Raw genomic sequence first — 288,358 nt, 5'->3', positions numbered from 1 at the left:
GGTGGAGATCGTTTAAGTGTAAATTTAGATCTTTTAGGTTAAGAAACCTTTCTTTCTGGTTTCTGGTCTTTATTAAGATATCTAGAAAATTCACCTTCTCATGGGGATTTTTTTTAAGATTTTATTTATTTATTTGACAGAGATCACAAGTAGGCAGAGAGGCAGACAGAGCGAGAGGAGGAAGCAGGCTCCCTGCTGAGCAGAGGGCCCGATGCAGGGCTCCATCCCAGGACCCTGGGATCACGACCTGAACCAAAGGCAGAGGCTTTAACCCGCTGAGCCACCCAGGCGCCCCTATCATGGGGATTTTTAAATGACTTTGTCCTTGAGCTTAAGATATTAGTGAGAAAGTCTGTGTGATTCAACAGTTGGCCCAAGAGTTTTCTTCTGCCCACGTACTTCTTAGCGTGGAACCTTTAACCTGTTACCAGTTACCAAAGCCCAGTGTGGTGTGTGGTTGATTAAAGTGAAAGCCCTCCATGACCCAGGGTTACGAGTACACCTCAGCTGTCTTGGAGGGGGGCGTTGCTGATAGGGACAGAGTTATATCAGTGATGGTGATCAGACTCCAGTGGTTAGCTGAGCCAGAGGGATTAATTTGTTCGTTCATTCATCCAACTAATTTATTGAGTGTCTTTGTGTCTGCTAGGTATTGGGGGGAAAGTAATAAAAAGACGAACGAACAGCCTGTCTTTATGAAACGTATTGCCTGTTGAGGGAGAAACTTTAATAAAAAGTGCACACATCTGTAGTTATTCACCATAACGAGTATTATTAAGGAAGTGCAGGGTGACCTGAGAACACCTGACAAGGAACCTAATTTAGATCAGGTCAGGGAAAGCAGAAGTTGGGGACTAGATGACCCAACTGTGATGCTCCAAATGAAAACTTCATTTCTTATATAGTTTACCTCTAAGTGTATGCTTATTTGCATGTGTGAGGTGTGGTTTTTAACAGGTTTTCAAAGTATTTTGATAATCTGACCCATATGAGTTGTTACTAGGGTTTTTCAAGTTTCCCTTCTAATAATACTTTTTTTTTTCCTTCCTCCCATATAGTATACACTTTGGAATTTCCTCCCAAAGAATCTATTTGAACAGTTTAGAAGAATTGCAAATTTTTATTTTCTCATCATTTTCCTTGTGCAGGTAAGAGTTCCATAAACAACCATTCCCCTTTTAGAAACTTAATTACTCCAAACAAATTTTCAATCCATTTCTAACTTTAAAATGCTCTGTGTCTAAAAAGGTGCTTCAGGACCTGTTTTAGTAAAACTTTGTAAAGTACTAATATTGTAGTTTTAAGATTTATATGATTTTACATTTTTCCAAAAGTAGCGTTTTTACTAGAAAACCTGTTGAGAATTTGTTACTTTCTTTAAAACCTTTCATAGACTTTGTATCTTTGTTCATCCTAGGACATATATTGTGTATCATTAAATACAATGACATATATTAAAGTTTAAAAGAGTTCACATTAATAGTTTTATGTCATTAAACACCAGATTCAGCTTAATTGAAAATTTATCACTTTTCTTCCTGATACGAGTTTTGCTCTTCCTCATTCATTTACTTTACGTGTGAAAGCCTCATAGATTGGATCTTCTCTGTGTTTCTGCTAATGTTTTGTGTTTTAAATTTTAGACATCTTAATTGCCTCTTCGATCTTTAAGACTATGAGCTATTACAAGTTTTCCCTCACTAAAATTACCCCCAGAAAATTTTATTACAGTAAGGATATTTTTCCCGCATTTCATTTTTTAAATGAAGCAGAAACATCATCCCAATGAAATTGCTCAAATGCCTTGTTAATGTTAAGTGCTTCTGTTTATCCACTTTGAGGCTTTGAGTAAATGGTACTGTAATTTAATTTAGCCCTACTTAAAACCAGTCTGGGTTGTGATATGGCAAAGAGCTAATTTCAGTCTCAAATAATGGGGCATTTGAAAAGGAGCTACTCTAGATCCATGGTAAGATACCTTACAAACAGGGACGCCTGGGTGGCTCAGTGGGTTAAAGCCTCTGCCTTCAGCTCAGGTCATGGGTGCAGGGTCCTGGGATCGAGCCCCACATCGGGTTCTCTGCTCAGCAGGGAGCCTGCTTCCTCCTTTCTCTCTCTGCCTGCCTCTCTGCTTACTTGAAATCTCTGTCTGTCAAATAAATAAATAAAATTAAAAAAAAAAAAGATACCTTACAAACAGCATAAAATAAACCATACAAAATTATGCCCAGGAGAGTCATTCTTTGTCATGTGCAGCACGGTTCAGTTTGGTTCAGTGAATGTATACAAGCACCTACTGTGTGCCTTCGGGTTTTCCAGATAACAAAGATTCTAGCAGATGCAATGAAGATCAAGACAGGGCTTTTCTGTCCTTAAGGAAGGTATGTTACACTCATATATCCATTTAATTTCTTTGTTTTTAAATTTTATTTATTTATGTGACACAGAGAGAGAGAGATCACAAGTAGGCAGAGAGGCAGGCAGAGAGAAAGGGGGAAGCAGGCTCCCCACCGAGCAGAGAGCCCGATGCGGGGCTCAATCCCAGGACCCCGAGATCATGACCTGAGCTGAAGGCAGAGGTTTAACCCACTGAGCCACCCAGGCGCCCCTATCCATTTAATTTCATGTGGTGTAAGTCATAAAAGTCACATGAGCAACATGCTGTGGGGGTCCAGTGGGAGTTCATAGGTCTTTGTAACCAAGAGGAGCTTAAGAAGACTTCAAAGAGTAGATGATACCTGAATTAAGCCTTGAAAGATTAGAGCAAGTTAACCTGGGGAAGAATGCCAGATGGGTGTCTCGAGCTGTGCATGAAGGCCCACAGCCACATAAAAGTGTGTATCTCTAACTCGGGGCATGTGGCAGAGCCCGGCCTGGGTGGGGATAGAGATGAGAGTGAGTTGCCGGGGCAGAGTGAACCCATGGTCCTCTGTCCCTCAGATCTCATCCTCTCTCTTGGTATTTGTTATTTCAGTGAATGACAACAACATCGACCCAGTCATGTTTACCAGACACTTCGAAGAGTCATCTCTCATCACCCCTGACAAGAAATTCCTTGCCATTCGTACTTTATTTTAAAAGATTTTATTTATTAGAGAGAGTGAGAGACTTCAAGCAGGCAGAGCAGCAGAGGGAGAAGGAAAAGCAGGCTCCCCACCAAGCAGGGAGCCCGATGCAGGGCTCAATGCCAGGACCCTGGGATCACGACCTGAGCAAAGGCAGACGCTTAACCGACTGAGGCACCCAGGTGCCCCATTCCTATGTAGGAGGCTACTGCCATGGGGCACGAACAAGGTGATGGCTTGGACGAGGGGGACAGCAGCAGATATGGAAAGAACTTCCACAAATCCAGGAGGATGATCTTCTCAAAATGTAGTTCTGTTTGTGGGACTGCTCCTTGCCTGAAAGCTCTAGTTACTTCCGACTGTGGGATAAACAATGAACTCTAGCCTAGAGGCCCTGCTTGGGCTTGCCTCTGTCCCCATCTCCAGCCCCATCTTACACCACACTCTCTCCTGCCTCTGGCTCCTTTATTTCTTTAGACATGCCCCCCCCCCCCCCCGCCCTCCTACCGTAGAGATGTTGTCTTTGCTGTCCTCTGTGCCTGCCTGGAAGCCTGGCCTTTGTGCAGTCAACTCTGCTTTACTCTCTGGATTTCAGTGTTTCACTTGGTTGACGGTTTTCCTGTAAGCTGCCAGCTCTACAAAGGCAGGGACTTTTCTCTCTCTTACTCAAAGCAGTATCTCTAGAGCCTGGCCGATGATAGCACAGGGCCTGAAAGAATGGTACTCGACAAAGAGATGGTAAATGATTGCTTCTGTTTCGTGGAAGGCATTAATCCAAACTGGAATGAAAACTAAGCCTGAATTAGAACTGTTTCTTTACACTAATTGCTCTGTGGATTGCTTTTGTTTGTTTTTTTTTTTAAAGATTTTATTTATTTATTTGACAGACAGAGATCACAAGTAGGCAGAGGGGCAGGCAGAGAGAGAGAGGAGGAAGCAGGCTCCCCACAGAGCAGAGAGCCCGATGTGGGGCTCGATCCCAGGACCCTGGGATCATGACCTGAGCTGAAGGCAGAGGCTTTAACCCACTGAGCCACCCAGGCGCCCTGATTGCTTTTGTTTTAATGAAAGTTAACATTGACCCTGCTACCAGGATACATCTTGTCTGTATTGCTGCCCAAAATGGCTGCATCATGAGCCCTGTATATGAGCAAATGGCTTATTTTCCTTTTACATTCAATTTAATTTCTTTACCTAGGTCACAGTGGACACACCGACTAGCCCGGTTACCAGTGGACTCCCACTCTTCTTTGTTATAACTGTTACAGCCATCAAGCAGGTAAATTTCTTATTTACAATTATGCCTGCATTTCAGTCCCATCTGGTTTGAATTTCATTGCCAAAGGTCCTTTTTCATATTTATGTAGAGTGGGCAGCATCCTTGATTCCTATGGAAAAAATTAAAATGACCATAAGGTACTTCTTTAATTTCTTTTGCCTTGTTTTTCCCTTAATATTTGTGTTGTGGGTTTGTAACCCTAAAAGAAAGAAGGTAGAAGGTACAGCTCAGTCAGGAAATGAGAGGTGAATTTTTTAAAAAAAATTTTGTTTATTTATTTGACACAGAGAGAGAGAGAGAGAGAGAGAGAGAGAGATCATAAGTAGGCAGAGAGGCAAGCAGAGAGAGAGAGAGGAGGAGCAAGCAGGTTCTCCGCTGAGCAGAGAGCCCGATGCAGGGCTCGATCTCAGGACCCTGAGACCATGACCTGAGCCAAAGGCAGAGGCTTTAACCCACTGAGCCACCCAGGTGCCCCGAGAGGTGAATTTTTGATGTGTCTAAGTTTTTTTCAGTGTGGTCTGTCTTTCTGAAAAATTCCCAGTGTGGAAAATTTTTGTTGTTGTCGCCTAAAAACAGAGAACTCAAGAGTCCAAGTACTTGGTGTTTGTTTTCTTCCATGACGCTGCTGAAGTGGGTGGTGGGCAGAGGAGACTTATTCTCGCTTTTTGTCAGCGCTGACAATTGCCATGGTTTCTGATGCTGATGACTTGGAAGTATTTTGACCCTTTTATACGATAGTACCTTTGAAAAATTCCGCATGAGATTGAAAGTGGAAAAGGGAAGCTGGAGGTAAAGGGTAGGTTAGCAACGTTTTATCACGTATTGGAACAGTCCAAAGGACCTGACTGGTGGCAGACATACTTTTAGACAGTAATTTACCAAAGAGCTTTAAAAACTATCCTCAAGAACTTGGAAAATGAAGGTCTGTTTAATGGAATTTTGAACAAGGTTACCTTTCCTCTTGGGCTTATCTGGTCTTCTATCTTGCCTACCGGAAACTGCAAGAATATTTTATCAAGTGTTTGGTTGCTAAATAAAGAACTTCTGGAATGTTCTTTCCCTTGGGCTGTTCGGATTATTTTCTTTAACATCATAGAATTGCTGGTTCCAAGAATAGCCTGTATGGCTTACAAAAGCTCTTACTGATTCATTTTACTCCCTATACTAGTTCATCTTAGAGCCTCTCTTTCCTCACTGACATCACAGAAAGTGCCATAGGAAGTGATAGCCCAGCATTGTCATAAAGAGGGACAGAACGGGAATGAATATAGCATTGGAGAAAAAAGCAGAAGGCGATCAAGAGATTTTTTTTTTGAAAAAATAGTTTCAAAGTTCCATTTGAAAAGGTACAGACATTATTCTAAAGAAAAAAAGCAGTGTGATGTAAAAAAAGGAGAAGAGGTCATGCTCAAACAAATGAACATCCTCTTTCCTTAGTTCTTTTGGCTTAAATTTACTTCATACAAAAAACCCAAACTAAAATGAGCCATTAGACCTTTCCCTGATTACTTTTAACTCAAAAAAATGAACACCAATTTATGGTTTCCTTTACTACCAGTGGAGAAGTTTAACTGTTGACTTCCAAAACTTGTCGTGGATTCTGTGTCAAAAATAACCCTAACTTGCCTTTTCAATTCTCTGTCCCTGGGGAGGAATTAGATTTCCTCACCAGTGATCACTCCCAACAGTCTACTACAGAAGAATATATTTAAGTGATTGGAGCTAGAAGGAAATAAAACCCAGGGGAAAAAAATGGTCACATTAAAAGGTAGATAAATTAACATTAACTTGAATATGAGTAGAATTAGAAGAATAAATCATAACCTTTCACATTTGAAGAATATTAAGGTTCTGATGCCTATGTTTTCATTGATACTTATCTGTAGAATGGAGAAACCTTTCAACAGTAAAGCTATTTGCCTAAGGGGTATTTTGAAAGCATATCTTAGTTTTTGCTGTAAAAATGAACAATGTTGTCTCTTTAGCACTGTAAGTTGAGATTAATACTATAAGTATAAATATCTGCTGGTGATTCATAGAGGGGGCTATAGACATTTATTAACTTTACTGCATTATGTGAGCTTGACTGTAGTTATTTTTATTCTAGGGATATGAGGATTGGCTAAGACACAGAGCTGACAATGAAGTCAACAAGAGCACTGTTTACATTATTGAAAATGCAAAGCGAGTGAGAAAAGAGAGTGAAAAAATCAAGGTATTTTTGTAGTTCGTTTTTTTTTTTAATTGTGGTAGAACACAGCATTTTAGAATATACAATTGAGTATATTCATGTTGTTATGCAACCGTCAACACTCTCGAGTTCCAGAACATTTTCATCACCCCAAAAGGTAACCCCCATAGGCATTAAGTAGTCATGCCACATTCCTCCCTCCCCCAGGCCCTGGCAACCACTAATCCTCTTTCTGTCTCTATGGATTTACCTATTCTAGATTATTTCATATAAATGGAATCCAACACTATGTGGCCTTTTGTGTCTGCCTTCTCTCACTTATTGCAATGTTCTCAAGGTCTCTTCTTACTGTAGCATATTTTAACAATTCCTGCTTTTTATGGCTAAATATCTAAATATCCCACCATACGGTTACACCACCTTTGCTCTATCCATTCATCAGTTGATGGACATTTGGGGGGTTTTCCACCTGTTGGCTATTAGGAACATTGCTGGTATGAATATTCACGGTCAAGTTTTTGTTGGATCACCTATTTTCAGATCTTTGGAGTATATACTTAGTAAAATCGCCACATGATATGGTAGTTCTGTGTTCCACTTCTTCATGAACCACCAAGTTGTTTTCCACAGCAGCTGTGCCATTTTACATTCCACCAGCAATGTATGAGAATTCCAAGACCGTCTCATCTTTGACTATCAGCCAAGTTCTTTTTTATTTATTTTATTTTAGTTTTTAAAGATTTTATTTGACAGAGATCACAAGTAGGCAGAGAGGGTAGCGGTGGGGGGGGGGGAGTAGGCTCCCTGCTGAGCAGAGAGCTCGATGCCGGGCTCGATCCCAGAATCCTGGGATCATGACCTGAGCCCAAGGAAGAGGCTTTAATCCACTAAGCCACCCAGGTGCCCCCAAGTTCTTTTTGAATCCAAATTAGTCATTGTTCATTATTACCTAATAAGATCCCTGTCAACAAGATTTTAGACCTCTCCACATCAAATAATCTTTTTTGTTCCCAACAGATAATATTTTAATTTATAATAAACTTTACTTTTTCAGAGCAGTTTTGGGTTCACAGCAAAATTGAGGAAAGTACAGATTTCACATATACCCCCCTTTTCCCACGTGTGTACAACCTCCCTCACTATCAGCATTCCATAGCGGTATTTTTGTTGCAATCCATGAATCTACACTGGGACATCATTATTGCCCAAAGTCCATAAGTTTTCATTAGGATTCAGTCTTGTTCCAAATTCAGTGGCATTAGACAAATGTCTAATGACAAGGATTCACCATTACTAGTATCAGGTAGAATCCTTCGCTGCTCTAAACATCCTTTATGTACGCTTTGTCTCGTTGTCCCTTCATTCTGTCAACCCCAGGTCACAACTAATCTTTTTACTCTATAGTTTTGCTTTTCCGTAATATTATACTGTTAGAATCATGTATAGTATGAAAGTATGTAGCCTTTTCAGATTGGCTTTTTTTTTAAGATTCATTCATTCATTCATGAGAGAGAGAGGGGGAGAGAGAGAAAATAAGAGAGGAGAGGGTCAGAGGGAGAAGCAGACTCCCCACTTAGGAGGGAGCCCGATGTGGGGCTTGATTCTGGGATCATGACCAGAGCCGAAGGCAGTTGCCCAACCAACTGAGCCACCCAGGCACCCCAGATTGGCTTCTTTAACTTAACAATATGCATTTAAGTTTATTATGCCATGTCTTTTCATGTCTCAGTGTCTCATTTCTTGTTGGCGCTTAATAATCCATTGTCTAGATGGACCAGTTTATGTATCCGTTCCCCTTTTTTTTAGATTTTTAAAAATTTGACAGACAGAGATCAGAAGTCAGCAGAGAGGCAGGCAGAGAGAGAGGAGGAAGCAGGATTCCCGCTGAGCAGAGAGCCTGATGCAGGGCTCGATCCCAGGATCCTGGAATCATGACTTGAGCTGAAGGCAGAGGCTTTAACCCACTGAGCCACCCAGGTGCTCCCGTTCACTTTTTTAAAGAAGATTTTATTTATTTATTTGACAGAGATCTCAGGCAGAGAGGCTGGCAGAGAGGGAAGGGGAAACAGGCTCCCTGCTAAGCAGAGAGCCAGATGCGGGGCTCGATTCCAGGACCCTGAGATCATGACCCAAGCCGAAGGCAGAGGCCCAACCCACTGAGCCACCCCGGTGCCCCTCCATTCACTTTCTGAGGGACATCTTGGTTGCTTCCAGGTTGTGGCAGTTATGGACAAGACTGCTATAAACATGTATATGTGAGTTCTTTTTTTTTTTTTAAGTATGTTTTTAAAATTTTATTTCTTTATTTGACAGAGAGAGAGATCATAAATAGGCAGAGGCAGGGGGAAGCAGGCTCCCCGCTGAGCAGAGAGCTCAATGCGGGACTCGATCCCAGGACCCTGAGATCATGACCTGAGCCGAAGGCAGAGGCTTAACCCACTGAGCCACCCAAGCGCCCCATATTTGAGTTCTTGCATGGACATAAGATTTTAATTTATTTGGATATATCAAGGAGTGTGCTTATTGGATTGTTTGTTAAAAGCAAGTTTAATTTTGTAAGAAGCTGCCAAGCTATCTCCAAAGAGGCTTTTCATTTTGCATTCCCATCTGCACCCAGTGGGAGTTCCCGGTTCTCCACATCCTGGCCAACGTTTGTTGTCAGTGTTTTGGGGTTTGGCAATTCTAATAGGTTTGTAGTGGTATCCCATTTTTGTTTTAATTTGCATTTCCCTAATGACATAACGGTGTTCAACGTCTCATCATATGAGCTCTTGATATCTGAATATCTTCTTTCATGAGGTTGTCTAGTCAAGTCTGTACCCATTGTTGAATCAGAGTGCTCATTTTCTTATTGTTGAGTTTTTTAAAAGTTTTTCTTAATATTTTAGGTAACAGCCTTTTATCAGATATGTCTTTTATAAATATTTTGTCCCAAGGTATTATTTTTTAAATTTCATTTTGTTATTGTGATCAAAAAGCATATAACATTAAATTGAGCCTCTTAACCATTTTTTTAAAGTATAATCTCCATTTTATTTAATTTGTTTTGGAGAGCAGTTTTTCTTCAGTGCTTAAGGACTTAGCTCGTTACGTGGGCTTTGGTGGGGGTGGTGAGGTAACACCCACAGGTCGAAATCAGTGGGGGTGTCGGGGCCTTCCGTGCTTCTGGAGAGATTCTGGAATAGCTTGCTGGGAAGGGCACAGCTTGAGCAGTAACATAGTCTCACAGACAGCTTGGGACAGACATAGGTCTAGCAGACCTATATGCTTTGGAAATGCCCCTGATGGCAGTGGTCTGTACTGTGGTCCGAATAACAAACTTCTCAATGGCCTTGACTTCGGCCGACAACTACACAGTTGTTACCCTGAATAGGCTGCACATGGCTATGGCCATTTGTGACACAACCATTTTTCCTTCTTTTCTTGGTCATCTTGAAAGTAAGCCCCCAAGAGAGCCCATCTTAACCATCTTAACCATTTTTTTTTTAGTTTTTATTTATTTTTTGTAAGGATTTAATTAGTTATTTGGGGGGGTTAGGGAGGAGCAGAGTGGGAGAATCTTAAAGGAGACTCCCTGCTGAGCACGGAGCCCAACAGCACGGGGCTCCATCCAAGCAGGCATGAGATCATGACCTGAGCTACAAGTAAGAGGCTTAACCGACTGATCCACCTAGGCGCCCCGAAGATTTTGTTTTAAAAAAATCTCTATACCCACTGTGGGACTCGAACTCACAACCCCAAGATCAAGAGTCACGTGCTCCACCAACTAAGCCAGCCAGGCATCCTCCTCATCTTAACTAACCATTTTTAGTGTACAGTCCAGTAGTGTTAAGTATATTCACGTTGTACAACACATCTCTGGAATCTTTTCATTTTATAACACTAAAACTTTATACCCATTAAACACGAGCTCCCCCTGTCCCGCAGCCCTTGGTAAACACCTTTCTGTTTCCTATTTCTGTGACCGACTACTTTTGAGAAGTACTTCCTATGAATGGAATCATACAGCATTTGTCCTTTTGTGCCTGGCTTATTTCACTTAGCATAGTGTCTTCAAGGTTCATCCATGTTGTAGCATATGACAAGAAGTCCCCTCTTTTAAGACTACATCATATTCCATTTTGTGCGTATACTCCCTTTTCTTTATCAGTTCATCTGTTGATGGACATTTGGATTGCTTCCACCTCTTCGGAATGTAAATGATGCTGTGACAAACACAGGTGTACAAATAACTCTTTGAGAGCCTGCTTTAAATTACATTAGATATATATCCAGAAATAAAATTTCTTAATCATATGGTAATTCTGCTTTTGATTTTTCAAGGATCCTGCATACTCTTTTCCAAAATGGATATATCATTTTATCTTTGCACTTAGAGTGTACAAGGGTTTCAACTTCTCCACCTCTTCTCCCGGGCTTGTTAGTTTCTGTTCTTTTGATGGTGGCCGTCCTAATGGGTATAAAGTATCTCCTTATGGTTGTGACTTGCATTTCTGAAATGATTAGAGATGTGGAACATCTTTTCATGTGCTTTTTGGCCATTTGTGTATCGTACTTGGAGAAATGTCTGTTTGGATCCTTGGCCCGTTTTATAATGTGTTGTTGAGTTGTCGAATTCTCTTATATATTCTGGACATTAACTTCTTATCAGACATATGATTGACAAGTATTTTCTCCCATTCCATAGGTTACCTTTTCATTCTGTTGATTATTTCCTTTGGTGCAAAATTTTAAGTTTGATATATTCCCATTTCTTTTTCTTTTTCTTTTTTTTTTTTTAAGTAGGCTACACGCTCGGTATAGAGCCCACCACAGGGCCTGAACTCACAACTCTGAAGTCAAGACCTGAACCAACATCAAGAGTTGGATGGACAGTTAACTGACTGAGCCACCCAGGCACCCAGATATATTCCCATTTCTTTTTAAAGATTTTATTTTATTTATTTGACAGAGAGAGAGATCACAAGTAGGCAGAGAGGCAGGCAGAGAGAGAGGAGGAAGCAGGCTCCCTGCAGAGCAGAGAGCCGGATGCGGGGCTCGATCCCAGGGCCCTGAGATCATGACCTGAGCCGAAGGCAGCGGCTTAATCCACTGAGCCACCCACGCGCCCCTATATTCCCATTTCTAATGTTGATTTTTTCCCCCTGTACTTTGGTATATATCCAGGGAATCTTTATTGATTCTAACATCCTGAAGCTTTTCCCTGATGTTCTTCCAAGAGTCTAAAAAGTTTAGGTCTTACATTTAGGTCTTTTTATTTTTCTACAATTCTATATATTTACTTGAGAGAGATTGAGAGAGAGCGTGAGCAGGAGGAGAGGGAGAAGCAGCCTCCCTGCTAAGCAGGGAGCCCAGCATGGGCTCGATCCCAGGGCCCCAAGATCATGACCTGAGCCAAAAGCAGATGCTTAACCGACTAAGCAACTCACATGCCCCTTATAATTAGGTCTTTAATTCATTTTGAGTAATTTTTGTATGTGGTGTAAGATCAGAGTCGAACCTCATTATTTGCATGTGGCTCTCCAGCTTTCCCAACACCATTTGTTGAAAAGACTGTCCTTTCCCTATTGCATAGTCTTGGCACCCTTGTTGAAAATCATTTGGCGGGGCACCTGGATGGCTCAGTGGGTTAAAGCCTCTGCCTTCGGCTCAGGTTGTGATCCCAGGGTCCTGGGATCGAGCCCTGCACTGGGCTCTCTGTTCAGTGGGGAGCCTGCTTCCTTCACTCTCTCTGCCTGCCTGACTGCCTACTTGTGATCTCTGTCTGTCAAATAAATAAATAAAATATTTTAAAAAAAAGAAAATCATTTGGCCATACATGCAAGGGTTTACTTGTGGGCTATCTCTTCATTGGTCTATATATTCATTTTTATGCGAGTACCATACCATCCTAATTACTGTTGTTTAGTAGTATGTTTTGAAATCTGGGACTGTGAAGACTCCCCAAGTTTGTTATTTTCTTTTCAAGATTATTTTGGCTGTTTGGGGTCCTTGAGATTCCATATAAATTATAAGAATTTTTTGCTGTGTCTGCAAAAAATGTCATTCACATTTTGGTAGGAATTCCATTGAGTTTGCAGATTGCTTGAATGGTATAGGCATTTAAGCAGTCTGAAGTCTTCCAACTCATGAACATGAAATGGCTTTCCCTTTATTTTTATTATCTTTGCTTTCTTTTAGCAACGCTTTGTAGCTTTCAATGTGCAAGTCTTTAACGTCTTTGGTTAAGTTTATTCCTAAGTACTTTTTCTTTTTTGATGCTATTGTAAATAGAGATTCCTTTTTTAATTTCCTTTTTTTTGGATTGGTCATTGTTAGGATATAAAACCAACACTCAAACCAACAATCAAAATCAGTTGCATTTTTATATAAAATGCAATAAAAATTCAATCTCCTCATTTCTGTATAAAATACAACTGATTTTGAGTGTTGGTTTTATATCCTGCAGCTCTGATTAATTCATACATTAATTCTAACAGGTTTTTGTGTGTGCAGAATCTAGAATTTTTTATGTATAATATTATGTCATCTGCAAACCAGAATAATTTCAGTGCTTGTCCAACTTGTATGCCTTTTTTTTTATTTGTTTGGTGTAATTGCTCTGGCTAGAATTTCAGTACAATATTGAATAGCCATGCTGGGAGTGGATATCCTTGCTTTGTTCCTGATCCTAGTGGAAAAGCTTTCACTCTTTCCTCACTGAGTATGATATTAGCTGTGGGCTTTTCATATATGGATTTTATTATGTTGAGGTCATTTTTTTCCCTCTCTTGGTAGTTCATTGAGTGTTTTTATCATGAAAGAGTATTGAATTATGCCAAATGCTTTTTCTGCTTTGATTGAGATGATTATCTAGCTTTTGTCTGTTGTTAGGTGTTGATTACATCGATTGATTTTTGTATATATCCTTTCATTCCCAAGGATACATCCCATTTGGTCATGGTGTGTGATCATTGTAATGGGCGGTTGGATTTGGTTGGGTAGTATTTGTTCAGGACTTTCTTCATCAGTATTCATTGAAGATACTGGTCTCTAGTCTTTTTCTTTTACACTGTCTTTTCCTGGTAAAATGGTATCAGTAATTCAGACCTTATAGAACAAGTTTTGGAGTGTTCCTTCCTTTTGGATCCTTCAGAAGAGTTTGAGAAGAATTGGTGTTATTCTTTAAATGTCTGGCATAATTCTCCTATTAGTTCATTTAGCCCTGGGTTTTCTTTTTGGGGAAGTTTTCAATTCCCGCTTCAATTTCCTCACTAGCTTTGGGTCTGTTCAGATTTTTTATATCTTCGTGATTCAATTTTGGCAGGCTGTATGTTTCTAGGTGTTTATCCATTTATTCGAAGTTATCCTACTTGTCGGCATACAGTTCTTTGTAGTAGTCTCTTATAATCCTTTTTATTTCTGTGGCATCATATGTAATGTCTTTTTTTAGCTATTTGAGGCTGTCTTTTTTTTCTTAGTCTGTCTAAGGGTGTGTTGATTTTATTGATCTTCCAAGATATTATTTTTAAAAGACTATTTCTGTGTGAATATGGATTAAAATATGTAAGGTAATAGAAGTCAGATTCTCCAAAATAGGAAGAAGATGGGTAGAACAGAAAGAGAAGAGGGCAAGTGAAAATACCATTCCAGAATGATTTCAGGGTTGTGATAGGGATTCATTAAAAATTATACTCTCGGGGCGCCTGGGTGGCTCAGTGGATTAAGCCGCTGCCTTCGGCTCAGGTCATGATCTCAGGGTCCTGGGATCGAGCCCCGCATCGGGTTCTCTGCTCCGCAGGGAGCCTGCTTCCTCCTCTCTCTCTGCCTGCCTCTCTGCCTACTTGTGATCTCTCTCTCTGTCAAATAAATAAATAAATAAAAATCTTTAAAAAAAAATTATACTCTCTTCCCTGTACTTTTATCAAGTATTAATCAGTGCTGAATTATTTACTAAACACTTGGAATTGTTGGACATAAGTTCTCCATCTTCACAGCAATAGGTATATTGTCTTGCATCTTCTTTTAGTAATAATGGGGAAAAGGCTACAGAGTGGGAGAGTTACCTGAGATTGATAGAGAATGTCTTTCTATCACTCTTTTTTCTTTTCTGCATTTTCTGCATCCCGTAGGGGAAGAGCCTCAGCTAGAGTGATTAGGATCTGAAGTTGCCAAACAAGTCTTAGAAACTCAGCTTGGTTGTTCAGAATAAGAACCAAATGCAGCCTAAGTGATCCGTAGCATTAAATCTGTACGTCCCAGGGCACTAAGTAAAATTGTGAAGCAAATAAATGTTTCCCACATCTGTCCCTTTCTCTTGTTTCCTCTTTCTGATTTGGCTGTCACCCCACACGTAGAAAGACACCCCCCATCTTCCACCTTTTGTTCACCAGGCTTCTTTACCTTGAGGCTGATCTCAACCAGGTACAATCTTAATTAAATCAGTCGATGCTATTGTGTGAAATGCTGTTTGATTCAGCCCTTTCTGGAGTATTTGTGGGTGGCAAGAAGTGCCTGTAAACTAAAAGTATCTAAATGTTTGATTGCTTGCCTGGGGAAGTGGGTAGACTATTGTTGAGTAAGAGAGTAACTTGGTGTGTATCCTCAGTGCAGTGGAAATTTTTTGAAGGGTTTCAAAGCCAGGGAGTGACTGGCAGGAGAGAATAAGAACGTATATTAGGATGACAATAGTAGAGATAACAATAAAAATAGTAGTTAACATTTATATATAACACAAATATGCCAGGCATTGCCTTTCCCATTATATTAACTGATTTATTTATTTTTTTAAAGATTTTTAAAAAAGATTTTATTTATTTATTTGACAGAGATCACAAGCAGGCAAAGAGGCAGGCGGGTTGGGGGTGGGAAACAGGCTCCCCGCTGAGCAGAGAGCCCAATGCGGGGCTCGATCCCAGGACCCTGAGATCATGACCCAAGCCGAAGGCAGAGGCTTAACCCCCTGAGCCATCCAGGTGCCCCATATATTAACTGATTTAATCCTTACTTTATAACAGTCCTATGAAGTAGGTGCTTTGATCCCTCTTTACAAATGATAAAAACTGAGGCACAGGGGCACCTGGGTGGCTCAGTGGGTTAAAGCCTCTGCCTTTCGCTCAGGTCATGATCCCAGGGTCCTGGGATCGAGCCCCGCATCGGGCTCTCTGCTGGGCAGGGAGCCTGCTTCCTCCTCTCTCTCTCTCTCTCTCTCTCTCTCTCTCTCTGCCTGCCTCTCTCCCTACTTGTGATCTCTATCTGTCAAATAAATAAATAAAATCTTTAAAAAAAAAAAAAAAAAAAAAAAAAAAAAAAAAAACTGAGGCACAGGGAGATTAAGAAACTTGTCCATGGGGCACCTGGGTGGCTCAGTGGGTTAAAGCCTCTGCTTTCGGCTCAGGTCATGATCCCAGGGTCCTGGGATCCAGCCCCGCATCGGGCTCTCTGCTCAGCAGGGAGCCTGCTTCCCCCTCTCTCTCTGCCTGCCTCTCTGCCTACTCTGTCAAATAAATAAATAAAATCTTTAAAAAGAAAGAAAGAAAGAAAGAAACTTGTCCATGACGAGTAAGTGGAGAACCTAGGATTTGAAACAAGTTTGGATTATGAGTTGTGCTCATAACCACAACTTTGTCTCACCTGTCTCAGGATTAAGACAAATTGAATATTCAGGATATTTTTTTGGAGGTAGACTCATCAGGACTTAGTGATGTCCTGGGTGCAGGGAGGGAGAAAAAGAGGGAAAAAGATAAAGATAGCCTTCTTGGTTTTGGCCTGAGCAATTGCGTGAATTAAATAGAGATATTAAACAAAATGCTGGTTATTAAGATGGAGAAGTCTGGGAGAAGAACAGGGTTAGTGACAGATGTAGGAGTGAAAGGGAAATCAAAAACTCCATGTTAGCCGTGTTCATTTTGAGATACCTGTTAGACATCCAGATGGAATTGTCAAGCCTGGAGCTTCGAGATGTTTGAGCTGGCAGTTGAAATTTGGATTTCATCAACATGTGCACGGCACATGAAGCCATGCGACTGAACCGAACCCTAGAATAGAGAAAAGGGAGCTGACAAAGAGCACTTGAGGAATTCAAGGTAAAAGCATGGTTCTTCATAAGGAAGAGAGGATAGGTTTTGGTATTGGAAACCCTGGAAGAGTTTCTTCAGGTTTTCTCATTATTGCCTTTTTGGTATCCAGTCTGCTGCTAAGTCCATGGAAGGACTTCTTTTTTTCTTTTCTAACTTTCCCTTTTGCCTTTTCCTAATAGTTTCCATCTCTGCCCAAATTATTTTTTTTAATTTTTATTTATTTGTTTGACAGGCAGAAATCACAAGTAAGCAGAGAGGCAGGCAGAGACAGAGAGAGGAGGAAGCAGGCTTCCTGCTGAGCAGAGAGCCCGATGTGGGGCTGGATCCCAGGACCCTGGGATCATGACCTGAGCCGAAGGCAGAGGCTTTAACCCACTGAGCCACCCAGGCGCCCCTCTGCCCAAATTCTTCATGTGCACATGTATGGTGTCTGCCTTTTCCACAAAATACTTTAATATCTTAATCATGGTTATTTTTATTTTTACATGCCTGTTTCATAACCCAAAATCTCAACATTTCCGGGACGGATCCTGTGCTGACTCCTTTATATCTTGATGTTAGGTCATTTTGGTCTTGTGGTTTTTTTTTTTTTTCATTGAATTTTGGACATTGTATGTAAAACAATGCTAGAGACCAAAGTAAACAGTATTTATGATCTGCAACGGGCACACCTCTCCTGTCAGCCCATGAACGTGAAGGTTCGCTCAGGCTAGCGAGGAGTCGAGCTGGCTTGGGTGTTTGTTGTGGCCATAGCTGCTTTCAGTACCCCACTGGAAATTCCAGTTCTGAAAGTGCTTGGTGTAGGGCCTGGGGTGCCAGAGGGCCTTGCTCCGTATTCCTCTCCGCCCCCCGCCTCCCAGGAGGGGAAGTGGATTGCTGTTTCTTATTGCAAGGCTCCTGGGAGGAACAGAGTGATTTCTTTTTTTTTTAATAAGATTTTATTTATTGGGGCACCTGGGTGGCTCAGTGGGCCTCTGCCTTCGGCTCAAGTCATGATCTCAGGGTCCTGGGATCAAGTCCCGCATCGGGCTCTCTGCTCAGTGGGAAGCCTGCATCCTCCTCTGCCTCTCTGCCTACTTGTGATCTCTGTCAAATAAATAAATAAAAATCTTAAAAAAAAAGATTTTTATTTATTTATTTGATAGAGACACAGCGAGAGAGGGAACACAAGCAGGGGGAGTGGGAGAGAGAGAAGCAGGCTTCCAACTGAGCCCGATATGGGGCTCATCCCAGGACGCTGGGATCATGACCTGAGCTGAAGACAGATGCTTAACGACTGAGCCACCCAGGTGCCTCCGGAACAGAGTGATTCCTTAGTCCTCCTGCTGGAGTCTCAGCATGAAGCATGGTACGCGCACCTTTGCCTCACTCCTGAATGCCTTGTCTCAGAACTGCCACTTCCCTCCAATGGCAGTTGAACTTCGCAGGCTGGCGCCCCGGTAGCCATTCCCATTCCCATGTCCCATTCCCAGCAGGAGACGGTGTTGATTCTGTGTCTCCTCTAGCAGTGGTGACGTTTTCCTGAGACCAGGCCGGGGAGGGTTTTTCTTGCCTTTCTCCTAAACATAGATAGGTTTTGCCTCCAGCGAGAGGGGGGGTCCAGGATTCCGGCATCTCTCGCATCTGTGTCTCCACAGCGGTCAGGCGTAAGCCGCATGCCTGTGCCAGTGAGGACAGGCTCCTGTAGGTCTCCGGCCCTCGCCTTGTCTCCCCAGCACCCAGTGGATGCGTGCGGAGCAGAACCGAAGCGTGGTTATGATCCCCTCTTTTCTCTCAGGTTTACAGATTTCAGACTGTCACATTAGCTCCTGCCAAGCCTTTAAGAATCGGTTCAAAATCCACTTGTTTTCTTCTCTGCCCTTTTATGGCAGTCATCTCTTGCTCCTGTGCCTCGTCCGTTGTGAAGCAGTTCGCTTCTCCTGTCTCTCCTCGGAAGGACTTTTCGCCCTTTGAAATTCAGTTCACTTGGTTGCCTAGCAACCTCAGCTTTCTGATGAACTTAAAAAACACATAATTTTGTAGATGATCTGGCATTTTCTAGTATTTATCATGAGGGATGGTGATGTTCTTTTGCTGCTTTTAACTTTGCTAAATGCAAACAGAGCCCCCGTTGAACGTCCCTGTGTACCCTGTTGTTCCCTTTCTTTAAAAAGCCCTTCCCACCCCCCCACCCCCCCCCACGCCCGCCTTAGGGTAAGGCTTGACCCCCAGAGCTGGGCCTGCCCGCCCTCTGAGATCTGCCCTCTGGCCATCTCACCAGCCTCAACTTGCACTCCAGGTACAGAACCTTTCCAGTTCATATCTGAGCAAATCATACGTGCTGTAGAAAAGATTGTCTCTTTGTGGTTTTTATGTGTCGCTGCCCAAGAATCATCTTCCATCCTTGAAGGAGCGTTTCCTTCTTTTAAGATGATTTAGGATTTTGTTATTTCTCCTCTGTGGATTTAATCATAGGTTGTGGTTTTATGCAAGCAACCCAAGTGTTTATGTAAGTGAGAAAGGAAAGATCCAACAAAATATTATTTACAAATTAGTTCAGTTAATCATGCTGTTGCTCTTGGCTGCTGATTAAGATTGGCGAGAAAATAAAATTGTTCCTGAATCGGTCTTGAAATCCACATCTTTCTCTGCCAGATCATGTAGCAGATAGGAGACAGGTGTCTGTCATTAATTCAGCGTTTCACGACCGGTGTGTCTGCCACAGGATGAAAAAGTTTGGGAGGCCCTGAACTCTAGACGATTTCTTATGTCCTTCCCCCAAACTGTCAGCACTCTCCAGAGGTTGGGAGTGCAGTAGTGGCTGTGTATTTGTAAGAAAGATCAAATGGTGAATATGTTCCAGGTCCTCTGCCAACCGTTTTCCCTGTGTCCTCCTTTCATGCTCAATCCAGTCCGGCGAGGGAGTTCTGATCACCCGAGGCGCTCACCCGAGCTCGTGTGGTAAAGTGGCAGAGCTGGGCCACAAAGTCAGTTTACGGAGTCCTGCTTTGTGGGGCGCCTGGGTGGCTCAGTGGGTTAAGTGTCTGACTCTTGATTTCGGCTCAAGTCATGATCTCAGGGTCAGGAGATCGAGCCCCACTTTGGGCTCACGCTGAGCACAGAATCTGTGTGTCCCTCTCCCTCTGCTCCTCCCCCCTGCACTCTCTCCCTCTCTCAAATACATAAATAAGTAAAATCTTTAAGAAAAAGTTCTATCGGGGGCGCCTGGGTGGCTCAGTGGGTTAAGGCCTCTGCTTTCAGCTCAGGTCATGATCCCGGGGTTCTGGGATCGAACCCTGCATCAGGCTCTCTGCTCAACAGGGAGCTTGCTTCCCCCTCTCTTTCTGCTTCCGTCTCTGCCCGCTTGTGATCTCTGTCTGTTCAATAAATAAATGAAATCTTAAAGAAAAGAAAAAGTTCTACCTTTTAACCATTATGACTTATTCCCTACATTTTAAATAATCTGCACTAGACATGGTTACTGATTTTTTCTCATGGTTTTCCTCTGCTTGAGCTTTGGGTACTTGCTGAGAGGAAATCATTTCCCATGACTGGATTAATGGAGTCTTCTGATTGCAGGATAAATTATTGGAAAGCGACCTGTTTGAAAATTATTTCTTGTCAAATGTTATGAGAAAAGTAGATGCCTCTCCAGCTGGCTAAGTTTTTCCGAACACTGAAGACGGGCCTGGCACCCAACAGTAACAGCTGGTGTTAGCACAGGCAAAGCAAAGCATGTTGAAATACGCACGACGCGGAGTAGGACAGTGGCTGCCCAGTGTTCAGGAAGTGCTCAGGTCAAGACACGCAGATTTTCAGGATTGATTCATGAACTGACAGTGGTCATTGTCTTACCGAACAGCAGTGCCAAAAAAACGTCAGAGAGCAGACGGCTCCCAGGGTACTGAAATGGTTTCTTTGAAAGTAAAGTTCACTAGTAAGGTAATCTGACGGCATCGGTCAGTCCCTGTGACCTTGCAGAGGATTCTGAACGGGGAATAATGTTCTTTTCATCATCCTTCCCGTGGCGTGCGATGCTGAGACACTCCCTAGGAGCGGGAGGGCTCTCTTGGTCCTGTTTCGGCTTCAGTTTGAGGTGTAATGGATGCTTTGTTTGGAATTAAGAATATTTGTATTTCTTTTTCTCTCTCTGCTAGGTCGGTGATGTAGTAGAAGTACAGGCAGATGAAACCTTCCCCTGTGATCTCATTCTTCTCTCATCCTGCACCGGCGACGGAACCTGTTACGTGACTACAGCCAGTCTTGATGGGGAATCCAACTGCAAAGTAAGGGAGAGGAAACCTTGCCTAAACATCTCGAGCTCAGGGTAGTTAGTCATACAGGACTGCTTCCCACGGCTCCCAGTCTTTTATCTTGTTTTTTCCTATTTGTGCAGGTTTTGTATTTGAAGGCAGCTTTTATATAATTGTGTTTGAACGTCTAAGCAGTTACCCAACCTCGGGGAAAAGCGTGGTGTTCGGCGAGGAAAATCCATGCCCCAAATAAAAGCCACCACGTTTTCTGAAGCCCTGTTTGCATTCATATCGACATATCCCATTCGATGTTTTCTTTGGGCTTTTTCAAATGAATGTCATTGTAGGCTTAAACGATATAACTATAAAAATAACTTCCTGTACTCTAACTGCCGATCTATTTTTACTTTTAAAGTGATGATTTTCTTGAAATATGTTTATTCATGGCATATAGGAACTCTATCTTGGAGTAGTTTGGTTGCTTTTTAAAAAATACCTTAGGATTTTGTTTGGCAAATGTTTGTTCATTGCAACTAGGAAGAATCATAAACGAGCTAAAGTGAGTTTGCTCAGATTGGAGGCTAACTTTCTTCCACAGTACTTAATGGCAATCCGTTCTTGGCTGTCGTCCAGAGCTCCACAGGGTATGAAGGTGTATCCTCTCTGTGCTGCGTTTAAGGAAGGGCACTAATGTGCTCACCTCTGTGTGTATCCTTGAGGGCTTTTCTCTGCTTGTTTTTTCCATCTGGAGTCGAGAACCAGAACTCAGTATGTGAAACAGGAACTGAAATGCCTGAGAGATGACTAATTCTGTACTTCAAGGGCATGGCGATAAACTAGTGCATTTAAACTGTTCAAAAGCAAAATTAAATTTGAGGAAATGTAAGGATAAAAATCAAGAAATTTACCTCAAGATGCCCTAATAGGGGAAAAAGTTGTTTAGAGGAAGAAAACTTTTAAGCGGCTTCTTTGTTCAGTTAAGTTGAACCGATCAGATCTGCTAAAAAAAAGTACACAGGTTTTCAAAATCAGGGGAGAGTTTTAAATAGAACTCAGGCAGTTCCGTAATATTCCCAGAAGACCATGCGACAGCTTTCCCTTCTGCATAAGTGTGCAGTCTTGGAGTCTGTGTTAGCCCTCCTTTGATGATTTATAAATGGGTTTATTGGCGCCTGCCTTGAGTTCTGGGTAAATCGAGTGCATAATATACTCTAGTAGAATATGCCAACTGTCTGACTAAAGCAAAACACATCATATCGCTGCTCTGCCTATGAAATGTAGCCTCTTTGGGCATTTTCAATATGATTAATTATGCTATTTGTGTAGTGGAACTATTAATGAATTTTTTCTTTCAGTTGGCAAAATGTTAGCCTTCTTATGACCCAAAGGGTTATTTATGTTCAATTCATATGTATACATTGATATCGCGGTACCCTCTGGTGAGCAATATTTGTATTATTCTGCCAAAGCCTCTTACTAAAAACATACTGTGTTGCCGGAATAAGGTGGGTGTACGATGATGCAAAGAATCCCTTTGTCTTGGTTTTGATTTTTCTTCTGCTTTCCTCATCTAGACACATTATGCGGTACGGGACACCATTGCACTATGTACAGCTGAGTCCATTGATACCCTCCGAGCAGCAATCGAATGTGAGCAGCCGCAGCCGGACCTCTACAAGTAAGAATCCCCTGATCGTGATCTGCCCTGTGCGATGGTCTGTTGACTCTGCTGCTCCTTGCCACTGGTATCACGAAGAGACACCCACCACTTTCCAGCCCTCCTTCCTTCGTGTTTTTATGAGCTGTTCTTTCCTTCTGGCAGGGAAATGAATCAAATCAGCCTTGTTCACTACCTGCCCAAGATAAATCACTTTGGGCCCAGACACCTTACCTGTGATTTTTCTTTTATTTTTGTTATTTGTAAACATGACCATCTATCACATTTTAAGATTATGTTACCCCATAAGGCTGCTCTGTCAGATTCGTGTATTAGTCAGAGTTAATGAAAACAAAAATAAGCCACTGGATATGTCCTCCAACATTAAAGAGAGGAAGGGGATATGGGGCCACACACTATCCTTTCTTATGAGGATTATGCTGAACTCAGTATTGCAAATAGGCTGCTTTTTGTCTACTGTGATTTCCTCTATTTTATTATACTTGAGCTTTCTGGAGTAGACTTGATGAACAGTCATCGTAGGTTCTCAGAAATTTGGCATTTGATTTTTAAGACTGGTTAGTTTGGTTGATTAGAGCATGCTGTTAATGAGGGTAGAGTAACAAGTTTTATCCCCACATGGGCCAGTTAGTCTCATTCTATTCCCTCTTACAGATGGCATCAATTACCCGTGCCAGGCATCTTGTTAACGAATTCTGTTGGTCATAATGGGGGACCAAATGGTTGGATATGGCTTAACACCAGCGCACAGTAGTGGAAAAGCCGCGTATTCATCCTACTACGAGAACAGTGCCTTCCCTCCTTCCCGTCACTCCTTTATTCCGTATCCACCCTGAGAGTAGGAACTAGGATCATAAAACAAAACAGCTGTTCCCTGGCTTCACGGAACTCAGACTTTGCAAGGCAGATAGATATTTATTAAAGCTAGGCCTATAGTACAATGACATAATAGAACAGAGTGAAAGGCCCATGGAGTCACAGAAGGAGTGGCCGATTCTGCCTGTGTTAGAGACCAAGACACATTTCTGCATGTTCATATGGCAGCTCCTAAATTTTTCAGATACCTTAAATATGAAGGAGAATTTTAGGGCAGGGAAGGTTATTCCTGATTTCTCTGGACTAGATTGAGTGTCCTTGATTTGTGACTTCAGAACACCTGTACTTCCACAACCTGAGCGGTGATCATTTACATTGTAATGGCCTGTTAACTTATCTGCCTTTAGTGAGAGGAACATGTCTTTCTGGCTTCCTTGTGGGTCCCCAGCACTTACCACAGCACTGGCACAATTAACACGTGGTGAATAAATGAGCAGACCATCATACTTTGTGTACGTAGTAATCACAGTTCACTTTTTCTGAAAAACAATGATGATGCAAACTATAAAATATGCATAACTCTCTCTTGTTAAGGAGAGTTAGACCGCCTCACCTCATTTTTTGAGAAATGCACATCATCGTGTGTCTAGCCCTGTTAAGTGAGCAGATCCAGCTCAGTATGGCGATCAGCCGAAAGACAAAAGGTTGGAGATTTCCGAGATGGTCATCAGATGTTTGCCCCCTGAGACTCGGGCAGTGGTTCTCAGAGGGTGATCTTGGGCCGGCATAGTGTCACCTGGAAACTTGTTGGGAATGCAGATTCTCACCTGAATCCAAAGCTTGGGGGTGGGGCCCCAAAATGCCCCGTTTAACAAGCACTCCAGTGAGTCTGGTGCACGCACAAGTGAAAGAACCACTGAACTAAGGGGTTTAAGTTGTGTCTTAGCACCAGAAACCTCTCTTCACATGCATCCAGAACAGAGGGTCATTATTTGTGGGACGTATAAAGGAGCGGGGGTGTTCTGTGCACGCACAGTGCCAAGTAGGGTTTGAAAATCAATTTCGAATCCTTGTGTTCTTACAACCCATACTATTATTTTTTAAATTATATGAAAATGTTACACATTGTGTTGGTTCAGCATAACTTTTTCCCCAGAAATAGAATGGGTTTTTGTAGTTCATTCCGTCTCACCTCTTTTGTATTATCTGTATCTTGATTCATTCCCATTTACGTGGTATATATAGATCTTTACCTTGATATAGAAGACACATTTGCCATTATGTTCTTTTTGCAGGTTTGTTGGGCGAATCAATATCTATAGTAATAGTCTTGAGGCGGTTGCCAGGTTAGTTTGTCCTTCCTTTCATCTGTCCTTTTTGGGAGGAGGCGGGTGTATTTCTCTTTAAAGCCCCTTAAAATACCTGGGGCGCCTGGGTGGCTCAGTGGGTTAAAGCCTCTGCCTTCCGCTCAGGTCATGATCCCAGGTCCTGGGATCAAGCCCCGCATCGGGCTCTCTCTCTGCTTAGCGGGGAACCTGCTTCCTCCTCTCTCTCTGCCTGCCTATCTGCCTACTTGTGATCTCTGTCTCTCAAATAAATAAGTAAAATCTAAAAAAAAAACCCTTAAAATATCCAAATACTTCTTTTTATAGAAAAGGCTAGAGAGGCGAATAAACCTGCATTAACTAGCCGGCATCCCAGTAGGCGGGCGGTGTCGCAAATGATGCTGAGGGTGTCTGAAATCGCAGAGCTCCGGGCCCTGGGGGGCCCACATCTGTTCTGGTTGTGCCGTGGCAGACCGTATTGGGGGTACACCTGGAGAGTGGTGGCTAAGGCAGAGTAAATGAGGGATAAGGCAGTAGATCAAAGGCGAGAGAATTACCTGGACTGAAAGAAAATGAAAGGCTAATCACTTACAATGAACCAATTCAAATAAAAAGGGCTGTTTTCTTCCCTCTTCTATCATCCAGTTAATTACCTCAATTTTTCCACTTGGCCTTTATAGCCACGCTCAGAAGGAATTTAAACGCCAGCCGCCCAGTGATTGCCCCAAAGACGAGTTTACCCTCTAAATATGTCAGTATGTCTTTCCACCTTGATGGCTGCTTTCCCAATCTTTTTCACCTTTTCTTTCTGTTGCTTGCTGTCTGCCGCTCTGTACCACTCTTGCTGCCTGTGAATCAGAATCCTTTTATCTGGGTGCCCCCCCCCCTTTACCTCTGCGTGTTGCTGGTGATTCTTATGCTCTGCTTTCAACGGTGCTGTACCCTCAAGGAGGTTCAGAGGGAAAGATCTTTCGGTTCATCCTGGGGCGTAAGCGTATGATGGAAGTGGAAAGATACATTCTGAACCCCTTGGAGATGGATGTGTGTTAGGGCAAAATATGTCCCCAGAGTTGATGATGCTATATTTTTGGGGCTGTTTGGATAAGCTGTGTTCGTTTTTCATTTAGGTCTCTGGGACCTGAGAATCTCTTGTTGAAAGGAGCTACACTAAAAAATACCAAGAAGATATATGGTGAACAGTTTTTAAGATCTCCTTATCAGAAATATGCTTTGTAAAGCCTGAGCATAAATAGTGCATGTTACAAATTGGACATGGCAGATACTTGCCACTCAGTCTAAGCCTGTTTTTAGGTGTTAGGACTTTATAAGATAGTAAATGAACTAACTCTAAATATGACAATAAAGTACGTAGAATGAAAATTATATTATAAATGATGCGTCAGCTGGTGACTAGACTCAGGTTAAGATATAGTTTGGTGGGAAGTCGGCTGGTGGTCATACTTGTGACCTAGTTTTCACTGTCTTCTTTTATGCCTTAGGAGTTGCTGTTTACACTGGGATGGAAACCAAAATGGCTTTGAACTACCAAGGGAAATCTCAGAAGCGTTCTGCTGTTGAAAAGTTAGTGTGCACCACGATCTCTTTGGTAGCAATTGAACTGCGATATAGTTAGTTTTCGGTAATTGCGAACAACAGCCGTAACAAAAAACCAACATCCTTAACAAAAAAACAACATCCGTTACAATAGCAGCTACCACATTGAGCACTTAGGTTCCAGAATTGTGCTCAGTGATTTGTATGTCTGATTTCGTTTAATCCTCTGAGCAGCTCCGCGGCGGGACCCCTGTTAGCCTGTCTGCCTTGCACAGGAGGCAGTGATCTCCGAGCCGGGTGACTTACCTAAGCTCATGTCGCTCTTCAAGGGCAAAGTCTAGTTGAATTAGAATTTTGCTCCCTTTCACTGCTGGAGAGTGGTTTGGGGTCCTCTGGTTGCTGTATGTAAGGAAGTTCAACGACGTAGGTCATAGTCTCCTGCTAGAGCTTCAAGCCCATTGTTCCCAGCATGTAGCTCACTGTCGTTGCCATGGATATCCCGAGTATCAGTGTCGCCCTCTCCATAGCCCTACTTGCCGATCAAAGGAGTCCACACTAAGTTTGAGGATTTCACACTGGCTCCCCCATCCTCTACTGCAAACCCTTAGGATTGAGGGAAATGGAAACAACCTACTCTTTCTTTAAGGGGTGAGTAGGTACAGTCTATGCATGTGTGTGTCTCCTGTCACTTCATAGCATCCTGCTTCTTTTTTCATAAGTGCAGTAAGCTCATCAGCCACGGCACTTTGGGAAGCATTGGTGACCAGCAAACAGGTCAGGAGGTCAGGGCTGTCTTTTCCACTGTGCTAAGACTGTGCTTACCCATCATCCACAGGAGAGGCTTTAGGAAACGAATGGCTTAATTTTTACATGGTTGATATCTTAAATCATTATATAGTTTTTAAATCCGTGATATCTTCTTTTTCAGATCCATTAATGCCTTCCTGATTGTGTATTTATTTCTGTTACTGACCAAAGCTGCAGTATGCACTACTCTAAAGTACGTTTGGCAAAGTACCCCGTATAACGATGAACCTTGGTACAACCAAAAGACTCAGAAAGAGCGGGAATCGTTAAAGGTAATCGGTTTTATGCTGCAACTTTTTTTTTTAAAGATTTTATTTATTTATTTGACAGAGAGAGAGATCACAAGTAGGCAGAGAGGCAGGCAGAGAGAGAGGAGGAAGCAGGCTCCCCGCTAAGCAGAGAGCCCGATGCGGGGCTCCATCCCAGGACCCTGGGATCATGACCTGAGCCGAAGGCAGAGGCCTTAACCCACTGAGCCACCCAGGCGCCCCTAAGCTGCAACTTTTAACTCTTGCTAAAAAGTTTAACTCTAGCCCTTTGTGACCAAGCCACCCTTTGTTGAAATGTTATTCAGATAATGATACCTTTTGTTGGCTTCCGAGTTTTCCCAGGTTGTATGGTAGCCCCAAGCTGTTAGACATTTAAGAAGTTTTATAGGATTTTTTTCTTTTACTTTAGGCATCTGTGCTTATTTTTAGCTCTTTAGTTAAAGAGTTTGAAACAGCTGATCAAGAATCTCCGGTTATGTGTCTCTGGCTGTACCCAAGAATCTGTGTGACTATACATGAGCTTGGAATATGTCATAAATAGATGCCTACCCAGAAACTTCGATCCTGTGTTCGTATTGGGGGGAAGGCAGAGAATTTAAGGAAGTGAAAAAGTGTTAAGTTAAGAGGTACATTTTCTGAAGTATAATGATAAAATCGGGGATGTTTTTAAGTGTTCTTTTCACATCCTGTGATGAGAACTTTGGCCAACCGGATGGTATCATTGGGAACTTGATAGCAATAGCAGAGTGCTTTTAGCACTGAAATAAAAAGAAAAGTTAACTGGTTCTTTATCTTGTACTTGTTGGCTAGAACTGTGTATCTAATCAGTGCAAACTATTTCTTCTGTTTTAGGTTTTGAAGATGTTCACTGACTTCCTGTCATTTATGGTTCTGTTCAACTTTATCATACCTGTGTCCATGTATGTCACGGTAGAAATGCAGAAATTCTTGGGCTCCTTCTTCATTTCATGGGATAAGGATTTTTATGATGAAGAAATTAATGAAGGAGCCCTGGTTAACACATCAGACCTTAATGAAGAACTTGGTCAGGTTAGAATATATTTTTACTTGAAATAAGTTAATGTATTGAAAATACCTGTTCTTATACTCTGGCTTACCAATGTATGTGACCATTTCACGTTGGGAAATGTGATTCAGAGATTTTCTTATCCAGGCATATAACAAAGATAAGCAGTGTTTTCATAGCTGTAGCATTCATTATCTTGTTGGCATTTTCGAGGAGTAGCCCACTTTATATATTAAATTCGAATGTGACGGAAGTTTTCTTTACAACTCACCTGGTGATGTTGTTAGATTATGGGCTGTTGCTTTGGAACAGACACATGTAGTTGGTCTTCCTCAGCGTCTGTTACCAGTTGGGGATAGACTCTGGGGTAGTCAGTAAAGCTATTCTATGACTGTGTTTTGTTCCATAAGCAGCATTGACCAGAGTTGTCCTGTTACGTTGTCCTGGTACATTTCCGATCAGACAGAATATATTCCTAGCAAGCAGAGTTGTTAACTCCAGGGCAGGAATTTAAATGAATTCAGAATGTGAGGGCATGTGCTCCTCAGAATGCTTTTTGCTTCATATACCAGCGCAGCCCAGGCTGTGGCCTCATTTCTGAGGCAGGTGCGTTTGTTCCCAGTGTGGTATGGTCTAGCTGTAATTCTTCAAATGGTGACTTTGTAGGTGATTTTCTCATCAGTATTGAGAAAGTTCTTCCCTTTGTCTGGATGTACTGTGTCTCACGTAATGCTCTCCACAGGCTGCGGGAATTTTTTGGCTTTCATTTAACTCCCATGATATTTAGAATGTCAAAGCTGTGGAAATGTCATTTCTATGACTGGGAGATGCAAATTCAGTCAATGGAACTGTGCGGCTGGAACAGGGCCTCACACTTGTTTTAAATGGTGCCAAGTTGCATCTACGCCTCCAAACCCTCCTCCCGAATGTAGCCCCCCACGGCCTCCACTCTTTCTGTTCTTCACCCAGCCGTGCCTAGACCGAAGTACCATCTTAACAACCACAGGCACAAGGGGGAGAGGACACTCCAGATACCAGTCTTGTTGAGAGCTGACAACATGACTCCAGGATCCCAGACTGTGGAATCTGCATCCCACAGAGATACTGAGTCACCAAGGATAGAACAAGAATTGAGTGAACAAATGATTTTTTTCCCTTAGATATTGTTCCCAGAAGATTCTTTTGAAGGTGACTTCAGCTGCCACAGCTGACCTTACTTAGCCTTTGTAAACCACTTTTCACCCAGGAACAGAGCTGTCTGAATAGAACTACTCTGGTCCCGGTAAAAAGCATTGATTACAGCATTACTGCATGGAAAAAAAAAAACTGAGTTACAAGCCACCTCTGGTGAACTTTCCCTCCCTGACAGGTGATTTAGTTGAGTAAATCCACCGCATCTAGATCCGGTGCGTGGTTCACCTACCCAAGGAGGAATGTGGCCATAGCCCCAGGACACCATGAATAGAGCGGCCATCATGCCGCATGTGACTTCTAATGCTGTCTAGAGACAGGCAGGATATCCAAGGCAGGTGCCACTCACTGAGATTCTTACATCTTCCAGAACCCCACCTCAGCAGTGGAAGGTAATCTTATTCCTATCATTCAGGCTGTGTTCACACTGCAGAAAGCAAAGTAGAGCTTTGGGTAATGATCTGGTAAATTTGATCAGTGAAAAGAGACTAGAGTTTTTATTTCAGCCACCACTTCTTTCCCCTAAAAAAACCTGCCTTTCTGGCTGTGATTGTCATTTAGTCAAAGCACTAAGTTAATAGCCAGACCACCACTTTCATTTATATGGTGTAAAAACAACTTGCCTTCATTATCAGCTCATATGTGTGGAAACTACCTGAATGAAAATGCAGAGAAGTCTTGAAATAGTTCCCTAGGCCATTTACTGTTCAGTGGACCAGTACGCACAAATTTGAGTCTAACCAGCTTCCTCCTTGATGAGTCATAATTTCAGATCTGTATGACTTTTTATGTTATAAAAAAGCAGTGTTGGGGCGCCTGGGTGGCTCAGTGGTTTAAAGCCTCTGCCTTCAGCCCAGGTCATGATCACAGGTCCTGCAATCGAGCCTCACATCAGGCTCTCTGCTCAGCAGGGAGCTTGCTTCCTCCTCTCTTTCTCTGCCTGCCTCTTTGCCTGCTTGTGATCTCTGTCAAATAAATAAATAAAATCTTTAAAAAAAAAAAAAAAAGCAGTGTCAATTAGGTCCCACTGATACCGTTGCAAATACTTGCTTAATCTCTTTTAAAATGACCCACATTGAGGGGCACATGGATGGCTTAGTCAGCTGAATGGCCAACTCTTGGTCTTGGCTCAGGTCTTGATCTCGGGGTCATGGGTTTGGGCCCTGCATTGGGCTCCGTGCTGGGCATGGAGCCTACTTAAAAAAAAAAATGACCCACACTGATATTTAAAAAATGGGAAGATACATTTAGGACAGTGTTTGACTTGAGAAACAAAAAGAAGTAAGAGCAGCTGGGTGGCACAGTCAGTTGAGCAACTGACTCTTGGTTTTGGCTCAGGTCGTGAACTCCAGATTGTGAGATCCAGCCCCAAATCTCTCTCCCTCGCCCTATGCCCCTCGCACTTCTGTGCATGTTCTCGAGCTTTCTCTTTCTCCCCCGACCCCCAAAATAGGTAAATCTGTAGGAAAAAAGGAAGTAGACTGTTCAGTTGGAAAAGAATGGAGTCTTTTATGATCAGACATCAGTCTTTTAGGCAACCAAATGGTTTCAACCCATCTTGAAAATATTTTGGGGTAGCCTCCTGCTTTATAACCCCTTCAGGTCTTGCAGCGACGCCTAATGGTGTGTCTGGGTATATACTCTGATTCCAGTAATTCAATCCTGCTGTTAGGTATTAAACTTATGCTATATATCAAGAATATGTTGATGGTACTGAGGTTACTGTTACAGAGTATACATGAAAACCTCAAGTTGTTCACCATTCAGTTAGGGAAACATACATATCATACCTAACTATAGCAATGTGACCATAATTGATCAGAAAAAATAGGGCATGTGAGATGATGGAAAGAGTCCAGTACTGTGATTTTGGTCAAGGCAACAGCAATGACTATCACCATCTCTCTAATACCTTATAGTTTGTAAACATTTGTTATTCTACTTTCTTTTCCAGTCTTTACAGCCTTGTGCAGCAGGCTTGGTTATTTCAGGTTAATATTTAAAGTTTACAGACATGAGAATTTTCCAAGGTCACAAAGTTAGTAGGTGGTGAAGCCAAGACACCAGAGCGAATGTTCCATTAAGTTGAATGATATGAAATTTTTGACCTGCAAAATAGGCATTTCCATACGTTCGTGAACTTTAGTTCAGGGCTCTTTCCACCCTAGAACAGCTGTCTCGCTTTAGGCTTTGCATCCATAAAATGATGAGTTTCAGCTTGCTTATAGAGAAGTGCCCTTCCAGCAGCCTCAGACCTGCCACTAGAGAGGAAGAGGCTGTTGTGAGTTGGGCAAGCAGGCAGCCTCTCACTCTTTAGTCCTCTTCTTTTTAGTAACAGCTGATCCTCTCCTCCCTCTTGGCCGAGTACAGGGCATGTATTAGAGCAGTGGTTCTCAGAGTACAGTCCCTGGACCAGCAGCATCAGCATCACCTAGGAACGTAATTAGAAATGTCCGTTACCTAGCGCTGCCCTAGAGCGCTGAATCAGAAACTGGGGAATCAGAGGCCAGCAAGCGGAGTTTTAACAAGCCCTCTAAGTGAGAGTGATGCACGCTACAATTTGATATTGACCATCTCAGGGTATAGTTTGTTGGCCTTATACCTGCGAGATCAATTCTACGCAGATCCATACTGCACAGAACATTCTGCGTGGGGAGACAATTGCACGATGTATTTTTTTTTGAACGACCACCTTTGGCGCTTTCTAAGATTTCTAAGTGGGTTAATGCTGATCCAAATGTAGGAGGCGCAGTAACCCGGGAGAACCTTCAGGGGAAAAGGACGGTCAATAATTTTGATCAGAAAAAAAGTCCCAAAGAGTTTTATTTGAACTGGAAAAATCTAGACGATACAGGAATAATAGCACTTGAATTAATTTAAAGGGAGAATTCAAACTTGGCTGGTTAACAGAGCAAAAAAAGCTGCTACCGTGAAAAGCTTTGAAAACTAATGAGAAAGCAACTACTGCTGGAGTTCATCTCTTTCTCCCTTACATAATGAAAACCTTCATCTTGTGCTTATGCTTGTTCCTGTCAGCCCATAATTTTAACTATTTAAGCATAAATTGCCAAAAAGGAGGATAAAATTGTGGGTTTCCAAAAGCCAGATGTTATAAATAGAAGAGATAAAAACTGAGATAAAATGGAAAAGCTCAAAATGGTTTATTTGGCATGGAAAATTTATTTCATTGCTTACTTTTTCCATTATTTATGAAAGAATGCTTATATTATACTTTTTTTCGCTTATATTTTAACCTATTATTATAAACTCTGTTTTTTTTTTTTTAACTTGGAAACTTTTTTCAGGAGTATCTAAAAATATACACAGTGTGTGGAAAGAAACTTCAATTACGTTTTTGAACATTAAAGACTTCCTGTGTCTCCTAATTAAGTAACTTGATATTATTATTTTCCCTAACCATCCGTACTCTTTGATTCTATCTGCGGCATATAACAGTGCGTTTTACTTCAATCCAGTATATTCATCAAAAATTTTACTTTTCAAGGAAAAGCTTTGTTACATCGCAGTTAATTTAAGTTCCTCTCGAATATTTTTTCTGTGTGTATGTGTATGTGTGTGTGCGTGTGTGTGTGTGTGTGTAAAAGGGATCAGTCTTTTCTTACTTCCCACTTGGAAAATGGACTTTTATTTTAGAACTTCTTTGCATCAAAATAGATAAGTAATAAACTGAAAGTTTCTTAGTTTGATAAAATAGCCACATTTACCTTTCCTATTAATCTTCTGTATTTGAGCGCGTCTACCTTGGACATGTGATACTATTTCATGGCCTTTAAAAATACTTGTTTGAGGGCGTCTGGCTGGCTCAGTCAGTGGAGCCTGCGGCTCTTGAATTTGGGATTGTGAGTTTGAACCCCACATGTGGTGTGGAGTTTACTTAAAGTTTTTTTAATTAAGAAAACGTTCTTGCTCATTTGCCGCTCTTTTCGTAATAGTGCATTTGTAATTAACCTGACATTTATTTTTATTTTATTTATTTATTTTTTGTTTATTTACAGCATAATAGTGTTCATTGTTTTTGCACCACACCCAGTGCTCCATGCAGTACGTGCCCTCCCTATTACCCACCACCTGGTTCCCCCAACCTCCTACCCCCGCCCCTTCAAAACCCTCTGGTTGTTTTTCAGAGTCCATAGTCTCTCATGGTTCATCTCCCCTTCCAGTTTCCCTCAACTCCCTCTCCTCTCCATCTCCCCATGTCCTCCATGTTATTTGTTATGCTCCACAAATAAGTGAGACCATATGATACTTGACTCTCTCTGCTTGACTTATTTCGCTCAGCATAATTTCTTCCAGTCCTGTCCATGTTGCTACAAAAGTTGGGTATTCGTCCTTTCTGATGGAGGCATAATACTCCATCGTGTATATGGACCACATCTTCCTTATCCATTCATCCGTTGAAGGGCATCTTGGTTCTTTCCACAGTTTGGCGACTGTGGCCATTGTTGATATGAACATTGGGGTACAGGTGACCCTTCTTTTCACTACATCTGTATCTTTGGGGTAAATACCCAGCAGTGCAATTGCAGGGTCATAGGGAAGCTCTATTCTTAATTTCTTCAGGAATCTCCACACTGTTCTCCAAAGTGGCTGCACCAACTTGCATTCCCACCAACAGTGTAAGAGGGTTCCCCTTTCTCCACATCCTCTCCAACACACGTTGTTTCCTGTCTTGCTAATTTTGGCCATTCTAGCTGGTGTCAGGTGTTAACCTGACATTTGACAAGAAGTCTTAGAGACCGTGCTCTGCTACGGATAGGAGAAGAGCCCCGCCTTACAGCCTAACGAAATCTCAGTCACGCTGAAGGAGGTAACACTGCCTCTGTTTGTGTCCTTGTTTTTAGGTGGATTATATATTCACAGACAAGACTGGAACGCTCACTGAAAATAGCATGGAATTCATTGAGTGCTGCATAGATGGACACAAATACAAAGGTGCAGCGCAGGACACTGATGGTCTCTCGCAGACTGATGGACCCTTAACGTATTTTGACAAAGCAGATAAGGTGGCATTTTCCGAATTACATTTTCCCCGGAGAGATCCATCTGTGTGTGCATGTGCTAACTTCGCGTAGTAGAAATCCGAGCTCGGAGTGCATGACACCGACTCTGGAATAACCCTTTGCTTTTTTGACTTCAGCTTCCCTGCTTCACTAACACCTCCGGAGATCGTTAATAAGCAGAATTTATAAATAGGGAGGGATATGGAAAATGGCTTCGGGGCAAGAATTTCACTTGCCTGTCTGTCTGATCGTAATTCTTGATGCTTTGTCTTTAAAAATATGAGCTGCTCCAAGAGCGAAGTCTTTTCCAGTCATTCAGGTCCCAGGAGTGTCTAGACATTAAATGAACCCAAGTCTCCCTGCACCTGAGCTATCGCCAGATTGTGAATTGGATACTGAATGAACTCTTTCAGGCCATAAAGAACTCACCGATTTAGTATTCGGTGGCAGCACCGTAGCCTGAATGAGCGAACACAGCCCCTGGGGTATGTTAGCTGAGACCCGGGGATGCTGTCAGGTACAAGGGAGGATGTAGAGCTCATCTGAGTATTAGGGATTTAGAAATTTCGGCGACTCAGTTTGCTGGAGGTTATAACATTTTCTCACGTTAATACATTCTGTCTGTTCGCTGACTACCAGGTGATCAAAGGGAAAATAACAGAGTCATTTTTCTGTTACCGTTCGACAGAACCGAGAAGAGCTCTTTCTGCGTGCCTTATGCTTATGTCACACTGTAGAAGTTAAAACAAGTGATGCTGTTGATGGGCCTGCGGAATCAGCCGCGTTAACTTACATGTCCTCCTCACCAGATGAGATCGCGTTGGTGAAAGGAGCTAAAAAGTAAGCACTTCTGTTAGGCTGGGCGACTCAATTCTGGAGATGTGCCGTACAGCGTGTACCCGTCGTTAACAACACCGTGGCTTGCACTTCAGAGTTTGGTAAGAGGGTAGAGCTCATGTTAAGTGCACTTTACCACAAACAACAGAACACCGCTGGGACCCACGGAAGCTTCGAGAGTGGTTGGATGGGTCTCTTCCCTCGCTTGTGGTAATGAGCTCACCGGTGTTTGCACGTGTCCAGACTTCTCAAATTCCTCACGTTCAATAGCTGTAGTTCTTTGTGGGTCAGTCATACCTCAAGAAGGCTGTCTTAAAAACCCGGAGGTAAGTTGTAGAGAAGTACATGAGCATTTTTGAAGAGTTAAAAAAAAAAAAAAAGGAGTAAGCACTGCTTGTACTTCTCCTGAAAACAGGAAATCACAGGAGGACTACAGTTGTTTTTCCTCCGCTCCAATAACCTTATCTTATAGATATTCTTCAATAAAAAGCCAAAATCTTCATCTGAAAATTGGTGAAAATTTTCCCAAACCTAGCCAATTAAGACCAAAAAGAAAATAGCAATGCGTAGATGCGACTTGCATTACTGTTGATAAATACCAACCGGAAGACCAAATGTTCATATTCTGCAAATTCTGCAACAGTGGCCACTTTCTGTACAACACATGCTATTTCTGAAGCGCTCTCAGCAGTTTTGACGTCACTTTGTAACCGACAGTCCTGTATTACCCTTGAGGCCTGAGATGATTAAGTGGTTAAAAGGTCACCCGATGTGTCTGCTACAGAATTGGAATTACAGATTGCTTCTTGATTACAAGTCGTGACTGGGCTTTGACTTCCTCTTTCCTGTCGTCTCAGCCAGTAAAGGGAAGTATAGTTATAGACTGTTTTGTGTTGTTGTTTTTTTTCCACACAAAAGAGAAGAAAACAATAAGCAAGTGTGCCCCAGTGCAAGGGAAAACTAATCGTTCTTTAGAGATCCACAAAGGTCTTTTTCTTGCTTTTTCACAGGTATGGGTTCACATTTGTAGGAATTCGGAACGGCCATATGAGAGTAGAGAACCAAAGAAAAGAAATAGAAGAGTAAGTAGCGCGGTGTGTTTGATGTTTGTGACGTCTTAACCCCACAGTCAGCCTTGGGTGGATTTCGGGGAAGCGCCGCAAAGGAAACTTCTTTCATCTATAATTGGATAAGACTCTGCTTTCCGGGATGGAGTTTTATATAAATGTAGCGGGAGGAGAAGACCTTTTTCTCGAGTGGCAGAAACTGGGACTTGAGGTGGAAATGATTTCTGTTTGGTTTACATGTGGGTCCAAGAGCCCGAATGAGAGTCTGCCTGGACTTACTTTCGGAAACACGGATGCTAATGTTAGGTCTCCAGCACACGCTGTAAGAAAAATCCATGAACTTGTATGAAACCTTCCGCTGTCCGGAACCCAGCCGGTCACTGTGGGATGGCAGGCTCAACCAGTCGAGACAGCTCTGGTGTCAGAAGCTTTGTCTTATTCTCCCCCACTCAAGTGTGAGCCCCAGGGCAAGTACCCCGAGGCAGCAGTGTTTTGGATCTTTTTTTTTTTTTTCCCCTACAGAGAGCCCAACGAACAAAACCGCCTTGGCTTAATAGCAGATTTTAATTAGGGTCTGTGATTAATTTGAATTCCTTCATCTGAACTTGAAATGTAATTATCTTATCTGACTTCTATTCTGGCCCCTAGCCTCTCAGGAGACCCATCTCAGAAACCTGTAATATGTGTAGATGTGTTTGGGGAGTGGACCCCTTAGGGAAGTGATGCTTAAAAGCCAGGCAAAGGCTCTTTGGCCTGACTGCCAGGAACCCGGATCATGATTAGAGTCCAGATTCTAGCCAGTTCACAACAGTGCCCCCATCTGGTCGACACCGACTGATAACGCTCCATGTAGATCTCCTTCACACCTCCCATCAAAAACAGGCTTCATAGTAAATATTCTTAGGTCAACTACTTGCATCCAAGTTGCTCATTTTCAAAAAATATTTCCCCATGTCTTTGTAATAATTAACTCTATTTTTACTCTTCTGCCTTCTTTCATCTGATTGATTAGCCCAGTACAAATCTGATCATATCATTCCACTGTTTGAACCCTACAGTGACTTCCTGTTGCTCGTAGGATAAAATTCCAAATCTCTGAAACGGACCACAATGTTCTCAGCTCCCGGCCCTTGCTTACCCCTCTGGCTGTGCCCCCACCAACTAGATTTCAAGCTTCAGTGAACTATTTCTGCACATACCTTTTTCTCTACTCACTATGCCATGCCACCCTTTTTTCATCATGTCACTCCCGCAGAGCACAGCCGAGACACTGCCTCTTCCAGGAAGCCTTCCTTCAGATATCTTCTTTCTGGGCCTCACATCTCCCCTGTGAGTTCCTTTATTACAGTGTATGGCTGGTGAAGATGCAGTCCTCTCATTACCTTCCGCTTCCCTTATCACACAATGAGCCTCTTGAGGGAAGGCACTCAGGCAGAGTCGTGTCTGTTTCCCAGTACCTAGCATTGTGCTCGACCCATAGTAAGCACCCCATCGACGATTAAAATAATCGGCAAGGTGGGACTATTTCTAGACCCCTCCAGAAATGGCTTGTCTGGCCAGCTCTTTGTCTGCCAGTCCTTTGTCGTCACTCTGTCCTTATCATTTGCAGTAATCTAATGGGAGGATACAGATATCCCTTAACGAACGCTGGCATCCTCTGCTACCACGTTCTAAGTGCAGACAAACGTCAGAGTCCCAATGGAAAGTGACAGCTGTGCCCTCAGCCAGCAACCCTTACCAGAAGGGGAGAATTCTATTCAGGATGTTTCTCTGGTGGGTTATTTTTCCCCAGTGTGGCCTAGGTATTTTCTCTTTCTCATTTTTCTCCTCATAAAGGTATGAACTTCTTCACACCTTAAACTTCGATGCTGTCCGTCGTCGCATGAGTGTCATTGTGAAGACTCAAGCAGGTATATACGTTTTTAAATAAAAACTTGACTTCTTCTCTTTTTCCACTTGTATATTTGCATGTTGATCAGTTATTGTAAGGTAGGAAAACATCTCATGTAGTAATAGATGACTACCTTAAAGTCATACAAAGCAGTAACTTCTGTGTACGTCTTAACGTACTTATATAAGCACGTATGTTCATACGACAGTATATACATTTTCTTGGAAACGGAACTCCACTCTTCCGTCCTGAGTGTCCAGGCAGAAACTGAAAGGGTGACCTTTTTATAATTCATGGTACTGACCAATCACCAGTGATGTCTACATGCAGCAGCCCAGTACAGTGGGATGGTTTGAGATTAATTAGCTGTAGAATTCTTGAGTATGGAGAGTTGCTGGCTCTCTCTGCTTCCCTTCCTCACTCCCCGCTGCTTTATACTCCCAGGGAGCGGGCAAGCTAGGAATGACTAAGGACCAGATTGCTGGAAAGGATGTGGTGGCTTCATTCCAGCATGCTGGGCTCTGTGTTTGATCAAGTGGGGAAGCTTGCCCTTGGCACTGTAACCGGTACAATCATCCCAGGGTTCCCCCCGCATCCTTTGGAGGAGCCATGGTAGCAGACATACCTTCTGCTTGGATAGAACAAGAGCCGTAGGGGAGCACTCCCACCTTATTTGCGGGCTCCCACATGCCTCTTGTGTGTGTGCTCGCGTGTTTGTGAGTGAGAGAGACTGTGACTGTTTGTCTCTACATGGTTTTTCAAATTTTCCTTGATTTATATCCTAGTAACTTACCTTTTAGTGTTTTTTTAAGATTTTATTTATTTATTTGATAAACAGAGATCACAAGTAGGCAGAGAGGCAGGCAGGGGTTGGGGGGGAAGCAGGCTCCCCGCTGAGCAGAGAGCCCGATGCGGGACTTGATCCCAGGACCCTGAGATCATGACATGTGCCAGAGGCAGAGGCTTAACCCACTGAGCCACCCAGGCGCCCCACTTTTAGTGTTAAATCTATCCCAGATTCCTTAGTGTGAGAATGGGAAGATACAAACAGACCCTTGAGGGAACGTTTCCCCCTTTATTCATACTCTGCGGGGTGACTGCCAGGTCATGAAATTGATTTCATTCTGTGAATGCCAAATTTGTCCTGTGGCTTTTAAACACACTGTGGATATGTGAGAGAAAATTAAAAGAGAAAACTACTTAACATTTGAGATACTTGGTGATCTTACCTGTCTGTATGTATGCACTTAAGCATTCTACTGCAAATGATGAGACATCTGGGGAAGTGGTCTGCCAGGGGCCTTGACCTCAGCTGCATTTCTCTTTAACTTCTTGAACTCAACATTTTGCTTTATAAGGGTAAAGTGTCTTTTTTTTAAGATTTTTATTTATTTATTTGACAGAGAGAGATCACAAGTAGGCCGAGAAAGAGGCAGAGAGAGAGGAGGAAGCAGACTCCCTGCTGAGCAGAGTCTGATGCGGGGCTCGATCCCAGGACCCTGGGATCATGACCTGAGCCGAAGGCAGAGGCTTTAACCCACTGAGCCACCCAGGTGCCCCATAAGGTGTCTTTCTTGATGCTCAGTGGCGACTCCCTTGCTGATTGCATGGCCTGACAGAAAGCCACACTTACACCAGCACTCTATAGGGCTATTTTCAAGTTTCCAGTACAAACTCCCAAGCCACTGTTTTTAAAGCAACCTCTGTAGTTCATTCAAAATGATTTTTATTTTATTTGTGCTTGGGTTTGGTCTTGACATCAGTAGAATGCCATGTGCGCACTTTAAAACATGCTTGGCAATGTTTTCAAAGAGAATTCAGAAGGAGCTCCTTGACATAAGTCCAGTCTCCCATGATTCCCTGAAAGGAAGTACATTTTAACAGAGGAACTTGTTGTATGCTCTTGAGTTATTTGTGTCCGTGCTTGTCTTCAGAGGTAATGAGCATTGTTCTGCGAGAGTGAAGGTCAAGATGTCTCATCCCAGGATCCACAGTAACTGAGTGGGAGAGGCCACCTTAATAGTTCCTGTTATTAGGGGCACCTGAGTGGCTCAGTGGGTTAAAGCCTCTGCCTTCGGCTCAGGTCATGATCCCAGAGTCCTGGGATCGAGCCCCACATCAGGCTCTCTGCTCAGCAGGGAGGCTGCTTCCTCCTCTCTCTCTGTCTGCCTTTCTGCCTACTTGTGATCTCTCTGTGTCAAATAAATAAATAAAATCTTTTTAAAAAGTAGTTCCTGTTATTAAAATCCCAATACCAGTCTTAAAATTCTAAGTTGAGCCCTTGTTTTTTTGTTTATTTTAGGAGACATCCTTCTCTTTTGTAAAGGAGCAGACTCAGCGGTCTTTCCCAGGGTGCAAAATCATGAAATTGAGTTAACGAAAGCCCATGTGGAACGTAATGCCATGGTGAGCCTACATCCTTCTAGAAATGCTGGAGATGACTGTTTGATGGGATTTCTATTTAAATGTTTAAATGAATTTTAGCTTATTTTTTATAGTCTATTTTTATATTGGGGCATTTGGTAATACTGTTTTCCTTACCATAATGTAAAACATTATCCTGGAGCAAATTTCTGTGCAGAATTTGCAGACTTGAAGACTTTTCAAGAATCTTTCATTTACGTTCTGCTTTCTTTTTTTTAAGAGTAGTATTTTGTTATTCTGAACCTAATTGAATGTTACCTGTTTACTTGCAATCTGTTAGTGGTTTTTTTTTTTAACTAAACATATATCAGAATTTCTTTTGTAGAGTGAAACGAGGGTATTTAAAGGGATTGTGGAATTTTTCTCCCAATTCCTTAGCTAACTAGAGATCTTTCTTTCTAGGACGGATATCGGACACTTTGTGTAGCCTTCAAAGAAATCACTCCAGATGATTATGAAAGAATCAACAGACAGCTCATAGAGGCAAAAATGGCCCTACAAGACAGAGAAGAAAAAATGGAAAAAGTTTTTGATGATATTGAGACAAACATGAATTTAATTGGAGCCACTGCAGTGGAAGACAAGTAATTACAAAATGATATTCTTGTCATTTTAATGACCAGTCATTTAGAGTGGTTTCTGTCCAGATTGGTAATTTTATTCTCAAATTTTGAAATCGTCTGTTCAGATCTGTTGCTAGACCAGACTTTGAACCATCCGTGAGAATGATTTTTTTAAGTGAAATATTTGTGGCTTAGAAGAATGAATCTGTCATCTCGAAGATCTTTTACATGTTGACACCTTGAGTTTCCTATTTCACAAATATCTGCATAAGTCTCATGATGTATTGAGAGCTTTGTGCTAGAGGCATCCTTTGAGCTGGTGCCCGATAGAATTAATAAGCTTTTGGCAGACAGAAATGAACGGAAAGGAAATTCGAGTTAGAGCAAACAACGTGAGAGATCATTTGAGCCTGGTTCAGCAGGCTAGAGCATGTTTTTGCATACTTTCAAATAATTTGTTTTAATTCTCCAGGCTGAGCTGCACTAGACAAAATTGGAGGGCTCTAGCATTGAGCTAGAAAGAATACATTTTAGACTCTTAATATTTTAGGAGCTTTTAGGAAATGATAAATGCAAATTCATGAGCCTTAACAACGAAAAAAGTTTTATCTATATATATTTTTTTTTCAGCCACATTGGAAGATTTTGAAATTTTAATGGGATTCATTTAGTCTAATATCTTTCTCATTCTCTGACCAAAGGGAGCTCAAAGAAAGTAGTATTCTCTCCATGCCTTTTGGATTTATGCTTAAATTCACTCTGGGGCTAGTTGGCTTTCCTGTTCTCAAAGCTGCTCAGCAAAGGGGATTCACTAACATCCCCCGATACCTCACTAGAATGCCCTTTCCATTTTGCCCCATGTCAAGTATTTCTATGCTGAGATATAAAATTCAGTGAAATAAAGTGACAGTGAATGAGAACGTGCGGTGAGTTGATGAACATTTTAACTAAGAGGGAGGAGTCTCCATTCTGCCATTGGATACCAGTTACCTAAAGAGAGGTCATTAACCTTTCCAAACCTCCCTGCTTGAAAGTCACGTTAGTAAGTCAAACCACGCCAGAGATCGCACTCCCAGAAAGAGTAGGGGGTGTGTGGGGAAGCCAGCTGGTAACATGTCAGGACTCCAGAATTGCCGTGGGTTGCAGGACTACTCTCGCAAGCCTTCTTGCAGCCTCTCTGTCGGGAATTTTTGAGGATAACAAGGGTTCCTTTTGTGCCCAGGCTGCAAGATGAAGCAGCCGAGACCATCGAAGCTCTGCACGCGGCAGGTCTGAAAGTCTGGGTGCTCACCGGCGACAAGATGGAGACGGCCAAGTCCACCTGCTACGCGTGCCGCCTCTTCCAGACCAGCACGGAGCTCTTGGAACTGACCACCAAAACCATCGAAGAAAGTGAAAGGAAGGAAGATCGATTACATGAATTGTTGATAGAATATCGTAAGAAGTTGCTGCATGATTTTCCTAAAAGTACTAGAAGCCTTAAAAAGTAAGAAAGTGCATCTGTTTCTTATACTTAGACATGGGTAGAAATGTATATCCCGGCTGTTCGTGCGAAGGCTGTTTTCTGTGATTGATCATTCTTTGTTTGCAGGTGTTTTATCCTTGTAAGTTAAAACCTTCCTTGAGGACTTGGCCGATGGCTCATTTGAGGTTATTTGGCACTTTCTGCCTCTCTTTTAATGTAAAAGAAAATCGTGTATTCTCCAGATTTAGAAAAGTAGTTCAGTTCCTTCGTGTTTAGGGTTTCGGGATTTAGCACTGATACCCTGGCCTGGTCCGTGTCAAGAAAAAATACGCCTTCTTGTGGCCTCTTAAATTGAATGCAGGGGACCCAGTCTGTTTAACAGTCACCCTGTAATTTGAGGTCCTAGAGCCATTTATTCTGTAGATTTTCATGCCCCAGAACCCCGAAGGGCACTGAATACTGTTAATAACACGGTTACTTCAACTCTGCTTTCAACGAGCTGCTTAGGAAGAACTTGTAGAACATAAGGGTCTCGAGAAAAGCTCTGATGCATAATAATTCCATGCCCAGAGATCGCTGACCAAGGCTTAGCCTTGTCTAAACCAGTTTCTAGAATTTACTATGGCTACCAGCACATCAACTGCCTCTTCTGGAATGCTGCAGGATGTCCCCACACTAAATCCAAAGACCCCTAGGTGAAAGTACTTTGCATTTTTTGAGCATATCCTTTATTTCAGGAACTGTATTTAGCACTTTATGTAATTATTCTCACTTGGTCTTCATCTCAACCCAGTAAGGCTGTCTTATTTTCTTTTTTTTTTTAAGATTTTATTTATTTATTTGACAGACAGAGATCACAAGTAGGCAGAGAGGCAGGCAGAGAGAGAGAGAGAGGAGAAAGCAGGCTCCCCACAGAGCAGAGAGCCCGACGCGGGGCTCGATCCCAGGACCCTGGGATCATGACCTGAGCCGAAGGCAGAGGCTTTAACCCACTGAGCCACCCAGGCGCCCCAAGGCTGTCTTATTTTCTTCACTTTACAGATAGGAAGGCTCAGAGAGATGCAGTAACTTATTCAAGATCACACAGCTAATGGGGGGGGTGGGAACGAGTCTGTCCAATTTCAGAGCCCAGGCTTTTAACAACTATGCTCTCTCAGGACCCTCGTGTCTAGTGCCTAAACAGACTTTACAAATGACTTCCCCGCACTCAATGAGGCTGTGGCCCATTCTGAACCAGCTCTTGTCCTCCTGGCACTTGGGCGTCAGTGAGAGCAAACACGATCTTATGATTGCCGCTCATAAATGTTTCCTTCCTTTAGCCAAATGGTATGTAGAAAGACAGCCCAAATTACATTTTACTCGTCCATTTGTCTTAATCCGTTCCGGCTAACATAACAAAATGTTACAGGTGGCTCAAACAACAGAAACTTACTTCTTCTATTTCTGGAGTCGAGTTCCAGTGAGGTCCTTCTCCCTGGCTTATAGAAAGCTACCTTCTCACTGCGTCTTTCCACGGCACAGAGAGATGAAGTTCTGGTGTCTCTTCTTACAAGGGCACTCATCTCGTGCCATGGGCTCCGCCCTCATGACTCCACCTCCCACAGGCCCCATCTCCAGACACCGCCCCACTGGGGGCTAAAGCTTCAACATAGACTCGGAAAGGAGGGGAGACATGAGACGCAGTTTGGTCCATAGCACCATTCAGCGGCTCTGGGGCACTTTTGTAAAGGCCAGGGTTTCTGAAAAACTGAACTCACCATCTCAGAACATTCCCTTTTGTGGTTCATCTGTTTGGAGTTGGGCCCAGACTTCCCTCAAGTTCTATAAGCAAGCATCAGACTCAGAATCCCTTTTGCTGCTTCTGCTTCTTTTGAGCAACTCGTGCCTTGATTCCCCAAGGCCCTCTGCCGGACGAGCAGTTCTCCATGACACCCAGAATGAGGTCACAGCGAACGCCTCGAATGACCTTTGCACCTTGCTTTCCTAGTGCACCCCAGCACCCTTCTCTCCCCTCGCCTCGTTCTGCCCAGTTCCATTTCAGTTTCGGTCCTCGGACTTTTAGCCATTTAGTATCTGGTTTTCTGCGTATGTTCTCTCCCGTATACTTCTGCGCTCTCCCAGGGAAGATGAGTTAATGATTCTTCCCATTCTTCTTGTGTGTCCTAGTTAGACTTGATGCTTATAAATACTGCTGGATTTGTTAGGGAGCCCCTGTTCTCTGCACATTAAGCGAGCTCTGAGTAGAGGAGCAAAGGAGAACACATGATTGATATCTCTTTAATTAGTGAATAAAACATGCTTCTAAAATTATGAAGCAGAATATGGACAAGTACAGAATACCTCAGTATCAGTATACACCAAGGGAACGTGGAATGAGGCTCTCACCCCTCAGATGTTTGGTCCATTGGACGGCAGCTCCCTGATCACTAGAAGCTTGTGGGAAACGCAGAATCTCCTGTCTCCCCGCAAACCTAGTGAGTCCAAATCTATACTCGTACAAAAGTCTCAGGAATTTTAACAAGATTCCCTTAAACCTTAAGCTTCAGGAAACCTAAAATTAGACAACTGAATCGGTAATGAGATCGTGCTGGGTCTAATACTTTGACTGCACTGGTGCTCCAATGGCATCCAAGATTCCCCGAGAAAGATTGATTAATCGCTGTTTTTTCCTAATTATGAAAAAATGGAATGTTAATTGGGTGAATTTTCTCATTTGTAAGTTTTCCGCCCTATGGTTGGTTGGTTTTTTTTTTTTTTAAAGATCAATTGATTGATTTTAGAGACAGAGGGCATGCACGCCAGGGGTGGGAGGGGGGTTGGAGAGGGAAAGCGGAGCCAGACATGGGGTTCGCTCTCACCACCCTGAGTTCATGACCTGAGCTGAAACCAAGAGTTGGTCACTTGACTCCTGGTCACTTGACCAGGATCCCCTCCCATATTTTTTTTAAGTAGTTGCACCTTTTTTTTTTTTTTTTTTTGTCTTTCCTGGCACCTAATATCTCTTAGTCATCCTGGCTATGCATGAGAATCACCTACAGAGCTTCCTAAAACATAAACCTATAAATTAACAAGTACTGGCAAAGATACTCTGATTTAATACATCTGGGAATAGACCTCAGGCATGGGCAATTTTTTAAAGCTGTCCAGATGATTCTAATGGGAAGGCTGTGGTTGAGGACCACTAATCCCATATAAAATGATACTGATTTAAGGAACATATATCATTATTGTACGGGAGTTTTAATGAACACTGTGTCTCTTAGGCTCTTCATCATTTTTGAGAAGCCAGGTCTGTTGACCGGCTTGGTCATTCAGAAAAAAATTCTTCTGTGATTTGTATACCCAAAGCCATTTTGCCTTTTTTCTTACATTATTACGAAGTTTTCAGATTGGCGATTTGTCTTCGTATCAGAGTTTGACTGATTGATCTGTAATTTCCACAGTTTGCCTTGAGTTTCTTACACAGAGACCAGCTGCTGAATGTCCATTATTTTTATACGTTTTAGAACTTAGAATCTATACAGGCAGCTTGAGTCTCAAAAGATCCCATGGAAAAGTCTCGCTTGTGCCATTGTTAGACAGTTGCTTCTCTACTGTTCGTAGGAACCAGGCTGATCATGGCCCTTATGCAAGACCCTCCTCTTTGTGGTTTTATCTTTTTTCTATATAGGAGATTCAATTACAGCATTGTTTTTCTTTTCCAGAGCATGGACAGAACATCAAGAATACGGATTAATCATCGATGGCTCCACGTTGTCACTCATACTAAATTCTAGTCAAGACTCCAGTTCTAACAATTACAAAAGCATTTTCTTGCAGATCTGCATGAAGTGCACTGCAGTGCTCTGCTGCCGGATGGCGCCATTACAGAAAGCCCAGGTAACCGGATAGGAGTTCGTGGTCCCTTCTGGGGCTTTCTATACACGCGTGTGCAAATGTTCGCTTCCCTTTTGTTCCTTCTAAGAGCCCTTTCTACCTTATTACCTCTTCCTAGGCTGCTGCTTCTCCGCGGTCACATTCAGAGGTCTGCCCACCCGTGTAAAGGGACCCCATGCTTATCCCCTCAAGCTGGCTGTCCGGTTCCTTCCTTGCCTTCCAGGCTTCTCTGATGAGTGCTTGGTGCGTGCTGTCTCCATCCCGCTGTTCCTGGCTCCCCTGGGACGTTAGCCCCGTGGGTTCTGTCTTCCCATCATGTCGTCACGTCCGTTGGCTCTGGAGGAGAGCGCTGACCTCCTTGCCAAATCGGTCGCGCTGGCTTTTGTTCTCCTCGTTTCTCTGCCACAGTTAACACTTCCGGTCCTGTCCTCCTTAAAACTCGCCTCCCTGAGTTTCTGTCTACAGTCCACAATCTTGACTCTTTTTTTGTTGTTGTTGTCCTACTTGGCAACCTAGTGTCTTTATATTTTGTGTCATCTTCTCACTTCTCACTAATTATCATTTCTCGCTGAGGCTCAGTCTTCCTTCTGCTTTTCACTTACAGCCTGTCTCTCTAAACACGAATTTCTTTCATTGGTAGTGTCTGGTACTGACTTTTCCTTTATGTGAAATCTCTTACCTGGAGCTGCCTATTAGCTCCGTGTGGAATCCCCACTGTCATATTAAATTCTAGTGTCCAAGACAGATCTTAGAATCTTCTCCTTCAGGCCGTGTTTTTCTCCCTTCTCTTCATTATTCCTGTCACCGGCGCCACATACTTTTTTGCTCCCTAAGTCACCAAATGACCTCTGACCCTTCTCTTCTCATTCACTGTGTATCTAGTCACTGTGCCCCATTGATCCTACCTTTTGTCATAGCTTTCATTTGGCTGCCGTCTTCTTAAACCTTCCATTCCATCCCAGTCCAAGTCCTGTGACTTCGCACGGACTCTGATTTAGCCTCCTTGTCAGTCTCCTGGCTTTCGCCCTTCCCCCTTCAATCTCTGGCCATGCTCCCAAATGAATCTTGTTAAAACACCACTTCTCCCGTTATATATTCTTACTCAGATATTTTCACAGTTTCCTAGTCCCTGAGGACCAAGGGCAGGTGACTCTGGCATTCAGGCTCACCCCTGTTGGCCTTGTCATGTGTCTCCGTGCTCCGTGTCCACTGTTCCTCCCGCATCCAGCTGAAATCGTCCGCTTCTCTTGGTTGCTCCTCCCTTTGTGTCCATGCCAGCTTCCAAGTCTGGAATTCTCTCTGAAATCCTCTTGGGCTTACAGAAGTTTTACTCCTAATTAAACCCGATTTCAGGCCCCGCACCCATGTGCCGTTTTCCCCAGCCCCTCCAACCTCACATTGATCTGCCTCACCTTGCTCTTTGGCTCTTGGTGCAGAGAACCTTAGAATGTCGGTTCCAGACTTAGTGTTGCTTCTTCGTGTTCTTTGGCTGCTCACTCAAGACCCAGGGAATGGCTGTGTCCTTGATTTGTCCTTTACACAAACTCTGCTCCCTCCTTCACACACGTGCACCCGCAGCCCATCCCAATTTAGGGTATTGTCTCTGCTTTCCTCTCACTCTCGTCCCCACCGCGATCACGTGTTCCTCTTCTTTTCTTTTTTTTTTTTTTTTTCCCTTCAACCTTCAGAGCCTTGGTTAGGCCCAGTTGAGGAAGTCGATCCTGCCAGAACCATCTCCACAGAAATCTGTCCCTTTAGTCAGAGGCAGTCTGTCTTTTATCTGTTGCTCGAATTGGCTCACTAGGATTCTGGTTACTCCACGGCCTAGGAGTTACTTGAATTGCTGACCCCATACTGCTTCTCCGAGCGTCTTCTGGCTGGATACAGAGCCTCCCTGTACCTCAGTCCTTGACCTGTTTTATCTCCTTCGCTATAGTCCTGTGTCCTAAGCTGTCACCTACTCCCCTGTCAGGCCCACGTAGGTGATTTTCCAGTCCCTTTTCCGGTCCAAATACTTGGGCTTTTACTTCACTTCTCCAGCTGTTTACTGAACGTGCCGTCTTGGGTGTTGTCATAACCATCTCAACTCAACTTTCTTTAAAGCCCATCATCTTCCTTGTCTTCTCCCGCATGGGTTTCTGAGCTCACTGTACTTCCGGGTTTCTAGATTCAGAGCCTTGAAATCTGTGGTGACTCCCCCATGCTTTACCTTTCCACGTGGTTTCGGTCACCAAATTCTGTCCATTTTCTAGTACGTTGTCTTTTTCGTCTTTTCTTTCCTGGCAGATGCAGGCCTTTAACAGCTCACTGAACTCCACCTGTAACTCGCCACCTAGCTTGGCTCTTTGCCCGCAATCTTGCTTTTTCCTCCTATTTCTCCTGCACCCTGCGACCACTTTCATATTATCACTCCCTGTTGATCTGGACCCAGATGTAGCGGTCCATGCCCTGTTTATGAAAACTCATCAATCTGGTCAAGCCTGTCTGTCTTCTGAGCATAGATTGTACTTAACCTGGTTGGGTGCCTTAGGTCATGCCATCCCCTGTCTCTGCAATATTCCTCCGGTCCCCGTGTCCCCTTCTACGCAGCTCTTCAACCATCGTTCATGATTTAGATGAAATTACGCTTCCTTCTGTAAAGTCATTCCTGAAGACTCGAGCATGTAGTATCCCCTCCCTTCTCTGCCATCTTGGGCCTTTTTATGTGGACAACTTAGACGACAATGTTACCTGTCCCTTGGACAGGTACCTCACACTGTTAGTGTTTATCGTTAATCTGATTATCTAATATTCTTGTATTCATTCCCGGTGTCTGCTCGTCTGTTAGATGTTTCTTAAGGTGTGTGACCAGCCTTCTCTCTTGGATGTTTGCACATGACATTGCGTATTGTATTGTGTGCAGTTGTAGCTGATCGATAAATAGGTTTTGGCACTTTGATTTCTTTTGTATGAAGAGAAGTTCTTAATCCAGGTGACCTGGGGCATGGTAAAAAAAAAAAAATCAAAAAAGAAAACAAAGAAAAACCATGTTTACCTATCTAAATCTTTCATGATTTTATAGTCCACGACTATATATCTTTTCATCTTTCTACAAGGATGACCTTTAATCTTCTTAATCTATATTTTCAGGCAGGAGCTGTCACCCTTGCTAATTTTAGCGCCTTCCCTAGACCTTTCCTGGCTACACTTTCTCTTTTTTGAGGTGCAAGTCATTGCTGCACAAGTTTCACAGGTGCAATTAGGTTAACCAGAATTGTAGCTCATCAAATACAAATTTAGTGTGGTCTCTTTAAGTTTGTCTTTGACTCATTTACAGATTGTTTCTGAGAGTCTCTAAAATTTTTTAAAAAGAACCAAGTCGTGGGGAGGGAATAGGGGAAAGCTGGCATTTCACAGTAATGGCATTTTTGTGTTACATGGAATTGGATGTGGGTTTTTTTGTACACTATTTAGTACAACTAAAACGTAACTGGGTTTTGTTTAAGAAAAGACTGTGGGGTGGCTTAGCCTCGTGTCCGTTATTTTTAATCAGTTGTGTTGAACGTGGATTTTATTTATGCTAACTGGCGAAAGCAATTCTGAGGACAGAATTTCTGCAAGGCACGAGTTAGCTTCTGCATTATATACACTTTTTTTAAAGCTGCCAGATTCTAGACGGTTTTGAGGGGTGACGCATAAAGCGGTCATTATCTAAAACGTGGGGTGGGAGGGCGGCTGCTTACCCAATATACCTCCACACGTGACTCCGCCAGGAGATGATTTCTTTCATTCGCCACCTGTCACGAACACAGGGAGCTGCATTGTGCCACTGACACATCTTGAAGAGACACTCCAGGAAGAGTGACAGGCTTTACACACTTATCTCAGAGAACTTTCTGCACATCTCAGTACCTTCAAGATGCCCACATTTAAAAACGAAGCTACCTGTGGAAGAGATGAAATCATGGCGGGCATTGGGAGATTTAGTAAAGTGTAGCTGGCAGCTGGATGGGTGTAAGACTACCATTGCGGAAGTCCCTGGGAATACGGGAATGCACCAAAGGGAGTGGTTGTATCTGCAGGGAGTAGAGCTGGAAAGGTTCTAGAAGCATCATTCTCTCATTTCCCACGCCTACTCCAGTAACCCTATACATGTTACTTCAGATCAGCTTTCTGGTCTCCACGGTCCCACTCAACACCTCATCTAAAAGGACACGTGAAGCATTGACAAAAGAGGGAAGCAGGTTGGCCTCTAGTATAGGTAGGAGACAAGGTTCTCTGACACTTGCTGTATGCATGGAGCCCAAAAAAAGGTGGGTACTGGTGTCACATTTAAAATGCTACATTCTTTTGCCTCTGGGACTCGAATTAAAGGCTGTTGGACGTAATAGGCACCAAGCACCTTTCTGTTTGTTGACAAGGCCTCCATTTACAAGTGTGAGTGCGACATACGCCCACAGTGTCGTAGTCTCACGTTCCGTTTGACCTTTTCTGTACCTCTTTTGTGTTTAATGTGTAGATTGTCAGAATGGTGAAGAACCTAAAAGGCAGCCCAATAACATTGTCGATAGGTGACGGTGCCAATGATGTCAGTATGATCTTGGAATCCCATGTGGGAATAGGTAAGAACCACCTAATGAAATGCTTATAGGTAACATGGTCTTCTAGTCAAGAGAGAAGTGTTGTGGTTACTCATCTTGAATTTTAATTTGGGAAAGATAATTATTCATTGAATGAACATCCTCATCTAACCTGTCCATCCCAAAGTCCTATCCGTGGTGGGAACGTAGCAATACCAAGTTAGAGGATATTTTTATATTGACCGGATCAAGTGAATTTCCCAAACCTACTGGCAGTGCCGGTGATCATTTAGCTCTCACTCTGGCAGCGGGCATGCCGTGTTACTGATTTTCTGCCTACTTACACTGCTGCACTGTATCTTCTGAGATTCTTAACTGTTTGGGACTAAGAAATGACAGTTCGTTGGCTGGATTTCCACAGGGCAGTATTCATGGGTGCTTTGGGCTGTGGTGTTGAATTTATGTGTTGGCATGCAACAACGGCTTTTTCTACTGCCTGTACCATTTTTCCCCCATGTCAGGGTGCTGACAGGCAGCAATTCTAACACCCCAGCAAGCCTTTTTTTTGGGGGGGGGGGAAGGGAAGAACTAATGGTATACAACTCTCAGGGGTACTCATTGGTTATTCAGTGTGGAAGTGGCCTAACGCTGCTTGAGCTCATGGAACACTTGGGCTACTGCTCAGAGTTTCATTCAGTGAGAGGACTTCACCATCTCCTTGTAACTCTCCAGTTTTGAGCTCCTAGACCACAAACCCCAGGTCTCTGAGTTGCTTAAATACAGCCCCTTGTCTAGGGGCATGTACATTTACACACTTAACTAAGTGCCTTTTATTCCAATTTAATTTTTTTCCTTAATTTTTGCCTTGTAATGATTAGAACAATGATTTTGTTTAATGGTCTTATTTTGTGTTATAAATAAATAATTACCAGCTAAGTTTTACTTTTTACTGGTGAGATTCTTGGTCCCTGTTACAATACTTTTCGGTTAAAAGAATTTTAAACTATACAAGTGAACTGTGCCACATAAACAAGTTAAAAGTGTGAAAGTAGCAAATCAGGAAGTTGTTTATTTTATGAAGTACTCATAGAGATGTTCTCATTTTCAGGTATTAAAGGCAAAGAAGGTCGCCAAGCAGCCAGGAATAGCGATTATGCTGTTCCCAAGTTTAAACATTTGAAGAAACTGCTCTTGGCTCACGGACACCTATATTACGTGAGAATAGCCCACCTTGTACAGTATTTCTTCTATAAGGTATGAAACAAAATAATCTGTAATTGGACTTATCACCGTCTAACCCAGCAGTGGTTCAGCTCGGGCATAAGATTTTCCTCCCGTTTTTCACTGTTCTTTTGCAGTCTTAGTACTGAGATTTGTGGTCTGCAAAACACAGGTGATCTATCTGATGAATCAGAAACTAGAAATTCCTGGGGCTCCTGGATGGCTCAGTTGGTTAAACGTCCGACTCTTGATTTCAGCTCAGATTGTGATCTCGGGGTCGTGAGATCGAGCCTTTCTGTGGGCTCTGTGCTCAGCGGGGAGTCTGCTAAAGCGTCTCTCCCTCTCCTTCTGCCCCCCACCCACGCTCCTGCATGTGCACTCTCAAATAAATAAAAATCTTTAAAAAAAAAAAAGAAACTAGAAATTCCTTTTAATGCGAGCAATTTAAGATGAAATTTTTAAGTCAGTTTTCTTGAAGTGGAGTTTAAATGCAATACAAGGTACCCATTCAAAGTGTACAGTTTCTTTTTGACAAATGTATACATCCACGTGACCATCATCCCAGAAAGTGCCCATGTGCTTCTTCCCAGTCTGCTCTACTTTGCATGAGTGACTAATCTGATTTCTGTTACTGTCCAATATATAGCGATACTGACAACATACAACATATAAATTTTGGTCTAGTTTATGCAGTATGCACATTAGAGTTGCCTGTTTTAGAGCTTCATATAAATAAAATCATATGTGCTCTTTTGTGTCTGGCCTATTTCAGTAGAGTAATGTTTTCAAGATTCAGGTTGTATCATCAATACTTGGTTCCCTTTCACCGTAAACAGTATTCTGAACTACTCCTTTTAGTTACCGAGTCCTCTTTTCAGGTGCAGTTGTACAGGTAAAGCAAATAGAAGCAAAATTGCACTCATTGAAGGGTGACGGGCCAAGGGCTGTTTCCTCGCTCAATCTCCTTGTCTTGCCTAGAGATTGCACAGAGCACACAGTACAAGCCCCTGAGTTTATGCCTAATGAACCTGGCGTACATGAAAGTGAACTAACATCTAAAGTATGAAAACCATTTTAAGCCAACATGGGCCAGAACTTGAGATCTTGTCCTGTGTTCTGTTCAGTATAGTTTGTTTTTAGTTGTTTGTGGGGTTTTTTTTTTTCGCTTTTTGCATTGATATAATTTCAGACTTCGTAAAAGTTGCAAAATTAGTGAAATAATTTTCAGATGCTCTTTGTCTGCTCTTAACACCTTGGATAACAACATAGTTATCAAGATCCGTAAATTGAAAGTAATCGGCACATTACTAACTAGTCTACGTGTAGTATTGGAATTTTGCCCAAGGTCGCACTGGTAATCTCTCTGTGGTCCATTTCAGGCTCATGACTGCATTTAGCTGTCATACCTCCTTAGTCTTCTTTACACTGGAATACTCCTGTCTTCTTTGTCTCTGTGATCTTAACATTTTTTAGGAGCACTGGCCAGTTTGTAGAATGTCCCTCAATGCGGGTTTGTCTAATGCTTGCTTACCGTGAGAATCAGCACCAATACCAAAGAAGTAATGTCACCTGCTGAGCACATCGTATCGGGAGGCATGTGTTGTCAGTATGTCTCACTCAGGATAACGTTAACTTGGATAACTTGATTCAGATGGTGTTTTGGGGGTCTGAAGACCCTTCAACTGTAATCTGTGTAATTTCATTGGAAAAGAGCAGTCTGCTACTAAAAAAGATACTTTATGAGTTAAAAATTTATTACTATTGTTACTTACTCTATTACTCAGATTGTCACAGATTCAGCCTATGTCCTTTCAACATGTCCCACTGTTTTTTATTTTTTATTTTATAGTGATAAGAATGCCTCACGTGAGCTCTGGCCCACTTAACAGATTTTGAAACGTACAATGCAGTATTGTGAACTGTAGGTACAGCAGTGTACAGCAGAGCTGTGAAACTTGTGTCTTGCAAAACTAAAACCTTGTATCTGCTGAGTGTCGACTCCCCATTCTCCTCTCCCCCGCTCCCCAGCCTTTTTTGAAGACTTATTTTCTGGTTCCATATGATATTCTAGGCTCATCTTACAATTTTCCTGCTCTAGTCCTGGATTTAGACATTTCTCCAAGGAACACTGCTTCCTTTTATTTGCAAATGGCATTTAGAAATCAAGATCTGGGTGTCAATTGTGCTCATTGCTGCTGAGCTGCCCTTGGTTCTAGGCCTTGTCGGCGAACAGAGCTAGGAAATACGTCTGAGGATACACACAGATCTATTATATTTGTGAATATATGTGTGGCATATACACACAACTTTGTTGGGCCAGAATCATAGGTAGCAGTATGAACCCAGAATGTCATCTCAGTTTATACTAGTCCTTTGATGCCAGCCAATACCACAAGGTTTCATTTCTGCCCTTCCTCTATTCCTAATTTGTAATCCCTTTCTCCATTGGTGAGAACCTCAGTTCTCATTATCCTCAGTGTTGTTTATTTACTTGCTCAATCCAAGAATAATCATGATCCTGTGAGCAACAAACTAACTTGGGTGATATATTTGTTATATACTTCTTTTTGTCTTTAGCCTTGGCGTATATCGTCAAAATACTATTGCAAAGTTATTTTTTTTCCTTTTCTACCATTTCAGTGTGGTTATGTTATTTATTTGCAATAGGGTTAGGTTAAGTTTTTGTTTGTATACCATTTTGGTCCTTCCTCTTTAATCCTGATTGATTTTATTTTTTACGTATGTAAACCATTGGCATGGTGTTCTCCTCAAGATGAGGTTCTCTGAGAATCTTGCTTAGTGAGTTAATGCTCTAATCGAAAGGAAAATCGTGCAACAGTGATATTTCTCAAATCCCTCTTGCAAAAAAACTCTTTTTCTAAAATAAAGGTTTTGAGGTCATCTGTAATTATAATCCTATCCACAGAGAGAACCAATGGTGATATTTTTATGTGACATGTTCTATATAAATTAAATTGTGTTACAATGTTTTCAGGGTTTTTTTTGGTGTTTTTTTTCCCCAAGTAATAATCTCTATACCCAACCTGGGGCCCGAATTCACGACCCCAATATCAACATTCACACGTTCCACCAACAAAGCCAGCCAGGTGCCCCTATGTTGTTTTTATACACTACTGGGTTGTTTTTTTTTTCCAATTTTTATATTGAGATACACTTCACATAACAAAGTTCACTATCGTATACTTAAAGTGTACAATATGCTGTCTTTTTTTTTTAAAGATTTTATTTATTTATTTGACAGAGAGAGATCACAGGTAGATAGAGAGGCAGGCAGAGAGAGAGAGAGGGAAGCAGGCTCCCTGCCGAGCAGAGAGCCCGATGCGGGACTCGATCCCAGGACCTGAGATCGTGACCTGAGCCGAAGGCAGCGGCTTAACCCACTGAGCCACCCAGGCGCCCCACAATATGCTGTCTTTTAAGTGTATTTGCTATGATGAGCAACCGTTGCCACTATATGTTCCAGAACATTTCCATCATCCCGTAAGAAGTCCCGTACTTACTAGCAGTCAGTGCCAAAACATACTGTTTTGCACTTTGCCCTTTTCACGTCGTAATATATTGTGAACAATTTTTTCATCCAGTTAATCATTCACCTAAAGCACGATAATGGTGTGGGATCCCAAACCCCTGTGATTGGACATTGAGGTCACCTCCCCAACAATACCTTGGTTTTCTTTTATAACGAAGCATTAGAGTTCACGTTAGACTGAGCCTGCCTACTCAATTTTGTCTACCAGGGGATAGAATTGAGAACTTTCTTACCAAATTCTAGTTTGTAGGCACATTACCAAGTTCATGTGCAAGTTAAATGATTCAGACCTTTATGGTGGTTAGAGTTCATGCCGTGTATTTCACAGAAGGGAGAGAGCGCAGCGACTATTTCCGTGTGTCAGTTTCCTGTGATCAGTCCCCAGTCTTACTAGCGTTCTGTTTCCTAAAAGACACATGTAACTGCGAGGGGCGCTGGGCTCCTCCATCAGTACAGCATGCAACTCCTGACACAGGTTGTGAGTTTGAGCCCTCCGTTTAGCATGGAGCCTACTTACAAAAATGTTTTTTAAAAAATTGTTGGGATGCCTGGCTGGCACCGTCAGTAGAGCGTGTGACTCTTGGTCTTGGGATTGTGAGTTTGAGCCCCACATTGGGTGTAGAGACTACTTAAAAAAATAAAATCTTAGGGGCACCTGGGTAGCTCAGTCTTTAAGCATCTGCCTTCGGCTCAGGTCGTAATCCCAGCGTAATCCTCCTTGCTGAGTGGGGAGCCCGATTCTTGTTCTCTCTTTCTCGCTGTGTCTGTCAAATAAATAAATAAAAGCTTTAAAAAATAAAGTAAAAAATCTTTTTTAAAAAAGGATTTATTTATTTATTTATTTATTTGACAGAGAGAAATGACAACTAGGCAGAGAGAGAGGAGGAAGCAGGCTCCCCACTGAACAGAGAGCGTGATGCGGGGCTCCATCCAAGGACCTGAGCTGAAGGCAGAGGCTTTAACCTACTGAGCCACCCAGGCACCCCTAAAGTAAAAAATCTTAAAAAATAAACAAATATGTACCTATGTAAGTGTGACCCCGGGTTGACAGATCTGCTAAGACCCGGTCATCCAGTATCAGCTGGTACCCAGGCCAAACATAGATGATGGTGATAACAGTGATTAACCCAGCATGTGTGAGGTACTTTGCTGGTTGACAAAAGCACTCTATTTTCTTAGTCAGTCCTCACAAATCTCCTGTGAGCAGTTACTATTATTTTCATTTAAACTATGTGCAAAGCAGAGCTCAGACAGTTTATGAAACTTGTGGGTCCCTCTTCAGCTCAGAGGTGGCAGAGCCAGATTCCCACAATAGGGTCATTTACTCTCAGGCCAGGACTCTCCGTACATCACAGTTAGGGTCTGTCAGGCCTCGGCCTCAGTCATTGAACAGCCCCACTTGGGGACAGGTGGTTGTTCTCTTACCACCACCACCCCACCCCCCCCGGCAGGCCAGCCCATGAAGATTTGCCCTGCTATCTGCCTAGCTCTCTGGTCCCATTTCTGACTTCTGGTGTGCCTCAAGATTGTGGCCTGCAATTCACCCACCTACCACCAGATGGAAGGGATATGCTCTGTTAAGGAAAACAAAACAGGCATTAAAATGGCTGTTTACCGGTGGCCAGTAATCAACATATCCTTGTTCGCAGTGTAGGGAATTATTTGTGTAGGGGATGCCCTCTGTCTTCATAGAATCTCTGTGCCCATTATCATCTTAGTTACTGACTTAGCAGTATTCCTTTTCCACTGTCCCCTTTTATCCCAAGGTGGTTTCTAATACTTCGAACCCTCTTCCTTCCTCTGACCTTGCCATTGCTTCTTCAAGTAACAGTTGCTTCCCTCCTGAAGCGCTTCAGTCATGGGTTTTCCTGTCTTCTGTTTCTCCATTCATGCGCCTTGTATAATTTGGCCAAGTCAGCCTTGGGAAACTGCCACTCTTTAACCTGTCCTCAGAAACTTCACTCTCCATTGTCTGAGGATTAGTCTGTCTTTTAAGGCATCCCGTGGTCTGACCCTGTCCTGCCTTATATGTTTAAAAAACATGCACTTTGCCTTGGTTCCTGCTCTCAGCATATCCTGTCCATCTTTAACACCTTGTTCAAGTTTTAATTTCTTCATTTATTCAGTCAACAGACACGTTACACGTTTGAATGTGTTACCATGTGTCAAGCACCATTGTAAGACCTAAAGATTCGTAATGGAGTAAGACAGGCAAAGCCTCTGTTGTCAGGGGACTTACATTCTAGTGGGAGAGTCAGACCTCCCCTTCCCACAAAGCACCCCCATAATCCCCACTGAGTACTGCCTCATCCAAAGTCTGAACACTTTTTAAGTATGGTCCTGCATTCTCCCCGAATTGATGCATACACATGTCACCCTTCCAAGAGATGACCTTGGGAGCTCTGGCACACCAGTGCTGTAGGACTTAATTCAGTACATGTGTAGCCCTTATCTTTGGGAACATTCCCCTGGAGCCTATAGTATAATCACCCAAATATCATCGGCTATGGCAGATTTCTTCCTTCGAGGATGCATTGGATTTTTAAAAACAGCTTCAAGTCTCCTAGCCTGGTCAGTTAGCTATGAGACTAACTGAGAATGTGTGACAGAAGGAAAGAGACTAGTTTTCTGATACAGCCCGAAAATGGGCTCTTGAAGTGCTACCCAGAGACAAATCCAGAGACATCATGGACAAGTGACAGCAGCAAGAAGAACCCATCCGACCCTGACGGATGGCACTCGTTGGAAAAGACTGGTTCTGGGGATTTTGCCTGAAGATATTAATTTTTTAAAAAAGATTTTATTTATTTATTTGACAGACAGTGAGAGAGGGAACACAAGCAGGGGAAGTGGGAGAGGGAGAAGCAGGCTTCCCACTGGGCAGAGAGCCTGATGCTGGTCTCGATCCTAGGACCCCAGGATCACGACCCAAGCTGAAGGCAGCCGCTTAACAACTGAGCCACCCAGGTGCCCCATAATTTCAGTATTTATAGTCCTACCTAGTGGCTTTTACTGTCTTATGAATTCTCAGCTTTTATTTTTTCCTGTTTGTTTTTAGTATTCTCCCAATTAAATAAGTCCCCTAGGAGTAAGAAGCTTTATTCTGTTCTTTTTTTTTTTTTTTGTATTACCCACAATACCATCTTTGCTTGTAATTAGGTGATCAATAATAATATGCCAATTATTTGATGAGGCAGTAATAAAGACAGTAAAGCATTAGTTGATACTGTTAGAGTTAGCAGACACTGTAGCAGTATCCTGGCTGTTCATTGGCATTAATTGACTTTACTTTACAAAGCACTTTGAGCTTTATGTCAGCCTACCTTGTGTTGATTTTGCAAATCAAATTGGCATTTAAGGGGTAATACCTAAATGTTTGTATTTGTATGAGCTCATTTCTTCCCTCAAGGAAGAATAGCAGGAGGTTCTCATAAAGTGAGATCCTCTTTCTGCTTGGTAAGGCAGAAGTTGATATTAATATGAATTAATCATTTGTCTTTGAGTTGTTTGCTCGCAACTCTAATAGAGATTTATCGTGTTATGATATTAGAAGACTTGGGATTGACTGTAGACTATTTGGAGTACAATATCCTGTGTTAGTTAACAAAATTCAAGTGAAAACATTAACCCTTTTTTACATTTTTTTCCAGAACCTTTGTTTCATTTTGCCACAGTTTTTGTACCAGTTCTTCTGTGGATTCTCACAACAGGTTTGTTTCCCTAATTATTTGTTATAATTTACTTTACATTGGCTATTAATAAATTGCCTTTTTAATGTATTGGATTGTAAAGATGAGAGAGGTATGTTCAAAGTAAAAGGATTTTTTTTTTTAATTTTTTGGTTCAACTGTTGATCCTCTTGCCCTGGTTTTTGACAGTAGCAAATGTTTATGTCTCTGCTTGGGTGATGTTCTTATTATACTTTCTTCTTGAAAGCTATTTGGTACCTCCTGTTAGAGTTGAGATAACCTTCAGAGTATTTCTTTTAATCAGTGTAAACCATGTTTTCCATTAATCCTAATATGGTATGTTTTAGTATTTCATCAAATAAAATCACACCTTTGCAGTTTCTCAGGTTGATTTTCTAGAAAAATGTTGCTTTCTCAACAGGCCAAGAAGCTCTGATCCCTGGATAGATCCTCGGATTATTTGAGCAACTCTGCATTTCTTGTCTTTTGTGGTTTTATGGTTTATTACATAAAGAACAGGCGATCTGTTATTTTGATACACAAGTGGTGGGATGGACATGCACATTTATAGCTTTAACAACTAAAGTGGACCTTGTGTCGCTTCTAGTGGGAGTACAGCCCATTCCCAATGAGCGGGAATGCTCATTGACGGAGAAGTTTTGTAGTTAATCTGTGAGCAGTTCGGTGATTGTACCGTGCTGAGCTATTGGTAACATCAGCACAGATATTAAAGACCGAGTTTCTAAATTTCAAGGCATGCTTCATTCCTCCTGCGAGCTGCGAGGAAGCGATTTTTTTCCCCTCATTTCTTGGTGGTATTTTTTAAGACTGTGTGTTCTTCTGAATGGGAAGTGAATGCTCTCTTTCCCTAGAACTTGCCTCTTTCTCTGGCTGTGCTCTCTCTTACGACAGTGCTGTGTCGTCATGCTCTCTCTTACGACAGTGCCGTGTCGTCGAGCCCATGGCACCACTTCGCAGGTTGCTTTACGGGTGAATCATCCACCAGCTGTAGGAAGTGCCGTCAGCCTTCTTGAATGCAAAACTAACAGTCTCAGTTGCAGAGAGTTTTCTGAATTCTGTCGAATCTGCTTTGTGTGAACACAAAGATTACTGCTGGTCAAATGCTTCAAATTCCTCATTTCCGTGGACGAGTGCAAGTGTTAAAAAGACATTTCAGGGGCGCCTGGGTGGCTCAGTCAGTGAAGCATCTGCCTTCGGCTCAGGTCTTGATCCCAGGGTCCTGGGACCGAGCCTCGTATCTGGCTCCCTGCTCAGTGGGAAGTCTGCTTCTCCCTCTCCCGCTACCCCTGCTTATACTTTTTCTCTCTCTCTCCTCTCTTTCTCTCTCTCTGTGTCAAATAAATAAAATCTTAAAAAGAAGACATTTCAAATTTTGTAGCAAAGTGCTAAAGGGAAGTTGGCTTAATCTGGTTAAAACGTTTTTAATTTGAAAGGAATGTGTCTACAAGTTGTATGAAGAAAGGACTTACTCCTTCTAAAGCCAGCTGAGAGTCAGACCCTAGTCTGTCTGGGGTCTGCTTAGGTTACCTTAGCTGTTGAGGTTTCCATAGGAGTTGCTCAGATGGTAGGCTCATTCATTTAATGACTATCTCTTGAGTGCCTACTGTATGCCAGGCTAAGTGCCGGGGGGTGTAACCGTGATCGTAACAAAGTCTTACCCCACGAAGCTCACCGGATAGTGTTGGGGGAGAGAGAGCAATCATACGAATGCCGGCTACTGATACAAGCTCTGAAGGAAGAAGTGAACCATTATCGACTGGTAGAATATGAATGAAGAAGTCTGCTATTTTAGAGAATCTGGAAAGTTCTCTCTGACTTTGAGCAGAGATCTAAAGCAAAGGAGAGAGGGAGCTGTCAGACATCTTAGAGAAAAAGTATATCCAGTAAAAAGAAGGTCTCTCTGAGGTGGTGGCTTGATGTACAGTATCATTATTTTTTTACTTTGGCCTTGTGCTAGTGTTAGATGTAGCGACCATTATTGCAAATATGTTTAGAGTACATACAGGTAGCCTTTTTTCAGCTCAAGTTCACATCACGTGTTCTCTCCAACCCTGGAAACTGGAGGGAAGCTATAGAGAATGTGGAAAAATGGAACCAGGATTCAGATTGTTTACGCAAAAAGCAGCTCTTTCTTTAGCAAAGCTGGGAGAGTACTGGTCTTTTTCCTATGTGATAAGAAAACATTTGTAGGAGGTTTAATAAGAAACTATTATCAACTAAACCTGTTGTTTATTTTGAGGACATTCTGTCTCCTAATTACTCATCTAAGAATTACAGTTATCTCTCATGTAACATCGAAGTACCATAGCGGAACAGAAATAGATTGATCCTTCTTTTGTTTGACTGAAATTCAAAACTAAATTACTCACCAGGCAATCTTGGCGTTTGTTTGTTGTTTTCAATCTTCTCGTCAGTGAAAATGGGGTAGTTTCCAGTGAAAATAAGGTATTGTGTGCCAACAGACTGATCGTCTCCCTTGAAAAGTAAAAAGAACAAGACACCTATTTGGGGGTTCTTTTCAATTGTGGATAATTTTTTGCTGAGTTTTAATCTTTGTGGAGGAGTTAGGCTGATGGACGAGTAGGGGGACCGAAGCATGTCTTGTCCCTTGAACACAGCTACATAGTTATCAAATCAATCAGTGGTCTGACAGAACAGAAACTGCAAGTCTTCAAAGCAACCGACTTTTGGAAAATAGGAGGTGCAGAGAGTTGAATTGGGGGAGACAGAGCTGTGATTACAGTGGTGGGGAGAGAGCCTGTTCACGGAGGCTGCCACAGATTATCATAAGCAGTGGGGTGCAAAAACCGGAACTTTTAGAAGTCTGCTTCAGTGGGGGATGTGCCCAGCTTAAAGGTGCTCAGGTGGCAAAGTGGGATGGAATCCCAGAAGTGACACTGTGGTCTAAGGATCTCCTGGGTCCCAAGAATGGGCGACACTGTTCCCAGGCATAGGAACATGGGGCACCTGGGTGGCTCAGTCTCATTAAGCATCTGCCTTCTGGCTCAGATCATGATCCCAGGGTGCTGGGATCAAGCCCCATGTCAGGCTCCAGCAGGAAATCTGCTTTTCTCTCTCCCACTTCCCCCTGCTTATGTTCCTTCTCTCACTGAGTCTCTCTCTGTCAAATAAATAAAATGTAAAGGAAAAAAAAAAAAGAAGGAACATGGAAGCCAGTTGAGAACAGTGAGTCTTGGTGCCAGCTTTCTGCTCTGTTTTGCCATGAACTACGAACCCCTGCACGGTCATGACCGCTGTCCTGGCAGGGGCTGGCAAACCAGCAAAAGTGCAGCAAGACCGTCCCCCAGAACAGGACTTGTCTGCGCTGTGGTAGTCCTTAAAATTCAGAGTTTTGAAACGCAGTCGTGTACCTGAGATTAAAGATAAAAAAGCTTGGATACAGACCAGTTGAACACAGGGTTCTGACGGAAATCAGGGACACAGGAGTGATTGACTGCTCTTCTCTGAGGGCTCACTGAGGAGTGGGGGGAGGGAACTTCCAGCTCTGGAGTTAGAGAGTAGGGCACCACCATATTCATCCCACCCATCAGTGCGGATAGCCTTGGGGGGAGGGGAGCAAAACAGCACCACCTAGTGGACTCTGGAGCTGCTTACACCAAGCCTCACCCCCCGAGCCCCAGAGGTGCATTGCCTCTGGACAAGTCCACCTGAGAATCGTCCCAACAGACTGCTCGCCCAGAAGACCAAGTTTACTGGTCCTAGAGTGCTGCAAGCTTCAGTTCTAGGGGAAATGGGATCTAGCTTGCTTTTTACTCTTATTATTTTTTTATTTTTTGATTTATTGTCTTATTTTTTTCAACTCATTCTGTAAAACTTTGATTAACATAAAATGTGTATTTATATATACTTTATATTTTTGTATTTGTTTACTTTAATTGTTTATTTATTTAATTTTGGAATCTAGATTCTTTTAACAAGCGGACCAAAACACACCCAGGCTCTAGGTTTTGGGAGGGGGGGGGAATTTTTGGTTTTGGGGTTTTTTTCCTTTTTGTTGTTGTTTTTTGTTTTCTTCTTTTCTGGACAAAATGACTGGATGGAGAAATTCACCCCAAAAGACAGAACGGGAAGTGGAACTCAGGGCTAGGGATTTAATCAAGACAGATATGAATAAGATGTCTGAACTAGAATCTTAAAAAACTATTATAAAATACTAGCTGGGCTTTATTTTTTTTTTTAAGATTTTATTTATTTATTTGACAGAGAGAAATCACAAGAGAGGCAGGCAAAGAGAGAGGAAGGGAAGCAGGCTCTCCGCTGAGCAGAGAGCCCGATGTGGGACTCGATCCCAGGATCCTGAGATCATGACCTGAGCTGAAGGCAGCGCTTAACCCACTGAGCCACCCAGGCGCCCCTAGCTGGGCTTTAAAAAGCGTAGCAGAAACTAGAGAATCCCTCACTGTGGAGATAAAAGGACTTAAATCTAGTCAGGCTGAAATTAAAAATGCTATAACTGATGCAGTCCCAAGTGGAGACCATAAAAATGAGGATGGATGAAGCAGAGGAGCAAATCAGCGATAAAGAATATAAAATTATTGAAAATAATGAAGCTGAAAAGAAGGGGGAAAGAAAAGTAATGAGCCACAAAGATAGGCTTAGGGAACTAAGTGACTTATTAAAACATAATATTCATATCATAGGAATCCCCGAAGATGAAGAGAGAGGAAAAGGGGTAGAAGGTTTATTCACGTAAATTATAACTGAAAACTTCCCTAATTTGGGGAAGGACACAGGCATCAAAATCCAAGACACAAAGAACGCCCATTAAATTCAACAAAAGCTGGCCATCACCAAGACATGTCACAATCAAATTCGCAAAACAGACAGGGAAAGAATCGTGAAAGCAGCGAGGGTAGGGGGTCCACCCATAAGAGAAGACAGATGAGGTTCACAGCAGATCTGTTCACAGAAACTTGACAGGCCAGAAAGGAGTGGCAGGATATATTCAACATGCTGAATGGGAAAAATACACAGCCAAGAATTCTTTATCCAGCAAGCCTGTCCTTCAGAATAGAAGGAGAGAGAAATTATTTCCCAGACAAACAAAAACTAAAGGAGTTTGTGACCACTAAATGAGCCCTGCAAGAAATTTTAAGGGTGATTCATTGAATGGAGGAAAAAAAAGACCAAAATCATCAAAGACTAGAAAGGAGCAGAGAACATCATCAGAAGCACCACCTCCACAGCTAACACAATGGCACTGAACTGATCTCTTTGAAGGTAAATGGACTAAATGAACTAAATGATACAATCGAAAGACAGGGTATCGGAATGGATAAAGAGATCCATCGATGTGCTGCCTACCAGAGACTCATTTTAGATCTAAAGACACCCGCAGATTGAAAGCAAAGGGATGGGGGCATTTGGGTGGCTCAGTTGGTTAAGCGTCCTGATTTCAGCCCAGGTCATGATTTCAGGGTCGTGAGATCAAGTCCCGTGTCGAGCTCCACACTGGGCACAGAAACGGCTTAAGATTTTCTCAAAAAAAAAAAAAAAAAAAAAGAGAAAAAAGATTCTCTCTCTCCTTATGCCCCAACCCCCCCTCCCCCATTTGCACACACTCTCTCAAGAAAAGGGGGGGCAAGTGGGGGTTTGGAGAACCATCTGTCATGCTAATGGACGTCAAAGGAAAGCTGGAGTAGCCATACTTATATCAGATAAACTAGATTTTTTTTAAGATTTTAGTTATTTATCTTAGCGAATGAGAGAGCATGGCAGGGAGGGGCAGAGGAAAGAGAGTCCCAAGTGGACTCTGTGCTGATCACTGAGCCCAACAGGGCTCAGTCTCACAACCCTCAGATCACAACCCAAGCCGAAACCAAGAGTCGGACACTTAACCAACGGCACCACTCAGGTGCCCCAGACAAACTAGATTTTATTTTTTTATTTTATTTTTTACAAACTAGATTTTAAAAACAAAGACTGTAACAAGAGCTGGAAAAGGGCATTATATCAGAATTAAAGGGTCTATCCATCAAGAAGATCTAACAATTGTAAATATGCCCCAACTTGGGAACACCCAGATATATAAGTCAGTTAATAACAAACATAAAGAAACTCACTGCCAGTAATAAAATAATAGTAGAGGACTCGAACACCCAACTCAGAGCAATGGACAGATCAGCTAAGCAGAAGATCAACAAGGAAGCAATGGCTTTGAGTGCCATCCTCGACCAGGTGGGCTTAACAAATACGCAGAACATTTTATCCTAAAGCAACAGAATACACATCCTTTTCCAGCGCACATGGAACGTTCTCCAGAATAGATCACATACTGGGTCACAAAGCAGGCCTCAGAAAGTACAAAAAGATTGAGATCATACCGTGCATATTTTCAGACCACAATGATATGAAACTTGAAGTCAACCGCAAGAAAATATTTGGAAGGACCGCAAATACATGGAGGTTAAAGAACATCCCACTAAAGAATGAATGGGTCAACCAGGAAATTAAAAAAGAAATTTAAAAAAATACAGGGAAGCAAAACCTTTGGGATGCAGCAAAGGCCATCATTAACAGGGAAGTATATTGGCATACAGGCCCACCTCAAGAAGCAAGGAAAGTCTCAAATACACAACCTAACTGTATACCTAAAGTAGTTGGAAAAGGAACAGCAAATAAAGCCTGAAGATAGCAAAAGGAGGGAAATAATAAAAATTATAGCAGAAATAAATGACACAGAAACAAACAAGCTAACAAATAAACAGAACAGATCAATGAAACTAAAGGAACAGTGGACCCTCTCGGGAAGAAAGTATTAGAAAAACCTTGGATCCGGGCTTGGGACACCTGACTGGCTACATCAGTAGAGTATGCAACTCTTAATCTCGAGGTTGTGAGTTCGGACCCCGTGTTGAGTGTATCCTTCAAAAAAAAAGATGTGGGCTTGAATTAGGTCATTTGGGAAAAAGTTTAAGATGAGGGGGCTTGCTCTAGTTTAGGTGCTGTCAGTCACTAAGTGGGGGCGATTTTACGACTGTGCATTTCAGTGCATCTTACCAGGAGGCTTGAAGACTAGAAGGCTACCACTGTCATTTGTCAAGAAACAGCAGTCACCCTTCATTGCCAGAACAGGAATATTGGTTAATGTGATTTCGACAATATTCCTATTCTCTGTTCAGCATGATTATGAAGTGATCATGTTTTCATCTTGATCTGTCATATGACAGAATAGCCTTGTTTGCTGATGATGTCCAATGAAAGTGTTCATGTTCGACAGGAGAACACCAGTGCCTAGCTTGTGAGTGCCCAGAACAGTTCTAGTTGTCAGGGACTGCCTTGCTTTTTCTCAGGCTATGCCTGTCCATAAAATAAGGAAAAATCCCTGCCCACTTAGAACTTGAAATGTAGTGTGAAGAGAGACAGTAAAAATAATAAATGTATAACGTAAGATAAAAGGTGATTAGGGACGCCTGGGTGGCTCAGTGGGTTAAGCATCTGCCTTCAGCTCAGGTCATGATCTCAGGGTCCTGGGATCGAGCTCTCTGTTGGGCTCCCTGCTCAGCAGGGAGTCTGCTTCTCCCTCTTCCTTCACCCCCCAACTCACGCACGTGCACTCATTTTTCTCTCTCAAGTAAATAAATAACATGCTTACATAAAATAAACGGTGATTAGTACTACAGGAAAATAAAAAACAAGATACCGGGAAATGTGTCCACGAGGAAGGGAGTGAGTGACAAGTTAAATTAAGGTTGGTGTCTCTGAGAAGGTGACATTTGAGCTCATGTTTGTGAGTGAGGGAGTAATCCATGAGGCTGTCTAATGGAAGCACTCCAAGCAGGGCCAACTTCCTTTAAAGGAAGTCCTAGGGGCGCCTGCGTGGCTCAGTGGGTTAAAGCCTCTGCTTTCAGCTCAGGTCATGATTTCGGGTCCTGGGATCGAGCTCTGTATCGGGCTCTCTGCTCGGCAGGGAGCCTGCTTCCCTCTCTCTCTGCCTGCCTCTCTGTCTACCTGTGATCTCTCTCTCTCTCTCTCTGTCAAATAAATAAATAAAATCTTTTTTTTTTTTTTAAAAAGGAAGTCCTAAATCAGGAGTACACCCGACGTGTTGGAGGTCCAGTGAGGAAGGCATTGCTGCAGGAGAGATGTAAGAGATTAGGCCAGACAGAAGAAGCCAGATGGAGTGGAGCTGGATAGCCACTCCTTTGTAGGAATGTTTTTTTTCTTTTAACTTTCAGAGATAAAGGAATCCACTGCAAAGTCTGAACAAAACAGTGACTTGATTTCACTTTCTTTCTCACAGAACTACTCGGTCCACTGCGTAGACTGTAGGTCAAGGGGAGAAGGAGGGAGCCATTTAGGAAGTTTGCAGGGTGGTGACTGGAGGTGCTGAGAAGTGATCTGGTCTGAGAGGTGATCTGGTCTGGTCTGAGAAGTGATCTGGTCTGAGAGGTGATCTGGTTCTGGATGTATCTGAAGGCGGAGCCAGTAAACACTTCTTAACTGCCTGGATGCGGGTGTAAAAGAGAGAAGAGTCGAGGATGAATCCCAAGATTTTGCTTCCGCTTGATCACCAAGATTTAGTTGCCCTTCCCTGAGCTGAGGAACGCTTCAAGAGGCGCTGGTTTGAGCGAAGGGTGGGTCAGGAGTTCAGTTCTAGATGTAGGTTTGTATTTCCAAACCACTACCAAGTGGGGAACTGGATACATGGGGACAGGTGTGGGCCAGAGATAAAGGCTTGGGGACGTTCAGTGAATGGATGGCATTAAAACATAGAACTGGTCAGGTGACCTAGAGAGTGAGTATGAAGTTTCAAACAGCGAGTGCTGGAATGTTCCAACAGAGCGCTCGGGCAGAATAGGAGACGAAGAAACGGCTAGTGAGGTGGGAGAATCACTAATTCCAAAATACTTCCTGAGCACCCAGGTGGTTCCAGGCACCGAAATAGATCCTGGGGTTGCAGCAGTGTGGGGGCACTTCACTGAGGTAGAGAACATGGGATAAAGCAGATTTAGGGGAAGGTTAATGAGTTTGGTTTTAGACATTTCGAGTCACAGATGCCTGTGGGACAGCCAGCGGAAAGGTGGAAATTTTGGTCAGGAGCCTGTATACATGTTTTTAACTTTGTGCAAAGACATGTATTCAATCCGTAGTAAATGATCATGAATAGAGCTTTGAGAAGGTGATTGTGATACTTAAAACTATGTAAAATATTAACAACAACAAAGCCACTATGACACGGGCAGGCCACTGCCTACGTGTAGTGTTCCGGGAGGGGGGGGTTCCAGGCTTATATTTAATTGGTCTTTGTTCATCGAAAAGTCTTTTGAAAATCCATTAGTATGTGTTAGAAATAACGTGTGTACATTCTGAATAAAAGTCTTTGGAAAGGGAGGCTATATTAATACGACACATCACAATATGTTAATTTCTGTGGTTATCAGTGAGAGTGACCTCAATTATAGACTTCTTTTGCTATGAAAACAAGCGTGAAAGGGAACGGTCTTATTTCAGCTTGTGATTTTTCCAAACACAAAAATTTTTTCTTCCGTTGTTTGTCTTTTCAGCCACTATATGATGCCGCTTACCTTACAATGTACAACATCTGCTTTACAAGCTTGCCCATCCTGGCCTACAGTTTACTGGAACAGCACATCAACATTGACACTCTGACCTCAGATCCCCGATTGTATATGTAAGTAGCAAATGTTGTTAAAAACCACTTCAGACTTTCCATATCCTGGGTTTCTTTTCATCCATGGGTAGGAAGGACACAGTTGCCCACCTGATTCGATTACATGGTTCTATTCTGGATTTTTAGCTACTTAAACCATACCGTTCAATAGGAAAATGGTGTACGTCCTAGATGTAGGACCTGTCCATGAATGTGCGTGAACCATCTAGTTCAAAATCACTAATTCAAAATCAAAAAACGGGAATCTACATTGGCATAGAGTTCTCAAGTCTCATAGGAAGATACACTATTTTTTTTAAGGTCTTATTTATTTATTCATGAGAGACAGAGTGAGGCAGAGGGAGACGCAGGCTCCCTGCAGAGAGCCCTGATGCGGGACTCGATCCCAGGACCCCGGGACCATGACCTGAGCTGAAGGCAGACGCTAAACCATCCACCCAGGTGCCCGGAAGACACACTATTTTAACTACCCCCCCCTCCAAAAAAAAGCCACACACAAAGATTTATAGTGTTGATTCCTACCTATAATGGGTTGAACTGATATTATTATGTTAGATTTTCTCCTTTTTTTTTGTTTTTAAAATTTTTATTTTTTTTTAGTTTTTTATTAACATGTAATGTATTATTAGCCCCAGGGGTGCACGTCTGTGAATCGCCAGGTTTACACACTTCACAGCACTCACCACAGCACATACCTTCCCCAGTGTCCATAACCCAACCACCCTCTCCTTACCCCCCTCTCCCTGGCAGCCCTCAGTTTGTTTTGTGAGATTAAGAGCCTCTTATGGTTTTAGACTTTCTCTTTTTTTAAAATTTTATTTATTTTAGAGAGTATGTGCACACAAGTGAGTGAGGGCAGGGGCAGAGGGAGAGAATCCAAAGTGGACTCAGTGAGCGTGGAGCCCAACTCAGGGCTCGATCCCATGACCCCAAGATCACGACCTGAGCCGAAACCAAAAGTTCGTTGCTTAATCAACTGAGCCACCCAGGTGCTCCGAGATTTCAGCTGCCCCAGAAGCATAGCCTCTTCTACTCTGTCAGTGCCATTCTAGAGCTGCATTGCTGGGGCTCCTGGGTGGCTTCATCGTTAAGTGTCCGCCTTCGGCTCAGGTCACGATCCCATCTCCCTGCTCAGTGGGGGAGCCTGTGTCTCCCTCTCCAGCCCCCCCTGCTTGTGTTCCCTCTCTCTCTCTCTCTCATTGTATCTCTCTGTCAAATAAACAAATACAATCTTTTTAAAAAATAAATAAATAAAACTGTATTGCTGAAGAAAATAATTAACTCATCAAGCCCTTATATCCATTTTGTGTCAGTTGTAAATGGATGCTTTTGTCTATGGACGGGGTACTTGGCCCGTTGCTTAATGTATGATTTAATTGGGTTTTTATAAGTTAAGCCTGCTCCTAAGGATGAAGATGGTAATTTATAGCAGATGATAAGCATTGCCTAATAGTGGATAGCAAAGGCCATACAGAGACTCGGGTGGTTTATTTGTATGAAGTGAAGGTATACAGATTTAAGGGTTTCCTTTAACCAGTGTGACTCATAAAACCTGTATTTAGTCTTAAATGTTGTTTAAGCTTTTATAAAGCTTGTTAGGCTTAACCAGCTTTATAAAATTTGTCATTATTTTAAAGATGGAAAGATTGAAAATTTCAAACACGCACAGCAGTGGCAAAAATACTATTAATAGAGTGAACTTCCCTATCCTCGCTACTCAGCAAAAAATGATCAGTTCAGGGTCTGTCCTAGTTCATGAATAATCCTATTTGCTCTATTAGAGACTTCTTTTTTAATAAATACAAACATTATATAAAATAGTTATTTCAGTAAGTATCTCTTAAAGATAATGACCTAAAAAAAGAACAGTACCTTATCGTACCTAAAACTTCAACAAGCCCGTACGTAATATCATATATCCAGTCAGGTTCAGATTCCTCCAGTTGACTCATTTCTTTTTTTTTTTTCCTTTAAGATTTTTTATTTATTCATTTGGGAGAGAGAGCATGAATGGTGGGGAGGGGCAAACGGAGAGGGAGAAGCAAGCTCCCTGCTGAGCAGGGAGCCTGATGTGGGACTTGATCCCAGGACCCAGAGATCATGACCTGAGCTGAAGGCAGGCACCCAACCAATGAGCCACCCAGATGCCCCCAAGTTGACTCATTTCTTTTTATAACATGCTTGTTTGCATCAGAACGTAAGGTCCATATGTTATACTTGCCTCTTGAGTCTGTTTTAACCTGTAGCTTAACCCGGCAGGGTTTTTTGTTGACAAAACTGGGTCACTCATCTTGCAGCGTTTACCCCAACCTGGAGTTTGCCGGTTGCATTCTTCCGGCATTAGCACGTTCTGCTTTTCCCTGCATTTGTGGCAAGGGGATAGTTAGGTCTAGAAGGGAATCATAGAAGCCGTGGGGGAAATCTCACAGCACATCAGCTCGCATGCTCTCTTTTTTTTTTAAATGAGGAACCAGGGCCCAGAAATGACTGACCTAAGGACACATGGTGTAACTAGAGGCCAGATCAAGATGGGAATTGAGTTCCCCTGACGACTAGCCCCATGTGCTTTCTAGCTGTCTGGCGGTTTTCAAACCCTGAGCAACAGGGTTTGTCTCCAGACATGGTCACATGTGTCAGTTTCACCCTCAGTAAAACGTGCATAACAGTAGCTGCCCATCCTGGTGTTCCTGTGAGGATTAAATGAGTGACTACGTGTAAAACAATTTAAAATAGTCCCTAGCATAGAGTTTTCAGTTCGATGGGCGCTATTCTTACTCTAACACCCTCCTCCACATAACTTCAGGGCTGGGCTGAGGACTTTGATGCATCGAGACTGTTGAAAACCTGAAGAAAGCTGTGGAGTACCAATTATCTTAAGAGTGTCCGTGATGTCTGAGTTAGCGAACCACGGTGCAGGCCACAGATGATTCAGTGAATTTTCTGGAGAGGGTATACTTGCTCCGCCTGCAGAAACAGAAGCCATGGAGACACAGATCTCAGCTACGGTTATTCCTCTGGAAACATGAAGCCCTAGTCATCCTGTGTGGCCCTCTCTGTGGCCATAGCGCTCAGTATTACGGCTGGCATCGTGTGGCGTAATATGGATTTCACCTGAAGGGATGTAGTGACTCGGGCGCTTCCCAAATACTAAAACGATCTATTCGGATATTTTCGTGCTATTAAGAGAAATTTAAATAGTAAACCGTCGTTCCTCTATAGAGGAAGAGGCATAGTCTGTTTCTGCTATAGCTTTAAAAGGCGAAAGAAAGGCTCCCATACACCTGCCGCTTCCCATCTTAGGGAGGTGCACAGGCCTGTGTGGCGGGGTGACCGCCCCCAAGTCTTCCTTTTCTCTCGTGTTCTCCTTTGTGGAGACTCTCACACTCTGAGTTTCCAACAGCTTTGTCATTCCTTTGAGTGCAGCTAGAAAGCCTCGCATATCACCCAACACACCATGACCCCCTGCCCTTCTTCCCACGGGTGGAAGGTAGCTCCCAGAGACAGTCTGGAAAGACAGGATCCACTCCTGCCTCAGCCCAAATTCAGCGACTCACAAAAGCCTTATGGGCCGGCGGCTGCTAAGCTCTCACTGCAAGAATCTTCAGGAAGGGGCGCCTGGGTGGCTCAGTGGGTTAAAGCCTCTGCCTTCGGCTCAGGTCATGATCTCAGGGTCCTGGGATCAAGCCCCACATCGGGCTTTCTGCTTGGCAGGGAGTCTGCTTCCCCCTCTCTCTCTGCCTGCTTGTGATCTCTCTCTCTCTCTCTCTCTCTCTCTCTGTTAAATAAATAAATAAATAAAATCTTTTTAAAAAAGAAAAAAGAATCTTCGGGAAGGTGCTTTCGCTATGGCTCCCAGCTATCTCGAGCTGGTGCCTCCCCGTGTGGGGGAGTGCTTGTTTCTGAGAAGCAGGCACCTTTTTCCTTCTGCAGTTTTTCTAGGGCAAACAGTACTTTGCTTTATGTGTTCCCCGAATTTCAAATTCCTTCCTGTTCCTGGAGATCCGAGTAGGTAAAAGTTACATAATGGCCATGCTTTCAGAAACCCCCACAGTGCTCAATACCAAGTGAACAAGGATCACTTGCATTGATGTTATAAAGGTGTTTCTTATACAGTCAAGACTGACAAGAGACAGACGTCCTGTATAGTATTGGCAACGGTGTGCTGTATGAGTGCTGGGCTACCTTCCCATCAATGCTAAGAGCGACTTGAGGGGTGCCTGAGTGGCTCAGTCATTTAAGCGATTGACTCTTGATTTCACCTCGGGTCATGATCTCAGGGTGGTGAGATCGATCCCCGCATCAGGCTCCTCACTGAGCATGGAGCCTGTTTAAGATTCTCTCTCTCGGGGCACCTGGGTGGCTCAGTGGGTTAAGCCTCTGCCTTCGGCTCAGGTCATGATCTCAGGGTCCTGGAATCGAGCCCTGCATCGGGCTCTCTGCTCAGCGGGGAGCCTGCTTCTCCCTCTTTCTCTGCCTGCCTCTCTGCCTACTTGTGATCTCTCTCTCTCTGTCAAATAAGTAAAGTCTTTTTTAAAAAAAAAAAAAAAAAGATTCTCTCTCTCTCCCTCTTCCCCCGCCATACTCTTTCTTTAAAAAAAAAAAAAAAAGAGCAATTTGAAATAGAAGCCAAAAGAATTCCTAGCACAAACCCATCTTCATTCTGCAGCTCCGCTCCATTCGAATGAGTAGCCATATTTAACGTTCTGACTTGTGCCGAGAAGATCGTGTTATTTTCACAGATTTTGACTTTTGGACCTACCTACCGTTTATGAAAACATGACTGGCCAGCTTGAAACATTTGACCCAATTTAGCAATTGTAGCAATTGTAGTAGGTCAGGTCCATCTATGGCCGTGCGCCGGTGCGCCCCCTCACTAACGGATCAAACTCGGGCGTGCTCCTACACTAGTGTTGTGGAGCTTACCGCACGTTAGAGTCACTGGGGAGCTTCCAGAACAACCCCAGTGCCCCGGTTACACCTCATGCCAGTTAAACCAGAAGGAGGGTGGGAGTCAGGCATCTGTGTTTTTAAAGAACCCCAAGTGATTCCAGTGTGCACCGTAGTTTGGGAACCATTATGAGAAGTTTTGGGGGGCTCATTATTTATCAATGGGACTGACAGAGTCCCATTGTGTGGTTTTTATGTGAGTAGAAATGGGCAATATATATAAAACTCTCAGGCAAGCTTACTGACATATAAGAAGTACTCAGTAAGCGGGAGCTGATGGTTTTTGATGATATTATTGTTGTCGGTGGCCAGGATTTTAAACTTAGTGCTTTGACTGTTTACTCAATGCCTCACTTCCGAGGCAATTGCACGGAGACGAACGTGTGGCTGGGGATGGCCCTCCAGTCCTCGGGGACGCCTCGCTTCATTACAACAGGGTCACACCTGTGTGCACTTTTGGCATTTCACGGGGTCTTTAAAGAGACAGCCTACAGAGATTCATTAACCTGTGGTTTCTTTTTCCATTTCTCAATAGGAAAATTTCTGGCAATGCCATGCTACAGCTGGGACCCTTCTTATACTGGACGTTTCTAGCTGCATTTGAAGGGACAGTGTTCTTCTTTGGGACTTACTTTCTTTTTCAGACTTCATCCCTGGAAGAAAATGCAAAGGTAAAAAAATGCTTCATTGCATCCTGGTATTGTTCTTTCTCTATAGGCACTGGATTTATCATACACAGAATCTCGCTGTCATCATTTTGTAAACTTTTTCTTGAGGTACGGTATTTAGTTCTCAGAACTTTTTTAGAACAATAGAGGTATTGAAGTAAGAAACCACTTCCCGTGTGCATGGCTAATTAGAGAGCTTATGTGCAAACCTTCTAGAAGCTTAGCTTGGCTGTAATTTTTTAATAGATGAACAGAGTTCTTAGGACTTCAGAATTTAGACCCCTATACTTTTCCTTTTTTTATTTTAAAAATTTTATTTATTTGTTTGATAGAGATCACAAGTAGGCAGAGAGGGGGAAGCAGGCTCCCCGCTGAGCAGAGAGCCTGATGTGGGGCTCGATCCCAGGACCCAGGGATCATGACCTGAACCCAAGGCAGAGGCTTTAACCCACTGAGCCACCCAGGCGCCCCTCCTTTTTTTTTTTTAAAGTAAACTCTACCCTCTAATGTAGGGCTTGAATTGAGTACCCCAAGATCAAGAGTTGCATGGTCTACTGACTGAGCCAGTCAGGCGCCCCAAGACTTTTCCTGTTTTAGAAGTCTGGCCCCACTCACGTCCTATTAATAGCGGCCTTTCGTGCTTGGAGTTGAAGGGCGTAGCTACCGTATCTTTGCAGTGTTTGCCTGATAGTTAAAGGGATGGAATTCCCTTCTCTTCCTCCTTCCCTTCCACATGGGAGCATAGTGTTTTCCAGAAACACTGCACTCATCCTATCAGTGCCTTCTTAGCAAGCAACTGCTCAAGTCAGCATGTGCAGTGGGATGATGTTCCCCCAGGCTGTGTCCTGGGAGAGCGCCGCTGTTGGGGTGAGGTCTTGCCACGGCCACATGGAGAGACTCGAGCCCACCGCTTCACCCCTGCTTTCACTGCATTCTTTCTTCATTATTTCTGGGCTTCCTGTTTAATACTTACTCATTCTTTATCATTATAACGTGAAGCAAAGCTAAGTTTCAAGACTGATTTACTGAGTACAATAACTCTGTCCAGAAGCAACACAGTCAACGTCTGCTACAGAATAGGCCCAATGAATATGAATACTTCAGAATTAGGTACTACAGTCCAAAACCTTTCCGATTTGGACTAATACAAGTCAGTTTAATATGAATCCCTTAAAATTACTAGTCGCTGGGGATGCCTGGTTGACTCAGTCAGTAGAGCATGTGACTCTTGATCTCGGGTTGTGAGTTCGCGCCCCTCGTTGGGCACTGGGCATAGAGGTTACTTTAAAATTCTCAAAGTATTAATCCCCGAGTAACTGTGGGGGAAACACAGCTGTGGTTTGGAGTAGGAGCACAGCACAGCGGACAAGGGGAAGACCCTGTTTAGTCTGTAGGCAGGCCTCTTTGGCCTCCCAAGTCAGCCTTGCCCGTCGGCAAGAAGGGATTAGATTCTGTGATTTCTTGGGTCCCTTTAGCTTTATGGCTGCTTCTGTGACTTTCACGTTTAATTTTATTTTTATATGGCACCTAAATGATAAAGAGCTGACGATTTCGTAACAAGAGTTTGCTGCAGCAAAAATGGCAATGAGTGGAAAGACTGTCGGTGATGAAACGTAACATCGTGTATGAGCTGATCAAATCCTTTTCGCTTCTGTTAATTTTTTTATTATTTTTAAAGATGTTTTACATTTCATTTTCTGTTTTAATGTTATGCATTCAGATTTTGACAGCATTGGGTAAGCATGTGTGCCATTCATTGCCACAGTTACAGACTTGGACGTGCTCTCTGCTTTTCTCTGATGTGCACATGCTCTCATAGTCACCGCCAAAAAATTAGACTCTGTTTTTAAAATGTGAGTCCATTTGTCTACAGATTGGTCCTCATTTGAGAGCTTTAGTTCTTTATTACTGAGGAAGTCCATATCAAACGCTTGAGAGACATGAATCATTCAAATGACTTGTTTTGATGAACGTTACTGTTCGTGGAATAGGGGGTTTTTTCTGCCTTTATTACACCAGCGTGTTCCTTGTTTGGTACGACATGGAGTAATGGGAGTAAACCCTACCAACCACAAGTTCGTTGTAGCTCTCCAAGAAAGTTGAGGGTCACGGTAAATGAGATCCAACATTTTGGCCTGATCTTTTGATCAGCTATTTCACTAAACATTTTATACTTTTATGTAAATCTTTAGCAGTTACAGCCAAGATTAAATTTGCCTTTTTTATTTTCGTAAGCAGGCTTGTGTATTCATGGTGCATATAATTGTTGACTGTTTTTCAGGTATATGGAAACTGGACTTTTGGAACCATTGTTTTTACAGTCTTAGTATTCACTGTAACTCTGAAGGTTAGATTTTTATTTATTCAAATATATTTAACGCCATTTTGGTAATTCTTTCTGTTCTCTTTTTTGTCTTCTCTTTACTTATATTGCAAGTTGTTATTCAAGTCTGAATACTTACTGAAATATGTATGATACTAGATATTTTGACATGTGTGTGCTGTTCATGGTCCATTTCTTTCCAGAATATTGTCTATCCTCTTCGTTTCCGTTTTTAAAAAATTCGTACACCATAGTTATGTTGAAAATCTGTTCCTTTTTTCTTCAAGACAGTATAAGTAGTAGATAAACAGGCTCTGACTGTGTGTGTGTTTCCATGTTAAGTACTTGAATAGTTTTTAAGATGATCTGTTTACAAACACCAGGCCTTAAAGGAATGGGAGTACTTAAGACAGTTGAATAGGTATCCACGAGCAAGATATGTGTGCAGAAGAGCTCAGTGGTGATGGAATTTTATATAATGTACTTATCACTGAAACTTACCCATATTAGGGATGAAACGCATAACAACATACAGCAGGTAACATACACGAATCGTTGGCATTAGCATGCAGCCATGTAATACACTCCGAAGCCTTGCTGAATTCTACCCTTGAGACTTACGAGTTGGGACTGTCTTATACTTGAAAGCATAATCAAATTCTTTTGATGATAATTGCAGTAATAAACATCTCACATGGGATCCAAGAATGAGTAAATTGAATTCCACTATGCCCAGTGGTCAAAACTAGAATTCCAGAAGTGTGCTTGACAAAGAACCTCTAATCATTTCCCCCTCTAAGTTTTTATTCCTGATTCATTTCTCATACCAAATAGAACTAACATATGTTTGCATTTTTCATCTACTATTTCAGTAATATTGTAGGGCTGCAAAAGAAAATGTTACCGTTCGTCTCCATTTAGCCACTTACTAGCTGCTATTTTTGGGCAAGTGACTTCGTTTCTCAGTACCCTCGTTTCTTCTTCTATGATGTGGAGATAAAAGTAGTACCTTCCTCTCTTAGATTTTTGGTGGGAAGTCAATTAGTGAATACGCATAAAGCATTCAGAGCTGGTGTCTGGCACATAGAATGTGATCAGAACAACAGGATCATGATTTGAAACAGAAGCCTCCCGCCTTTGTTTCTCCTGGTTTTGCATATGGCCCTAGGGCTGCCAAGTGGCCTTCATAGTTAAAGTTGGCCTTACTGTGGCATCTTTCTGTGTCCCTCAAAACACATTCACTCTCTCATCTTTGGATGGGTATTATTGTGACCTTCTCCCTAGCAGCGCAGAGGTGGGAATTCAAGCCTGGTCTACATTAACAATGTTCTCAACATTCTGTTTATGAACAGAAAAGTTAGAACAGGGGAGTCAAGGACCAGGGTGTCAGAGCAAGCAAAAAAAAAAAAAAAAAAAAAAAGACCCCGCCTCCTCTTCAAAAATGAAATGCCTGTGGCCCCGAAATTTTAAACAAGCAGAACAGACCATACTTTTTATTTTTAGATTGTGTTTTAAAAATCCCAGGTGCCACAATCTAAAGAAACAATCAGCCCCGGGCAGAAACATGGGGGGATTAAAATCTAAGGCAACTGAGAATGTTATTCATTTAATGGATTAGATAAGGGCTTTGCAGTTGAAGGACACACGACATAGCCAGGCCCATGATTCGTTGCTACAAGGTGCCAGGCGTGTGGAGCCGGTTGCCTTTGCATTTAATAATCCCCATCTGTTATGTTTGAGCTGTCGACACTCCTTTGTGTAGTTCGTCTATTCTTCCCAACTAACCCTTCCCTCTCCTACTGCTTTTCAGTATACCTGCCTCCACCAGCTAGGCCTTCTCCTTTGATCATCCGCTTTCTGGCCACTGCCACCCAAGGACTTGGGGCTCCAGGCCGAGCCTGTTACAGTACCTGGATGCCTGCCCTTCCCCCAGCAGTGAGGCAGCGCAGCCGCACACCCACCAGCTGCTTGCTTGACCAGACCTCCAAGCCTGTCCTTTTGGGTCTACAGGCCGTGGGGCAGAACGTAGCTCATTCTTACCCTAGCCCTTTGAAAAGTCTCAATTCTGTTCTTCTTTTAGTTTCCCTGTCTTCTAATTGCCTGGCCCAAGCGAGGTCTCCCATAGGTACCATACTATGTGCAGTTCTCAGTAGCATAGTGTGTTTACTCCTGGTGTAGCTGGTGCCCATCGTGAAAGCTCCTGTGTTGTATCTTTTCAGCTCGCCTTGGATACTCGTTTCTGGACATGGATAAATCACTTTGTGATTTGGGGCTCTTTAGCCTTCTATGTATTTTTCTCATTCTTCTGGGGAGGAATTATTTGGTAAGCAGCTGTACGTGTGTGAATAGTATGTGAAATAACAAAGTAGATGTCCGTATGTGTACATTGTGTATGCAAACATTCAACTTTTAAAGTTAATTGTGCAAGATGGCAGGTCTTCAGTATTAATGGGCTGGAAGTTAATTTCAGGTAAGATTTCAAATGCAAGTATATCAAACTACATGAGTTCTCAAAAGCCTCCTTTCTGGTAGCTCCTGTCCAGATCTTTCCACTGGAAGGTATATAAACCTCTGTCTGTACAGTGCTAGCGTGCCCTTCCATGGGGTTTCCAGTGGAAATACCCTCTGAAGTTTCTAGAGGAGACAGTTAGCCATTTGGATTCCGTTCTCTCTTCATGGTATATCACCATCAATCTCGTCACTATATTTGTGCTCAAGGTTAAGAATATATACTACTTAATATTCAGAGGCTTATATCTTAAAATCCCATCTTATTGTTTTGGGTTGGGGTAAAGGCAGACTCTGCAGTGTGGCCTTTAAGTTCATTGAGTTCATCTTTGTTCAGATGTTTATCCAGAATCTGCCGTGTATGCGGCACTCTGGGAAACCAAGATAATAGACAGGAATAGACTGTACCCCTCCCTCTAGGAGATTAGGATACAGGGCGAGAGACACAGAGCTGTGATTGGGAGAGTTAAAAGGAATGAGAATAGGTTAGATGGTCATCTCCTTCTCTTAATCCCAGACACCTGTATTTTGTTTTTTGTTTGTTTGTTTTGTTTGTTTTTTTAAGATTTTATTTATTTATTTGACAGACAGAGATCACAAGTAGGCAGGGAAGCAGGCTCCCCGCTGAGCATAGAGCCTGATGCGGGGTTCGATCCCAGGACTCTGAAATCATGACCTGAGCGGAAGACAGAGGCTTAACCCACGGAGCCACCCAGGCGCCCCCGCCTATATTTTGTTTTTAAAGATCGTAGGTGTTTTCGTGTACCAGTGGCTTCTCCTGACAAGGAAGCCAGCAGCAGAGAGCATGGCTAGGGGAAGCCATAGGATGAGATTCTGGGAGTGTTATTTTCTCACTGGTTTGAGCAACACACGTACAAAACATTCCATGTTTTCCATGTTTGTTGTCCCTTGAGACCTAATTAGAAAAAATGCTTACTGTTTTGAAAAGCTTTTAAAATAAGCCTTCAGAAATAAAAATATGAAATGCCTCATCACTTAAGCAGTTCCAGAAAGTGTAATCACACATATATTGGGCACCTACAGAGGTAGTTATTGAAGCAGTGAGGCTGACAGAAGTCTCTGTTTTCTTTAATAATATGCAAGTTAATCAAAGTTGATTAACCAAATGTCGTATATAGTTGTGACTCTGCCCAGAGCACCATCGTTCTGTCTATAAGTCTGTGTAATCAGCATCTGAACTCCTGCAAAATTTCCACAAGAATGTTTCTGGCAGACTAGTTTCTTTTACCACAGACTATTCCTTATTGATTAAAATAAATGCTTCAAATGATTAGGACATTGTCACACCTGTTTCTAGTCATTAGCGATACTTACTAAAAATGAAATACATCTATTTTTATTTTGTTGCCTGTAGTGCTATCCTTAAGTAGAGCTGAGTTGAGCTACTACATGAATATGAAATTACAAAGCAGCCACCAAAATATGACCAGAAACGGTCTGAGACTTCAGCCGAATGCTGGTTTCAGCTAATATCTCTGGACACATTGAGCCCTGAGGCATTGCGACACACGCCTCTGGGGTTCAGCAGTGAGAATGATAATTTCTGAGCTCCAAACCCAATCCAAGAACACTATCTTGTGTTTTTTCCTCTTCTCTGTAAAGCACCGTAGGTGTCAGTATATGGAAAAATTGAGAGCTATAGGGCAGGGAAAACAAAAAAAAAAAAAAAGGAAAAGAAAAATCTGGAGCTGTTAATCACAGAGTATTGTGAGACTTTGTGGAATAGGACTATTTGATAGTTGTCTACTAAACCCTTATTATGGTCAGTTAACTGCCTAGAAAATAAGTCAGGGTACCCTTCATAATTAGAGTGAGGGTAGAGTTCTGCAGAATTCTCTTTTCGATGGTAGGAACCCTGGAAAACCTTTTCGGCCCAGCCCTGCTAGAATTCTCCATCTCACTGTTCTGCTCACTTCCTGTACCACACTCCAGTCCCCATACACCTAGAGCCAAAAGCGTAGTTCCATTATGTTATATAAGAGTGCACAAACATCGTTTTTTTTTTTGTTTTTTTTTTTTTTTTTACGAGAAACCAGTTTATCTTCAGTGAGCCCAACAGGTAATCTAATAAATGAGACAACCGGTTATCTGCCTAGAGCTCCTGATCCAAGGAGAGCCTGTTGTGCGGCCCAACCCTGGTCCGTCACTTCGCACTTCCTCCCCCTCTGCTTCCAACAACATTGAGCCTAGTGAGGCTCTCTGTGGCTCGGGGAGGCTGGCTGTGCTGCTCGGTGACCACCAAACCGTTGAGTGGTTGACTTAGAATGAAATCCCACATCAGAACGAGGAGTCCTAGATTTCTGGACTCCAAGACTTAATGTCCTATTAGCATAACTCCTCTGCCAACCTACTTGGCACACGCTGGATACCCAGTATATATTTTAGGATAAGAATGGTAGAGAGAGAAGCTCAACGGCCCTATCTGTCTTGATGTAGAGTTTGGGGGGCGTGTAGCATATAAAATGTCTTTTAAATTTCTGAATGTAGAGCACAGTCCATTCTCATATTTAACAAAACAGCTGAGGAAATAAAATGCTTATTAGCATAAAAATCAATCACTGCTCTTGACTATCTTTGAAGCTCCAGTATTTTCTAATGCAAATAAATATTCTCCCGTTGCCAGTTTTAAAGTTGATTGCTTGGTTGTTTTCAATTGAGATGCGTTTTACTGTCCTTCTTCCCCTTTAATTATCATTCCTTTTTTCCCCTAAACATTTAGCAAATGAAATCTGTTCAGTACTTGTGGGATATTTTTGAAGAAAATTATTTCTATTGATTTGTGCAATTAGAAGAGTCCCTTTAATTACAAAAGATAGTTTCAATGACACATCTGTGTCCTATGACAGGAACTAATTTCTTTTCCATTGTGTGTTTTCTTTCCACTCTAGGCCTTTTCTCAAACAACAGAGAATGTATTTCGTATTTGCTCAAATGCTGTCTTCTGTATCTACATGGCTGGCCATAGTTCTTCTAATATTTATCAGCCTTTTCCCGGAGATTCTCCTGATAGTATTAAAGAATGTAAGAAGAAGAAGTGCCAGGGTAAGAACGAAGTTTATGTTGTAAGTCGATGTTTGGAAGGGGCTTCAGTATCTGCCGTGGACTAAAAATTTTGTTTAGAGATTTGCGTTAGTTACAGCATGTTAAACCCCTCCTTACAGGTTCATCACTTAATTTCCTCTTCTGCATAAAAAGTATAGTAAAAACTTCGTTATCCAATGCAGGTGGTAAGTAGATTCCTTAATAGTGTTCTATGTGACCTGTAGCAATCCATATGGAGCATTTCATATGCTCCATATGGAATTTTAAGTGGAAAAAATGGGGTGGTTTTTTTTTTAGCCTAGAATTTTCACACCAGGAATTTCCACACCAACATTCCAGCTTTAACCTTAGAAATTTCCCTGTGGGTTGTTTGCAGATACTTTTTTTTCAGTTGATAATCCCAATTTGCTTCTTTCAAACCTTTCCCCTTCCTTTAATTATAGTGCTGCTTAATCTCTGTGTTGCTTCTAGCCCTGTCTGTCCAGCAGTATATTCGAACCAAAGAGAATTCCCCGGATGTGATTTCTGCATCCTTAAGCTTCCTGAACACACTTGTAAAAATTAAGATAGTTTTATGAGTGTGTTTTTCTTTTTGCTGCTTAAATTGTAGATTTCTTGTGGGAATGAGAAGTATTACCCTCTGTCAGCCTAATTGTCTGGTATCTTTTAAATATATCTAAAAAGTCTTCAAAGTGAAAGGGGTAGATTAGCTTGGAAGAGGGAACTTCTGGCAAATTTTAACCAACGGGTGAATTAAATATGTCCTGTCCCTGCCAACACTTAACTCATTTGCCAGACAGAACCCTTGTTTTTATCCTCTCGACACCAACTGATTGTATGGCCTGTCCAATGCAATATTTTCAGGAAATAGTCTCAGGTTTATCTGCCTGACCTATTCGATCAAATTTGCCAGCCAGTTGAGCCGCAAAGCTGGCTTGTCTGATTTTGGTTGTGGCCTATTGATTTGATAGAATCCAGTGGTTGGCAGCATGTAGATGTAGGGCGCTAAAATGGTTGTAATGAGAAAATCTTTAGGGACTAGCTGTGTTAAAGAGGACCTTCACGATCAGTAAGGCAGTATGAGCCCCAGTCAAGAGCAGTAGATAAGCAGTGGCGTAAGCCACGCTGAGTTGGGTGTACAGAGCCGATCCCCGTACAGTTAGGTGGTCAGAACGGCCTTCACTCACTGCTTCTGCATGCCGGGGTGGCACCGCACCCAGCAACATGAGCCTACTCTCTAATCCTTCCAGTAGACTCCTGACTAACTCCCTCCAGCCTGGCGTTTGGTCTTAGGATGGGCAAGTGGCATTTACTTGCCTGCGTAGACCTTAACATCAGTTGAACAGGGGTAGAACGGGTACGATATAACAGGATTTTCCCAGAACGGCTCAAGTGGCCATTTATATCAAGCCAGATAAAACAATGTCCCTGGAAGAAGTGGTTTGGTGCCTTGTCGTAATAGACAAGTTTGTGGGAAGGATCTCTGGGGTGCTCTTCTGTTCCCCTTGTTTGGGAGTACACTTCTGGGATGCTCCGAAACATTTTTCCTATTTGGGTTAATGGAGCTCATGCTAAGTAATGGAATGGCTCACACCCGGCTTCCTGCTCTAAAGATGGTACCAAAATCTCTGACGTCAAAGCCTTCAAGCATACCATCTTAGCCTTTTCCTGAGGCCCCTGCTTTTAGAAACAAAATCAGACACTGGCTGGAGGTGACCCGTGTAGAAACTAAATGGAGGGTTGCTGCAGAGCAGTCACGGACAAAGACATACGACATTTTCTTGCCATGCAGACAGGAGATTCCGAACTTGGGTCGAAAGCATGAGGTTCAGCATGAGACTTCTTTGCCATGGGTTGTTATGTCCATGATAGGAATTCTAGCGTCTGTGCTATAGCTTGGCATGCTGGTGTGCTACAACAAATCAGGGAGATGTCCATGATCACTGTCATTCATTCGATCATTCATTCATTTCTTCCTACCCTCATGGAACCAGAACATGTGCTGAACCGCCTACTGATGAACATCTCTCTTTACATCCAATGTCTGAAAGGCTGAATGGTTTTTCAGACTGTGTGGGATTTTTGAGAGTTGCAGATGAGACAACAAGTTGTGGGCACTCAGCAGCACTGCCTCCCTTCCCCCCCCACCCTGGTGAGAAAATGCAAGAGCAAACCAGTGCATATGAATGCATAAAGGCCAACGGAGACGTGCCATGTCACGTGTGTTTACATAAGGCCCTGTTGGGCCGTATCAGAGAGGCAGAGGCCACTTTGAAGATGAAGAAGAAAGACCATCTTCATCACCAGCAGTCTGATGTCCAGGGTGACTTCCTACTTGGTTTAAATATTCCTTGCTAAGCCGTTGGCCTCCCTTTGAAAGGGAGGCAAAAAATTCTTTTACAGTGGGTCGGCCTTAAACCTGACAGGCTCCCCAGTGGGGGAAAGTATGTGTCCCTCCCTAGAGGCGGGAGAGTCTCCCCCTTGACTTCAGCCAGCTAGCATCTTGGATCCCTCGTGCACAAAGCCAGAAATACCTGTGGCATCGGAGCTGCCCGTGCTGTCCTCCTGTGGGTCTTGGCGGCTGCTTTCAAAAGGGAACTCAGCAGTGGGTAGTGAAAATGTCTCTGGCATTTGAAGACGAAGCTAAGCCATTTACATTCAACAATTTTAGAAGCAGCCTTCTCTCAGGTTCCATTCACTTCACACATTGCCTGAGGGTCCACTATAAGTTAGCTACTACATAGATCTCGGGAATTCAGGGATGAGTCAGAGGTGGCTCCAGCTCACAGGGAGCTCTCTCTAGTTAAGTTATAAAGGGGATTTATACGGAGCTTTTCTGTAAGCAGGTCTAAAGCAATACACTCAATACACTCAGTGATACGGCGTGTTGTGTTGGAGCACATCTGAGCCATTTCAAGTCACGACCTCCTGAAGCTGCCAGTGAAAAGGCTGGTATGGCAGCGACGCCGCACTCCCACCCCCCCCACAGCCCCAGCTGAGTTCTGTCATGACGTCAGCATTTTTAAGAATTCTAGTTGCTTCGAAAATGGGCTCCCTCGATCATTTAACTCAAAGGTTAGTTTAAGCTACCTGTTCCTCAGCTATCTTTTCAGCAGTGCGGTTAAGTTTTGAGCTAAAATCCCAGCATTAAGGATCATGAGGCTTTTCTTTAGCTTCTAAATTGACAAACGTACGTCACCATGCTGCTGACAGGATATGGTGAAACCGCCATTGAGCACCGAACAGTGGAACAGCAAAGAAACACAAATTGTAGGATTCCTGGTATTTTGAAAAGTTGTGTCGCCTCCTAGCCCAGTTGTGGGGCTCTCCGTAATCAGTCAAGTAACACCTGAACTTTCTGGCCAACCAGTAAATACCACTGCCCATTTCCAATGGAGGACTTTTCCTCATAACTTTATGGAAGTTTTCCCACGTAAACTACCGCTGTCAGAAGGGAGGCTTGACTTTGCCTACTAGACCCGGGGATACCATGTAAGCTAATGGGAACGGACCTAGCAACGCGGCCATGCCTAGCATGGGATGTCTGCACAAACAAGAAGAAATAATTCCATTCTGGAGAAAGCTCTTTCAGAGTGGAGGACAGGCAAAGGGAGAGCGTCAGCTGTCTGAGCAAAATTCCCAGAGAAAGCCCGTTGACAATTTTGGAGAATGTAACTTTCCACCTTTAATGACAGCGGTGCAAGGCTGATGACTGTTGCGAATCTGACAGTGTCCCGTACAGCCGTGGGTGCTAAGGCTAAAAGCCCTGTTGACTGGATCAGACCAGAAGTTGAATCCTAACATCATGGCTGCTGAGATGGACCTTTATGCATTGGCCTCTTTGACATACCGCTCATGGAGCCTGAGCTGGTGTCAAAAGCTCTCTAGATGACCGCAGAAGAATGTGGAAGTTTCATCCTTTCCGTTCATTATCTCGCTTCCTTCTCTCCTCTCCCCCCTCCACGCCCGCCACCACCACTTGCCGGCTCTATCAGTTTTTGATTGCTGCAGATGCTCTCCCCATGCTCTCCACTGCCTTCTGTGCTTTCATATTCCCTCTCTTTTTCCTTTACGAAGTAACCTAATCTAGGAACTCCTAAAATCTCTGCTTCATAGAAGTACTTTTATCTCGGACGGTTGGATGGAAGGTTTTGAGCACACCAGAACGTGCTTATAGCGGCAGTCTTAAATAATCAGGCTCGTCTATCAAACGTGGGGGTGGGGGACTTGGTGCCACATTAATCTTGTTGCGAGACTTTTGCCCGCAAAATAGAAGGCAGAACATTTTAAATTTTTTTTTCTCAGAAACGATTTCGTTCTCTAGCTTTATCAGTTGGTCATTTGCATGTTGCCAACATGTCACCAACTTTATTTAAGGTAAAATATGAACAGGGAAAAATATATAATTATGTTAAAACATATGTGAATAAGTGAAAAAGTATTTGCCTTTAAAAGTTTTATTGTTTATTAGATTCTGCTAGATGCGTATGATACTTTAGCTGGTTTCTTGTTTTTAACACCTATTTTCATTAGTCACTAAGTAGATAACGTAATTAGCAGAATTGTTAAACTCACCGCCGTAGTTGACCACTCATTTTCTGTTTTGCTTGGGCAATGCCAAAACCAAGTCGGCGACTCAGCTTAAAACTTCAGGCATGGAGTAAGAAGGCAAAACGATAACCTGTTGGGTTTTCTGATTAAACTCTAAGTTACCCATTTTTACCTTTTCTAGGCATTTTAAAGGAGAAATTCATAGTTCTTTAGTCTTTACCCTTTTAAAGAGGGATCCATAAGAAAAGGGGGAAACCAACCAAATTATGTTAGAATAACGAATGTCAAGCATGGGTCCAGCAGTAAATGGGATTTCCCTCTGGGGTTTCACCAGAGGTCTTCCCATGGTGCTGGTTTTATTAGGCTTTTAACCTGTAAGGGCCCAAGCACAGTCCCTTCGCATCGTATCCGTGGAGCTGGGTAGGAGAGACAGTGCTTCACACTTAGATTAGCGATGGACCCTGGACACAGCTCTCTGACCAGTGTCTTTTGGACAGTGTAGGTTAGTGAATTAATGACTAGAAATAAGCCTTATCTTAATGAGAAGCATATGTTAAAATTATTTGTATTTAAAATAGTCAATCTTCCCATTAACAGGATGATTTGAAACTGTTGAACAAAACTAGTGGCTTGCACATACAACAGAGACTAGTCCCAACTCTAACTCGACTGTTACGGAGAGTAATGCCTTCAAAACTAACATGCCATTTCGACTTCGAGTTCTCAGGGTTTCTTTTTAAATGTCTTACATTTCAAAGGATATTTACTTTTTTTTTTTTTTTTTGGTTTCTGCATTTCTCTTTCTTCTACTGCAATTTTCCACCCTTTGTGCAATTGTGAACAAGGTAACGAAACGCCTCCCTTCCTCAGGAACATCTACTATCTTCATGCTTTCTCAAACTTCCAGCAATCACAGTTTCTCTTGGAGTGAATAAGGTGATTTCCTTTCTTAATGTACCAACTTGCTTGCATTCTCATTTGCTTGACACCATTTTCTGACTCTTTATAAAAATTGACTTCTCATTACTCATTTTTATATCCTCTATTGATGCTTAAGAATATTTGGTCATTTTCCTTTAATCATTTGTTCACCTTCTCACACCGTCACACTGGAGAGGAAGTGATTTTCAAACACTTGGACCGGACGCCTCTAGTACCGTTGATTCCTGGTGCGCAGGAGACGCCACGGCTTGTCAGAGCTAGTCTCTTCACCAAGACAGGAGTAGTTTTGCCCAAATTTCTCTCTATTCAGTACACTCACAGCATCAGCACAACTGTCAGAGGTGTTCACCAAAAGGATGGTAAGGTTTACTAATCAAACCATATTGACTCATCTACCACATAACCAACCTACCGGTGTCATTTCCAAAACCCCAGTTCGCCATATACTACTAATACCTGCATACTTCTGCCATGAGAAGAATTCAGTTCGAGTTGGAGACTCGCTTAGGTCTTTCAGTGTGCTCATTTAAATGTTACGCATTTGCTATAGTGTAATCATTCGTGCTTTAGGCCAAAAGAGTAGTCTATAGGAAATGATTTTTTTTTTTTCCTTCTACGTTTTTATCACCAGGTAGGTTAACCAGTCTTCAATTGCTTTAAGTATCTTTACCTCACTATTACAGAGAAATCTGAGCTGTAAAAGGGCATCTGACTCATTATCCGCCAGACCTTCAGTCAGACCTCTTCTTTTACGAACATTCTCAGACGAATCTAATATATTGTAACAGGTACCTAGTGTCAAACAAGCGGGCTGGCTTTTAAAAAAAAGATTAACAGCATTATAAAGAAAAAAAAATGAAAATACCACTCTCTAAATTTTCTCTGCTGTTGGTGTGGTGAACTTTCTACGATTCTTTACCAAAAATATAAAGATGCATTACTTGGAATATGGGAAAATCTATAGTTGAAATTTGTTAAGCCCCCAAATAAAATGCTAGGCATTTTGCGGAGCTTGAAGGGCAATAAAATCCTTCGAATTTGCAAGGGGCGAGTTGTCATGGCGGTGCCATCGTTAATACTGATGAGGAAATACCGTTTTGATTTTAAAAGAGCATTTAGAAAATCGAAAATAAATATTCCAAAATTGCATCTGTATAATAATCAAGTCGATTTAGCATTGCATGTCCTTTTGGGAAGTATGTGGAAATAATCCAGTGTGTTTGTACCTCCGTGTGCCCTGTCTGTGTGTTTGCAGGTATACACCTGATGACTCGTAAATGTCTGATCCCCAAAATTAATGAACCAATCTAATCACTTTTTTAAATGTCAAGTTTTATTCAAGCTCAGTGTTTCTTCTTTTCAGAGGTAAAGGTAAACTCTCTCCTAGCTATTCAGGGGGATGCTGGCGTAATTGTGTAGAATGCTTCAAGACTGATTTGTCCAAAAATGAGTCGATCAGTTTTATAACCTGTTGGTTCATTACCTCCCCCACCCCCCTGCAAAATAGTTGGGAGGAATGGATATGCCATGGGAGGAGTCCTTGAACTCGGAACGACTCCTCTGAGTGTATTTTGTTTCTCACTACAGGGCCCTCTGTCATCCCAGACTTTGAGAGGCCCTTTACCCACCCATAGGAATTCAAAGTAATTCATTTGTCTACAAGCTTACCAGCTTGGAAGAAACTCCGTACAGCTTAGGGCAGGGCCCTCTTTCATGCACACATAAAAATTAGTGGTCATCAGGAATGAAACTGCAGTTTGCTTCTCTTTGGAGCTAACAAGTGTGAGTCCTCCTCGCAGACCTATGTTTTCATCAGCTGTCAACTCCCCCGCCCCCGAGCAGAGAGTCAAAACTAAGCTGATGGCATGAAAACATTGGTTCGTCTATCTCCCACGCTTCATCCGCGATGTTCTTTCAGAAGCAGACTTGTTTTGCCCCAGTCAGCATCCTTTCCCCCCATTTTGAGCGAGTCAGCCTGCTTGTATCTTCCCTCAGTAATGATCTGTTTCCCGGTAGCCTTCAAAGTCTTTGACCTTTTTGTCCCAGATGGCCTTGTCCTAAGCTGTACGGTGCATGTTAGCTATACTGTTTCCAGCTAATTCTGTATCCCCCTGGATTGCTTTCTTTAGCCTGGCCTGTGGTTTGGGAGACCAGGCTGGGTAGCAGACACTCCTTCTGCTTTTGGCCTCTCCAGGGCCTGAAATCCTACAGTGACAAAGGATGAGGAACATGGAATTGAGGAAGTTTATTATTGACACAGTTGTTGTATTTCTAACGTAGTTGTTTCTTCCACAAATATCTTCGTGTAGCATTATTTTTCCTCTGAGGAAAATATTTGGCTAGTAGTTCAGCCACCGAGTTTATCCCTTGTTGAGAGAATTGTGTGACTCCTTTTATAAGTTAGTACTCAGTGTGAACAGCAACCCCTGCTTTTGGTTAGACTCGGTCGCCATGACCCCACTACTTGAAGAACTCTTGGGAAAATAGGGAACATGAAGGAAATGGAATGTGTTCTAGAGGACTTCTAGTCCAACCATGGCAAGGAAGGTGCACCAAAATGGGAGGAAAACAGCATACCCCTTAAGGCCCTCCCCTACTCCTGTCTCACGAGGTTGGATTTGAGAGTGGAGAATGAAAGTTAGGCTCCCTCCCAAGACCAGAGACTTCCGCTTCTCAACATGCCTGATTTATACTCTGTGATCATTTGGCCTACCATGTCCTAGCCCTGTAATAGCATTTGATAATGTTCAGAGGACAGAGAAGAGTCTACAGATTTCGGGATGTTTCTGTGGTTGCTTTTCTTAAAAAGATGATGAATGAGAAAAACAGAAGCATCCGCTGAGCCATAGATAACCTGATCTACCAAAAAGAAAATGAACTTCAGCATTATATGGGGGAAGAAACATGTTTCTTTCCGTAAAGGAAAAATACTTCTACAGCAGCCTTTCAAAACTGAGTGTGTCTTTAGACTTCCTCTGTCAAAAGTTACACATCCTCAAAACACCATAATCCATTCATTCATTCAACAGGCCCGAGTCCCTGCTGTGTTCCAGACACTAGTCTAGGAGCTGGAGGTGGGAAAGTAGAATGACCCTGTTTTCAAGGAGCTCACAGACTAGAGCGTCCTTGTGGGAACAGTGACAAGAGAGCCCTGGAGCATGCCAAAAGCAAAAAGCGAGTCTGAATCTCTTCGGCTAACAAATGAAGAAAGGATTAAAAACTGGTCATTGTGTCACTTTATTTTTCCCTGCATGTGAATAAAACTTGGCACTTTTAAGATCGTTCCTTTACTTTCATAACAAAATTTACTACTTGATTTATTTTTGAAAATGCTAAACAGATGGTTTCACATTATCGTCAAAATAACCCTTTTAACTCTGTATATTTTAAATTTTTCAGAATCCGAATCTTGAGCTGCCTATGTTATTGTCCTACAAGCATATTGACAATGGTTACAGCTAAAAAAGAAAGCAGGAAGAAACAACTACAAAAAATTATCATCTCAGGATACTCGATATGCAACAAATTAAACCACTCTCTTATGTCTAGGGTTCAGAATCAATGTCCATTAAAATACCAAATGACTCTCTTAAGCATTTACAGTTATTGTTAAGTAGCCGTTATGGCCAAAGCTCTAAGTTAAGAATCATGTGAAAGTTGAAAGCACGAGTAATTAGAATTTCTGGCTTTAGATAGAGTAACATAACTACCAAATGGGTGCTCCTTTAACCCATGAACTCTGTGAATGGATCTGAAAATATTAGTATAAAGTAGAAGTCATACAACGGGAATGAATAGACTTTGCTAATCTTACTTTTTTGCCTGGCAGAAGAAATAGGCTGTTTGGATCACATTTCTTGTTCCTGCTGAATGATGATCTTAAATTATTTTTTCAAACACATGAAAGGAATACTTGAACATATGAGAAGACTAAATGGTATCAGTGCGTCAGAATAGTCAACCTTTGTGTTCACCCACGTGCTCTTTTTGTCTCCATAGAATATCCTTGCCCCCCCCCACCAAAAAAAACCCTTGTACCCTTACGTGGAAAGAATGTTCATCCTGGATATTTTTGTGAGAATCTAAAAAATTGCTTATTTTATTTTTGTTCTTCTGAATTAAATTCTATTTAATGGGTTTGTGGCTACTAGATTTGAAAATAAAACCTTTCCAAGTCGCTTAGTAAGTAGCCCGCCCAGACAGTTAAGAGGTAACAGATTTTTCCAGTATCGGTTTTACTGGGATCTGAGGTGAGATAGGCAAAAGCATAATTACATTTTAAAAAGCCATCTGAACATCAGTCTTTTATAATTTTTGGTGGAGGGGGTGAAAATAGCTTATTTCAAACTTAATGGTTATTTTTTTAAAGAGGCCCCCTTTGTGCATCTATGCAGCACCTTTTTTTTTTTTGTAACTTGCCAGTTTGGGAAAGAGGGATCCATCCCAGGATGGTGGTGATTCAGCCTATAGAGCCGTGACCCTGAACCTGAATGTTTTCTCTCTCAGCGAACATGCTTCGGTGATGGTCTAACTTTAAACCGTGAGAGTCACCTTGATAAAGCCCTCAACTTCCTGGAGTAGAGCAAGGCTTTAGCCTCCTAATGAGTTCACTTAAAACGTAAAAATAAATGTGAAATGCCTTTATTAAATGTTAAAATTAAACATACTTTTTTGGGATGTAAATGGCTACATTTGACTACTAGATTGAAATGGGCACTGAAAACGTGTTTTCAGGGACGCGTGGCTGGCTCAGTCAGTGAAGCATGCGTCCCTTGGACCTTGGGGTCGTGAATTCAAGCCCCACACTGGGCATAGAGATTACATTTAAAAAAAAAAAAAGTGTTTTCAAACTGGTTTCCATTTTTGGTTGTCTTTCTGGCATGCCTGTACTACTATTAGTGTTTATATCGTACCTTGATTTAGAAAAGTATTGAATTCAATCTATATCTGTATTTATATGGCCCACGTGGCACATTTGATTCTTCCGTATATATTTTGTGTTAATGTTTAGGTGTAATTTTTCTTAAATTCGAGGAAGGACATGATTTCAGTTATCGAAAGCCAATCCATCCTTATGCCCTCTTTTCATTATTTCATTTGTTCTCACCTATCAGTATTATTTTTGAGTATTTTGTTAGATGTCATTCACAGCTTACCCAAATGTGCTGTGTTCCGGTCGCCTGTATTTGAGGTAGCCTACTGAAAACAAAGTCTGTGTATTCTTTGCCTATTCCAAAGAGCTAAAAAAAAAAAAAAAAAAAAAAAAATCAGACCCAGGAAAGCTTTTGATGTTTTCTGTTGTTCTTGTTCGTGTCACAGTCACTGCTGTGTCGTTACTGTTGTTTCACAGAAGTACTGTAGGGACTGTGAATGCAAGGGAGAGAGCCACAATAGAGGCTCGTGTGCACACCGGTGGAGATTGCCATAATCAGAACATCCAGGGCTGTGGAAATCTAACTGGCAGCGTGCAAAATTGCTCGCAGCCAGGAAGAAAGGCGACTAAGGGGGCATTAAAGTCGTGTCTGCAGCTCAAATTCACGACGGTGATAATCATGGCCTAGATCCTTGAGAGGGACCTGGCTTTCCTTGTTGAAAGCTATTTTATCAGTGAGCTGCAAAATGGCTAGCGTGGGTTAGCAGATGTAATCACTCAAAGTAAGCTGTCCTACGGTATTCCTAGCGCTACAGCCTAACCACCTTATTTTGTGACCGAGAAAGGGGGGAAACGGAGTAATAGGATGGCGTACCCATCATTTGAACAGCTTCAGACTATCAAGATGTCCTTGTAATTTTCACAACCGTTGTCCATTGTTTGAAGGTGTAACCTACTAAGCGTAAAGCATAGATTCCATACCAACATCTACACCAGCAACAGTATAAATGTAGGCCTGAATTTGCAAAATTCATAATAATTTAGTGATGGAGTTTTTTAATAACGTGCAGTATATAAATGTGCAGATTTTATGCAAGTGTTAACAAAATCATTTTCCAGCTTGCAAAATGGAACTGCAAAACTACATTTTTCACTTAAGCAATTTTTTACATCTACGTCGTTGCTTTCTATAATGACTGTGAATGCCATCTTTTATGAATGCAACTTGCCTTTTTCATTACAGAAATTTTTGTTTGATGTATCAATAAACTTTGGTATGATATGATTGATATTTTAGCCTCGTTTTTTTTTTTTTGGAAAGGTCTCAGTTGGACATAAAACCACGGAAGCAATGTCCCCACAGGAAATAGTTTTTATCATTCGCTCTTCGCCTGTGTCTCGCGTGTGTTCAACTGGCATTTTAGGGCAATGGCTGATTGGGGGAGGTTACAGGTTTTGTGGCAGTTTTGAATGAGACTGTCTGCGCAGATAAAAGTGCAGCCAAATCAGTGTATACATATTGAAAATCTACTAGTGCCTGCTTGGCAGTGTGCTTTCTGCTGCCCACACATTGGAGGGAGTGTGATATATGGTGTCTCCATCTCATTGAAATCATTTTCTTAAGTATCCAAACATGCAGCAATTCTACAGTCGCTTGAAATTTGGTCCAGAGGCGCGTGCACGTGTGTGTGTGTGTGTGTGTGTGTGTGTGTTTATGTGTGTACACCTCCCTCTCCCTGCCCATCCTCCTCCCCTCCCCCTGCCACATCTGCATCCCCTCCCCCTCGGCGCGTGCACGTGTGTGTGTGTGTGTGTGTATGTGTGTACACCTCCCTCTCTCTGCCCATCCTCCGCCCCTCCCCCTGCCACATCTGCATCCCCTCCCCCTCGCCCAGCCTGCGTCTAAGACCTTGTGAGAGCCCTGCTGTCCCGGACTGCTAAGAAACGAAGATTTTTCCACCATAGCCGGTTGCGTGACATTTTTACACTTAAGTCTCTCTGGTTTTGTAGCCTTCTGACCATGTTAAGTCTTTGATCTACATTTAGTGAGTTTCCTTTTTATTTTTTTTAAATGTTTTTCATCGTAACGCCAGCATAGTTCACATACGGTGTTATATTAGTTGCAGGTGTCTCCTTTTTATTTTTCGGTGCGTGGGAATTGTGCTGTATTTGGAGGCGAGACCTGAGTTACAGTTTCCAGTGTTGGAAGACTTGGAGCCGTTTTCCTCTCCGCCCTCCTCTCGCCTATAAAATGGTGTCTTGGGGGTGAGGGGTGGTCCAGTGAGGGAAGGGGATCAAAACTGCTTTGTGAAATATCACTTGTTTTCAGATGAAATCACTGCTGTTTTTTATATTAAGGAGTATTTTATTGCTTTGATCTTTTTGATGAATAGTTGTCATTTACCAAATTTTTATAGACGTAACTATGGCAGATTCTTTCTACCTTCTTGGAATGAATTAGTCTGCGCAAGCTTCCTCCCCTTCCCCCATCCAGCTTTGTGGGGAGCTGCCTCACTGCCGGGTCTACCCAGGACTGGCCAATAAAGTAAGTATTGTGAGGGTCTGAGTGGCTTGGCCCCTTCGACAAGAAACACATACAGAGGTTAGGGGCTGAGGTTATCACTATGGTTATTCCGAGGATGTGTCCACGGCTGGCGTGCTGGGAGCATACTAATGAAGCCCGAGAGCCCGAGTTCTGGGAATGGTCAGAAAAACGGGATAATGATTTCACAACTTTGTTCAAATTAATTTGACACATTTTCCCAACAACTTACAGGCGAGGAAACATGGGCTCAGTTCCTAGTGTGTGGACCTAGTAGACCGAAGAAATGTTGCCGGGGATCAAGCAAGTCCCCATCTCCTGGGCCGTAGGAGCAGGTGCCAGGAGCAGGCCTCCGGCTGAAAGGAACAGCACACCTCTTGGTGGACAGGAGGGTCTCTGGCCCTGGCTGTCCGTGTGGAGAGGGGCAGAGGATGTTCATGGTTAAAATGCCTGCTGCTGCTTTGGTCTCTTCGTCAATTTGCCAGGACACATTTCCTGCTGGTAAAGCCACTAGAATCAACTACTTGAGTTTACAGTTAAACCGCATGTACTGGGCACCAGGCGTGGTTCCAGTGACTTCTGGCGTATAGTCCTCTTTCATAATTCAGTCTTATGAAGCATGTATTCATGCTCCCCCGTTCGACAGATAAAGAAACTGAGTCACAAATAAAGGTCACGCTGTCTGGTAGAGCCAGATTTTTTTTTTCTTTTTGCAACACAAATACTGTCTTGTAATTCCGGAAGCCGTAACATCAAGGTGTGTTTTTCCTGGAAGCTCTCAAGGAGATCTGCTCCCTTGCCTTTTCCAGCTTTCAGAAGGTTTTGTGATAGGGCGCCTGGGTGGCTCAGTTGGTTGAGCATCTGCCTTCGGCTCGGGTCATGATCTCGGAGTCCTGGGATCGAGCCCAACATCGGGCTCCCTGCTCAGGGGGAGTCTGCCTCTCCCCCTCTCTATGCCCCTCCTACCCACCCCCACCCCCACCCCCCAGCTTGTGTTTTCTCTCTCAAATAAAATCTTTATAAAAAAAAAAAAGTAATGTGATTCCTTGTCTCAAGATCCCTTCCTGGTCCATCTTCAAATGTCTCTGCTCCCATTGTCACATCTCTGAGTCTGACCCTTCTGCCTTCCCTCTGAGATTACATCAGCTCCATGTGGATAATCCAGGATAATCTTTCCATCTCAAGTTCTTGAAGTCACATCTGCAGTGACCCTTTTTCCATGGTATGGTGACACAGGGACAAGTTTCAGGAATTAGGAAGGACATGGACATCTTTGGAGGGCCGTTACTCAGCATACCACACCATCTCAGCTGAGGACTGAAAGGTCTTCCAGGTCATGGAACTTTCAAATGGTGACGTTAGGAAAGGTCCAGGCAAGCCTGGAAGGGTGGTCGCTCTTAGCAAGGGGCCCTGGTTCCAGGAAGATCTTTCTACAGACTCTTGTGGAAGTGGAGAGAAAAGATGGATACAAATAAGAAAGCTGTAAAGAGAATGTTTTTCCAATAACAATACTTAGGAGAAAAGCAACCTTTAACCTTTAAGTCCCACCCCGCACTACCTGGTAGAGCCAGATTTTTTTTTAATTTATTTATTTTAGAGTGCACACAAATGCACACACGAGTGGCAGGAGGGTAGGAAGGAAAGAATCTCACAACCCTGAGAGCGTGACCTGAGCAGAAATCAAGAGTTGGGGGGCGCCTGGGTGGCTCAGTGGGTTGAGCCTCTGCCTTCGGCTCAGGTCATGATCCCAGGGTCCTGGGATCGAGCCCCACATCGGGCTCTCTGCCCAGCAGGGAGTCTGCTTCCTCCTCTCTCTCTGCCTGCCTCTCTGCCTACTTGTGATCTCTGTCAAATAAATAAATAAAATCTTTAAAAAAAAAAAAAAAAGCAACAGTTGGATGCTTAACCGACCCAGCCTCCCCAGATTTTTTTTTTTTTAAGTGATCTTAAACTCACCACATGCTCCACCAGCTGAGCCAACCAGGCATCCCTCATAGAGCCAGATTTTGAAACTAGGTATTCTGACTAGAGTCCATACACATAGCCAGAATGCTGTATTTCCATCATTATGGCACCCCGAAGGCATGAATAAACAAGCCATCACAAGATTAATGCTAGTTATTAATATTAACCAGAAGAATGCATGACAGACCAAAACAGAGGGATAATTCCACAAAGTAACTGACTAGTAATCTTCAAAATTATAGAGATCATGGGGGATCGTGGCTGGCTCGGTTGGTAGGACATGCAACTTGATCTTGCTCTCATGAGTTCAAGCCCCCCATTAGGCATAGAGCTTACTTTAAAAAAATAGGCAGATTTTTTCAAATATTTATTTGACAGAGAGAAATCACAACTAGGTAGAGAGGCAGGCAGAGAGAGAGGAGGAAGCAGGCTCCCCACAGAACAGAGAGCCCGATGCGGGGCTCGATCCCAGGACCCTGAGATCATGACCTGAGCCGAAGGCAGAGGCTTAACCCACTCAGCCACCCAGGCACCCCTAAATAAGCAGATTTTAAAAAAACAATTTAATGGGGCACATGGATGGCTCAGTCAGTTAAGTGTCTGACTTTGGCTCAGGTCATGATCTTGGGGTCCTGGTATCGAGCCCTCTACAGGGCTCTGTGCTCAGTGAGGGGGTGGTTGCTTAGGATTCTCCCCCTCTCTCAAATAGAATCTTTAAAGATAAAATTTAAAAGAAAAACATGTACAAAGATAGGGGTACCTAGCTGGCTCACTTGGTAGAGCGTGAGACTCTTCGATTTCAGGGTCATGAGTTCAAGCCCCATGTTGGTCGTGGAGCCTACTTAAAAATGTATTTAAAGATGATGAAAGACCAAGACTAAGGAACACCCAGATAAAGAAAATGAAGATGACATAAATAAGTGCATCATGTGGTCCTCAGTTCAATGCTGGACCAGAAGTTGGACGTGAGCAGGCTAATTGGTGAGTTTTACTGAGGTATATAGGCTATATACTATCACAGGTTATATCAGCGTTAAATGGTTTTTGACATTGTGACTGTGTTCTATTTTGTGGAATCTGAGTAGAGAGTATATGGGAATTTTTTTGTACTATTCTGCAACTTACATCTGAATTTATTTCCAAATTATAATTTGAAAAATGAAATAAAACACAACGCAGAAGCATTAATGAGAGAGGACATTAAATCGAGCGGACTGTAGAACACTGAAATAAACTCTTGTTAGCTACTATCTGCCTGACACTTCCTGGAATGCTTTTACATACCTCATTTAACCTCCACAACAGCTCAATGTGGAGATCATTAAACTCCGGATTCTTACAGATAAACTGAGGCTCGGGGCGCCTGGGTGGCTCAGTCGGGTTAAGCGTCTGCCTTCAGCTCAGGTCATGATCCCAGGGTCCTGGAATCGAACCCCCCATGGGGGGGGGGTCATTGCTCAGCGGGGAGGCTGCTTCTCCCTCTGCCCTCCCCCCCCAACTCATGTGCTCACTCTGTGTATGCTCTTTCTCTCTCAAATAAAAAATCTTCAAAAAAACCCAGAGGCTCAGAAGAGCTAATTTTCTTGCCCTGGCCCCTCAGGACTGAACCCAGGTCTGACCCATTGCGTGTCTTGCTATGCCCCACGGTGCAGTTAGTTCAGAACCCCACGAGCCTGTCCTGCAGAGGCTAGGATGATCAAAAAGCAAATCTTTCTGCAATCGTTTTCCCGTGGGCCACATGCCGCTGTACCCCAAATGAAACCATGAGCGCGTCATGCTGATGTTCTTAAAGTGGGGAGCCTCAAACTGCCACAGGCCCTGGGGCGCCCGGCTGGCTCAGTGGGTGGAACAGTGTGGCTCTTGATCTCAGAGTTGTGGGTCTGAACCCCATGTTGGGTGTAGAGATAACTTAAGAATAGAATCAAAAAAAAAAAAAAAAAAGGAAGGGAGGAACGGAAGAAGAAACAAAGGGAAGGAAAGGAAGGAAGAAAGAAAATGCCCCAGGCCTGGGTTTTCCCTTTCATCAAAGTTGAGGCTGTTGAATTGGGTTTCCCTCCAGTACAACTGAATCAGGTGTTTCCCAAAGTAAGTTTTATCCTCCTACCCCTGTCTCCTGCCATCTGAGAATACAAGCAAGCTCCTACAATTTTAACAATTTTAACATCAGGTTAGCCACATACACCAGGTATCGAAAGTATCACTGGGGCGCTGGGTGGCTCAGTCAGTTAAGCAACCAGCTGGTGATTTCAGCTCAGGTCCTGATCTCAGGGTTGTGCGATCAAGCCCTGTGCCAGGCTCCCCGCTCAGTGGGGAGTGTGTTCAAGATTCTCCTTCTCCCTCTGCCTCTCTCCCCCCAACTTGTGCACTCTCTCTCTCTCAAGTAAATAAATGTTAAAAAAAAAAAACACGGTAAAGTATGACCATCACTTAAACAAGAACATGGAAATATGGCCAACACTATTATCTGAAATGATTCTACCCCACTTCTATCAAAAGCCCAACTGAGATTATTGTGATTCAGCGTTTTCTAAACCGGTTGTACAGAACACTAGAGTCCTGGGAAATGTTATTAGGTGTTCCTTGAAAAAGTGGGTTCCCTGGCTAAATAACTTTGGGAATTTCCATGTATGATTGTACCCTGTCAGACAAATTACAATGCATTCTAGAACAGTAAAGTCTACAGAAGATCTACTATCAGTGAAACCCATATGACTTTGTGGAACCCACTGCGTTCCGAACCAAGGATCACTTTTGGCATAACCATCTAACACGAAAACACTGGACACCCGTTTTTCATGGAACACCTTTCAGAAATAAAGCCGCAGCTAAGTCTTTACCCTGCTTATGGTCTGACTCACACTCCTCCCCACTCACTTGGTGGAGTTAGTCTTCATGATCTAAAGATAGACTTCAGGCCAAAAGCAGCAGTCAAGGTTCAAACGAGAAAACCGACCATCACATGTATTTAAAATAAATGGCATGTAACACAGCGGATTGATTGCACACTTGTTGGCTGAGCTAAAAAGCCAGCTGGGGCTCTGTGCAAAGCAACGCAGAGATTAGAGTAGGAGGCCAGAACCAGGGGCGCCTGGGTCGTTCAGTGGGTTAAAGCCTCTGCCTTCGGCTCAGGTCATGGTCTCAGGGTCCTGGGATCGAGCCCCACATTGGGCTCTCTGCTCAGTGGGGAGCCTGCTTCCTCCTCCCCCTCTGGCTCCCCCTCTGCCTGCCTCTCTGCCTGCTTATGATCTCTCTCTCTGTGTCAAAATAAATAAAAATTAAAAACAAAAAAAGGAGACCAGAACCACTCTTATGCTTGAGGGGACACAGAGAAGGTCTGGTCTTTTGGCGGGACTGGGAATCGGGTGGTGGGCGTGTCTGGAGCGGCCGGGACCACAGCCAGGCTCCTACGTGCCCCCCAGCCTCCAGCTAGTGCTTTCCCTTGGCTGGACCCAGCTGGAAGCCAGCTAACGTGGGAGGCTGGGGAACAGCTCGAGGGCTTCATTCTCTCGGAAAATAGGCTCAGATCCAGCGTATCAAGGATTGGAGGAGTCGGGTTCTTTCATATAATTACATGTACATAAACATAAGGGATAAAACCTCAAGGAGCTAGATTTCAGCCACCCCTTGATAAACGTCACCCCTTGTTTCCCATCTGAAGAAAATAAATGAAGAAACTAAAGGGAACTCACTCCTGTACTATATTTAATGTGATACAGATAATGTTTTATGGGAGCACAGATGCGTGGAGGTCGAAGGCCCTCGTGTTACACAGCCTTCTCAATCAGGGACAGCAGAGACACTTGGGCATTTAAAAAAAAAAAAAAGCGAGCTTAAAAGCTAGAGCTAAATGAGGAGGAAGCGTACCTAGGTAAATTCACCCACATCTTCTTCAAAAGTCAAGAACAATTCATTAGGGTCTGGGTAAAAAGGTGCAAGATTAATTGCAAAGGGAATAATTTTCTCTGTGTTCCGACCTCCGCTCATCAAACAGAAACTCGCCCTTTGTGAAGTCTGTAGAGCAGGGTTCCGGCTCCTCTCTCCACCCACTCAGGTAGCTAACTGGTGAGTCTGGAAAGGGGGTATTCTCCCGCTCTCTCGCTCTCCTGCTCTCTCACTAGCCACCCCCCCCACCCCCGCCTTCTGCTCTGTGTGTGTGTGTGTGTGTGTGTGCGTGCGTTCAGCCCACTTTGGCCCTTTCTCTTTCAGAGCTGCCAGCTTGCAGGCTGCTAGGCCTTCTTTTCCCCATTCCTGGATTGTCCACGCAACAAGCCCACTGGGGATAGGAAACCAGACTGGCACGTGGAGGAGGTGGCTTCAGTCTTTTTGTTGTTTTATTTAAATTCAATTAGCCGGGGCACCTGGGTGGCTCAGTGGGATAAAGCCTCTGCCTTTGGCTCAGATCATGATCTCAGGGTCCTGGGATCGAGCCCCACATCGGGCTCTCTGCTCAGCGGGGAGCCTGTTTCCTCCTCTCTCTTTGCCTGCCTCTCTGCCTACTTGTGATCTCTGTCTGTCAAATAAATAAATAAAATCTTTAAAAAATAAATAAAAATAAATTCAACTAGCCAACATACAGTACATCATTAGTTTCAGATGCAGTGTTCAATAATTCATCAGTTGCCTAGAACACCCAGTGCTCATCACAACACGTGCCCTCCTTAATGCCCATCACCTGGTTACCCGCCCCCCACCTTCCCTCCAGCAGCCCTCAGTTTGTTTTCTGGAGTTAAGAGTCTCCCATGGGGGACACCTGGGTGGCTCAGTGGGTTAAAGCCTCTGCCTTCGGCTCAGCTCATGATCCCAGGGTCCTGGGATCTCTGCTCAATGGGGAGCCTGCTTCCTTCTCTCTCTCTCTGCCTGCCTCTCTGCCTACTTGTGATCTCTCCCTCTCTGTCAATAAATAAATAAAACGCGAACCATAAGAGACTATGGACTCTGAAAAACAACCTGAGGGTTTTGAAGGGTCGGGGGTGGGAGGTTGGGGGAACAGGTGGTGGGTAATGGGGAGGGCACGTACTGCATGGAGCACTGGGTGTTGTGCAAAAACAATGAATACTGTTACGCTGAAAAAAAAATAAATTTAAAAAAATTAAAAAAAAGAGTCTCTCATGGTTTCTCTCTGTCTCTGATGACTTCCCATTCAGTTTTGCTTCCCTTCCCCTATGATCCTCTGTGCTGTTTCTTATGTTCCACATATGAGTGAAACCATATAACTGTCTTTCTCTGTTTGGTTTAATTTCATTCAGCATAATCCCCTCCAGTTCCATCCACGTCGATGTAAATGGTAAGTGTTCATCCTTTCTGATGGCTGACTAATATCCCATTTATATGTATATGTATATGTATATATGAACCACATCTTCTTTATCCATTCCTCTGTTGATAGGCTTCTCAGCTCCTTCCACAGTTTGGCTGTTGTGGACATTGCTGCTATGAACACTGGGGTGCATATGGCCCTTCTTTTCACAACATCTCTATCTTTGGGGTAAATGCCTAGTAGTGTAATTGCTGGGTCGTTGGGTAGCTCTGTTTTTAACTTTTTGAGGAACCTCCATGCTGTTTTCCAGAGTGGCTGCGCCAACTCACACTCCCACCAACAGTGTCAAAGGGTTCTCCTTTCTCCTCATCCTCGCCAACATTCGCTGACTCCTGTCTTGTTAATTTTAGCCATTCTGACTGGTGTGAGGTGATGTCTCATTGTGGTTTTGATTTGTATTTCTCTGATGCCAAGTGATGTAGAGCACTTTTTTCTATCTGTTGGCCATTTGGGTTCCTTCTTTGGAGAAACACTGTTCATGTCTTCTGCCCATTTCTTGACTGGATTATTTGGTTTTGGGGTGTGGAATTTGAGAAATTCATTATAGATCTTGGATAACAGCCCTTTTCTGATATGTCATTTGCAATCAATGGGGGAAAACAGAGCTTTTCCCCTAAGGTCAGGAACATGACAGGGATGCCCCCTCTCACCACGGTTGTTCAACATAGTGCCAGAAGTCCTTGCCTCAGCAATCAGACAACAAAAGGAAATGAAATTCATTCAAATTGGCAAAGAAGTCAAACTCTCACTCTTTGCTGATGACATGATACTTTATGTGGAAAACCCAAAAGACTCCACCCCAAAATTCCTAAAATTCATACAGGAATTCAGCAACGTGGCAGGATACAAAATTAATGCACAGAAATCAGTTGCGTTTTTATACACTAACAGTGAGACAGAAGAAAGAGAAATTAAGAAGTCGCTCTCATTTACAATGGCACCAAAAACCGTAAGATACTTAGGAGTAAATCTAACAAAAAGGCAAAGAATCTGTACTCGAAAAACTAGAATATTCATTAAAGAAATTAAGGAAAACACAAAGAAACGGAAAGCTGTTCCATGCTCGTGGATTGGAAGAACAAATATTGTGAAAATGTCTATGCTACCTAGAGCAATCTATACATTTAATGCAATCCTTATCAAAATACCATCAACTTTTTTCAAAGAATTGGAACATATAATCCTAAAATTTGTATGGAATCAGAAAAGACCCCTAATAGCCAAAACAATCCTGAAAAAGAAAACCAAAGTTGGTGGCATCACAATTCCAGACTTCAAGCTCTATTTTACAAAGCTGTAGTCATCAAGACAGCATGGTATTGCCACCAAAACAGACACACAGATCAGTGGAACAGAATGGAGAACCCAGAAATGGACCCTCAACACCATGGTCAACTAATCTTTGACAAAGCAGGAAAGAATGTCCAATGGAAAAAGGGCAGTCTCTTCAATGGTGCTGGGAAAACTGGACAGCCACATGCAGAAGAATGAAACTGGACCCTTTTCTTGCACCGTATGCAAATTCAAAATGGATGAAAGACCTCAATGTGAGACAGAAACCCATCAAAATCCTTGAAGAAAACACAGGCAGCAACCTCTTCGAACTCGGCCTCGGCAACTTCTTGCTAAACACGCTCCAAAGGCAAGGGAAACAATAGCAAAAATAACTATTGGGACTTCATCAGGATAAAGGTCATGATCTGCACGTCCTGGTATCAAGCCCTGCCTCCAGCCCCGCATCAAGCTCTCTCCTCAGTGAACAGCCTGTTCTCCTTCTCCCTCTGCCTCTCCCCTTGCTTGTGCTCACTGTCTATCTCAAAGAAATAAATATAATCTTTAAAAAAAAAAAAGATAAAAAGTTTTGTCCAGCAAAGGAAACAGCCAAGGTTTCGTTCAGTCTTTCAGCCACTTAAGTCTCTGACTAAATGGATAAATTCAATTGAGGGAAGGTCATTTTAACCTCAGCGTAGGTCAAGTTTTAAAATGCAACCTTGGCAAAAAAAAAATACATAATAAAAATAATTGAAAAAAAAATGTGACTTTGCGAAGCCCAGCTGGCTTTTTCGTCTGCCTTGGGAGCTGATATATTCTTCAGTGCCTTGGGCCACGCTGGGACGGTAGATGGTATTTAACAAATTTGTGTGGAATGAATATATTTTATCTCTGATTGATGCCTGAGCCTCTTTCTCAACTGGCTTTGAACTCAGAAGGGAGAGAGAAATGACAATATATGCCAAGAAGTTTCTTCACTTTCCCCTCTTTACCTTCCCCGTACTCAAACTGAGAGCCAGCCCCAGCTCGTTACCTGAAAAAGATACAGCACCAGAGAAACAAAATGACCCGCATAGCTTACCTTTGGCTTTTGTGCTCCAAAGGCAGGTCATTAGGAACGTGGAAGGTTTGCAGAGGGCAGAGAAAAGGGGTATCATGGGCATCCAGGGCCTTGGGAAATGATGGCCTTGGGAAATGACATGATGGCCGAAGCCTTCCCGCGGAATGCTGGGAGGAGAAATGAGAAAGGGGGTCTCTGGGGGCAGGACGCAGGCAGGACCTCCACTGTTATGTTGAGCAGCACTTTCAGGGAAAGAGCAGAAACAGAGGACAAGGGCAGGGTGCCCCCAGGCAGACAGGATCCCTGCCAGCCAACCTTGGAGAAGACTGCCAAGCCTCAACGTGGCAAGAACCAGGAGACCTGGCTGTAGGAGACGCCGTGTCCATTGGGATGACGGCCCTCTCGGGTGGTCAACTGTGGATGAAAACTGAGGCCCAGACGCGTACCCTTCCCTGTGTCCAGCCCCTTGACACTGCATTAGTTCCAAGAGCCACAGAACACCCCCTAAGGGGAAGGTGACCCAAGGAAGGACACGTTCCATCCATTCGTTCACTCACGCATTTGTTTTAGGCAGCCCAGGAGGATGCGGGCCAGACACCGTCAGAGACTGATTTTTAAGTGTGTTTCAGCATTTCCTTGACAGCTGCCTTTCCTATAATTTTTTAAAAGATTTTTATTTATTTTTCCAGAGAGATGGAGAGAGAGAGGCAGAGGGACAGAGGGAGAGAAGCAGTCTCACTACAGAACACAGGGCCCAGTCCGGGGCTCGATCTCACCACCCTGAGATCATGACCTGAGCTGAAACCACGAGTGGGACGCTGAGCTGACTGAGCCCCCCTGGGGGCCCACGGCAAGGAAGAGTTCTTATGGCGCCTTCTGAGTGAGCGTTGCTCAGTCAACACCTTGATTTCAGACTTCAGCCTCCAGAACCACAGAAGCATACATTTCTACTGTTTCTGTTTTTTGTTTTTCTGTAAGTAGTCTCCGCTCGCCATGAAGCCCAGCGCGGGGCTTGAATTCATGACCCTGAGATCAAGACCGGAGCCATGGTCAAGAGTCGGTCACTTGGGGCGCCTGGGTGGCTCAGTGGGTTAAAGCCTCTGCCTTCGGCTCAGGTCATGATCCCAGCGTCCTGGGATCGAGCCCCGCTTCGGGCTCCCTGCTCCGTGGGGAGTCTGCTTCCTCCTCTCTCTCTGCCTGCCTCTCTGCCTACTTGTGATCTCTGTCTGTCAAATAAATAAATAATTAAATAAAAATCTTTAAAAAAAAAAAAAGAGTCGGTCACTTAACCAGCTGAGCCAGCCAAGTGCCCCACGTCTCTACTGCGTCAAGCCCCGACATCTGTCGTATTTGCTACACCAGTCCTAGGAAAGTAATGGAAGGACACATGGCTTGGCAACATACACGCGAAAATATCTGGCCCGATAAAGGGAGCGAATGCAGGCTTCAGCCCCAGCAATGGAAACAGAGTTAATAGATCAAGGGAAGTAACTGTTCTACCACAGAGCTGGAATATTTCGCTCTGTCCTTAGTGCCACGTTTAAGGAGGGACCTTGATCAATGGGAGCCTTGTCAGAGACAAGTGACCAGGACGGGGATGGTTCTGGAAGGCTTCTCATACAAAAGATGAGACACGTGAAAGGTTGTCTTGTCAGAGGGAGTCATCGCGTGCGTGCCCGCTCTCTCGTGCTCTCTCTGTTTCTCTCTCTAAAATAAATACATAAGTCTTTTTTTTTTTAAGATTTTATTTATTTATTTATTTGACAGACAGAGATCACAAGTAGGCAGAGAGGCAGGCAGAGAGAGAGAGGAAGGGAAGCAGGCTCTCCACTGAGCAGAGAGCCCGATGTGGGGCTCGATCCCAGGACGCTGGGATCATGACCTGAGCCGAAGGCAGAGGCCTTAACCCACTGAGCCACCCAGGCACTCCAATACATAAGTCTTTTAAAAAAAAATATTTTATTTATTCATTTGACAGACAGAGATCACAAGTAGGCAGAGAGAGGGGGAAGCCAGCTCCCTGCTGAGCAGAGAGCCCGATGCGGGCCTCGATCCCAGGACCCTGGGATCATGACCCGAGCCGAAGGCAGAGGATTTAACCCACTGAGCCACCCAGGCGCCCCAATAAATAAGTCTTTTTATTTTAAAACTTATTTATTTATTTATTTGACAGAGAGAGAGAGAGAGAGAGAGATCACAAGAAGGCAGAGAGGCAGGCAGAGAAAGAGGGGGAAGCAGGCTCCCTGCTGAGCAGAGAGCCCGATGTGGGGCTCCATCCCAGGATGCTGGGATCATGACCTGAGCTGAAGGCAGAGGCTTAACCCACTGAGTCATCCAGGCGCCCCTAAATAAGTCTTTTTAAAAAAGAATTCTGCCTTACCTCTTCCAGCTTCCAGGGGTTCCAAAAGTTCCTTGGTTTGTGGTTGTATCACTCGAATTTCCGCCTCCATTTTCACATGGTTTTCTCTTCTCCCTATCATTCTCCTTTGTATCTCTCCTATAAGAAGGCTTCTCACTGAATTTAGAGCCCACAGGGATAATCCAGGATGATCTCAGCCTGAGATCCTTAATTTCATCTATAAAAACTCTCTTACCCAATAAGGTCATGTTCACAGGTGCCAGGGGTTAGGGCGCAGACACCATTCAACATGCTACAACCTCTATCCCGTAACTGTACAATTGTTTTCGGAGCGTAAATGTGGGGCTCTTTAATTTACCCATGGTTTACTTATTGTTGGTTGTCCTAGGTCACAGCAACCGGGCTGGTGGCTGGCTTGGTCGGTAGAGCACATGAACCTCTATGTCGGGATTGTGACTTTGAGCCCCACCTTGTGTGTACAGATTACTTAAAAAAAAAAAAAAACAACTAACTTTGCTTGCTGGCAATCTATTATGTAACTCTGCATATTGAAAATTATGTGCGGGCAAATATATATTCATTAAAATAACAGGTCAACCGTCATGAATGGGAAAATTCTAGAAATAATAACTGCTTTATGAATATATGATAAGATACATGAGTAGGAAGGTAACAGGCACCCGTGATGTATACTATGGACAAATGGTGAACTCAAGAGTGTAATTTCCTGGTCAGGTTCAAGTCAAACTCATGTTTTCAGTATAGCTGAGCAGGATACGCATTTGTGGGAGAAATTCCACTTAGAATTCTCCAATAATTAAACTCATGGGAGCCATCACAGGACAGATGGCTGTGCTATTTAAAACAAATTATAACCTTTAAGGATGAACATGTACTATTGAAATCTAAATATAAATTTGCTTTGAATTTTAATTGAATAGTACTATTGTTTAACAGGTAATACTGGTGTAAAGACTTCAGAGTTTTTTTCCACAAAGTAAGAATATGTCTTAAATGACAAAAATATTAGTCAACCGAAGGTTATTTATGCAATTTGTCAATATTTCTGGAAGCTTTTGAAAAACCTTCTCCTGACATTTAAATTATCTGTTCTATTGAATAATTTTGGAACTAGAATGGGATGACAGATTTTTATCTTGCTTTCTTTTCATGCCTTAAAATTGGCCTATATATAAAATTTAAATAGTAATTTTAACTTTCTTGCCAATCACTGAAATGTCATCAAAAGGTATAACATTTTGTTCACTGGTAACATATTTCATACTCCCCCTCCCCCCAAAGACAGTCCTTTTGATCATTAGAAGTCTTCTGACCATTTGACTGAAAGTACTACTTGGGCGCCTGGGTGGTTCAGTTGCTTAAGTGTCCAACTCTTGATTTTGGCTCAGGGCATGATCTCAAGGTCGTGAGATCGAGCCCCGACTCAGGCTCTGCACTGGGCATTGAGCCTGCTTAAGATTCTTTCTCTTCCTCTGCCCATCCCCTCTCTAAAAGAAAGAGAGAAAGAGAGAGAGAGAGGAAGGAAGGAAGGAGGGAAGGAAGGAAGAGCTTCATAATCCAATGTTTGGATTCCAGCATCATTTTTTTAAAACCTTGATTATCCTTGCGGTATGGAAAATGCGATTTTTGTCTACGTGAAATTTTTAACAACAGAAGTAGGAAAGAACACATTGTACATATGCAATCTGTTAACCTAATTTCATCACAAGTTTGCTATCGAAAGCCTAGACATGGTTTTCTTCACACTTATTAAGATGCTATTGCCATTGGGAAATGAGTCCACTTTAATGCTTAGTAAAAAAAAAAAATCAAAATTATAAACAGTGTGATCTCAAAATGACTGGGGAAAAAATATCAGAGTATGAACCATGGTGGTCGCTGAATAACATGATGGAGGCTGGGTTTTTCTTTTCTGTTTCTTTTTACTCTTCCATAGTTTGCAAATCTTTTACAACCAGCATGTGTGAGTCTCATAACCCCAAAAATGCAAACACAAAGATAAATCAGTTAGTCTCAAAGAATAAAAGTGTATTAAGTGTGCACAGTTTAGCACTTCCATTTCTTAGGTAAGAGCTTTAGTGGGAAGTCCTGTTATAATTTTGTCAGTGAACCCTTCTAATCTGAATACCGAAATACCCAGTCTTCGTTCATAAAAGCTGATCATTTGTGGGAAACGCGGTGCAAGTGAAGGGAGAGGGAGAGAAAGTCCCAAGCAGACCGTGCACTGAGCGCGGAGCCACACACTGGGCCCCATCCCAGGAGCCTGAGATCATTACCTGAGCTGACACCAAGAGCTGGACGCTTAGCTGACTGAGCCACCCAGGTGCCCCGAGAGACAGAATCTTAAGTAGGACCCACACTCAGCGTGGAGCCTGACATGGGGCTCGATCTCATGACCCTGAGATCATGACCTGAGCCAAAACTAAGAGTTGGTCGCTTAACCCACTGGGCTGCCCAAGAACCCCTATGTGTTCATTTTTAAACATGGCAAGTTGGGATGCCTGGGCGGCTCAGTCGGTTAGGCCGCTGCCTTCGGCTCAGGTCATGATCCCGGGGTCCTGGGATCTAGTCCTGCCTCGGGCTTCTTGTCCAGCAGGGAGCCTGCTTCTCTCTCTGCCTCTGCCTGCCACTCTGCCTGCTTGTGCTCTCTCTCTGACAAATAAATAAATAAAATCTTTGAAAAAAACCCCAAAGCGTGGCAAGCTTGCAGGATGGGGTAACTGAACACTGCTTGGCTGCAAATGACAGAGAGATACGAGTTCCCAGGGCACTTTCTGCAGTGGTCAGTGCCCTGAGTCTCGCTAGGTCTCTGCTCTGTGCCCTGGGTTTGAGAATATGGTGGTACCATGATGCCAGTTTGATTGTTCACAGTTTGAGGAAAGGGGTAGCAGAAATTAAAATGCATGATCCTAGATTAGCTAAAAGAGTATTCATAAGATGACAAGTAACTTTTTACTGTTAGTACAGGAAACAAACCAAAGAGCAAATAAAACCCATAAAGGTATTTGTTCAAGATACCCACCATTATTGTATTGTAAGAATAATTTCAGAAGGACTAGTTTATTTTATTTCATTTTATCATTTCTGAGGGGGGGGGCTGCAGGGGAGGGAGAGGGAGAATCTCGAGCAAAGAGAGAATCTTGAGCAGGCTTTATGCCCAGCATGGAGCCCAATGCAGGGGCTTGATCTCACGACTCTGAGATCATGACCAGAGCCAAATTTAAAGTCTGCTTAATAGACTGAACCCCCTTGTGCCCCCAGAAGGAGAATTTTAGAAAATTATTGCATTTCACACAGAAATGCATTTCAGTTGATGGGAAGTTTTTCTAATGTAATGAGTTTTACTTTATTTTTAAAAAGATTTTATTTATTTATTTGAGAGAAAGACAGATATAGCAAAAGAGAGAGAGAGAGAGAGAGAGCGAGAGAGAGAGAGAACAGCAGGGAGGATAGGGAGAAGCACGCTTCCCGCTGAGCAGGGAGCTTGACCAGGACCCTGCGATCACCACCTGAGCCAAAGGTAGCCACTAAACCGACTGAGCCACCCACGTGCCCCGAGTGTTTTTTTTTATTAAAATTATGATACCTACTTAAAAATCAAGCAATACCTAATACTATAAACGAATCACTTAATGTACCAACCCCCCAGCTAACCGTATGCTTCACAAATATCACTCTATGCATCTGTATGTGTAACTTCAATATATACATACATATGTATAATTTTATATAAACTGAATAATGTTTTATAGGTTATTTTATGTGATCTCTCTCTATATATATATTTCTAACCAAGAAAAGCCATGAATTAATTAATTCAGATATATAGCACCCTTTGAAATCATTGCTTGGTATTTTATTGATTTCATGTATAGTTGACTTTTTAAATTATTATTTTTTAAGGATTTTATTTATTTCTTTGACAAAGAGAAAGAATGAGAGAGAGAGAGCACAAGCAGGAGGAGCAGCAGGCAGAGGGAGAGGGAAATGCAGGCTCCTTGCTGAGCAGGGAGCCCCACTCGGGGTTGGATCCCAGGACCCTGGCATCATGACCTGAGCTGAGGGAACTGAGCCACCTAAGCCGTCCCTGCAGCTGACTCTCGAACAGGGCAAGGGTTAGAGGCACTAAGTGCCCCCACACAGTTGAAAATACACATATAGGGGCGCCTGGGTGGCTCAGTCAGTTAAGCAATCCAGTTCTTGGTTTCAGCTCAGGTCATGATCTCCGGGTTGTGAGATCGAGCCCTGGGTCATGCTCTGGCTCAGTGCAGTCTGCTTGTCCCTTCCCCACCTTGGATTGCTTTCTCTCTCGCTCTAACATAAATAGATAAAATATTTTTTAAAAAATTACAATTCTGAGGCAGAGGCTCCTGGTTGCCTCAGTTGGTAGAACATGTGACTCGAGCTCAGGGTCGTAAATTCAAGCCCCACATTGGAACGTGGAGCCTACTTAAATAAATATAAATATAAAAAATAAAATTCTGATACATATCAACACACCATCCCTCAGAAAGCTTTATTGATCTATATCCCCAACAATGAGCCCATTTATCTTCATTGTTAATTATTACCCATTTTTATCATTCCCAATAGATCAGGGGTTCGCAAACTAAGACTCGTGGGTCAAATCCAGCAGCCTATTTGCTTTTAAAGGGTTGTTAAAAACAAAAAAGAGAGAGCAAGACAGGGATGCCTCAGTGGCTCATTCGGTTAAGCGTCTGCGTTTGGCTCAGGTCATGATCACAGGGTCCTAGGATCAAGTCCCCTATCAGGCTCCTTACTTGGCAAGGATCCTTCTTCTCCTTCTGCCTGCCTCTCCCCCTGCTTGAGCTCTCTTTCTTTCTTTCTCTCTGACAACAAAATGATAAAATTAAAAAAAAATAATAAAATTTCTAAAAAGACAATGAAGAATGTGTGGCAGAGACTGTATGTGGCCCACAAAATGGAAATTTCTACTCTCTAGATCTTTTTTAAAAGTATTTTTTATTAATTTATTTGACAGAGATCACAAGTAGGCAGAGAGGCAGGCAGAAAGGGTAGGGGGAAGCAGGCTCTCTGCTGAGCAGAGAGCCCGATGCAGGGCTTGATCCCAGGACCCTGGGATCATGACCTGAGCCGAAGGCAGAGGCTTTAACCCACTGAGCCACCAAGGTGCCCGTACTCTCTAGATCTTTACAGAAAAAATTTGCCAACCACTGGTTTAGAGGAAAAAGCAGTGTTCTTGCTCTTGGTGGTATTTGCTTTTCTTGGCTTATTTGTAAATTTTAAAATATTTATAAATAAATATAAATATTAATTTTAATAAGTATTTAAAACATTTTAAACATGTGGGTGTTTGAATTTCTTCTTTTGTCAATGACATTTCCTTGGCCCATTCTCTTAATAGTTTGCTCATCCTTAAAACACTTGCAAAATATATGACCAAATGTACTTATTAAGAAAAGATTTTATTTTTTTAAGATTTATTTATCTGAGAGAGACACAGAGACCACAGGTGCGAGTGGGGGGAGGCAGAGGGAGAGACTCTCAAGCAGACTCCTTGCTGAGTGAAGCTCTCGATTTCACAACCCTGAGATCAATGACCTGAACCGAAATCAAGAGTTGGACGCTTAACTGACTGAGCCATCCGCATGCCCCAAGATTTTATTTTTTTATAAAGTAATCTCTATACCCAATGCGGGGCTCGAACTCACAACCCCGAGATCAAGAGTGACATGGTCTACCAGCTGAGGCAGCCAAGCACCCCAGAAAACGCAAAAACGCAAAAAAAAAACCCGCATTTTTTCATATTTTTTGCAACTGATCTTCTTTGTCAAATTATCATTTTAAGTTTTAAGGAGTATGTAATCAATGCAAATGTTCAGAAAATGATAGCAGGAGCTATTTTATTTTATTTTTGTACATAATCTCTATGCCCAAAATGGGGCTCCACTTACAAACCCGAGATTGAGAGCCACATGCTCTGTGGACTGGGCCAGCCAGGCGCCCGAGCTGCTGTTTTAGATGTGGTAGTGAGAGAAGTTCTCTCTGACAAGGTAATACTTGAGCAGAGAATTGAAATAAGCAAGAGAGGGAGCCCTTTGGCTACAGGGATGGAGGGGAATTCCGGTGGTGGGGACAGTTAATGCACAGACCCTGAGACAGAGCTTGTGTGACTCATTGGACATACTGCGAGGAACATGATGTGACCAGAAAGAAAGGAGAATGATCCGAGTTGACATTAGAGACGTAGGGAAGGTTGAGAACCCATGGAACCTCAGTAAGGACTTCACGAACATTTGGAGCATTAGAAACAGAGTCTCGTGACCTGACTTTAAGTTGAGTTGAGTTTCAACTCGACTTGAGTCTAATTGACTGGAGTCTAATTTTGTTGTCTTTTTTTTTAGATTTTTATTTATTTATTTATGAGAGAGATCACAGGCAGGCAGAGAGGCAGACAGAGAGAGAGGAAGGGAAGCAGGCTCCCTGCTGAGCAGAGAGCCCAATGTGGGGCTCGATCCCAGGACCCTGGGATCATGACCTGAGCCAAAGGCAGAGGCTTTAACCCACTGAGCCACCCAGGTGCCCCTTGTTGTCTATCTTTAAATACATTTTATATTTTCTTCTTGTAAACTAAATCTATGCCTATTTTCAAATATGCAGATAATACAGAAAAGTATAAATAACCAAGTAAAGGCAATAATATTTTAATAAGCCTTTAGGGAGAGGAGGCATCTGAGTGGACCAGTTGGTTAATCGTCTGCCTTGGGCTCAGGTCATGATTCCAGGGTCCTGGGATCAAGCCCTGCTCAGTGGGGAGCCTGCTTCTCCCTCTCCCTCTGCCCCTCCCCCCATTTATGCTCGCTCACTCTCTCTCTCTTGCTCACTCTCTCTCAAATAAATAAAATATTTTTAAAAATAAGCATTTAGGGATATATACCTATATGTGTATAATTGTAAGTTTAGGAGCTATGTTAAAGACCTTCTGTTCCAGCCCTTAATACATTTTGAGCAGAAAGAGTTCACTTTGAACCTGGCAGGCTAACTCTTTTTTTTTTTTTTTAAAGATTTTTTATTTGTTCATTTGACAGATCACAGGTAGGCAGAGAGGCAGGCAGAGAGAGAGGAGGAGGCAGGCTCCCCACTGAGCAGAGAGCCCGATGTGGGGCTCGATCCCAGGACCCCGGGATCATGACCTGAGCCGAAGGCAGAGGCTTTAACCACTGGCAGGCTAACTCTTTTTAATGGATGCTCCGCTTCTCCAATATTGTCCTTGTAAATAAAACAAGGGTAGGTTCCCTTCCTTTACGGTGACATGGTATATGGTTTACAAAATTGTTTTGAGTTCTACTTCAGGTCAAGGCTTTTAGTTGCTGACAGCACGTTGGTTTTGGAAATATTTTTCCAAACCTCCATGTTTAATTTCAAGAGCAAGAATGGGTCTGCTCTCAGAGGAGGCCGAGTGGCAGGCTCTGGCGGACTGTGGGTCCCGTTGGCTGAGGAAAGAGAAAACGAGCGGCAGCTGTCTTAAGGACACACATTGGTGGTAAGGATTTCTTCGCCTTAGACTAAGATAAGAAATGGATGATAGGCAAGCGTGGGTCAGGTCTGGAATATTCTGTCCACCGTACGCTTCTTGTGCAAGTGTATCCATGCGTGCACACTGTCATAAGCGACTCCAACTCTCTTTGCCAGTTCTTTGCTCTTCTGGTGTCTTCTATAGTAGTTAGCGACCTCAAGGAAAAGGCAGGCAGGGGTTTCCCGATTCCGGATTAGGGCTTTGCCAGTAGTGAAGCCGGGGTTACTAGTCGATCTGCTCAGCTGGCTCTTTGCTGCTGGGCTTTCTGGGAGACCTGCACCATGGTGGCGTCCCCAGGGGATCCCAGGGTCTCGCACTCTGAGCCCTCTAGTGATTAGAATGTGACAAACTGCTTCGTGCCGCCTGAGCTTACCCAAGATTGGCTTGCATATTTGTACACCAAATGATTCATTTTCAGTGGGAAAGAGGCCTTTTCACTCATTAGGGTCTAGATCATTTTCAACAGAACATTTTTCCAGAACTACAATTCCTGGAAACCACTTTGGTCCCTAGAAGGTGGCTGGAAAGCACAGCCTTGGAGAGCAACGAAAAACAGAAAGTCTTGCGGTGCCTGGGTGGCTCAGTGGGTTAAAGCCTCTGCTTTCGGCTCAAGTCATGATCTCAGGGTCCTGGGATCGAGCCCCGCATCGGGCTCTCTGCTCAGCAGGGAGCCTGCTTCCCCCTCTCTCTCTGCCTACTTGTGATCTCTGTCTGTCAAATAAATAAATAAAATCGTAAAAAAAAAAACCCAGAAAGTCTTGAGGACAGTCTTCTAGAAGAATATGATGACACTTATCACGTTTTTATGACACCATTGTTTTCATTTATTTGAATATTAAAGCTAGAACTATATGATTCATTCCTAGCAGTATTTTCTACAGGAACTGATATCCCTAAAATTTAAAGCTCATGAAAAATGTAACAGAGGGGGCGCCTGGGTGGCTCAGTGGGTTAAGCCGCTGCCTTCGGCTCAGGTCATGATCTCGGGGTCCTGGGATCGAGTCCCGCATCGGGCTCTCTGCTCAGCAGGGAGCCTGCTTCCCTCTCTCTCTCTGCCTTCTTCTCTGCCTACTTGTGATCTGTGTCTGTCAAATAAATAAATAAAATCTTTAAAAAAAAAATGTAACAGAGTAGCCGTCTAAATAGAGAGTCTCTCATTGTTTTTTGTTGTTAGATTTTATTTATTTATTTGAGACAGAGAGCACAAGCAGGGAGGAGGAGCAGAAGGAGAAGGAGAAGCAGGCTCCCCACTGAACAGGGAGCCCTACGTGGGGCTGGATCCCGGGACCCTGGGATCATAACCAGAGCCAAAGGCAGACGCTTACCTGACTGAGTTACCCAGATGTCCCAAGATTTTCTTATGGAAGAAAAAAAAAACAGATTCCCCCCCCCCCATCATGATGAAACCAAGGTTTTTGATAGATGTGCAGGATTTAATATATGGACTACATTGGATGGTTAACTAGAATTTGCCTGGATTTCACCGCCCCCCCGCTTTTTTTTTTTTTTTTTTTTTGAGCAGAGGGTCTAATGAGACAAAAGTTTACATTTTATTTTTGCTCTACATTAACAGGGGAGGGAGAAACTTTCTGGGATGGGAGTGGGCACATTTATTTAAGGAGTCTAGAGGTCTTCTAAGAATGAAGGATTGGAAACTCCAATTTTTCTTTCTCTGATATACAAAGTTCTCGATGGCTGTTTAGGTGGACCAAAAAGACCCTAATCACGGCTCACCAAACCTGGCAGAAAGAGGCAGACAGAGTTGGGAGCAGTGCCTTCGAGGCCTCTGTCCTTCTCCCATCTGAGCCAGGTGTCCTCCAGACTTGCTGTGTATCTCTCCTTCTAGAATTTCCTTTGTCTCAGCTCCTGGACTGGATCATTATTCCCTAGATTCCTTGTCTTCCTCTTTACTGATTTACTTCACTTTGGGGGAATATATTCTCTAGTAACTTCCTACAACAGGTTTATGAAAGATGAGCTTTTGCTGTAGTATTATTTGTATGTCTGAAAACGTCTTCAGTCTACCGTCATATATGTTTGAGATTTTGGCTTAGTAAAGAATTCCGAGTTGAAAATGTTCCCCTCGTATTTTTGAATGGATTTTTTCATCGGTTTCTAAAATCCAGTATTGTTACTAAAAAGTTCAATGCCATTTTGATTCTTATTCTTTAGCAAGGGATTTTTTCCCCCTCTACAAGTATTTAGTTTTTTTTTCCATACCCCTGGTGTCCTTAAAATTTCATAAGGGTGAGTTTCAGTGTACTTCTTTTTTTTTCCTTTAAAGATTTATTTATTTATTTATTTTTGCATGAGAGAGAGCATGCCTGTGAGGACATGAGCAGAAGGAAGGGCAGAGGAAGAGGGAGAGAGAGAATCCTCAAGCAGACTCCCCACTGAGCACAGAGTCCAACATGGGGCTCGATCTCACAACCCTAAGATCATGGCCTGAGCCAAAGTCAGACGCTTAAGTGACTGAGCCACCCAGGGGCCCCCAGTGTACTTCTTTTATAAAATCATCTGATTTGGGGGCCCCTGGGTGGCTCAGTCATTAAGTGTCTGCCTTTGGCTCAGGTCATGATGCCAGGGTCCTGGGATCGAGTCCCGTACCGGGCTCTCCACTCAGCAGTGAGTCTACTTCTCCCTCTCTCGTACTCCCTGCTTGTGTTCTGTCTCTCATTCTCTCTCTCTCTTTCTCTCTCTGTGTCAAATAAATAAATAAATAAATAAATAAATAAAATCATTTTTTAAAATCATCTAATTTTACTTTTTTTAAAAAAAAACGATTTTAAGAATGCGGGGCTCAAACCCACAACCCTGAAATCAAGAGCAACACACTCCACTGACTGAGCCAGCCAGTGCCTCTCATCTCATTTTACTTTTGATGAGCCCCCTTTAAAAAAAGATTTTATTTATTTATTTGACAGAGAGAGACACAGTGAGAAAGGGAACACAAGCAGGGGGAGAGGGAGAAGCAGGCCTCCCCCGGAGCAAGGAGCCTGACTCGGGGCTCGATCCCAGGACCTGAGCTGAAGGAAGCCGCTTAAGGACTGAGCCACTCAGGCGCCCCTTTAGTACAAATATTCATGTTCTTCAGTTCTAGAAAATTTTTCTTTTATTTCTTGTTTTTTTTTAAATGCCTTGCCTCAGTTTCTCTGTTTTTTTTTTTTCTTTTTTGGGTTCCTTTGTGACAGTGGGACTCCAGAATCGATTCTCCGTGTCTCTTTTCTCTCAACACTGTGGATAAGCCCACTACACTCTCTTAGAAACTCAGTTTTCCACTCTAAAAGAACCACTTCACCTCTCCCTTCGTGCTTCCAAGTTCCTACACCTGCTCCTCGTTCTTCCCCTCGCTGACATTGGATGACTTCAATCCACACCATCAGAAGGAAAACAGAAACAGGAGGTGTATTCAGAGGAGAAAGATGACTGGCCCGAGGAAGATGTCAAACTGTAAAGTCTCCTCATCCAACCCAGTGAGAAGTTTGGGTCATTTGTCAGCGTGGTCCCTGTTTAGGGCAAGGGAGCCGGACCTTAATACCCGTGTTGTTCACTCACTGAATATGGGTTGCCCTGGGTAGGACCTTGGGTTAGGTGGCTCTTTTCCGCTGAGGCAACCCCTGCAGGGGGCTGACAGCTGGAGACTTTTATCTCGCTGCATTTTCAACAGATGGGAGAATAAGTCCTTCTTTCCTGAAGGGCGATCTGATTGGCACATGACAGCTTCTAACACATCAGCTCAAACCACCTGAATGAGCGCCCATTCTGCTCCTTTCTTCCCAACGAGCATGCAGTAACATCAAGTTGGCAGTTTAAGATTGGCCCTTCCGTGGAACTTTTTTTTAAATTTTTATTTATTTATTTCCTTGACAGAGAGAGTGAGGGAGAGAGCACAAGCAGTGGAAGTGGCAGGCAGAGGCAGAAGGAGAAGCAGTCTGTCCTCTGAGCAGGGAGCCTGATGCGGGACTCGATCTTAGGCCCCTGGGATCATGACCTGAGCTGAAGGCAGCGGCTTAACCCACTGAGCCACCCAGATGCCCCTTTTTCATGGAATTTTTATAAAGGTTTGCCAAACATTTTCAGCTCTAAGAGCTTTCGGTCCTTCTTTTCTCTTTCTCCCTTCCTTCCTCCCTTCCTCCCGTCCTCCCTCCCTTTCTTTTCTTTCTTTCACGATCTCTACCCCTAGCATGGGGCTCTAACTTGTAACCCGGATCTAGCCACAGGCTTTGCCCACTGAGCCCTCCAGGTGCCTTCCTCACAGCTCTTTGCTGTGCTCTGATTTTTCCCCAGGTTGTGAAGGACAATTGACTTTGCTTAAGGTCGGCTGAGGACAGACGTTAAGCACTTCTGCAAAATACCCTGCAGATCCCCCCAGATCAGTGTTTGGTGGAACGTCGCCGGGCCAAAGTGACACACAGAAGCAACCGTCACGGTCACTTGCCTCAACAGTGATTGACTCTTGCCGGCTTGCTAAATATTTAAAAACGAGGCCCGGGTTTATGGGAGCCTCTTAGAGGGGCTGCCAATGGACTGGGGCTTGCTGGAGTGGGAAACTGAAGCCTTTGCTTCGGGCTGAGAAACGTGAGAGAATCCTATCCTAGGGGACCCCTGAAAAGCCGAATTTGGAATTTTTTGAAGGCCTTTCAGTGGTCGCCCAGAAGTCTATGCTGTCTGTGAGTGAGGAGTGCTGTGCGGATGGGGAGTAAGGAGCGAGGGTGGAGAGACAGTAGAGACGCTTCCGGTGTCTGTGGCTCTGGCCTTTAATAATCTCTTTCAAACTTGGACTTTTTCAAATTGTACTAAAGTCTCTTCTCCTTTCAAAGACCCTTTCCCGTTCTCTTTATCTTTGTGGATTTATAAGTTAGTGAACAAAAATAGCGTGGCCCCTTAGAACAGAAGAGAAATAAGTAGGGCCATTTCATAGGCGATTTCAAACCACTCAGGCTAATTGTTGCATGAAATAGCCTTGGTTCAACACTGGGAAGGTGGTGAGGAAAGGACAGTCCTCAGCATCCTAAGAACCACAGGGACCCGGGAGGGGTCTGCGATAGAAAGAGCCAGAAACAGACGCAGGACAGGTGTCTGAAACCCAGCCCAGTGCTCCTGACTGTCCAGGCTTCCATGGACATCGCAGGCCTCTGGTTCCATGGCTTTTTAGCGGTGGTGGAATTCTCCCTCAGCGGCAAAGGTATTGCAAGTTACACCTGAATATCAGTATTTTATGAAAAATTGAGACATGGTCATCTTCTTTGCTGTATTAAAACATGCTCTTCCTCCTGGGGGAGGCTCAGGGGAGGCTGTTCTGACCTTGTGGGTTGACGGCCTCCAGCTACGACAACTGAGAAAGAAGGTCCTGAGTAGAATATTTTTAAAACGATTTTATTTATTTATTTTGAAAGAGAGAGAGCACAAGAGCATGAGGAGGGGGAGGGGCACAGGGAGAGGGAGAACCTCAAGCAGACCCCCCACTGAGTGTGGAGCCCTATTTGGGGCTTGATCCCAGGACCCCGAGACCATGACCTGAGCCACAATCAAGAATCGGTTGCCTAGGGGCACCTGGGCAGCTCAGTCGGTTAAGCATCTGCCTTTGGCTCAGGTCATGATCCCAGGGTCCTGAGATGGAGCGCCACATCGGGCTCCCTGCTAAGTGGGGAACCTGCTTTCCTCTCTCCCCTCTGCTCATGCTCTCTCTCTCAAATAAATAAATACAACTTAAAAAAAAAAGTTCATTGCTTAACCACTGAGCCACCCAGGTGCCCCTCCCACAACCCTTTTCTTTTCTTTTTTAAGATTTTATTTATTTATTTGACGGAGATCACAAGTAGGCAGAGAGGCAGGCGGGGGGGGGGGGCAGGGGGAAGCAGGCTCCCTGCTGAGCAGAGAACCCGATGCAGGGCTCCATCCCAGGACCCTGGGATCATGACCTGAGCTGAAGGCAGAGGCTTTGACCCACTGAGCCACCCAGGCACCCACAACCCTTTTCTAAGCATATGCACCCCATTCTAAGTTTCCTCCACCCCATTCTAAGAGACCTCCGGAAGCTGACCAAGAGTATGAACAGATTCTGAGAGAACAGATGATTAGGAAACAGAAAAAGATGCTCAACTTCACAAGTAACCCAGAATTAGTCATTTCAACAGCAAGAAACCTTGGGAGGGTTTACACAGAGGAGAGAGGTTATTGAAATACTTTGAAAAGGAATGTGTCTCTGGTTTGAAACTTTAAGGAAGGATATACTTCTCTGTGACTATCTCAAGATTAAATTTTTTTGAAGATTTTTTTTAGATTTTATTTATTAATTTGACAGAGAGAGAGACACACAGAGAGAGGGAACACAAGCAGGGGGAGTGGAAGAGGGAGAAGCAGGCTTCCGGCCGAGCAGGGAGCCCTATGCGGGAGGGCCTCGATTCAGGACCATGGGATCATGACCTGAGCCGAAGGAAGCTGCTTAACAACCGAGCCACCCAGGTGCCCAAGATTAGATTTTTTAAATGATTTAAATTTTAAAAATTTTTAAAATTTTTCTAAGGAGAAAAATACTTAGCGCAAAAATATCAAGGTTTCAATATTTATGCACTAAAAAAGTATAGTATCCATCAACTGATGAGTGCGTAAGCGAAATGTGGTCTACCCATGCAACGGGATAGTGTTAGTCATAACAGCAGTGACGTACTGGGGCGCCTGGCTGGCTTCTGGTTGGAAGAGCGTGTCACTCTCGATCTCAGATCCTGAGTTTAAGCCCCACGTTGAGTGTAGAGATCACTTAAACAAATACTCAAAAATATTTTTTAAAAAGGAATAAAGCACTGGGGCGCCTGGGTGGCTCAGTGGGTTAAGCCTCTGCCTTCAGCTCGGGTCATGGTCTCAGGGTCCTGGGATCGAGCCCTGCATCGGGCTCTCTGTTCAGCGGGGAGCCCGCTTCCCCTCCCCCCCGCCTGCCTCTCTGTCTACTTGTGATCTCTCTCTCTTTCTGCCAAATAAATAAATAAAATCTTTAAAAAAAAGGAATAAAGTACTGACATATTCTGTAATGTGGCTGAACCTTGAAAACATGATGCTAAGTGAAAGAAGGCAGTCACAAAAGGCCACATATCCTATGATTCCCCTTACAGAGAAAGATCCAGAAGAGGAAAATCCATCAAGATAGAAAGTCGATGAGTATTTGCTTGGGGCTGGTGGTGATGGGAGACTTGGGAAATTGATGACTAAAAAGGGTAGGGATTTCTCTTTGGAGTGATGAAATATTTTTGTGGTTTTTTACAAGATTTATTTATTTATTTTGAGAGAGGGAAAGGGAGAGAGTGCGGAGGGGCAGAGGGAGAGAACCTTTCAAACAGACTCCCGACTGAGTAAGGAGGCCAAAGTGGGGCTCAGTCCCACGACCCAAGATATCACAACCTGAGCCGCAACCAAGAGTCAGGCGCCTAACCACCTGAGCCACCCAGGTATCCCTGGAGTGATGAAATGTTCTAAAATTAAATTATTATGGGGCGCCTGGCTGGCTCAGTCAGTAGAGCTATGGACTCTTGATCTCCAGGTCGTGAGTTTGAACCCCACATTGGGAGTAGAGTTTACTATAAATAAATAAATGTATGTATGTATGTGCTGATTGAACATCTCTGTGACTATGCTAAAAACCATTGATCGTATGCCATGAAACTTCGTTTGTTTTTTAAAAGATTTTATTTTTAATTTTTTTAAATGTCTTTCTTTTTTTTTTTAAGATTTTATTTATTCAGTTGACAGAGAGAGAAAGATCACAAGCAGGCGGAGAGCCAGGCAGAGAGAGGGGGGAAGCAGGCTCCCTGCCGAGCAGAAAGCCCAATGCGGAGCTGGATCCCAGGACCCTGGGATCATGACCCGAGCCGAAGGCAGAGGCTTAACCCACTAAGCCACCCAGGCTCCCCAATATTTTATTTTTTTTTAAGTAATGTGTATACCCAGTATGGGGCTTGAACTTAAAACCCTGAGATCAAGAGTTGCATGCTCTACTGACTGAGCCTGCCAGGCCCCTCCCATGGGCCTTCTTAATAAAATGTGCTCGCAAAAAAACCCCAAAACAAAACATTGAATTATATACTTTAAGTGGGAGGGTTGGCTTGTAGGTGAATTATATCTCAATAAAACTGTCATCCAAAAAAAAAAAAAAGCATAGTATACTAGAATATTTAACACTGACGTTGCAATCACTAGCAGGTGAATTTCTTCATGGACTGGAAAGCAAGACTTTTTTTAAAAAAAGATTTTGTTTTTAAGTCATCTCAACAGCCAAGTGGGGCTCAAACTCACAACCTCAAGTTCCTCCAACTGAGCCAGCCAGGTGATCTGGGAGACAAGACTTTGTAGGTACTAACATTCCTTTATGAGAGAGGAAGCCTGAGAAATACAGACTTTTGTTCTGGGATAATATTTTCAAGCTCCAGATTTGAAAAACCACAATTCATTTATATGATTGTTTTCACTGAAGAAATGCTAACATTTGGGGCATCTGTCTGGCTAAGTCAGTAGAACATGTGATTCTTGATCTTGGGGTCAAGAATGTGAGCCCCACCTTGGGTGTGGAGACTCATTTTTACAAATAAAATCCAGGGGCGCCTGGGTGGCTCGATCGGTTAAGTGTCTGCTCTCAGCTCAGGTCATGATCTCCTGGTCCTGGGTTGGAGCCCCACATCGGGCTCCCTGCTCAGCGAGGAGTCTGCTTCTCCTTTTCTCTCTGCCCACCACCCCCCAGCACATGCAGGCGCATGTTTTCTCTCTCTCAAATAAAATATTTAAAAAATAAAATAAAATAAAGGGACTCCTGGGTGGCTCAGTCAGTCAAGCGTCTGGCTTTGGCTCAGGGCATGATCACAGGGGCCAGTAATTGAGCCCTGCATGGGGCTCCCTGCCCAGCGGGAAGCCTGCTTCTCCCTCTCCCTCTGCTCCTGCTTTCTCTTTCTCTCTCTTAAATAAATAAATAAAATCTTTCTAAAAACAAACAAACAAACAAATAAAATAATCTTTAAAAATGCCAAGATTTAGTCAGCAGACTTATAGTCTAGTACTAGTAACACTAGAGACTAACAGTATGAACTTGGGCAACTCTCAGTCTCTCAAAACCTGTTTCCTCCCCTAGAAAGTGGGGATAAATGAACTGCATCTTTCTCCCAGATTTGTTGGGAGGATCAAAAGAGATGACATGAAGAAGTACTTGCAAGTGTGAATAAAGGTGAGGTATGAGGGGGCACCTGGCTGGCCCGGTTGGGAGAGCATGAGACTCTTAACCTCAGGGTCAAGAGTTCAAGCTCCATTGGGCACGGAGCCTACCAAAAAAAAAAAAAAAGAAAGAAAAGATGAAGTGTGAAAGAGAAGATGGTACATTTATTAATTTTATTATTGTTAATAACAGCAACTCCACTTAGATTCAGATGGTGACCTGCTGGAGCATCTGGCTGGCTCAGCTGGCGGAGGTACGACTCTTGATCTTGGGGTTATGAGTTCAAGCCCCACGTTGGGTGTAGAGATCACTTAGAAATAAAATCTTTATTTAAAAATTTTTTTAAAGATTTATTTATATATTTTAGAGAGGGGGAGGGGCAGAGGGAGAGGGAGAGAAATTCTTAAGTGGACTCTGTGCTGAGTGTGAGCCTGGGGCAGGGTCTGATCTCACGATCTGATCTGAAACGAAGAGTCTGTCGTCCAGCTGAGCCACCCAGGCACCCGAGAAGTATAATCTCTAAAAAAAAAAAAAAAAAAAAGATGATGCCCTACTAATCTTGTAGGCTTGGATCTTTACTTTTGGCATTATATAAAGTAAATAACATGTCTTGTATTTTTCATTGGTCACTGTTACCAAATGTATATATATATACACATATATATATATTTTTTAAATATTTTATTTATTGATTTGAGAGAAAGATGGTGAGAGAGAGCATGAGAGGGGAGAAGTTCAGAGGGAGAAGCAGACGTGCCATGGAGCTGGGAGCCCCATGTAGGACTTGATCCCAGGACTCCGGGATCATGACCTGAGCCAAAGGCAGTTGCTTAACCAACTGAGCCACCGAGGTGCCCCAAATGATATATATTTTTGAGAAAAAAATAGGTAATATGTATAATTATGGACCTTAACTTGGGTTTATTACTTCTTTTATCCTCATGTGAGCTATATAACCACTCTGGTGAAAGTGGTTTTCTTAAAATCAGGCTGTTTAATTTAACCATCTTTTCAGATACCAATTTTGAGTTCTAATCCCTTAATAAATAAGTAAATATTAATAAATATTCGTACAGTATAGAAATTCTGCAGAAAACAATCTATTTCTAATTCACTGTTAGTGACTGAGACTCATCATGGCTGATGTGAAATTAAAGACCTGGGAGGTAATGATTCCAAATTTCTACTTCTGACTCAAATTTTTTCCCAAGTACTTAACACCAACATTCCCAGTATATTCTCATAGTCTGAGAAAGTACCAGAGCATTTCATAACAGGACTGCCAACAATTACAGGAGCAGTTGCTGTACAGAAGCATAACTACATCTGAAATACTCTGAAAGACTTTCAGAAGCATTTGAAAGGCTTATTTGTCAAATATACCTCAAAGCTGGCGGGGGGGGGGCACGGGGAGAAAAAGAATTAGGCAGTCAGAACAAAGTTAGAAGTAGTCACTTTTAACAAACAACAGAAATTAAAATATCTTCCTCTGAAATAATGTTTTCCTTGGGAAGCAAAATTTTGGCTTTTAAAATGGCAACTACTGAAACATTTTAAAAAATAACAAATGAAAAGATTTCTGTGGAGTTTCCTGAGAAGGGGTGAATTTTAAGTCAATGTCAAGGACCTAGCTCAGACCGAACACTTAATCTCTTTGAATTTACTTAGCCCAGGGTGTCAAAGAGGCGCCTCTGGATTTAACATGCTACTCTGGGTTTATAAACGCATCTAGGTTTCACGACGCCAATCCTGAATTAAATGAGATTATATGTTGCATTAATCATGTTAGATAATTGGGGTTCTTTTGGTTGCAAGTGATAGAAACCCAACTGCAAATAGGTTTAAGCATAAAAGAAAATGTATTGATCTTTGTAACTGAAAAATCCAGACGGTGGGTATGGTTTCAGGCATGGCTGGGTCCAGATGTTCCAGTAACTGCACTCATGACACTGACTTCATTCTCCAGCAAGCCCCACGCTTACCTCAGCCCGGAACTGACAACCCCAGTGAAGAGGTATTCTCCCATTCAGTCGTTCCCAATAGCTCTGGGATGGTATCTCATTGGTTTAAGCCTATCACAGTGGCCAAGGGACGGAACACACCAATTTACTAGACTTGGGTCACCTTCCTAAGGGTCTGTGTATGTGTGCGTGCATGCATGTGTGTGTGTGTGTGTGTTACCGGCAGTCTTGTCTGCAACACATGGATTTAGAGTGGGGCAGGGACAAGGCACCGGGCTGGCTTAGTCACTAGAGCATACAGCTCTTGATCTCAAGGTCATGAGTTTGAGCTCCACGCTGAGTATAGAGATGACTTAAATAAACTTTATACATATAATGGGGTGGGTAAGATTCTCCACATGGACGTTGAAATACATAAATGCTAGGCAGGCAAAAATGACAGATACCCTCCGTGTGCATGGAAAAGAACGTAGCATAACATGGAACTCGATACAGCCCTCTAAATATATAGCCATATTTAACCTATACAAATTGTGAGGTTGCTATTATTTCTATCCTCCGAATGGGTTTTCATTTGGTAATCCTGTCCCATGTCAATAGACTTCCTGAATTCAGCAGAACCTTCTCAAAATCAAAGGTAATAAGGAGCAAATAAGGATACCTTTTAATTCTACCGTCCCCTTCCACTTTTGGCATTTCAGAGGTTCGGGTGTCTCAAAACCTGTGTCGTATTTGCTGTAATAAAATAGGATTCCCTTTTACTCAAATTCCCCCGTTCTGCCTGGGAGGGATGAGATTTATGGATTCAGGTAAATGGGATGAAATTATTTCAAATCACTCTTACTAGAGAAAGGAATTTTTTGTGAGTCGAGTTCATCCTTGGCTTTCATCCAAGGACATTAACGAAATCCCAAAGGACCCTATTTCCAAAGATGTTAGTTACAGAAAGGGCTGCTCTGTAGGACAACTCAGTGTAGGGTAAGTGACATCCTATAAAAACTGGGGAAGACGGAGTCAGTCTGCAGTCTGCATTTTCTTCTTCAGCCCTGAGAACCCCTGAGGTTGGCGTTCTTCCGAATAAGGGTCCGCAGTAGAATCGAGGACCGTTCATCCGTTATTGCTTTATTCACCCGTCTGGATTAACCCACATTCGGAGCGCTGTGTGCCAGGCCCTGGAAGACAGGGTTTAGTAAGACCTTTCCCAGGTCCTCGGGAACCTCAGAACCTATCTAAATGACTGACCTGTGAGCAGTTACGCCTGATGAGAACCAGGGGAAGGGAGACAGGACAAAGAGACCTGAGGGAAGGTGTCAGGCTCAGAAAATGGGACAAAACTTCACAGAGGAAATAATTTCTTTTTTTTAAGATTTTATTTATTTATTTGACAGACAGAGATCACAAGTAGGCAGAGAGGCAGGCAGAGAGAGAGGGGGAGGAAGCAGGCTCCCTGCTGAGCAGAGAGCCCAATGCGGGGCTCGATCCCAGGACCCTCGGATCATGACCTGAGCCGAAGGCAGAGGCTTTAACCCACTGAGCCACCCAGACGCCCCAAGGAGATAATTTCTAATGATGGGATAATTCACTGTTCTATGGGTGAAAGGAAAGGAGCTAATGTAAGCCCGGTCTTCGCATTCTCATCACTTTGCTTATGTATTTATCTATCACCTGTGTCTGTCTATCTGTCTATCTACTCTGTGTTTCTTCCAACATTTTTTTCAGTGCTTATAGATGGCATGAAGCTGTGATCATGCTCCACGTTCATGCTGCAGACAGACAATCCAACCAATAATAGAGCATGAATACTTTCTCATGTTCTTAAAAATTCTTCAGTAATGTCATTTAAAAAACTTATTTATTTAGAGAGGGAGCAGGCAAACAGGGGGAGCAGAGGGGCAGAAGGAGAAGGCGAGAATCCCAAGCAGATTGTGCTGAGCGCAGAGCCTGCCTCGGGGCTGGATCTCAAGACCCTGAGATCACGACCTCAGCTGAAACCAAGCGTCATATGCTCAACAGACTGAGCCACCCAGGTGCCCCTGATTTTGTATTTTAAGATAATTGTACATTTAGAAGCAGTTGTAAGGAAGAATATAGAGAGCTGTCATATGCCCTATGCCCAGCTTCCCCCAATGACATCACCTTGCAAAACTATAATGCAATACCGTGACCAGTATGTTGATATTGATACAGTCGAGATACAGAACAATTCCATCACCACGGGGGAATGTCATTTTTATTAACTGCCTAATAATCCAATTTATAAATGTATCATAACCTATTAATCCTGCTCTTTGTTGACATGTAGATTGCTTCTGATTTGGGACTATGATAATGTTGTAGAAAACATGCCTGTATATAAATCTTTGCCAAAATAGCTGATCATTTTCATAGAGGAAATTCCTTGAAGGAGATTTGCTGAGTCAAAGCATATGTACATTTTAAGGTTCTTAATACTGATTGCCAAATTGCTTTCCAGAAGGGTCATACCAACTTATACTCCTGTAGTACATGAAAGTTCCTGGCTCACCATGTTAACCAGTGTTGAGTATTAAAAGTCTTTGCCAATTTGATGAGTGAAAACTGGTATCTTGGGTTTTGTTTTTTTTTTTTTTTGTTATCTTGGGATTTTTAAAGTTGATTTTTACTATCACCAAGGGTAAACATTAACACATATACATTATATATGTATATATATTATATACATATGGCATGAAGTATATATATATGTATACATATATATGTATATGTATACATATATATACATATATATGTATATAATATATATATACATATATATGTATATAATATATATATATACATATATATGTATATAATATATATATATATTAGATTTTTAAAATTTTTCTCCTGAGGGTTATCTGTTTCTATTTTTTGACCATTTCCATTGCATTTTCTTATTAATTTATAAATGCTCTTTACATGTTAAGGATATCACTTGGCAGTTTTATTAAGGTAAAATTAAAATACCATACATTTTATAATTTATATTTAAATTATACACAATTTAATGACTTTTGGTATACTTACAGATTTAAACGTTCATCAGCACAATCAATTTCAGAACATTTCACTACCCTAAAAAGGAACTCTAATATCCTTAGCTGTTACTCCCAATCCCTCCATCCTCCCCATTCCCTGGCAACCACTATTCTACTTTCTGTCTCTACATATGTGTTTATTCTGGACACTTCATGCAAACGGGATCATAAAATATGCCGTCTTTTGTGGCTGACGTCTTTCACTTTTAGTATGTTTTTTCAAAGCTCATCCATATTGCAGCATGTAACAGAATTTCATTCCTTTTTTATTCTTATTTTTATATTTTTTAAAGATTTTATTTATTTGTTTGACAGAGAGGAGAGACAGTGAGAGAGGGAACACAAGTAGGAGGAGCGGAAGAGGGAGAAGCGGGTTTCCTGCAGAGCAGGGGAGCCCGATGCGGGGCTTGATCCCCGGAAACTGGGATCATGACCTGAGCCAAAGGCAGATGCTTAATGACTGAGTCACCCTGGCGCCCCTCATTCTGTTTTTTTTTAAAGCCAAATAATATTCCACTACACCACATTTTGTTTCTCCGTTCATCTGTTGATGGACATTTAAGTTGTTTCAACCTTTTGGTTATTATCAATAATGCTGCTTTGAACATTTGTGCACAAGTCTTTGTGTAGACATGTTTTCATTCCTCTTCGGTAGCTACCTGGGAGTGGAATTGCTGGGGTTATGCACTAACTTTATATTTAACTTTTTTTTTTTTAAAGATTTATTTATTTATTTGACAGACAGAGATCACAAGCAGGCAGAAAGGCAGGCAGAGAGAGAGGGGGAAGCAGGCCTCCTGCTGAACAGAGAGCCCGACGTGGGGCTCGATCACAGGACCCTGAGATCACGACCCGAGCCGAAGGCAGAGGCTTTAACCCACTAAGCCACCCAGGCGCCCCTATATTTAACTTTTTGAGGAACTGCCAGACTGTTTCCCACGGTGACTGAAATATTTTACTCTTATCAAAAATGACAAGGGTTCCATTTTCTCTACGTTACCAACCCTTGTTTCTGTCTGTCTTTTTGATTATAATCATTCCAGTGAGCGTGAAGTGGTGTTACACTGTAATAGTTTTTTTTTAAAAGAAGATTTTATTTTTAAGTAATCTCTACATTCGGTGTAGGGCTTGAACTCATAATCCAGAGAGTCATGCTCAGGGTGACTGGCATGCAGCTCTTGATCGTGGGGTTGTAGGTTTGAGCCTCGTGCTGGGTGTGGAGATTATTTAAAAACAAAAGCTTACCAAAAAGAAAGAAAGAAGGAAAGAAAGAAAGAAAGAGGTTTCATGCTCTACTGACTGAGCCAGCCAGGCCCCTCTGGTATTGCACTGTAGTTCTGACTTGCATTTACCTGATGGCTAATGATACTGAGTATCTTTCCATATGCTTTTTTTTTTTTTTAAAGTAGGCACCACAGTGCACGGAGCGCAATGCTTCGCTCAAACTCCAGATTCTGAGATCAAGATCTGAACTGAGATCAAGAGTCCAGCACTTGGGCGCTTGGGTGGCTCAGTGGGTTAAGCCGCTGCCTTCGGCTCAGGTCATGGACTCAGGGTCCTGGGATCGAGTCCCGCATTGGGCTCTCTGCTCAGCAGGGAGCCTGCTTCCCTCTCTCTCTCTCTCTCTCTCTCTCTGCCTGCCTCTCTGCCTACTTGTGATCTCTCTCTGCCAAATAAATAAATAAATAAAATCTTTAAAAAAAAAAAGAGAGTCCGGCACTTAACCAAGTGAGCCACCCAGGCGCCCCTCTTTCCATATACTTCTTGACCATTTATACATCTTCTTTGAAGAAATGTCCATTCAAATCCTTCACCCATTTTTAAATTGGTTTGTCTTTTTATCTTAAGAGTTGTAAGAGTTCTTTATATATTGTGGACACTAGACTCTTGTCAGCTATATGATCTCTAAAGATTTTGTCCCATTCTGTGAGCTCTCTTTTCACTCTATTGATAGTGTTCTTTGAAGCACAATTAAAAATTTTTTTTATGATACTTAGTTTTTCCAGTTTGTTTTTTGTTGCCTGTGCTTTTGGTGGGATAGCTAATAAACCATTGCTTAATTCAAGGTTCTAAGATTAATACCTTATTCAAGGTCATGAACAGTTTTGTCATTTTAACACTTACATTTAGATCATTGATCTACTTTGAATAATTTTTGTTTATGACATAAGCTATCGGTCCAACTTCATTCTTTCAAATATGGATACTCAGTTGTCCCAGGACTGTTTGTTGGAAAGAAAATGCTTTTTCCATTGAATTGCCTTGGCACTCTGGTAAAAAAAAATTAATTGACTCTAGCTAGATGTAAAAGTTTATTTCTGGACTCTCAATTATCTTACCCTAATCTGTAAGTACATTCTTACTTTGGTCTCACACTGTTTTGATTCCTGCAGCTTTGTAGCAAGTTTTGGAATCAGGAAGTTTGAGTCCTCCAACTTTGTTTGTTTCAAGATTGTTTTGGTTATTCTGGGTCCCTTGAAGGATATTCTTTATTTTATTTTTTAAAATAATTTTTATGCCCAACGTGGGGCTGAAACTCACCACCCCCAGATCAAGGGTCACATGTTCTACTAACAGCCAGCCAGGCACCCCAAAGATATTATTCTTTTTTTTTTTTTAAAGATTTTATTTATTTATTCGACAGACAGAGATTACAAGTAGACAGAGAGGCAGGCAGAGAGAGGAAGGGAAGTAGGCATCCCGCCAAGCAGAGAGCCCAATTGGGGGCTCGATCCCAGGTCCCTGGGATCATGACCTGAGCTGAAGGCAGAGGCTTTAACCCATTGAGCCACTCAGGCACCCCAAGGATACTATTCTGATTGCTATATTCTTTGCAAATAACTTTCCATCTTGGTTTGACTTTATGAGTTTTAATCATATGGAAGTTGAACATTTTTGTCAATTCATAGATCTTTCCCTTTTTGATTTTTCTATTGCTTTTATATTTACAAAATTCATTTTCATTGTTAATTTTTAATAGATTTCTGAAGCTAAACTTAGTTTTTCTATTTCCTTCTTTACTTAAGAAATGAGTTGCAGGGTTGTTAAGCATCTGCCTTCCGCTGAGGTCCTGATCCCAGGGTCCTGGGATCCAGCCCCACATGGAGCCCTGCATGGAGCTCCCCCATCGAGCCCCCTATCAAGCCCCACATTGAGCCCAGCCCCACACCCAGTTCCCTCCGGGGGCAGGCTGGCATGGGGCTCCCTGCTCATGGGGAGGCCTGCTTCTCCCTCTCCCACTCCCCCTGCTTGTGTTCCCTCTCTCGCTGTGTTTCTCTCTGTCAAATAACTTAAAACAACTTAAAAAAATAAGATCTTTACAAAAATGAGTCACACACACACACACACAAAAACCACTGGCCATTGCAAAAAGTTTAACATAATTACTTATACAGCAAAAAGCCAGAGTTGCCCCACAACCAAGTGATTCCCAGTTGCACCCTCCAGAGACCACCACTGATAGCTGGTATACTCTTCCCAACCAATTTCCATGCATATCCACGTGCAGTGTTTGACAAAGTGCGACCCAACTACAAAGACTGTTTTGCATCTTTTTTCACTTGACAATATAGCAGGCATCTCTCCATAGGCGGATCACACACTTTTTTTTATTATGCTACGTAAAGCCTTCTCCACCCCATAATTATAAAAATACACTCCCGTAGAATGGTCCAGTACTTTTATAGACTGCTTCTTATTTATTTTTAACTTAAAGTCGTAAAAGATCAACAAGTGTAGCACAGGTGGAATGCTTACTGTCCTCTTAGCTACCGCAGAGGGGACAGTTAAGAGCCTTTGCTCCTCTCCCCTCTGTACACACTCAGGAGAGGGGCTGGAAAACAATCCTGTTGCCGCCTTCGGACAGAGCTTAAACCGGCTGGAGGAAGAGGTGCGTGCGCATTTCCTTGCTTGCTCCTGCCTTTTGTGCAAAAAGCTTTTGCTTTTTGTGCACTTGCCTGCACCCATTTTCCGCAGGTATAAATCGGTGATTCCCCAAGAGTGTTTAAAAGATCCATCCGCGATGATTGGCTTATGCAACATCAGACCACTCTTCTGACAGAAATCGTCCAAAGGGCGGAGGCTTAAAGAAAGAACTGGCACCCGCAATTCCCAAAAAGAAGCAAAATGGGGGCGAATCCCTAGGGCGTTGACTGGGCTTCAGACGTGAACAGCAGGCTGCGGGGTCTGGGGAGGGCTCCCGCAGGCCCTGCTCACGCCTTTTCTTCCAGGCACCGTAGAACCCCATCCTCTGCCCCATTTTGGGGGCTTTGGGGGGAAAGGAAAGAGCTTTGGCTCCTTAGACTTCCCACTTGACTTCTTCAAGGAGTTGCCGCCTCTTGCCTGTTTTCTTGTGCTCTCTCGGCGCTTGGGCTCTAAGACGTGTTAAGATTCCCAAGTCCCTGAGGGATGGCAGCCCAGGTGTGTACACCGGCTGCTTCCTAGGACCCCAGCGTTTTAGGGTCAGGGATCTGGACGGTGAGGGTGTGTGCGCGCGCGCGCGTTAGCCCTGGGCGTGGGGAGCGCGTACTCCGGCTTCCGCGCAGACCCCTGCAGACCCTCCAGGGCGGGCGCCGGCCAGGGCCGCGGTCCCGACAGGGCCACCTGCCTGTGCGCGCGCGGAGCGACGCCCCGCGCGGCGACCGTCCGCCCGCCGGGTGCGGGCCGGGACGCCGGGGGAGCGCCGAGACTCGCACGAGTTGCCATGGGAGTGCGAGGCCGGCGGTCTCCTCCCACCACGTGCGCGAGGCCGGCGGGGCCTTCCCTCCCCTGACAATGGGCGTCCCTGCAGGGATTCTCCCTTTAGGCTACTTGAGCCCCTCCTCCCCCTCCCCCGCCTCCGCTCAGCCCCGGCGAAGCTCGGCGGGGGCGTGTGTGCGCTCCGGGAGGAGTCGCCCTCCCGGCGGCGGCGGCGGCGGTCAGAGGCAAGTGCCCCGGAGCCGCTAACTCGCAGGGAGTTCCCGGGCTCCGGGCGCGCGCGCTCCGGCCTCTGGCGCCTCGGGCCCCACGAGCGGGCTCGGGCGGGCAGGCCCCGGCAGCGGGGCCGAGCGCGGCCGCCGGCGGGACCCCTCTCCGGACGCGGGGCGGGCTCCAGTGGTCCGGTCCCGGGCGCCGGCGTGAGGATGGCGGCGGCCGACTCCGGGCCGCACCTGGGCTCGCCCACGCTGGCCGCCCCGGACGCGCGCCCGGCCTCGGCGCCCCCGGCCCCCGTGCGGTGCGGCGGGACCCCGGGCCTGCGCCTGGGCCGGGACGGCTACGCGTCGGTGCCAGCCGCCCAGGCCGCCCCTCTGCAGGTGGACGTGGCCGTGGCCCTGCCGCGCGGGAGGAGTTCCGAGAAGTACGGCCGGAGCTACCTCTGCCTCCTGCAAGCGGTCTTCGTCGCAGGTAAGTTCCCTCCCCGCGCTGCCGCCCGCCTCTCCTTCCTCAGCCCGGCCGGCGGGCTGGCGCTCGCACCCGCACCCCCTTCCCCACTGCTGGGGCGCCCCCCGCCCCCGGCCGTAGTTCCTCGGGCCTCCGCCGCTGCCGGGCCGAGGTGCGCCCCACCGGGCCCCAGCGCTGCCGTGTGGCGCGGGACAGGTGGGACCCGACGGCTTCTTCCCAGTCCGCATCTCGCCGACCTGAAGCCGGTCTCCCCCGGGCTGCACGTCCCTTCGAACAGTCCCTGAAGGCCGGAAAAGCGGGGCGGGGGGGGGGGTGTGTTGAGCAACACGTGCGGGGGAAACCGAGTCCGGAGAGGCACGGGAATCCGAGACCCGCAGTTGGAGGAAGGGGAGAGGAACGGGGCGGCCGCCGCTGGGTTTGCCCCCGCCAGGAGCGGCGCATCTTTCCGGCTTGGTCCTCGAGCTTCCTGCCCCCCTGGGGTTCTCGCTACAAAGGCCGAAGTTTTTGTTTGTCTGTCAGGACAAAAAAGCCAACAAACTCACAAAACTTTGCGTGCCTCGGCGGCGGTTTGGGAAGGGGTGTGAGCGGCGGAACGTGGACTCGGGCACCGGGCGGCTGCGAGGCCTCCGGGGCTCACTCGTCGGAGCTGCCCGGCTCCGGGGCTCTTGAGGAGCTACGTTCCCAGGGACCGTGCAGACTGGGGCGCGGGGGCACCCTGCGAGCAGGGTGCAACTCTGGGACCTGAAGTTCAGCCGGGGCTTTTCAGACAAGTCTGCGAGGTACTGCCTGTGATGGACTTGTCTTCCTCCGCTGCCTTTGTGGTTTAGGTTGAGCAGGTGCTAAGCCTCGCCCGGGGAGGGGGGGGGCGGGGGTTAGCAACGGAAAAACAGACTTGGCGATTTTTCTGCAAAGCAGGGAGCCGCAACACATGTTTCAAATATTCCTCCTTATTCGGGATCATCCACGAATCCCGTCTGTAAGACCAGAACTTGCTGGTCTTACTTACCTGCTTGGTTTTTGAGGTGGTCAGTAGTATTTTCTCCCTCTATGTAAATAAATCACTAAGGGGGAGCGTGGTGATGGGGACACAAAGTCTTTCAGGTCTTAAGCAACTGAAATGGTTTTTGGATGCCACACAAAATCTCACCCAAACGTGTGCAGCTCAGTGAAAGTGGAGAGTACTTTGCGTCTCCCGTCTTTTTCTCATTTTTCCCCTCTGCATCTTCCTAAGGGTTCAAAAAAAAAAAAAAAAAAAAACCTTCCATAGGAGAAATGTATGCTTTGTCACAAAAATGAAATTAGTTCTGCTCTGAAATGCAAGCTGACAGTTCTACAGTCAGTGATATCTCTTACTTCTATAGTTGTGTGAAGTTTCGTCTTTCCCTAGTTCTGAAGTTCCCTGCATGTGGCTGTTTTTACACGAGCTTGCAGTAGTTTTCTGCCTTTCAGCCTTTTTAGCAGTCTCGTCTTCCACCTTCCGCACCAACAAAGTGTCCCGGAAGTGGTGTGTACCCGTGCTGTTAGAACACATGCCATGGTACAATCATTTTACATGTGAAAAGGATTTCATGTATATTTCATATATTTTAAAATTTTTTAAATAGTCACATATTTTATAAAAAATATCTTCACAAAGCTTTTCATTGTGGTACAGAACTTTCCAAAAGATCGTTTCAATCATGATCATTTATGAACTACTCGCTAGGAGAAACGTGGTTCCATGTAATAAGCTGAATTACACGTGCTTGTGCAGTATCTGCTGAGGGGCAGCCAGAGAGGAATTGGTTGCCTCTTCTTGAATCTTCAGGGTGGGCACATTTCCTGGTGGATTGGGGATAGGGGATGGAGTGTGGTGCGGATAGGTAGGGAGAGGGGCATTCTAGGCAAAAGAACTAAGAGTTAACAAAAACAAGCAGAAAGGGAGCAGCATAGTAGGTTTGGGGAATTGTTTTGTTTTTGAATGATTGGAGTGTAAAGTGTAGAAAGTACTGGAGAGAGAAATTTGCAGAAGTAGGCAGGGACTGGATCAGGTGGTCTTGCAATGCATACTAAAGGGCTTTACTTTATTTGTAGGGCAATGGGGAGCCAAAGGAGTGCTGTAAGCAGAGGAACATGGCAAAGTTGCTGCATGCGGTTATACAAGTTGTACACTGCACAACCCTTCAGGGCTCCGTTCACACAGATCGCATCCTGAAAAGTGCCCTTGCTAGGGTTGTACCCTGGACAGTGTGCACAGTGGTCAACAGTGGCCGTGCCTGGTGGGGCTTCTTGTTTTTATGACTCCCATTGTCGTGTTTGTGCAGAGGCCACAGCATGTGGACTGTGCAGTGGAGAGGAAGCCCAGAAGTAGGGCGGCCAGTTAGAAGGCATTTGTAGAAGGCTGAGTAAGTCTGCGTGAATGTACAGGCCAAGTGAGTTCTGGGCAAAGAGGACAAGCTTGCAGAATTGAGAGCGTAGAAGAGATTTGACTTGGTGACTGGTTGTGAGGTTTAAGGGGCAGGGAATTAGAATGGGTTAATTCCAGGTTTCTGGTTAGTGTGACAGGGTGGAGGAAGGACAGACAGATTCTGGGTTCAACTTGGCATATGTGGTTTCTGTGGAACATTCAGAGAGAGCAGATCCATAAGTCTGCAGCTAGGAAGAAGCGAATCTTCTTTCTTTCTCTCATCTGTGGCAGGCATCCTGGCACTGAAGGTCATTGACGCCCTTTCCCTAAGTCTAGTGCAGAAGTAGCCCACATTTATTATAAAATCACCTTTGAACTTGTCCTCAAATAAAGGTTTTTTTCCCCCTCCCACCTTCCTTACCTGATGATGGGGTTGGGGGATAAAAAAGAGGAAAAAAAGAAAAGAAATGTTTTACATTCCTTGCAGGACCAAAGAATGCAAACTATACTGATCTAAGGTAACCTCAGATAACTCAGATAAGTAGTCGTGAAAACCTGTTCACTGCAAGGTTTATTTTGTAAGAGTTCAGCTCCAGAAGCTGTGTTAATCACAGCAGGAGTTAATAGTCTACATTGTGGTATGGTGTGCACACGTATGCCCCGACGCCGTCATGTGCCAGGCAGCGCTGTGCTCTGAGTGTCTCCGTATAACTGATTTTTCAGGGTAACTGAGGTTTAGCCCTTCGGGTACTCAATCACCTCCGCCCCCCCCATCCCCCTCCTCCATCCCCAGATCTGTAGCCATTTTGGGGGGGAAGCTTTTCAGAAAGATTATTTCCTCTGCTGGCTCCTGCACCTGGTAATAATTGCATCTGTTCTGGATGATTCCAGATTATCCTTGGAATAGCATTAGTTATTTCAATGTGCTGTGTTTAGTGTGGCCTCAAGGGCTCCTAGAGTCGGGAGGGCTGTTTGTCCCGGCATTAGACGGGGTACAGATTGTTCTGCCTCTGCATTTGTAATGCCTGCTTTTCTAATCTTTTCCTCCGTCCCCTCCCTGTTAGCCGACCTTTCTTGCTGCTATTATTTAAACTGTTTCTGCCAACCAGCAGGGCCTTCCAGAGCCTCTGGCCCCTCCGCCATTGCTCCTTCCAGTGTATTGCTGTGAGGTAGGCATGGACACGATTTGTCTGCAAATTATGAGTCAGTAGACCACGAGTCGGGCCCCGAGGGGTCTGCTTCTACTCATGTATGTGAACTTTAGTGCCCGGACTCCGTGCTATCTATTCTGATTGCAGAAAAGCCTTTTATTTTCTGTTTTTCGAGATCTTAGTTGTGTTTTGGGTGGCTCTTGATGTTAAATATCTTATCAGTAAAAGCTATGTTCTCCCGTAAGTGAAGATATTACACTATGTGAAATTGTAATATTTTACTTTCTTGTAAAACAAATGTAGTTTGTTCAAAATCTGTCAGGGGCGGGGGGCCGTGCCGGGGTGGCTCAGTCGATTAACCGTCCAGCTCAGGTCATGATCTCAGGGTCGTGAGATGGAACCCCCCCCCCAACTTCACGCCACTCAGCGGGTAGTCTGATGGGATTCTCTCCCTCTCCCTCTGTTTGCCTCCCGCCACCGGCTCTCACTCTCTTTCAAATAAATAAACAAATAAATAAATAGATGTTAAAAAAAAATCTATCAGGAAATCAAGATGCATTTTACCCATTGCATTTCTCAGGCTGTAAGCGCTCGCCAGAGGAGGCAGTCAGTCTTAGAAGCTGTCCCCAAGGAAAGCAAATGTCCCTATTATAGCATCTTCTCAAAGGAGCACCCTGGAAGGCTCAGTGACAAAGCTGCACCCCGCCCATCCCAGGGCAGAGGCACAGGCAAGCCCCTCAAGGGGAGATGCCTCCTATCTGACCGTTGCCAAGGTGAGTTTCCCTTCTCCGTTGCCACGAAGGTCTTGTCCTGGAGGCAATTAGCACCTGGCAAGAGGCCAGTTCACGGCACTTCTTAAAATTTATTTCTCACCCAAACCATCCCCTCGTTGTATATGTCTGACAGATGTAAGGCTCTGACAGGCTGGCTCCTTCTGGCACTAGCAAGGTGACATTGAGCAGCACGGAGGCGAGGAAGTGCGTCCTGAGAGGTGTTCTGGGCAAGGGGACAGTGCGTGTAAAGGCCCAGAGATGAGAGAATACTGACAAGCTGAAGCAACTTCTGTGTGTGTGTGTGTGTGTGTGTGTGTGTGTGTGTGTGTATGTTTGTGAAAGAGAGACAGGCAGAGATGGAGAGATAGGGACAGAGAGTGACAGTGAGGGACACAGAGAGACAGAGATGAAGGGAGAAAGGTACCGGGTCTGGGTGTATAGGACTGGTAAGGCCTTTGGCTTTCACCCTGAGTCAGACGAGGAGCTCTAGGAAGGGGCTGTGCAAAGGACTGAGTCTGTCCTTCCGGGCGCTGCGAGGACACTAGGCCGAAAGGAAGACAAAGGCTAAAGCAGGGAGACTGTTAGGACCGATGATGCTGGCTTGAACCAGAGAGCTGGTTTTGGAGGTGCTCAGATTCTGGGCATATTTTGAAGACAGAGCCAAAAGGATTTGCTAATGGGTTGGTTATACGGTACGAGAGAAAGCGGAAGAGTCAGGGATCGGCTCTAAGAATTTTAGCTCAAGCAAAAGGATGGCAGGAATTGTCATCCGTGGAGACAGAGGTGCGTGACGAGGAGCAGCAGTTTGGCTCTGTTTGACCTGTTCACTCTGAGGGGCTTAGATGCCCACGTGTCAAGATGCCCACGAGGCATCCCGCGTTTGTGTTTAAGGAAGGGATCTTGGGTGGGGATCTAAACTGGGGAGCCCCCAGGCTTCTGGGAGGTATTTAAAGCCTGGTTTAGGTGAGTACAGAGAGAGAAAGATCAGGCAGAAGGGACCATTGTTTGTGTCCCGCAGTGGAGGCTTGCCCATGACCTCTTCCCCAAGCAGCGCTGATGCGAGGAGGACAGCAGGCCCGGAGGGGAGGCTGAGCCGCACAAGACAGAGCATTTCTGTAGTTTGTTTTTCAGATGTTCGCGCTGCCAGATCGGCTCGCAGGCCCCTTTGACCCATCATGTTCCTTTGCTCAGGATCACAGATTACACTGGTGTAATCCGTGCCTGGGGGCGAAGAAGAGTTTTGCGCGGAAAGTTCTCCCTCGAGAGGAACCTCAGCCTCAGTGCTAACTGGTCCTTCTTTCTGGGTTCACGAAATCCGTAGTTGAGGGTCTTGGTGTTTAAATTCATGCCACAGATGAATCCTTTCCCATCTTACTCTTCCTTTAGCAGAAATTTTAAGCAGCCACTCTTGCTTTCCAATGGAGATGATCTTTATTCATTTATCTCCTGTCATTTTAAATATATGGTATGGGCGCCTGGGTGTCTCAGTGGGTTAAGCCTCTGCCTTCAGCTCAGGTCGTGATCTCAGGGTCCTGGGATCGAGGCCCGCATCGGGCTGTCTGTTCAGTGGGGAGCCTGCTTCCCTCTCTGTCTCTGCCTGCCTCTCTGCCTCCTTGTGACCTCTCCTCTGTCAAATAAATAAATAAAAAATCTTAAAATAAATAAATAAATACATGATATAATTTTCTTTAAAAAATTATATTTTAATGGAAAAACCAAAGGCTGATGGCGTATTGGAAAGAAGGGCTATTTTACCCAAAGTTTGGGGCTTCGCTAACAGTTGAGTCATGGTTTTTCAGGGTACCCAGGCAGTAGGAATAGTGACACTCAGTATACTGCAGTGTACTCTTAAAGATCGAGTATCTTGGGGCGCCTGGGTGGCTCAGTGGGTTAAAGCCTCTGCCTTCGGCTCAGGTCATGATCTCAGGGTCCTGAGATCGAGCCCCACATCGGGTTCTCTGCTCTGCAGGGAGCCTGCTTCCTTTCCTCTCTCTCTGCCTGCCTCTCTGCCTGCCTCTCTGCCTAGTTGTGATTTCTCTCTGTCAAATAAAAAAAAAAAAAGATCGAGTATCTTCTTTCTGACTTTCTTTCGGATATTTAGTGTTGACGTTCTCATCTCTGCATTGAAGAATTTAATTTGGCTGTTAAGCCTGGGAAAACAGACTTTTTAGCAACACTCACAGTTTACACATGTGTATTCTGTCTCTGGAAAATTAAGTGCCAGAAACTTTATTGAGATGGGTCTACTCTGTTTTCAGATAAATTTTTGCATGATTTTTTTTTTTTTGCATTATTTTGAAAAGGGAACCGGATCGATTCTTAGCAAGGAGGAGCAGAAAAGAGTTTTGTTAACAAGAAAACCAGCGAGAGAACCAGGATCCCAGTCAAGTTTTTTTTTTTCAAGTTTTATTTGTTTAAGTCATCTCTATACCCAACGTGGGGCTGGAACTCATGACCTGAAGATCAAGAGTCGCATGCTCTACTGATCCGAGCCAGCCAGGCGCTCACCATTCAAGTTTTTATTTTTTAAAGCTTTATTGCGATATAATTCACATATCATCCAATTAACCCATTTAAAGTATACATTCCAGTGGTTTTTAGTGTAACTACAGATGTGTGCAGTCATTACCAGAAGTTTAGAACATTCCTGGGACCCCAGAGAGAAACCTGGGACTCCCTGTTTCCTCCCCGCAGCTCTTCCCACCAGCCCCTGGTGGCCAGTGGCACACAGCGCTTTCTCTCTCTCCAGACTAGTCTGTCCTGGATACTCCAGAGAAACAAGACTTGGAAGATACGTAATCTCTTGTCGCTAGCCTAACGTTTAAAGGTTCATTCATGGGGCACCTGGGTGGCTCAGTGGGTTAGGCCTTTGCCTTCAGTTCAGGTCATGGTCTCAGGGTCCTGGGATCGAGCCCCGCATAGGGCTCCCTGCTCAGCAGGGAGTCTGCTTTCCCCCTCTCTCTGCCTGCTTCTCTGCCTACTTGTGATTTCTCTCTGTCAAATAAATAAACAAAACAAACAAACAAGGTTCATTCATGTTGTAGCACAGGTCGGCATTTCATTCTCTTTACGTGGCTGAATATTACCGCATTGTGTGGAGATACACCATATTTTAATGATCTGTTTCTTCAGTTGATGGACATTTGAGTTTCCACCTTTTTAAAAGATTTTATTTATTTGACAGGAACACAAGCAGGGCGAGTGTCAGAGGGAGAGGGAGAAGCAGACTCCCCACTGAGCAGGGAGCCCCGACACAGGGACTCAGTCCCAGGACCCCAGGATCATGACCCAAGCCGAAGGCACCTGCTTCATGGACTGAGCCATCCAGGAGCCCTGAGTTTCCACCTTTTTGGCTGTTGTGAATAATATTGTTGTGAACATTCTTATACAAGATTTTGTGTGGACATATGTTTCCATTTCTCTTCAGCATATATCTAGGAGTGGAATTTCTAGGTCATAGAGTGGGTGTGTGTTTAATCTCTTGAGGAGTTCCTAGACTTTTCCCAAGAGGCTATAACATTTTACATTCCAGCCATCCCTGCGTGAGGGTTCCAATTTCTTCTTCCCAGGACTTGTTAATCTTGTCTTTTTGATTCCAGCCATCCCTGTGGGTGTGAAGTGGTTTCTCATTGTGGTTTGGATTTGCATTTCCCTGACGACTAGTGAAGTTGAGCATCTTTTCATGTGCTTATTAGCCATTTGTATGTCTTCTTTGGAGAAACGTCTATGCGGATTCTTTGCCCTTTTTAAAATTGGGCTCTTCCTTTTTTTTTTTTTTTTTACTGTTTAGTTTTAAGAGTTCTTTCTGTAGTCCTTATACAAAATCTTTACCAAATATTTGATTTGTAAATATTTTCTCCTATTTTGTGGGCTATATTTTCATTTTCTTGATGGTTTCATTTGAAGCACAAAAACATTTTAAACTTTGAAGTCAAATTTCCCCCTCTTTTTTTCTTTCTTTGTTTTGAGTCTCTGTCCTCAGTTTTTTTTTTATTGAGATACAGTTGACATATAACATTATTTGTTTCAGGTTTATAACATTGGATGTTTGTATATATAGCAGAATGGTCATGATTGCTCTAGTTAACATCAGTCACCACACATAATTTACAAAATCTTACTCTTATGATGAGTTCTTTTAAAATGTGCTCTCTTAGCAACTTTCAAATATGCAATACAGTATTATTAATTAATGCTATATATTAGATCCCCATGACTTGTTTATTTTGTAACTGGAAGTTTGTAGATTTTGACCCCTCCCCCGACCCCACCTGTGGCAACCACCAATCGGTGCTCTGTGAGCTGGCTTTTTTTTTTTTTTTTTTAAAGATTCTGCATGTAAGTGAGATCATCCTAATGCCCTGAAGGTCTACCCATGTTTTCACAAATGGCAACATTTCCTTTTTATGGCTGAATTTATTTCATTTTACACACACACACACACACACACACACACACACACACACCACATTGTCTTTATCCATTCCTTTGTGGAGGGACACTTAAGTGGCTTCCGGATCTTGGCTGTTGTCCTGAACAGCTATCTTTTTGATATCTGAACACGGCAGTGTTCATTGTGCAGATCTCTTTTGGCGTTAGTGTTGCTTTCCTCAGAGTAGACCCCCAGAAGCCAAATTGCTTGATATTATGGTAGTTCTATTTTTAATTTGTTGAGGAACCTCCATTCTGTTTTCCATCATGGCCGTGGCAGTTTCATTCCCACCAAACAGGGCACAAAGTTTCCCTTTTCTCTGCATCCTCCCCAACATTCCTTCCTTCTTCCTCTTTCTGGTACTAGCAGTCCTGCCTGGCGGGACGGGAGACAGCTCACTGTGGTTTTGGTTCGCATTTCCCAGATGATTCGTTACTGTTGAGCATCTTTTTATGTACTTGTTGACTTATGTTTTACTCATGTCTCCTGAGCATTTGGTGTCCTATGTAAGAAACACTGGCCTGATCCAAGGTCACAAAATCACACCTGCGTTTTCATCGGAGTTTTATAGTTTTCTTGCATTTAGGTCTGACCCATTTTGAGTTGATTTTTGTGCATTACGTGAGTTATGAGTTTCTTCTTTTGCATGTCAATGTATCCAGGTGTCCCTAACACCATTTGTTGAAAGAATATTCTTTCCTACTGAAATGTCTTAGTACCCCGGCTTTAAATCAACTGACCATAATGTAAGGGTTTATTTCTGGACTCTCAATTCGATTCCACTGATCTGTCCCTAAGTCCATCATTACACCGCTATCGCTCTCTTGATTACTGTAGCCGTGTACGAAAATGTGAAATCCGACAGTGAATTTTTCAAGATTGTCGTCATCATTCTGGGAGCCTTGCATCTCCATATGAATTTTAAGATGAGCTTCTCATTTTCTGCATTAAAAACTGGCTGGGATTTTGCCAGGAGTCACGTTGAATTCGTAGATGAATTTAGGGAGTGTCTGATCTTCACTTTTATAGTTGTCCAAATTGCGGTCTTCCTAAATATGGGGAATTCACATTTAAGGTATTTGGGAATTATTTATTATGATGCATTCTGGCCCCTCATTGCTCATTTGGGATGGTTATTCATCCATAGTGTTTCATGAGTGTTGGCAGATTGAGATATATTAACTCATTCCTATTAGGAGGCTTATTCTGGAGACCTTGCCAAAAGCTTGAGAGGCAAACATGTAAATATCCACGAGAGGTTTTCCAAGGAAAAACAAAAGCACAAATGAAGACAAAAATAGTACACTATAATCACTAACTCAGTTGTCTTAGTGTTTTTGGTTCGCATTTGGCGCACGAGTCTGTGTGGGACCAGGATGGGACAATATCAGGGCAAAAGAGAGGCACACGTTTTGATCCCACATTGACTAGGAATCTGTAAAGACCTTTCCAGGCTGGACTAGTCCATTTGTCCGTCAAGAGTATGATCCCCATCCCTGTGGCCAGAGATGTCTTTTAGGAAAATAGAGTGTGGGGCCTAGACAGGTAAGTGTAGGCCAGTTCTGCTTGTTGTTTGAAGAACGAAAAACATTGATTTATCCCTGTTTGTACTCACAGTAAGTCACCACCTCTGTGTAGTGCTCCTTCGGGAATGATTCAGTCCCTCTCACAATCTCCCTCTGCGAACTGCACGTTTCTGAGTGATGAATTCATGAGGCTGTGATTGGTAGGCGGGTCCCCAAGCCAGTGGCAGCTCCTGCCTTTGTGTTAGGAAAATCCACTGTCTGCACTGGGTGGTTTTTAATCTGAAGGAGGGAGGGTGGGAGAGGACAGGAAAGCTCCATAGCCTTGCTCAGAGATAAACACCTACTGGAGACCTAGGCCAGGAGAGGCCCAGCAGCCTGGGGGGCAGCAAGCTCTTGGGTAGAGGTGGGTCCCCTGGCCCTTCCCACCTGCCGCACCTTATTTTCCTCAGGTACTTTTTGGCCTTCATCCCTTTCTCTTCTCGCTTTCTTCTCTAGCGCTCTTCTCCTTGCCAAGTGCCTTACGTACTCCTTTCCTGTGGATGGCGTGGTTTTTGTTTGTTTGCTTTTGGAAAGGAAGTATCTTTTATTTTTCCATTTTTTTCTGTTTATTTTTAATTAAAAAATTCTCTTTCCAGGTTCTGTTTTTTGTAAGTAATTTCTACACCCAGCGTGGGGGCTTGAGCTCACGGCCCCGAGATTAAAAGTCGCATGCTCCACCAACTGAGCCAGCCAGGCGCCCCTGTTTAAATTATTTATCTATGATCTTTGTAAAACATCTAAACAACATATGCCTGTATACTAATAGGCGAGTTACCCTCGTGCCCAACCCAGTCCTGCTCTCTGGAGGAAAGCACTACTAACAGTTCGGGTTTGGAAATTTTCTATGGACACAGATTTATCAATTCATTTGATCACCTTCTATGGGCTAGACACTGTTGGGTTATTTCAGTCAACAACAGACAAAAATCCCTACCTTCGGGGAGATTATTTCTAACTGGTGATTATTTCTAACAACTGAAAAACCCACATATATCTAGGTATTTTAGCAAACTGGGATCATATCCTGTATGCTGATACATGGCTTACATGTCAGTGTGTTTATTTTTATTTTTATTTTTTTATTTTTTTTAGTGTGTTTATTTTTAAATGGTTTCATTCTGAAACTTTTGATGCAAGAGTACAGGAAATGAAATATGCGAAATCAGCCTGTTGTGTTATTTACATGTCTTCCTTTGGTAGAGCACGAAGAGGCTACTGCATCTTTTCAGCACAAAGAAAGCGTTTGTCCAGTTCTGTCTTAGTGAACTCACAGTTGCAATAAACCCATGGAGAAGCTGTTGTGTTTGAGAATGACGCATTCTTTACAGTTATTCATGCTGCTTGTGTCTGAATAAGTACATACAATTTATTTAATCTTTCTGTATGTCCTTGATAGACTGGCCCAATTTTACATGGAGACCACCTCTAGCTACTTAGGAAAATAATTAACATTAACGGGAGATTTTTTTTTTTTAAACAGGAGATTCTAGTAGAGACATTATTTAAGAAATTGATCCTCAGGGCTCCTGGGTAGCTCAGTGGGTTAAAGCCTCTGCCTTCAGCTCAGGTCATGATCGCAGGGTCGTGGGATCAAGCCCCACATGGGGCTCTCTGCTCAGTCAGCAAGGAGCGTGCTTCCTCCTGTCTCTCTGCCTGCCTCTCTGCCTGTATGCTAGCTCTCTTCTAGATCTCTGTCTGTCAAATAAATAAATAAAATCTTAAAAGAAATTGATCCTCATTTGTCTGATATATATTTATGGATGTAAAGGGCCAATGGCTTTAAAATCTAATTTCAGGGGGCACCTGGATGGCTCAGTGGGTTAAGCGTCTGCCTTTGGCTCAGGTGGTGATCCTGGGGTCCTGGGATCGAGCCCCACACTGGGCTTCCTGCTCGGCGGAAAACCTGCTTCTCCCTCTCTCTCTCCCACTGCTTGCATTCCCACTCTTGCTGTCTCGCTCTCTGTCAAATAAATAAATAAAATCTAAAAAAAAATCCAATTTCAGTGTCACCATTATTAATTTATTGAGATTCAAATTATCTCTTACTCACTTGATAAGAAATCCGAACTTTAAAAAATCAGCTTATCACTTCCCACCCACCCCTTCTAAGAGTTCACTGACAACATTTTCTTCACTGGAAATCAAGTTTTAAAATCAAGTTATATAGATTTTTTTATATGTGCATGCAAATGTGTCTACGTTATATATGTATTTCATATGTACTATATATAATTATATACTGACTTCATTTATTGTAAGTTGCTAATGGCTCTCTTTGTAAAGCTTCTGGGCCAAATAGGAAGCTTGTAGATGCTACTAGAATATTAATTTTAAGTAACTCTGTGGCCAGAAAGTCTGGTCTGGTCTGGTTGTGGTTGAGCTGCCTTTTCAAATATACTTTGTCTGGGTCAGCATCTGCTGCGGCGGTAGCCAGCCAGTTACCTTCTAGATCGGGGTGTGGGGGGTGGCGGCGGTGGACATCGTGGTTTTTTCTTCCTCGAGCCTTCATTTGCACCACTGTGCCACTGTTAGTTAAGTTGAGGCATTAGCTGTTCCGCTGTCAATATATGGTCTCATAAGAAAAACCATACAGAATGATTTTAAATGCTCTCCCTCCGTTTCAACTCAAGTGGTGTGATTAGATATTCTTGGGCTCTTTGATGACACTTAAAAGTAATACGTGCATCTGAGGGACATCTTGGAGTTCGCAACTGCAGCTGAATCATGTGATTCATCCCAGCACAAGGCAGCAGCCAGCCGGCTCTTTATTTGCCGTTTTGCACTTGGCAGTTTACAAAAGAGGGTCAGGTTTGCTTCCTTAGTACGTTCCAGGGACCCCGAACAGATGTTGTGTATTCTTCTGCATGCCGTATGAGCTGAAGTAAGTCATTTTAATTGGATTTACGGTTGCAGATGCTATGTATTTCAAAATGAGATTCTCTAAACCCAAGAAGAGATGAATAGCCACAGCATAGGCGATCCGGCCTCTAGTCCTATGTCTACACGGATATTGCGAGTTCTGACATTAGTGGGTCATCTCGTCTACTTTTATACTTTGTGCTTTAAATAACTCCTCTCGAAAGGCCTAAAGTTGTAATCAAAATGTAAAAAGAGGATGATGTTAATATTTACCTATTGCTAAGCTAGTATGTTCCGAATTATCTAGTGGCAGCAGTGGCCGTAGGGGTTGGGTAGTCAAATTTTGTCTTTAAGCTCATGTTCCAACATGTCCCTGCTCATTTGTACTGTGGGTAGTGAATCAGGATGAATTGGATGACTAGGATGATGCCCCTTTGGTTTACATGCGTTTCCCCCAAATTTCTTTGGTTAAGGAATAAATCAGAACATTCAAAATTGTGTGATTAGGAGGTTTTTTTTTTTTTTTTAAACTGTGCCTTCAGAAGTACCCAAGGGAGCTAATTCTCAAAGATACTTTCTTTCAATGATTTTTTTTTTTAAAGAGACTTCCATGCTTTGAGATTCTTTTTTTTTTTTCTTAAAGATTTTATTTATTTATTTGACAGAGAGAGAGGTCACAAGTAGGCAGAGAGGCAGGCAGAGAGAGAGGAGGAAGCAGGCTCCCTGCAGAGCAGAGAGACCGATGCGGGGCTCGATCCCAGGACCCTGAGATCATGACCTGAGCCGAAGGCAGCGGCTTAATCCACTGAGCCACCCAGGTGCCCCTCTTTCAATGATTTTATTTTACCTTTTTAAAAAAGATTTTATTTATTTAATTGACAGAGAGAAATCACAAGTTGGCAGAGAGGCAGGCGGGGGGGGGAGCAGGCTCCCCACTGAGCAGAGAGCTCGATGCGGGCTGGATCCCAGGACCCTGAGGACATGACCCGAGCCAAAGGTAGAGGCCCAACCCACTGAGCCACCCAGGCGCCCCAAGGATTTTATTTTTAAGTCATCTCTACACCCAACATGGGGCTCAGACTCACAACCCCAAGATCAGGACTCACATGCTCTTCTGACGGAGCCAGCCAGGCGCCCCTCAAAGACATTGATTTTCCTAACAATCATATAGTTTTGAAGATGATGCTGATACAGTTTTAATAGTGCTTATGTCAATTTGAGGGGGACTGTAAATTTGTTCTATTTCATTAATTATTTGGGTACAGTTGACTAAAGGGGCTGTAAATTTTATGATACACGATCAAGTTATGAAAGAGCTTTTGTGCTGGAAAGGTAAGGAGAGACTCCCCATGGCAGTTTTTACCTTTTGCTGTCCCTGTGAGCTCTTTCGTGCTGCAGACTGATTTTGCAAGTGATTTGAAAGATGCAAGAGGGCCCTTTTAAACCCAGCCATTTTAACTGCCACGCTGGAAATGTTCCCATTTGTGTACTACGTGCGTGTGCCTGCGCACGTAAACATCAGTGTTTGCAGAAGTTGCAGAACTGAATCATTGCCTTCATGTGCAGGACCCCCAAGTCCGTGTGATCTCCTCTTTGGAAGCAGGGCCGAGTCCAGGGACCTCAGAACGGCGTGGAGTCATGGTCCGAAACTCACAGGCTGAAACTGAGCCCCAGGAGATACTCAGCAGAGATTAGGGCATCAAACCATTTGTTTCAGTTTTTGCTTTTCTCTTATTATTCCTTTTTGACTTGTGATCTCTTTCATGGGTTCAGTGCCAGGCATGCTTTCTCAGTGTGCCCCCAGCATCCTGGGCCCAGTGCTGTATGACTCCGCACTCTGGGCTGTCACTGCCTCCCGCTCTTAGATGCAGAATCCTATGGGATCCAGGCCAGTGTTTTAACTGGTCTCCGTGTCCCCAGCCCTGGACAGAGCCTGGCCCAAGGCAGGGAGTCTGACAAACTTTTGTTGAAAGAAGAAATGCATGAGCGAATAGGATGACTGATAGCAAATGAAAACACCTGCCTTGTTGGAATGTCGATCCCTGTTTTGTATTTCTTCTCTTTCCTTCCTCCTCTCATTTCTTCCTTCCGTTTCCCATCTTCCCCTAGAATTCCACTTCATGCTACTGGGGGTAGAATCATCCCAAGGTGCCTTCCTTCAAAGGGCAATTGAAAGGTTGAGCATCTGAAGACAGCCAGATCTGTGGACATTCTTCTAGGAATTGGAACCTATTCATTATTACGGGCTTTGTAAAGAGCGCTAGGACGACCTTGAATGACCTTGGATGCATAGTAGGTACCTAGGCGACACTTCCCAGTGTGTGATTTGACATTCTACATGTCTTTAAAAAGCAAACCTCAGAGTTCCTTTGGTCTTTGTTGCCACATTGAACGGATTTTTTGTTTTTTTCCATTTGAGACGGGGTCAAGTCATCGTCTTTCCCTTCAGCTCTATCAGTGTAAAAATTCTACCTGATGCATTCTCTTACTATCATCACTAAACCAGTTTTTAATGTGGTCTTTCAAAATGGATGCTTCATGAGAACAGAGATCTGTGCTTAAGAGCCAAGGCCCAAACCAAAACAGATCTGTGATGATGTTGTTGCACATTTCGGTGCTTGCTAATGTTGGTTTTTAAAAAATTCTTGCCTAAGTGGTTGGTATAAAAGTTTATCTTACTGTCCTTGAGATTTGCATTTCACACATTACAGAGGCCATCAGGGATCTTTTTAAATGTTTCTTCTTTGTGCAATGCCTGTTTGTGGTACTCTTTTCGCTTTTCTATGGCGTGATTTGTCTTTTCTGATTGACTTATCATCTCTCATATATCCTTGATTCTGTGTGTTTGTCACTGTATGCGTTGCAGATATCTGCACGATTTGTGGCTTCTCTCATTTTCTTTATGATGTCTTTTGTTGAAAGAAAATTTTGAATTTCATGTAGCCTAAATTATCAGGCTTTTATGCTTTGTACTGCTTGTATTCTGTTTATGTAAGAAGTTCTATCCACAGGTGGCACAGATATTTTCCTATATTTTCTCTGATCTGATTCCCAGTGCTGTGGGCTTTGAATCGTCACCAGCGCATGACCATTCGAACCAAGTTCTAAGTCACCTGGGAACTGGCCCATGCCAGTCGGCAGCTGCCTTTCTCAGTCGGCTTCTCTCTCAGGATATGTGCCCTTGAAATGGTTTTAGCCTCTGAGGGTTTCCTTGTCTTCCTGCCAGTTTAGCCATGCATTTGAAAGGAAATTTAACTTTATTTTTCCCACCACGCTTTCGTGTTCTGTAACAGGAAGGTTTTTCAGGATTTTTACTTCCCCATGTAACCAATAAGGGAAGCTTCTCTGTGTTTTTTAGACTTGAAACTTTCAAGTCTTTTGTTATTTTTTAAAGGTTTTTATTTCTTTATTTGAGAGGAGAGAGGGCGAGGGCGAGAGCATGAGTGGCATGTTGGGGCAGAGGGAGAAGGAGACGCAGGCTCACTGCTGAGCATGGTGCCTGACCTGGGGGGCCTGCCCCACCCTCTCACCCCAACCTGAGATCATGACCTGAGCCAAAGTCAGGTGCTTAGCCAACTGAGCCACCCAGGCGCCCTGGAAGTTCCAGTCTTATATTCAAATATGAGATCTTCTGAGTTTTCCTTATATACAAGACCTGAGATACGGAGCAGAAACACGAGGTGCATATTCCCCTATTTGCAGATGAACTGAAAGGTGGAAGTGGTATTCTGGCCCCGGCGCACTTGTGACTGGGGAAGGGGAGAATTTAAATCTTTGCAGGACCGCACTGCTAACCCAGTGGTTGCCGCTGCTTCCTGAATGCTCCCTTGTACACTAAGCCTTTAACATTACACTTGTTTTTTTCTTTATTCTCTAACAATTTAACATTTATTGAGCGCTTGCCATATACTGGGCAGTGTTCCCAAGTCTTTGTATTAACAGATTTACTCATCACAATTGCCCGATGAAACGGGGGCTATCATTTTGGTCATTTTCCCAGTAAAGGAAACTGAGACACCTGTTTTAGCAGGTCTAAGGTTGTACAACTTGCAAGTGCTCGAGCTGAAACTGGAACCCAGACACTTTGTCCTTGGAGCATGTACTCAGGACTGTGCTCTATTACCTCAATTAAAAAAAAAGCAGCATTTTGTGTATATACATCGCCTAAGATAAAAGACATATATAGCCCCCATGTCACTGTGGCTTATCTTTATGCACAACCTTCACCTTTTTTTCCCTTAACACCTATTTCCAAAAGTCGAGCTTAACTCTGTTTCTCACAATTAAATTTAAAAAGTAGAAAACATTCATCTTCTGCTCCAGTGAACATTTTTCTTACACACACCAATTCTTCCCCTCATTTCTTTTTTTGGAAGTTTTATTGAGATATAATTATAATTTTATTGAGATATAATTCACTTACTGCTCGATTTACGCATTTGAAGTGTAAAATTCAGTGGTTTTTTTTTAAGATTTTATTTATTTATTTGGCAGACAGAGATCACAAGTAGGCAGAGAGGCAGGCAGAGAGAGGGGGAAAGCAGGCTCCCCGCCGACCAGAGAGCCCGATGAGGGACCCTGGGACCATGACCTGAGCCACCCAGGTGCCCCCAAACTGGGTGTTTTTAACACATTCACAGAGCTGTGTAGCTGTGACTGCAATTGGTTTTAGGACATTTCATCATTCCTCAAAGAAACTCTGTATACCCTTCTGCTGTCATGCCCCCAAGGGCCCCATTTCCTTAGCCCTAAGCGACCATGAATCTACTCTCCATCTCTCTCTCTGTGCCATTCTGGGTATCTCCTATAAATGGAACAGTATAATTTGTGGCTTCTTCGACTTAGTGAAATATTTTCAGGATCCATCCATGCCTGTGTCATTCCTTCCTTACCTTATTGCCGAGTAATACTCTCTTGTATGGATACACCACATTTTGTTTATCCTGTCTGCAGCTGACGGCTTTTTGTGTTGTTCTACCTTTTGGTTATTGCGAATAATGCTATTAACGTCCCTGTCATGTTTTTATGTAGAGGTATATTTTCATTTTTGTTAAGATTTTATTTTTAAGTGATCTCTACACCTAACGTGGGGCTTGAACTCACAACCTCGAGATCAAGAGTCGCATACTCCATCCACTGAGCCAGTCAGGCGCCCCGTTTTCATTTTTTGGGGGGCATATGCCTGCATGTAAAATTGCGGGATCATGTGATAACTCTTGATGTAGCTTTTTGAGGAATCACACAACTGATTTTTCACAAGCGCTGAACCGTTTTATATTCCCATGCACAGTGTGTGACGCTTCTAATTTGTCGACATACTTGCTCACACTTGTTATCGTCCGTCTTTGCTTATGAGCGTGAAGTGGTATCTCTTTGTGGTCTTGATATGCATGTCCTTAATGACTAAATGATGTTGAACATCTTTGCATGTGCTCATTGACCATTTTTATATCTTCTTTGTAGATATGTATTCAAATCCTTTGCCCATTTCTAATTGTGTTATTTGCCTTTTTATTTATTGACTAGTAAGTATTCCTTTTTTAATAAATATTTTATTTATTTATTTGACAGAGAGAGATCACAAGTAGGCAGAGAGGCAGGCAGAGAGAGAGGGGAGAAGCAGGCTCCCTGCTGAGCAGAGAGCCCGATGCTAGGCTCGATCCCAGGACCCTGAGATCATAACCTGAGCCGAAGGCAGAGGCTCAACCCACTGAGCCACCCAGGTGCCCCAGTATTCTTTATGTATTCTAGATATATATTCCTTAAGAGATAAATGATTTGCAAATATATTCTACCTTTCTGTGGATTGTCTTCACTTTCTTCTTAGTGTCCTTTGAAGCACAAAAGTTTAAATTTTGACAAAGTCAAATTAACAATTTCTTCTTTTTTAATTTTTTTTTATTTTTTATTTTTTTTTCCATTTTATTTATTTTTTCAGCGTAACAGTATTCATTCTTTTTGCACAACACCCAGTGCTCCATGCAAAACGTGCCCTCCCCATTACCCACCACCTGTTCCCCCAACCTCCCAGCCCTGACCCTTCAAAACCCTCAGGTTGTTTTTCAGAGTCCATAGTCTCTTATGGTTCGCCTCCCCTTCCAAATTTTTTTTTTGATTTTATTTATTTATTTGAGAGAGAGCGAGCAAGTGAGAGAGCACAAGCAGGGGGAGCAGCAGAGGGAAAGGGAGCAGCAGACTCCCCACTGAGCAGGGAGCCCAATGTGGGGCTTGATCACAGGATCCTGAGATCATGACCTGAGCCGAAGGCAGACACCCAACCGACTGAGCCACCTTGGCACCCCTACAATTTTTTCTTTTCTTGCTTGTGTTTTTGATACCATAAATAAAAAGGTTTTGGCTAACACAACATCCCAGAGATTTATTCCTATATTTTAAAAGTTTTATTGTTTTAGGGGTGCCTGGGTGGCTCGGTGGTTTAAAGCCTCTGCCTTCAGCTCAGGTCATGATCCCAGGGTCCCGGGAAGGAGACTCTGCTCAGCAGGGAGCCTGCTTCCTCCTCTCCCTCTCTCTGCCTGCCTCTCTGCCTGCCTCTCTGCCTACTTGTGATCTCTGTCATATAAATAAATAAAATCTTTAAAAAAAAGTTTTATTGTTTTAGATCTTACATTTCAGTGTTGGCTCTATTTTGAGTTCATTGTTATCTATGGTATAAGGTAGAGGTCCACCTTTATCCCCCCCGCCAGCTTCATTCTTTTAAATGTGGATATCCTGGTTTCCCATCCCCATTTGTTGAAAAGACTATTCTTTCCTCAATTAATTGTCTTGTCCTTGTCAAAAAGCGGTTGATAATGATGTGCCAGCTTAGTCTCCTCAATTTCGACATGTACCACTCTGTTGGGAGATGTTGGCAGTGGGCAAGACTGTGCATATGTAGGGGTAATGGGGATATGGCAGCTCTCTGTATTTTCCCTTCAATTTTGCTGTAAACCTGAAACTGCTCTAAAAATTGTTTTTAGGGGCGCCTGGGTGGCTCAGTGGGTTAAGCCGCTGCCTTCGGCTCAGGTCATGATCTCAGGGTCCTGGGATCGAGCCCCGCATCGGGCTCTCTGCTCAGCAGGAAGCCTGCTTCCCTTCCTCTCTCTCTCTGCCTGCCTCTCTGCCTACTTGTGATCTCTCTCTGTGTGTCAAATAAATAAATAATAATCTTTAAAAAAAATTGTTTTTAAAAAAGATTTTATTTATTTGAGAGAGCGAGCAAGTGAAAGGGAGAGGAGCAGAAGGAGAGGGAGAGGAAGACTCCCTGCTGAGCAGTGAACCAGATGCCGGGGATGCAGGGATGCAGGGATGCAGGGAGGTGGGGGATGCGGGGATGCGGGGTTGTGGAACTCCCTGCAGGGCTTGATCCTGGGACTCCTCTGGGATCATGACCTGAGCCAAAGGCAGATGGTTAATGGACACTGCCACTCAGGTGCCCCTAAAAATAGTCTTTAAAAAGTGAACTTGATCATTGCAAAAGAAATGTGGAAAATATGCCCCCCAAAATGAATTTTATGGCCCAGAGGAAAAACCCTATTCACATTGGAATATATTTCTTTGCAGATTTTGTTAGGTACATAGCTGACATGATAATGAATGGACAGATTTTTATTTTTTTAAAGATTTTATTTATTTATTTGTCAGAGAGAGAGAACCTACAAGCAGGGGGGAGCAGCAGGCAGAGGGAGAAGCAGGCTTCTCAGAGAGCAAGGAGCCCGATGTGGGACCCGATCGTGACCTGAGCTGTACGCAGACGCTTAACCGACTGAGCCATCTCGGCATCCCTAAATGGACAATTTTGATTTCTTTTTTCATGCCACATTGTCTTATACCATATGACATCTCAGACAATGGTTGTAGGGACACCTGACTGACTCAGTAGGTAGAGCATCTGACTCTTGATCTCTCAGGGTCGTGAGTTCAAGCCCCATATTGGGCATGGAGCCTAATTAAAAAAATAAAACGACGGTCATGAAAGGCAATGACATATATTTATACACACATATGTATACATAATATAATGACATATATGTGTGTATATAGCTCAACCCCAAAGAGCTTGGGAATTTATTTTGTAATTTCCTATTTTTCCTTTTCGTGTTTGTAATTGATTAGTTTTAAGGTACTTAATATAGTTTTTTAAAAAAGATTTATTTTTTTGACAGAGAAAGAGAGAGAGAAAGAAAAAAGATCACAAGTAAGCAGAGAGGTAGGCAGAGAGAGAGGGGGAAAAAGCCTCCCTGTTGAGCAGGCTTGATCCCAGGACCCTGAGATAATGACCTGAGCCAAAGGCAGAGGCTTAACCCACTGAGCCTCCCAGTTGCCCCAATATAGGTTTTTAAAAAAGTTTAAATTCAGTTATCCCACATACAGTACATCATTAGTTTCAGATGTAGTGTTCAGTGATTCAGCAGTTGCCTAGAACACCCGGTGCTCATCACATCACGTGCCCTCCTGAATGCCCATCACCCCGGTTCCCATACCGCCCATCTCCTCCCCAGCAACCCTCAGTTTGTTTCCTAGACTTAAGAGTCTCTCATGGTTTGTCTCCTTAACATAGGATTTTGGATGGGAAAAGGAAAGGCCGAGTAAAATGTGTTGGTGTTTCCAAGATACCTCCAGATTTCAGAAATGTTACCAGTGAGGAAAAATGGGTCTTTTAGAAGAGTAGTCAAGTCAAGGTTTGTCTGGAGTTTATAACACACAAAAGAGGGACTTTCCTTTTTCTCCCCATGCATTTTGTTGTATAGGAGCTTACAAACAACCTGACTCATGTGGCCTGAGGTTGTACTGTAAGTGAATAGCTCATTGATTATGGAATCCACCAGCCGCTGCAGCCCTGCTGTGCTGTTACAGGAATTGCCTGCTTGGAAAATGTCTTTGTGCTAAATCAGTGGTCCTGGCTCAGAGGCATTTCAGAAGGCTGCTCTCTACTTTCTGCTTCTAGTCTTGCTTTCTAGCTGTAGCTAGACTAGCCCATGCTCTAAACTCAAATCCTATCGGGTTACATAGAGCCCCTGATGCCTTCACTTACTTCTGCATTGGAACCTTGTTTCTTTTACCTAGAATGTCCTCTGGCCTCCTGTCCGTGGGTTTGAATCCTAATCAGTTTTCAAGGCCCAGCTCAGATGTCACGTCATCTATGACACTTTCCTTTTTCTCATTGTTTAGTGTAGATGTAATAATCTCACTCCCCCCATACCCTCTCTTGTGTGTTTCTCTTATAGCAGACACTGTCTTACATTTTATGGCCTGGTGTCCTATCTTCTAATTTTTAAGCTTTGTAAGGTGAGAAACTCTGTTTATTTTCCGATGGGCCACAGCACCCAGCAGAGGAGAACAAATAGAAATCCAGTAGATATCTGGCGAATTGAATTAGAGTGGATTGGCCAGAGGCTCCCATACATTGTTAGCAGAAGAAGGATTTAGCAAGAATCTTGGTTGTCCTTTGTTAAGACAGAATTATGTGAGTCATACTGTACCTTTTTTGTAGAACAGAATACGGCACAGTTTGTTCTATTGTGGCGTAATGGGAATTCATTTTGTGATGGTTTCAGAATTACCCTTTTGTTTATTCCACTATTTAAAGCATATCACAAATCAAGACAGCATTTCAATTTGTTGCATGTGCTAAGTCATTACTATTTACAGATGGGTAGTGTATCTGCCTTTCATACTGAAAGGGAAAAATTACACTCGTAGAATCCCATCTGCCTTGCAACAGGATTTAGGACTCAAAACCTAATTTTATCTGAGTTCTGCACATCAGCAATAGGGAACGTTCAAAGAGATGATTGCTAAAAGTAAGCATCATTGTTAAGAATTTCAAGCTGTAAAAATAATGGAGTTCCTTGCAAAAGATTGTTTATAAACATTCTTGATATAGTTTGGAATGATACTCTTCCTGGAAGAAGATGGGAGGTCACAGAGACATATCTAGTTAGTAATTTGCATTAGAGCTAATTGCGTACATTCTTCTGAGTGCGGATTTTAGATTATCTGGGAACGAAATAGATGACACTGTAAAAGCTTCTCCTAGATCTGCTAGATATTACCTTGAGTCTGAACATGCTTGGTGCCTGGCAGTTGTTCAGTATGAATTTCTTGAATGAATGAATGTGAATTTGAGCCTCTTCAAGCCTGTTTGGTCTTCTGTAAGGTAAGAGTTTTAGTATCCCTCTTGGAGGATTTTGTCGTCGAGACCAGAGCAAATGCATCCGAAGTGCTCTACGCCCGAGCCTGGCAAGTAGTAGGATCGGCAAATGATAACCATTGTCATTCAGATCTGCCACTTTCCCCTGTTTTCCTGCTGGTGATGGCACCAGACTGATGGCCCTAGAAGAGACTGTATCCCCCTGGTGGACGTTTCTGTCACTTTCCCTTCTGTTTTGCTTAATTTTTAAAAAAAGATTTTATTTATTTATTTGAGAGAGAAACAGTGAGAGAGAACCCACAAGCAAGGAGAGGAGGAAAGGGAGAGGGAGAAGCAGGCGCCTCGCTGACCAGGGAGCCAGATGTGGGACTCGATCCCAGGACCCCTGGGATCATGGCCTGAGCTGAAGGCAGAGGCTTAACCAGCTGAGCCACTCAGGAAATATTTTCCCTTTTATTTTAATCTGAGCTTTATTTTTGCTTCTGATTTTTAGGAAAACGTGATAATAAAGAGTTATTTACCTTCGAAGCATTTTGTCTGCCATAGCTCTTCAGTTCCTGGGCAGAATGGCACGTGTGTGCAGCGTGGTTCAGAATTTTTCTTCTGTTGCATGTGAACAGAAACCCCAGAGAAAGGATGAGGTACATGAGAGAGTGTCGCTGTGAAATAAAGTTCAAGGGTTGAAATTACTGCTCTTATACACCAGAATTTAGAGTGAAAATGCTTTCTATAAAATGAGAATGCTTGGGGCACCTGCGTGGCTCAGTGGGTTAAAGCCTCTGCCTTCGGCTCAGGTCATGATCCCAGGGTCCTGGGATCGAGCCCTGTATTGGGCTCTCTGCTCAGCAGGGAGCCTGTTTCCCCCTCTTTTTCTCTGCCTGCCTCTCTGCCTACTTGTGATCTCTGTCTGTCAAATAAATAAATAAAATCTTTAAAAAAAATGAATGCTTACAGGACACCTGGCTGGCTCGGTCAGTGGAACGTGCAACTCTTGTTCTCAGGATTGTGGGTTCAAGCTCCACGTTGGGTGTAGAGATCACTTTTTTTTTTTTGAAGTAGGCACCATACCCAGCGTGAGGTTTAAACTCACAGCCCCAAGATCAAGAGTCACATGCTCTACTGACTGAGCTGACCAGATTCCCTGGGTAGAGAGATTACTTTTAAAAGATTTCAAGAGGACTACTTGTGATCTCTGTCTGTCAAATAAATAAATACAATTCTTTAATTTAAAAAAATAAAAATAAAAAGATTTTAAAATCTTAAAAAAATAAGAATGCTTATAGATACCAACTTACTTAACTTTTTCTTTTCCTTTTTTTTTTTTTTTTTAAGTAGGCTCCATGCTCAGGATGGAGCCCATTATGGGACTTGAACTCATGACCCTGAGATCAAGACCTGAGCTGAGATCATGTGTCAGACATTTAATGGACTGAATCATCCACGTGCACCCCCCCCCCCCCCCCCCGCCTACTTAACTTTCTAAACTATCATTTTCCCTGCAGGAGTTGATAAATCAGTAGAATTTGAATTCCTTGGAATGGTAATACATACTCATATCATAGAGGTATAGACTCTTGGAGAAATAGGACAGGAAAGATCATTTATTCTAACCCAACTACACACTTGATTGTCCTCGCCAGCCTCTCTACCAAAGAGCACCTTGGGCTTTGTTCCAGCACCATTTGTGATAGGGAAGGGCTGCTTTCTGTACCTACCATGGCTCATTTCATCTACAAATAGATCTGACTTTTAGAACAAAATGCTTCTTTACATGGAGTCTGGATAGCTCTCTCTCTGTTGCTGTTGCTTTGTCTTCTGTCCTTCTCTCTGTCTCTCTCAGAGGAAAAGCCAACCAAGCAGTGAACCAACTGCCTAATTAACCAACCAACCAACAAACCAAAAGAGTACACGATCAAGTAGGTACACATTCTGTATACATAGCCCAAGGAGTTGCATCGTGTGCATGTGTACGTGCTGGGAAGGTCGCAGTGTGCTTAACGCTCAGCATTTCACAAATGTATGTGATCAGGAACCTGTACTCTTACCCGGAACATCTATCCAATCTTAACAGTATGTAGCACATAGTAGGTACTCAATAAATGTTTGTTTAAAAAAGTGAATGAGGGGCGCCTGGGTGGCTCAGTGGGTTAAGCCGCTGCCTTCGGCTCAGGTCATGATCTCAGGGTCCTGGGATCGAGTCCCGCATCGGGCTCTCTGCTCAGCGGGGAGCCTGCTTCCCTCTCTCTCTCTCTCTGCCTGCCTCTCTACTTGTGATCTCTCTCCGTCAAATAAATAAATAAAATCTTAAAAAAAAAAATAAAAAAATAAAAAAGTGAATGAATACAAAATCCATCTTTAAAAACTATGAAGGGCACCTTGTATCAAGGTGACAGGTGTTCTCCATCTCTGTAAGTGATAAAACCAAAATGAGTCAACTAATTAGATGGGTAAACCTTCCTCCTCTGTGAACCATCCATCCAAAATATACTCTTGATTTCCGCACCTTTTTGGACTTTTAAATTCTTCATATTAGAATTCTGAGCTTGTTTCCTCATCTGCACAAATCCTTTCTTTTTTTTTTCTTCTTTCAAAGATTTTATTTATTTATTTGACAGACAGGTAGGCAGAGAGGCAGGCAGAGAGAGAGGAGAAAGCAGGCTCCCCGCTGAGCAGAGGGGGCCTCTGCTCTGATCGAGCTGTGGGGCTTGATCCCAGGATTCTGGGATCATGACATGAGCTGAAGGCAGAGGCTTTAAAGCCACCCAGATGCCCCTGCACAAATCCTGTCTTAAAAAAAAAAAGATTCATTAATTTATTTGAGACCATGAGTGGGAGGGACAGAGAGAGAGAGAATCTCCAGCAGATTCCATGCTGAGTGTGAGCCCAACGCAGGGCCCGATCTCACAGCACCGAGAACAGCACCAAAGCTGGAACCAAGAGTCAGACACCTCACTGACCAACCCACCCAGGTGCCCCAACCCCTTTTACTTTTTTAAGTAATCTCTACACCCAACGGGGGGGCTCAAAGTCACGACCTGAGACCAAGAGTCGCAAGCTCCGCTGACTGAGCTGGCCAGGGACCTCTGCACAGCTATCTTCTATAAAAGAGATGTTAGTAAAAAAAAAAAGATATTCGGGGCACCTGGGGGGCTCAGTTGGTGGAGCGTCTGACTCTTGGTTTCGGCGGGGGTCGTGAGACTGAGCCCCGCATGGGATCGGGATTCTCTCTTTCCCCCTTCCTCTGCCCCTCCCCCTCTTGTGCCTGCTTGCTCTCTCTCTCTCTAAAACATATATCTTTTTTTTTAAAAAAAAAGAAGAAATATTACTGATGAGTTTGTGATTTATGGTCAAGGCAGTAAAAACTGGTCTCTCTTGCTTCCCAATCACACGTGTGGATTGACTGAGTCGGCAAAGCCCTTGTCTTTTGTTTGCAGCTTGTACTTGATCGTGCTCAACCGTGCAGGTGCGGGGTTCTGCTGCAGAGCCGAAGAGCTCCTCCATCAGGGGGAGGGGGTTAGGGTGTTTGTCAGATGACCTGTTGAGTTCGTGCCCTCTTTTTGGCTTCCCAGTCAGCTCTTTCTCAACTGAGCAACTAGTCCGAAGCGAGAACGCATGCGTTTGACCTCCTCATGGGCCTCCTGTCAAATGTGAACCTCGTCGCCTAGGAACATGCTGTAATGTGAACTTGATTCCATTTTCACGACCTAGGCTGTTCATTTCTCATGCCCAGAGTAAACGAGTTTAAAGGGTCAGTTAGAGGAGCGTTATAGATCCTATTTGTTCTCACTTTCTTTTTTATTTCAGGAGGAAATGTGTGTGGAAACTCCAGAAGGTCCGTGTCTGCTTTCTCCCCGAAGTCCCTTCTGTCTCTCTCTGTTCTCAGCCACCATCTCTTGTGTCTGCGGCTACTCACTGGTAACCCTGTGTCTTCTGCCTCCTTTCCTTCGCGGTCTGCTCTCCCTTCAGTCCGTTTCCCGTCCAGAACTCGATCGTTTCCGAAAGTAGTGACCTCTCCTCTCTCAGCCACGATCTCATCCTTTTTCATTAGTATGGAAGTGTGACTTTTGGCACAGTCGTGGGAGATCTTTTACTATGGAAACATCAGTATGTTTTCCTTATAACTCTGGATTTTACCTGCTCTTGAATCTCCTAGAATGTGAGGGGCCTGAGAAAGCTTTTGCCGTCATCACAGTCACCTCTGAAATGGGGGACAGTGAGGCATGCGGCAGGGCGCGACTTGCTCAGGGTCACAGAGCCGGCTGTAGGCCCAGGTCCTTCCACTTGCAGCCCTTGGCCTTTTATTCTTATGTGCTGGTGCCTCTTACTACATGACTGGATTAAAGAATTGGACGGCTGGAGGTCGCGCTCTCTGTAGTCATGCACGAGCCTGAGTGGTAACGTTGTTTTCAAGCTGCAGATGTTAGTACTTACAGACGGGCCCTCTGATGTAGGTCTCGCTGATTGAGCTCGAGAGAGCTTCCTTCTGATCAGTACAGGCGAGAAATTTCGGTCTTATTATTTAGGAATGTTTTAATGTCGAATGCCGTGTCATGGAAACGATGCGACACACGTGGGGCATTGCCATTTTTGCAGGCCTCTAAGAGCACAGAGACTTCTAGTCCTCTGCATTATCCCCATTCTCACCCCTTCTCCGCGTCTCTATACCTAAGTGTGTCAGTGTGGGACCCATGTTTGCGGCTGCCACAAACCGATTCTTTTAGCTGAGGAGACCTGCAGTGTTAAAAAAAATAACTGTTCCGCAGTGTGGATGTGGAGGCCCAGAAAGGTGAACACACATGTCAGGAGTCTACTCTTTCTTGTCATTACAAGACAGTTTTATTTTATTTTGAAGGTTTTATTTATTTGACACACACAGAGAGAATACAACGAGAAGAGGGAGAAGCGGACTCCCCACTGAGCAGGGAGCCTGATGTGGGGCTCGATCTTAGGACCCCAGGATCATGACCAGAGCTGAAGACAGAGGCTTAACCCACTGAGCCACCCAGGTGCCCCTACAAGACAAGTTTTAGGAATTGATTTTTATGTCCTGACAAGTTGCAGATTTTTACCGGCATGTGTCTTAGGAAAATGAACATGTCACTTAATTTTTTAAAAGATTTTATTTGTTTATGTGACAGACAGAGATCACAAGTAGGCAGAGAGGCAGGCAGAGAGAGAGGGAGAAGCAGGCTCCCTGCCAAGCAGGGAGCCCAACGAGGGGCTTGACCCCAGGACCCTGGGATCCTGGCCTGAGCTGAAGACAGAGGGTTTAACCCACTGAGCCACCCAGGTGCCCTGTTACTTAATGTTGTCCCCTTTCAAGTCAGTATTTAGGTGAGGGACAGGTCATTCTGTAACAGGAACCCATTCCTCTGTCTACTGTGGATTTCTGGAGAACTTGTTTTTTGCATGCCCTTGAGCAGGATTATTTCTGGTCAGCAGCATCCATATGGCATGATTTGAGGAGCACTAAGGAGGGTAATGGGCCATCGGCCTGACACCACCTGATGCTAGGGCTCTGAAGGCCCTTTGTGTCAGAGAGCGGTAGAAAATACGGCTTCTGTAAGAGATGCGGAACCACAGGCATTAAAACCAGCAATCCAAAATAGCCTTGTTTAATGACCCGTTTTCTTTAAAAAGTTATCCTTGCTCATGGGCCAGAGGCAGGTAGTAGACTTTGATTTTCAGCCCCTGTAGAGTTCACCGGAATGGAACATTACAGATCAGCACTTGCGATCTGGGGCAACTAAAACTTACCGAGCAGCGCGTGGACATTGTTCCGCCCATGATAATGCCACGTTTGTACATTACCATCGACTGAACACTAACTAGTATGCCGGTTCTTTTGCAGTTAGTTGGCACAGCGCCCTGTGAGGTAGATATTACTGTGCCCAGTTTATAGGGCAAGGGCGTGTTTGTATGGCCAGTAAATGCAACAGGTTGAGATTTGGACCTGTGTCTGTCTGGCCCCAAAGCAACACGCTTATCCACTCCAGTGGACTCTCTCTGACTCTTCTCCTGACTTCCAAGACGGGATAAGAATACCTTCTTCAGGGATATTTTAAGGACCCAATAAGATAAAAGGTCTGAGAAGTGCTTTGTAATTGATCATAAACTTTGTAGAATGAAAGTAGCAGACAGTCTGCCACCATGTCTCTGTGTGACAGTCTACCCTGTAAATAAATCTGGATGTCCTTGGAATTGGGACCTTTGTCCTTGGCTTTCCGGGGAGCGAGAGTAGTTGATGTCCTACGTACAGGTTCAGAGAACTTGGACACCGGTCCTCCTTACCCGGTGATGTTTTCAAGGGTGCGATTTGCTTGCCGTGTAGCTGGGAGGAGGAAAGAGATGAGCAGTGCGTCTGTGGCCCCCCACAGTGCCTTTCAGCATCATGAGAAATCACGTGGGGATTTCTAGCTGTGCTCTAACGTGCATGCCATCTCTGTCCCTTTCTCGTTTGTCATAGAAACTGAGCTGCTTCTCTGTGCAAAGGACATCAGTCATTTCTTAATGCAAGATATCGCCTTCTTGTCTGGTAAGTGGACTTTTCATGTATTTCGACCAGATAAATGTATGACTCTCTTAGCAAAATGAGTGTGGGCTTTATGATATAAGTAGCCACACACACGTGCGTGTGTGTGTGTATGCACACACATACAGAGTTTGAGAGGCACTTTTTTTTTAGGTTTTTATGTAAGTAATCTCTACACACAACACAGGGCTCGAACTGAAGACCCCGAGATCAAGAGTCACATGCTGAGAAGCACTGTTTTGATAAACATTTATTCAATGTGCGCATAGTTGCTAAATGAATAGACATTGAGAGGATAGAGGTTTTTAAATGTGTTTAGATGTGTGATGAAAGCCATCTTCCCGCCCTCGTGCATTTGACTTTCAGGCACGCCTTTGGAACCGCATGATAGGTGCGAGGAGGGTTCACCTAAGTGGGTGCAGGCTGAGAGGGAAGGTGGGAACTGAGATGCCTTCTTGGAGATTTTCTCCTCCACCGTAGCTCTGATTAAAGTGTTTCTTAGAAATGCTCTCAAGTCAGCCCAACTGAGAACATGTAATGAGTTATTTTTTTAGGCTTTCATTTACACATGATAAGGTAAGTTTATTTTCTAAAATATATATGTATATGCACTAGTGTATGTGTATTTGTATATAATTCTTAAAGTTTAAGATAAAATACTCATAAAATTGACCATCTTAACCATTTTTTAGTGTATGCGCTCCACTTTATTTTTTTCCAGGGAACAGTTTCTCTCCAGTGCTTAAGGACTTAGCTCCTCACATGGGCTTCTGTGAAGGTGGTGGGGGTAGCACCCACGGGTCTAAATTGGGGTGAACGTGTTGGGTCCTTCCGTGCTTCAGGAGAGATTCTGGAATAGTTTGCTGGGAACGGCGCAGCTCGCGCGGTAACGTTTCACAGACAGCTTGGGACGCACAGAGGCCTGGAAGACATTGGTTTTGGAAATGCCCCTGACGGAGGCGGTCTTTACTGTGGTCCGAATAGCAGACTTTTTAAAATTTTAATTATTATTATTATTATTTAAAGATTTTATTTATTTGACAGAGAGAGAGAGAGATCACAAGCAGGCAGAGAGGCAGGCAGAGAGAGAAGAGGAAGCAGGCTCCCTGCCCAGCAGAGAGCCCGATGTGGGGCTCGATCCACGGACCCTGAGACCATGACCTGAGCCGAAGGCAGAGGCTTAACCCACTGAGTCACCCATGTGCCTCACAAACTTTTTTTTAAAGGCATTATTTATTTGACAGACAGAGATCGCAAGTCGGCAGAGAGACAGGTAGAGAGGGAGAGGGGGAAGCAGGCTCCCTGCCGAGCAGAGAGCCCGATGTGGGGCTCGATCCCAGGACCCTGAGATCATGACCTGAGCCAAAGGCAAAGGCTTAACCCACTGAGCCACCCAGGCACCCACAAACTTTTTTTTGAAGAAGATTTTATTTGAGAGAGAGTATGTGTGCGTATGTGTGCACGTACACACACACACACACACACACACACACACACACACGAGTTGGGAGAAGCGCTGAGGGAGAGAAAGCTCAGACTCCCCTCCCAGCACAGAGCCTGATGCAGGGCTCCATCCCAGGAGCCGGAGATCATGCCTCAAGCTGAAACCAAGAGTTGGATGCTCAACCACCTGAGCCACCCCAGGCGCCCTTGAACAAGGAACTTCTTGATGGCCTTGTCCTTGGGGACACAATGGGTGCCCTTGGTGGTATGAATAGGCTGCACATGGCTGTGGCCCTTCGTGGCACATCTGTCATTCCTCCTTTTCTTGGTCATCTTGGAAGCGAGGACCCGAGAGAGCCCAGCTTAACCATTTTTAAATGTACAGTTGGGGGCATCAAGTTCATTCACCCTGTTGTGCAGCCATCCCCACCATCCATTTCCCAAACTCGTGATCTTGCAAAACCGAAACTCTGTACCCACTGGAAAGTAACTCCCCATTCCCTTCTCCCCACAGCCCCTGGCAACCACCATTCTGCTTGGGGCCTCTGGGTATTCGACAATTCTAGGTACTACATGAAGCATAATTATACAGGTTTAGTCTTTTTGTAACTGGCTTATTTCACTTAGCATGATATCCTCAGGGTCCATCCAAGCTGTATAGGTCAGTATATGTCAGAATTTCCTCCCTTTTTAAGACTGAATACTATTCCATTGCATGGACCTACTACATTCATCCACTGAGGGACACTTGGCTGGCCTCCACCATTTGGCTGTTGTGAGTAGTACTGCTCAGTAGCATTCCTTGTTCTTAGAGAGGTAACTGGTAAACCCGCCTTCTCTTTCGGACTCATTCAGAAATCTAGGGAAAGTTTTGCTTCAAGACAAGCAAATGACTTTCAAGTATTAATTTGAACTATAGCATTAAACATTATTATACTAAACAGATACGAGAAATTTTCGAGTTTGCATTGTCTGCATGAAAATGAATGCTTCTTCGGAGCTGAGAGGAGAAGAACAGATCTCACTCCTTTTCTGTAGTTTAATTGTTGCGCCTGAAGTGGCATCAGCGTGCTCAGTTTACTAAACAAGCATTTACTTTATAGATGATCCTAATTGGACACTTCAGTCTGGCCTCTACTTTAATGGTTATAATTAATGGCAATTGTCAATTAGTGGTGACTTAATTAATGTAGCTTTATGTTTTATTCTTACAAGTGCCATAAATGTGTGACATATTGTCACTCTTGAGATTTCCTCAAATCCCCACCTGTGTTCCATACAGAACGACCCTCAAGGCTTGTCGCCCCATCCAGACCTCTGCCACAGTTTACTTATCTGCTTTTGGTAATTCTTTTCTTTTTTTTTCTTTTTTAAAGATTTTTATTTATTTGACAGAGAGAGTCACAGCGAGAGAGGGAGCACAAGCAGGGGGAATGGGAGAGGGAGAAGCAGGCTTCCCGCCGGGCAGGGAGCCCGATGTGGAACTTGATCATGACCTGAGCCAAAGGCAGATGCTTAATGGTTGAGCCACCCAGGCACTCCCCTCCCCCTTTTTATTTATTTTTTTCAAGATTCTGGTTATTGTTTTCAAAATGGTTCAGCATATGGGTGAAGAAATGGTTTCCGGTGGAAAAATAATTAAAACCTCCCAACTTAGAATATATGCCCCTCTTGTTCTTTTCTCACACATTTACTACCTAGCGCGGTCCTTGTAGATATTCGGTGGTAATAACAGTTTATAGATTGGTCCATGATAATTTACCCTTATAAGCATTTACCCTATAAGCATTCTTTCCTTCGATAGATAAAGCTTTCCTAAGTGCTGGTTGGTTCTGTCTTTAACTGTAGTGTTTACCAGCTTGCTTGGGAAAGTCTGTTATATTAAATATAATATACATATGTTAAATTATGTATTATATATTGTTTATTTGTTTTTTATGTCTTTATCTTAAGTAAACTCTATGCCCAATGAGCTCATGATCTCAAGATTAAGAGTCACATGCTCTACTGACTGAGCTAGCCAGGTGCCCTTGTTATATAATACTCATATGACTAGTTCTCTCCCATACTCTACCTGTAGAGGCCCTTTGTTTCATGATTTGCTGTATCTCTTGGTTTAGAGTTGTACAGTTTCGCCTTTGAGTTCCTTTGAAACTCTTGGGTAGATGCTGTCATTGTCCATGATAATCTTCATCCTGTTCTCTAAGCTTAGAAGATTTATCATTTTTTTAAGATTTATTTATTTGACAGATAGATTTTACAAGTAGGCAGAGAGACAGGCAGAGAGAGAGAGGAGGAAGCAGGCTCCCAGCTAAGCAGAGAGCCCGATGTGGGACTCGATCCCAGGACCCCGGGATCATGACCTGAGCTGAAGGCAGAGGCTTTAACCAGCTGAGCCACCCAGGTGCCCCGAAGATTTATCATTTGATGTAATAGTTTGATTCAGAAGATGACTTGGGAATGGGGACTCTCTGTCATGTTTCTCTTGGTAAAGATTAAGGCAGTGAATGAATTTTGTTTTTTTTCCAAGTGCACCAGGAAACAATGTATATTCTATATTCTGCTTTTGTTGGATGGAATCTTCTGTTAATGTCGATTAGGTCATGTTGGTTAAGATTATTGCTCAGATGTACTGTATCCTTGCAAATTTCCTGTCTACTTGTTCTATCAATTATTGAGAGAGGGGTGGTAAAATTTATTTTTTATTTTTATTAAAATTTCTTTAGAAGATTTATTTATTTATTTAAAAAGATTTTATTTATTTATTTGACAGAGAGAGAGAGAGAGCTCAAGTAGGCAGAGAGGCAGGCAGAGAGAGAGAGAGGAAGAAGCAGACACCCCGCTGAGCAGAGAGCCCGATGCGGGGCTCCATCCCAGGACCCTGAGATCATGACCTGAGCCGAAGGCAGAGGCTTAACCCACCCCGTTGCCCCTTTTATTTATTTTTTTAAAAAGATTTTATTTATTTATTTGACAGAAAGAGCACAAGTAGGGGAGCAGTGGGCAGAGAGAGAGGGAGAAACAGGCTCTCCACTGAGCAGTGAGCCCTATGCGGGGCTCAATCCCAGGACCCTGGCATCATGACCTGAGCTGAAGGCAGCTGCTTAACTGACTGAGCCACCCAGGTGCCCCAGATTTATTTATTTTAGAGAGAGAGAGCATGCACATGAGTAGGGGGAGGGGCAGAGGGAGAGAGAAAGAGAGAGAGAGCGCGAGAATCTCAAGCAGATTTCCCACTGAGCGCAGAGCCTTACTTAAGGCTTGATCCCAAGACCCTGAGATCGTGACCTGAGCCAAAACCAAGAGTCAAATGCTTAACTGGCTGTGCCACCCAAGCACCCCAGTGGTGAAAGTTTTGACTGAAGTTGTGGATTTGACTGTTTCTCCTTGCACTTCTATCATTTTTTTGTTTCATGTATTTTGAAGCTGCTATCAGGTACATAAGCGTTTAGGATCGTTATATTCTCTTGAACTTACCACAGTTTGATAATCAAATGATTTTCTTAATATGTAGTAATATTCCTGACTCTGAAATCTATTTTGTGTAAAACTAGACAGCTTCCTTTTGACTAATATTAGCATGGTATATCTTTTTCTATCCTTTTATGCATTTGGCTTTGTACTTAAATTGGGTTTCTGGGATGGCTGGCTCAGTTGGTAGAGCATGCAACTCTTGATTTTGGGTTTCTGAGTTGAAGTCCCACATAGAGTGTAGAGCTTACTTAAAAAAATAAAAATAAGATTACATTAAAAAATAAAATGTGTTTCTTGTAGACAGTATATAGTTGGGTCTCGATTTTTTAAATTCAACTTGATCATCTCCAACTAATTGGGATGTCAAGATTATTTACATTTAATGTGATTATTCTTATGAGTGGGTTTAAATCTACCATCTTACTATTTGTTTTCTATTTACCCCTTTGGTTCTTTGTTTTTTCCCCCTCCATTTTTGCTTTCTTTAGGGTTAAGTATTTTTATCAGTCCACTTTTATCTCCTTTGCCATTGTCTTATTTTTTGAAGTCTTTAATTTTTTTTTTAGTAATCTCTACACCCAACGTGGGGCTTGAACTCACGATCCTAAGATCAAGAGTTGCACGCTCGGGGCACCTGGGTAGCTCAGTGGGTTAAGCCTCTGCCTTCAGCTCAGATCATGGTTTCAGGATCCTGGGATTGAGTCCGGAGTCGGGCTTTCTGCTCAGCAGGGAGCCTGCTTCCCTCTCTCTCTGCCTCCCTTTCTGCCTACTTGTGATCTCTCTTGGCCAGATAAATAAATAAATAAATAAAATCTTAAAAAAAAGTCACATGCTCTTCCAACTGATCCGGCCAGGTGCCCTGCCATTGACATATTTTTATTGCACATTGAATTTTTTAATAACCTTACATCTTTATTTTTTAATTTTTTTTGTTGTGTTATGTTAGTCACCATAAAATAGATCATTAGCTTTTGATGCAGTGTTCCAAGATTCATTGTTTATGCAGCATACTCAGTGCTCCATGCAATACGTGCTCTCCTTAATACCCACCACCAGGCTCACCCAACCCCCCACCCCTCCCCACTAAAACCCTCAGTTTGTTTCTCGGAGTCCACAGACTCTCTCCTCTTGCCCTCTGATTTCCCCCAATTCGCTTATCCTTTCCTTCTAACGTTCTCCATGCTATTCCTTATGTTCCACAAGTAAGTGAAACCGTATGATAATTGACTTTCTCTGCTTGACTTATTTCACTCAGCATAATCACTGATCCAATCCATGCTGATTCAAAAGCTAGGTATCCATCCTTTCTGATGGTTGAGTAATACTCCAGTGTATATATGGACCACAGGATTTTTAGTACCAAGCTAAATTCAAAGACCACCCTGTAACTTTCCTCATTAAATAATCCTTTAACTTCCATTTAGCACTAAATATTTACTGAGTGTTTACTCTGTCCGGTTGTTGGACCAGCTGTAGGGTGGGACCTTGAATGCATGTAAGGTTTATCCTTACTTAGGCGGCTTTCACTCTCAATGTTCCTTATCCTCCACACTTTGTAGAGGGCTCTCGAGTAGGTGTACACTGAATTTTTTTTTAATTTTTATTTTTTACTTTTCAGTGTTCCAGAATTCATTGTTTATGCACCACACCCAGTGCTCCATGCAATACGTGCCCTCTACAGTACCCACCACCAGGCTCACTCAACCTCCCACTCCTGCCCCTCCAAAACCTCAGTTTGTTTCTCAGAGTCCACAGTCTCTCATGGTTCGTCTCCTCCTCCATTTTCCCCCAACTGCCTTCTCCTCTCCTTCTCCCCATATTCTCCATGTTATTTATTATGCCCCACAAGTAAGTGAAACCATATGATAATTGACTCTCTCTGCTTGACTTATTTCACTCAGCATAATCTCTTCCAGTCCCGTCCATGTTGATACAAAAGTTGGGTATTCATCCTTTCTGATGGAGGCATAATACTCCATAGTGTATATGGACCACATCTTCTTTATCCATTCGTCTGTTGAAGGGCATCTTGGTTCTTTCCACAGTTTGGCGACTGTGGCCATTGCTGCTATAAACATTGGGGTACAGATGGCTCTTCTTTTCACTACATCTGTATCTTTTTGGGTGAATACCCAGTAGTGCAATTGCAGGGTCGTAGGGAAACTCTGTTTTTAATTTCTTAAGAAATCTCCACACTATTTTCCAAAGTGGCTGCACCAACTTGCATTCCCACCAACAGTGTAAGAGGGTTCCCCTTTCTCCACATGCTCTCTAACACTTGTTTACTGTCTTGTTGATTTTGGTCATTCTGACTGGTGTAAGGTAGTATCTCAATGTGGTTTTGATTTGAATCTCCCTGTTGGCTAAGGATGATGAACATTTTTTCATGTGTCTTTTAGCCATTTGTATGTCTTCTTTGGAGAAGTGTCTGTTCATGTCTTCTGCCCATTTTTTGATGGGATTATCTGCACACTGAATTTTAACCCACAGAGAGTTCATGGTCTTTGTTTCTTTGCATGAATAAGAGTCCTATACTGTTGTTGCTGTTAAAGCTTATGTTGTTTCTTCTACAAATTCATTAGAACAGCACTTATTTCCAATAGTTTATATCCTGTATTCTCTCAGGCTCATCATAGATGTAGATGGTTGATTATACCAAGTTGCCCAGTTTGAACTGAGGCCCATAGCATTGGTATAGAAACCATTATTTCCTGGTACCCTTGGTTGCTCAGTATGAAGGATCAGCTGTGTTTTTAATTATACGAATTCCATGACAATTTCTTCTGAGTCTAATCACTCAGTTTGCCTTCTCTCTTTCTCTCTTTTTTCTCTTTCTTAAATTCTGTTTTCATTTTGACACGACTTGACTACTTTTTTCTTTTTTTTAAGTAAGGTCCATGCCCAGTGTGGGGCTTGAACTCTAGACCCTGAGATCAAGAGTCAGATGCTTTACTGACTGAAGCACCCAGGGGCCCCTTGGCTACTTTTTTTTTTAACTTAAGGGCATGGTGCCATTTTGATTTATGTGGAGACCATTATCCTTATAAAAGTTACATTGGCCCAAAACTGTCCTATCATATCCTCTTACTTGCATTGCTGTTACATGAATTGTTGATTTTTTTTTTAATGGTTTTAGGTGGCCGGGGAAAGGAAAATGATTGGATCATTACTTTCCCAGAAAATTGTAATTTCAGATGTATACCAGAAGAAGTGCTAGCAAAAGTGCTGACTTACTTGACATCTATTGCCAGGTACAGTATTTCATTACATTTCTTTCAGTCTGGTATGTGTTAGAGACCCATTTGAATGTAATAACACGAAAAGGGCTTTTTAGTGTGACTGTTATTATGATTATAAGACTCACCTTCAGAACAGACAAGAAATAAAACTTAGAAGGGGAAGCCAACAGCTACCTAAATTACTATAAAAATTACACTGACAATGCATGAAAACAAAATTGGGAGCTAGAGATACTTGTCTTCATGAAGAAAAGCATAGGTTGAAAATGATAATCATACTTAAAGCCTTTTATTTGCCTAAAAGGAAATCATACTAGCCCAGAGTGAGGGTAGCTCTTCTTCCATGGGTAAAATATGAAGATCAAATGTTAAGTAGACTCAAAAGTGATATTGGAATTTATTAGGAGGATCTTTTTGATGTTAGAAGTCATCTGAGACTAGAATGCTTTAAAAGGTAAGTTTCAACTTGAAGATTTTATTTAGGTTGAAACAAAATTTTTATCTATTTTTTTTAAGATTTATTTATTTGAGGGAGACACAGAGAGATAGAGAGAGAGTGAAAAGAGAGAGAGAACACAAGCAGAGGGGAAGGGCAGAGGCAGAGGGAGAAGTGGGCTCCCTACCGAATAGGGAGCCTGATGTGAGGCTCTATGCCAGGACTGCGAGACCATGACCTGAGCCAAAGGCAGACGCTTAACTGACTGAGCCACCCAGGTGCTTGTAGGTTGAAAACAAAAGTTTTTAAAGGAAACATTTTCCATTTATTAACCCTGAAAACTGAGAGGCCACAAATGTACAATGGTAAAAATATGGAGTTGCGTGAACAGAAGTCAAATCACAGAAACTGAATTTGTAGTACATCCCTTAAAGCTTGAAAGTCTTTTAGATCTTCTTAGGGCAAATAAAAGTTTTATTATTCATTAAATTGCCTTCTCAAGGAGCAGACGAGATAGAAACCTATATTTAATGGTGTTTTTCTGAGTGAATGAATGAATGGATGGATCATTGGCTCTTGATGGATTGCCACGAAAAGGTGAATCTTATGTCATAAAGGATAGCTGTCTATAAGGCTTTCTCCTACCCAAGATTGCAGGATGTCACATTCATTTTAGTGACCTAGCTGCATTATGCTGTCACTTGACTATTTAAAAGAATTATGTTAGTGCCAAAAGAGAAATTTTAAATACTGAGTAGTAGAACATGGAATTAAATTGGTTTTCCAGCATAGCACTTTTTGATAGCTTTCCCAATCCAAATTTATCTTTAGTTAAGACATCAGATGTAGGAGGGGCGCCTGAGTGGCTCAGTGGGTTAAAGCCTCTGCCTTTGGCTCCGGTCATGATCCCAGGGTCCTGGGATCGAGCCCCGCATTGGGCTTTCTGCTCAGCAGGGAGCCTGTTTGCCTCTCCCCCTCTGCCTTCTTGTGATCTCTCTCTCTGTCAAATAAATAAATAAAATCTTTAAAGAAAAAGGCATCAAATGTAATGAAACAGTCAGAATTAAGGGCACAACCTAGCAAATTTGGGTAGTTACTAAGACCAACATTATTTCCTCTTATCTTGCAGACAAAATGGATCTGACTCTCGGTTTACCATTATACTTGATCGAAGACTGGATACATGGTCTTCCCTCAAAATTTCTCTCCAGAAAATCTCAGTAAGCACCAATCCACTCTTCAGCAGCTTTTTATTTTTGTTTTACACAATGGTTTCTGTTTGTGGGAGTACAGAATATTTTGGTATTAGGCAATGAGGACAATAAAAGTACACAATGGAAACAATAAAAAAAGATGGGATGGTGAGATGGGAAAGTACGAAGAAGGGTTGGTAGGGGAGATTAAGCTAAACAACTCATCCAAAATAAAACCCAGTGGGAAAGAATAAGTAGTTAGTGGTTCAAGTTATGAGTGAGAAGAGACTCATGGCTCTCTGTGCCTTTCAGAGCAAGGTGAATTTTTATGGGAGCTTTTTTTTTTTTTTTTAATGGAAATAGCTCCGTTGTATACTCACTGTATATGGAAAAGCATAAAGAAGAAAGTTTAAAGTAGTGGTCATAATTCATCCATCCATAAATAAACACCTTTTAACATTTTGATGTGTATCTTTCTCACCGTTTCCCTCCCTGGGAGAGAGTAGGGAAGTGACTCAACTATAATACGACTTAGCTCCCTTTCGGAATCTAGCCCCCAGCTTCCCGAGACCCAGACAGAGAAAACAGTGTTCCTAAGAGGAAAATACGAGAGCTGCAATCCTGCCCACAGTCAAGATAATCTTTCACGGTGTCAGGCTCAGCTGGATTATGGTGGCATTGTCTGACACTTGTTCATAGAAGAGGGAGGTGAGGAACCCGTAGATGGCTGAGCTGGCAGGAAGTACCATGTGGCTGACTTCCTCCATCAGACTAAAGTAGCTGGGAATCAATACAATTTTTTTTTTTTTGAGAACCCAACATCATCAATCATCAGAAATTCTGTCTCCTTGACTAACATGGGAGGCCACTCTCTCCCGAGGCAGTTGATTTGGTCGTGAAAGGAAGACACAAATCTAAGTGCTGGACTTCTGAGCCAGTGTTCTTTTTGCTCTACTAACCTAACTGCTGAGCATAAGAAGTACGCTCATGGTGCAACGGATGAGATCGTTACTCTTCATACCCAGCCGAATTATTCTTCACCTTGAGCAGATCACAGTGGTTTTTTCATTTGTTTCTTTAACAGAAGTGTGCAACGGTAAGCAATGGGGAGAAGAGTTAACAGGAAATGCACACAAGTTACTGAAATAAAATAACAAAACTCTGACTTCCTGTAACACATCTTTGCCTTTCAGGTTGGTACTGTAATTGTCCTGCAGATGAGGGAACTACATTAGCACACACAGTTAGGGGAGGGTTTGCTGATGACAGAGCGAAATGAGGCGAAGCAAGAACTGAATTTTCAAGAGCTTCAGTTGGTGTTCTTTCCACCTGCTGCTTTTGATCGTTTTCCAAATGACTTGTGGGTAAACAAACACATTCAGTGTTTTTTTAAAAAGGTAAAATTCCTTTGGAGAGAGTACATCTGCCCAGCATATACTGTTGAGCCATGTCAATGGGGCAAAGTTAAGTAAAAGCTATTTATTTACCTTGCTCTGGCCTTTTAACATCCATCCTTGGGCTTGTTGAGATTTTGGTTCATGATTCTTTTATACTAATAAAACACTTGTTATAATAACACTTTTTTATTACACAGCCCAGCTTTTTTCTTTTGGCCCAAACTATCTGCTTGATTAAATTAATTTTCATGGAGTGACCGTTGGGCACATGGCATTCATTTCTTGTTAAGGTTTTATTTCTATTAATCAAATAGGCCACTGGGAACAGTCTTGCTTTTCTTCTAAAAGAGAAAGATAAGATTTGGTCTTGATCCTGTTAGTTGAGGGTCAACAGAGTAATCGTGATTTGTTTCTTGGGAGGCGAAGGTCCCCTTTCTGTTTCCCTAGGGATGGTCTTTCTGGGGGGGAAGTATGGACCATATTCAGCCCAGAGCTTGGCACTCAGGGTCCCTTCATTCTCTTAACTGCCAGACTGCTGGTGCGAGGCAAGATGGGGGCAGCGGTGAGGGTGACATGTAGATTAAGCGCTGTTTCCTTTTAACAGGTTAAATGTTTCTATTTGTGGTACGGTTTCTATGCCCATACTCAAGAGCACATTCATTACATCTCTACCATGACTAGCCATTGGGCACAGTTTGCATTAAAGATAAACACTGAATGCAAGCTAATTTCAAGAGCAAGAGTTGCATTCAGAAAGGATTTCTGGTCCAGATTGCCCCTGTATAGATAGCTGTAACCGTCTTCGGCATATTACTTTGAACAAGTATCTTTGAAATAATTATACAACTCAATTTAAAGACCTTAATTTGTAAATTCCAAAATAAACTATGCAGTTAGGTTATACTTCATAATTAATGATTGGAAGCAAAATTGTTTAAAAAGAGCTTTTATTGCCTGGGTGGCTCAGTCATTGAGCATCTGCCTTTGGCTCAGGTCATGATCCCAGGGTCTTGGGATCGAGTCCACATCGGGCTCCCTGCTTGGCAGGGAGCCTGCTTCCCCCTCTCCCTCTCTCCCTGCTTGTGTCCCCTCTCTCATTGTCTCCCTCTCTCTCTCTCTCTCAAATAAATAAATAATAATTTTAAAAAAGAGCTTTTGTTTATTTGAGAGAGAGAGAGCAAGCATGAGCAGGGGGAGGGGCAGAGGGAGAGGGAGAGAAAGAGCAAAATCTTCGGATGAAGCAGACCCTGTGCTAAACCTGAGCCCAAATGGGGCTCAATCCCAGGACCCTGAGATCATAACCTGAGCTGAAACCAGGAGTTTGTGGCTCAACAGACTGAGCCATCCAGGTGCCCCAGGAAATTTTATATATATATATATATAGTTCTACAATTTGGGGAAATACCGATTTGGGAGGGAATCCTATCTGTATTTAGAAAGTTGGTGTGTTCTTTCTGGATTATTATCAAAATTTCACAAACTGTTGACTTTTCGCAAGGCTTAAACTCAGAATAGAATTTAATAATGATATTAATTTTTATTATTTTTATTTTTATGAATTTAATAATGATATTTAAAAAAAAACCCCAAATCCTGAAGTGTATTTTAAGTTATAGGGCCGGGGAGGGTAGGACAGGAATAAAGATATCAGTTAATACTACCTTCACAAAGATTCCTAGCATTCCACCTTAAAAATCAAACTGCGCAGAGGAGAAAGCCAGTCCCAGCAAGCCCCTAGGAGGAGAGTCGAGTGTGGGTTTTTTTTTTTTTCCTTCCTCCACTCTTAGGACATGCCTGATCTTCCCGAGCTAATCCATGAGGCTCAATCTGGCTAAGTAATTGGGGGAATGTGTCCCCTGTGAATTACAATGAGCAGCCGGGAAGGCTCTGTCAGCTGACTAATCAGGGGTAGTGGGGTTTCTGCGAGCCGCCACCGCCACCGCGGTAATGGAAGCAGCCACGGTAGCTTTGTGTGACAGAGATTTTTGGCTGCCGCTTTTAAACACTACCCCAGAAGCAGCTCATATTTCATCAATGTTGCATTGACAATTGGAAAAGAAGAGTGTTCTCGTGTATAGGCGAGATGGCAGAAGCAACTCCCCCGAGAGGCAAGATGAGGTTCAGAAGGAATGCGGTAAGGGCTCTGCCTGCAGTCCTGGAAAGCCTGTATTCCCAAGTTCAAGTGCAGGGATGCTGCAGCATGGTGCTATAGCACAGACTGAGGCTGAATGGGGCTTTTAAGGACAGATGGAGAGAATGGAGATGTGTATTTGCATGAATTTCCTTGATGTGATTACTGCGATATTGACAGGGAAATGTAAAGGAGTCCAGGAGGTTGAACGTGATTTCAGAAATCCGAATGTGATCCAGTTGATGAAGAAGCCTCATTAGTGAGGTTATTTGTGTCAGACCATATGAACAGTTTTGAATCTTTGGGCAGGCTAGCTTTAAATCACTAGTTAAAATAATAGCTAACAAAAGGATTCATCTCTCAGCGTGGTCAAGGCGAGGATGTTATCATGGATAGGTCTGGAGCCGTCTTCATCAGCATCTGAAAAGGCAGCCCTTCCTGGGTGTTACTTTTAAGTCTAATGATTTGAGATATTTCGGATTTCACCTGTTCTCCAGATTCCAACTTTAAAGATGCAGGATTCTAGCCTGTTGACAACTTTTTTTTTTTAAGAGAAAAAAAGTGACTAGCTTTTCGTTATAGACTAGAATTTAGAAATCTCTTCTTTCAGATAGGTTTCAAACACTTTTGTAATTATTTTTTTCCCTTTGTTGGTTCACTTGTATGCTAAGTTCCCAGCAAATTTCTAAAGTGATATTTTAGATGTATTTTGGGGAAATGTGAAAGAACTCTGGCTAATTTAATAATTGGTCATCTTTTAAATGCTACTGTTTTTTTTCTTTGAAAACTTAACATTATTGATGTTATGATTTAAAATGTAATACTTGCTCACTAAAAAAACCGAGACAACACACAAAAACAAAGTAAAAATCAGCCTTAGGGAAAATGACATTTGGAATCAGAAGTAAGAGTAAGAGTTTTATTGTTGCTGGATGAGAGTTAACAATCACTGGCTAAATGAATGATTTATTTCCTTAAAAAGCTTTTAGGATAGAATGATATTTTAAAAATTGCAGTTTCAAATGTGAATCTTTTTCTCTCGACAAAATTGTATCTTCAGCCCTACACGTGATTTTGTACTTGGGAATAAATAGTTTCGGACTTTAGACAGACAATTTCTAGTGTGCAGGAAATGCCTGTGTATGTGCTTAGCGGTATTGGGTGCGACTGACATTGGTACTTTTGTTATCAAAAGAAACTGACTTAAACTTTCCGGAAGTTCCTAATTCCTTTATATACATAGATGTTTTCTCAGTGCCGAACTTAGTTCCTTCTGTATGCACATATGATAATCTGCACACACGTAAAAACAGCACACGAGTTCTAACTGAATAGACCTATCTAGTCTGCTGCCGTGCTACACAAGATACAGGTGACCAAGGTGAAAGGGCTCTGAGTCTAGTTAGAGAAGGTAGGACATGTTCATAGTGGACTATTACGCAGGTGACATTTGTTTGGACCTTAAGCAAGAGCATATGTTTCTTTTGCTTTGTTTCTGTCCTCCATTTTTCTCTGCAATGAATTACTTTAAGTGGCCCCTAGGAATACATATCTTGAAATGAAATTTATTGGATTAAGTTCAAGACCTAGAACTATAGTGGAAGATACATTTGCTCTGTTTACATGCGTGGGCTTGACCAGAGTGAAAAATTTGAAACTCGCTTGTGACACCGTGGTTTGACCTTGTGGGATCTCTGGAATTGGGCTGATTTTGGAGGCTATGATAGGTTTCACCTGAAAGGACGGGACAGTGGATCTAAAGTCCAAAGAGAGGATTAAACCGGTCACTCAGTGGAAATCGCGATGACTGTGGCCATTGAGAGGGAGGGGAAGAGAACAGACAAGAAGGGCAAAACCTCAAGGAAGGAATATCGCCCAGGACTGTTCTGCCCTGAAGTAGAAAATGTAGAAAACATTTTCAAAGAAATTTAACTAGAGAAACTGACAAGTACGTATAGGGTGTATGAATCGCCTCTCTTAGACGCTGCACAAAGGATTCAAATTAGGTTAATCTCCAGACTGTAGTACTGAAAGGATGCATCAGGTTTATGGGTTTTGTTCTTACTGGCGTTCTGACTGCTTAAGGGCTATGTAACTAGAGAATTTGAGGGTAGGCTTGAGAAGGGAGTAAATCATCTCTAGGTGGGAAAGGAAAGAGCTGGTTAATTCTGTGCCCATTAACTTGAAGAACTAGTAAGAGCTGTTGCAGAGGGCTGGGGCAGGCTGGGGAGGGCTGGGGGGGAGTTGGGGAGGGCTGCGGTGGATTGGGGTGGGCTGGGGAGTGGCCATGTGCAGTGACTAGAGAAGTGGCTCCGAGCCCTGTTGAAGGTGGGCAGTGTGTTCATCTTACTGAGGTGCCTTTAAGCAGTCACATGTTGACACTCCAAAAAAAAAAAAAAAAAAAAAAAAGCCTGCAAGAAGCTTTTTAAAAGCAATGCTGTTTCCTCTCTCATGCCGTCTTTCTTTTTCTTTTTATAAAAATACAAACAAAATAAGGCTGACCTTTGCCCACATCCCCTTGCTTTTTCGACAAGTTCTCAAAAATGATTTATAGTTTTAAAATGTAGGGTTTGATTGTGGAAAAAATAGAAATTGTGCTTTTTCATGTTTATATAACCATACAGATTAGAGATTCTTAAAGCAGCATAGCAAAGAATTTAGAAATAAAGTATCCCCAAACTGAAATGGAAAAGCTCAGTGGTCTTGAGTGATTTTCGCTGTCATATAGGTACATTGGATACGCCTTATGATGGGTGACAGGTTGTTCATTTAAATGCTAGTTTTAAAGTGGGTTTTCTTGAAACCTTTAGGCAAATATCTGCATATACAAAAAAAGGACTTTCTATATCTATGTTTATGTTCACACTCAAATACATGCAACTGATCTTAAGTCCCTGTGGCCTTTTGGGTTAAAATTTCTCCAGCGAAGGGCACCTGGGTGGCTCAGTGGGTTAAAGCCTCTGCCTTCGGCTCAGGTCATGATCTCAGGGTCCTGGGATCGAGCCCCGCATTGGGCTCTCTGCTCAGCAGGGAGCCTGCTTCTCTTCCTCTCTCTCTCTCTCTCTCTCTCTGCCTGCCTCTCTGCCTACTTGTGATCTCTCTCTCTTTCAAATAAATAAATAAAATATTAAAAAAAATTTTCTCCAGCAATCTGTCCCCTCAAGATTCTCCGAGCCAGTGATCACAGAAGAGTATATAGTATCGATACTGGCCCGCGTTCAGATACATTAAACAGTATGCAAACTGGTAGTCCAAAGATGTGTTTTGTTTAGACAAATGTGTTGAAACACAAAGATGTGTCTGGTTTGTTTCAACAAACTTTGAACTTGTTTCCCATCTTTAAAAATCCTCAAGTTTCACACAAATCTGGATTTCTGGCTTCTTTTTGAGAAATCAGTGACTTGGCAAAGCCCGCCTTTCCATCTTACTTCAGCTGAAACTGACTAGTGAGCGCCTTCCCTCTCCTAGCGCCCGATGCTTTCCAGTTCACCAGAATCCCCACCATTTCCTATTACTCCTCATCATCTAGGGAGAATGTGACTTGTCATTTGCTTCCTCATTCAGGCTGTCTTTCGATTAAACCCTGCCTCCTTCACATGTTTACATTGTCCCCCTAACACATGGTAGGCATTCATGTTTGTCACCTTTGCTGTAGGTTTCAGGGTTAGACTCTCAACCTTGAACCTGATCCTTGTACAATCTTTGCCATGCTTCTCTAAATTCTTCCTGCTGCTCCTTTTTATATCCACTAGGAGTTTCTCCAGAGGAAGGAGAGCTAAAATGAAAAAAATGCATATTCTTTTTATTTTCCAACCACAGCCTGTTTAAGAGTCTGGCTTTGCAGTCAGGTGAACCTGGGTTCTTCATTCTGCTACTTCTAAGCTAGAAGTTCTCAGTGTATTAGCGCCCAACTGCTGCTGTAACAACTACAAACTTAGCAGCTCAAAACAACACAGATGTATCCCGTTAACAGTTCTGGGATCAGAAGTCCAAAATAAGTCTCACTGGGCTAGAAGAAAGGTGTGTTATTAGCAGGGCAGTGTTCCTTTTGGAAGCTCTAGAGGAGAATCCATTTTCTTGACTTTTCCAGGTTCTAGAGGCTGCCCGTATTCCTTGGCTCATGACCTTGTATCACTGACCTCCGCTTCTAGTGTCACAACTCCTCTGACTCTCCTGCCCCCCTCTCCACTTAATAAGGATCCTCATGATTACATCGTTCCACCCCAGTAATCCAGAATTATCTCCCCATCTCAAGATCCTTAACTTAATCATATTTACAAAGTCCCTTTTGCCTTATAAAGTAACATATTCATAATTTTCAGGGATTAATATGTGGACATCTTTGGGGACTCATTATCTTGCCTACCACAGTCAATTTCTCCAGTTGTGAAACGAGGATAAAAATAGAACCTAATGTATGGAAAGTTCTTAGCGCAATGTCGTAATAATGCTCATGATGATCATAATTCTTATAATAGTGCTTTCAGTAGAAAGCTATATTCTCACCCATGGTTACTAGCCAGTCTCCTCTCCCCTACCATAAGGCCTTGAGAGGTCCTGAGTATATATGAGTATGTGTGTGTGTATTTTTAAAAATTCCGTATTTGGGGCACCTGGCTGGCTCTGCAGTTGGAAGAGCATCTGACTCTCGATCTCAGGGTTGTGAGTCTGGACCCCATGGTGGATGTAGAGATTATTTAAAAATAAAATCCTAAAAAAACAACCTTTTTTAAAAAAGAAGATTTTATTTATCTGTCAGAGAGCAAGTAGGGAGAGCAGCAGGCAGAGGGAGAAGCAGGTTTCTTGCTGAGCAGGGAGCTCGATGTGGGGCTCCATACCAGGACCCTGGGATTGTGACCTGAGCTGAAGGCAGACACTTCGCTGACTGAGCCACCCAGGAGTCCCTTAAAAAAACAACTTTACAAAATTTTGTACTTGAGTCTAGTTGACACAGAGTATTACGTTAGTTTCAGATGCACAGCATAGTGATTGGACACTTCTTTGGGCTATGCTGTGCTTCCCACAAGCGTAGCTCCCGTCTGTCACCGTACAACACCACATAGTATCATTTTCTGTATTTTGTGTGCTGCATATATATATATATATATATATATATATATATATATATATATATGTTTTTTGCTAAAGAAAGCTAAGGAAAGTAGTCGTTCATGTGAGGTTATGGATTTGCTGTAACTACACAGTGTGGCAAGCACCTGTTTAGGTTCAAGATAAGTAAAATGGGACGGGGATAGAAAAATCCAGAACGTCTGGTTTGCATGCAGGATCTGATGGGCGCGAGGGATGGAAACCATATACAGGGTCTGAACTGTAGGATTTCATTTTCTAAAAAAACATAACTGACCAATCAGATGGGATTGTTCGAGTGCCATGCAGCTGTTCGATGATTATAAAGCTCTGGCCTACAAGGTATTTATTGCTCCAAATGGCTATTAAATTTGAGAGTAGCTATTAGTTTAACAAAGCCCATGTGTTCTAGGAGGATCTGCATGGTAGCAAAAGAAAGATTCTAAAATTACCGTATAATGAAAAACATTGTAAATGTAATTATACAAGCACTAGCTGAAGTTTTCATCCTTGATAATGTATTTTCTTTAAAAATGCTAATTTTAGTGTTTTTTTTGTGATGAGCAAATCACTAAGCATTTTGAATGAATTAAGGAAGGAGAATGTATGATAAAATAATCAGGAAGTTTTGCTTAAGAATGATTTGATTAGCATGTAGAATTATCTTTAGAGGATTTTTTTTTTTACAGGTGTCAGTGTTTGGGATAAACCACCTTTTCAAATATAGGGAGTAACTGATTTTTTTTTTTAGAATTTATTTGTTGATTTGAGGGAGACAGAGAGAGAGCACCAAGGGAGAGGAACAGATTCCCTGTTGCGCGTGGAGCCTGAAGTGATCAAGCCTGGGCTTGATCCCAGGACTCTGAGATCATGACCTGAGCTGAAGGCAGCTGCTTAACTGACTGAGCCACCCAGGTGCCCTATAGGCAATAACTGATTTAATAAATGGCTTAACAGGGTTGCATGTCTGGCTCAGTCAGAAGAGTGTGTTACTCTTGATATCAGGGTCATGAGTTCGAGTCCCACGTTGGGTGTAAGAGATGACTTAAAAATAAATGAATAAACAAAACTTACAAAAAATAAATAAAATGATTGAAATATCAAAAAGAAATTAGCTAACATAAAATCCCTGATTCATCAGCAGACAGATATCCCCAAACCCTGCCTGTACTTGCTTTCCTATGGATTCTGTGGGCACTGGTTCTAATTTTCTCTCCTCTCAACTTTGTTCCCTCCTGTGTAATTCGTTGTCCTTGGACCTAGCTGCGGGACAGCCTTGCTCTCTGAGGAATGGCAGGCCGGAGACCAGGGCCTTACGTCAGCCAGAGAGCTGCCACATGGCCTTCTGTGTTTCTAATAGTGTCCTCACCCTGCTTTTCAATCTGCAGCCTCTGACAATTTGGGAGGTGGGCCAGTATTCCAGGCTTTCATTCGCTTAGCCCGAGGGCCTTGCATCTATAGATTTCCTACGCAAGACCAGAGAATATGACATTAAGGAAAGTCAGAGAGACAAGGATGACGAGACCAGGTCCACCTAGAGTCCAGGACAGAATAAAACAGATTTTGCTTGAAGTGCTGGCAAAGGTAGGGTGCTTTCAATTTCATTTAAGAGAGAAAAAAGTAAAAAGGCAAGCTGGGTCAAGGCTGATAAGTATAATGGTGATTCTGGGAATTTATCTATTTGAAGAAGAAGGAAAGGCTTTGGGGCGCCTGGGTGGCTCAGTGGGTTAAAGCCTCTGCCTTCAGCTCAGGTCAGGATCCCGGGGTCTTGGGATCAAGCCCCGCATCGGGCTCTCTGCTCAGCGGGGAGCCTGCTTCCTCCTCTCTCTCTCTCTCTGCCTACTTGTGATTTCTGTCAAATAAAAAATAAATAAAAAATAAATAAAATCTTAAAAAAAAAGAAGGAAAGGCTTCGCTCCTAAAGAGAATGGGGTAGAAGCCGACTCCGCTGTCAGTCTAGAAATAGGTCCAGAGTTCTCACAAGTTTCTGCCAGCCTCCCCCTCAGCAAGCCTTTATCGATAACCCACAAGTTTTCTACCTAAACCCACTTGCCTTTAGGTCCAAGAATCCATGGTAAAATTTAAAAACAATCTATTTTTTTTATTAGGTTATGTTAGTCACCATAAGGTACTTTATTGGTTTTTGATGTAGTGTGCCATGATTCATTATTCGAGTATTTTATTTTAGGGTTTATAGAATGCCTTTATATTCATTATTTATTTTAATTCCTACAATAACTGTAGGAAGTATGTACCCTGTTTAGCATAAAGTAAAATGCACATTATGCACATGCTATAGGGTAGACTATACATCCCTCTGGGACTCTGTCTCTCCTTCTAGTGGGTCTCAAACTGCACCCTCCAAGCTTTCGTCCCGCAACGCTAGTTTGAAGAACCCAGGGCAGGGCTTGGGTCCTCCTGACATCAGCTTTTTATCCCACTACTAATCAGGGTGTGTTGGGAGGGCGAGGTCTTGAAGAAAGAGAGCAGTTCTCATTTGGAACCCGTATTAACACTAGTAAGAGGCTGTGTTTGGACTTGTGACAACAGAATATCATTCCTGGCTTATAAACAACAGGGTTTTTAAAAAAAGATTTTATTTATTTATTTGTCAGGGAGAGAGAGAGAGAGAGCGCTAGAGAGCGCATAAGCAGAGGGAGCAGCAGGCAGAGGGAGAAGCAGATTCCCTGCTGAACGGGGAGCCCAGTGCAGGGCTCGATCCTGGGATCATGGCCTGAGCTGAAGGCAGACGCTTAACCCACTGAGCCACCCAGGCGCTCATAAACAACAGACGTTTATTTCTCCCAGTTCTGGAGGCAGGAAGTCCAAAGTCAGGGTGCTGGCAGTTGCGGTGTCTGGTGAGAGCCTGGTTTCTGGTTCATATATGGCTGTCTTTTCTCTGCATCTTCACATGGCAGAAGGGGCGAGGGGTCTCTCTGGGGTCTCCTGTATGAGGGCACTAATCCCCTCGTGAGGGCTCCGCCCTCATGACCTAATCACCTCCCCAGTGCCTCACCTGCTAAGTCGCTCACATTGAGGACCAGGTTTCCCCGTGAGTTTTGGAGGACGTAACCATTCAGCATACAGCAGAGGATGAGATGTTTCTCATAAAGGGAGAGGGTAGCACACACGTGGCCATCTGGGGGAGTCATGATTGGACAGCCATCCCCATTTGTGTCTGTTTGTAATCTGAGTAATTTATTGATTTAATTTTAACCTCTTTTCTTTCACCTATTTGTGAGTCTCATACTCAGTCCTCTTCCCCACTCTGTTTCTTACTGCCAGTTAACTCTGGATTTATGACCCTCTCGAATTGGACTTAAAGATTTTCTTTTACTTTTTTGAAGATTTTATTTATTTGAGAGAGAGAGAGAGAGAATGTGAGTGGGGTGAGGGGCAGAGGGAGAAGCAGACTCCCTGCTGAGCAGGGAGCCTGATGCAGGTCTTGGTCTTGGGACTCCAGGATCATGGCCTGAGCCGAAGGCAGATGCTTCACCGACTGAGCCACCCAGGCACCCTGAAGGATTTTATTTTATTTTAAGATTTTATTTATTATTTGACAGAGATCACAAGTAGGCAGAGAGGCAGGCAGAGAGAGAGGAGGAAGCAGGCTCCCTGCTGAGTAGAGAGCCTGATGTGGGGCTCGATCCCAGGACCCCGGGATCATGACTTGAGCTGAAGGCAGAGGCTTTAACCCACTGAGCCACCCAGGCTCCTGAAAGATTTTATTTTTAAGTAATCTCTATACCCATCATGGGGCTTGAACTCACAGCCCCGAGATCAAGAGTCCCTTGCTCTACCGACTGAGCCAGCCAGGCCCCTTCAAATTGAAAATATTTTCAATTTAAAAAAAATTTTTAAAGGTTTTATTTGAGATCGAGAGAGAGACAGAGACAGAGAGAGAAACAGAGAGAGAGAGAGAGCACAAGAGGGAGGGGCAGAGGGAGAAGGAGAGAGAATCCCAAGTAGACTCTGCAGAGCCCGACTTGGGGCTGGATCCCAGAACTCTGAGATCATGACCTGAGCCGAAATTAAGAGTCAGACGCTTATCCTACCGAGTCACCCAGGTGCTTCCCCCCTCTTTTTTAGGAGAGGGAAAAAAAATCCCTAGTTTAAAAAAAAAAAGATTTATATATTTATTTTAGAGAGAGAGCAGGAGGACAGGCAGAGAGAGAGGGAGAAGGAGAGAAGCAGACTCCCCGCTGAGCGCGGAGCCAAACACGGGGCTCAGTCCGAAGACCCTAAGATCATACCCTGAGCTGAAATCAAGAGTCAGAGGCTTAACCGACTGAGCCACCCAGGCGCTCCCCCAAAATTTCCAGTTTTAAACGTGTCTTTCTCGAAAGTCTAGGTCTTATACCTCAGTGAAAGTTACTCTTTTTATTACTATACTTTTGTTTTTAAAGCAGGTTTAGGGTCACAGCAAATGGAGCACAGGAAGTGCAGACTTCCCATATATCCCCCGTCTCCATTTTGTATCTTATTAATTTTTCTTTTATAGTGTTGTTCCATTATTAATATTCCAACCTGCCTGAAAGATGGCTCAATTTTAAGCATTTTTGTCATGTTTGTCTCTGTTCTGCTTTAATCCACTGTTTAGGGGCTGATGACTCAACATTTCCAGTCCAGACTTCTTTCCTCTGGACTTGTCCACATGTCTGTCTGATGGCCATCATCTGGATGTCCTGCCGACCCTTCCAGCCCCATGTGTCCAGGAATGGGGAATCAGTCTCTTGTTCCCCTTCTTAAAACCCACTTCTTCTGGGGCGCCAGGCTGGCTCAGTCGAAAGAGCATGCGACTCTTGATCTCATGGTCATGAGTTTGAGCCCCATGTTGGGTGTAGAGATTATTAAAAAAAAAAAACCCTTGCTTCTCCTGTGTTCCCCATGTCAGCAAGGGTCTTGTCATGTACCCCGTTACTCGAGCGATTGGTTATTGACCGGTGCAGTCTCTCTTATCAGACACATTCTGTCATCGTGTCTTGCACTTTGTACCTCCTAAGTCCTCCACTAATTACTGCAGCTGTTCCTGCATTTCAGAAACTCATCAGCCCTGATCTGGATTACTGGGCTATCCTCCTAGCTCATTGGGCTGTTTCCACTCTTGTCCAAGTCCCGTCCTTTCCTAAAGCCAGAGCGATCTTTCCAAAATGCAGATCTGACTATATTGCTCTGTTGCCTAAAACCTCTTAGAGTCTCCCCTTGTCTCCAGGGAAGAACCCAAGGTCTCTCCTAATCTGGCTCCTGTCCATCTTTCTAGAACCACCTTCCATTGCCACACTCCCTAGTGTCATTTTCCTCCACCTTTCTTGACTGGGACCTACTTCTCAGGATTATTACAAAGAAGTACTATGATAAAGTCGACACGTTACTTGAACTAGTAGGCATTTGATGAATATTGAATATGAATATTGACCCATATGAATATTGGGCCATACTATTTTCTCTCTCACTAATTTTACATAGTGCCCTCCTGGTCTTGTAGTAAGTCTGTCTTGGCCACCTACCGCATCTTAGTATTCTAGAAACATTGGTGCTCCAGAGTGACATTCTGACCCAGTTAATTCCTTTTTATGCTTCAGAGAGACTGTTTTGACCTTCCTAGGTCTAGGATGCCCTGTACTACCACTTCCTGTTGCATGGTATTCTATATTTCCTTCGTTTCACTTATTAACTTGGGTTATAGAGTGACAGTTACTGATGCACTGCCCTGGTAGACTGTCGTTTTCTTGTAAGCTGGATGGGGACTACATCTTATTAATTTGGGCGCACTGAATGCTAATGGTGCGTGACAATCATGCACTTAACTTCAGGGAGTGGACATGGAGATGATACTCAGTGAGTGTTGCTTGGGTGAAAATAGAAATAAGATTCCCCAGCACAGGTTTCTTCCATTTTTTTAGTGCAGGTACACAGTGTTGAAGCTCCCTGTGGCTTGTAGGGTTATCTCAGGATCCTGCCTCCCAATTCTGTTTCCCAGAGAATAAATGCAATTCAAGTACAAATGACTAACTTTAAAATGAAGTTCAAGGGGCACCTGGGTGGCTCAGTGGGTTAAGCCTCTGCTTTCAGCTCAGGTCATGATCCCAGGGTCCTGGGATCGAGCCCCACGTCGGGCTTCTTGCCCAGCAGGGAGCCTGATTCTCCCTTTCCCACTCTCCCTCCTTGTGTTCCCTCTCTCACTGTGTCTTTGCCAAATAAATAAATAAAATCTTAAAAAAAATAAAATGAAGTTCAAGAGTAGAATTCTTTATAACTTGGGATTTACTGTAGTGTGAGAAAATTTCAGGCTGTGGATGCTGCAAGGGTCTGATCTGATGACCTTACACTAGTTTTATTTCCATTTCCATGTTTTTAGATTGTATCAATATCCATTTTTAAGGTTTTGTCCTTTTAGTGGCCTTTATTACTTTCAAAGTCAGTTCCTTTCATTACATACTTTCTGCTACGTGCTCACTTGAGTGGATGTTTTGACAATTTTTTCTTTCTGCAGGTTTCTTTTCCTGGGAACTTGCACTTGGTTTTGGTTCTGCGTCCTACCAGTTTTCTTCAACGAACTTTCACAGACATTGGATTTCGATTTAGCCAGGAAGACTTCATGCTCAAATTACCAGTAAGAGTATTTTATTTAAATGTTTTCTCTCTTTAATTCTCATAAAGAAATTGTACCATGCTGTTGATGTTTTACCTGTGCTCACAAAGCATTTAAAAGAAAAAGATAGAATTCGTCTTCCCAAACTATAAATTTGAAAAGCCTAAAAGTCTTCTGCTTCTGTTGTTAACATAAAGGAATAGTCTAATCAGTTTGTAATAAGCAATTCCTTTTGAAAAAGATCTATGTCACATACGTTATATATGTGTGTGTATATGTGTGTGTGCGTGTGTATAAAATCAGGACATTTTATTTTTAGAAAGAAAATTGTGTGTGTGTTTTATGTATTTGACTCCCATGAACTTACATCCTGAGCTAGTTCATAGTACCATGATCTTTTTTTAAAAAGCTATTTTTATACGTTTTCAGGGTAAGGAATAGAGTCCTCGTATATTGTGATACTTTTGCAAAGACCAGTCCCTCCTCCTAAGTTTTAACTTACCGCATTAAAGCCCTTTTACTTTGGTGTAGGCGTAACATTCTTTCAGAACGTTGGCCATTAACAGTATAAAATTTTAGATCAAGGAGAATTAGGTATTTGGGTTTCTATGGAGATCAGTTTTGCTTTACAGAGAAATGTTTCGTAAATGAAAACGGTTACTACTTAAAGAAGGTAGTGCGTACATGTGTGTGGGGGGGAGGTACAGGAGAGGACTGTTAGAACCATTTATATAAGATAACTTTGTGCCGATGAATGCTGAAGTTCATTGTACAGTTGAATGGAGGGATGCCACGAAGGGCAGTTAACGGTATCTTTCTTGCTTATTTATTATATAGGTGGTTATGCTGAGCTCAGTTAGTGATTTGCTGACATACATTGATGACAAGCAGTTAACCCCTGAGTTAGGCGGCACCTTGCAGTACTGCCACAGTGAATGGATCATCTTCAGAAATGTATGTTGTCTTCGCCCTTACCGTAGAGCCTATAGTTCATATTCGCCTTTAAATCTAGTTCGAGAATTTTTTTTCCTCTTTGGGAAAAACAGGTATCTGGGGCACCTATTTTCAAAAAACATATAATTCAACATCTCGATTTTCTTTCAGAGGAGATATTTAGGAATGCTGCAGAGTCACTGAGGATGGCCATTGAAGGAGGGGCCTAGGGAGTAAGGTGATCATGCTCCGCCCACCCCCTCCTGGTGGCCTTGTAGTAACTTGAAGAAACAAAGGGTTTGGGTTCAAATTTTAGCACTGCTGAGTTTTAGCTATATAACCTGGCACGAGTTATATACCCGCTGTGTCTCTCGGTTTTCCCAATGATAAAGTGGGAATAATAGTACTTTAGCTCCTAGGGCTACTGGGAAGATAAATGAGAGAAGCAGCCCTCAAGAAATGCGAGTAGTAGTATTCATCTCGCTTGAGTGATGCTTCTGAGGTGGTTAGAATGGTAGCAGAGATTCCTTCTGTCCGAGAAATTTACAAATAGGCAAGGGCCCCGTGCTTCAAGGTGGGAGTTTATAGCATAAGGATCTTTACTCCACATCCCCGAGATTAGGGAACCCTTCTGAAGGAAGTGATATTGAATTAAATGAGGATTCTGTGTTCATCTTTATTTGTCATTCAGCAGTTCTGTTCACTCATACGAAAGTGTATTGTCAAAATTAGTGGTGTCTAGCCTTTAATAACCCATGAGACTTTAAATGAAAGAGCAGATTGCCTTGAGCTGCATGGGAAACATAACCTTTATATGGTCTCTACATGCTGCCCCCCCCTTTTTTTCCTGAGTAATTGATTTTGGAAACAATCAACCATACAACCTTCCTTGACATTTTAGGGCAACAGGGCCTTTGGGATCACAGTTTCAAGTCTTCTGCCTGAATGAATTGTCGTGACCAGTTTGTTCCCCCATCACCTTTGTCCATTGCTGTGTTTGGAACGCTAATGCTTGCTCATGAGTTATAATAAAAGAACGTCAAGTGGGTTTGACGTTCTCATCTCTTCAGAAGTAGTTCGTAGAAAGCCATTTTTACACTTGCAGAGTTTAATAGGATAGGCCTAAACCAAGGCAGAAAACAAAATTTCTCAGTACATGGCATCTTTAAGAAATTGTTTTCAGGGATGCCTCATTGGTTCAGTTGGAGGAGTTTGAGGGTCATGATCTCAGGGTCATGAGTTTGAGCCCCACGTTGGGTGTAGAGATGACTAGAAAAAAGAAACTTAAAAAAAGAAACTTGTTTTTGGTGATGTTCAAGAAATAAGTACAGATGTTTGGATAAAAGGCATTCAAGAAGACTCTTCACCTTGCATTAGTTTTGTAGAGGCTCAGATGCAAAATTAGATCTGATTGCCAAGGGCAACGTCACCTTTTCTTAGCAGAGGAGAGGCCATCATATATGAGCATTGTCAGAGCTAAATAAAAGTAAATACAGTTACTGGTCCATGGCCGTTTCCATGGAATTAAAAGGATCACTGGCTCTTTGCAGGCTATAGAAAATTTTGCTCTCACAGTGAAAGAAATGGCTCAGATGTTACAGTCCTTTGGAACTGAACTGGCGGAGACAGAACTACCAGATGACATTCCTTCGATAGAAGAAATCCTTGCAGTTCGTGCTGAAAGGTATCACATGTTGAAGGTATGTCTGGTGGAGTCAACGAACGAACGTTCTCCATGGTCTTTCTTTTCCTAGAGAGGTGTTCAGTGCCTGTCCATTTCATGCTGATTGGTGGGTAGGGAGGCAACAGGGAGAATGTCCTGGGTGTGTTGAATGCAACGGTCCCTTTTGCAAATGGTGCCTTCTCTTGAGAAGTGCTTTATTTGTTCATAGAAGGGTTTTTAAGTGCCCCAGAAATAGAAACCTAGAATCACCTTTGTTATCGTGTATTCTTTATCTCATCAAAAGGCCCTCTCATCTGGCAAGCTGGAGAATCAAAAGGCAGACAGGTGTTCTAGTTCAATATCCACCACAGGGCAAGGTGAAATGGAGAAGGGGAACCGGAGGAGGAGGCAGGAGACTTGTGACCAAGGCAAACATCGCCAAATGGTTACAAGCTTTCTTTTCCATAGAGTACTAGTTTGTTTTTTTTAAGCAGGCTCCGTGCCCAACATGGGGCTTGAACCGATGACCCCTAGACCAAGAGTTGCATGCTTTGACAACAGGAGTCCCCAGAGTCCTAGTTCTTGATATTCCGTGCCGTAGACCTTAGATGGCAAGCTTATTTTGCCCTCTTGCGCAGCTGTCTGGAGTGTTGGTTTTTGAAGGGTTCTGAGTCACCATTCAGACAATCGCCAAGTGCTCTGAGATTCACCTTCCCCAGAAAGTTGAAGAATGATCTGAAGAAGAAAAAAAGAAAAAGATTGATCTAAAGAGATACCTGTACAATAATTCCTGTCCTTCATATGACAGTTGGCCTTCATATGACCTGGGCTCTCCCAGGTAGACGCTCTGTGTCGAGGTGATATTTTTATTTAAGTTTTTGTTCTTTATGAGGTGACATTTTTAAATTAAGAAGAGGAGAAAAACAAATTTTGAATCGTAGTCTAAATGTAAAACTGTTCAAGGAAAGGCAGCTCTGTCCCTCCTGAGTTGCGTGATCAGAGAACTGGCTTTCCCTGTCTCTGAGGTGGAGTTAACTTATGAGCACAACGAGGCTGGTGCTGGTGATGCTTGCGCACGTCGTAGGGTCGCTGTGAGGATGTGCTTCATAAACACTCGCGCTTCCTGTCTGTGTTCTCACTCATGGCGGGTGGTGTCACAAAACCTGTTCCCAGACAAATACACGTACGCCTGGATTTTTTGCTTGACGTTTCAGAGGACCCTTGGATCTCCTGAAGGAGGTCACAGATCACTCTTAGATGCCTGAAGAATCTACCTACCAAGGTTAAGACCTTCTGAATAGAAAGAAGCATATGCGGGGCGCCTGGGTGGCTCACTGGGTTAAAGCTTCTGTCTTTAGCTCAGGTCATAATCACAGGGTCCTGGGATTGAGCCCCACATCGGGCTCTCTGCTCAGCGGGGAGCCTGCTTCCCCCCCATCTCTCTGCCTGCCTCTCTGCCTACTTGTGATCTCTGCCTGTCAAATAAATAAATAAAATCTTCAAAAAAAAAAAGAAAGAAAGAAAGAAGCATATGCTTCATGATGAATGAATTAACCCAAATGTGCAGTAACATCCTACTTAGGGCGGTCAGCGCTTGGTTGTGATTACGGATTAGTAGGAAAGGCCCTGGACTCCATTTGAATGTGCCGCGCTTCTCCTGCTTTTTTGGAGCACATCAAAAATATTCGTAGAACAGAATAAATTAGAAATTTCTGCCAGTAAGAGAAGGAAATGACAAATAGAGCACGAGATATTTCCGCCCATAAAGATCTTGTAAAAACAATGATTGCAGCGTCTGTCTCAGCAGCCAGAGGCTTCTTGGAGATCCTCACGGGTTTTGAATTCTGTGGTACTGACGTCCTCAGTAGAGGCTGTTCTAGAACAGCCGTTTGTCTTCTGCGTGCTGTAGGTGTATGCTTCCTTCTCTTTAGGTCATTCAGATTAGGCTACTAGCAGGCCACCTCATCCTCCTGTGCCTTTTTACAGAATGATATTACAGCAGTAACCAAAGAGGGGAAAATCCTCCTCACGAGTCTGGAAGTGCCCGGCGCCGAAGACCCCATCGGTTCAAGGCTCGAACACCGTCAGCACGTGAATGGTGACTGGCAGACTGTTAACAAGTGAGTACACTCCTTTTGGTTTGGAGTTTCTTATTTTATCCTTCTGAAAGGGAATTATGCATTTCGCTGCCATCTGTTAGGCGTGAAAATATTCCTAGACCTCTGGGAATCCGAGAACACCTTCCCTGGTTGTCTCCCAGAGACCAGTGTGCTTGTAAAAGAGGTTCTGTGGACATGGATGGTCTCTTTGTGGACCAAGTGTCATGGCGTCTGACTTTGCCTCTAATTCTTAATGTCCAGACCGGGCTTATGTACATACCTACAAGACGTGAAGGGATTCTAACAACTTTCCTTTGTTAAGGTTGCTGAGTCAAGTACATGATATGGAGATAGCTTTTGATGGATTTTGGGAGAAACACCAACTAAAAATGGAGCAGTATTTGCAACTTTGGAAGTTCGAGCAGGATTTTCAAGAGGTCAGTAAAAACATTCCTTTCCACATTTTTTTTTCCATTATGCCAGAGATTCTCACTCCTTGATCATCAGAAATATAATCTCACAAGATGCCCATTTATACCCAGAGAGAGATGAAGAGGGGGCAGATGGGAGTGAACCCTGCCAAGATGTCTTTCCTTTAAAAAAATTTATTTAAATTCAATTTAATTAACATATAGCATATTATTAGTTTCGGGGTAGAATTTAGTGATTTGTCAGTTGCCTGTAACGCCCAGGGCTCATTCCATCACGTGCCCTCCTTGATGCCCATCCCCCAGTGATCCCATCCCCCACCCGCCTCTCCAAGTTGTCTTTCTTGCTGACTAATGTCCTATGAGAAAGCACGTGAGTGCTAACATGTAAGACAGGACTAAGTTGCTGTTCACCCTGATGTTTATTATTGTAATTTATTTTACATATAAAATGCTTTCAGCCTGAAATTTCCTTTCAGCTTTCCAAGGAAATATACCCACTTCCTTCTTGATTTTTTTTAAATACCATATACCTATACTGACCATATTTAATACGATATAACAAAAAATTTTTCAGATCCAATAATTTATTTCTATGAAAAGCCTAATGCACGAAGTGAAACTGTGTCCAATTTTACATTATGGTAAAGGTTACAAAGAAGTACCTTCTTGTCGGATCCTTCTGGAAAATGCATCGCATGTGGTCAGGCTCTTCACAGTCTCTGTCATAGTACTTTACCAGGAGGTCTGAGGAAATCTCCTTCCTTTTCTGTCTTGAATGGGGTCAACCTCTTTCTCACCCATGACTTTCACACTTGCTCGGTATTTCATCTGTTTTGAACACAGGATCAGGTGCCGCCAGCCCTTTCCCTTTTCCCACCTTTCATCCGCCAGCAGATTTTGGAATGTGGTGCTCTCTGTGAAACCTTCCTTAAGGAAAGAATAGGCCAGGTAGCTCTTGGGCCTTCCGGATATTTGTGTCTTTCTCTCCAGCCGAACACATGCAAAAAGAACTCCTTCCCAAGCACACCCATTGTGCCTCTACCTCCTTGTTAATTTGCCACCCAGAGAAAATTCTTACCCTGTAGTTCCATTGTTTCTTCAAATCCTTGTGGCCTCTAATCAGTGTTGTTGTCATTGGTCTTGGATTGGAATTTCACTGACATGATCTGTATCTCATGGTCACCTGCAAATAGGTTCTATATGTAGGAGCTTCAAAAAAATCTTGTCTGTAAATTCCAGCCATCCAGAAGAGTTTGCATATTCTCAAACTTGAAATATTCTTGAATATACAGGATAGGATTATCCTCTTGCGTAACCACAGCCCAATTATCAAATTCCGAACATTTAAAGGATGCAGTACTTTACATGACCTACTGTTGGTATTCCAGTTTTAGTGATGGATTCAATAATGTCATTTCTATCATCTCTTCCCTCTCCAGTACAGGATTCAGCCGTAGAGGGTCAGGTGTTGTATACGTTGTCATGTCTAGTCCCCTTTAATCCAGAAGATTTCCGTAGCCTTTGTCTTTTATGACACTGCCATTTTTGAAGAGTACAGAGCTTTTTCTTTCTTTTTTTTTTAAGAATTTATTTATTTATTTGACAGACAGATATCACAAGTAGGCAGAGAGGCAGGCAGAGAGAGAGAGGAGGAAGCAGGCTCCCCGCGGAGCAGAGAGCCCGGTGCGGGGCCCGATCCCAGGACCCCGGGATCATGATCCGAGCCGAAGGCACAGGCCCCAACCCACTGAGCCACCCAGGCGCCCCCAGAGCTTTTTCACATAAAATGTTCTTCGTTTCCCATTTGTCTGACATTTTCTCACGATTAGATTAATCTTTGTGTGACCGGCACGCGTACTATGTAAGCGACGTGTTCTTCCATTTGGTGGTAAGTGGGGTCCTCCTGCCCCTCCTTGATGTGCGCTCTGATCACCCGGTCGGGGTGCTGTGGAAGTTCTCCACGGCATCACTACTCTCCTTCCGCTTGTAACTAGTAGGAAATGGGTGGGGAGAAAATGTAAGGTCATGTAAACTTCTTGCTGCTCGTCAAAAGTTCTGGGTGGGTTTAGCATCAATTAGCGATTCTTGCTTCAACCCGTCCTTACTATGATGGTTGCAAAATGCTGATTTTCCCACTCCACTCTGCCCTCCATATTGTTCCCATAGACTTGCCACTGGGAGCCAGAGTTCTTCCTTCTCCCCGTTTCTTTGTTTATCTGATTTGGGGGTTCGTGACTTCCCAGTTTTGTAATGGTTTGTCATTCTTTGCTGTTCTTCACGATTTTGGTGTTTCAGACTGACTACTGTGTCCTTGTGACATGGCCAGACTTCTTTTATTGTTATCACTTCTTTACTTTCTGGGATAAAGAGATATTCCAAGTTCATCTCATACGTACTCTGCCTTAGTCCTGGAACCATCTATCTGGCTGAGGAGCCCTGGGTTCTTTTTCTGGGTTCCAGGTGTGTCCATTACTACTGGAGGGTCTTTGTTCCCAGGACCACTGACCACAGAGCTTGGAAATATAATATGCAACTAAATACACATGCATATACTTCGGTACATGTCCGCATATACTTGCCTGCCTGTGTACGTAGTGATATCTTCTTCTCATGAGCACACTGCGAGATCCAGGAGGTTTGATTTTAAAAGAGTAGAGCAGTTTCTGAGAACAAAGTAACAAAGTATTCTCCACACGTGCCATTTTTCCACATTGCTGTCCTTTTTACTAGCATTTCCTATAAAACTGGATTAAGGGAAAATGCTTAATACCTTGTGTGCTTTTAAGACTTGTATTTTTTTCCTATTTATAGCTTGTGAGTGAAGTTGAACTTATGTTGAACCAGCAAGCAGAGTTGGCAGATGTAACAGGGAACATAGGTCAAGTAAAACAAAAAATAAAGAAGTTGGAAAACTTAGATGAAAATTCTCAGGTAAGATCCCATCTGAGATGTTCAGTATTCTAATAGTTACATTCTGATGGTTTTCCGTAATATCAGCCCTTATGGGCCGCCTTTCATTGCAGTAGTCTGTGTAATTGGTTTATAATACTGTTCTATATTCTTTTCTGATCAAGGTGAGCCAGACGTGATGCTGCAGACATGTCCTGTGCTTGTCATAGGTGGCCTCTGAGATGATATGAATGGTTTCAGACCTATCATTAGGAACAAAGGTGTAAATCATTTTGAAGAAGCTAGAAAAAATGCCCATCAAGAATGCTACTTGAGGGGCGCCTGGGTGGCTCTGCGCGTTAAGCATCTGCCTTCGGCTCAGGTCATGATATCAGGGTTCTGGGATCGAGCCCCGCATCAGGCTCTTTGCTCGGTGGGGAGTCTGCTTCTCCCTCTCTCTCTGCTTCTCCCCTTGCTTGTGTGTTCTCTCTCTCAAATAAATAATAATTTAAAAATTTTTATTAAATTAAAATTTTAAAAAATTGTAATTTTTAAAAAAATTATATAATAAAATTTAAAAAAAGGAATGCTGTTTGGTACTGGAAATGATGGAAATATACATGAGCATAATTCCTTAAATATCCATCATGTGGCTGTGCAGTTGAAGCAGACATCCATTCAGACACATAAGTCTGCTTAGTCTTACTTGCCTTGTGACCTTGGGTACATTGATTAAATTTTCTGAGCTTTGATGTCTGCATCTATAAATTGGGGATAAAGTGATTTACTTTCCAGAATGATTGTGAGGATTCTTTTAGATGTTATAGGTAAAACACTTTGCACAGTACCTGGGGTAGATGATCATATAATAAATAATCAAAAGAGCCAACAATTTTCATTGTGCTGCTCTTAAAGGCTTGGACTCAAGGCTTTCATAGTTAACAAACTAGCTTTGTTCTTCTGTCACGGGTGTTTTTGAAGGCGCATTCGCAGCAAACAAGTAGATTTGTGGGTATACTGTAAGCATCTAAAAATGGAATTTGTGAGGCAGCAGCTGCAGTGACCAGTTCTAGAATTATGCTTGTAGGTTGCTGTGACAGTGTGGCAATTGATAAATCTCTGTGGTGTGGTAGAAAGAGAAGGCAAGGGGCACCTGGGTGGCTCAGTGGGTTAATAAGCCTCTGCCTTCAGCTCAGGTCATGATCCCAGGGTCCTGGATCGAGCCCCACATCGGTCTCTCTGCTCAGCAGGGAGCCTGCTTCCTCCTCCTCCCTCTCTCTCTCTGCTTGCCTCTCTGCCTACTTGTGATCTCTGTCTGTCAAATAAATAAATAAAATCTTTAAAAAAAAAAGAAGGCAAATTGGCTTGGAAATAAGGGAGGTTTGAAGTGTTGTTATTTTATTTTTTTTTTAGTTTTGTGGTAAAAGAAAACCCCACATAAAATGCAATTTACTATCAAAACCATTTTTTAAAATTTTCTTTTGAGAACGAGAAAGAGGAAGAAAGAAAATGAAATTTACTATCAAAACCATTTTTTAAAATTTTCTTTTGAGAACAAGAAAGAGGCAGGAAGAAAGAGAACGAAATTTACTATCAAAACCATTTTTTAAAATTTTCTTTTGAGAACGAGAAAGAGGCAGGAAGAAAGAGAATGAGCATGAGCGGGGTAGAGAGGGGCAGAGGGAAAGAGAGAGAGAATCTCAGGCAGGCTCCACTCTCGGCACAGAGCCCGACGTGGGGCTCAGTCTCAGGACCCTGAGACCAGGACCTGTGCCGAAATCAGGAGTCCGGCGCTTCACACACTGAGCCACCCCGGTGCCCTCCGTCTTCCACATTTTCCGGTATACAGCTCAGTGGTGTTAACCAGAGTTGCATTGTTTTGCAACAGATTGCCAGAAGTTTTTCATTTTGTAAATCTGAAACTATACCCATTAAACACACACACACACACACACACACACACACACACCCCCGAACTCCCTGCTTTAATTGTGGGCTTCCCTCCTGCTAGGTGGCCTGGGCACTTCGTCGTTACGGGCTTTAGTTTTTCTTGTTTTCCCTTCACAGTTATTTTCTCACCACCTCCTATTTCAGTCGCCAGGTCCGGAGCAAGTGGGGGGCCAGGAGGGGAGGGGGGATGCCGGTCGTTGACAGAGTGGGGGCTGCTAAATCCCTGCAGACTTGGAGACCCTGTGGTGTTCACTTCAGGTGTGTACAGTAATGAGGCAGATGATGACTAAGGAGATTCCCAAGGCCCAGATGGTACGAAATCCATTAGCTTGCACTTGGTCCCGGTACGTCACTGAGTATATGAGGTTCTGTTCTAAATCCGCCCGTATCAGGCAAGGCAAAGCTCATCCACACTCGAGCAGGCTCTGGGGCCAGAACCACGTGGGTTCCTGATGGCGTCACTGCTGTAGCTAATGACGCAACTGTAAGCTTTTTTAGAGCCTGCAGAAGTGTGACATGAAATTGCATTTCTGGCACCCTCTCTGCTCTGCTAAACCAGTTTGCTTCTCAATTACGTTCTTGTGCCTCCTCTCTTTGAACAGCTATCGTACCGTTGTTGTTTTTACTTCTTTCTCCAAATTAGGATCTGTTAGCGAAGGCCCGCTTTGTGATACTGCACGGACACAGGCTTGCTGCAAATCACCATTATGCCCTTGATTTGATCTGCCAGAGGTGCAACGAGCTCCGGTACCTCTCTGATATTTTGGTTAATGAGATCAAAGCCAAAAGGATACAGCTCAGCAGGATCTTCAAAATGCATAAGCTCCTACAGCAGGTAGTGTCACGAGGCCTGAGAACATTTCTGAGCAAGGAGATAATTTTTTTTTTTCTTAATGGTTATGGGGTAAAGGTCTGTCTGAGAGAGCTTTGGAATTAAACTTGTGAGACGTTGAAGGATTGGCTTTGATGATGTTCATTTAATGCATGTACCTTTGCCGTGTTCGTGGCAAGTGGAGTATGGTAGGGATTTTGGCTTCTCTCCCGAGTACTGAGATCGCGGTCGTGATGGCTTCCTTTCTATTTTGGGTACATCTGTGAATCCTCTCCTCCGGCGGTAGTTTGCAGTCAGCACACTTTGCAGAGCCCTAGAGGCATTTTGCTAAAGCCAGAAACTCCTTCCACGCTCCATTGGTACCGCAGTAAGAAATTAAACAGTGACGGGAAGCTAGAGATCTGACCCCTTTCAGGGTTCGGCAGTGAAGAGAAGAGCTGGCCTCGGAAGTGGAATGTGGAATGAGGCTATCGTTTGCAGACATCGTATCTGAACACAAACACTTGAATCTGTACATCTCCCTCTTCGGCAAGGAGGCTTGTGTCCTTGTCCTTGGCAATCACCACCCATTTATGTTACACTTTATGTTTGCCGACGCATTCCATGTTTTACTTACTGACTTGGGGACGGGATCGTGTGGCTGAAGCGTCAGTGTTATGAGGTCGGTCAGACCCTTTACTGCAGAATGAGCTCCTCATTATGAAATAAGTACGGTGCTTCCCAGCCTCGGCTGTGTATCTTCAGAATTACCTGTGGAGCGCCGCAGAAATCCCAGCGCCTGGCGTAAGGCCCAGAGCTGCTGAATTGGAATTTCTGGGGGCAGAACCCAGATATCTTTATTTTTAACAACTCTGAAAACAACTCTGATTCACAGAAGCCGGGGCTGGTAAACACTCCTAAAATACAAACATATTTCTATGTATTCATTCATGTTTTGTGTGTGTGCGTGTGTGTGTGATTTGCTCATCAGGCTCGCCAGTGCTGTGATGAAGGAGAATGCCTTCTAGCTAACCAGGAAATCGATAAGTTTCAGTCTAAAGAAGATGCTCAGAAAGCCCTCCGAGACATCGAGAATTTTCTTGAGATGGCTTTGCCCTTTATAAATTATGACCCTGATACCCTACAGTATGAATTTGATGTAATTTTATCTCCTGAACTCAAGGTAAGAGGCTGGTTTGTTGTTGTTGTTGTTGTTGTTTTTCAAATGAACAGATTTTTTTTAAAGCTGTAATCCCAGTAGCGTTGTCAAGAGTTTCACTCCCTCACAGCCCACTTCATGTCAAATTGCAGTTACGCGCTTCTCTTAAGGATGAGGCGTGATATTAGTACCACTGTGAAGCGTGGGAGGATCCAAAGCCTTGAAGCTCTCCGCGGGCTCCGTCGGCGGAGTCTGTGACTCTTGATCTCGGGGTCACCAGTTTGAGCCCCACGTTGGGTGCAGAGATTACTTAAAAATAACTGACTACATAGATTTGAAAAAAAGCATCTCAAGGCTTTATGCTTGCTATAAAATAAAGAATGAGCTGTGATGCCATTCTCCTCCAACTCCTTACCCCAATTAGGAGTTCTCACATACCTTGTTTGCACATCCTTGGAGAAGGGGCTAAAGCTGTCCTAGGACAACACTGGGCCCTGGTCAAGAGCATTCTACTCCAAATAGCTTGTTTTCCTGCTGCCCTTACTAGCAGCAGGTGCCGTGTGGACACAGATCTGGCTTTCCTGCTGAGTTTGAGCATGAAGGGGTAAATAAATGATCCGGAGCTTCTTGGGGGTGGGGTGCAACCCGATGTTGCCGTGAACAAGGTGGAGACCCCGGGGTTCCTGCAGGGCCACACTGCTGGAGCTGTCCTGAGGCCCCTCACGACAGTGGCGCTAAGAGATTTTGTCATGCTCTCTGTCGCCAAAAGGTGTGCTTGACTCTTAAGTTTGGAACAGTATCTAAAACCACGCTTAGCTGCAGATCTTAGGGGACGTCCCAGAAAAGCAGAAACGTGGCCACAACAATAACCAAGCGACTTTTCTGGAAGCTAATCCCTAACTGCCTCAGATCATCTAGGGGGAGTCTAGGAGGAGCTTTTTATTTTTTTTTTAAGATTTTATTTATTTGACAGACAGAAATCACAAGTAGGCAGAGAGGCAGGCACAGAGAGGGGGGGAGGCAGGCTCCCTGCCGAGCAGAGAGCCCGATGCGGGGCTCGATCCCAGGACCCTGGGATCATGACCTGAGCCAAAGCCAGAGGCTTTAACCCACTGAGCCACCCAGGCGCCCCTAGGAGGAGCTTTTTAGAATACACCGAGAACTGCAGGACGTCTGGGGCAGGCTAACACAGCACACAGTGCTCTGACAGTGCTGAGTGGGAGCCTTTCTCGTGCTCCACGTGCCGCCTCTTCCAGCGCTCACTCCTTCCAGCGCTGTAGATGGGGACCGATGTCATGACCGCTCGATCAGTTTCTTTGAGTGGTTTTGGTTAAGATCTTCATGTGTTTCCTGTTGCTTTCCAAGTTTTTTTTTTTTTTTTTTTTTCTGTTTTCAACTCTGAGTTGATTCTCTGACCATCTGGGTCTGAGCAATGTCATAAGATCTGTGATGACCCCAGTTCAGAAACTATTTCACAGAAGTCTCGTACAACCCGCAGGTTCAAATGCAGACCGTCCAACTCAAGCTCGAACACATCCGAAGTGCTTTTGAGAACCAACAAGCCGGTTTCAGGAACCTGACGGACAAGAACATGAAGCCAGTTGAGTTTGTGGTACCTGCTTCTGACAATCTGATGAGATCTAGAGCATCGTTCTCACCTAAACATGGTAAAGTACCTTATGTTCACTCTCCTCTTCCTGCTGTGGCCTGTCACTCTTGATGTCGATACTGAATGCCTTCTTCAGTCCCGATAAGTTGAAATTTTATTTAAGCGTCTTTGGTCACGTTTGCACTCTGTTGCACGACGCAGGAGTCATGGTCGAGATTATCGTACAACAGTCACACATGGTAGTAATGGAGTGAAAGCATATGAACCTGGTACACGTGGGCACAAGAGTGCATATGCACACACATATTTACCACGTACGTGGATAGATTATTACTTGCTTATTCTTAGCTTCTAGTAAGGGAACGGCTTAGGCAATAGAATGGATTGCCTATTCTAAGTAAGTGCTGGTAAACAGAGTAATTTCGCTAGTCATTAAGCTGTTAAGAGTCGATTCTCTTGTTTTAATCTTTGTAGACTAGTTTTAACCATGTGATACCCATTTGCTTTCTACATTCTATAGGATAGAATAGCTATCCTGACTGTGGTGGGGAGCTAGTCTGGAAGTAAGATGATTCTGTTGCCCAGAGTTTCCCTTGAGCTGCCTCTGGAGCCGCGGCCTCTTAGGGGAGAGTAATTTGGCCTTTGGGGCCCTTAGTTAGTTGAACGGATGAACATGGGACTAAATTTGGTCTGTCCGATCTGAAGGCTCAGAGACCTCATTAATGTACAGGGAAGGAGCATCAAAACCCTGGTCAGTCCCCACGTGGATCATATGAAAATGAAAGCTAAAAGTTATATAGTTAAGAGTTATTAAATATAAAAATATACTCACAAATAAAAACTGTGAACAATGCTCTAAGTGGAGAATATTGACAAAGAAGATATAGGGCAAAAGACTAAAACAACCCAAGAAACCAGTAGGGGCTACAAACCACCAGCAATGGGAATAAAAATAGGATAGGTTTATATTCCTTAGCGGAAGACAGACCTCAGTCAGATGTCTGGCTGTGCGACCTGGGCCAGTTCACTTCCCCTCTTTTAGCCTAGTTTCGCTGTTTGAAAATAGGAACAATAATGCCTACCGACTGGAGTGGGTTGTTGTGAAGACAAAGAGAAAAAACGTTACAGAGTGTAAGAAGTACTGAGTAAACTAGACCAGCCCGCTGACTAGGGTTTCTTGCTCTGTAGTCCTCGGAGAACTCAACTCTGCTGAAGGTGTTAGTTGCTGAAAGTACATTTGGTTTTATTTTTTTCTTTCCAATATTCTTATTTAATGGCATTACACTTTTTTTCTGCAGTGGGAGTTGGATACTCTTTCTTTCAAGCATGTAAACTTTTTTCCAAAGGTACCCATCTTTATTACTTTTCTTCGGTACATTTTCTGAGTTTGTGTACGTGTGAAAAACCAGTTTGACATCTAAAACCAGCAGCAGTTCATCCTGGAATTTCGCCCACAGTTAATATTCTCCCTTTTCTTCCATAATAATCATCCATATTCTCAGCATGAAGCGTACCTTGGAAAATGACTCCCTGAAAAGTAACTTACGCTTCTAAACTCAATCTCATCAAATGACCACTCATCAAAAGAAACCAAGAAAAACAATTGGCAGCATTAAAACCAGTCAAGTTTTCTTTCGTTTTAGAGAATCTTGTGTCATCCACAGTACAACTATTTGTGGGGAGTAGCTTGAATTTTCTTTAGTTTAAGACTGCCTAATGCATTTATGTGGAAGAAGACAGCAGCCTGAATGATGTGGATGGATAAATGATTTTACTCATTATTTATCATGGTTTCTAAATTAAACCAAAGCATCATTTATGTTACAGCATTTGTTTTTACCTCATTGCTCTGTGAGAAATGGGGATTATAAGAGTCAGGACTAAATAACTCTTCAAGACTTTTAATTGCTAAGCCAAAGATATAGGATTTGGTCAAATCAAATTGTGTTCATCTTTCATACGCTAAGTCAAACTGGTTTTGTTTGTTTTTGTTTGTTTCTTTTTACTAATTTGCATCAAAGAGAATCCTATACCTAGCACAGTGCCTGGCAACTAGCAGGACACAATCAATATTTGTTGAATTAAGTTTTGGAAAAGATTTTGTTTATTTATTCGAGAGAGGGAGAGAGTAGGAGGGAGTATGAGTGGGGGGAGGGGCAGACGGCAAGAATCTCCAGCAGACTCCCAGCTGAGGGCAGAGCCCCATGCACGGCTCGATCTCACAATCCTGAGATCATGACCTGAGCCAAAATCAAGAGTCGGTTGCTTAACCCCTGAATTAATAGAGGGAAGTTAGCAAAGCATTGTGAGTGGTAAACTGTGGTTTGAGCTCCAAAACCTGTAGCTCTAGTCTGCATCTTCCTCGTAAGCTTCAGACCTGCTTTTACAATTTGCTGCCTTGAATTTCCTCTAGGCAACTCAGGCTCTGCCTGGTGGCCCCTCCCGCAAACCTTCCCCTCTTCCCCTGTGCCTCACTTCCCCGAACAGATCTGTGATGTCCCTGATCGCCCCAGTCTGGGCCATTGGCTTCCCCTTTGCACTCATGCCCCATCTTTCATCAGTCACAAAATCTACTTCTTTCCATCCCCACTGCTGTTTCCTCGCTGCCACTTCTTTAACCCAAGCTCATGTCATCTGTTGCCCTGACAACTGCAGCGGTCTGCGTGTCTCCCCACTTCCCCTTTCGTGTGCCCCTTTGTGTCTGGCCCGTTGGACTTTACAGTGCTGGTCTCTCTCTGGGACACTGTGTCCTTCCCTGTCCCTTTCCCCTTTGCCGGTTTTTTTTCCCTCCAGCAGATTTCCTGTCCCTAGTCCTCTTCCTTCCCGGAAGCTTTTCTTCCCTGCCTCTCCTGCTCGGCGCCCAGTTTGGTTGAGCGGCCATGCCGTGTGGTGACAAGGCCGGCTGTGTGTCTTCATGGCCTTCGTAGAATTGTCCATTTTCCGTCTCTCTTGCTAGACTGTCCACTCTGTAGGGACAGGGACTGTGCACAGGTCATGCTCGTATCCCAACACCAAACACGGAGCTCAGCGTAGAGAACAGTGCTCCTGATTTTCACGGATCCATTTACGTCGAAAGAACGAACCTCTCCAGCTTGCTTTTCAGAAAAATCTGCCTTTGTCCCGAGTTGTGTATATATATTCCTTTTTCATCTCTTAATGTAGTCGCAAAGAATTAATTATTAGTAAAGCTAATTAGTAAGGCTCCCTCAGTTACCTTTATAAAAGTTTGGATCTCTGTGTATCAACTGTCTTTAAAGTGTTGAACATCAGTTTTCATTGAGAAATTGATTTTACGTGGTAAGTGCCACTAAGTCTAACTTACGTATTTATATATATGATGCTATAAACATCGAGCTTCTGTATAAAATATATATATTTTTAACATTTTTATTTGAGTCTAGTTGACACAAGTTACTTTAGTTTCAGCTGTACCATGTAGTGATTCAACATCTCTATACGTTACACTATGTTCTGTACATAAAATATATGTATATATACACACACACACACACACACACACACACACACATATGTTTTTTAAGTAGGCCCACACCCAACGTGGGGCTTGAACTTATGACCCTGAGATCAAGAGTTGCGTGTGCTCCTGCCTAAACCAGACAAGCACCCCTATAAAATCTATTTTTGTTTTTACTTTGTTATTTAAAGTAATGTCTACATCCATCATGGGGCTCGAACTCATGACCTTGAGATCAAGAGTTGCGCGCTGTTCCGATGAGTCAGCCAGGGGCTCCTAAAATATATTTTTACATAATGAGAGTGGAGTATAAAATTTAGAGAACCTAACAGCATATCCTTTCCCTGAGCATACCTTGCAGTGGTTCCTGCCAAGGAGGGGAGGGTGCAAAGTGTATTTCTTCCATAGGGAGAAGAGACCCCTGTAGCCTGTGTGGGTGGCAGCCTCTAGCAGCACCAAAAATAAGGAACACGAACGACCTGGTCTTGCACTGGACCATGCTCTGGGGTTTGTGGAATCATCTGGACTCCTTGCTCAATACTACGGGGACTCACCCATTGTAAACACAATGGAAAGTTGAAACAAAGAAAAGGAGGGGCACCTGGCTGGCTCAGTTGGAAGAGCGTGCAACTCTTGATCTCAGGTCATAAGTTCGAGCCCCGCGCTGGGTGTCGAGATAACTAAAAACAAATAAATAAACTTTAAAAAATACAGAGAACTTCACTTTCAACATGTTTTCAAAAAGGAAAGGGAGAGATGACATGGTAGAATAGAAAGATTAAAGCTTGGAATTTTGATGCAGTTGTTTCGTTTTAGCATTTTAATATGCTTCCGAGTTGTTTTATGTAGTTGTTAGAAGCACGTATTCTGACAGTAGACTCTACGGAACACTACCTCTGCTTCCTGGACAAGATACTAACCTTACTTATCTAAGAAATGAAGATAGAAATAGTACGTATCTGTTAGGGTTGCTTTGAGGATTAAAAACCAAAATGGGTGTGTAGGGCTTAGAGCTGCCGGGCATGTAGTTATTAGTTAAATTCAGATGTTTTTCCAAACTCTTTTTGATACCGTTAGGCAGTGAGCTACATTCTGATTAAATGCTTATGTGTGCAAATGAACATTAAATCTGCAAATAATTACGTAACACTAGCACTTACCTTCCTGCTTGCTCGGCAATCACGTGGATGTTCGATGAGTCAGAGAATTAGTGAAGGTATAGCAAAGTGATTCTAAATAAGAAATTGAAATCATGTAGATGAATCTAACCAGTCAACTGTTTTGTATGGTGTGATTTAAAAATACTAACATAAATATGTCAGAATATTCGTAGCTCTCTATTGAATAAACATGCATGCGTTTTAATTAAAAGTGTTGATTTTAATTCTGGATTGAAATTTCTCTTTCATATTTTTCTACCAGGAAAGAAGATTTGGAGACAAAATCAGAGCAACTTAAAAGTAAATACCACTAATTAATTCAAAACTGGCTTTATTGCTGTGGTTTCAGAATTGGTATGGAGGCTTAAACTATATTTTTAGTTTGCTAAACCAATATTGCACGTTCGGAAGCCTATTTCATCTAAAAGAGAAAGCTGCTGCTGCATTGTGTCTAATTGCAGTTCTGGCACATCCCCAGGTGTATGAGCAGTTTCTCAAGTCTTGGCTTGAGTTCGGAATTAATTTCTGTAAAATATCTATAAGTGCCAGCTTCTCTTTCCCGCACCCCACCTCAATAAACTTAAATTATTGCGCCTTTCTACAAAAGAAGATTCCTTTCATAACTGATTACATTCCTATAAGTATGAAGCATGGACAAAGGACAGGTTCTAATGGTCCATGCACTGGGCTCAAAAAAGGACATCTGCTTGTTTGTGCATTGATGTAAGTCTCCTTGTCAGTTGTCCAGGTCATTCTGGTATCTGCAGAGAGTATGAGGCCATCATAACCGTAGGGCCCTACGTTTGTCTTGTGTCTTCTTGATGGTAAATAAGGACAAGAACATGGATCTCCAAGAGGCAGTATAAGCACTGGTAGAGACTACCTGCCTTTTAATCCCAACTCTGTCAGTTACATATAACCTGGGGTAACTCCATTACCCCATAAGGAATTCCATTTCCTTGTCTATAGAATGGGTATAATAACAGAACGCTCTCATCGTAGAGGTCACGTAAGCATAAAATAATACTTGGGAAGTATTTCGAATGAAGCATGGCATGTGTTAGCATCCCACATGTTGTATACCGTTATGAGCAGGCTAGTGAGTGGTCTGGTTAGCACAGTGTACAGCCACAACTCCTGTTTTCAAGAAGGAAACAGGCTGAAGACCAAATTCCACAGTCTTACGGGGTCTTTCGGTTCCCGTTTCCGCTCATGACACCCTAACCTTCCTCTATGGGGCTTTATTCATTTACATATCTCAGGGGAAAAGTAGGAGGCTGTGGCTCTGTACATTTTCTTGGTGAGATTACTAGCTAGTGAACGGAGTTCCAAAATGCGCTTCTTCCAATTCGAGTCAATTTGCGCAATCCTTTGGCAAGGCATTTAAAAGTATAAATGTATGTTTTGAAACTTTCCAAACCTGAATTTCAGAAACCTGTTAGGAGGAAGGGATGCATACCTATCTGATGAGTAAAGTACGCAGCATTATCAGTCTTAGTTATAGTATTAAAATGATAACAGTACATTCAGGTAGAACGAATCAAAGCATGGTCTTAAAGAGGGAGCATCATCGTGGCACACCATGGGCTTGACCCTGTTTTGTCATTTAACTAGGTATGGGACCGTGGCCCAGTTGCTAAACCTTTCTGAGCCTCGGTTTTCCTATATGCAAAATTAGGATAAGTATGCCATAGCTTGCCAAGTTGCTGGGAAGATTGGATTCAGTGATTCACATTAAGTCCTACAACTGTGCCTGCACAGTATCTAGGAAATAGTCAGTAAATGTTTGTTCCTTTCCACGCGTGTTTGTAATGTTTTGTGCAAATGCTTTTTAGCTGGCAGATCTCATGCTTCACTTTGGATTCTACTTGTTACCAAGTAATGCTGCATTTGCTTGGAGTTCAGACATTTTGCAGGCTCAAAAGTCCAAATTCAGCCAGGATCCCTGGAAGATACTTCTAGGCTTCTGAAGAACAATTAACCCGCCACAAATCTCATGTAGTTCGCTCACTCAGCAAGTCCAAGTCCTGTAGAGTCTTCAAAATAAGACAGTGGTTTAGGGTTGGGGAAGTCACTTGTAGCAAAAACTGACATGTGGCAGAGAGCAGAGACAGAGATCAACAGGTTACAGCCATTTTGTGAAAGAATAGACAGTTACCCACATGTTATCAGCCCTGGAGTGGATCATCAGTTTTTATCACATCATTCACGTTCCTGATGGTACCACTGAATTATTAGAGGGACAGTCAGTGATTTGTGTATCCTTGGTTAAAGAACTCAAGGATTCATGTAATATTTCCAGGAAGTTTCCATCAAAAATCATTAAGGCTAAAAAGCTGTTTTTTTTCCTTCTTCAAGGAATAAACTTTAGTTATTTGGAAACTCAACTTTTTATCAATTAACCTCACTTCGCCAAAGTGCCAAGTAAATGAGACATTATTTAATGTGGAAAATACAGTTGTTTTCTTAGAGCAGGAGTGGGGGCTGGGAAAAGGTGGTGGGAGAGGCAGAGGGAGAGAGAATCCTAATCCCACAACCCTGAGATCAGGACCTGAGCCAAAATCAAGAGTCGGATGCTTAACCAGCAGAGAGACCCAAGCACCCCATGTATAAAACAAGTCCTAATTAGTATCCTAAATCTGTCCTCTTTGGCAACTCAAATAATTTTTTTATACCAATACGTATCAAAGTTATTCCTGATAAAAATAATCCTAGTGTTTTCAAGTTTATCTACACAGGACCTAGAGAAAACTTAATTTGAGCTTGATTTTCTTCAAGAAGATCTATACATACGTAGATGCTAATTTAACTTACTTTCATCATTTCAGATTGAAGTGGTGCATGATGGTCGGGAGAAGAGAAGTTCTGGTCAACCTTCCAGTTTGGACAATGACAATACCTTGGATGTTTTACAGAAGTATCTTTTCTTTATTGATATACTCTCATATACACATCTACCAGTAGGAATCTGTGATTCAGTGTTGAAGGCAAATGTGCTTGGATTTTGAATCACAAAACGGGGTTCTGTTATGTTGATGAAAAGAGCACTAGATGAGGTGTCAGAAGTCCTAGAATTAGGCCTGGCTAACCTATGCTCTGTTTGTGTGACTTGAAAATTAGCTAGAGTTTTCCAGAATCTTTATTTCCTCTTTTCTAAAAGAGGTAAAAGTGAATGAGATGATGTTTCAAAAACTGCAAGGGTTATGTAGATATATAGTGATATTTTATAGATGGTGACAATAATCATTATTTTGTTCACTTTTATAAAATTATGTTACTATGCTAGACATAGAATATTCACCTTTTTTTCCTTAAGATTTTATCTGGGAGCACCGGAACAGCTCAGTCGGTTAAGTGACTGACTCATGATTTTGGCTCAGGTCATGATCTCAGGGTTGTGAGATCAAGAACCAAGTCAGGCTCCACGCTCAGCATGGAGTCTGCTTGAGATTCTCTCTCTCCCTCTGCCTCTTCCCCCTCTTGTGCTCTTTCTCTCTCATATAAATAAATCAATAAATAAAATCTTAACAACTCTTACAACTCAATGGTAAGAAGGAAAAAACCCCCCAAATTTTAAAAAATAAAGATCTATTTATTTGAGAGAGAGTGAGAGTGGTGGTGGGGGAGAAAGGAGAAGAAGAAGGAGGAGGGGAAAGACTCTCAAGCTGACTCCCCACTGAACGCAGAACCCGAGGCGGGGCTCGATCCCACAAGCCTAAGATCATGACCTGAGGTAAAACCAAGAGTCGGACACTTAACTGACTGAACCACCCAGGGGCCCAGTAAATTGATTCATAAGCTTTGTGAGATAGAAATAAAGTGGGTTATTTTTTTCTCATGTAAAAATAAGCCCTGAGCCCCCTTTCCTTTCCTCTAAATGTATTTTAAAGAGTCTTGTGGGTGTTACTTATTCTAGAAACCATACAATTAGTTTCGTATTTTGATGGTAAAACCAGAACCATTGATGGTTGCCACGCATTAACGATTTTTACCTTACAGTTTGTAAGGAGAAAGACTGAGAGATCATAATACAATTCTAAAGCAACAAAATAACTGCTAAATACTGTCTTTTCACTTTAGCCACGTCCTGAACGAACTGATACAGACAGAGAGGGTGTATGTCCGCGAGCTGTTTACTGTTCTGTTGGTAAGCGACTCAAATGGTATTTTCCCATCTCTGTGCGAATGTTCTCCCGCTACATTCAGTAAGAGCTGTTGAGCCTTCCGGTGCTGTCTGCCTCCTTGACTGTCACACGCCAGCAGTGCGTACTTCTCCCACTGTTTGAGGCTGCGTGTGTGGGAAATGTGCATGGTCAGATTCTCCCTCAGTAGTGACAATCGTGGGACCCACACTTTAGTACAGAAGAGATAAGCAGTTTTCTTAAGGATCCAGCAGATTGTTATAATTATTCCCAGGGTGCTAGTTAGAGATGGTGATGTAAAGAACTAAAAGTAGGAGTAAAACAGTCATTTGATACAAATGTCAAAATATTAATTTGGTCTGAAAAACCTAAACACGTATTGCCAGTTTAAGGAGAGGTTACTGACCTATAATATAATTTTTCATGCTTGGTTTCCATTTTGTTTCCTACACTATAAGCTTCCCTCAAGGCCAGAGAGTCACTTTATTCTACCCCGTTAAGTGGCAAACAATGATGTCCTTGTCTTGCTTTCTTAAAAAAAAAAAAAAGAAAGAAAGAAATTTTTACAATGGATAACTTTGGGTACTGGAAAATTTGATTGTTAAAGTTACCAACAGCTTCACCCACTCAGCCCTGATACATTCTGCTGTATCTGTATCTTTGGTGACTCAAACAAATGTTAATGTGAACATTTCTCAACTAATAAATGTATTTATTTTGGGTAGGGCTATAGAGCGGAGATGGATAATCCTGAGATGTTTGATCTTATGCCACCTCTCCTGAGAAGTAAAAAGGATGTTCTCTTTGGAAATATGGCCGAAATATATGAATTCCATAACAAGTATGTAATTGCTGAATGGAATTTTCTTTTTCATCATATTATTTAAAGGCTATTGACAAATTTATTACATTTCGCATAAAATTATATCATTTTTTTTCCTCTGAAATTTTCACAGCATTTTCTTGAACAGTCTGGAAAATTGCATCGACGCTCCAGAAAGAGTGGGACCTTGTTTCCTGGAAAGGGTTTGTTAATTGTTATTTTAAAAATATATAAATATGGGTCACTAAAGTAGCAGCTCATTTTATAGGACCAGACTTAGAGACACAGTGGGTCTTGTTTTTTTATGTCTTTGTTTTTGGAGGACAGACACATCACTCCAGCAAGCATTTAATGTTAGACCAAGTTTTGTAACAGAAGCTGGTGCAGGGAAGTATCCAGAGCGAATGGCTGTTGTCTTCCGTGCCTCAGCTTGTGACCACTAACCTCTGGCTGGTCTTGTGAGTCCAGGGACCATCCTGGCTGGGAACATGTGAGACTTGGAATTACCCTCACATGACCATTCTTGCTTTGGTTAAGTTTTAGCCTCAGAGATGCCTTGGCATTCCCCTTGAATACTTGTAGAGTCTTGGACTCCAAAGTAGTCTAGCCTTCAGACACCGGGTTATCGGTCCCAGGAACTTTGTGAAATAGAGGGCTGTCTGTTCTTTTTATTCTAGGAGATCATTGTGGGAGGCTCATTTCTCCATGTCTCAAGAGAATGCTTATCACAATTGACTTCCCAGGCTTTGTAATCATACCTCTCCTCCATTAGCATTTTTCCTTAGACTATTCTCTGCTTATCTACTTCCTCCTCTTCCAGGAAAATCAGTTCCCTCTTGATCTGAGAGTCAGTTTGATAATGGTGATCACTGAAAGCTTCCAAATAGATATCTTATCCCAGAGAGTGTTAATGGAATCAGAATATGATAAGGTTAAGAAAAAACTATTTGTCGTTATGTTTCTCAATATATTCTAACTTCAAACACATTTGATTGATAGCTAGATTCTTCCCTGACTTCTATAAGCAACACTTCGTCTAAGTCTCTTTTCTTTGGACTTGTGTAGTACTTAGTGCCTGTGCTACTCATTGGGGATTTTACATTGATGGGCATTTTTATACACATTTGTGAATTCTGTCTCCAACTAGATGAAAAACTCTTTATATATATCTTTGTATCTCTCCTAAGGTGAACAGAGTTATTGGCAACCAGCGTTGGTGTAATGAATGCCTATCGATACGTTCATTCATTCAGCATCCTTCTACTGAACCCTTGCTAGACACCTAGCACTGTGCTAGGCAATGTGGATAGCAAGACCAAGGCTATTCCCATAGAGAAAGGGGGAAAAATTATTGTATTCAGTGTGAGTTGTGCTATATTAAGGATATACGAAGGATCCTGTAGGAGCCAAGAAGAGGGGTATCTTACGTAGATGGGAGGTATAAATGAAGGCTTTCGAGAAGAGATGACTCATGAGAAGGATGTTAAAGAGTGAGTAGGAGGTAGCCCGTTAGATGAGGGTCAGAGAGAGGTGATTCCAAGCAGAGAGAATAGAAAGGGAAGATGCCTAGTGGGGTTCTAATACGATGATGATATCCCAGTGATGAACCAAGGACCTCGGAAGTTAGCTCCATCTTCGTTCACTAGGGAACGGAGAGACTAAGAGCATGGAAAGAGCATGTTTATTTGTACCCTATTAGCTCATACTTAGGAGAAAAACGCGTCTGTTTTTCTAGTTCAGTCCGAGAAGGCTTTTCTCTCTCTGAGACTTGGTAAGTGAAAGTCATGAAATTACTGGGATAATGATGTGTCCCTCTATTCAGTCCGGTGGGTGTGCTTTTCTTGGGATACAGAGAGGGCTCCCGGCCAGCTGTCAGTGTGGTGGGCCCTTTAAGCCACATTTCCTAGAATGCTTGGCCCCACTCATTCTTGCTCAGCCTTTCTTGATAAGAAAAGTACATGTTCACAAATTGGTAATATATTTGAATTTACTTTTTGTCACAGAAAGACGATTTTCAGATGTATGCAAAATACTGTCAGAACAAACCCAGATCAGAGGCAATTTGGAAGAAGTATTCAGAATGCGCCTTTTTCCAGGTATAGTAATTTTTCAGGTATTGGATGTGCCCCTTCTGGAAGATACTGGGATATTTCTTATAAATTCATTTTCTACTCAAGTTATATATATCCTACAGATCAAAGAATAGTTTGACCCTGCTGCCAAACACGCACATGCACACACAGACTCACGTGCTCATAGACATATGCTGCTTCTCAGAGGTAATCACTTACAGTTCTTTTAGCTACTTCCTTTGGTATTTGCCTCCATGTTGCCAAAAAAACATATTGATATTGCTGCTTCAGCCCTCTTCACTGCCCTTGCCTCACCACCGGATACACACACACGCTTCTTTTCCTCCAACACATCCCATATGGCTAGAAGTCTCGTCATGTGAATATACGGTGTTAAATTAAGACTGTAATTCCTATGCTCAGATGAATCGTGTGGTATAAGATGGTTGCTTTTCTAGCCCTTTTGTTTTTCTTGGAATTGTCATTTGTACTCATCTAATTTTTTATTTTTTAATTTTTTTAGAATTTTATCTATTTATTTGTTTTTAAAGGTTTATTTACTTGAGAGAGGGAGAGAAAGAGAGAGAGCGCGTGCCTGCATGAGCAGGGGGAGGGGCAGAGGGAAAGAAGCAGACGCCCCAGTGAGCATGGACCCGACATGGGGCTCGATCTCACAACCCTGAGATCATGATCTGAGCTGAAATCAAGAGTTGGGTGCCTAACTCACTGAGCCACCCAGGCGCCCTTCACTTAATTTTTTAGATACTTTCCCCTATTTTACCCTAACCTCTCCTAGGTTTGAGAGTTACATAAATCTCTTCTTAGTGCATTGAACATACTCTCTGTTCTCTGAATTTCATTTTGAATTAATCTCTCCTGAACTTTTCTGATCAGCTCATTGAGACTCACTAGGCCTGTTGTGTAGCTGTCAACCTGGGATCTTGATGAATATAACTTTAGGGATAGGCTCTCCTGTTTCCAAGTGCCATATTTTTTCCTTGTTTCACTCACTTTCCTTGTTTCACTAGTAGTTTTGCTGAGAAAGTGTGCCTGGTAGGTAAAAGTTTTCAGGGCTTGCATGTGTACAGAAGTTTACCCTAATACTTGATTGCTAGCTTGGCTGGGTATAGAATTCAATGTAAGAAAAAATTTTCCTCAGAATTTTGAAGGTATTTCCTACATTGTCTTCTGGCTTCCATTGTTGCCCTTAAGAAATCTGATGCCATTTTGGTTTTTGATCCTTTGTGTGTTACCTACTTTTGTCCTCTGTCTGAAAGCTTATGGGAACATTTTTACCCTTGGGGTTCTGAAATTTCACAGTTCTGTGCCATGATGTTGGCACTATTTTCATCCATCATGTCAGTCTTGTGGTGATCCCTTTGAATTTGCAAACTCTTGTCTATATTTACTTGGATTTTTTTTTCTCAGCACAATTTTTTTCTATTTTCTCTTTCTGGAATTTCTGTTGTACAGATGTTTGATATCCTCAACCAGCCCTTTAATTCTCTAATATTTTCTCACTATTTTCTGGCTCTGTATCTTGCTCTCTTTTCTGGAATTTGTCTTTCAGTTCTTTTAATGAGGGTTTTGTTTCTGCCATTAAGTTTTTAGTTTTAGAGAAGCTCTACCATTTTTTATTCTCTCACTGTTCCTTCCAATAGAACCCTATTTTTGCTTTGTGAATTCAGTATCTTCACTCATCTATATGAGGATAATGATAATAGAATTTCCTTCTGAAAATCACTTTTTCTTGCTTGCACAATTTCTTGTCTTTAGATTGCTTTTGTGTTTTCTTTATCTTCATTTTGTTCCTGTCACTCATATCAGATACTTTCCTCAAATGTCTAGTGATACCTGTTTGTCCACTTAAGAGTAAGCACTAGAATGAAAAGCTCATTGGAAGTATCCTGTGCACATATGGATTATTTGACCATGGTTTTCACTGTTGAGTGACTTGTCTCATAAATATTCAAGCAATCTCTTTGCATTCAGTTGTATCCAGTATGGTACTCTGTCTTCAGCTGGACCTGGTATTCCCTAGCTCAAAGGCCTTCTGTTTTACTCTTTTCAGATACACATCCATTCTTCTGCTGTCCAGCAGGAAAGGCAGGCACCCAATTGTGCATAGTAGCATGGCTCTCTGAGAGCCTTCTCTCCTTTTTTTTTTAAATTTGCCATTTTAAAGATTTTATAAAGATTATTTATTGATAGAGTATGAGTGGGGGGAGGTACAGAGGGAAAGAGAGAGAGAGAGAGAGAGAGAGAGAGAATCTCCAGCAGACACCATACTGAGCATGGAGCCTCTCCTGGGACTTGATCCCATGACCCTGGATCAGGACCTGAGTTGAAATGAAGAGCTGAAAGCTTAACTGACTGAGCCACCCAGGTGCCCCCTTTCTTTCCCTTTTTCAAAAAACTTGTATGCCCATTTATTTTTTTTGTAACAGCTTTATTAAGATGTAATTAAAATACCATACAATTCGCCCTCTTCAAATGTGCAATACAGTAGAACTACTTAAACTCTCTCTTAAACTGCCACAGTCAGTTTCAGAACAATTTCATACCGGGGCACCTGGGTGGCTCAGTGGGTTAAAGAACGATTTCATACTCCACGAAAAACCCGCCCATACCTTTTCGTAATCACCCCCAACATTCCTCCAACCCTTACAAGTAGTAAGCTACTTTCTGTCTTTTGAGATTTGCCTGTTCTGAACTTTCCTATAAATGGAATCAAAATATGTGATTTTTTGTGTTTCACTGTTTTCGTGTAGCATCAGTTTTTTGTAGTTCATCCACATTGTAGCCTGTTTCAGTTCTTCATATGGGTATTTAACATTCTATGTACCCATTCATCAACTGATGGTGATTTGGTTCTTTTCCACCTCTTGTGTACAAGTTCTTTCTGTGGCCATATATTTTCATTTCTCTTGGCCATATACCCAGGCATGAAATTGCTAGGTCATTTGGTAACTCTCTGTAGCTTTTTAAAGAAGGGTTGGATTCTTTTCCAAAGTTGCTGCACCATTTTACATCCCTTCCACCAGTGTATGAGGATCCTGATTGCTCCACACTCTCACCAACCCTCGTTAGTTTCGACTTACTTCTTTTTTATCTCCGCACACTGCCCCTCTCCCAGTATCTACCTCTTAAACAGACTTTCAAACACACCTTCATCTCCCACTTTCAGGGGTACTTGATGTCTGTAATTCTGGACTCTGTGGAGTCAAAGGGGAAATTGAGTTACTTGTTCCTTAGGGTTTCCCTCTGCCATCTTGAGAGTCGTCTTCTCTCGTGTGCTCCCTTACTTACCACCTGTCAGTTTGTTTTTCAGTTTCCATATTCGATTGATAGTTTTTCCTCTCCCATCTTTGTAACTTTGGGTTTTGTCTTGTAAAAATGACTTCTAAAAATCATTTTAGTTGGGCTTCATGAGTGAGTAGAGCTAAATGCATGTATCAGTCCATTGCATTTAACCGTAAGTTGCTAATTGTTTGAGTTGTTTTTAAAGATACTATTTTTTTAAGTAATCTCTGCACACAACGTGGGGCTCGAACTCATATTCCCCAGATCCAGAGCCATCCCAGGGCCCCCTAACTGTTTGAATTAGATGGTATATTGGGTTTTATCCATACCCAGAAGCAGGTCCCAGATCTTAACACATGTATATCCTTCCCCACTCCCTTTGCATTCTGTACTTCTTTTTTTTTTTTTCGTTTTATTTATTTTTTTCAGCGTAACAGTATTCATTGTTTTTGCACAACACCCAGTGCTCCATGCAAAACGTGCCCTCCCTATTACCCACCACCTGTTCCCCCAACCTCCCACCCCTGACCCTTCAAAACCCTCAGGTTGTTTTTCAGAGTCCATAGTCTCTTATGGTTCGCCTCCCCTCCCCTGCATTCTGTACTTCTTAAATGCACATTTCATCCTAAATGGCCCCATCTTGCTGTGGTTACGGACCCTACAGCATTCCCAGGACCCAAAGTCATGACCCTTACATTTATCATGGCAGTGAGCCAATAATCAGATGAACTATAGCACCGGTTGATGAGGGCTGTATTTTTCTCATGATATTAAAAAAAAAAAAAAAGACCTCCCTCTCATACCCAGTTTGACTTCTATTTGGTACAACCTGTTTCTTTTCTGAGCCTTGGCCTGTGAAGCTGAGCTTTTGTTAATTTTCTTCACTATACTTTTAGTTATGTTTTGTTGGTCATGTTCATTGTTTTCTCATCTTTCAAGCATTCCACATCAGAGTGCATTTTATGTAAAATGGATTTGCATTTGAAATTTTAGCATTTTCTACCTCTCAAATCCTTGAAATAATGTTTACAATAGTTTTTTTTTTTTAATATTTATGGCCGCTTAGAATTTCCATGTGGTATGTAACAGCAGCTTTTCTAGTAGAATCTCCTCGAGATGTAAGAAATCTGTGTGCATGGGGTTTCATGTGCGAACACTTGGCATTTTCACAGGTACATGTCTTGATTAAATGTACTGATAATTATATTTTAATGACAGGAATGTCAACGAAAACTAAAACACAGACTTGGTCTGGATTCCTATTTACTCAAACCCGTGCAACGAATCACTAAGTATCAGTTACTGTTAAAGGTAATTATGTGAAGCATTTCTTTCTTTCTTTACTTCCTTGTGTGGGTCAGATGTGGCAAATATGTTAAAAAGGAAGTGGCTAGTGAGGAAGCATGAGGCGCAGGGAGGCTTGGTGAGTGGGAAGGCTGGAGTTAACAGTATGCCTCCTTGCGTCACTGTGGCGAGTCAAGTGACCAATGCCTAGATAGAAACAGAGAATCTCTAGAGTCTTTTTAGCTATTTAATTAGCCACACAAGTTACATTGATGTAGGCATAACAAATGCAGAACTTTCCTGATCGTTAAGAACTAAACAAATATTTCTTAAAGTTTGTGACTGCATTTCACGCATGCCTTCTCCATGAAAACTCCAGATGGCACACCCCTTGTGTCCTGTGACAGGGTTCCTGAAATACCACGTTATATATAAGTACCACGAGCATATTTTATAATATATGTTCACAGTGTTCTGTGGCGTATGGAAAATGAAGAAAACAAATTGTTGCATTTGGAGGGCCAAAAAAGTGTGATTGTTTTAAAAATCAATCTATAGTGTTTCCCAATAGCTCCTTTTCTGCAGCTCCAAGAGCACTGAGTGCCCTTTACTTGATACCATTTAGGCACTATTCCATTTCTTCCCAAATTTTGACAGAGTTTTTATTTTTTTAAAGATTTTATTTATTTATTTATTTGACAGACAGAGATCACAAGTAGGTAGAGAGGCAGGCAGAGAGAGAAAGGGAAGCAGGCTCCCCACTGAGCAGAGAGCCAGACGTGGGGGCTCCATCCCAGGACCCTGAGATCATGACCTGAGCCGAAGGCAGAGGCTTTAACCCACTGAGCCACACAGGTGCCCCTTGACATGGTTTTTAAAATAGAGTATTAATGTGACAAGTAGCAAATGAAAGATATTGCTCAAAAAATGACATCGTCTTTGGATTCCTCCTTGAAAGCATGCCAGCGAAAACTGTATTTGTTTTCTCCAGCTATTAATATCTGCCTATATCAAGTTTAATTCTTGACTTCTAATTACAGGAGCTGCTGAAATATAGCAAAGGCTGCCGAGGGTTTGAACAGTTAAAGGAGGCACTGGACACGATGCTGGATTTGCTGAAGTCAGTTAATGACTCTATGCATCAGATCGCAATAAATGGCTATGTTGTGAGTAAATTTTAATGAGTATTGTGGTTTGGGGGGTAAGCATGTAAAGATCTCTTTCTTTGGCTCCTGGAACCAAGTGAGAAATAAAAAGGGCAGAAAAATGGAGATCCAAATGTCAGCAGTGTTATTGAGATCAGCAGCCAATGGATTTGTGATCTCCCCCTTGTCCTTAGAAGCCTACCCCCAAGTCCAACCTTGGGATAGCCTGCTTGAAGGAACTGTTGGGGTCTTCTAAGGAGATGCATTGTCCCAGGATTGCTGCTTGCCCTAGTCCAAGATAAATGTGGAGGAAAAAAACACAACAACAACAAATCAAGTCTTTAATGTAAGCTCCGCCTGGTGGGGGTGCTTGGTCTTGCAGCCGTCAGTCGCCAGTCAGGATTGAGAAGATGGGGGAGCTACCCTAGTTGAAAGACGTCCACGTGGAGGTCTCTTCTGTCTCTTGCTCGCGCTGGACTTTTGTACCTGTGTGACACAAGGCATGTGTTAATGTAGTCAGTTATGGGGAATAGAATTTTAAAACCTGTGCAAGTTGTGTTTCAGGGTTTTAGTGGCTCAAGCTAAGCAGTGTCACGCCTATGGCAGAGGTGTGAACCGAGCTGTGCCTTGTACTGATGCATGTTGATTCTCCTTCGTAGGGAAACTTAAATGACCTGGGCAAGATGATTATGCAGGGCGCATTCAGTGTTTGGACTGGACACAAGAAAGGCGCTACAAAAATGAAGGATTTTGCTAGATTCAAACCAATGCAGCGGCATCTCTTCTTGTATGAAAAAGCCATCGTTTTTTGTAAGAGGCGTGTTGAAAGCGGAGAAGGCTCTGATAGATATCCATCATACAGTTTTAAGCACTGTTTGAAAGTAAGACAATTTAAATTGTATAACGTAATATTATTTCATATATATATGTATAAATATAAAAGTTGGTACACCTTTGCAAGTGAGATGAGTGGGTTTTATACTTCAGTTGTGCACTCCTTTTCTTAAATGAAATCTTTTTATTCAGGTATCATTGACCTACAATACTGGGTTCATTTCAGGCGTGCAGTATAATGAGGAGGTATTTGTATATGTCACAAAACGATCCCCACAGTAAGTCAAGTTAACATGCATCACCACACATAGAGTTATTTTTTCTTGTGGCAACTTTTTCAGTTGTACTGTCCTAGCAACTTTCCAGTGTGCGGTGGAGTATGGTTAGCGACAGTCACCGTGCCGTACATCCCATCTCCAGGACTTACGTGTTTCTAACTGGAAATGTGTACCCTGGGACCCCCCTTCACCTGCTTCATCCACCTCCAGCCCACAAAAGCTCACCTAGAGGTCTTGGGTTAGAATCCGGTAACACAGAACTTCTGAAATAAGAGTGAGGGAGAGCAGAGCCTTACCTCCTTCCTTTCCTCTGTCACTCCAATCCCAGGCGCTCTCCAAGGTGGCTCCCGAGTACCCCAGTGCAGAGCACGGTATTGAGCTGTGGGAGCTGACCAAGGTTCTCTCATGAGTGCTCTCTTACCAGTGGTGCTGGGTAGAGTTGATGGTCTTGGTTGTAGGGAGCCTTTACTGTACGGGACACATGAGGAACTTTTTCTTTTTTTTTTTTCCTCCATGCAGTTTGAAAGCGGGCGACTGTGCTTAGCATAGTCCCACTTTTCTTTTCGTATCGCTTCTTCGTTCTTCAGCTCTTCTCCTCCTGGGTGTCCAAAGCCACCTACAGCTGAGTCCTGTCCACATCTTCTTCCTTCCTGTGACTTCTCTCCTACAACCCAAACTTTTGTCCCAATACTAGTTTTGTCCTCCTACTAGATTGGTATTAAAATGAGGTCAGCGCTGTTTGAGGGAGTCACCGGCAGTCCACTTCATACAAGCCTGTAGTCGGCGAACTTGACATTTTTAAAAAATATTTTATTTATTTGACAGAGAGAAATCACAAGTAGGCAGAGAGACAGGCAGAGAGAGAGGAGGAAGCAGGCTCCCTGGGGAGCAGAGAGCCCAATGTGGGGCTCGATCCCAGGACCCTGGGATCATGACCTGAGCCGAAGGCAGAGGCTTTAACCCACTGAGCCACCCAGGCGCTCCTTGACATTTTTTACACTGAGTTAATTTTATCTTTCAAGTTTTCAATTGGAAATTTCAGTTTCAATCTGGGGGCACCTGGCTGGCTCTGTCAGTGAGGGGTGTGGCTCTTGACCTCAGGGTTGTGAGTTTGAGCCCCACGTTAGGTGTAGAGATGACCTTCAAATAAAATCTTTGAAAAAATAAAGTGTAAAAGCAAAACAGTATTGGTTATAGAAAAACTGGAACATAGAGAAAACCATGACCTCCCTTCCCTGACCACTATCACTGGAGTCATGTTTTCTGACCACGTTCTTTCGCTGTGATGAAGAGGACAAGCAGTGTGTCCTGGGGTGCTGTGTCAGGGGTCAACCAGATAAGCAGGCCCTGCTTGGGATTCTCCCCAGAAGGTCAACAGTCCCATGCTGTTCGTAACAAAGTTCCTGCCCAGAGTTATGTCTCAGACTTCTTCCTACCGTCCACTTGCTTACTAACTTGACAGTTTCCTTAAAACTTGTTGTTTTGACAACCAATGCCCAGTTGCTTCTCTGCTATTAGCAACCCACCTCCCTGTCCCCCAAATCTCCATTGGTCTATTTTATGTCTCTAATAAACACTGACCGAGAACGAAGATTTTATAGTTGACCTCAGCCGGGCGTTGGATTCTTGGTGTCTACATGTCTGTTTCTGGGGAAGAGACGTGATCTCCATAGGCAAGCTGGACCCAGATGCACTTGGTTAACTTTGTACTTGTGGGGTGACCTAGTCAATACCTGATGTAGTATCTCTGGTGTGTACTGATTTTCTTTCTTTCTTTTCTTTTTTTCGCTTTAATTTGTCACAATGATGGGCAGCAGAATGTTTCTAAAGCACATTAGAGTAAGGAGGGTCTGGTATGAGGGAAGCAAGTCATGAGATTGCAGAGTATAATGGTTACCGTGGAAACGGTCGGATAGCTGTAAGAAACGTTTCAGTGAAACGTAGACAGATGGGGTGGGCGACTTACTAGATACAGGAAAGAAATAATATCTGACAGCTGAAGGAACAAAATTTAATCTGATCTTTCTTTGGTTTCCCAATAATGCCTAGCATTTTGTTCAAAGGTTTTATTTATTTATTTGACAGTGCACATGAGCAGAAGCAGGGGTGGTGGGGAAGAGGGCGGGGTGGGAGCAAAGGGAGAGGGAGAAGCAGACTCCCCGCTGATCAGGACCGTGACATCATGACCTGAGCCACCCAGGCACCCCACGCCTAGTGTTTTTAATAAAAAAGATTATTCAGTGATGCCTGCAAAGATTTAGACCAGGTGTACTAGGAAAATGGTGATCCAGCCGACAGAGAAAGATGGAAGTTTGGTGATTTCTCAAGCCTCACTATGGTACCCTCTTGCTTTCCTACTGGGAGATTCCAGGATTAAATCCTGGCCAGCAAGAATAGTCCGTGTGTTGACATAAACAATGAGGTTACTGGCTTCAGAGTTTTCTCCTTGGCAGAGAGGACAGGTGCAGAATGCTATCTGCTGCTGAGCCCTTGCCCTGTCCCTTCTTGGGGGCTCTCGTCTTGGCGTCATTCTGGCCTGATGACTGGATTTGAAGTCGGCCACTTCTATGCCGGGAAAAGGCCCTAAGGTCACAGTCAGACGGCGAGATTTGAATTCTTCAGATTCCTCAGTTCATGCATTTATCATCATCATCTTTTTTTATAACTTAGTAAACATACACACAGTGCCTACTGTTTGCTAGAAACTGTTCTAAGTGTTTATAAATAGTAATGTTAACTCACTTAACCCACACAGCATCTTCATATGAGGTAGGAAATATTATTAATCCCATTTTGAAGATGGGAAAGCCAAGTTCCAGAGAAGTGAGTGATTTGTCCAAGAGCACGTAGCTAGCAGAGTCAAACCCAGGCCGATGTTTCCAGACTCCCTGCTCTCAGTTAGGGCACCATGTCGCCAGGCCTTGTGTCTTGTTGGTTCCTTCTTTATTCCTTCCTTCATTCCTTAATCTCCATGCTGCCTTTCCTCTCTACCTCTGAAACACCCATTCTAACTGATTTAATGTATGACCTGCAGTTGGTGTGTTTTTGTTAAATGTATATTAATGTTCTGTGCACATCTGGTTGGATATTCATAAACTGTGTTCTGTTATAATCCTCTTTTTCTTTCTCCTCTTTCTGGTGTCAGAAACTGTTTCTCGGATACAGCCACGTGACTGGGGTATACCCACTCTCTTGCTTCTCACTGCTCCGTAGCAGTTAAGTTTAGCTATATTTTTTGTTGCTGTGATTGGTAGTTTTGGGCCATAATTGCAGAGTTCTTGACCCACCGGGTGACTTTTAACAAGGTCTTGACATCTTTACACTACCTTGAGGACAAAGAATTGGTTGAAAGTTGGAGCCCTCAGCCCTTGGCACACTGTGATGTCTGCAGATCAGATACTTTATAATAAAGCATTTATATTCATAGCTACCAAGAATATCAATGAAAATGTGAACGATAAGGCAAATGCCACAATTAGAATGTGACTGCAGAATCAGCCTTGTTATCTTGTTATTTTATTGTATTATAATATGTATTATATAGTTTATTATGTAACTATACTCATATAGTTAGACCTTTAACTGCCTCTGGATTCTAAAACTGAGCGAATTTCATGGTATAGTGAACATTTCATGGTATAGTCATTTAATGAGACTTAAAAGCCTTTCAATACAACCTTTATAGTCTGTTATTTGAGAAAATATATACATCCACAAAATACAAATGGATTGTATTCCAGTGGAAGAAGTAAGTGAATTTTTTTGGAACTCAGGACAACATTTGTCTGATAGACACCATGGTTGGCTTTCCAGGGTAACTCAAAAAAAGATCATTTAATCTATATGGATGTGGTCTATGTATGCAGTGAAAAACCACAAAACTGTTTTGCAATTCAAATAAGGGAAAGATTAGAAAGCAAACTCATATACTTAAAAAAGCTCATTATATGATCTAGGCATTTAATGCAAGCTATTTAATCAACTCTGTGAAATAGGTATTCTTCCCATTTTGTGGTTGAGAAAACCACATCTCAGAAAGGTTAAGCACTTTGCACCAGAACACGGAGCTCATAATGGTCAGTGAGAAGGTCCAACCCAGGCCTCTCAGAGTCCAGAGCCCTGCACACTATCTGTCTTACGCTATTTGAACGCCATTGAAGTAGAGATTGAACATGAGATGATTATTCATCTTAAATCCTGATGCTTGAACAAAAAAGTAGGTTTAGCTGGTTGAGTCGGAATATGAAGGTATCTGTGGGGCTTCTGGAAGTTGCTGCTGACTACATTAAGGGTAGGTGTCAGAGAGTCCTGCGTGTGTAGATCTCATTTCATTTCTCAGCACCATCCCTTGATACGTGATTTTGCTAGCCCTACTTTTTTAGTGCTTATCAGCCTTAGGGCTGTTTGGGGGACTTGTAAATGGAACAGAGTGAGCTATTCCTTTAGATATTAGACTGGAATTGAACAAAAAGAGGAGACAGAAGAGGACTAGATGAGAATGTGTGTACGAGGGAGGGAAATTGCTTGAAATGGAATTAACCAAACTATTAACAGCACAGGATGAAAGAAAAGGGAAGAGTTTGTGCTCTGCACCATCATATGGGGAAGAAAAATCATGGCAAGGAAGGGATATTGTGTAGACAAATTTCACTGGCTGCAAGAAGATCTCACTCTCCTATGAGCGCTTGTTTTCTAGAGAAGCTGAGAGGTCGGTAGAAATAGAGGGGAGTCTTGGGTACCCAGCTGGTTTTCCCCCACCCCATAAATTGCATGCTTATCAGTTATAAAACTTCTATTGAGATAAGTAATCATTTATAAGATAAACATCTGACAAATGATTTTGAAAAATAACCATTTAACTTAATATTGGATGAGCTATTTTATTGATGTTTCATTACTTTTAGACCTGTGTTTGACATGATAATTTGTTTTAATTGTGTGCAGTTAATTTATGGTAGGATTTAATCCTAGGGGGACTAGTTGGATGTTTGGATTTATGACATTTGTTTCGATCACTGGGATGGAGCATGTCATCTCTGTTCTAAGTGCCTGGTTCAGTGAAAACATTTAAATAGGGCCTTGTATTTATCATTTCATATTCTTGAATATAAAATGTGTATTTTGCCAAGTGAGAAATCCTGGTTTACTTAGAAGATGGTGGGGGTCGATTTAATGTAATTTCATGTTCCAAGTAAAATGCTCATGAAGATTTTGACCAAAATCTTACAGATGGATGAAGTCGGCATCACCGAGTATGTAAAAGGAGATAACCGCAAGTTTGAAATCTGGTATGCTGGCAAGGAAGAAGTTTATATTGTCCAGGTGGGTCATTGAAATATTATTCTAGAAACCACAGCCTGCAAACCACAACCTGTATTAAGACACAAGAGTCTAAATTTGCAAAAAAAAAAAAAAAAAACAAAACCCAATGTTGGTCATATTATTGTAATAAGTTCTCATTCCTTTCATCTAGGTCACTTAAAGAGAATTTAGTATGCTTTGTGAGGCTGTTAAGCAGTTTTCCAGTAGCATATGTTCTGTCTGACTTGAGAGGTGCCTCTGGGACTTTCTAGGGCTTTGAGGTTCTACAACTATACCAGGATACTCACGGACTCTAGCTGATGGCCAGAAACATGGCAGGTGCTTCTCTGCCCCCACCAGGTTTCTAGAGTTCCTGATTGAGAATGGTTCTGGGTTCCTCTTATGCTTGGCATTCTAATGCGGGACACAGGGATGGACAGTTCACATTTGAGTCTTGTCTCCAAAAAGTATGCGTAGGACTACACTCATTGCGATGGATACAATAAAAATAAAAACAGGCTTAAAGCCCTGGCCTGATGTAAGGTTCAACCTGTTTCAGGGAAGGGGAGAGGAATGAGAAAATTTCATCTCAACAAGTGTATCGTGACTTGTGACAGGCGTCAGTGTTTTTTCTTCACTTTAATTCTGTATTAGGTGAATTCATAGAAATACCTTTTCTTGGCTTGATTTAGCCATAAGACTTCTTGCTCTCCTACAGACTTGGAAGGTATCAGGACTGCAACAGATTTTCTTTTAAGAAACAGGGGAACTTGTTTTATTTTACCAAAATTAAACATAAAAGTCTTTATAGTTTTAAAAGGACCCCCCCAATAAAATAAATTAAAAAAATAAAAGGACCCTCCTACAAAGAAAAAAAGTTAGATTATATTTCACTTTTTCTCTTAGCATTAATTTTTAAGGGCAGTTCCAAAATGGTTTGACTATTATCTCATGTAACAGATGGCTACTTACTTGCCTGTTAGGAGTTTTAAAAAGCAAAACAGTAGAATTTGAATATGGTGGTTTAGGATGTAGATCAGGCTTGGTATACCTAGTGATGTTTGTTTCATTATAAAGGCTTCTTCTTCAAAGGAAACATGTCTTCCCCTCTCCCCCCTTTTAAAATCCTTAGGCTCCAAATGTAGACGTGAAGATGACGTGGTTAAAAGAAATCAGAAGTATTTTGCTGAAGCAACAGGAACTTATGACAGGTAATTTCAGAACAAGTACAGTGACAGCTCATTGACTCAGGCTTTGTGATAACTAGTACAAGGAGCGGGTTTGATATTTACTCTAGACTATAACTAGTACAAGGAGCGGGTTTGATATTTACTTTAGCCTATAACGAAAGGGTTTGTTAAACTAATTAGAAGAAGATCAAGATTCAGGGGGTTCTTCAAACTATTTTGGAGAATGAACTTTACACTAGAAAGTAATATAGCAAACGAACCATGTTAAATTAATTCTAATCCCTTCTCATGAGTCATCTCTACCAAGGACCTCAAGGCATCAGTGCCTGGTAGTGTTGGCATGGTGATGGTTTTAGTTATGGACTTGAATTTTTTGATAAAATATTAACCGGTTCAATCCTTTTCCACATTTGAAATCCAGACTGGCCTTTCCTCTGGTTACTTTAAGTCTGTGAAAGTTAACGCTAACGGGAATGGGGTGTGTGTGTGTGTGTGTGTGCGCGCGTGTACACGTGCAGGCACTCGCACATGTGAAGGGCATTTTCCGAGGAAGAAGTGTGGCTTCTCGGTGATGCTTCCATAAGCTCTGTTTTATTTCCCAGTTAAAAAACGAAAGCAACCTAATCCATTAACAGACCCGGATCACCTTTCTTCTCAGCGGAATGATGAGTAAGTGATTATTCTTCCAGAAATATCACTCCTGCAATCTTCTGTTTTCCGTATGTACATGAGACAGCCTCATTATCAAGTAGTTCAGACACAGACCAGCCTCCTTTTTAGCAGTAACTCATCAGATTCCTTAAATGCACCCTCTTCTCAGCTCTAACTCTACACGTGGACCCTGATAGTCCGTCATCATTATCCCATTGTTCCCCTGATGTTAAAAATAATATGAGAGTTTGGGCTAATTTTTAAGCATGATTACAGATGCCTTGTTCTTGGTATAGCCCAGGGGGGAGGGGTGTGTGGGGGAAAAGTGGCTGCCCTCATGGTTTTCTCTTCACAATAGTTTTGGTCAGCTTCCATCTGATTGGAGAAAGAGAGTGGTCAGGATGATGAAGGACTGGCAGTCCCTGCCGGCCCCTCTGCTCCGCTGTCCCTAGATGGAGACTGCTGGCTGGCAGCTTAGCCTCTCTTTCTGTGCGGTCAGAGGGGAGGCGTGCATCCTGGGAGGGCACAGCCATGAAGTCTTTGAGGAAGGTAGCGGGCCTAAATGATAGCACTGCCGCTGGTTGACAGATGTCTTCGTATTCTGCCTCTAGGAACCCTAAAAGGTGGAGTTGCCCATAGAACAAGTGCATATATGCGGACAGAATCCCCACGCTGATTCCAAAGCCTGTGCACAGAAATTCACCACGTAGCATCTGCATGATACAGGGATCATTGAATGGTTTACTAAAAATAATTTTTTAAGATTGTTTCTTCTGAGAGGGAGAGAGGGAGGGAGAGGAAGAGAGGGAGAGAGAGTCTTAAGCAGACTCCGTGCTGGGTGCAGAGCCTGACACGGGGTTCGATCTCACGACCCTAGGATCTTGACCTGAGCCAAAATCAAGTCAGATGCTTAACGAACTGAGCCACCCAGGTGCCCTCCCAAAATACTCTTTAAAAAAAAAAAAGTAAAATAAAGGGGTTCCTGGGTGGCTCAGTTGGCCAAGCATCCAACTCTTGATTTTGGCTCAGGTCATGGTTCCAGGGTCCTGGGATCAAGTCCACTGTCAGGCTGCCTGCTCAGCGGGGAGGCTGCTTCTCCCTCTTCCCCTGTCCCTGCCCCTAGCTTATGCGCGTGTGCGCTCTCTCTCTCTCTCTCTTTCTTTCTCTCTCTCTTTCTCAAATAAATAAAATCTTTTTAAAAAATTTAAAATAAAGATACTCTTTTTCTCGTTGTTGGATATTATCTTTTAGAGGTAGCTAAAAATCAGGATCAAAGTGTGTTGGTTCATCTGGGACTTTAGGAAAATGATTTAAGAGTCACAGTGGAAGTCTTTATCTTCCTGAGTCATAACACTCAATCTTCTGTTATAGGTTGTGGAAGGAATGTCTTTAGGTTTCATACAGCAGTTGACTTTACAGTAGGTGACACAGCCCAACAGCACTAATCAGATCAAGGTTTCAGTGTCATTTACATACACCTTACTTAATTCACTGAGGTTAAAAGATCATACAGCAAAGCAACAGGGATTTTTTTTTTTTTGGTAGCTTTCTGACTTTCCCTTCAAGAACCTCCTCTGCCCTATTCAGCCCATATGGCTCATATGACCGGTCAGACTGTTATCCTCTCCTAGTTCAGGGATGGACATGTAGACCAACCTAGCCCATGATGGCCATCGCCAGAATTTTCATCAGAGCTGTCAGGAAGTCAGGTCTTGTCCTTTGAACTGAGAAGTTCTATTAAGTCTCTGAGCTTAGGGTTACTAGGGCCAGTTGTCCTTCCACTTGTGACTGCAGGAAATAGGGAAGCAGGGGTGGGAACCCACACAGAGGTAAAGCAGTGCTGAAATGTTGGATTTCTGATGACTTTTCTTAAGCATCTGGATTTGTATATGTTCAGCATTAATCCTTAGACTTTCAGTTATATGAACCAATAAATTTCTCCTTTTATGGGATTTTTTTTTGTTTACATTTTTCCAACTGTATTAGTTATGGTCGACACTTAAAATTTGTATATATTTAAAGAGTAAAATTTGATTTGATATACATATGCATTGTGAATTATTAATCCCAGCCATCCTTCTGTGTGTGTGTGTGTGTGTGTGTGTGTGTGTGTGTGTGTGTGTTGAGACCACTTAAGATCTACCTGTTAGCAAATTTCAAGTATATAATATAACACATAATAGGAATTTTAAACAATATACCTGCTGTGGGTCCAGAAGGCAGTCGTTTTTTTTCCTTGCATATTAGAGAACTTGCTGGCTTGGATCCTAGAATTTAAGCTTTTATTGTATTGCGAACTATCATTCTACAGACTTAAATTAAGGGGGGGAGGATCAGCTAAGTTTGAATGATTCGCAGAGAATGTTCCTAACACACAGTATCACTGCAAAAAAACTACCATTTTTAATGTCTTGTTATTCTTAAATGATAAAAGCTCACTTATTTTTACACATTGACTATTTCAGAAGGCAGCACGGATCTTTTCTGGGCACCGAGGAGCCCGCCCCAGAACCCAGTGGTGCTCTGGCGGAGATGCGGGAGGCGGTCCCGTTGGTTCGGGCTGAAGGTAACACGGGTAAGTGTGGCCGCCCTAGGGAGGAGAGGCGCGTGCTGTGCACCTTCTTTTCCACCATTGTTAGCTTGGAAAATGTACGTCTCTCTTCCCTTTGTGTGCAGAAACCAGAGCTCAGCTATTTTTATGAGGCTCTTTTGTTTCCCACATGCAAGGTACCCTGGTGGGCACTGCAGGCGGGGGATCGCCACTGCGGTACCTGGACCGGTAGCACGTGGGAACTTGTAAGGAAGGCAGACTCTCTGGGTCTTCCCCAGACCTTCTGAGTCAGAAACTCTCACTCCCAGAGTTTCCATGTGATTCTTTCTGACGCATGCTCAAGTCGGCCGGGTTGCGGGGGGGGGGGGGGGATCCCCTGCTCCATAGCGTAGAGATGAATAAGACACATATACCATAGCTGTCATGAATCAAGAGGAATCATTTGCAGCTGGAAAGTTTTATTTTTCTTTTGCACCTTATCTCATTCAAGCTGATTTCAAAGAAGGAGTTTACTTCGACTAATAGAGCACAGCCCCGGTACCGGGAATTGTGCAGAGCTCTGGGCATACAGTCTGGCATCTCTAGAAGCCAGAAGGATGGAAAGAGAATTCAGCAGGCAATTAAAATGAAATGTGATCAGTGTTACAACGGAGACGTGCAAGGTGCCATAGAGGTGCCCAACAGGGTCACCTACACAGCCCGGGGTAAACAGCATAGACTTTCCTAGGGAAACGCTTGCCGGAACTGATACTCGATACTTAGGTACGACGGTCCTGGATCTAGAGGGGTTCTCTGCTAGTTGAAGAGAAACAAGTAATGGCAGTCTTGTTCAACCGAAAGTCACACGGCGCTCAGCTCCTCTGTGTGGTGGTCCCCTGAGCAGAGAGCCTGGTACCAATGCCTTCTTTTGACAGGTGAGGAAACCAAGTCAGAGAAACTTGCCGTGACTTTTCCAAGACAACATGAATGGTTTAGTGTGGCCAAGATGAGATTCTGTTTATCTCTGCCCGTGTTAGATGGCTTACTCTGGATGAGCTCGATATCTCGTATGGATGAATTACCTCTGACACATACGTGGCATGGCAGGTGCCCAACAAGACAGAGGAGACAATTCCAAAATAATAATGTAACTAGGCAGGATGTTCGATGCGCTATTTGAGTTGGACCCATAAAAATGCCCTAGACAATATTTGGGGAAAGGAATGTTTTCTATAAGAAAAGGTAAATGCTCTGTGGAATATTTTTTAACTTAAGATTTTTAATAACTGTCACACCAACTCCACCTTGAAACCTTTCTAAAAAGTAAAAGGAGTCTCTGACATTCCAGGCCCTTTCTGAAGTATCAGAAATTCTAAGATAATACAGGCTAATTGGAGGTTTTTATTATATAAAGATACTATTCTTGGACATTGAAGGTGGCAGCCTTGATTATTACAGTGAGTTTCACTTCTCTGCCTGTGTTGGGCCAGCACCATTAAGTAACTGCCCCCTTCCATGTTTTTCTTTTAGGTTGGACCCAGATGTCTGCACCTGCAGACATCTCTGAGGACCCCGAGGAATGGCCAAGCAACTATTTCTATGCTTCTTACGATGACAATGAAGAAGTAAGGCCCCTAATGGTTAGTGACGACATATTCAAATAAAGAAATAAAAACTCTTGGAGCAGTATTATTGCCGCAGGAGGCAGGCATGTGCGGGCAATTTTCTGTCCGTGTCCTCAAGGTCATTAGGTAGATTTCATCGCCCAAAGTTTTGGAACCTGTTTTACCACGAACGTGCAGTAGTAGTAAGCCCTCCTGTCCGCAAGAACTGGTTTGAGCGCTATGTGATGCTCCTACTGAAGCCGATGAGATAAATGGTCCATCATTCCCGTCCCTGTACATCAACCAGTTTTAGCTTTAGCTGAACTTTCCTACTGTGTTTCCAATCCAAGCATAGGAGATTAAATCAGAGAACAGTGGAGAGTCAGATATACTTTAAAATAGTCAGCTTAGATTCCAGGTTGACAAATCTAGGGAATCAACTTTACGCATATGAAACTACTTGAGGACACCTGGGGAATATATTTCCATCGGCGGCCAAAGCACGTGTTAATGATACCCACATCGGCACAGCAGAGCAAGGGAGCATCCCATAGAACGAAAGGAGTTTGCTTTAGAGTACGAGTAACTGTTAGAAGAAATAGCGGGCAATGTGGTTAAGATCTTGGTAGATTATTGGTGGGGGGAGTTAGAAAAGAATATTTTGGACTTTTGTATACTGACAGTTTCCTGAAGTCCGCAGCTCAGAGGGCAGGATGCTGCTTTGTGGCGGACTGCTCCTTGATGCCCATCAGGGACACTCTCGGTTCGGCAGTCCTAATGTCAGGGTCAGGGACTAATGGTGTGGAGAGCCGCAAGGCTGCAGAGCACTGACTCTGGAATGCTTTCTTTTTTTTTTTTTTTTAAGACTTTATTTGTTTATTTGACAGAGAGGGATCACAAGTAGGCAGAGAGGCAGGCAGAGAGAGAGAGGGAAGCAGGCTCCCTGCTGAGCAGAAAGCCCGATGCGGGACTCGATCCCAGGACCCTGAGATCATGACCTGAGCCGAAGGCAGAGGCCTAACCCACTGAGTCACCCGGGCGCCCTGGAATGCTTTCTTTAAGGAAATAACAGGGTATTCTTTCTCTTAGTAATACAGTGACCATAATACGTATGTGTCCGGCAACTTCCCTCACGATTCTGTCTGAGGACAGGAGAGGCAGTTGTTCGGATGGGAACAGAAAATCAGAGGAAGCCAGTTTGGGTTTAAATGTTTTCCGCCGGGTCTCAAGTCAGCATGTTCCCTGCTCGGGTGTCAGAGACTAAAGCAAATATGCAGAAGTGATGACTGCTGTAATCCTCGGGGACGGGGATGTACTGTTCAAGGGACTTTTCAGCCCACATGATGTGGGTATGGGTTTTCAGGTTAACTCCTTTCCATGTGCACAGAATCGACGCTACATAAGTCTTTGATTTAGAAGAGTTTCAGCTGTGGTACTCTTTTTTTTAAAAATTCATGTATTCAATGTTGTGCTAGAAAATCCTCATCTCAGAATACTTTTGGACTTCAGCACCTGGCGGGCTCAGCTGGGGGAGCATGTGACTCTTGAGCTCAGCATTACAAGTTCAAGCCCCACGTTGGGTATAGAGATAACTTAAAAATAAAATCTTGAAAAAAAAAATAATATTTTGGACTTAAATCATTATTTCTTCTCTCTCTACTGTTTAACAGATTATCATCAGTGTGCCTTGGATAATTTGGCTTATTAATAAATCAAGTTCAAATTATAACTGCCAAAAGATTAAGGCTAAATAAAGCACAACAGTATAGTTTAATATGCTTTTATTGGACCCAGAGCTTTCATGCTAATTATTTTTACCTGTGCAAAATGATACAAATCCCAGAAATCCTTTTGAGGGTATTAGTAGGTCTTTGTTCAGGGCTGCTGCCTTTAATATGTGCCTAGATAAATTTTCCATGAGCCTAGTTTACAAATAACAGTATTTAAAAATTATTTTCATGCTGGGCTTTTTCTGAATTTATGCTTCTAATTTGTATAAGTTAAATTAGTCATGCTCTGTTACTTTTCGTGTAATTCTCTTTTTGCAAATAAAAATGAATTCTTCAGGTGAAATGAATACACATTGTGCTCCGTGTTTGCTCGTTCCTGCCTAAGCTGCTGTAGCCGCCACTGTTTCCGCTAACGTAAAGTGTGTATTCTTTGCGTCATAGAGCGTGAAGTTAATACAAGCTGTTTTACGGTTAAATTTGTAACATGATTTTTCAAAACAACCTTCCAGTCTCCAGGCAAATATAAAGCCCTAGCAGACTGTAGGAAGAGGGGCCCAGAAGATCTCCTGATTAGAAATGGAGATGTCATTCAATTTCTCCATGAAGACCTCGAAGGTCAATGGTAGGTGTGTTCTCAGTGCTTATGATGACCTCAGCCAGGGGCACACGGATATCTAATCAGATGTTCTGCTTTCCTTGTATCTTTGTTATACAGTCTCAAGAAGCAGAAATATCACATTTCTTATCAGTGTTTCATTTTCATTGCTTCAGCTATGCCTATATAGCTCACTGAAAGGAATGTTAACCTTTGGTGAGTGTAAAATGCTTTGAAAGAATGAAATGCTATGAGTCTGCATGCTCTTTTGGGGTTTATCTTTGGCTCAGACATTTCAGCTGATAGATCTGGCTTTGTAATGGCTACAGATCGTACTATGTTTGGTCATTTAAGTCATTCATTAATTCATCACATTTCTAATGAATGCCCACTATGTGCCAGGAGCCATGCTTTGCTACCCTACAACATAGCCACCCTTCTCTTTATCAATTCCAATATTGACTTTTTTTGTCTTTCCATTCTATTCTCATGCATTCAACTTCATACAGCACCAGTTGAAAAGATGGTTCTGCCAAATATACTGCGTAATTATAGGGAACCCAGAGCAGGAAGGAAATACTGTTTGGAAGAGGATTGAAAGAAGCTTCCATAAATCTTTTGGAACTTTTACGTGAAATAGTTCTGTCTCCATTGTGTCAATCACCTTAGCTGAAATGCTATAATGACTGTGTGTACTTTGGCCCTAAAGGTGGAAGAGTACACACGAGGGGGAAAAGTAATGACAGATCATTAAAGTAATAACCATTTTTGCTAGTAACCCAAGTCCTTTGTAAGTTACTCAAAGGACTCAAGCACAATGTCATGTAGGTCGTTGAATACTTCAGTAGCTTTGTGGAAATTTGAACTGCAATGCAATGTTTTTATTTTTGATCACCTTATATTACCATTGGTGGCTACTAATTCATTTATTATTTAGGTTGGTGAAAAATCTGAACGGAAGAAAAGAAGGTCTGATTCCAGGGAACACTGCGCAGGTCTTAATTGGTGACTATAGGTTTCGGAATGCCAAAGTTCCAGGTATACTATGAACAGACCGTATGCTATTTGTTTAAAGGCTAAAATTCTTAAAGCTCCACCAAGGATGCAGGCGACCTAGGGTAAGAACTTCTTTGCACTTAGAAACAGAGCTGCAAGCCTGTTATGTTTGCTAGGATTTAATTTTTTCCTTTAACGGTTTTAAATTAACAAAGAATAGATTTTTAGAACACGTTAAACTCTTCCCTACACAGTTGATAGATATGGAAGAGATTTTCAGATACTGTGGTGTCTTGTAAGAGATCCTTCAGAACTAAATACCGATGATATGCTTTACCAGTGTGTTTTCACCCAGTTCTAAGAGCACGTTATTTCCTTATGGTAGCTTTCAGCTCTACACACACGTGCGTGCACGCGCGCATGCACACACAAACACACACACACACACACCTGTGTCTATGTCCAAGACTTAATGTAGTTTGAAGTGATGAGTGCCAACCTGATATTCCTTTCTATTAACCTAACCCTTAATACATAAAATTTCTGTAGTTTATTTTTTTTAAAGATTTTATTTATTTATTTGTCAGAGAGAAAGAGAGCACAAGCAGGGGGAGCGGCAGTCAGAGCAGGCAGAGGGAGAAACAGGCTCCCCACTGAGCAAGGAGACCCATGTGGGACTCAATCCCAGGACTCTGGGATCATGACCTGATCTGAAGGCAGTGGCTTAATCCACTGAGCCACCCAGGCATCCCAAATTTCAGTATTTTAAAATAAACCAGTATTCTTGTACATTTCCCCCCCTAGATACTGAGCTATCTATAAAGAGGTATCACAAAAAAAAACCCCAGACTTTTTGTGAACAAGATGGTTATCATATGCACATGTTTCCTTTGAATTCCTAGTTTTGGACTTGTATTGGACGTCTGGGCAGTGGTACTCTGGGTTGAAATGACTCTAATACACCAGAAGTAACTTTTTTGGTTTTGAATTTCATTTATGACAGGAAACAAAATCTACAGGGGACAGGGTTTAATATAAAGTATCAGGACACATGGGAGCCCCACAAAAAGGGTCACTTCCTTTTTTTTTTAGGTACTCTAAATCTGGATCACCTTTCAACATTTTTCTGTACCAGTTGTTGAATTATTATTATTATTATATTGTTATTATTACTTAAGTAGGCCCAGCATGGAGCCCAGTGGGGGGGGACTTGAACTCTTGACCCTGAGATCAAGACCTGAGCTGAGATCAAAAGTCAGACACTTTACTGACTTAGTCACCCAGGTGCCCCAGTTGTTGAATTATTTAGATAATTACTGAATTGATGAGTTATTTAGATAATTAGTAATCAGAAGAGTTTGACATATGTGAACTAATTGACATTTACTTAAAACTTACAGCCAGCAACTGCAGAACACACCATTACTTTTAAGTGTGCATGGAACCTTCACCAAGATAGATCACATGCTGGGTCATTAAAATAAGTCTCAATCCATTTCAGAAGAGTGCAGTCATAAAAAGCATTATAGTAGAAATTGTTACCTGGGAGCACCTGCCTGGCTCAGTTGGTAGAGCGTGTGACTCTTGATCTCAGGGTCGTGAGTTCAAGCCCCGTGTTGGGTGCAGAGCCTACTTAAAAAGAAAAAAAAATGAACAATTAATATCTGTAGCTATCTGGATATTAAATGACACACCTCCAAAGAACACATGGGACAAAAAGGAAAGCGTAAGAGAAATTTGAATTATTTCAAATTAGAAGTTTAAATACTTGTATCACACACTTAAAGATCAGTGTGATTCACCATATTAACAGAAGGAGAAATTTTGTCATCATTTCGATAGATGCACAAAAACGCTTAGCAAAACTACATATTCCTCCATGCTAAAAACTCACCAAATGAGGAATAAAGAGAATTTCCTCGATCTGATGATGCACGCTCATGAAAAACCACAACTAACATCATACTTCATGGTAAAATATTGGAAGCTCTTACCCTGAGATTGGGGACAAGCCAGGGATACTCACCATCACCATTTCCGTTATAGCCAGTGTCTACTTCAAGATAACGAGAGAAAGCAAGAGAAAAGAGGCAGCACTGTCACGCTGAGCAGATCACATAATGTACAAGACCATAAGGAATCTCACACAAAAAGACCCTACTAGAAGTAACAAGTGAATTCTCTAAGGCTGTAGTATACAAAATCATTATACAAAATAAACTGCCGTTCCATATCCTGGCCACAAAGAACTGAAAAATACTGTAATTTCAAAAAGCAGTACCATTTACATTCGTAATATAAACTGTGAAATAAGTAGGAATACATCTACCAGTAGATGTCTAAGGGCTCTATAATGACAACCACACATCACTGCTGAGATACATTTAACAGGACCTAATAAAGGGACAGAGAAGCTGTGTTTAAGTGTTGGCAGTCGCGGTGTTGTTAGGAAATCCATTGTCCACAAATTGGCCTCTGGGGTCCATGCAGTCAAAATCTGAGCAGCCCCTTCTTGGGGAGGGGGAACTACATATATGTTTATTCTAAAATGTATATGGAGAGGAAAACATCCAGAACAGAAGAATCCCAAAAATCTGGAGTACTTATATATCTGATTTCAAGACTTACTATAAGGCTACAGTAATGAATGCAGTGTGGTATGGGAATAAGTATAGAAAAATAGAGATTTCGAAAGTAGATCCACATATACGTAATCAGTGAATGTTGAATCAAGGTGCTGAGTCCACTGGATAGGGAAGGGAAGGTTGTTTTAACAAATGGTGCTCCAGCAACTGGGTAGCCATACAGTAAAAGAATTGAACCTTCATCCCTACATCTCATTCCATATACGAAAAGTAACTTGAGTTGGCCCATAGACCTGAACATAAAACCTAGAGTCAAAGTTTCTAAAAGCATAGGACAATATCTTCATGACATTGAGCAGTTAATACTTTCTTTCTTGTATTATACAGGACAGAAAAAGCACTAACTCTAAAAAGAGAGTGTCAGGCAAATAGAAATGTTCCACACATTGAGTTACGCACTTTGTCACTTTAAAAATTTATATCTGAAAAAAATAAATAAAAATAAGAATTTATATTTGTTAGGGAGCGCCTGGGTGACTCAGTTGGTTCAACATCACACTCTTGATTTCGGCTCAGGTAATGATCTTACGATTGTGAGATCGAGCCTCACATTGGGTTCCTCACTGGGCGTGGAGCCTGCTTCAGATTCTCACTCTTTCCCTCTCCCCCTGCCCACTCCTTCTCTTAAAAAAAAATTGTGTCTGTTAGAATAAGATAAAATCTAAGCTAATAACACTATGAATGCTTTCAGAGGCCCAGTAGTTGTAATGAATCACATTTTCCCCTGAATTTCACTGATTTCCATTTGCTACGTTGAAAAGTTAAGTTCGAAAGTAAACGTGGCCAGCTTCCTGCTAATGCTCTGGGCTTAGTTAAATCATTAATGAGAGAAGAAATACTTAAAGTATGTGTTCAAGAGGCTGTTGACATTAACGTATATATAAATCGTTTTTGGTGAAGCCATTAAAAAAAACCCATAAAGCCACGTGTGTACTAGAAAATAATGGCCTTTCTTGTGCTCAGGTCTCCAAGATTCAAAACTGAAAACACCAAGTGTATTCACCTAACTTCCATATAATATAGGAAGACTTGGTAGGTTTTCCCTAACTTGTATCATCATTTTAAATTTGAAATCATCATTTTAAAGCCAGACGTCCTCCTACTTAATTCAGGACAAGGTTAATTACAATTTAGCTAACTGTAATGCAGGGCATGTAAAATTACATATTTGATTAGTTTTAATTTGAAACGATCCCATTACTCTAACCAGTGACGGCAGACGGAGTGTGTAGCGCTACCTCTGAAAAGTGTGTGGCAAAACGGCAACTTAAATCGGCTTTGGGCCCCTGCTTCTGTTTCAGGCAGTAAAGAGTTTATGTGTTAACATATATCCACGTTAGTTGGCCAAAAAGAGCACATTCTTCTTCTGTAGCCATTTTTATTTTCTCCCATCAGTACTGCTTTTCAAGATCCATTCCTTTCTCGCAGTGCCGTCGGGAGGGCAGAAGCGTAATGGATTGCTAGATCGTCAGCACTGAAAGCAGTCATTACTCTCAGCGTGGCAGTGCGACTAGATCAAGGGACTAGGTTTCCTTGGCCCCTGTTCTCTAGAAAGTTCTGACTTCAGATCTTTTAAAAGTATGCAGTCCTTTCAAATAACATGCACTTCTGACTTAGGCTGATGGAGAAATTCATGCTTATTGATAGATTTCTGTTGAATGCTATACTATCAAGTGGTTTTGATCGAGATCTTGCCCATTACATGGCATCAAGCAAAATGGTACACTGTGGCCTACAAAACTGTGTGCCAATTTGTGGATTAGGAGATTACAGTTGACCGCATATGCACCTGTCAGAAGTGTTTAGGTTTCAAAAGAGACATTAGGCTATCTTATTTGAAATCTGGCAAATATAGTGTAAAAGTCTCTGATATTTATGTCCTTCCTGTGTCTCCTGTTCTCTAGACTCACACAGCATAATATCATATTTATGAGTTCCAGTTGCAGGAGATGTGAATTCTGTTTCTTTTGCTTCCTGTGAAGCTGTGCCATTCATAAAATAGAGGCCTTTAAGAAATGACTTTGGAACAGAATAACAGCTTTCATAGTCAACCAACCAAAAGCCATCGCCTTTGAATTCAGATGAACCTTTCGAATCCTCCCATTCAGTGTTAGAAGCCCTGGCACCGGCAGTCTGGGTCTCCAAAGTCTCTCGAGTATTAACATCATTCTTCGTTATTTTGTAGATGCTGCTCTGAGTAACACAAAGAAACTCAGTTCCCCTTGAATTAAAGGAGAATGAATAGACTTTTAAAAATAAGATTTCCTTTGGAGGTGTGAACTAGATTCTGTTTCTTAAAAGCGTTACAGGCAAACAGCACGAGAGTCAGGATGATCTATGCCGCCCATGACATTCACAGAAATTCCTCAGGACTGAGGAGGACTTCGTCATTCACAGTTTGTCTCATTCTTGCGAGAACCATCTTCTCCCCTTCCGGTCCCCTCGGGTGCAAAGTGCAGTGTTACAGCGTTCCCTGGCGGGGTTTCTCACGGCATGCATTCAGATCCCATCTCAAAACCAGAAATCAATCATTTTGAACATGTGCAGGCCAAAAGCTGTACCTGTCATTTTTGACATAACTGTTCACTAGCAAAACAAAACAAACATCCAAAGAGAGAAGAAAGATCACGAGAGATTTTAAACCCCTTTGCTGCTTGGTAGTTTATTTTATTCTTTGCTTCTGCTCTCTAGGGAACCATAATGTACCAAAGGGATATATGTTCTGAAGGACCTCTTTTGCACTTTGACTGGTATTTACGGTTGTCAGAGCTGTCTTATGGTTCTGGAAAGATCCAAAGCCAAAAAATCCTGTAGTTAGGATGTGTCGAAGTTTACATTTTATGCATCGAAATTTAGATACACCTATCCCTGCTTTAAGTTAAATAGTCATATTTGCACAAGTTCTGCGTTCTGGTGTCTTGAGTTGATTTCGAATTTTGTATAAAGACCTATTCTGGGAAAGGTGTTCTTCGGTTATGTTGTGCCTCTTCCCAGGGTTTTTCTTCGATGATACATGTGTGTGTGTCTTTCTTTTAAACATGTAAAAAGTGTGATCACTTCTTTTAAAGCCCAGGGCCAGTTGGAGTATTTTATATGCTGGACCAGTGAAGACAATGGTTTGAAATTGCTGCCTTTTGAATCATGGATTGTGAGTTTTCCTGTCAAGTTGGCATATTAGGTGCATGTTTTTTCATTATTGGTTTTACAATAAACAAAACAACGACTATATTATATGTAAATTTCTCTTTTAAATAGGTTTGTGTGTCATGTCAAGATCATAGTTTATGCCAGTGGTATCACTCGATGTAGCAGTTTGTATGACAAACCAATTGTACTTTATTCAAAGGTACCTGCAAATTATAACTCTTCTAATGTCCAATTTGCTGAATATATGATGGGTGATTTATAACTCACTCACAAAAATGCCCGTATATTTGTAGTTCACTTAATGCTTCTACGACAATAACACCACCACAATGAGATCGAAGTACATTTCTTCTGCGTGCTGATCCTGTGGTTTGAAGACAGAATTCGGAGATAAAATGGTTGATTGATGATGCCCCTCTGCACAGAACATTTTAGTTTTATGGCATTAAACTAGAGATTTTAATCCTTTAAGACAAAATGAGTTCTATAGATTCAAACATACAGTTATGGTCTTTTAATGTCTTAATCACTGTACAATGAATGCTCCATTCGTATATGTATTTGTACATGGAACCGCACTGTATTAATTTTATTGGGCTATAAATGTGTGTTACTATAAAACATAGCAGCAATTTCCCTTTACGTCTTCAGAATTTAATTACATCGTAAATGTACTTACAATGTAAATGTACTTGTGTTAATCCAACATTAAAAATATTCAACCTTCAATTTATTCATGCATTTTTTTCAGTTTAGTATCAATTATACATTGACATCTCCTTTCCTCTCATTTATTAGTGACACCCTAAGGGCACCAATAAGTATTTTGAGTTAAATACTTACCTTCAGGTTCGTCATAACGCCGTCATAAATAAAACAATGACACTGAGCTCAATGATAGCCAGATGCAACAGAACAGAGGAGAGAAACTAGAAACAGAGTCTAACATACACGGAATGTGCTGTGTTATTGGATACAGCGTTGTATGTGGGGCAACTGGAGACTAGTAAATGACACTAGGAAAACTGGGGAAAAAATAGATGTTAACCTTCAGCCTTGCCTCATGATTCTCTGAGAGACAGACAAAGACAGGGAGATCTGACTAGAAGCACAGTAACATGTTTTGTTCAAAAAGTTTCTTCACCCGGGGCGCCTGGGTGGCTCAGTGGGTTAAGCCGCTGCCTTCGGCTCAGGTCATGATCTCGGGGTCCTGGGATCGAGTCCCACATCGGGCTCTCTGCTCAGCAGGGAGCCTGCTTACCTCTCTCTCTCTCTCTCTGCCTGCCTCTCTATCTACTTGTGATCTCTCTCTGTCAAATAAATAAAAAATAAAAAAAAAAATCTTAAAAAAAAAAAAAAAAGTTTCTTCACCCAAATTTGTAGGATAGCAGCAAACGAGGTTTCGGGGGGATCGCTAGCTATGTTTATGAGTGGATATTTCTACACACTGAAAAACAATCTGCTTCCATATACTGGAGCCCAAGGAAGCCTGGAAAGCACCTCGATATCCGCAGTGGTATTCTGAACCGTCGTTGGGTGCACGGTGCATTAGGGAGCTAGAACTCCGGGCTTAATACAGAGAAGGGATAAACATCTCTCAAGCTGGTTTGACTCAATCTCCCATTTTGTGAAAACTGAGTAATGTCTCAGATGCCTCAATGAGCATCCCAGTGCAGAATCAAATTATTTCTTTTGCCTGTAAATTTAGTGTGAGTCCTGCCGAGGAAGTGTCGTCAGTGAGCTAGTTAGTAGGCTGACCCAAGAGCTCCTTGTAGATTAAAATGTGTATTCCAGTTTTTATTCCTCTGGTGGCCGAAGAGTAAATGTTATTGTTGATGTTTCCAAAACTGTGTACGAATCTCATACGATAGAGTTACTGAAACCACCCTGACACCTGGGCTACAGTATTCTCTCAAGAGAGAGCTTCTCCACGAGTATGTTTTTGTCAGCGTAAGTAAGGGAGTGTCAAAAGAAAGAGAAATTAGTGATTTTATTTGGGGCTTGATCAGAAATCAATCCAGTATCACTGAATATTGACTTTCTCTGAGAAAAATGCTTATTATTAGTAGGTCTTAGAGCACAGAAACCTGCTTCCCATGGGGGTGGCAGACTCAAGAGTACTTAACAAATCAAGTCACAAGCAAGTAATGGCGAAAACAAGTTATTTTTGTTACATTTTAGTACATTTCTGTACATTGATTTGGAATGGTCGGTTTGCAATTGACGTCATGGGGCCTGACCAAGGACAGTGAAATACTTAGGAACAAACCAGCGTTAAAGAGAAAATCTAAACCCTTTATATTGTTCCCAAAAAATCACAGACGTGACAGCAGGCTTTTCTCTCTAGTTCAAAATGTTTCTTCTATATTAAAGCTCATGATGTGTTCAAGTCTTAAGTTCTCCTTTGCATTTAGTGAGGGCCTACCTCATACTTGCCGTCACCTCATTTTCATATGTGCGAATTAGCCCATTACATCCTGAGGAGAGGCTTTCAGCATATGTCCACCAAATAGGACTATTAGCATGTATCAAGAACAGCCAGTGAACTTGAACTTCATGAAGATGGGTTCCTTCAGCTAAATGAAACTTTCCTTAAAGCCAACCAAAATAAAATAGAAACTGTTTTGAAGGTCCATTTCATCTCCATATTTGTGAGATAGACTCACTAGCTTGATTACTACCAAAGTAAGCAAACACATACAACCAGGTTGGAGAAGAAAGTAAGATATCACAGTGAAGCAGAAGATTTCAAGCTTGACAAGAACTTGATGCGCCTAGGGTTACTGCAAGTAAGTTTTACTCTCAGTTTGATAGTGAACGTGCTTTTACATGAAGATCTGTGAGAAATCAACCGAGAACCGACAAAATGTTATTAACTGAGTCAAGTGTAACTCTTCGACCATGGCGGACATTTTGGAATCTGTCATTAGAAGCTAAAGTGATCTGTTTCCTGAGTCTGGGGAGCACGCAGGGCTATACTTACCTACGCACTTCTAACTACTTTCCAAATACGCAAATTTACTGCAAAACAGCCATTTTACGTGCAAATAGTAGTAAACTTCAAAATCTGCCAGCATTTCGAAAAATACTAAGTGTTGGGGAGGATATGAAGCAAGAAGAATTCTTATACATTGTTACTGAGAACATAAACTGGTACAACTCTTTGGTGAATGATTTTCTAATACTAAGTGAAGTTGAAATGAATATCACATAGCTTAGCAGTCCCATTGCTAGGTATCTGCCCCAGGCACACACACATGCTTGAGGAGATGTGTGCCAGAATGTTCTTAGCAGCATTGTAAAGAATTTGGAGACAACAGGAATGACCATGAACAGAAGAATGGAATATTATAGAATATCCTTACAACAAAGTACTGTGTGGGAGTTAAAATGAAAGATCTAGAAAAAAAGAAAATCTAGAGCTATGCTATTAACATCCATGACTCTCACAGGAAACTGTAGGATAGATAGAGCATTCATATCAAGTTTTAAAATATGCCAAATATGGGGGCACCTGGGTGGCTCGGTCAGTCATGAGCTTTCAGCTCACGTCATGATCCCGGGGTCCCGGCATCAAGTCCCACGTTGGGCTCCCCGCTCAGTGGGGAGACTGCATCTCCCACTTCTCCCTCTCCTGGACACTGCTCGTGCTCTCTCTCATTTTCTCTCCATCTCAAATAAATAAAATCTTAAAAAAACATGCAAAATGTGTACTTTAAAAAAAAAAAGATTTTATTTATTTGACAGAGTGCCAGCACAGGCAGGGGGAGCGGGAGGGGGGAAGTGGGGCTCCATCCCAGCACCTTGGGATCACTCCCTGAGCTGGAGGCAGACACGTAACTGAAGAAACCATGATTTCGAACATGAATAAGTACTCTCCTCAAATCTGACTGGATGATTGTAGCTAACAATAGCAGAGCTGATTTCTTTTGTTTATTCTGGAAACCTCGATCCGGCTCATTAGTGTCATTTATTATGGCCTCCTTTCAGGATATTCAATACAAGACTAATTCCTGCTCTGGGATAAACATGGGTTCAGATTCACCGAGGTGCCCCCAGAATGTGGACTTTAAATGGATAATTTAAATTAAAAGTATATGCTAGATAATGATGAACATCAAATTAAGGATTGTGGCTACCTCTGAAAGTGGGGGGTAGGAGAGAGAAGGAATGGATGGTGTTCATACTTGGGAGTTCATGATACTGTTCTCTATACATTTTTATGTGTCCAAAACATTGTATACTGTAGAAAACTATGTTCACTTTAATTCAGTACTGGCAAAGTGCAATATAACATCTTATCCCCCGATAGTTAAAGGTGGTAAAGCCCTACACAAAATTTATAATCCCCTCATCTTCGTGGGGATTTAAAAAAAATCTTACATGCTGGCTGAAAATAGCAGTTAAGAACTCTTTCCCAAAGTCTTTGTAAATATCTTACCAATTACAGTAAACTAATATACCAGCAGAAAACTACCATAGACTGAACCTTTGGCAACCTAACATATGAATATGTTCTGTAGGAGAAATATTTGCATTTAAAAAAATGTTTTATTTTCCAACATAAAACAACTACCTGTTGCTATCTGAGAACAATTTTAACGGTCTGTTTTTTTAGTATTTCTAACTTGTGGACAAGATCCTTCCGTAAATAACTTTTATATTTTAATTTACAGTGCTATTTAGTGCTCACTCATAGCAATAATTGAGTAGCAGGACTGTAAAAAGGAAATCTTTTTAGTTAAACAATCAGATTGTGCCCATTGGTTTGTTAGTAAATGTTAAACAATGGCGTCTCTTTAAACACAAAAACGGGTGTCTGGCTGGCTCAGTCAGTAGAGCATGTGACTCTTGATCTTGGGGTCATGAGTTTGAGCCCCACGTTGGGTGTAGAAATTACTTAAAAAATAAAATCTTGGGGCACTAGGGAGGCTCAGTCAGTTAAACGTCCCCCTCTTCATTTTGGCTCTGGTCAGGTCATGATGCCAGTATCATGAGATCAAGTCCCACATTGGGCTCTGTGCTAGGTGTGGAGCCTGGTTGGGATTCTCTCTCTCTCCCTTTCCCTCTCTCCCCATCCCCAACTCATGTCTCCTTCTCTCACAAAAAACAAAAACAAACATATCCGTAGCATTTGTCAATATCTATAGTGTAAATGTCCCTGCCATGGTAGATTTCAAGCCACTGGCATGACATCACCGTACTGGGATTTGAAAGGAGATGTGCAAAATTGGCGTTTGTGAGTTGGCATAATATACAAGTTCCAGCACACTACTGATATTTTTATGAAATACACAGTGCTAGGCCCACAGCAAGTGCTCAGTAACATTTCTTACTAGAGTGTGCTAAGATTTCTGAATTATAACCCACCCTTATGTAATACGTAGCTGTTCTTTTAGCATATCTATAACACAAATTTACATTTTCTAAACCAAAGAAGCAGAGATTCTGATCTGAAGTGTGATCATCTAGGACTAGAAACAGTATATGGACGTGTCTGGACAGTGAAAAAATAGGGGAGGCATATTTTAATTAGAAGAAATGCAACCCTTGTGGCAAAAACAGGTTTTATTCAGATATAAAACTGCAAAATCCAAAATAAAGCCAAGAACTGACTCTATAGAAACGAGGTACAACAAGTTATCTACCTAAATGAGGATATGAAGCACAAATGAGAGGCAGTTCTAGCTTCCAGAGAACACAAGTACAAAAGCAAGAAATGTTACCAGGAGAGGAAAAGGCCAGGGCTGTAAGCATAGTCTTCTAGGCTAATCTTTTTTTTTTTTTTTTTTGCATTTCCTAAAGATTAGTGTTAACTCCTTTTTATATTTGTAAGGACCTATTTAGCCAGAGCGACTCCATCTTGGGTTAAAAAGCCATTTTGTTGTTTGTGCAGTAAAACTTAAACTGACCCTGCCCCCCCTCTCCCCGAGAAACTTACTTAGAAGCAAGTCTGGGAAACCAGTAAAATATGGTCGGCTACTTCCTAATAACAGAGCCCAGAATACAAGGACGAGTCAGGCCAGGTGGAGACATCCAATCAGTAAAAAGCACACATATTGTCTCCCTAACCACCCAAGAATGTAAACCCCACCTTTTGGGCGCCAAACTTGAGCTCCAATTCTGACCAGAGTAATAGGTAACAGCTACTAAAACCGCTACTAAAGGGTCAATTGTAATTCAACTGGCCACCTGCATGTAGCCTAACATGACTATGCAATGTTACAGTCTCATTGGCCACCTATGTGTGGCCAGGCTTTTGCTCTATAAAAGTTAGTTTGTAAGCTGGGGGTGGTCTCTCTCCTCCCAGGCAGCCCTGACCGGTCAGTCAGTTGATTCTTGAGTCTGTAAGCTGGGGTGGTCGCTCTCTTTGGGGACGGCCCTGACCGATCAGTCTGACTTCTAATGCTTGGCATAGAATAAAGCTTTGCATAACTTTAACTTTGTTTCTGTCTCGTTCCCCTGACCAATCAGTCTGATTTCTAATACTTGGCATAAGATAAGGCTTTAAATAACTTTCACTTTGTCTCAGTCTCGTTTGGTTTAATAACGGACCTAACAATATCCTTGGAAGGAAATGATGGTAGAAGGTCTCTTTGTCTCTCTCTATTGGTCTGTCTACCTCTTTATGACATATTCCCTTATGCGTTCAGGATGACGATCTCAATCCTACCTTAGATGCCTGGGTTTTGCATTGATGTGGTCCGTAGTAGTCTTTGTCCTCCCATTTCATTCATGTAGCAGTCCATTCATTTAACAAGCCTGCGCTGAGTTTCTCAGAGACTTGTTGCATTCTTAATTTGGCTTCTTTTAGAGCTGAGTTTCAATATCATGAAAATGCGTGCTTATTTCCAACAGGAAAATAGATTTTTATATAGAGATGTTCACCAAAGCATGTAATGTGCAAATCATAGGGTCCTTTATGAGGTCGGTGCTTAAGCCACTTCACGGTTAGAGATCTGGAGAAGTTAGAGAGTACTGCGTTCCTAGAAGTTTAAGAATGACAGCATTGGGGCGCCTGGGTGGCTCAGTGGGTTAAAGCCTCTGCCTTCGGCTCAGGTCATGATCCCGGGGTCCTGGGATCGAGCCCCACATCAGGCTCTCTGCTCAGTGGGGAGCCTGCTTCCTCCTCTCTCTCTGCCTGCTTCTCAGCCCACTTGTGATCTCTGTCTGTCAAATAAACAAATAAAATCTTTTTTTTTAAAGAATTTATTTATTTGACAGAGAGAGATCACAACTAGGCAGAGAGGCAGGCAGAGAGAGAGGAGGAAGCAGGCTCCCCACTGAGCAGAGAGCCTGATGTGGGGCTCGATCCCAGGACCCTGAGATCATGACCTGAGCCGAAGGCAGAGGCTTAACCCACTGAGCCACCCAGGCGCCCCTGTCAAATAAACAAATAAAATCTTAAAAAAAAAAAAAAAAAAGAATGACAGCATTTGGGAGACTTAGAATTTAGGCAATTTTTATAGATTTATATCACATATTTAACATCGCAGTGAAGCAAACTTTTGAAAAGAAGTCTTTGGCATCAAGAATATCCCTGTTTCAGGAGAGGAGAGGGAGTTGAGGGAAACTGGAAGGGGAGATGAACCATGAGAGACTATGGACTCTGAAAAACAACCAGAGGGTTTTGAAGGGGCGGGGGGTGGGGGCGGTGGGAGGTTGAGGAACCAGGTGGTGGGTAATAGGGAGGGCACGTACTGCATGGAGCACTGGGTGTGATGCCAAAACAATGAACACTGTTATGCTGAAAATAAACAAACGAATAAAAAAAATTAAAAATTAAAAAAAAAAAAAGAATATCCCTGTTTCTATTTCCATCCTTCTCTGGACCAAGAGGGAAACTCCTACCAGAGGGAGATGATCTGGCCAGGCATTTGCAATACTGCTGTCGCTCTGTGAGGGTGTGGAGAAGGTGCTATGGCCCTGTTCCAGAAGCCAGTTCTTCTTTGTCTGTAAGAGAGTCTGCTGTTCTTCCTTTCTGCTAGGGGTTGAAATAACTCGGACTCTCCAGGTCAGCCAGAACTTCAAGGAGAGGATAAAGAAGGTCTGCCTTGTAAGTCCAGTCAGAGAAAACGAGTTGAAGGGTCAATGTGTCTGGATGGGTTGAAAGGGCGGGGATTCCACAGTCTCTGGCCTCCTGTGATTCCTTCCACAGCCTCTGGAGTTTGCAGAACGTGCTGATTTTTGTAGCTCTTAACCGCGAGATTTCTAGATAGCATTAGGTTCAAATTCGGAAGGAGCCCCAATTTCCTGAGTGCTTTGCTCAGACGGGCCTGCCAGCAGCCGACCTCGGTTTCCTGGCCCCCCACGGCTGCCCGGCAGGGTGGGAAGCTCAGCTGCCGTGGGGCTCCCGGCTTCTGGAGCAGCTGCTGTCTCCATGTGCCACGAGGGGCTCAGCCCGCAACAGCTGCCGGGAGCCGAGCGGAGACGGCGCCGCAACACCTAGGTGCCGGGTGACATTGACAAACAGAGGTCAGACGGCGCGTCTGGAAGGCCCAGTGCCCACCGCTGGGCTGGAAGGCAGAGCCCGGCCCCGCAGGTGTGTGCCGCACGTGCTCCCCAGCGCCGGCTAGGAGCCGGGGCTGCAGCTCCCGCACCGTCTTCGCCCGCCACTCTGCCTCCCAGACTCCCTCGGGTCCTCCGTTGGTCTTCCTGCTTGTCAAGGAGAGCATCGCTGGTAGGAATTCTAGACGCTTTTCGGTCCCAGGTTTGCCGAAAGGGTGGCCTCCCGTGCGCAAGTCCCCCCATGCGCTACGTGCTTCCACGGTTCGGAGCGGGAGACCTGAGCTCTGGTCCCGGCTCTGCCCTTGCGGTCCTCTGGCTGTGGCCTTACCTGGGCCTCCAGGGCCGCCTCTGTTAAAGCGCCCCTGCGGTTTTGATGGTTTCTGTGGGCCCTTGCTGCTCTGACATGTTTCAATGGGACTGGGAGCCTTCAGGAGTTGTGGAGGAATTCTAAGTATATAATTAAGCGACTGGTTTAGGAGAGCAGGGGAGAAAAGCCTTTCTTTTTCCCTGGCCGGAGCAAGTCGGACAGGACTCTGTTCCTGCCATCACAAAACAACGCACCTTCCCAAGAACCCAAACCAGTCCCACTTAAGCAGCGAGTTAGTGATGAAGCCCGTCGCATTTGAGCTCATGGGAATGAGGGTAACTGGGGCTCGGAGCTCTCTGGGCCCAGGATCTTCTTTCTCTGCCACCGGGAAGATAATCACAGGAGGAGTAAAGCCGCCCCCCATCGCTGCCTTTGTCAGGGGTAGTCTCCATGGCAACCAGGCCCGAATGGCTCCCTTCGACCAGCTGCGGAGTGCTGGGGTTTCAGACCCTCCATCATTCAAATGTGAAGTCACTGATTTCGAGCAGGAATCAGTACCCTCCTCAAACCTAACCGACGATTGTAGCTAACAATAGCAGAGCTTATTTCTTTTGTTTATTCTGGAAACCTCCATCCCGCTCATTATTGTTATTTATTATGGCCTCCTTTCAGGATACTCAACACAAGGCTAATTACTGCTCTGGGATGAACACGGGTTCAGATTCAGCTAACCCTTGTCCAGCATCTCCTGGTTTGGTCATGTAGCAGGCGTGGACAAAGCAATTTATCTACGGAGTTTTAGTTCACTCACAAAATACATAAATGTGGATTCAAGTTTAATGAACACGTTGGTGTTCGGCACGCAGTGTTCAGTCCTTGAATATTTGTGGAATGAAGGAATGAAAGAACAGGAAATCACAGACTATCAAGGTCAACAAGCGCCTTTGAGAGCATCCTGTCAAACTTCATTGTACAAATGGAGAAATCAGAGCCCCAGATGTGGAGTGATTTATTCAAGGCCATAGCCACAGCTGTTTAAACTCGGTTCTGTCCTAGGCGGATCCAGACCACTGCCCTCTCCAGGGCACAGAACACATCGCCTCAGATGAAAGCCAGTGACTGCAGAGCTCCAGACTCTTGGACAACTCAGGCTCAGCGTTCCGCTGAATGTGGTGTTTGTGCTACTTCTCTGTGACGTGACAGGAAACGCTTCTTGAGAAATCTGAAAATACGTTAATTGGTACTTATGTTTGAAAGACTAAAGTAAAAAGGCATTCACTAGTAGATCTGGAAAGAAATCAGCAAGAGTGAGGTCTGGCTGGGGGGTGAGCTGATGGCCGCAGCTCGGTGGGGTCCAAGCAGTCCCAAACGTGATTTCTTCAGGAGTCTCACAAATCATGAGATACAGGATGACCAATTCACATCAACCGAATTCACAAAAAGCTGTGCTATGAACCAGAACATCAGTTTATTAACTCATAATGGAAGCCATTCTAACACATCAAAGTACCTGTGTAGGTTGGTCAGCAACCCTATAGAAAATTCAGTATGGAAGGCCTAATTATAATCGGTCGCCCGGAGAGCAAGAAAAGGGGGAGTGAGCCACCAGCGCACCCTTCTCCACTGTGGGGATATGCTAGGTTGGGAGACATGACTCTCCTTCTCTGGTCCAGGACAACTTCCTCCTCAACCCCGGATGGTACTGGAGAGACACTGTGTTGATGTCATCAACATGACCTCCATCACAACACAATGACAAGCTCTTGGGGAACCTTCCATGATGTGTGTATTTGAATAACATGACTCTCTCAGAGGAACTTTTCCTCCAAGATCTTCGGGCGCCTCACTTCAACCCGCTGCTCTGAAAAGCAAGTCAAAAACCAAACTGAAAGCAAGTCTGGGTTTGACAGACATGTGTAACTGTGGGCAGCAGTGAAACAGTGTGATGTGTCCCTTCCCTCCTCTAATCCCTTGTAGGGAAAAGGGCGGAGAGAGGAAAAGGGAGAGAGAGAGGGAGAGAGAAACTGATTTCGGGATTCGGAGATGGAAGGGATAGAGGAAGTGGGAATAAGAGTACAGAAAAGGAAGTAGCGCCTTCTGGTGAGTTTCAACCTGTCAGCTCCTCCCGAGTTCTTGGTGCCGACCTTGTCGTGAACTAGACCAAATAGCCCAGATACAGATCTAAAACATTTTGATGATTTTGGTGGGAGAGGTAAGAAAGATCTGGAACATGGAAGGCTGCTAAGGACGGGAAATCAGAGTTGCCCTGGTGGAGAAACTTCATGCCTGATGGGCAGGATGAAGAACTTCACTTCCCAGTTTTTGTCAAGGGCTAGACCTGTGGGAATGGTCACAATTTCCTATCACAGTACGTTTCTTTCGTGATTCCATTTTCTAATCTACTTACTCTAACAAAATAGGAATTCTAGACAGATTTCTCCCCAGAAAGAGAAAAAAGCAGTATTCATAGGATGTACACGGTCAAATCTAAAGAGATAGGAAAGCGATTAGTAAAGGACCTTGTTCATTTTCAACCCTGAATACGGCAACCTTGGAAACAGATTTTTCTTTAAGTGGACTTTGTCTTTTCTTTGATCCAGTTAACATACCGGGACACCTTTGTATATATGCCATATTTTCCTTTCATTGCACACTCTTCACCCCAGCTGATGATTCCAGTTAAGAAATTGACGCCTTCCACTTCGGTGACGTGGGCCCCCCCGCTATCTCCCTGGCATGAATCTTTACCGCCCTCATGGAAGCCAGCACAGAACATGTTATTATAGATGGTGAACTTCGTGGAACGAAGGCACGTGGCTCGGTCGACAAGTGGAACTTTAAGGTACTGGAGAACTGAAGCCGATCTCCCTCTGTTGAAGACTCTCCCCCAGCCACTCACGTAGCCGGATCCAAACTTGAGGAAGATGTTCGTGTATTCCCTGTCAGCAACGCAAATAGGGGTCACATAGCTGTTGAACGTTAAGGGTTGATCCAGTTCCAGAAGGGCAATGTCATGGCTGTATTTATTTATAGTCGCATTGTAGCTGTGGTGAAGAATAGTGCGAATCACGTTTCGCTTTTGCTCTGTATGCTCCGTCACTTTGGTGTCATGTTCACCTACGGAAAAAAAAATTTCTCTTCGCTCACAGGTAGACTTACACGTAAGGAAACAGCTTGGCCAAGATTTTCGACATCCCTGAATTAACTGGCAGCCAAGTGTCAACGATCTTATTCTTATATTGCTAGGATTTTGGTAAAATGTAACGAGGGCCCATGCAGACATTTCAGACCAAAAACCCAATGGGGACCAACACGGAGCTGGCGTGTTCTCCCATGCTGGTATAAATCTTACATTGTTCAAGGGGGTAATTAATCTACTTGGCATGAATTACCCTACACTCCTAACTTCAAGTATTTCGGCCCCTTTTCTGAGCACAGATGATATATTCATTGGGTCATTCAAAGGCTGTGCCAGGCCCCAGAGGTACAAAGGCGAATGATACAACATGGCTTTGGGGGAAGGCTCAGTCTGTTGGGGAAATGCACACATTATACGTAATTGTATTCCTGTGAGATGGGGGCGAAACTGGGCATGCCGAAAGAACTTTGGGGGGGCTTGGAGGATGGAAGAAGTTCGGGTCTGGAAATATGGCTGCCCTAGCACTAACACAAATCATTTCGCAAAGAACTTCGTAGACCTTAGGAAAATATGCACCCAGCATATAGAAGGTCTAGTGATCCTGCAGATTCCTACCCTTTTTTGTATATTTACCTGCAACCACGGTAATTTTATCACCAGGCTCAATGCAGTGGGCTGCAGTTACCACCCATTTTTCATTGATGATGGACCCTCCACAGAACGCATCGATCTTCCCATTCAAAAGGACCTGTGGAAACAAAATCGTGAAACTTACTACCTAAGGTGTTCGATCCAGAACAAAAGAAACACGGGTGCTGTTGACAGGAGTGGGCACAAAGTTTGATTCCAGGTGCTGGCAGAGCTGGAGTGTTTCTGGAAAGTGTCGGCTTTGCAGATGAGTTAGTGTTTCTGGAGTGTTCTCAACAAAGCCATTTCTGTAACTGACTTGAAGAAGATGTGCAGGGAGAGCCAGGGGGCGCTCTAGAGGAGGCAAGTCTTCTTTTGGTGATTTGCGGCCCTTGGATGCCTTTTCCAGGTGAGTCGGATTCTCTGATGGCACAGATTGCTTCATGGGAAAATGGCAGCTAAATTCGGAAATTTAATTGACTCCTCCACATCCATTGTTACTGTTGAGCTTTCTGTCACTGCACGAGGCTATCTTGCTACAGGGTGATTTGAGATAGTATTGATTTTTCCCTCGGGTCTTTTTAAGCCCTTTGTGGACTATGAACTGAGACCGCTGGCCTCCATAAGAACTGTGCTTACAGCCATCCGGGCGGTAAGGAACAGCAGGACACGTGCACTCCTTCTCTTTTCCCCTAGCCCTATTCCACTCCCCCCTGGCCGGCCAGTAAGCTGCCCCTGTCCTCAAAGATCTCCTTAGCTGTGCTTGGGCCAGGACAGAGGCGTTCAGGGGCTGGTTTGAGCCCGGGCATTATTAGACAAGAGGCCAGTCCATTCTTTCATCCGTACATCGATTATATAACCAGAGTGGACAGTGGATATTTTTATCGCCTCAATATCTAGATCAACTGAGAGAATTTCACTTCCAGTGTGCCTGAGGGCCTCGAGCCCCCTCTTCAGGAAGAAAGCTGAGAAGTATGGACACTAGAGGGCGCACTGAACATTCGGTAAACCCTATGCGGGAGCCGACTAGCTCTTACAAATTCATGCCCGTTTTCTAAAGCACACCCCGTCTCAGACTATAAATCCATTTCTCAACTAAGGAAAAAAAAGTGATCAATGGTCTCAAATGTGAGTCTGGGAAGGTCCTTGGTGCATATTCTAGTGAAGATTCTTTTTGCCTTGAATTCAATTTACTGAACACCTACTAAGTCCTAGACAGTCAAACGTCAGTCTCCTACCCAGAGAACTCTGGGGCGGACTCACGGCAAGCCTCTGACCCCTTTTTCTTCTCTTTCCTTTTCTAAGATTTTATTTATTTATTTGACACAGAGAGGGAGAGAGAGAGACAGCGAGAGAGGGAACACAAGCAGGGGGAGTGGGAGAGGGGGAAGCAGGCCTCCTGCCGAGCAGGGAGCCGGATGCGGGGCTGGATCCCAGGACTCTGGGATCATGACCTCAACCCAAGGCAAACGCTTAATGACTGAGCCACCCAGGTGGCCCTGATCCCTTTTCCACACTTTACTTTCTCATTTTCTGGCTGTTGTTTTTTGTACAAGTATATGTAAATAAATAAATGCTTTATGTAAAAATATAGGAAAACTCACATAATAATATAATAAACACCTGTGTAGCCGCCACCATCCAGACTTAACAGTCATTCTTAATTATTTTGAACCTTTACTGATTGCTTACTATGGACTAATCACTGTCCTAAGTCTTACGTACATTTAATACAACACTTTGTGGAGTGATATTAATATGCCCGTTTACAGATGAGCAAACCAAGGTTTAGATATGTACGTTAACTCCTTTCAGGTCAGTGGTGAAACTATGATGCAAAGCCTCGTCTGCTGGCCTTCAGAGTCTGTGCTCCTAAGAGCACAGCGTGTCTCCAAGTGCGGTTGGTTGGTGGGCCAATGGCAGTAGAATCATCAGGATGCTTGTAAAATCCAGATTTGGAGCCCCCCGCCCCGGCAAATAATCAGAATATTTGGTGGGTGTGACTGGAGGAAATGAAGATCTCCAGAAAATCCTTATGCATAATTAAGTTTGAGAAATTCTGTTTCAGAATTTCCAAGGCTTCATGACCTTTATGTTTCAAAAGTGCTCCATCTACACAGAGCTGGCCACATAATTTGTGGGGCTCAGTCAAAAATGAAAATGTGAAACCCCTTGTTCAAAAGCCAGGAAAAAACATGCCATTGAAAATACTTAAATACAATTTTTTTTTCTTTCCTCTGTGATCTCATGCAACCTATCATGGGGTTTTAATTTTTTATTATTTATTTTTTTTAAAGATTTTATTTTATGTATTTGAGAGAGAGGAGAGAGAGATAGCATGAGTGGGGGGGAGGGGTAGAGGGGAGGAAGAGGGACATGCAGACTCCCTGCTAAGTGGGGAGCCTGACACGGGGCTCCATCCCTGGACCCCGAGATCACCACCTGAGCCAAAGGAAGATGCTTGACCGACTGAGACACCCAGGCACCCCAAGGGGTTATTTTATTTTATTTTATTTTTTTAAGTAGGCTCTACGTCCAGCGCGGAGCCTGACATGGGGCTTGAACCCACAATGCTGAGATCAAGACCTGAGCTGAGATCAAGAGTCAGCTGCTTAACTGACTGAGCCACCCAGGTGCCCCCATGGTGTTTTTAATGTTACTACTTCATGTCATGCTTTCTCAGGCCTGGGGGCTATTTGCTGGGAGAGTACAGACACTAACGGGTGCCCAGGAGCTGCCCCCTGTGATTTGGCATGCAAGCACAAATACCCTTGGCTGCCAGGTCCCCCTCCTACCAGTCCCATGTCGCAACAGAGGAAGGTAAGTCAATCGGCCCTTCTCGCTGGCCCAGAGCACCAACCAACAGTGGAGGCGTGATTCCCAAGGGATTACAGCTTCCATGGTGGGACGTGCTCAGCACCTGCAGTAGAGGTGGGCAAGAGCCTTGCCCCCACCATCTACCCTCCAAATGAGCTGCGACACACACCTAAGATGCTATGTAGCCATGCCCCGTCCCCAAATGGCACAGAGTGTGTACATCCAATGTCAACCCTCCCTGTGCTGGTGCAGGAGGAGGGTGACGACGATGGCCGAGGGGGGTCATGCCACGAGCTGAGGCTGGCAGTGGCCATTGGGCATGTATGGGGAGGAGGAGGCAGGCCTGGCCAACGAACCAGGTAACAAGGGAGTGGGAGGTCGAGAATCCATCCCAGGGAGGTGGTGAGAAGTTCTACAGAGGGAAGTGGACATCTCTCAGCCTAATGGGTTGGTTAGGCCAGACTGAATGATATCCACTGCCCCTGGGCACAGAGACTATGATGTAGCTAGTCTGACTCCTGGCAAAGACTTGCTGCCTAGAGCTTCTATTCCTTTCTGGTGGATGGCTGAGAAATAGGATTGTGTTTTTTTGAGCCTGAAGAGTGTTGTTGTTGGTGGTGGTAGTTATTGTTTTTTTTTGTTTGTTTGTTTTTTTGCCAATCTCTGATTGGTATTAGAAATTTTAGCAAACGTCTTTGCCAAGAAAAAGCCCTAAAATATATTTGCATTTAAAGATATTACAAATGACTAGATTTTGGAATGTTTGCTTGGCTACTGCAGGATCACAGCTATCTAAATATGAGCTATTTGGGGATGAGCTGTCTGCTTGGCCAAGGACAAGTTCTTGTAAGACATCACTTTGGAAAATGAAGGGAAAAACGGGAAAGCATATGTTCTGAGCAAGGCATCCAAGTTCTGATCTGTCAACCCTTTTCATGTTTGTCCTATGCTAATAGGAGCCTGTTTTCTCTCTTTCAGACACGTACACAGATGCCCACTGAACTCCCCCGCATCCATCTACAAAGTACACATTCACACAGCTCTTCTGATGCTCTTCATTGATAATGCCACCCCAGAGCACTAGCTGTCGCCCTGCTATTCTCTTCCTAACCTTTAACTTGAATCTGGCCTTCCCCTGTGATTTTCAGTAAACTCTTCTCTCTAGGTAGCCACCTCTAGCTGTCCAGTGACATCCTTTTTCCTGTTTGCATACTCGTTCTCTCGTAGAAAAAGCAAAACCATTTCTGCACAATGTACAGCTTGTTATGCCCACAGGTGTGACTCGCCCAGCCATTGGTCCGACTTCATTTTTCTGGGCACAGAGGGGATGCTCATTTTCTTTTTCATTTCCGGTTTTTAATGGTCAGCTACACTCATCATTGAAATAGCTTTCATCAGTCCATCTTAGAGAACAATCATCTCAATGTTCTGTCCAAAATAGTTTTGTGGGACCAGGTGAGAGTACATATGTCATGTTTTTGTTTCTCTTAATTGAAACTTTATCATTTGGGCGTGACTTTTTCCAGGTCAAGACGTGTCTATAGTCTTAGGCCCCTCGTATAAAATCTTTCTCCCAGTCCACCCCCTTTCCAATGTAAAGGGAGAAAAAGAAAAAGTTCTGATTCATACATAGGGAAACTGTGTGCTGTCTTCCATAGGGGCGTGTCTTAATCTGATGGAAAGGGTTGGGTGTGTGTAGGTAGCCCTGCAGGTCATTTAAGGACGGCTTTGGCCTAAACTGAGGAAAGCTGAGACTAGGGAAAACGCTGAGAGGTTTTGAAGAGTCTTTAGGTCAAGAACAGAATACGGAATAGACAGCTTCTCAAGACATTTTGCTCGTTGAAACAGTTGCATATTGGCCATTGTATGTGATACAACCTAATATAAAGGTTAAGGGAAGCTTAATTCACCACTTGGTTTCTATTGTATTCTATTTTTTTTTAATCTGGTAAAATGATCTCCAGATTATTAAATGTAGAATAACTATGGCTAATACAGAGCTGAGGCCCATGATGAAACAGAAAATAGAAAGACCAGGTACTTCACATTCAAGGCCAGACAGATCCAAACCTAGAACAGAAGGTGCGGGAGGAGCGCTTGGGGCAAGTTTGCGCATGCCCAGAATTATTGGCTGAGAGGGTCAAGGGCAAGGGACCAAAACCAAATTAAAGCTTTAGAAAGCCAAAACTTGGTGTTGCTTTCTCAAATTTCTCTTTTAAACTGTTGATGAAGATGGTCTCGTAGTACAGGTGTTTTGATTTCCCCTTTCTCTCATGTTCAAAGGTTTTCATGGCTTCCCTATGTAGTATGAAATTTGAGTTCTGGTTTTGTTTTCCGCTCTAAGGATAATAGTGACTCTAGAAACTATCCTTTCTGTCCCTGCGTAGTGCGCTTCACCCTCCAGCTTCCTCTCCCGGCTTCTGAAGTGTCCCAGCAGAGTCCCTGTCCCCTCTCCCTGAGCTCTCCAGAAGCTCTGAGCCCTGTGGGAAAATGAAGGAAACTGGTCTCACGGCTTCCCCCCATCGCCCCCGCAGGGAGGTTAGTGGTCAGGCAAATCCCCGGTGCCTTTGACCTATAGAGGTCCGGGGTGGAACCCGGAGGGGATTATGGGAACGCCCTGGGGCAGGGGGCGGACCCAGGGCTGCTTCGCCTCCAGCCTGGAAGCGGAAGGGAAAACCCTCGGTCAAGGTAAGGACTGAACGCGGCCACGGCCACGGCCACGCTTGAGCTGGGGGCAGGTGAACCTCACTTCTAGGGTCCCAAACCTGGCTGCAGTGGCAGAGGTCCGCTAGCCTGCTCTACTGTCCCACCAGGTGAACCAGGGCCCTCGACACTCCCCACGGGTTTACCAGGCCCGGGCCGTCTCCACCTCTTCGCATGAACAATTCAGCAAACATGGGTTCAACCCGAGTTTTCCCCCAAAGCCGCCCAGCCGCCGTCATGACGCTGGGGCTGGGGAGGGCTTTTCTTAACCGGGCCCAGAATCGGCTTCCCTGCCTCTGACTTTCACCCATAAACTCTCAAAGCAAAAGCCGCCCTCTCCCTTCCCCGTAGCCCCATAGCTCTTGCCAACAGCTAACTAAAACCTTTTCCTTAGTGCCCTAAACCTCTCCAGCTTGACGCTGTTCATTATTCCAGATGAAAGCGACCTCTCTGTGTTCTTCTCTGTGCGATTTGTTCACCCTCGGAGCCGTCCCCTACCCTTTTCAGGAAGCATGGGAATTGGGAATTTGTGCCTCTACAGTCAGTAATCCTACTACATGTGGATGACCTAGGGAGTCAGCATGTGCCTGAGTGGTCTTGACCATTCCAAATGGTCTTAGCTAGGCATGATGGGAACGAGTTAATAGGTAGACTGACTATGTAAGCATGCAATGAGGACGACATGAAAAGATTTGAAATGATGTGTATCTTTTATATCTTCTTCCTTACCAGTACACCTGCAACCATCATCTAAGAGTTTCTTCTACTTAAAAAAAAAAAAAAAATAGCTCGCTAGAGTTACTAAAGTTTCTATTTGGAAAGACTTGATTTGTTAACGTTGGCAAGCATCTGGTTTAAAGGGGGTGGGTGGAAAATGGAGAGATTGTATGACTAAATTGAGACTTTACACCCCCCTCCCCCTTAGCTATTATTTGAGTGTGTTTGCCAATTTCATTTCTGGGTTAACAAGGGGACAAGCCTAAGCCCACAATGGGAGTATCCTGGGATATTTTTTTAATCCTGGGTTTTTTTTGTTGTTGTTGTTTTGTTTTTGTTTTTTAAAGAGAAGTCATCTTTTAGGTAATAAAACACCTCTGGCTTTGCAGAACCTCCACTGTAGGACTGCTTTAATGTCCCAGATCCCCGGGGAAGATAATTATTACAAAGTAGGATCTTTTGTTCCAAGCACCTATCCCTGGAAGTTGGATACATAATGAATAAGAATGTACAAGAACACAAATAGTAAAATTAGATAGAATTAGATACATGGATGTTAAATAGAACGAAAGCATAATTAGAGTGCTGAATCCAGTTGTGATTGTTCAAGAAAAGGTCAGTGGGGAAGATCATTCTTACAGAGTCATGAAGGAGAACAGAGATGTGGATGAGTGAAGGAAGAAGTCACGGTGGGTGAGGGGAGCAGTACTGGTAGGATGTCTGGATAAGGGATAGAGGGGGCATCAAGGAACACAGTGTATTTTGGTGGCTGTAAGATCAAGTCCAGTGGGGCGCCTGGGTGGCTCAGTGGGTTAAAGCCTCTGCCTTCAGCTCAGGTCATGGTCTCAGGGTCCTGGGATCGAGCCCTGCATTGGGCTTTCTGCTCCGCGGGGAGCCTGCTTCCTCCTCTCTCTCTGCTTCCCTCTCTGCCTACTTGTGATCTCTGTCAAATAAATAAATAAAATCTTTAAAAAAAAAAGGTCAAGTCCAGCAAATATTCTTTTTTTAAAAGATTTTATTTATTTATTACAGAGAGAGAGAGAACAGGAGAGGGTCAGAGGGAGAAGTTTCCCTGCTGAACAGAGAGCCCTATGTGGGACTTGATCCCAGTACCTTGGGATCCTGACCCGAGCCAAAGGCAGATGCTTAATGGACTGAGCCACACAGGTGCCCTCCGACAAATAATCTTAAAAGCAAATCCAAAGTGGGGTGTCTGGGTGGCTCAGTCGTTAAGTGTCTGCCTTTGGCTGGGGTCATGATCCCAGGGTCCTGGGATGGAGCCCCACATCGGGCTCTCTGCTCAGCAGGGAGTCTGCTTCTCCCTCTCCCTCTGCCTTGCCCTCCCACTTGTGCATGCACTCACTCTCTCTCTCTTAAATAAATGAAATCTTAAAAAAAAAAAAAAGCCAAGGTAAAAGAACAGAAAATATAGTCTTGGTTGTGATGGCCTACTACCATTCTCTACAATGTCTGTGCCAATCCCTACCTCCTAGGCAAGTGTTCAATATGCTGGAAAATGTCAAGCATTCTGAAGACTCCTGAATAGATAACATGGTTTCAGAGAATTCCGGCAGTGTTAAACCTGGGACATTTACCTGATCCTGGCTTAAACTGTTACCGGTTTGATGATTGAAAAGTCCTTGATGCTACTGGTCCCTGATGGCAAAACTTCAGACCTCAGTAGAGATAATATTTTGGAGCGAAGCATCTTGAATTGCCACAAAATCATATGACCGTGGCTACTAGGCAGTTTTGAGTTAGACTAACCTATTACAAGCACCGTCCAATAGAACTTCCTGCAATGAGGGCAGTGTTCAGTGCCTGTGGTGTCCAGTACCATGGCCCTGGGCCATATGTGGCTGTTGTGCACTCGAAATGCGCCAGGTGTGCTTGAGATGAGTTTTTAATTTTACTTAATGGCAGTTGTTTAGATTTAAGTAGCTACGTGTGGTTAGCAGTTATGTGATTGGACGGAACCACTTTATATAAGGACCAGCCTGGCTCCTGGGCTCTGGGGCCCACTTCTTCTCTCAGACAGCATCGCTCAGACTTCAGCTGTAGGGTCAAGGATAAGTTTTGCTACAAATCTAGCTCTTGGTTGTTGCCTCAGAAATGTGCACAGGTGATTCGCATGTGGGTTGTTCGCAGATCACACCTGGAGAAGATGTGTGGCTAGAAATGTGGTACCATGAGTTTACTGTTTGGCGTTTGGTTCCTTTGGTTCCAAATTGTAGTATATGCATCAAAATCACCCAAATGGCTTGGTAACTAGCACACGAGTTGCTGCATCCCTCCCCAGCCCCCAGAGATTGTGCCTCAGTAGGTCACTGGGGTGCGGCACGAACATCTGCATCGCTAACAAGTTTTCAGGTGACCCTGATGCTAGCCCGCCTTGAGCCTTGGACCAAGCCCCTATTTCAGACCCTGGTTCCAGTAACCCAGTTCCTGCTTTACTCCTTCCTACGTGACTCCTTTTAAAAATCCCTTCAAGGGCGCCTGGGTGGCTCAGTCTCCTAAGCATCTGCCTTCAGCTCAGGTCATGGGATCCAGTCCCACACCGGGCTCCCTGCTCAGCGGGGAACTTGCTTCTCCCTCTACCCTTCCCCCATGCTCATGATCTCTCTCTCTCCCTCTTTCTCAAGTAAATAAGTAGAAAAAAAAAAAATAAAATCCTTTCAAAATAATCCAATTTCTCTGGACCTAGAGAGCTTCTCTCACCAGTTCTCCCATGAACTGAAGTAGTGCCCTGAACCCCAGTATCTGTGACCTCACTTCCAGACCTCCCAGTTGCATGCCTGGAATCCTGCTCTGCTTTCCTTGGCGTTAGACTCTCCTTGACCTTGCTTGTATGGTTGCTGTCCTTGGACTTCTCTCTCACTAGCTCCCCACCACTGATGGCTTCTTCGTAGTGCTTAGTATTGAAACTTACCTAAATGCTTCCCCCACCCCAACAGGCCTGTCTCGTGCCCACATCTCAGCCCCCGCCTGGCTTGTCCCTTGCCTCTGGGCTCCAGTTTTGACACACCATTAAGAGAGAGTACCTGCCAAGGGAATTGACCTGGTTTGGCATCTTTCCCACCGACAACTCGAGTGAGGTCGTTGAGCGGTTGGGTAAGGTTCTCGGAAGCTTTTTCTGCTTCAGTGGAATTTTCATAGTCCATATTGGAAAAAAAAGTTTCAGCACGAGTGCGTGTCGTAGAAACGTGTGGGACAGAAACTCTTCCACATGGAAACGGCACTAGAAACATGGGAAAGGAAATTTAGCATTCTAATATTCCTCATTGGCAAGCAGAGCACGTTTTACAGAAATCGAGAATGAGGCCTGTCCTTGTCACTTCTGAGAAGCAGGCCCATCAATATTTAAAAAATCTAATCAATGAATATAGTCTCAAACTAAAAGGTTAATTGCATTATTTTCATGGAAAGTTTTCAAACCCTTCATGAAAAGAACATTTGGCTCAGGAATCCATCATCTTTACAGAAATAGAATAGGTGTTCCAGAATCCAATTTTTAAGTTTTATAAAGTCTAATGATGTTTTTTTTCTTTACTAAAAAGTCTTACTCCCAAGTACTGTCCTTAAATGGGATTCTGATGACTGGTGCCCCATAACTTTAACTTTAGAGTTGGGTAAATGGGGGTTTCTGTTGCTTTATTGGGAACTGGGCTTTCTTTCGTAGACTAGAATGCCTTCTAGTCCCTAAAGTGGATTTAGGGATACGCTGGGAAGAAATCATGATTTAACTATTTAATTCGGTTAAGTATTAACTGAATAAATGAATGGGGGGGGGGCGCCTGGCTGGCTCAGTTGGAAGAACACGCGGCTCTTGGTGTTCGGGTCATGAGTTTGAGTCCCACATTGGGTGTGACTTAAACTTGAAAAACCCACAGACCTTTAACCAAGAAAATTATTAATATGATTATTACAGCCACATCCTCTGGGTAACTGGCCACCTTTTTTCCTTGGGTCAGTTCATTTCCTAAAGGTAAGAAATCATCTCCTGCTATGTTGGGGCCAACCAGAACGGAAATTTGTAGCCAAGCAAAGTCACCTTACGTTTCATTTTCATTTCTCACTTTGCTTCTAGCCACATTCCTTATAACAGACATTTCGATAACAACCAGCTACAGCCAAGTATCATGAAGACAGCATGTTGTTGGGAAAACAGGAAATTAGTTCAAAATACTTATGTATAAATATATATCATCAACAATGCCAGAGGAAAGGGACCATTACTATTGAAAGGCAGGAAAGCTTATTTTAGGTTTGGCCTACTTACTCTGCTAAGAATAAGGCTATATTCAAATACAACACTTAATAGTTCGAGATGGTTCACAATCCTTTTTTTTTTTTTCTAACATAGAAGGGCTTATAAGAGCTTAGCTACTATGCCATATGTCTACACTGGAAGTTAGATTTTGAAGGTTAAAACATATCGATCTTCTTCTCCGGAGCTGGGCTGGCTGTGAAACGATTCACGTGAAGAACAAGGCAGAAGGACAGGGTGGGTAGGTCCCTGAAGCATTAGACTCTTTCAGCTGCATTGGCATGTACACTCGTGGCTTCTGGTCCTTTCTTTCATTTCCTCTGCCGGGTGCTTTGGTGAGATAGGTATCGAACCCAGTTACAGAGGAATGATGTATGATTTAATGTACCAATTTAATACCAGGCTTTGCAAATGCAAAAGAAATTATATCTAGTTTGCTTCAAAAAGGCCCCTCATTTATCAAATATAATTGATCTTGTGGAACCTACGGGTGTGTGTGTGTGTATGTGTGTGTGTGTGTGTGTGTGTGTGTTTTATCAAAGTTTCTATTGCTTTCGTTTCAGAGAAAAGCAATATGAGTGTGGAGTGGAGATGTTCTGAATGCCCCAGTCAGCTGTCAACATGGTGGCCTGGTTGACATGACTGGGAAACATTGTTTTGTCCACTGCTGTACAGACTGTGTTGGTCAGCCTGGCACAATCTGAAATAGATGGATGGCTGTCGGAACTATTCGGATGCCAAGAGTGTAAACTCAGCCCCGTGTAAACTCAGGCCGAGACTCGAGGATAGGAAATAACCTTCTCAGAGTAAGCCAGCCACACGCTGGCAGAATCAGGCTTAACATTCACCATCCCATGTACTAGAAGCCTTTCAGTCAATCCCTTATGTATCTTTTATGGCCTGGGATTACTACCGTAATTTGACTTGATGAATTCCAGATATACAGAAATCATGCAAATTGATTGCTTCGTGCTCTAAAAGCCAGAAAAAAAAAATGGACCCAGGAAAGATTTCAGACTGAGGACAGTTACAGAGTTTCTATTTAAAATGGCGATGCCATTTGGAAAGTTATCCAATTCAAGCTACTAATCTTTTCTGTGATCTCAAAAGGAAGTAGACACGAATAGGGGATTCTAAAAGTAGGTAGGCTAGTTAGACTGCCCTGCAGTTTCAAATATAGATTTGGAGGATGGATCTCCCCAGGTTTAAAAAACAAACAAACAAAAAATAACTGATTTAGATTTTGACCTGCTGGTTCACAGGACCTCTGGTCTTCCGCCAGTTGGTACCCCCGTGGTACAGGAGCAAACCACCTTGTTATCGGGGCCCAGTTTACAAAACTGGTTGCATCTGCCATTCTTAATGTTGCATGTTACATCTGCAAGAGAGCAAAATAAACAGCATCATTTCCACGTGCATTTCTCAAGAGTGCCTGAAGCCACTGACTCACGTATAGGCCACACATAAGCACGGGGCCTTCATGGAGAGAAGCTTGGGAGCCTCAAGCTAAGAGGGGAAGGAAAGATAACATTCCTAATAAGGCATAAAAATGACAGCAATATATTTGATTTGGCGTAAACTGAAGGTTTGGGTGTTCCACTTTCACTAAATCTTGGACTGCAATTTTAAGAAGCTGTTTATGAAAGGATAATATATATTCAGGGATGTCCCTCAAAACTTCAGGGTGAATTTTCACCAAGTGTGTGCCTGTTTAAACACTCAACTGATCGATGGATGGGCCATTATCCCCATCCCAGAAGTTCTCCCCGTGCTCCCTTCCAGCCCTATACTGGTCCTCCTTTCCAAAGTTGCCATCCGTTAACAGATTCTAAGAGTAAGTTTTGCCTGTTCATGAACCTTAAATAAAGAGAAGCTCACCATATGCACTCCTCGGTGTCTTTCATTGAATGCTTTGTGAGTTTTATCCATGTTTTTTGTGCAGCAGTGGTTCATTTGCATGCTGGGTAGTATTCCATGGTGTAAATATTTCTGTTTTTATCCATTTTACTGTTGATGAATATTTGAGTTGAGTTTCCAGTTTTTGGCTCTTAGGTGTAATGCTATAATGAACATTCTTAATACGGATCTTTTGATAATATACGCATGAGTCCTGGGTATATACTTAAGAGTGCAATTACTGGATCGTCTGTTCAGGTTTAGTAGATACTGCCAAGCAGTTTTCTGAAATACTTGTACAAATTTAAATTCCCACCATCAGTGCCTGAGGGTTCCAGTTCTTGGACATATTTTTTGCTGGTTTCTTCTCCCACTCTGACTTGCCTTTTTTGTCCTAAACTAGTGTCTTTTGCTGAATAGAAGTTCGAAGGCTTTTAATGTTTTTTTGATTGATTTGAGAGAGGGAGAGCACAAGCAGGGGGAACAGCAGGCAGAGGAAGAGGGAGAAGCAGGCTTCCCGCTGAGCAGGGAGCCCGATGCGGGGCTCGATCCCAGGACCCCGGGATCATGACCTGAGCTGAAGGCAGATAGACGCTGAACTGACTGAGCCACCCAGGCACCCCTACAGTTTTTTGTTTTGTTTTGTTTTGTTTTTTATATTTGTTTATTTATTTTAGAGGGGGAGAGAAAATATCTCGAGTAGACTTCCTGCTGACTGTGGAGCCAGTACTGGGCTTGATCTCATGACCCTGAGATCATGACCCGAGCGGAAATCCAGAGTTAACTGCCTGAGCCACCCAGGCACCCCACTGAAGTTCATGGCTTTAATATAAGCCAATTTATTATCTGAGCACACTTGAAGCTGGCTGCGGTAGGTTTATATCAACATAAGAGAATGAAATCAGGTCCCTTAAGGGGGCTAAATGCCAAACACATTACGTGTGGGCACTGATGAGCATTCTAGTGGCCCACATTTTCTTTACTTTCCGGTACGATCTCCCTTATTAACACGAAGTGGTGTTCTTTGTCTCTTGTGATCCTTTTTGTCTTGGATTCTATTTTGCCTGATGTTAAGATCACTTCGCCAGTTTCTTGTTGTTACCATTTACCTGAAGATCTTTTTACATCCCTTTATTTTAGCCTCCTGGTGTAATTTTATTCTAGGTACCTCTTTTGTCAACAGCATACAGTTAGATTTTTTTTTTTAAATATTTTTTATTTATTTGACAGAGAGAAATCACAACTAGGCAGAGAGGCAGGCAGAGAGAGAGGAGGAAGCAGGCTCCCTGCAGAGCAGAGAGCCTGATGTGGGGCTCGATCCCAGGACTCTGGGATCATGACCTGAGCTGAAGGCAGAGGCTTTAACCCACTGAGCCACCCAGGCGCCCCTACAGTTAGATTTTTAACTCCAGACTGAAAATGGCCATTAACCCCAGTTCACATTAACTCTGACTTCTGATCTATTTGGTTCATTCCTGTCGTCTTATTTTGTATTTTTTTTTAATTTTAATGACTGTGTTTTCCCTTTGTTTCTCATGTGCGGTCTCGGTCACAGAAGGTAGCATGGCTCTGGCCTGGCCAGCCGAGACCCGCTGAGTTAAGAGAAATGGCTCTGTCTGCCCTTGGGCCTGTTTCTGTCTCTTGAGCAGCACAGGGACACCATGGAGAGGAGATGCCGTCCCCCTCACCTAGCTGTTCAGCAGCAGTACCACTTCCAAGAGAAACACTCACTTGTCAGTGTCGTGAGGACACGGAAGGTTTGAAAAAGTGTGACTCTATTAGACGCCTGCTGTGTTCCTTAGTTCCTCAGTTCCTCCCAGCCGCACGGTGTCTTTGCTGGCGATGTGGCCATCCGCTCTGCATCTGACTTCTGACTCAAACAGGTGCAGCCTTGGGTTGCCTCGGCTCCTGTCTGCACTGGGTGCCTCTCCCCTCTGACCTTGGTGCTTCCCTGTTGGTGCCGAAGCATGGGATGTCGAGTCCCCCCGTGCAGCTGCCCGGGCGAGTACAGCTTGGCGATGTGGGGGAGTTAACGGCCCCTGGGCTAAACTTCTGACCACTGGGAGACAGATGCTGGTGGACAAGTTCTTTCACCATCTGCCCTCCCAGAGGGACTGTCCTAAGGCCAGTTCCTATGGCTCCTTGGGAAACAGTCTCAGGAGATCCAGCGATCAGTTGCAGACGAGGAGAGATGACTCCTTCTCTGAGCACTTCTCGTGTCCTCACTGCCTCACACTCCTGTCCCTTACTCCTGCTCCCTAGGACTGCACGACCTCATAAATAAGTTTGAGTCACAGACTGTCCCCCCCCCCCGGGGGGAATCCAGGCTAACAGAGTGACTATATGGTTTTGGAGTATAATATGGATTTTTGAGTGTTGGATCTCAATTTTCAAATTCTATTTTACACGGGCTAACATCGGTTAATGTAATAATTTGCTCATGTTCCTTACTGTTACTTCAGGAATTAAGGGGAGGCAAATCAACTGTTGCCAGGTAGGCAAAGGAACCTCTCGGAGCTTTAACCTGTGCTGCCAATAATCTACTAAGGGCGTGGTCCAAAAAGATGGCACTCGGTCCTTCATATTTATTTTTTTAAATTAATTAATTTATTTTTTTATTTATTTGACAGAGAGAAATCACAACTAGACAGAGAGGCAGGCAGAGAGAGAGAAGGAGGCAGGCTCCCCGCGGAGCAGAGAGCCCGACGCGGGGCTCGACCCCAGGACCCTGAGACCATGACCCGAGCCGAAGGCAGAGGCTCTAACCCACTGAGCCACCCAGGCTTCGTATTTATTTTTAAAAGACCTTTCTCCTTACTCATGGTGATCACGTCCCTGGCTCTTTTCACGTTATTGGCTATCACTTTGTTGTTACAAAGCAAGACTAAAGTGTTCAGCCGGATCAGATACCACCTGTAGAAGGTGTTCAGTCAATATGAGATTATGGTCAGTCACCAGAGGCAGGTGGTAGGTGCAGCCTACTGGGGTTCAGGGCACGTGCTATGGGAATGAATAAACTCAGGGGGGTTTTCCCAATTCTGATTCTGTGTCCTTGGCTAAGTTACGAGACCTGTCTGTCATTTTCCTCATTCATCATTTTTCTTCCTGGTTTGGGTTGTGTGTGCAGTGGAAAATATTGCCGTCCAATCAGCAGTCTTTTGCTCTCAGAGAGAGGACTCAAGATTCTGGAAGTAGAATAGTAGCACACGGAGTTTCACGGGGGAGGTCCGTAACCCAGGATCTAAGGAACAGTCACTATGGGACTCATTCATCAGTGTTTTATTGAGCATTTAAATGTCTGGCACTGTGTTGGGTGTGGGTTCTCCCTGGTCCCAAGGCCGGTCTCTGTGCCTGGAATATCTGTTGAGCCTCTCAAAGCATCTGCTCTTTTTTCCCTTCATGTTAGCCCAAACACCTCTTTCTAATTCTGCTCATGCCTACTACCAAAGTTATCCTGTTCTGCTTTCTTTGACTCTGCCTTCATCTTCCCTCATATATTCAGTTATGCGAACACCAAAGCTCAGACAAAAGATGTTCTATTTGACCAGCTTACCATAGAATATGCAGGTAGTCAGCTAAACTCAAGATATTTTCTTTTCTCCAGTCCACAGCAACACTCAGTAAATAAGAGTGTGATGTCTACAACAATGTGTCAGCAAAGTGAAAAAGTGTTTACGTGCTTGTGATTTTTTTCTGTGGGTAGATGCCTCTTGTACTCTTTAGATGGGCCAGGAATGACCCAAGTTCTTACAGACCTTGATCTGTCTGGCAAGGTCTCAGACCTGATGTGTAAATGGGGACCCACAGCGGTCATTTTTCTAACCACAGGGACACAGTGGCCAATCCATTGTTATTCTTTTAACTAGAGAACAGGCCTTGAGTGTTTGTACCTCCTTCTCCCAGAGAGGAGCCTGATGAACAAGGGAAAAGGCACATAACAAGTTCCTAACAATGGAAATCTCCGTGGCCCCCACTGTTTTTTTCTCCAAGACAAGGGTGAAGCAAGAAATTTGGGGCATCGGCGCTCTGTAAACTGTGTCTCTAGCAGCCTTTGAGGTCAGTCTCCTGATCAGTTTGAAGCAACAGCTTACATGGGAGTCTGTACATGCTTCTGCTTTCCCCTTGTCTGAGATAAAAAGATTTTTGGGAGAATTGCCACTTTGTCTCTGAACTAACTGCACCAAGAGGATTTTTCTCAACCTGGATCAGGGAGGCTGGGGGAGAGTGAGGCTCCCTAGAGGCCAGATACGGTGGTCAAAGCAAGGGCAAGAGCAGAGCCCTTCCCAGACCAAAGTGTGTAGAACCTGAGGTCGCTGTGGACTGACTTCCGCTGTGTGCCCCACAGCCTCTCACGGGGAGTAAACCCTGTTATAGAAATTCTCTTCTTATATTACATTCCTCGGGGAAATTTTCCTGCATTACAGTGTCTTCATTTAAACTAAAGACATTTAGAAATATTTAAGGCTCAACACTATTTTTAAACAATTGCTCCCAATTTTATTTCATTTTATTTATTTTTTTTAAAAGTAAGTTCTGCGCCCACCGTGGGGCTTGAACTCACAACACTCTACCCACTGACCCTGCCAGGCGCCTCGCTAAATGCTATTTTCATTTACGCTCTACTACAATGTGCCCTTGGTTTTGAACTGAGACTGACTGAGGTAATTCATTCCCTCAGCTCCAATGGCTATGTTATTTAAGCTGATAACGAGTAACGACTCCAAAGATTTCCCTCGGTTTCCATAATAGCAGGATCAGATTTATCTACGGAAATCTGAATTTGAAATTGGAACCTTCCAGATGGAAGTAGCACTGCAGAGATCTTGTATGAGTTACCACACCCACAGGAAAGGCAACAGAGGCGCTGGTTTGCCCCCACGCTGGGAAATCTGAGGGAATGGGGGTCCGAGCCAGGGGGGGGTACCGGTTCACCCACCTGTATTGGTTCTTTTCTTTCTTTTTAAATGTTATTACGCTGCCGCCTTTTCCTTTTGTTATCTTCTATTCTCTTTTTATCTTTTAGCTCTCAAGGGGAGATGATCAATGGGGTCCTCTTTAGTCCCGAAAAGATTTCTGAACAACATTACAGGTGACTTTTTTCCTTTCTCTGTAGGACAGCTGCCGCTGCTGAGTTTCATTTGGTTTTATGCCTCTTTCATCTGTGTCGGGTGCATTGTTGGAAAGTCTTAATATATAGAGTCCTGCCAGTTTTCTAGTCTTTGCCCTTAGTCAGGTAGCCTGTGCTGTTAAATTCTTGCCCTAGAATTGCATCTCCATTCATCTGAAGTTTCAGGAGAGAGAGACAGACTCTGTCATTAGCATGGTGTGCCTTTCACAACCATAATACCAGTAATCTTGCATCCAGAAATAATAAGCAAGTAGGAGAAAGACTTGGGGATTTACTGCTCCAATTGCCAAAATCCCAAGGGCGGGGGATATTCTAGGCTATGAGGAGGAAAGAGGCACCGTGCTCCTAAATCTGCTGTGTAACTTTTTCAGTGTAATCCACATAGTGAAATGCAGGAGTGAGCTCCAATTTTTGTCAACAAATTTAACATGGGAAGTGGTTACTGTGTGCAGAGAAGTGCCTGTTTGATGGAGAATTGGCCTCCCCATTTCTCAGTTCTATATTTCACTGGTTTCCACTGCCTGTGTTGATAGCGATTTAGTCCTGAGTTCAAACAATTTTATGGGTTCAATTTTCTTTGCATTTTGTAGATAGAAGTGTGGGCTTGGGTCAGACCAACTAAAGTTCAGGTTCAGGCTCAACCATTGATAGCCTCTGTGATTTTGAGCTGTCTGAGCTATATAATTTCTTCATCTGCACAGAATGGAGACAGTAATGGTACTGAGGGTGCACGGTTGTACTGAGGATCAATAAATGAGGGGAGCATCATTATCCCTTAATATTAGCTGCCGTATATTAATTACTGTTGCTCTTACTGTGGTTTCTTGACCTCATCCAAGAAACTAGGACTACAGATCAAAGGACTGTTCATAAGCTTGGAAAGTATATGCTTTACATGGTGCAATATTATTCAGCCTTTTGATGAACCTGGAGCACATGAGAGTAAAGGAAACAAGCCGGTCACGGAAGGACAAACACTGCATGATTCTACTTATTCGACGTGTCGAAAATAGGCAGACACATAGAAACAGAAAACACAGTTGTGCTTGCCAGGGGCCGAGGGAAAGAGAAATGGGGGAGCTGCTGTTCAGCTGGTATAAACTTTAAGTTATGCAAGATGAAGGCCTTCTAGAGAGGTGCTGTACTGTAAGCTTCAAAATAAGTTACAAGTACAGATCTCCTGGGGGGCACCTGGGGGGCTCAGGAAGCTAAGCGTCTGCCTTTGGCTCAGGTCCTGATCTCAGGGTCTTGGGATCCAGCCCTGCATGGGGTTCCCTGCTCAGCATGGAGTCAGCTTCTCCCTTTCCCTCTGCCCCTCCCCTTGCTCGTGTTCTCCCTCTGTCTCTCAAGTAAATAAAATCTTAAAAAAAAAGAGTATAGATCTCCTGGTAAGTGTCCTTTACCACAATAAGAATATGTTTTTAAGAGAAAATTATGATACATAAATATTGCACTTTCCGGTTTCATCTGGTTCCACAGGAAAACGTGGAACCACAAGTAATCAAAAAGTCATTACTTACCTACTTCACAGTTCTTTCCTTCAAATCCAGCTTGACACCAGCACTCATAGGAATTGATGTTATCTTTGCATACGCCACCATTTAAACATGGATTGGACTCACATTGATCGCCATCTTTGAGATAGGTTAAGAAAGTTGAATTAGCAAATCAGGTGCTTCGAATGCCTCTGTGCACAGACTCCTGGGGAGGGGAGCCTGATTTTCGGGTCAGAACTGCTGACGCTGCTGCTTGGGGGTTGCCCCCATCTTCCTGAATTTCCAAGAACAACCCAAACAAAGGTTCTTAGGCTACTACTGTCCTAGGAAGCTGCGCTGAGGAAGGCAGTTTAGGCAACCAAGGGAAGAGGAAGAGGGAGAAGGAAGTCTGAGGTTAGACATGGACTATATGTGCCTGGGGGAGAAGGGTTTGCATTCCTTTCTTCGAGAACGATGACAAGTTGGTTCTAAACCAAATCCCAGCGCTTCATCAGTTGGTAACTCTGTGTCATGTGGGACCCACTACGGCAGGTCTTGCAGAACACGGGAGCTGGGGAGCAGATGGTACTTCCCCTCAGAGAACTGGCAGCCTCAGCTCGGAGCAAATGCCTCCACTTCCTTCTGGTATCATTTAACTTTTTTAAAGTATAGTATGCAGTCATGGTTCGAGACAACGGAAGAGCCGCCAGAAGCGTCTCTCCCTGCTAAAAGAGACTCTGCTGTCTCTGACTTAGGTCACAAATGGTCTAGGTAAAGTGAGAAGTAGCTTTTCTTTTTTTAAAGGAATTTTTGGCTGGGTGATGGACATTGGGGAGGGCATGTGTTGTGAAGTGTGTAAGCCTGATGATTCACACACCTGTGCCCCTGGGGTGAAATAATATATTATATGTTAATAAAAAATTGTTTTTAAAGTCGTAATTTTTAAAATTTTATTTTTTTAAAATTTTACTTTTATATTTAATCTGCAAAATAATACATTATATGTTAATAAAAATTGTTTTTAAAGTTGTAGTTTTTAAAATTTTGTTTTTTAAAAATTTTATTTTTATATTTTATTTGCAAAATAATACATTATATGGTAATAAAAATTGTTTTTAAAGTTATATTTTTAAAATTTTTTAAAAATTTTATTTTTATATTTAATCTGCAAAATAATACATTATATGGTAATAAAATTGTTTTTAAAGTTGTAATTTTTAAAATTTTATTTTTTTAAATTTTATTTTTATATTTTATTTGCAAAATAATATATGGTAATAAAAATTGTTTTTAGTTATATTTTTAAAATTAAAAAATTATTTTTATATTTTATTTGCAAAATAATACATTATATGGTAATAAAAATTGTTTTTAAAGTTGTAATTTTTAAAATTTTATTTTTTTAAATTTTATTTTTATATTTTATTTGCAAAATAATATATTATATGGTAATAAAAATTGTTTTTAGTTATATTTTTAAAATTAAAAAATTATTTTTATATTTTATTTGCAAAATAATACATTATATGTTAATAAAAATTGTTTTTAAAGTTGTAATTTTTAAAATTTTATTTTTTTAAATTTTATTTTTATATTTTATTTGCAAAATAATATATTATATGGTAATAAAAATTGTTTTTAGTTATATTTTTAAAATTAAAAAATTATTTTTATATTTTATTTGCAAAATAATACATTATATGGTAATAAAAATTGTTTTTAAAGTTGTAATTTTTAAAATTTTATTTTTTTAAATTTTATTTTTATATTTTATTTGCAAAATAATATATTATATGGTAATAAAAATTGTTTTTAGTTATATTTTTAAAATTAAAAAATTATTTTTATATTTTATTTGCAAAATAATACATTATATGGTAATAAAAATTGTTTTTAAAGTTGTAATTTTTAAAATTTTATTTTTTTAAATTTTATTTTTATATTTTATTTGCAAAATAATATATTATATGGTAATAAAAATTGTTTTTAGTTATATTTTTAAAATTAAAAAATTATTTTTATATTTTATTTGCAAAATAATACATTATATGGTAATAAAAATTGTTTTTAAAGTTGTAATTTTTAAAATTTTATTTTTTTAAATTCTTTTTTATATTTTATTTGCAAAATAATATATTATATGGTAATAAAAATTGTTTTTAGTTATATTTTTAAAATTAAAAAAATTATTTTTATATTTTATTTGCAAAATAATACATTATATGGCAATAAAAATTGTTTTTAAAGTTGTAATTTTTAAAATTTTATTTTTTTAAATTTTATTTTTATATTTTATTTGCAAAATAATACATTATATGGTAGTAAAAATTGTTTTTAAAGTTATAATTTTTAAAATTTTTTAAGAATTTTATTTTCATATTTAATCTGCAAAATAACACATTATATGGTAATAAAAATTGTTTTTAAAGTTATAGTTTTAAAAATTTATTTTATTTTAAAATTTTTAAAAAAGTTTTAATTTTAATTCCTGTTAGTTGACAAAACACTGTTTCAGGTGAGAAATCACTTTTCCCACAAACAATTGAAAAGGAAAAGGTTCTGAAGATCTGCTTTATTTATGTGTAAATTGGCTGTATTTCCTCTCTGCCTTTCCTGAAGTTTCTATATTCACGGAGTTCTTGAGAGCCTTAGAAGAACCCTGTGGCAGGAAACCATGAGGAAGGAACAGGCAAGAGGGGAAGGGTCAGGACGAGAAGGGAAGCTTTGAGTCTGGTGTCTGAGAGCTCCTGCTCCATCCATACTTCTAAGGAAGCTGCCCGAGAAAGGGATGAATAGAACCAGATGGGAGCCGGGTACACACTCGGAGCTAAAAAAAACAGCCCTGAAGACAAAATAAGAGCTAGGACAGCAAGAGTAAGAGGTCAAGATGGCCTAGCAATGAAAGAAAGAGAAAAGGGGAAATGAAAGAGAAATTTCTAATTCTCGGTCCTACTTTGGAGCAAACCTTCCCCCTCCCCCTTCTAGAGTGGAGGTTTGCTCATAGGAGGGGGACGCCCTCGGTCAGTAGGACGCGTCCAGCTCCTGTTGACTAAGGGCTTCTATCCCTTTCTCAGAAATAGCCCCTCCCCGGAAAATCTGCTTGCCATAAAGATTAGACCTTGTCCCCTCTGCCCCTTGATCCACTGTGCTTTTGCCCAGATAGTTCAATGTGTTCCAATTCTATGAAAACAAAATACGTTATCTCTGGTTTATTATTATTGATGTTCAAACTGGTCTAAAAAACGAGCTACATTTGCACTTTATATTATAGACCAGCGGATCTGAATTATTTAGGATGTTTTCCTGAAAGGGTCTGGGCTTGCAGCCAGCTACACAGCAACTCATTTGCTGAGACATAGCTTTAAAACGAGTGTCATTTTATCCCGCATTTAGTCCTCCTTTGGGTGCTTGTGTGTGTGTACTTTGGGCTCAGGCGAAGCCACCGACAGTAGGGGTCAAAGACAACAAGGGACAAGGCCTTGTCAAGTGAGAGCTTCCGGTTGTTGTTTAATGAGTAACAGCCCCCGATCTGAAGACTGGGAGGGGTGATGGTGCGAGCAAGGGCTCACTCTTTCGAGAACTTGGGTTCCCTTCTGGGCTCTGTGACTCGCCAACTGGATGACCCTTGGCAAGTCTTTGAGCCTCCCTAAGCCTCCGTGTCCCCCGTAAACTGAGGTTGATAATGCTCCGCTCGCTGGGTTGGTGTGCGGATGAAATGGGGCAGGCACTCTGGAAAGCGCCGAGAGCTTGACGACCGCTGGCTCATGTGCCTGGACGATCTTTCTTTCTTCAACCAGGCCGTTGATAGTAGAGGATAAGGCGGGTGTGAGGGGCATGCACCCGGCCGTATGTGAAAACCCACAGGGTAAAAAACACCATCAGCTCTCTTGGGGTGGTTAGGAAACTCGGCTGCAACTGAAAAGAGGTGGGGAGCTATTTGCTTTTTGCTTCTTTGTTCTGGTTTTTGGAGGATGAAGCAGTAGTGACCGAATCATGCCCCTGAGGTTTCTGAGATATCTTTACCCTGGATACGGTAAACAACCTGGCCTTTGACCCAGAAGGCAGGGGCTCAGCTTCAAAATACAGTGCTTAGAGGGTTCTGATCAACCCCTGCTGGGGAGTAGGGTGGGCAACGAAGGGGTCATGGGAATTTAAATGCAGCGCCGAGTTTGTGGAGGCGGGTGGGGAAGTAAAAATTGATTTGCTTTAAAAATCTGTCACAAGGGGCACCTGACTGGCTCAAGTCGGTGGCGTGTGTGACTTCCGATCTCGGGGCTGTGGGTTCAAGCCCCGTGTTGGGGGTAGAAATTACTTAAAAAGAAAATCTTTAAAAAATCACAAGATTTAAGGTTTTAAATGTAATGGAAATAAGGACTAAAAAGACTCATTTGGACTAACTGCAGGGGACTACCTGAGAAGAGCACTGGCCTGGTAGCCTTCATTACTAAAAGTAAGGAAAGGCCAAGAAAGTAAATGTAATGGAGTGGACTTCATCCTCCCTCAGGAGTTAAAAGCGGAAGTGGAGAAATTGAGTTACTGGAGTATGAACAAGTTCCAGAAGAGCAGGTGGAACCTAGCACTGGATCTCCAATCGCTGGAACTCGGTGAATTTGCTGTCTAGGTTCTGTCCATGCGGATGGTCTCGCATAAGCCAACCTCTGGAACGTCTGTTGCCTCAAAATCCTGCTGCTGGATTTTATATTAGTTCCAAAGCTCAGCTGTCATGGAAGTTTTGACTTTTCCTCCTTTTGGTCAATTCATTCAACAAATATTTACTCAGTGCTTCTGGACCAGGTAGTGTTCTAGGTACTGTTTACATCAATAAAACACTTGAACACCCCTGCCGGTGTGAAGCTTGAATTCTAACGAGGTGGGGAAAATAGATAATAAATAGTGGAAGTAAGAAGGTTCATTTTATGTTACCTCCGCTGGTGAAAAGTGCTGTGGAAAATAGGAGAGGAGGTTGTGGTACCTCAGTGATGCGGTTATGGTTGAGGCGGGTTGAAGTACTAACAGGTAAGCAAGCTAGGTAGGCTTCATCGAGATGGTGACATTTGGGTGAAGAGCTGAAGGAGAGGAGGGAGTGAGCCTAGGGGAACTTGGAAGAGGAGCATTCCAAGTTCAAGGAACAGTCAGGTCAGAGACCAAAGCGGAAGCAGGCCCAGAGTGTTCCGGGATCATCAGGGAGGCCAAGATGGCTGCCCCCGTCCTCCCCCCACAGCCTCCCTCCCCGCCCCCGCCCTGCATGTGAGGAGGAGAGCAGGAGGAGAGAGTCTGAGGGCCAGTGGAAAAAGAGGGCCAGAACAATCGTGGAGGGCCTCGTAGACCATCATAAGGGGGAGGACTTCTAAGCACTAAACATTTAAGTCAGTCAGCATTTTCACGTTCTCTACTAAAGACTGAAAATTCTCAAACCCAGTCTCCAGGTGCACTCATCTCAGTTCCTTCCTTCCAGCTGCGTAGGGTGTGACAACGTGTTCTTGAAGCCCTTGGGAGGAGGAAGCCTATCTGCCAGCTGATAGCCCCAGCTCCGGCAGAAACCTGTCCTATATCACCATTCAGTCTTGGGTAAAGGAGTCGCACTGTTTTCACGGAGTTTAATATATTGTCTGTTTATGCAGAGAAACAATACATAATGCCCAAATGTTTCCTATACCAGCTAGAGGAAAAAAATTAATTGCTTACCAACATATTGCTTCCAAAATTCAGTCTATAAAGAAAAAGAGGACAAGTTAGTGGTAGTACTCAAAATATTTTGGATTCGATTCCTTCCCTTTATAACATTTGTCATACATTTTTATGGTTAGATATTTTAAAATTCCAAAGAGAAGTTTCTTTTTTTCTTTAGTTTTCTGTACTTTCCTCTGTGTCTGAAGAATATTATGTGGAAATACTCACGGTTTTTTCAGTGTTCTCAAAAACTTCTCGAGCTTCTTCAAAACTACACTTTTCTTCTATACATTCTCTCTCAAGGTTCCCTTGCACGAACTCTTCCAGTTTACCTGAATTATACCTCTTTGGCCGATTCAGAATTTTGGTGGCATTTTCATGGTCAAGAAAAACTGAAATTCCAAAGAATGATTCTTTAGGTTTGGGAAAAAGAAAACATCATAAAAACTAAATACATCTCTCAAGAAAGGCTTTGTTTTTAATCCAAGTAATCCCCAAACCAATTTATCTTTGGGGCACGGAGCCAAAATCTGTGATGTCCTCCTGGTACTGTATACACACGGAGATTTAGGAATTAAAATTCAATTTGGCTTTTAGTCAAGAGAGTTCCAGTAATGAAAGGTCAGATTCTCAGTCGTATTTGAGTTTACTTTGGATGAGAAAGAAAGTTCTCAAATAACATTAACTTTACACTTTGTCATCATTTGCAAATAGCTAATTGCAGACCCTTGCAAGGTGACCCATGACCCCAGCTGAGCTGTGTTCTCAGGACGCGGTTGCCCAAATGACTTCCCAACAAATTTCTCTTGGAAGAACAGAAGCCTAATAACAGCAGTCCAGCTGCAAACACAATCTCAGTGTCTGTCTCTAGATGGTAGAGAAAAACCACTGCCTTAATTTGTTTATCTTCAGACTCACAACACCTTCGGTTGGCATGTGTTAAGGGAATGCCGGTGACCGAAGTCTTTCTCTGGGATTTAGGATGTGACTGACTTGAGTTGTGACTGCCTAGCCTTCAGGGACACTCCTGATTCTCTCCTTCCCTCTCTCTCTCCCCACATTCAAATCTAAGACACACACTCTCTCTCTCTCTCTGTTTATATATATATGCATATCTATATGTAGATAGACAGATATATCTATCTAGGTAGATGTTGAAAAGATATCCTGAGTTCAGGAACTGAACTCAGTTCAGTTGCTGGAGTTGTTCCTTTCATCAGGGGACTATCTGGTATGATCTCAACAGGACCAGGTGCTTAGAAGATGAAGTTTCCAGGCATTTTGGGACTGCTTTCTTGTGAATTCAAAAAAAAGGAGAGGAAGAGGAAGAAGAGGAAAAGGAGGAAGAAGGAGAAGAAGGAGAAGAAGAAGGAGGGGAAGGGGAAAGGAAAAGGGGAAGAGGAAGAGAACGGAAGAAGGAGGGGGAGGGGGACTGTATTCCCTTCTTTTCATTGCAGCTGTTCACTTTATGGAGGGGGTTTGAGTCCCCTGACAACCTCGCTTCGCCCTTGCTCTGCGAGTCCCCTTGGACTTCACTTTTTTTTTTTTTTTTGGAATTTAGTTTAGACTTTTTCTCTCCAATTCTTGACAACTTTCTCCATTCCCTTCACGCCGTCCTCCGTGCTGCAGTACCCGCAGTGCCAACCGCTGGGTCGGTGCGGCCATCTGCCGCTGAGCACTGTGGGAGAAAACCACCAAGCTGCACAGGGATACCAGCACACAGTGATGCCACCCTGCCAGGCCTTCCTCTCTGCTCGGCCCTGGGCAGCCCGACAATGGCATCTACGCCTGCCCCCAGTTACAGTGTGACTGAGTGGAGAAACGGGTTTGCAGTCAGCTCAGACACACCTGGGTTTGAATAACACATTTGCCACCTGTTGGCTGTGAGACGTCAGGCAAGTGACAAGATCTCTGGACCTTAACTTGGTCAAACGCAAAATGGGTCTAACAGTGGCCTATAATCGGAATATCTACCTCACAGTGTTCTCAACAGGGTCCATGAGATAATACGTGTACACGGTACATGGTGTACGCTGGTTCTCTCTCTCTCTCCCTGCTCCTCTCATGCTGGCCTGACTTCCTGTTTCTCAATTCCCTCTAATGCCTTCATACTCCATTCTAGTGCTTTTTCTGTGGCTTCCCTTCTTTACTCCCATCCGCATAATGAAATGACTATTGTCAGTCAGGATCAGTGATGACTTCCTAAAGATCACTGGGAGTTTGTGTACTTGGTGACCGCTCTGAAACATTTCTAATGCTTGATCTGTACCCGCACCCCCCCCCAACGGTGCTCTTTCCATGAAGTCACTCTACTGGCTCCTCTCTACTCTCTCATTATTTATCCATCACTTGAACCAGTGCCTTTCCCCTTGCCTGCCCCTTCAGTGTTCAGAGTTCCCTCAGGTTCCTGCCTCAGCCCAGTCACGCCATGGTCTTGACCAAGGTGAGGTAGACAAGGCATCTAGGGAATAAAACGTGAGGAGACCCTGTGTCTCAGTGAGCGCAAGCCGGTACAGTTACATACTAGGGACCTGCTTGCCTCCCCCTAGGCCGGCCCTGACTCTCTCAACGCCAGTTCTGAGGGCTCCCTACAGCTGTGCCTGTGCCAGCCGCCATGTTCTCTGTGCTCACTTCCGGGACCCTCACGCACACCGTGGGAACTGCCCTTTCTACAGCAGTGGGTTCCAAATATCGGCCTCTGGCCAGATCTCTCTTCTGAATTCCAGACCCTCTTTCCAGCTCCCCCATTGTGCATTGTCCTGCGACAAATCAGAGCTGATGTTTCTCTGATGCCTCCGAAGGGCTGGACCCTGTACTCAGTGCTTTGGGGACATTATTTCATTCCATCCTCACAGCAGTCCCACGAGATAGGGACTGTCATCTCATTGTAAACCAGGGGAATGGAGCTTCGGAGAGGTGAAGTCCCGTGGCCCAGGTAACACACGGAAGTAGCAGAGCCGGGATTTCGATGTTGGCAGTCAGACTGCACAGCCCGTGCTCAGAGGTACGGTGCTGTGTCCTGTAATCACGTCAGATGCCCAGGACGCACCCTCCACGCTTCTCTGAACCTGTTCCCCTTCCACACCCAGATGGTGTCAGCGGTTGGGGGGGACAGGGACTAAAGGGTACGCATACCAGGATGAGCGCTGAGTAATGTATCCCATCGTTGAGTCACTCACTATGTTGTACCTCCCAAAACTAATATAACACGGTATGCTACCCATACTGGAATTGAAATAAAAAACCTAATAAGAGAAAAAAAAAAAGAAAGAATGTTGCCAAACTGAGCATTCCCAGTCGGCCATCAGTGCCATTCACGTTTACACTTCTGATGACCCAGTAATTGGGTTCTGTTGTCCAAGCTCCTTCACTGCGGAACTTCATTATCTGATGACCTGACCCTGTCTTGCTATCCTACCTCACTTGTCATATTTAATATTCAAAACCTACTGCGTTCCTGAAAGACCTCACATTCTTTGTGGATCTGGATTTTTTTTTAAAAGATTTTATTTATTTATTTGACAGAGAGTGAGAGAGGGAACACAAGCAGGGGGAGTGGGAGAGGGAGAAACACGCTCCGCACGGAGCAGGAAACCCAATGCAGGGCTCGATCCCAGGACCCTGGGATCGTGACCTGAGCCAAAGGCAGATGCGTAATGCTGAGCCACCCAGGGACCGCTGGATCTGGATCTTTGTACATGTGTGATTCTCTCCACATGTAATGCCCTAGATCAGACATTTAAGGAGGGGGACCTACTCATCTTTTAGGACCCAGCCCAAGATACTGTCTGTCTGTCAAGTGTTTTTCCAGTTAACATATTCCTTTCTCTGTGGTCTTTTAGCACCTGGCACACATTTTGTCAACGTACCTTGAAATCTCTCACCTGACTTCATGGCGCTTTAGGTCAAAGAGGGAGTCTGGCTTATCCCTGTGCCCTGATACCTCACCCCAGCACCTGGCCCCATAGTAGTCGCTCGGTTTTGTCAAGTTTTGTAAAGTGTATGGACCGAAGTCATCTTTCATTCATTCATTTCATGCATTCAGACACCTCAGCCCATACACCTTATAAAACTGAATGGTTTCACAGACAGTTTTGATTTCAAAATTCTAAACAGATGCAAATAATACCTGAGGGCAGCAGTCATGAAAATGAAACATCTCTGAAAGGCATTCATAGAAATAGCTTTCAGAAGCCAGTGACCGTTGAGGAGCAGAAGAGAATGCTGCACGAGTGCTGACTATCCTGACGGAAATTCCCCTGGAAATTCCTCCACAAGGACCCGTTATCTCTGACCACAATGACTCCACAATGACACTGCCTTTCTCCTCGGTATTGTCTGAGGGTCATAGATTTAGGTTCTCTTCGAGTTTATCTCCTCTAGCCATTATTTCCCCAGCACTGAAATCCTAGACCCTCTCCCCCCACCCCCACAATATCTTTCCTTTTTCCCAACATCTGAGGTCATCAAGGGAGCAGCAGCCCTCTTGAAACGTCCATTATCTCACCACTTATCCTGAAGGAAGGGCTTGCATCTTTTGTCCTCTTAGGTCTCACACGGATGAGATATGTGTAAAGACTTAGCTTTATGTCCTATTTTGTGAAATTTCCAGTTAAATTTCTTTATTTCTCCACTCTACCCACTTGGCTAGTTTGATTTAACCTTTGCATCCTCAGATCATCATTTCTGCATTTCAGTCTGACATCATGTCTGGAATGGGAAACACGGGGCCAGTCTGCTTTCCGGGGACCCTTAGGGTTGGCACCCCTGATCCCGGCGCTGTCAGCCACTAGATTTGATTATAGTAGGTTGACAAGTAAGGGTGATAAATGCTTCCTGTGAGAACACACTGTTTGCCTAAATGGGGTAATTTCCTCCCTGTGTGCCTGCCTTTGGGAAATGCATAAAGTCACTGAAGTTGTGAAAAAAAACAAATGATACACATTGCATTAACTAAGTTCCTACTTCTTATGTCGATTCTTGGGTTTGTTTTGCTCAAGTGAGTATTGGATTTCCCCACGTATTAACTCTGCTATGTTTAGAATCAGAAATAAAAAATCATTTTTCCTAATTCATGAAAAACTTTAGGGATAAGTAACAACTTAGTAATGAAAAGTTTGTTGTAAATAAAACTTAAAATTGTAGGTGCGTGATTTTAGGGACATTTAAAATGAGAGACTTGCCTCATTACATAGCTGTAAAATTTTGAAACACGTCAGATACCTTAAAATCAAACTTTGTGTGTAAATAAAGCCATCGTTTGTGGCGTTAGTGTGACACACATCCCATTCTGATTTCAAAGTGGTGAGTTAAACAAACCCAAAATGACAGAGTTAATGTCTTCTTCATAGTCTGCTGTTTCCTGGTTGAAACATTTTTCCCACTCTTAACTTTTCTTTACCCAAGGAGGTGACTGTTTTCCTAAGCAGAATTATGTTGTCAAATCACAAGCCTAACAGTGTCCATTAAAAAAAAGTACCCTAAGCATTGTAGATCTATTTAGTTTTAACAGTTAAGAAGACACAGCTACCAAAAAACCAGTATTTGCCAACCCACATGCTGACAACTAAAATCTTAAACGTTGTTGTCAAATCCTGTGATCGTTACTTAGTGGCGAAGATAGCACCAGACATTTCTATATCTAAAAGACAAGCATGCTCAATGTATCTTTAAAAAGGAGACAAACCTGTACATTCAGCACTGAGTAGATATCCTAAAAGGCAGATGGTGACGAGGCCCGGTGATTCTGCCATGATCCTGTTCAGGCACTGACGAATTGTGCAAGTAGCAAGGTTGACCAGTTGTTCCAAAGTACAAGCTGAGCTGTATTTACTTCTGGGAAACAATGTGCATCTCCCTCAGTGGGTCTTCGGGCTATTTCCAGTGGCCTCGTGGGTGAAGTGAAGAGTATAGGCAGTGTTCGTCTTTAAAACTTCACCTCTCATTGCATGGGCTTCTGTCACTGTGGCTGATTGGAGACTGAAGCAGGAAGTGACACATCATCAGAACAGGGTGGGGGGAGGTGTATAATGGCAGCTGCTGTGGCTGCAGAATTCCTCAGTGGGATCCATTTCTAACTTTGTCAGGGAGCACTAATGTCATATAGTTTAACAGTAAAGAGACAAGTGTGCCTGGGTGGCTCAGTCGGTTAAGTCTCCAACTCTTGGTTTTGGCTCAGGTCGCGATCTCAGGGTTGTGGGATGGAGCCCCACATTGGGCTCCACGCTCAGCACAGACTCTGCTTGAGATTCTCTCTCTCTCTCTCCCTGTGCCCCTCCCTCCACTAGCACTCTTTCTGAAATAAATAAATAAATAAATAAATCTTTAAACAAAAAAGTAAAGAGACAGAACAAAGTCATTTGGTTCTACCTTAGAACATTCCCCGTGTTGGGGCGCCTGGGTGGCTCAGTGGGTTAAGCCACTGCCTTCGGCTCAGGTCATGATCTCAGGGTCCTGGGATCGAGTCCCGCATCGGGCTCTCTGCTCAGCAGGGAGCCTGCTTCCCCCTCTCTCTCTGCCTGCCTCTCTGTCTACTTGTGATCTCTCTCTGTCAAATAAATAAATAAAATCTTAAAAAAAAATACATTCCCCGTGCTTACCTACATTTAATCACCTGGTGGATCCTTCATGTTCCTCCTCAGAAGGAGCTTATCAACTTTCTGGTGCCACTTACCCACAGAGTGAAATGTGAGGACCCTGTCTCACTACGTATGTATGTATGTATGTGTGCTGTCATAATTCATGTGTTTTAATTTGTATTTCCCCAACAGCTAATGATGTTGAATACCTTAAAGTTTACTGACTCTCTGTATATCCTCTTGAGTGAAATGTATGTTCATGTTTTTTGTCCATTTTCCAATAAGACTCATATTTTACCATTCGATTTTAGAGCTTTTTAAAAAAATATTATAGCTATGAATCCTTTCTCAGATACATGGTTTGCAAATACTGTCTCCAAGACCGTAGCTTATCTTTTCATCCTCGTAACTGAGTCACATAGTGAAAGTTTTAGATTTGGATGTAGTTCAATTTATCCTTTTATAAAAACCTTTATTTGTTTATTTAGCATGCATGGGAGCTGGGGAGGAGCAAAGGGTGACAGAGAGAATCTCAAACAGACTCCACACTGAGTGCTGAGCCTGACACGGGGCTTGAACTCATGGCCCCAAGATCATGACCTGAGCCAAAATCAAGAGTCAGGCACTTAATCAACTGAGCCACCCAAGTTCCCCTCAGTTTATCATTTTTTAATAGATCATGCCTTAATGTCCATATTTAGAACTCTTCCCCTAATGCTAATCTGGAAGCTTTTTCCCATCTAAAAAAATTTTATAGTTTCACATTTTAGATTTATTCTGGTGCATCATTTTGAGTTAATTTTTATAAGGTGTGAGGTTTAGATTGATTTTCTTTTTGGCCTGTGGATGTCTAATTCCTCTAGCACCATTTATTAAAAAGATAATCCTTGCTCTGTTGAATTACTTGTGCAGTTTTTTTTTCACAAACCAGTTAAGTATATTGGTTTGGGTATATTTCCAGGTTCCTCTTCTGTTCCATTGCTGCATGTGTTTATCCCTCTGCCAACCCCACACTGCCTTGATTGCTGTAGGCTTTTATATCAGGTAGAGTGATTTCTCCCACTTTAATATTTTGTGGCAAGATTATTTGAGGGGTGGGGTTACCACGTAACTTTATTTTGAAGGAATGATACAAATGAAAGAAGTTAAATAGATGTTTTGGTAGAACTTACAGAAAAGGTAAATGTAACCCAACATGCATGCATTGCCTTGGTGACCAGGGAGGTCACCCTTGAGGCTATGGGAAGACAGCCTAAGGCTTAGCTCTCATTATCACTGTTTCCCAGGGTGTGCTTGTCAGAAAGATACTCTGCCATGCCAGATTCGGGAGCCCCCATCTTTCTCGGGTTGGTTACGTGGTCACCCAATTCTTTGATGGATTTCACCTATTTATTCAGGTAATGAGTCTCAGTGAAGGTCCACAAATGGCGCCACTTTTTTTTTCCAGTGGCCAGTTTGTCCAGTTCCAGTGGTGATTGACTGATGCTCTTTCCCAAGCGTAACATACACCGCATTGCGTTTGGTCCATTTTCCCAGTAATCATGGTTTAGTTCCTTGATATCCTGAAGGAAGATTTGGCCACCTTGTTGGTCCTGCGGCTTCCTCAGTTTCTCAGCTCACCTTCTCCTCATAAGATCGGTGAAGGAAATACTTGGCAAAGTTCTTCGAAGTTGCATCTTTGTGGTCAAAGTAGTAAGACACGGGCAGGGAGACATAGGTATAGAGCTCCAGGTGGGTCTGGCGATTGAGTGCAGCCTCTGAGTCCTGGTGGTAGTTCTGGTGCACCTGTAAGAGTTATGTAGTCGTCATGGCAGCCACTGAGGAGAGGCAATGTCAAGTGGCAGTGGCTGCATGGCGCTGTAGTGGCAATGGGGGCCTTGGGATGGTCCGTGGGCATCGTGAGGAGATGGCAGAGGGTTGACTTTGAGCAGCCACCAGGGTGGGGGACAAGTGCTGGGTTCTGTCCAAGCACTGTTGAAGTAGGAAACTTCAGTGACTCTCGGTGGAGACTCAATATTCTGTGGCAAGATTGCGTTAATTATTCTTGGGCCCGTAACATTTTATATAAGCTTAAAAATAATCTTATCTGTAGTACAAAAACTTTTGCTGGAGTTTTGATAGGGATTTCATTAAACCTGTATGTAAATTTGGAGGAACTGACATCTTCATTGTGTTGAGTTTTCCAGTTGATGGGTGTGGTCTGGACATGTATGTCCATTTCTTTAGGTCTTTGATTTTTTTCATCAACATTTTGTGATTTTTAGCATATAGATTTTATATAGTTGATCCTTGAACAAGACAGGTTTGAACTGCACAGGCCCACTTATATGCAGATTTTTAAAAAGAT

The 288,358-nt window shown here is 43.0% G+C and overlaps 3 protein-coding genes and 1 pseudogene across 7 annotated transcripts in view; 2 read left to right on the top strand and 2 right to left on the bottom strand.

Moving 5' to 3' along the window:
- ATP11C (ATPase phospholipid transporting 11C) overlaps positions 1 to 94,495 on the top strand; it is a 184,388-nt gene extending 89,893 nt beyond the window's left edge. Inside the window, exons 3-30 of one of the 5 annotated variants that reach the window (XM_045995008.1) lie at positions 1,059 to 1,148; positions 4,264 to 4,344; positions 6,452 to 6,559; positions 20,730 to 20,858; positions 22,400 to 22,503; positions 24,615 to 24,665; positions 25,772 to 25,836; positions 26,144 to 26,225; positions 27,127 to 27,277; positions 28,127 to 28,324; positions 34,355 to 34,516; positions 35,202 to 35,353; positions 36,361 to 36,432; positions 38,254 to 38,327; positions 40,611 to 40,714; positions 41,135 to 41,316; positions 42,518 to 42,781; positions 46,465 to 46,639; positions 51,135 to 51,237; positions 52,304 to 52,449; positions 59,617 to 59,676; positions 69,204 to 69,331; positions 74,814 to 74,949; positions 77,228 to 77,293; positions 79,489 to 79,592; positions 82,687 to 82,840; positions 88,237 to 88,327; positions 91,733 to 94,495. In XM_045995008.1, the coding sequence (XP_045850964.1) occupies positions 1,059 to 1,148; positions 4,264 to 4,344; positions 6,452 to 6,559; positions 20,730 to 20,858; positions 22,400 to 22,503; positions 24,615 to 24,665; positions 25,772 to 25,836; positions 26,144 to 26,225; positions 27,127 to 27,277; positions 28,127 to 28,324; positions 34,355 to 34,516; positions 35,202 to 35,353; positions 36,361 to 36,432; positions 38,254 to 38,327; positions 40,611 to 40,714; positions 41,135 to 41,316; positions 42,518 to 42,781; positions 46,465 to 46,639; positions 51,135 to 51,237; positions 52,304 to 52,449; positions 59,617 to 59,676; positions 69,204 to 69,331; positions 74,814 to 74,949; positions 77,228 to 77,293; positions 79,489 to 79,592; positions 82,687 to 82,840; positions 88,237 to 88,326 (3,231 nt within the window). In that variant the 3' untranslated portion in view covers position 88,327; positions 91,733 to 94,495. Of the gene's footprint in view, positions 1 to 1,058; positions 1,149 to 4,263; positions 4,345 to 6,451; positions 6,560 to 20,729; positions 20,859 to 22,399; positions 22,504 to 24,614; positions 24,666 to 25,771; positions 25,837 to 26,143; positions 26,226 to 27,126; positions 27,278 to 28,126; positions 28,325 to 34,354; positions 34,517 to 35,201; positions 35,354 to 36,360; positions 36,433 to 38,253; positions 38,328 to 40,610; positions 40,715 to 41,134; positions 41,317 to 42,517; positions 42,782 to 46,464; positions 46,640 to 51,134; positions 51,238 to 52,303; positions 52,450 to 59,616; positions 59,677 to 69,203; positions 69,332 to 74,813; positions 74,950 to 77,227; positions 77,294 to 79,488; positions 79,593 to 82,686; positions 82,841 to 82,959; positions 83,026 to 88,236; positions 88,328 to 88,964; positions 89,122 to 91,732 lie in introns of those variants that run through there. The other 4 variants (XM_045995007.1, XM_045995010.1, XM_045995009.1 and 1 more) reach the window with 4 other exon arrangements.
- Positions 94,496 to 134,437: 39,942 nt separating this feature from the next.
- Positions 134,438 to 242,888, top strand: MCF2 (MCF.2 cell line derived transforming sequence). The gene is made up of 31 exons (XM_045996216.1): positions 134,438 to 134,892; positions 164,672 to 164,740; positions 172,791 to 172,905; positions 174,459 to 174,549; positions 189,632 to 189,751; positions 190,568 to 190,684; positions 192,214 to 192,363; positions 194,313 to 194,446; positions 194,748 to 194,862; positions 197,668 to 197,787; positions 200,339 to 200,530; positions 201,498 to 201,689; positions 203,164 to 203,332; positions 204,573 to 204,620; positions 208,172 to 208,209; positions 210,738 to 210,826; positions 211,990 to 212,056; positions 212,777 to 212,892; positions 213,008 to 213,077; positions 214,878 to 214,970; positions 219,468 to 219,560; positions 220,574 to 220,699; positions 221,338 to 221,559; positions 227,020 to 227,112; positions 228,224 to 228,302; positions 228,884 to 228,950; positions 231,398 to 231,507; positions 232,993 to 233,087; positions 235,306 to 235,418; positions 236,329 to 236,429; positions 241,218 to 242,888. Exons 1-31 carry the CDS (start codon positions 134,631 to 134,633, stop codon positions 241,256 to 241,258), a joined length of 3,507 nt encoding a protein of 1,168 aa, XP_045852172.1. The 5' UTR covers positions 134,438 to 134,630; the 3' UTR covers positions 241,259 to 242,888.
- Positions 242,889 to 252,438: 9,550 nt separating this feature from the next.
- Positions 252,439 to 285,285, bottom strand: F9 (coagulation factor IX). The gene is given in 9 exon segments (XM_045996452.1): positions 252,439 to 254,111; positions 254,767 to 254,881; positions 264,039 to 264,235; positions 266,513 to 266,555; positions 266,557 to 266,642; positions 273,809 to 273,922; positions 279,449 to 279,473; positions 279,662 to 279,825; positions 285,120 to 285,285. Coding segments are annotated over 9 exon segments (1,359 nt in total). The 5' UTR covers positions 285,187 to 285,285; the 3' UTR covers positions 252,439 to 253,563.
- A 1,853-nt stretch (positions 285,286 to 287,138) lies between these two features.
- LOC123935246 lies at positions 287,139 to 287,820 on the bottom strand (annotated as a pseudogene).
- Between the last annotated feature and the right edge of the window lie 538 nt (positions 287,821 to 288,358).

The sequence above is a fragment of the Meles meles genome, chromosome X, assembly GCF_922984935.1.
Source record: "Meles meles chromosome X, mMelMel3.1 paternal haplotype, whole genome shotgun sequence".
Lineage (NCBI taxonomy): Eukaryota > Metazoa > Chordata > Mammalia > Carnivora > Mustelidae > Meles > Meles meles.
Note: the sequence above shows the minus strand (reverse complement) of the source record. Positions and strands in the feature narration are given on the sequence as shown.

Excerpts from the sequence above, each read along its gene's own strand:
- MCF2 (XM_045996216.1), top strand. The coding sequence starts at position 134,631 with ATGGCGGCGGCCGACTCCGGGCCGCACCTGGGCTCGCCCACGCTGGCC. Across the intron at positions 210,827-211,989 it reads ACCTTGGATGTTTTACAGAA|CCACGTCCTGAACGAACTGA; the intron begins GTATCTTTTCTT and ends TTTTCACTTTAG. Across the intron at positions 228,303-228,883 it reads GCAACAGGAACTTATGACAG|TTAAAAAACGAAAGCAACCT; the intron begins GTAATTTCAGAA and ends TTTATTTCCCAG.